This window comes from Thunnus thynnus, chromosome 8, assembly GCF_963924715.1.
Source record: "Thunnus thynnus chromosome 8, fThuThy2.1, whole genome shotgun sequence".
NCBI lineage: Eukaryota > Metazoa > Chordata > Actinopteri > Scombriformes > Scombridae > Thunnus > Thunnus thynnus.
In genome coordinates, this window is record NC_089524.1 from 12247501 (window position 1) to 12535858 (window position 288358).

Below are 288358 nucleotides of genomic sequence, written 5' to 3' on the forward strand. Positions count from 1 at the left end.
TTAAATGTTACGGCTGGTTGAGGTGATGCAAATTTAACTACTGTTTGGTAGTTTAATCTATAAAAATTCATCATATGTTTATAAGACGATCATATGTTTTGAATGGGAAAATCTCGGTCTTCAAATGTAACTAGCTGTCAGTTGTCAGTCCAAATGGGAAGTAGTAAAAAGTACAATATTCCCCCCTGAAATGTAGTAAAAGTGTAAGTACAAGTACCTCCCAATTGTATTTAAATGTGCTTCTACCAAATTCTCGTAAAGGGGTCACAAAGTTGGTCATTTTAACTTTACTTAGACAAGGCCTGATGATTCGTTGAGCGTGTGTCAGTAAGTGTGTGTGGGTGCAAGAGAGAGACAGCAGAGGCAGCCTAGGCTTAATGGATTCTCCTGAACACATACAGTCATAAGCACACATATCGACACACACTCTTGTTCGTTATCATCACACACTTGCATGCAGAATACCCACACATCCCATCACACACACACACACACACATGCACGTCTGTAATTGGGAATATCATGAGAATTTATTGACAAAAATGGTATTGCAGATTGACTCGCATGGACAGCGAGAGCATCTGGAATTGATCAGCTTACACTGCTTTGATAAAAGCTTCGGTGCTGATTTCAGACTGACAATTCAAACACTGCTGATACACAGGAAACACATCTGTCTTCCCATCCCCATTGTTAATAATCAACAAGTTAGGTGGGGTTGTGTTTTTTCTCCCAACTTCAATAGCCTTTTTTGTTAACCTCACTGCAAATATGGAAAAGGGAGAAGATGCCTGGAGTGTAGGATTTTTTCCCCTTTTTCTTCAACAACAGTTGAAGATTAAAAGAAACGTCTCAGAAATCTGTCAATTCTGTATGTGAATAATGCTGTGTGGAATTTAATGGCATGAGTTATATTGGGTTTCCTCTACACCCACATTTTCTTTCAATAAGATCAATGGCGCTCAGTGACAGATAGGGACGGTCTTTTGTATCTTCAAATTTCAGGTTTCTGAGGGAATAATTAGATGGATGGATGAAAAGTAATGCATCAGTCTGCGAGGGGAGCTGCACCCAGAGATCCTCTAGTTCAACACGCATGCCTCCACGTCTGTTTGGTAGAAAACTGTTTAATAATCGTGTTGGATTTCCATTGTTCTAAAAGTGGCTCTCTGCACTGATCTGCTGCTTTAAACCAATAGCAAACTTTTTGTGTTCTTTTTGCTTATATTGTTTATTTAACAGAGCGGATTTCCTTTTGATTTGGGGATTTCTCCTAGCATGAAGGGAATATTGTCATCTATTCCGCTCTCCTCCCCTTCAAACTTTCTTGGTGTCGCTCGCAGGTAATTTACAAGAATTTGTCCGCTAATGTCTTTTGCTTTTTAATATTAACACCATGAGAGAACATCTAGAAGCACTTTAGGCCAAAATAAATCTCCGTTAAACATAGAGAAAATGGCTTATCTCAGATCATTTGAAAAACAGTGTGTTTCACTGGATATAACCGTTATATATTGTGAATAAGGCCTGTGAAATTCTCACAACACATTCATACTCGTTCAGTTTTTGTTTTCTTCAACATACACATTCCTGTGGAATTCTACCTGGGTTTTTCATTGCTAAATATGCAGAAATTTTGTACCCAGGGGCTGAAAGCACATTTTAAACACTTAAAAAGAAAAAAATGTTGATGTTTTCACTCATGTCTTTTTTATTTTCCTCTGTGTTGTTGATCTGGCTCAGGGGTTAGGTATGACTGCAGTGTGGTAGAGACAGAAGCTGCAGTCAAAGCTCCTGTGATCGGGTGCAGACTTCATAGAGACCAGCAGATGGAGGGGAGAGGAGCTGCGTGCATCCTGAAGGTTTAGCAAGAACTGAGAGGTTACACTCCACCAGTACAAAGATGACCTGTCACACACTGAAACATGCCGTATCAATGCAGACGAGCTTCCTGTTTATGTACCTCACAGAGCACAGCTATCAGAGGAAGGGATTACAGATGGAAATATGTATGAAATGTTGTCTCTCTCTTCATATACCCAGGCGAACTTGGAGGCAGCCTGCATGTGATGCCTGCATTTCCATTTTATTTGCTAATTAATGTTGTTTTGTCTTCAAAGTGCAATTGCAACCCATAGTTATCAGCCTTGATCGCAGCATTTTCAAGGTTGTCTAGATGTGAGCCGTCACATAACAAATACGTGTAAATATAGAATAACAGCACAACAGAGAAATAAAGGATTTATGCCGCGTGGAGAGCAATGCGCAAATGAGACACAGGAGAGATAGTCTGTGATAATGTGAAGGACAAAACTGGCATATTATTTCTGCCTAGATCACTCTATAAAAATTTCAATGCTGGCTTTTCTGTGTCTGTATGAGTTTTTGGTGAGTGTGCGCACCTACATATGCACAATTGTATCAATGTAATGTTGATGCAGTCCTTCTCTTGGCAAACACCCAATACAGTGGATCTCTCCACCTGCTCTGCATCAATCAGCAGGGCAGGCCTCAGCCTCTCACACACACACACACACATATAAAGTGAATACACACACACACACACATACATAGCAGTTGAGCTGTGTCTCATTCACATCGTCACCCCTCTGACATCTGCCTGTGTGTGTGTGTGTGTGTGTGTGTGTCAGTGCCGGGTGTGTGTATTTGTGTTAGCAGGGTGGTTGGTGTGCGAGGTGAGGTTAAATAGGCGCCTAGCAATGAGAGGAGGGAACTGAGGCGGAACTGGCAGAATATCACACACGTGCGCACACACATACAGAGCTGTGACAATAGAAACAACACTATCAGGGCAACATGTAAACTGCAGGTGTGGCCCATGCCTCAGTGATCATTCCATACTTTGTTTTGACCCTGTCGCCTGTCACCGTGTGTGTATAATGTGGGTAATGTATGTGTGACCATGTATGCTTGCAAACACACACACACACACACACACACACATTCTCCATTTAGTTGTCAATGGTAGTGTGAATTCTAGGTGTTGCCAACCAGTGAGCACAACTTTGATCTGTGGTATCCTGAAAATATCCACACACACTGAGCTTTGTAGAGTTCACTATCCACACCCTCTTGCATGTTGAGAACAGCATTGATACCTACAAAGTGTTGGACACAGCTTGATAAGACTGTGTTGCTGATTTGGTTTCTGTGTTGTCACAGTTACACATATGTCTGTGCAAACTCTCATTAGAGTTCCCCTAGATTAGACTTTTTTGAGTGAAGTTAAGTTAAGTTTCTCATTTGACCTTTATGAAACAGGCAGAATTGACCGAATGCCAGACTTCAGCTGCATATTTAAGAGGTCTAAGCAGGTATTCAAAATGATGACCCTGGTTAGTTGCATGCATCTGGATCACAAACTTATTAGACTGCACGAGTATCCAAACCTCTGGGAAAATTGTATCCCTGCAGCAATAGGTGGTTGTTCTGTAGCTATAAATATAATGTTTTGTTTTGTTTTTTGGCCTTAAAGGCTAACAAACCATGTTCAGCAATATTTGAACCCTCTTGTGAGTCTAACTTACTTTGCACTTGTAGATATGGTAACACTTTAGTTTGAGTCTCCCTATTTAGTATTTATAAGCAGTATATAAAGATTAAATAAATGTTTTTTTAACACACTATAATGTAGTTATAAGTAGATCATATCTACTAAGTGTTTATTAAAGCAGAAAATACATCTCAGTATATTTGTGAAAAATTATAACTTCTCCTGTGAAGACATATTTTATATTATTACAATTGTGTTTTACTATATTGTCATTCATGATCTGTTTATGAACCTGCCTCCACTTATGGCTGACCACAGCAGGAGTTTTGTTGTTGATGAATACATCGATTCGATCTGCTTACATCTACATTATAGTATGTTTAATACCATTTACAAATCATAAACTGTTCATGTACTACTTATAAATGCTAAAATAGAGGAGATTAAATTAAAGTGTTACCGTAGATACATTTAAAATGTTGAAAATATCTTTACGTTTACCTTTTACAAACTAGCGGTCTTGATTGACCATCCATTCACATCTGTTTTGGTGTCATCTATAAATGGTGTATATCTTTCATTATTGACCCACTTTTATTTGGATATTTGTGCTGGATTTCATGTATTTTTTTGTGTCATATATATATATATCGCACTCACCCAAGCTTTATGAACAAACTGTGTGACAGCAAATCGTCTGTATCGTCAGCATTGTTTTTGTACAGTCATAGTACACAAGGGTTGTCATTTAACAGGAAGAAGAGACGAGGATGTCACTTGGCAGGAGCCCTCCTTTCTTACCTGCTGAGGTCTCTGCACAGACAGGTGACACGATATGTATCTTTTTACATTTAGATTATAGAAAAAGTAAGCATCTGAGGTTGAAATTAGGATTATCTCACTATGATATCAAGTAGATTACATGCATGATTGTAGCACTGCTAGCCTCAGTGTTTTTACATGTAACTATTCTTTCTTCATACATATCTTTTTAATATACTGTATGTCTTAGGAAATAAAACACAAAATACCTTGACTAGAGTGAAGCAATCCCATTGGTGAGGAGGAGGCTGATCAGGCATTGCTTGTTATACAAATACACACACACACACACACACACACACACATACACACTCATGCACACACAAATGTTAACGATAAGATGCATTCCAGTCACCAGCAGCCCAACAGCAAACCCCTGAAATTCTTGTCAACACGGGGCCATGATGTTGTCCAGAATTTTCATCCTTCAGCTCCAAAACTGAGCAAGGCTGGCTGTGTTTGTTTGTGTTTCTGCTCCAGCCCTGCTTCCTGTAGTTCTGTGGTGTCAACCCGCCCACCGTCCTCCCATCAGACCCGGGGAACACAGCCCTGCTGCCACAGCGCACAGGCACCCCAGCGACTGAGGTTTCCTCTTGGACTGACTGAAGTGTTTGCTGTTTCCCACATTGTTGGAATTCAACACCAGCCTGTTTACTGGTCCCCATGTGGCTTCAGTCTCTCTCTCTCTCTCACCCTGTTTCTTTCTCTTGTTTTTTCTCAACACACCTTCTTTGCATGGTATACACACCCAGCATTCATACTAAGTAATGAGATAGTACACTACCACCAATAAAGAAATCATGTTCTTGTCTATATTACTGTTTGAATATTACATTGTTCATCCATATTTGCTACATATATGTGAGATATAACTCAAATCAAACTAGCCAATGAAATGTTGCTTGAATTGATTTTAGCTGTTATTACAAAAATGGTTACGTATGCAAGTGTGTGACCGTACTTTTAAATCACTTTTTTGAGTTTGAATGGAATTAAACTGAAAAAAATTATTGTTTGCTATAAATAGTAAAAATGCCAGATGAAATATAATCTATAAAAGCGTGAATCTTAAGTGTAGAAGCCAAATGTTTAGGAATGTTATGACATGCAGTAGAGCTACTGCTTTCATGTACATCCACAGTAATAAACCAATACCCTCTACAGTAAGCTGAATGTCAAGTAGAAATAAGCTTGAAGCATTACTATCCATGTCCTCACTGTGACATTTGTTTTTTTTTCCACTATATGGGCATCAGGGACATCATTTTCATATGCTTTATTTTGCAGCTGACAATGAATCATACAATGAATCAAAGGAAATAATATACATCTCAAGGAAAATGTTAAGATGATGAGGCGCATGCAAAATGAGAATCTCTTCTTTATCTGCTTTGTTTTTTCACTTCCTTCCCTCGGTACAGCCAGATGGCAAAGCTCCAGCTCTGCAGTCCTCTTCATACACTCATCATATTTGATGGGCATCCTGCTGCCGAGTTTCAAGGAGGCCATGTGTTTACGAAATGACACTTGTGACAAAAGAAAACTTCTATTTAGCAAGCTGATTCTTGGGTGGGGTGCAAGGGGGCAGCAGCGTGTGTGTTCGTCTGTGTTTGTATGTGTGTGTGTGTGTAACAGTGTGTATGGTGGAGAGCAAGGATTGCGGGAATGTACAGTATATATTGTGCTTACATAGGAGCAAGGCAGTGGGAGAAAGGTTGCATGTCGTCGTGTGTGTACGTGTGTGTGTGTGTGTGTGTGTGTGTGTGTGTGCTCGTACCAATAACATCCATACTGTCTCTTGTTTCACACTGTGGTCATGTTGGATGCCTTCTGTCTTTTAACCACATCCTGTGCCTTTCTGTGAGGTTTTTTTTTTTTTTTTTTTTTACTATGTTACAATACATTTTATTTTCATTTTTGTGCATGTGCCATTCCAATACAGACAGTTTGTTTTTTTTTCACATTGATATCATAAATATCATACATAGTGGGGTCTCCTCCGTTGATGGATTCAAACATTCAGGACAAACTTTTGTTTAGAAAAAATCATCTGTTGTACATTTGCAGCTGAAACAGGTTTTATGTTGTTTATTTGTTCTCAATATTCTATCATCTTATCCTAATATTGTCTTTGTCTTCAATGGTGAGGAATTCCCATCAAAGTTTTCCCCTTCTGTTAATACTTTAGGGAATTTTCAAACGTCGGGATGTATGGCTGTAATGCCCCAAGATTTGTTCTCCCTGAAAGAAATGATAGAGTAAGAATATATTAACTACAGAGCAACCTGGCTTTACGGGGTCTGCATTTACTCTTAATTCATTTTAGGTTTACCAATATGTTATGCATAAATATATACTGCATATGTATATAGATATATATCAATATATGCTTTGCAGCATTCCTTTGATTTAAATTTTAAAGCCATGTTCATGCATTAAAAAGCAATTTCATGTTTTTGACTGCAGGGTTTAGATGCAAATCCATGGGGCATTACGTTAAAAACCATAAACATCATAAAATAGGAAATAGAAATTAAAAATGGAAGCAAAAATGAGGAACGACGTTTAACTGGTCATTAATAACTGAATGCTTTCTCTTTTGTTGATGTGAGAAACGAAAATTGTATTCAAGAAAGAACACAAAAATGGCAAGTGTAATGAAAAATAAAACCCATTTAAAGCAAAGTATTTTTTATTCACACAAATTTAATAAGATATATAACAACCGTTTGGTCCATAAATATTTAGGGGGAAATAGTTTCTATACACCATCTTTATCAAGAAACAGGGAAACATGGACAATCTTGATAGAACACTTACTGTACTCAACTATTAACACGAAGATCAATATATAAGGTTCTTGGATTACCCAACTATATCTGAAAGAGTGCACAAATGCTTTCTGTGACATCGCTGCCCCCTTTTTAACAGGATACACCATAAAAAGATCTTCGAAAATAAGATGCAAAACAGTACAAAACTAGTGAGGCGTCAAAAGGATGTGAATCAGTTAACAAAGAACACATATATCCTGAATTTCACAAACTTTCTCCCAAGTTATAGCATAAGGCACATAGTAGAACTGAGTTAGGCATCTACTTCATTAAGTAGATCTAGAGTACCACTTTGTTCTACAATAGAACAAATTGTGACGCTCACAATGAAATGTATCAACTCCATTGAAGATTTGCTCTCTTTCTCTTTCTTTTATCTCTATCTTTCAGCCAGAAGAAACATGTTTTTGGTCTGTTCAGTGGCAAGTGTCATTAAAGAAAGTATAAATATGGCCAAAAAGGAGAACACATGGACAATGATTTCCCACTGGCTGCCTCTTACGACTCCACCTATCTGAGGTCATTTGAATGTTCATGTCAGCTCTACAAATCTAGCTTGCAACGTTGCAACCACTTAATTTCTCACCCCTACTCCTTTTCCCTTTTAAAATCACATCGTTACCCTGAGCAACATGATAAAAACTATAATGCACTTTTCACCGGGCAGTATATTGTCACTGTGCAATTGAGTTTATCTGTGGGTCTATGGATATGTTTGCTAGTATCCATTTGACTACGGCTAATCTATGAGGCCAACAAATCCGAAAAAGTGCTCTGTCATGAAAACAATCGATTACAACAGTGCCCATAAACTGCTCTCCAATCGGAATTTCTCTTCCTGATCTCTAATTATCAAACCATTTCTGTCAATGTGACTGCATTACATGTTGAACAGTTACCACTGTACAGATTGTGGGATTTGCTTCTTTCTCTTTATCACAGTAGAGTTTTGAATCAAGACAAAACGTTATGTTGTGGTTTCAGCATCTACCCGCCATATAAGCTGCAATAGTTAGGTGCTTAGGAAATCCAATTTAGGTGTTTAACATGTAGCTCTGTGAGATATCCCAATGTCTGATTCCATCCAACTCAGTCTAAAGACTGAAACATTCGGAAATAATTAAAGCCTGTTTTCTGGAGTTACCCATATACAGAACATTCTACAAGTTTATTTCCCAAATTATTCAAAAACAGAAAAAAAAAAATCTTTAAATTGGATAGTGCGAACACAGTGCATACATATACAGGTTTCTGAGGGCAAAATAGTCATATTATTTTAAAATTACCAATTAACCATAAATTAGGAAGGGCTCACTTTATCATAATTCAAAACAAATGTACAAATAAAGTCAAATCAAGTAAAAAAGAATTCTAGTTTTCCAAACAAGCTTCGAGTTAACTTATTTTTTTCCAGTGAATTGTGGAATCCATGACAATTTTCTAATGCTTTCAACTTCAAAATGTCCCGTCCAGAATCAATCTCTGCATACTGTAAGTCAACTACAGACACGGCTGCCATGCGGTTTCAAATGCTACACATTAAAATGATTTTCTTGTGTTTTAATGTGGTCGCTGCTGTTCTTGCTCTTGTTGTTCTTGTTTGTGTACACAGTACAGCACTTTCTGTTCCAAGGAGCTGTCTCTGGTTGATTTAAAGGTGTCACTTAAAAAAATAAAATGTAAATTGAGGAAAGAAAATTTAAAAAAAAAAAAGAAAAAGAAAAAAGAAAAAAACAAAACAAAAAAAATCAGATAAAATAAAAATCAGTCTGCTAGAGATAGCTTGTTAGAAAAGGTTTGTCAAGGTAGTTTGCGAAGGGCTCCCCGAATCATGGCTGTCCAAACTAGAGGTGACGGAGGTCACTACAGTGATAGAGGGGTTTGTCAGGTCTGTTAGTGTGGCCGCGCTGGAGGGGGGGGTCAGGGCCCCACTCTCGGATGAGGGTGGAGGGAGTGAGGTGCCATCAGCCTTATCAACACCTCCATTCTCCTGTCGCAAAACGTTCCTTCTGAATTTGGCTCTTGCGTTTTGGAACCAAACCTGCAAACCAATCCCAGTGTGGCTTTTACTTTTTGTGTTTAAGTAGGAATTATTTTTAAAAAAAGAAAGTATCATTTCTCTCCATGAATATACAGTAGTTTACATTACATGTTATCACAGCTATTACTGTATCAAGTTGCCTTATGTATATATATGGCAATTTATGGCAATTTTCATACATTATTTTGAGCTTTAGGGGCAGAGAACAATGAACCAGTTAGCACCTGAACACTGAATACAAGAGTGTGGATTTTAATAGCAATCAAAAAGTATCCCATTATTTTAAATATTTTATCTGTGAGAGTTTACTTCAGTTCCACAGATAAAAAGGACATGTGCACTCTCATTATAAATAATATTATCTACAGTTTAACACTTAGCTTTCTACGCTTAGGAACTACTTTTCTCCTTTCTTTCCCAAAAAAAATAACATTTAAAGATCTACAAAATTTCAGATAAAAAAACCCCTGGATATACATCTAATGACTAAATGGACCAATCAAACAAACAAAAACAAAAAGATGACTTTAGTGATAATTTGGGTGTGAAATGAGAGGGACATGGAGGAGGAGTGGGGTGCAGACACAGATATGGGGGTGATCAGATCAGTAAGAAGAATGGCTCTCTGCTTACCTGTAGAACTCTCTTAGTGAGGCCTGTTTTCTGGGCCAGCTGCTTTAAGTCCTTGGCATCTGGGTTGTGGTTGATGGCAAAGTAGGATTTCATTGTCCGCAGCTGATGGTGCTTGAAGGAGGTCCGCATGCGTTTGGTCTTCTGTGTTGGAGGGTAGGACTGCTGGTCCCGGTCCAAGTGATCGGTGTCGTTCTCGTTACAGCCTGAGAGGGCAAAGAGCAGAGCACAGGGACGGCTGAATGTCTGAAAGGACTTCAAAAACTGTAAATAAAAATTAAACTCAGCAAGGGATTTAGTTTAATTTACGTGAAAGTTTACTCCACCCAAGGATTTTCTTGAGACAAGTGATAGACGACTGACTGGTAATAAAGAGGATTACTCCAGTATCAAGTTAATGTTATTCAAAACCAGAAGCTGCTTAAATCAAATTATTTGCACTGGCGACTAATGAGATGTTACGCTAGTTTTACAGCCAAATATTGAATTTAAAATATTGTTGCATGTCAATTTTAGCAGAGAGAGAAACGACTGTAGTTTCATTAATTTCCATTGACTTATTATGTTATAATTGTTATACCTGCATGTCATTAAATGAGGGTTTAGTGTATTTAAATGTAATAAGAATATGTGAATCAGCGACAGTGAAAAAAAGTGAATGAACAGATAAAAATGAAATTAATTGAGGCTCTTTACATGTGTATAATTAGATATTTCAGTTATTGTGGTTTTAACATAAACTGCAGTTGTAGATTTCAAACAAAGCAAATGGATGTATTTTAAACACACACTGGGACTGGGATAAATTATTTCTGCTGGTGTTTGCAAAGATTAATAGGCCTAATGGGCCTCATTTGTCAATAGATTAGTATGTGTAAAATACTTAAAGATGGTGCAAAAAACGGATACACTAAATTAAATGCGTGCACGGCTGAACAGTGCTGGTGGAACATTTATCACTGTATTAAGAAAAAAATTCTTAACACACAACTTTAGTGGGATATTTTTTTTATAAATGCAATCTCTGCAAAAATACCATACTGTTGCGCCAGTGAAAATCCCAACGCCACATAAATACTTGTAAGTTAAATTAGGAAATGAGTGACTGTAAATACACAGCGAAAACACCCTCAATGAACACTGATTCTTTATTGATTTTTAATTTTACTATAGAATCTAGTTTCTAAGCAAGAACAGGTGTTATAAGATCTCAACTCTTACTTTACTGCAGATGCAGAGAGAAGAACTAGCCAACAAACAATAAGCATAGGATTTCTAAATTATATAGTAGGTTGTATTGATTTCTTTGTCTTCTTGTAACCGAAATGCTGACCAGTTGTTTTTCTCAGTGGCTGAAAAAATCTCAAATGAATTATGCCAACACTTTATCATGAGGATGCAGTGCAAACACTTTCCCACACATCAATTACTGGGTCATGGAAAATAACAGATCATTTTAAATAAAGGAGGTACAGATTTACTATTCTACATGGCGATATGTTATGGTCCATGTTAGAATAGTGTGAGTGATGTTTTTTGTTATATGAGACTTCTTCTGACATCTATACACACCATTAATATGACAATCATTGACATCTATGCTCTTCTGTTCCAGCCTTCACTGGATTGTGTTTCACTTGATATTACCCACTAGGGGTCTCTATATCCAAACAAGACCAAACTTTACAGAGTGGTGTGGAATACACAGTAGACCCACACCTTTCCCTGGTGGAAACAAACATGAATGTGCTCGCTACAGAAGAAACAAAACCTCAAACAAAACCTCATCCTATTTGTCATGAATATGAGTTTCCTGATCTGCAGAATGATATATTAACCTACCAAACAGTGTGAGACTGAAATGAGAGGTGTGTGTGTGTGTGTGTGTGTGTGTGTGTGTGTGTGTGTGTGTGTGTGTGTGTGTGTGTGTGTGTGTGTGTTTGGGATATTATATCCCTGCATAGAAAAAAAAAAAGAGCACTTTGGAAAAGAGAAAATAAAGACTAAATCTTGCAGTTGTTTCCGATCTAAATTAATCTCAGTTTTTATTTTTTCATTACATTTTTTTTGTATCCAAGTTAGTGGCTAATTTGAATCGTATGTGGTGGTCAAAAATCCATCACTGAATTATAACATTTACAACATTTAAAAAAACAAACCAAAAAAAAAAGGCACTCAAGCATAAAAAGCCAATAAGCTTCTTTTGAAATATGAATATATTCTATTTTATTCTATTCTATTCTAGTCTATTCTTCTTCCACCTATTTAAATATCCCAAATGAAAAATATAATATTCCCACTGGGACATTACTGTGTCTGTGCTGCTTAATAATGACTTCACAGGGACATTATCTCACTGTATTTTATTTTATGCCTTTTTCCATTACTATGGGATTTTCTTTTGTGCATTTTTTTTTTTTTTTTACCTGTTGTGGTTGATGTTTTAAAGCTTTTCTGTGGTTGGCATGTCGTCCTATTAAAGAAAAATCACAGGACTACTATAGCTATTTCCTATTAAATCATCCATGAGAACTTTAGGATTTGCATAATCTCTTGGAATTGTGTTTACGAATAACAAACCAAAGCCCTTTCAACCGGAGCGCTGACTGTACAGTGCTGTGTTTTTCAAGCCCCTGGCCTCTCCCTGCAGCAGGCCCCTCTGCACGGCGCTGCTGTGTCCCTGAGAACTGTGCTGACCGCCGCACAGGAGGCCAGGGATTCCAACGTCACCTCCAATTAACGAAGAACAATTAACGCGCAGATTACCCTTATTCCTCCCTATTCAGCAGGAACAGAGGAAACTTGGCGCACAATGACAAACTTTCTCAACCGCACACTAATTCGCAGAAAGCGACAACAAAATGGGGACGCTGCAGGGGGGGGGTGGGGGTCGGGTTATAACATTCAGCGATTCAATGCAAGATCTGAGATGAAACCTATTTAACAGTAGCTTAATGTAGACTGCGATGTTTTTTCTACCCCCAACAGAAGTCAAAGACAGACAAAACATTATTTTTATTTGGCCACAATTTTTACGCAAACTTAATTTACCCCCCTCAAACCAACTCTATTCATCTATTTTGACCTAATATAAGCCTTAATGATAAAAGTCGATGCGCAAGTTGACGGCGAGGTCAGATTTCGATCATTCTCGTTGCAACACACGCCAAAGTTGCAAACACAGAAACGGTGCGTAAAAGACGCGTGGACAGAAAGCTGATCAATTAGCCCACGGCTGCAGAAGCCGTTACACGCAGACAATGTTCACTTATATTTTCATAGCCTACAGGACGGATGTATTCATTTCAGAAATGTAAGGCAGAGCTACAACTGTTACAACTGGAGCATTTAGGAACTATCTGGATTAAAAAGCGAGGGTCTTTGTGCGTAATGGAAACAAAACCTACCTAGAAATTAAGATGAAAAACTGAATCATATTTATGAAGTAACTTATTTATTTGTTTATTTATTTACGTATTCGTGTGTGTAATTTTGACTTAATTTTCCTGATGTCGTATTTCTCAGCAGAGTCATTAGATTTTAATGAAGAATACAAAAACTACAATATAGCAAATATAGTAAAGTTCGGTCATTCAGTGTCTCCCAGAGGCGTGTAGCCTACTTAAGAAATAGTTCAATGTTTACATTCACAGTAATTTCGGTGTGTTTTACTGCAGGTTTCACCGTCCCACTGCTAGGCCTGTCTACATACTATTTGGGTAAACAGTTTTACGCTACAGGTCAATTCTGCACTAAACTTAACCATGACCTCCTCTTGCAGACTGAATGTAAATTGTTTTCTAATGTGTGTTTGTCCATACTTGACGTGAGGCCCTGGTCTGAGCAGCATGCTGTCTCACCTGTGTTATAGCTGGGTATATCTATCCCCATGGCCGGACTCTTCCTCTTGCGCGGCCTTCCCTTCTGTGCCGTGCCGGTGCCGTTAAAGTAAGGGAGGGTGAGGCCGCCGCCCTTGGCTGCCAGCTCGGCGAAGTTGAGCTGGGGGTGATAGTCCGGTCCCTGCACCAGCGTCTCGAAGTGGAGCCGGCAGTACACCAGACTGTCCTTCATGCCGAAGTGGTCGCCCGTAGTCAGCGTCTTGTTGCAAGTGGTGCACGTGAAGCAGCTCAGGTGGTACACGGAGTCGCGCGCTCGCATCACCATCTCAGAGGCCGATATCCCGAGGTGGCAGCGCGCGCACCTCTGCACGGAGAACCTTCTGGAACAGACAAATCGTCAAAACACCTCGACCAAATGGGACAAACACAAAGACAGAAGCTCTGGGCGAGTTAACCTAAACATAACCTGCACTGTCAGGCTAAAAGTCGGCTAACATATGCCTTTGAGGGGTGTGTATATCTGTCAGTGTTTTACTGTTCATGGCCCTACTATAACAGGCCTATACATTGACATTACAATATGAGCTAATAGCCACGTCTGGCCTGAAACTGAGTTACGGCTTTTTGTATGGGCAACATTTTGTTTTGTGTATGTGGATTAAAGAATATTTTCGCTTTTAAAAGTTCAGCTACAGCCTCAGTGACAAAATATACAATTGCTAACTGACATTAAACACTAAAGGCTACTGGTGGGCAAAATGCTAGTAATGGTGAGACAGCTAACACTTTTGGCCTTGGTATTTAACGGCCTCACTTTTCTTTCATGGGTTATTTTTCATATAATACTGCATTAAAGGCTACATAACGTTTTGGCCTCTGCATTGTTGCCTATAACCCCGTGTTACAATCAGGGACAACAAATCTGACTCACAACACCATTTTTTCATTGGTTATTTTCCATATAGCCGCTGTACATACTGACAAAAGACACAAAGGAAGCTGAAATCGCACAAACACAAATGCACAACACTGTGCTCTTTTGTTTCTAATGAGGTGACACATATAGATTCAGAGATGCAGTTTTACACTGCAGTCAGAGCTTTAGAAACTATTAGCTCCATCTGAACCACAAATAAATAAAAATACAAATTCACATTCCTCCTTAACACTCTGCAGGGCTCTTGGGAGATTGTTTTCGATACTATTATATTTTATTCACACAAGATTGAGGCCTAATTGGGCCAAAAGTCTTCAGCATAAATCCTGGTGAACAACCACAGCCTGTTGAATCAGGGCTAACAGTGGTTCTTTAATGTTTTTTTCCCTAAAATAGTTGTTGTATGTTTATTTAAGAGTTTAAAAAGCATTTTCCTATAAAGCCAGCAGCGTACAGTAAACGGCCCGCCGCGTGCATGGCTGAGTGTACGCGCGTGCATGCGTGCGTGACATACTGACAGAAAGAGGGGGACTACATTTTTCTTTCTTTTTTTTTTTTAGAAGACTTGTGGGGTAAATTTATAAAATGCTTAACCTTAATTTTTCTTACCTGTAGTAATCCTCCTTGCAATAGATACTCCCATCCTTGGCAAAACACGTTAGCTCCGATTCCAGCGCTAGTTTACATTCACAGCATTTGAGACACCGCAGGTGCCACTGTTTGTCCACGGCCAGGAGGTAGTATCTATCCGAAATCTTGCCACCACAGCCGGCACACAGAGCAGGCTTCTCCGGGCTCATAGAAGGCATGGTCTGGGTCAGAGAGAGAGAAGAAAGCTGATGGCCACTACTTTCTTCAACAGACTGGTAGGAAAATCTTATGCAACGTAAATGATTCAAAAATAGTAACAACAGGATTACAGTGGCTTTTTTTGGCCATGATATATTTAAATTTTTCCCTATATTCCCAGTATAAAACGGCCTTTTGAAGACCAAACTAAACTCGATGTTAGCAAATACAGGCTTGGTGTGACAACAGGCCCCACCGAGGGAAGAAAGACCATTTATGAAACCACTGATTTTGTGAAATTAAGTGAATATCGATAAGTTTGAATAGAATTTACATTGATAACCTAACATCTCATTAGTTTAATCGATATTTTTCTTCGTAGGCAAATTCAAAACAAATTCACTTTAACAGTTTTGGACAGAAACATATTTTAAAATATTAACAACTATTTGTTTCAGTTAAAAGCAAAAAGCACAAATATAATAATATTAATAATCATCATCATAATAAATCAACATGTTTTTGTCAACAGTTATTTGTAGATATGTAACTGCCACAACTGAAATTGCTAAATTAGTTGTCAACAAACAAAATAATACAGCTCAATAGGCTTAGACATTATTTATGATGACAAGGGTAATACTGTATGTCTTAAATATGTTTGCAGAGAACAACATGTCAAGTTGTGGCCAGTTACCGTTTTTACTAATTCTTTTGTGCAGATAATTGAGGAGCTATTAGGACATTTAAACTATCCAAGAGAAATTCACAATCCAAGAGAAAATGTATTGCGGATAAAGGTTTAGAACAAATTATTCTTATCTGAACTGAACAAAAAGGCGTAGGTGGAAATTTCTATCTGGTCTCCTTCCTACTCCAAAAAACAATTGCACGTTTCCTTGCACGTCGACGATGCCACAGTCGTGGTTAACGCAGCAGCAGCGGCGGCGGAGGTTATAAAAAAAAAAAGAGTTTTATATTAATTCAAACACAGGTCGAGCTAGCTCTTACCGACTCCCTCCCGTTGAGCTGCATGCCTTTCGCCAGGCGCGACTCCGTTTTCGACCTTCTCTCCATCTCCTCCATGATCCCTTGGATGTGATCCCCGGAGATCCCGTGGAAAAGCATGGCTCCCGGTCCTGGACGCAACGTGCAACTGCCTGCCTCTGTCTTGCAGCCCACAACTTCCATATACTGTACTGTACTGCAGCGCTGCGCCCCGCTCTCTCAGCGCATCCAAATGGGCTTAGAGGCTCTGAGAGAGGCACACAAAACAACACAACCCCAAAGATTCAGATCACCTCCTCGCTTGAGTGCAAAGGCAACTGGAAGAAAAGAAAAGAAAAGGAAAAAAAAACCCCGAAGAAACTACAACATGGGTGGGACAGGAGGAGTGGTGGTAGTGGTGGTGGTGGTGGTGGTGGTGGTGGTGCACCAGCTTTTTCCTTCTTCCGTGAATGTCTCTCCTCCAGGAAAAATATATAGTCCAACTGATGCGACAAACCGGTGTGGAAGTGGTAGTGGTGATGGGGAGGGAGGAGGAGGGGAGGGGGGGGCTACAGTGTAAACACTCGCCAAAAATAAAGACACAAAGTTTTTGTTGTTTCTTTTTTAGTGATTTCTCTCTCTCTCTCTCTCTCTCTCTCTCACTCTCTCTCTCACTCTCTCTCTCTCTCTCTCTCTCTCCCGATTTCCCAGTCAGGGGTTCCTCGGTGCTTGGAGGTCAGGTTGGGACTGCCTGGATTTGAGAACCGTGTCCTATTTGTGAAGAGAGCAAAGCCTGCCCAGTCTGAATAATTTGGTAGGAGGAGTTCCCCCCTCTCTCTCTCTCTCTCTCTCTCTCTCCTCTCTCTCTGTCTCCCTCTCTCTCTCTCTCTCTCTCACTCCCTCTCTCTCTCCTCTCTCTCTCTCTCTCCCTCCATCGCCACTGATTTCTATTCAGCAACAAAGAGCTGTCACTCTTCCCTCAAAAACTCCCGATTCTGGCTGCGCGAAGGACCACTACTTTATGGTATTGACATTTTCATTACTTTTATTCCCCCATTTACAGGAGAGGAAGCTGGAGTGTAGTCATAAGTTGCATAAAACTGAAATTGACTTTTTTTCAAGTGTAAATATTTCATTTGTTTAACATCGCCTCGAACAAATAATACGCATATAAAGTATCATGAAAAAGTGTTATTAAAAGGGTCAGAAATAGACATCAATGAGTATAGATGACGTGCTCTTTGAAGATAGTTTATTTGATTTAATTATGAGCCTGATTTTTATTATTATATTATTATTTTGAATTTTTTTTTTAACAATTTAATTTGTCCTTAATCAGGTGGTTTGGTTGTCCCAAAATAACATTATAACTGTGTGTCTGTGTGGTATATGTTGTTTGGGGCGGGGCAGTGATCAGTGATAGGCTAGAGGGCGGGGACAGATTGCATTAAACAATTTGAAAGAAAAGAGTTTTTTTTTAACACAAATGAATGAGATTTTTTTTGGTTAAAAAAATAAAAGCAATTCTTTACGCCATGACAACCTCTTCACTCAAATAAGATAACCACACTCCAGTTTTTTTTTTTTTTCTAAGCACTTAGCGTGTGATGCTTCATGTATAATAAGCTTAATTTGATGAGGCGACGAAGCAAACACCTCTTTTATATAAATGTAGGCGAGTGTTTGCAGTGCGGGATCAATTTTGGTCTCCATTTAAACGCTCATTTGAAACAGGAATTATTCAGTGGCAGAGCGTTCATTAACACGGCTCTTGTCTTTTCTCTGTCTCTTGAAATAGGCCAGAACCGTCTTACATATACAGGAGAGTTGATTTTTTATGAAAGCAGAAACAGGATTGTAACTGTAAACATATTTAATTTATCTTACAGGATATGCAACGAGAAGCATGTAGAGAGATGAAATGTAAAAGAAAAAAACACCTCCAGTCAGTGGTCACCACATGGAAATCCCCTCTAGTTATTACATATTTTCAGAAAATGTTTTACAAATCTCTTTTATAACTGACGTGATATAATCTACGTTATCCAGGCGGCTGTGAAGCTGCACTATAAAGATCTATCTGTGTCAGTTTTAAAGGGTGTGAAAACTCTGTAACGCATTTTCTTTTAAAAAGAAAGCCAGACTGAATGGTTTTACCGTCCTGTAGTTGGCTACACAGGCCAAATATGATGACAACAAACCCAAATGAAGCAGCTCAAGGTCTGTTTTTTTGACAAACACAACACAGGCCTTTGCAGCTGAAATCTTGGACAACGAGGCAAGGTCGATGACTGAAGATTTTTTTTTTTTTTTTGCCATAAAACAATACACCCTGGCTCAATCTGTGACTCGGCTTTGGTCCCATTAATAGATTTACTGAGGCTCAGGGGGGTTTGCAGGTGTGGATGCTTCATCTCAAGACGTGTTACATTATCTCATGTGTGCACCCCCCCCTCCTCCTCCTCCTTCCACACACACACACACACATACACACACACACCATGAAGTTGTGTTGGCTTTAATTGGAGGCCCCTTGATAACAGCGCTATAAGACAAGGCTGTAACCCTCCTGGACGGCCTGGACCTGCAGCTGTGCGCTCTGTCAGTGTCTCAGCACCAGCGAGAGAGCGGTGAAAAGGACACACGGATTTCATTTCACCTGGACACAGACACCCTGAGAGGAATGATCAACTCAACTCTGTGTGATATTTAATCTGGCTGCTGTTTTTTGCCCCCACCTCTCCCCTTAAATCTTCTCCGGAAATAAAAAGAGAAAGACAACAACTGATTTCCCCAATTTGGACACATATTAAATCGCGTATATGTTCGTTTTTTGTTTTTTTTTATGAAGACATCTATCATACCGTTAATGTCGATAAAGAATACTGATTTGACCCGTTGCCTCCAGCAGTGACATTTCATTTGACTGAAGAGGGTTTAACAATGTGTCAGTGAACACAAGGGGCTGAGGGAATAATGTCTTTTTGTTGTCGTGTTGTTTTGTTTCCTTTCTTTTGCATCTAATTGGGATGTTACTAAATAGGAGGCAATATACTAATGACTTGTTTTGCTTTCTGTAATCATCTCATAATGTCACCATTTTCTGCAGAGATAGGCTACAATACGTGAAATCAACCTTTTATCAAAACTAAGTGCCTGAATTTGAAATAATAATTCTGTTTTTTAATGTTTTTTCTAAATCTATGTCTTTAATTTATCCATCTAGTTATTGTATGTTACCTATCACATGTCGTTACTGGCTTAAAATAAATGGAAGTAAGTTAATCTGGGCGATGTTGTGTCATTTTTCGTTTAGTTAATGAGAATGATTTGCCCTAATTTTAGATTTGTGATCTTGTTTGACCAAATTAAGGCTTGAAAAAAACGCATAATACTTGCTGATTATTCCTCTATATTACCGTGCTTCGTTTAAAACCTGGGCGCCTTTTAAAAAGAAGAAGAAGAAGAAGAAGAAAACAGAAAAAAGTGAAATTAAAACAGTATTAACAACCATGTTTACAATGGCGTGTACACCCAGGATGGCTCAGTGGGCCACGGACTTTTACCATTTAAAATAATAATAATAAAAAAAATATTATATCTCAGCTATTAAAACAAAATTACTTAGCCTATATTTTCAAAAAAAGCGTCACATTATATTCTCCCCTGTACCGTCCATAGATCTTTAATGACTTTAATACTTCGTGCAAATGCCTTGTTAATACATTTATATCATTAAGATTTATGTCAGCCTAAAAATATTTGTTTACAAAATTCCGCAAATAAAAATATAGCATAAGAAGAGTGAGTTTAGGTGGGCTCACCTTCCTTCTCATCCCTGAGACCATTACCTATGTCACTGTATTTATTTATCATGCATTACATCAGTCGCGCATTGCTTCACACGCTTTCCCCCCGCCGTTTTGATTTATATTTTTGTTAATAAATCTCTTATTTTTCCTAAGAAGACATATAGCTACTATAGAGAAGCTCTTACCTGAGGCTGTGCTGTGTGAGATCCCTGTGCAGAGTGCAGGCTGAGGAGCTCCGGACTGTCTGCAGCGTGCAGAGGAGACAGAGGAGACGCTGCCGGTAGATGGGGGCTGTTCCTCGTTTCTGAGCTACAGTTCTAGTTCGAGCGTCAATTAAAACACAAGACATTTAAATATTCCTCTGTCATATGCAGGCAGCCCTCAACGCACCACAGCACGCGCAAATGCACAGAAAAATGTGCAGCCATGAGCCAATGGCCTACTCAGCATGTAGGTTATAATGTGTGATGGAGCCAAAGATTACAGAAGCATAAACTACATGATATAGAGCCGATAATCGCCACATGGCAAAGAAATATCATTACATACTACAAGATTTAAGAATGTTTTAGGTGTATTTTTCTATTTAAATGCTATTATAACTATAATGTAGCTATTAATTCAGACCCTAAAGTTTTATTTTAGAGCCAAAGGATGAATACATTTTGCAACCAGTATTAGGTAGGTTCAAGTGTATAAATATATAAGCTATGATAGAATTAATAACCACAAAATGTATAATTGTTTATACGTTAGTTCATACTGTATGAGATCCAAATCAAATGAGTGCAGCAGCTCTAATTACAGTGGTTAGAGAACAGAGGTTTGTGTGGATAAATCATTAGATAAGTCTATAGTCAAACCAGATCAATCAATCTGACAAAGATATGGAGCACAACAAAACAAGCCTGCAGGGAAAAGAAGAAAATGGACTGACAACACCAAATGACAAAATACGAAATCATCTTCGACATGAAAGTGCTAAATATTTTAATAGTTTAACTCGTTTTTATTGTGTGGACTTGGATCTAAATGTGGGAGAGGAACCTAAACCAAACAGTGGTAGTCTAACGATTACAGAAGACTTTCTTTTTATGGCGGACGATCATTAATTTCAACGTCATCAAAACAGTGCAGGTGTAAATAATGCATTCAAGACGAAATTTGATGGGAATTGTATAACCGAGCTCATCCTCTGGATTATATTGTCCATTGATTATATTGAATGAATCCTCCAAAAATAGCAACATTATTGAAATAATTTTATTTTGGCGTTAATATTTCGTTTCCTGGGAACTGTGACGTAAGCTGTGCGTCTCCATCTATCTCACCTGGAGAATCGTGCTGACAAACTTCATATAAATTCAATGCAATATTGATTGTTATTTCTCACTCTACACACAGTTGGCCTCATATTGCAACATCTAATGAATAAACACGTTTTGATGATGAAAAATTCACCACTACTTAATAATGTCAAGTTTTAAGTAGCCTAAATATTAATATTGTTTATGTTTTGAAGATGTTCTGGTTGTACTTGACCTCTAATGAGACAATATAATGTTCCTTTTTTTTCTCCATTGCATTGGATTATTATTCACCTGATAGGCTGAACAGAATGACAACCAGCCACTGAATAATCATAACACTGGTAACAAAATGTAAAACACTTTTAAATGCATGGTGCCTCCACCTGAATTATATATTTACTGTTAACGTGACAAAGGGAGGTCATCCAGAAGACAGGGTGACCTAAAGCTACTCATACTGGCCACTTGGAGGACGAAACACTGAGGTTTAGATGGACTGATTTCAATAGACAACAAGTGAAAAGAATAATGTCTGAGTGAGCACTGAGGCTGAGAGCGAAGGGTGACAATTAATTAAACCTCTGTACTGCTTGCATAAATGATCATGTGCCATACTGCTAACAGTCATTTTGCTTCGCTCCTTCCGCCTGGTTTGACATCACAATGTATCTCATCAATAATGCAACGGCACTGAGATCCATTTCACTGTGTACCAAGACACGTACGGAGCACACAGCGTTTTCCGAGAATGATACCCAAGCAGGCTCTGCAGCATGCTTGGTTCAACGGGAAACCACAGATATACAGCACCAACCGGGATGCCTGACTGCCTGCCTGCCTGCCTGCCTTCCTCCCTGCCTGCCTGCATGCCTGCCTGGCTCCTCTCTGCTGTAGGGCATGGTGGTTAGATTACCACACATCCAGGGTTCATCTGGCGTTATCATTTCTGGGTCACCTCAAGTGACACTCAGCTCTCAGTCACTCCCAAAGCATGGCCAGAAAAGCAACGGAGGAAGAGAGGCAGGGAGGAGGAGAGGAAGGCGGAGGAGGCGGGAAGGCTCTCCCAGGATCCACTGTGGTGCAGGGAACCACAGGCTAAACACTGACAGAATGAAGGAGAGGAGTGGGAAGGGAAGGGAAGGGAAGGGAAGGGAGAGGGGGGGGGGGGGGGGGGGGGGGTTTGAGGAGGAGGAACAGAGGGAGGAGTGAAGCACTGGAAAGCTGTATCCCAGTCACATGTATCCCAGTCACATGAACCTGGTGGGTGGGTGAGAGGATGGTGAGACATCCTGGAAATATTTACAAACACACAGTGGACATGGCTTCATAATTATTGGAGGAAAGGAAATATCAAAATGCACAAGCAGTGATGAAATACAGCCAGAGTGCTGTTTTTATGGCTGATACCCAGAATTAAAATGTCTAACAGTGATTCAGTAAAATAATGATAGACAAGAATAATCCTATAAATAGATTTTTGCGTCTCAATCCCCATGTATCCTGTTTTTCATTTCCACCCTTATTTTCTCTCTCCAGGTCTTTCTCCTTCACTTTTTCCCCTCCTCCTCCAGCTCCCCCGCTTCTTCCACTTTCTCTTTTCTGTCTCTTCCAACCACGCTCCCCCACCCCTCCCTTCACCCCCTCACACACACACCCCACACCCCCCCACCACCCCACCCCCTACTTCCCTCCACCCCTCCTTCGATCTCCTCCCTGCTCTGCTCTGCTGGAGCTCAAATCACAACCCCGGTCCCTGGCAGATGGAGGATAGGAGAGAGAAGCTCTTAACTAGCCAGCCTGAGCCTCTACTCTCTGCACACCAACTGCTGCCTGCCTCCCCTCCCTGCCTCCAGAACAGCTCCAATAGCACACCGCCACCTCCACACACACCCCCCTGCATCTCCTCTGGGGACAGAGTATCCTCCTGGGGAATGGTGCACGTATTAGTCCATATCTGGCCACACTAGAAAGGACATGGAAACATAATAGATGGATGTTCTTTATCGCTATAATATAACCTTCGGGGGCAAAGCAGCTTTTCTGGGTAGACACACTGGTTTAGGTGATGCTTGCATATGGTCTTGTCAAACAAGCTACTTCTTTCTACTTCAACCATTCATTTAAAGACCGAATCAGAAGGAAATGTAGTGTGACATATTTTAGAGGTTACACTTTAAAGGCAATAAAAAAAGAGCCATTACATCACTTGTCTTGTAAATGTAGACAAGAAATCACAGATATGACTGCACCAATAAATAAACAGGCCAAAGTGCTTCTTGGACTCTTAGGTGTCGGTGACTGCCCCTGACTCTCGTTTTATCAGGGCTCATCTGGCGGCCGCGACTTGGCCTGGCATGAGCCTGACCACCAGTTGCGGTCTGAGGGAGAAACTGCTCCTCTGTGCTATTTGCAGCCCTGTCTGTCCAAAGGAATCTGGTGCGCTGACTGTCACTCAGTGGCCATGTGTGTTTTTTATCACTAATTCTACCACAGGGATCTGGTTGTCCATATGACCACTGCGGAGGCTGCTGCCCCGAGGCAAGCTGACATTTTCTGTGTACAACGACCAGACGTTGATGTAGGGGCTGCTCAAATGCTGCTTGAATATCAAGACACATGTGCACGCGTCAAAACACGTGCACGTGCGCACACAAACGTACAAAGCAGTGCCCGGCCAATTGCTGGGACTGATGTTCCTTTCAGCCATCATAAGGCTGACACTCAAGTTTTTTTTTTTTCCCCCCGCCAACCCTGTGTCAGTTTCTGGCTGGTCTGGCCAGCAATGATGGAGACACTGTAACTGACTGTGGTTGGGGCCATTGGCCGCAGGGCTGCTGTGCCTGTTTGAGATAGAAGGGGGGGGGGGGGGGGGGGGGGTTGAAGGAGGAGGGGGCTGCTTGGCCTGTCAACTGGTTGTGACTACAGCCTGGCTGGTCACAGTTCCAAACTGGACAGCTCTCTTTTTCTCTGCGGCTAGTGCCATCGTCCTGTAGAAAGGCACACGATATGTAGCTGCCACTCTGCTCCAGCACAGCATATGCTTCAGCTGAAGGTCAGAGATGTTCAGTCCAAAATGCCTGAAATAAACACCTCACATGTCTAGTTGGCTGTTGTAACTTGGGAGCACATCTGCACTGAGGGGATACCACTGTCTGTGCTTATGTGTGTGTGTGTGTGTGTCTGTGTGTGTGTACAGGTGTGTATATTTGCCTGTATATTGAGAAATAAAACTTTACAAAAATCCAAAAAATAAAAAAAATAAAAAATAAAAAGGGGGTGGGGGGGTTTGGTGGTTGCATAATCCAGCCAACATCAACAACACAAATTTATTCATGAATGAGGCAGGTTAAGGTCTTCCTGGGTAATAAAATGTATGCTATAAACTTGTCAAATACATTAAATTAGGTATAATTAATTAAAGGCTAGGTAGGCCTGTTATTTAAAAACACCTCAGAGCAGCAAGTAAGAAAGAAATGGATGATCATATTCTTTTTGGTTGAATGCTCTAACATTGTGGAAATAATCAGTCATTAGAGGGGGTGATTAAAGAAAATGCACCAAGACAAAACTCAAACGTTTTTAAATTTAAATATGATGATTGACCAGTCTGGTTGTAGAGGGAGAAGATGATTTTCAAAGCTTTCTGCAAGTAAGTTTCTCCATAAATCTGTCGAAGGGATTGTTGTGCTGTTTGTGTCTCACTCACCAACTGCTAGGCTAGAACATGATGAAAAAAAAAAAAAAAAAACATTTCAAACTGTGCCATCACTGGATTGGGTAGACGTGGAGGGATGAGGCAGACATGAAAGTTGGCCTATTTCATGGTCAGGCTGCGGGACCGCCGAGGCCCCTGAATGGCAACGCATCTACTTTAATGTGACAGACAAGTCCCTAGGCAAAACCCGCAGAGCCGCGGCAGGCAAGCGGGCCCAGGTACTTGATGAGTGTGACACCTTCACCGTCCCGCTGTAGAAATGTTGCTGCCGCACGCTCCGCTGCCTCAGTTTAGAATAACACCAAATAAATTCGCCTCTCATCCCGCCTGACGACGCGTCCCCAAGAACCTGTCCTCCCCAGCACTGTTGGGATCATGAATCTCCTTGTAGCCGCTCACAGGGCTTTGCTCCGATCACTAAGCACTTGCCTTTGGGACCCACCTGCCGTGGAAAACTGTGGCCGCGCCAGTAGGCGGCAGCGACAGAATTCCGCGGCAGACACATCCTCTCATCCCGACGCTGTTTGCCCAATCAGGCGGAGACAGGCGAGTGTGTGTGGCAGGTTCAGAGCCAGCGCCTGAAGGCATCGCGCTGCCTGCCCACATGCACTCACAAATCAAGTCGCGCATCTTTCCTCAACATCTCTAGCACGCACAGGTAGCTGCAGTATGAGCGCTTGACCTTACGTTGTACTATACTGTGGGCTACAAAGTGCGCTGTGTAGTGCAACCTTTATTCTATATTGGCCTATTAGAAGCCACAGGGTGTTCTGATGCTGCTTATGCATGTGTGCTTCTATGCATGCTCTTGAACATGAGCTGATCTATTGCAGGGCTGGGATAAGAGGGCCCAGGAGTTCATTAGGCTGCAGCTCAGGAGAGCAGCCGCAGGGTGCTGTGCTGTAGCCAAGTGTTGCCAGGAGGCTGAGCTGTGAGTCCGGTGGGGAGGGCTGCTGTTGATGTCCATGGCATGTTTGTTAACAGCCTGATTCCATCAAGTGGTGTAAAAGCAGCACAAGTGTGAGGGCCAACCCTTGGCCCCTGCCTATTTTTAACAACACAGTAGCCTATTTCAGTCAAAGGTAGACAGTTTAGTCGAGCACTTGTGGAGTGTAAATTATGCTAATATTCATGCAGTCGTACATTTGGGAGAAAGAAAAATAAGAAGAGATGCAAAGCAAAAGAGCACAAGATTCCATCTGAATATCTGCAGTTACTTTTGCTTATATGCCCTTTATCTTGAGGGCGAAGATCTAAAATGCACTTTCAGTCTTCATCTCTACACTCCCACAACCCTTGTAAATGCATCAGAACAGAGCAGAATACCACAAAACATTAAATACTCATAAAGAAAGATGAAAAATGAAGCTCAAGGCATTTCATTGGACATTCAAGAGAAAATATCTGAAAAATATAACACAACAAAAATGCGATAAAAGACTATTTTACATGAGTTTCTAGTGAACAAATCCTTTCTCCTCCTTCCCTGTCTTGTGAGAATGGAAAAAAAACCTAAGAATTGTAATTCATAGGAGGTAGGTATTGCACAGACACTACCCATATTTCATCATTTAGTACACTGATAAAAAATGACTCTCAAAGTAGTCCAAATAACGACAGGCAGAAGACAAGCAACATGTGGTGGGCTCCATTCTAAACAGTATCTTGCATATTACCTTTTGGCCTGTTAGGCTTATACATAAAATAGAGAATTAAAGTGTTTCTTCATCGCAGGGTCCTTCACGTTGACTTGGCCATATGGACACTGGAGGAGAGAATGAAATAATTAAATGTTGTCGAACGGCTTCATGCGGAGTAGACTTTAAGTCACACAGAGAACAAGACGTGGACATGTGCAAAGCACAACACACTACAGAGGAAAGGATGGGATGAGACAGGACAGAAGAGAAGACGAGGCTGGATGGGATGAAACACAACAGGGACCAAAGAGACCAGAACAAGACACACTGGGACAGTGAGGAGACCAGGGCCCTGTTAACTAAGTTTCTTTTGAGGCTAAGGTGATCATGAAAACCATCCTGTATCTATATCTAAGTACTTCCTTTTACAGCCTGTTTACAAAAACAGTTGTAACTAAAGACGTAAAAACTATTGAGTGTTTCCTGTCAACTTGTAGTTAAATGCTGCATCTAGAAAAGTGCAAACACCTGTGGAAGTAACTATGAATTATCTGTTTCATTCAAAATCTTTTTTTGTTTAGCCGATATCATAACCAGTAATGCTCTCTGTGAATAAAAGTGGTGCTTGGTTGCACACGGGCTCGACCTAACAACACAAACAATAAACAAACTATTTGAGCCTTTTATATGTTAAACTGGTGATATCTGAAAAAGTGAAACCACAAGAGGAAAAAAAAAAAAAAAAGATTTTCTTCAATAAAATGTTGATTTGCTTCAAACACAGTGTGCAGTCTTTGTCACTATATTCCTCTTCTTGATCATGTAAGGGTGTCATTGCAAAGAAAGCAATGATGTAAAGCACAGTCATCGACTGGAATTAATCAGCAATGTAATATTATACTTTAATTTACCATTATTTGGAGTTTGCCCTCTAAGTTAACAAGATGGATTCTTGCCTATACTTCTTCCAATATTACATTGGCCATCATGTCTGGGCATTATTTGGCCAAAAGAACACCTTTCTTGATTTTTTGTTTTCAGTTACCATACTTTCTACTTTTAGTTTGTCTATTGTGTTGTATTTTGCTAACAGAGTTCTCATACAGGAAGGTTAATCTAATGACAGAACGACAACACCTGCATTCATACCGCTCCCATTCAGGAATTTCTTAATTTAAGCTTAAGGGCAACGCAAAGTAAAATGATTCAAAATATATACAATTCGTCTTTTCTTCTTGTATTTTTGTTGTGTTGTACTTGAGTGAATCTTTTTCAGCAACAACATTCAGCTGATGTTAAAATGCTCTTCACAGCCATGCGCACACACTTGTTCTTAATGAGCATCTGTAGGAACATTGTTAACGTCCAAGTGAAATTATTACTGGAAAACAGGGCCCAGAGCGGAAAAGAAAAGAACAGGGTGGGACAGGACAGAATAGAGCTTAACTAAAACTAAACAGCAGAAGGAGTGAAGTAGAGGAACACACATCATGGCAACAACAGAAAACAAAGAGCTCACGTGTCTGCATGCGCTGCCACAGCATTTCCCTCTCTGAAGGTGGGCATACTCTGTGAACACCTTGTACCCACTGGAAGGGTCGACATACATCTGCTTCTTCGCCTGAACATAATGAAGATATTATTATTTAATTAGTACGACATACAAACATGTATGCTAGTGTGTGACCCCTGCATGCATAACCATATACAGTAGATATACATTACACACTCAAATACAAAGGCACAATAGTGAATATGATCATATAAAATGAGACAGATTGCTTTGGGTCAAGGAGAAGAGAGAATAGATGACCTCCATGCATAGAAACAGATGTAAGACAGTCTATGTCTTATGATATTACTAATTAATTAGTGCTGTCCTTTTGTGTGCAATTCAGTAGGTGATAATCTGCAATGTTTATTATTATTGTTATGGTAGCTCCATAATAAGTTTGCTTTTATTCAATTCAGCTTTCCAGGATGCTTAAAAAATATTATGAACACAATCATCCTTTCTTTGTAACCAACCATTCATAGACACACAACCACCTTCTGCAAGTGAAGAACACTGAACTCCTCTGCCATCCCTTAGGAAGTTAGAAAATGTCATCTCTCAGTCTGTTTCAAACTGAGAGCCCACTAGTTGGTGAGCTTTGACAGGCCACAAAGGGAAAAAGGCCCCAGGCCTCTTGGTGACACGGCCTGTCATTTCACATGGCATTGCAGTGCCACATAGTGAAGTTGGCATAGCTGGGCCCCCTCTGTATTGTGCTTTTCCCACCCAGGCCCTACCACTCTCCTCAGGTCGCGGCCAACTTGCCTCAACTTCATCCACACTCAGAAGCACAATATTTACAACAGATAAGCCTAAAGGCATGCAGATGACACCTATTCACTACTGTCACCACCACGCAGCTCACTGGCTCTGTTTGATGGAAGAGCAACTACGATTTGGTGAATATGATGGATCTGACAAAGAAAATTATCATCATTACATATACTCATATGACATGTAGGTAGGTACGCTTGTGGTAAAATTATTACAAAAGTGTTAAAAAAAAACTAGAATCTTCTTACAATATCAAGTGAATTGAATAATAACACATATTTACTTACTTGTGTAAATTCAGGTTTAGATTTGGCAGGATTTTGCATCATATATGACCAATCTACCCACAATTTCTTTGTGCTGAAAATAATACATTTATATTATATCTTGTAATATATAATATAGCAAAGAAGGTAAGAATGAAAAGACTGAAGCAACGAGTCAAAAATAAACCTTTATAGTCACTTTTAGTAACAAAAATGACAGTAAATTTTAATTTTGCCATGGACCCATGAGGAACCCTGCCCTGGGGACAAGTGGGCTCTAGAGATGCACCACAGCTGGCACATCATTATACTATACTGGATGTAAGCTTAAATAAACAAAAGTCTTATTAGTCTAGTTTTATTTGTATTGATGATATTTGGTTTATTATGGAATTGATATATGGGTTTGTTGTTTCATGTCACTTACTAGAAACTATAAATATGGTGGTATTCTTTAAAATAACTTAATTATGTCATATTAGTTTGAAAAGCTTCATCTGCACTGAGACACACAACATGCATATCAGGGAGCACTGGTGGTAGATACGGTCGAGAAAATACTGACTTTTGGTACAAGCTCTGGAAAATTGTCAAACAGATATCACATATTTTGAATTTGCAAACAGATTCAGGTTGTGTAGATAAAAAGACCTGCATTATATTTTCATTGTAGCTTTTCTTTTTTTCATAGATTTTTTTTTTCTAGGATGTACCAAGCAAAGTGAGCAATACTTGATTCTCTGTAATCTATTAACTAATGACAGAATGCATCTGTATCATTTTATTCACTTGATTTTAGTTTAGGAAATAACTTAACACCTAATAATAGTTTTGAGGTACATGTATTTTGCCTGAGTATCCCATTTTGTGTTTCTTCACTCTCCCCTGCATTTCAGAAAAAGTTGCACTTTTCCACTGCTATTATGACAACTATAATTACTTTGCAGATACAGACTTTACATACAAAACACATAATTATCTTGTAAAATATAGCCTGCCTAAAGGTATACAAAGGCAGGTGAATTAGCACCAAACTGACTTACATTGCAATGCTGCTTACATGTTAATGCAGTGATAATATTGCAATAAGATCATATACACACAGTATATAACAATAAATAACTCTCATAATGAGTACTTTTGATACTTTTGAAGCATTTTGTTGATAATATTGTACTTTCACTAATGTAAAAATGTAAAGTAGAAGTTTTACTGGCCATATTTTACATTGTACTTTTGCTTTTTTCACTCAAATAAAGAATATTAATGCTTCCTCCTCCACAGTTATGCAATTCATTTCATTACATCGATTTGAAGTCTTTCAGATGATGCATCTTACCTCACAAGCCTCTCTATGGACCCTGTGGATGGCCATCTCTTCCTCTGTAAACTTTCTTGCAGCAGGGTCGTTTTCATCCCCTCTGCTGCTGACGTCACTGAGGTGAGCTTCACCCCTGTCCTCACTGATCTGTGACATACTGTCACCTTTGACTCGCTTATTCGAGCTGTCTTCTGAGAAGTCCAGTGTTGACATTGTTACAAGTGTTTTTTTAAACTGAACACGAAGAAGAATCAGTCTGCAGACAAATGCTTTACTCGGGTAATGTTGGTAAAGCATGTTGTGTGTGAGAGGTTTAAAAGTTGCTACTTAAGAGAGAACTTTTACATTGTTTCTCGTCTTGCGGTTGTGCGCAAAAAAAGATGCAAGACTCTAGTTAAATAGACCATCTCTGCACGAAACACAGTGACGACAGATTACATTATCCTGTGAGTTACTATCAAAGATTGTCTATTTTGCATGTTTACTTTCTGCCTCCTCCTCTCCTGCACAGAAATGTCCTTTACTTCCTCCTCTGCGTCGTCACATTGGTGACATGTGACCATCACGTAACACGGATCCACTGCTTCACACAGCGCCTCTGCTGTTTCAAAGCAGCTACTAAAAGACATGAGGATAACTGAATAACTGCACTTTACTGAGGAAAAAAAACGCTAAAACAAAGGAGAAATCTTAACACATACAGTATATAAACACTGATTCTTTTAGATGTTAAAGTCACAAAAGTGATACAGAGGTAAATAAAGTGTTCAGCACGAAGCAAACTGCCAATAGAGACAAAAGATTTCTTCTTAAATGAAATGTTGCACACGTTTGATACCAATTAAAGGGTTAGTTCACCCAAATTATCCCCAGTAGTATCTAGCCGTGCAGATAGTGTTGTCTTTATTTGTTTTGAAATGTCCATATCTGAGATTTCATTGGAATTTCATTTGTGGTGCTCAGAGCACTGATAAATAGCATTTAAAATACATTCTTTCAATAAAACAGAGTCCCTACTAATCCACAGAGCTCAGTATGAACAGTTTTAATTAGAACTACTCTCTACTAAGGAAATTGTTACCATGAAAACTTCTGTCTGTGACTCTTTGACATGATGTATCTAACATTTTGTGAACTGTACTATCTATTAGTGTTTATATAGGTAGTAATCCATGCAGACAGATCTTCACTATCCCTATAAATGTCTAGCTTGGCTATCCTTGACCAGAATGGATTGCAAACAAAGACACCTTCCCCATAATATTAAAGTAAAATGGTGACTTGGACTAAGCACTGCAAGGTTGATGAGTGGACATTAATGAGTCCTTTCAAGGTTATCCACCGCTGTAAGCCACCTCTGATGATGTGTCTCCTCCAGAATTATGGGTAATGAAACCTGACAAGTGTCTTTTGACTGACATTGTGGGGTCAATTTACCCTCAGACAAGTTACATATCACTGGAAAAAAAAATTAATGTATGCATGCTCACTATGGGGAACACTGCAGAAAAGTATATGATGTATATCTTTTATTAATGTGGTTCTTCTCTATAAAAATCATTTTTCTATTTTTCTTTTCCACATTTTTGCAGCCCAAGTGTTTATCTTATGCTGCATAACAACTTGATAAATGTAAGATAATACAAATGCTTCACAAATTTAAAAAGCAATAGACTGTAAACCAAGACTTTGTGTTGAGGCTGCATTTAGGCCAGACAGCATTTTTACAACATGAAAAAACACAGGGAACCCTTGTTGTATATTTTCTTGTAAGAGACATTTCAATTCAGCAAGATAAATCATGTGCAACTAAGCTTAGTCAAATGTTTCAAACCATTCTAAAATATATTTACAAGGCCTCAGAAGGACAATGGAGCACTGTATTGTCCCTTTTTTCAGTGTTAGCTTCTCTTAAATGATCATAATCTGGAACTGTTAACTGTTCACAGTTCCTTGAAATGTGAAACCTCTCTGGTTCCCAGTAGCCAAGACTAATAGCTTTATGTATGTGTCTCTTTGTATGTGTATGTACGTGTGTGTGTGTGTGTGTGTGTGTGTGTGTGTGTGTGTGTGTCATATTGTTTTTTTAAGTTAAGGCAGCAGCCCTGCCATTATCATTTCATACGGCCGCCTGAAACAGCATGCCCCAGTCTACTGCCACTTAATTACCTTCCAGTCAGCCTGAAGAAATCTGGCTCTGATCCAGACAGACTCTCTGGAGAGGAGAGAGAAGTACATCTAAGCCATTGGTTTCAATTTACCATGGGACAAATATTGCTTAAACATGAGATTCAATGCAAACATTAAAAGGGAAAGTCCACCCTAATACAGAATATACATTGCGTTGTATTTGACATCCATACAGAGATATAAATCTCCACCAAGATGGAAATCAGAGCATCAAAACATTAATTGATTATACCACCAGGTGTTTCTTAGGGGAGTTGGTCCACTGACATATTAGTGACTGACGCTGTGGGCTCATAGAGGTTAACAGCTGTGAATCAGAACATGTGCCCATGAAAACAAGGAACTATCCAACTGAAATTAAAATGCTGAGCTGTATAATGTTATAGAATAGAATATATTTTATCTTAGGGTGTATTTTCCCTTTAAGAGGCCAGTGACTCAGCTAAATCATGAGCAATTAGTTTAATGTAGAGTCCTGAAGTAGATTATAATAGTCATACACAGTCGGCTAACTCTATATGTGGTTTGTATGACACACAGTTTTCCTAATTTAAAAGCTTATGTAACTGAGTTATGTACCGCAACTTCAGCATTTATTTCTTACATGGACTGAAGTCTAACATGGTTACTGTGAGGAGCATATACACATGACACATCGTAATTATGCAGGGGAAAGTCAAATCTTCAGTCTTCACCAGTCTTCTTCAGTTATAGTAATGAGGGAGGGGCAAGTGTGACTCTTTCATTTTACCCACCTAGATTAAATTGTTGACCTTCTAGTTAAAACTCGCTTCTTTAACCTTTAGCCTTCCACTGCCCCAGTTGGAGATTAAGTGCCTCACCCGAGTGCACTTTATGTGTAGCTAAGAAATGTGACAGCATCAATATTCCATAGTCCAATTGATAAAGGGATCTGAACCAATCACTCTCCGGTGAATTTGTGAGCCTTATTTTTGTGTGTAACCCCAGTTTGATAAACTCTGAGCATGGCCGGATTAACTTGTTGAAGGCAAAAATTTGCTGTTTGGTCCACAAATCTATCTGCTATGTTCCCTGTCATCTTTGTTTTAGGAATATGATTTACATGAGTACAATTTAACATTGAAATAACAGAAGTCTTATATTAGTTTTGGACAGGACCCTGCATTAACACACCTCACTTGATGTTGTACTTAATGGTAACGGATTTGTAACTGTGAACCTGGGTGCGTGGGTACTTGGGTGCCTGAGACCCCAAGGCAGATGCTTGCTTTACCTGGCTAGTAATCCAGCCCTGGATGTGAGGAAGATTTCAGCAATACTGTTGTGCTGAACATTATATGAAATTGTCAAATATACTTCTTATTGTCACTCACTGTACTTATTTCTGTGGAAGGAAATAACCGTGAACTTAAAGCTGCTCTAATCAATATTTTCTTATTGATCAATTAATTATGTATCATGCAAAAGGGGTCACTTGTAGTGACAATTAGAGAATTATCACCTGACTCTGCAGTTTCCCTCAGCTCTATGGAGCGTTTTAGTGTCTTTCAGCTCACTGTTTTCATGTTTTCACCAAACAACAGACAAAGTTAGCTACAAGTTGGTGAATATGTGGGGCATTTAACCGCCAAAGAGCCAGATAATTCCCTCTGGAGTTGGTGGAGGCAAAATAAGGCTAAAAGGAGACAGAATATTGGCCAGAAACATGACTAAAAATGAATGCTTATGTTGATCAGTGTCTCCTGGGTGTGTAAATAAGAGAGAGGAAAATAAGCAACTGTTTGCCATGTAAACTTTAGACTATAAGGTGATAGTATACCATGTTACAGGTCTACAGGTTGTCCCGCAGTACCCAAGTGGCTAATAAATCAATTATTGCAGGTTAAACTACTTCTCATTTTGCTTCTTGGAAGCCTTTAGGCCAGTGGTTCTCAAAGTGTGGTCTGGGGACCCCCAGGGGTGCTCAGAAAAATGGGGAATATTTTCATTTTAATGGATAGAAGTTAGCCCAATGAGAGAATGCATAAGAATGACTAATCAGTTCATAGGTTTCACACTCTTCACTCTTATCTGCCCACCTGATAGTCCCAGGACCCCACTTTGGGAATCCATGCTGTAGGCTACCGCTGGCATAATTATTGAATAAATACGGAAGTCTCACGGGGAAACACGTTTTTATCAAAAGTAGAAATCACATGCATCAGGTCTGCTGTGTGCGTCAGGCTTGTTACTCATCCAAAGTGGAAGAAAAGATGCTCGCAGGCAGAACCAGCAGCAGCAGCAGCAGCAGCAAGGTGCTCATCTGACGCGCTGACGTCACCAAATCTTTGACAGCACTTCCTGGAGTGGTGTTTGTTGTGGGAAATAACCACCGTGGTGCTGAATTGGGATTCAGGCCACATTAACGACGCAAGGACGGCACAGAAAACTACACTATCCCACCTCCAAGCATGTGGCCGCGGCAGCTTTCGACCGGTGTCAGATAAGCCAGAAGAAGTGACGGTGGAGACTGAGGAGCGGAAGGACGAGGTGGAAATATTCTCGGACAGCCGACAGCACGGAGCTGTCGCGATGTGGTAGCTAAACCATGGACAGCAGAATAAAGTAAGACCTCTTTGAGTTTTCTGTTTTTCCACTATTGTCGGCTTCGTAATATAGAAATGTCGAGCTAACGGCTGACGCGCGGTAACGTTGCCGTTAACGTCCAATGTGAAATACGAAGGAATGTTTGGCGTAATGTGAGCCAATCTCCAGCAGTGGATTTAACAGCCAGGCCAGCTGGCTCGACAGCATTTGGGTCAGTCTGTTGCTCTGTCTACTAGCTGACCACCAATTAGCAGCTCTGTTAGCCAACCAGACAACATTAAATCGGTTACTTGTGGACGCGACACCGAGCGACCAGCTTCTGCGCCCCAAGTTTGTCCAGATATGTAGTCAGAAATAAGAAAACTTGCATTCAGACTACAGCACTATCAGCTGTAGCTAAGCTGGTGTTAATGACACTATCGAGTTGTGACACTGTGATTCTTGTGAAGTGGGGCAAGTGACTACAGGTCCACTTTATGATTACACTACTCAGGTACACGTAATGGAATTTGACACATTTATGATGTGAACCAATGCTGAACGCACACTTGTTGCCAGTTATTCTGTGTAAAAAAACAAAACAAAAAACAGATGCCTCCTCTTTCTCTTTGCTTAACTGTGTTTTATTCTTTTCAGGGAGAAACCAGAAAGAACATTTGATTTGGTTGTACAGGTGGCATGTCCAGCATCTGAAAATGAGGGTAGGTGATGTAATTATTGACATTAATAATTTACTGTCACTGTAACCTTTGACCTGTCTGTCTTTCTCTGCTTGGTGTAGACATGTAAAACACAAACGTTTCGAAATCTATGAATAGCACGAGGAATTACAGAGCTGGAGCTGCAACAATGATCTAATTATTTGATCTACAGAAAACAGCAACAATTCAGGAATGTATTAATCACTGAGGTCATATTGTAAACCAGAAATGCCAAATATACGGTCAAATATCAGGAGTTGCTGCTATCCTTGGTTTTATATTACTGCAAATCTGGGTTAAGCAACTTAAAGATGTTAACTTTGATGGGCATTCTTCCACTTTTTTCTGACATTTTATAGATTAAATGATTAATTGATTTGTCTATGAGATAAATGACAGATCAATGATTAATAGTGAAAATAACCTCAGCTCTAACATCTATTGTATGTTGACTAGGATGTAAATGTATGTGTTTTGTATCTCGTGGATGCCTTGTGTTTGCTAAGATGTTTGTAGTGTAATTATAGTAATTGTAAGACCGTACAGTCAAGATGTCATGTAACATTGGAAGCAGTGTTTACCAAAAGAACTTGCACGGTATTTTAAGTCAGACACTAAGCGTCACTTAACTGCTCTGCATGACCGAGTCCAGTCTCGCACAGTAAGAGCAATCATTATGTCTGTAGTGTTGTTATATGCGCTCTGCGGTTTACTTTGTTAAGAAACCGAGGGCAAGAGAAGGTCAGCGCTAAGGTCAGCACTGAGGTCAGCTGTAAAAATCGCAATGTCAGAGATGTTAGTTGCTTTAATATCTTTATTAGTACCATGCATTCTTCATTTATTTGACTGATATTGACAGTATGAACTATTCTGTTACTGAGCCTGACCATAAGTTAACCAATGCAGGCATTTCCCATTTAACTGTGACCCCACAAAGATTGCTTTAGAAAGATCACGCTTGGGTCAGCAAGCTGCATTAACTGTTCTGCTGTTTGCAGTGGTCAAACATTCCAGCAGTTGCGGCCTGGACAAAAAGTGTTCAGACTAGCCCGGGAAATGACTGTGGCCACTGAAGAACAACACTATATTCTACCTTTTTATGAATATTGGAAATTAAGTAAGCTATATTTCACATCAATATCCAGTGTCACCTATAAGTCAAATATCATGTAAAAACATTTTCACTACATATTACACCAGCTGTCTTATTTTGCCCGCTCAGTTTTGACGTTAAGGAGGTGTTATGTAGACGGTTCACTTGTGCAGCTGCTGAGCTGACCAGAGTAGACTGAAAGTTGTCCTTGGATGTAGTTCTGATATTGGATTTTAAACTAAACTCATAAACCACCGGCCTGTGCTGTAATAACTGACTTCCCCCATCTATGATTCAGGGTCAGACTCATATCCGGACTCTTGCTCCCCGGAGCACGGCTACAGAGCAATGTTTGCACACCCCCCGGGTCAAATGGAACATATGCATTCTGCTCACTCATTTGACCAAAAGGGCTCTCTCTCTCTCTGCTATGTGCTCAACCTTGATTGGCTATAAGACTGTCCCTGATGAGGAAGTTGTCATGATGTAGATATGTACTTTCTGCCAGCAGGGGCTTATGGTTGTGGTATATTGTCTTTTTAAAAGAGCGTTTCAGATAACCATATGAGGAATGAATCACTTCTCTCTGAATCTGATCAGTTTCCCTTTCTTTGACTTGACTTTACCTGAACTCTGTGTGTGATGAAATGTGTCTTGAATGCAAAAACCTGTGCTGCAAGAGCTTTTATCATTATACTAGGCTGGAATAGATGATATTGTGCAGTTATTATAAATCTAAAACATGCGTTAAACCCTAAATTTAACCTGTCTCATAGCTGCATTAGTCTCAATTTTGTGGAGCTTAAGTTTGTCATGAGCTGAAGTGGTTAAAGCTATGAGTCATAACAGACAGGCTTTGACCATGATATGAAACCTCTACAGTCACTCACCGCAAAGTAGAACTGTTTCTCCTGCAGTTTAACATTAGGTACTCTGCCAGAAAGCACCACTTCACATTTACACATTATCTTCCTACTATCTCACATAGGCAAACAAACAACAGTGCAGTCATGATAGACTATAATTAAATTGTCATAGCAACATGGTGTATATTTGAGCATTTGGAGAGCTGGCGGAAGGTTTCAGCTTGCTCATATTTGTCATATCTCCTCCTTACGGTTAAGGGAATACAAGTTTAATCTTTTTAGCTTTTGTGTGCTCTCTCTGCCATGCATATCAATCCAGTTTATGGTGTCACGCTTTAAAGCCACTGATACAGTACCCTCATTGAGCGACTGGAAAGCTCGTCGTGTGCTCAATTTTGCTGATGCCGCATCACTGTTGCCACTCTCACCACATCCTGAAACTAGATCCATGTGCAATAGCATGACATGATACCAGTGTAATGTAGAGGGTAGCCTTTATTTGCTAATAGCAAATATGAAACTGCAGAGTTTAAAAAAAATGTCGTACGATTGTCAGACAAGAAAAGCTCAGCCTTTTCTAGATGGTCAATACGCCCCGTCCTGCTACTTCCTGTGTTAACTGGGTTTCACACCTTCTGTAGTAAGCACAGTGAGTTCAGATGACACCCACATGTTTGCAGAGTCAGACAGGCCTGCAATATGCCTGTTTTTTATTAAGCTGCTTCACAGTGACCTTTTAGAACTAATGATCTCAGAATAGATTGCTCACTCATTATAAAGTTAACATTTTGGCACCGAAACTATGCAAGGTTTAAGGTCACAACTCAGTATTTCTTTAAGTGACAGGTTGTCAAAAGCCTGTGAGTGAGTGCTGAATGAAGTCATTAATAGACATTTTATTAATTGTTAACTAATTAGATAGTAGTTAGATTGACCAAAAATACAAAGTCCTCCTAAAGGTAATTGTTCAAGCTGAATTTCAATAGTGTTGGGATAAGTGTGATATCTATATGATGAGAAACCATGATCAGAGTCTGTGATGTGGGCATGGTGTGACAACAAGAATATCATGGTGAAAGATTTTGTTTACCTTCCTCATTTACCAAACCTTCCTTTGCAATATTGCAAAGCTGATCAAAGAAATGACTTGTCAAGAAATGGAGAAGACTTTGCTTTAAGTACGCAGCGTGTTTAGTCTACCTTATCTAGTCAATCTATTTCATGCCCTCCAAAACCACCTGGAAGTTATGCCGACATATTTTGTTTAAACCGGACATGTCATACTTTTTGTGGTTATTTTTATACTGTTATGTCGGATGTCTATTCTAAACATTGTCAGAGGTCCAAAACTTGAGGTGAACATATATAAAAATGCTCCCTGAAAGTCAAAAGTCCAGCTTTGAATGCTTCATTTGTAAAGTTACCTCGAATTCCCCTCAAACTGATGTCAGATAGTGCGTGAATGAAAGGCTGGAACAATCAGACGTCTGTTCCATAGCCTTTGTTCCTAAGGTTGATTGAAGTTTTTTGAACTGCAAACACCAGTAGAGCCCCAAAATATAAATATAGAGCTGGAAATATGCATGATAACTCCCCTTTAATTTAATTTGTTTGGCCAGTTTTAGAATAACAATAGCTGTAGTGGAACCAGAAGCAGCAGTTTTGAGTGTTGCATTAGTTAAATTTGATTGGGACAATGTGCAGTTTTTAAACATTAAAGATGCACTGCACCGGATTTAGCTCAAAGCTAATTTGCGTCCGCAGTCAGTTATTTGATTATTCAAATAATTTATTTTTGTTTATTTAAGTTAATACATAGTATAGCAGGGTTTTACTAACACATCGTCAATGTCATATCATTTTGTGTTTTATAAGTTTAAAATAATTATTGATCATCAACATTGTGGACAATTGGTTAAGATGGGATAAAATTCTTATTCCTAATCACTAAGCAGTGTTATAAATAGTCCAGAGGTAAGAGTTGTCAACTCAGTACATTTTGCCACTCTGTATTTCTAGAACCAAAAACCTGACTATGGACAAATCTAAAATAATTCCACTAAAACAATCTTGTGTGTCTTTGGTTTGTACTTTGTTTGTGAGTGTTTACACTGTACAGATCTGACTGTTTAGTAGATTGCTGCTAGCAGAGTCTTGTAAGATTCCTGAAGGTCTGTGATGTTCAGCCAACAGGACTATTCAGCCACTCTCTGAATGATACAGGCTTTGTTGCTATTGATGCATGACCTTTTGGACCTAACTTCACAAGTCTTACTTGCAGGCATCTGGATAAAGTTTTTGTCTTACTGTGGAAAAGGGGAATACTATTAATTTGTAAGTGTGTAGCTAAAAGCATGTAATTTAGGACAATTTGCTCTTCCAGTGTCCTTAGTGTGTTCCTGTTTGACAATGTCCCAATTATTCCTTCCATGTGTAGGTTTGATTTTGTTCCTCTTTTTTTACAAAATACTTCTGGTAAAAAATGACATCTCTGCAGCATCATCATCACCCCACAGATCTGATTTTATATATACAATAGTTAAATTGTAGTAAGGATTTTTTTCTGGGCTTGAAAATTCTCAGTAATTGACATTTTATGAGTGCATCAACATTCCATAACAGAAGCGTTGCTGGGCAAAAAAAACAAGAAAATAAAGCTCACAGCTACAATGGTGGCAGTGTTCATATCTGGACTTGGCTCCACACTTCTAACCATGGATGTGTGGATAGATGACAGACACTGGCCCCTTTTCCCCATGCAGGTCCAGGGAGACCTGGCCTCCCTGTTCAGCCCGAGCTCAGTTCTGCTTAGCTCTGTTGGCTCAGTGCTCTGTGGATGCTCAGGCTGTGAGCGAGAGCGTTGCCTGAGTGCGTGACTGGCATGCTAGCTACTAGCGGCCCTGGCTACATAAAGCCATATTGATGTGCTTCCAAGATGCTGCCAAAGCTAGCAGATGACGCTAACGCTGCCAAGGCAGTAGGTGGGGACAGATGCTACCTGTCCTCGCCCGCTCCCTCCAGCCAGATTGTTCCCAGTAACAAAGCAATAAACTTAATAGATCAGCATATCAATTTTACAGCTACATTCATGCTGCAATTAGGGGAAATGATTTACTGTTTAAAAAAAACCCCTCAGTGTGGGCAGCTTGGTTAGCACTGATGCCTCACAGGACTAAGGTCTAGAGTTTGAAACCTGGCTTTGGTTATTTTCTGTGTGGTTGATTTTGCATTTTTTTTCCGTGTACACCTAAGTTTTTTTTTTTCTGTGTCCTCCAGATTCCTCCTACAGTTCAGACATAAAGGTCAAAAGAATTGGAAGCTCTAAACTGCCCTTATGTCTGAATTATTGTGAATATAAATGTGTCTTTAGGTGCCTTGCGATAGACTGACATTCTGTTCAGTATGTGTCTCTGCCTTTAGCCCAGTGCATGCTGGGATTGGCCCCTGCCCCTCATAAACCCCATACAGGAATAAGCAACTATAGAGGATGGATGGATGCATAGATAGGTATAAACACTCATCATCTTGTCGCAAACCGACTGTATGTTTGCACCTGGCAGTTGCGTACCACTGAACATGTGTCCTCTTATTGTCAGAGACAGCTGACGAGTTCATTGTCTGCTTCAGCATCTCGTGATAGCTTCTCACTCGTATTAAAATACACCGCTGGAGGTTTAACCGTTAAAATATCAGTGCATGTGCGTAGGTTTTAGGAGTCATTCAGACCTTCATTCCTTCAGATACATGAAAAGGAGAACCAGAAAGCGAAAGTATAGAGTAGACACATTTTGCCCTTCGATTCACATGGCCTTATAGCTTCACTTTGTCCAATTATGAAAAGTTACTTTTGTTCTGTATCCTAAGAACATTTTCGCTGAGACCAGGAGGTCTCACAGTGTCGCCTACTGTTCGCTAGTTAGTTATCAATCTGTTTCCATCTCTGCTGTAACCCCCTCAAGCGGCGCTGTGATGTTCCTATTTTTTTTTTTTTTTCTCCCATTGGCTTTCACCCCTTCCATTTCCACCCTGCGTATTCGTAGAGCAAAACTCCTGTGTAGTAGAACTTTTAGAAAAGGTTGAACGTTGACATTCTGCAAAATGTCAGAATTGCTCCTTGACCCATGCTTGCCGGGTTCTGCAGTCTGATTGGATTCCGGCTGCGTGTTGAGTTCACGGTGGGCTCACACTCAGATGGGAGGCCATTGGAGTACTAACAGATGCCATGGCAGCAAGAAGGGTGTTGATTGGTCATTAGAGAGGCCACACTCCTCCACTCACACTCCTGAGAGGACCCCAGGGTCTCACACTTTGTTTATCTCACAACCCTTCTGCCTTTCTCTTTTGTCTCACCCATATGACTTTGGTAAATTGGCTCTTTTAGAGAGAACCGGGCTTTTTCCTCTGAAATGAATTGAGGAAGTCTCTCAACTTCCCTGCTATGGTATTGTAATGACCTCAGTGCTAGTGAACTTTGAGAAATCCCCTCCCACTCTATTTCCTCTGACTGTCAATAAGATCATGTTTGACCGACAGTCTAAATTTAGCAGCATGACCTCTTTTTCTCTTTTTGTTTGCATTAAGTCAGTCTGTATATCTTTACTGATGTCCTTTTCTTTTATGGACACTGTTAATGACATGACATACTGAAACATTAGGCATATGGTAGGTACTTCTGTCCATAATCCTACATCACCTGTGTCTAAAGCAGATCCGTATTAAAGAGGAGTTTCAGTTAGATCATAACGGCTCAGGCTGAAAATTTAAAAGACTGTTACTTAATGCGATTTAAACAGGAATAAGTGACTTAAATACGTATGTAAGGATGTCAATGGAATAGTCACATGTTCACAAATCAAGACTAGACTATTTTTTGATTTGATTTGTAATGTGAATTCAGTTTCCGTGACAGATTCTCCCCTTTTTTAAAGCTATGTTTTCCCCGCATACTACCCAGTAAGCTATAAAATGAGACTCATTTGTAGTTCGATTTTGATTATTCAGATGACAAAGTTGGCTAGCCAATGTTACTGCTTCTTAGCTCAGTGCTCTCCAGCCTCGTTCTTTTGTTCGTGTCTGGAGTCATTTGTAGCTCCCTACTTGCAGTCACTCATCCATTTAGTACTGTGTAATGGCCTGCTGCTTGCTGGCTCGAGTTCCAGCTCTTTTTTTCTTATTTAAAAGAGATGGAAGTAAGTGTTGTCCTCACATTTCACTTTAACCTGCTTTGTTTCAGATTATATGGGGAAGATCAATCTAAAAGTATTCAACTGTCATCATTGTTTGAGTTAGCTTTCGCCTAGCGGAGGGAAATAACGTGATTAGTTTTACACGTGAGGGCACCAATCAGTTTCCAAGCCAGATGAATAGATTTTTTTGCAGTCAGTATATTTATGGTTTATAGGTTTTTGGCAGTAATGATACCCTACCACTATTTCAGAGCGGCTTTATTATTCCCCTATTTCTAATGCAGGAAAATTCAACATGGCAGAGAAGAAAATAATGCAAATTGATCCTCTACCTGTTAATCTGGTTTTGTTGGTCTGGTGGGTTGATTGTGTGGACACACAACTCACTGTCAATGTTTCCCTCTGCCCATATATTCTAAGTATAGCTTTCTCTTTCATGTGTACAGGTTTTACCCACATCCCACATCTCCCACGTCTACCTGTTATTACTCTTGCATATAAACTTTTTTTTCTTTGTGATCACACGTTGTTTGCACAATCACAAACAAGGCGCAATGCTTCTCGCCCCACTTTCTGATTATCACTCGTTATGACAGGGACAGACGGGCCCTACAGGGAGAGAGTGGAGAGAGAGAGGTACCAGGTCAGTGGGACTTTTCAGGTGGTGCCATGTGACCTCACGACACTCATTTGTTGGCACACAAACTCAAATACACACCACCACCCTCAGGACAGCTGGGAATGGACTTTGTTGTTCCTTCAGAATACAGAGCGTTATTGGCCCCAGCATGAAGAACTGGGGCAGAATGAGACAGGGTGGGGCAGATGAGGAGGGGGGGGGGATGGAGGAATGGATATGCTGATGGCAGTGGTCTATATAATGAGAGGTGAGATACTGTGGCGGTTGCCGGCTGAGCTTTCCCACTCACTGATGCAGTACTGAAACTCTGGGATTTTTGTGTGCATTTGTGATAACAGGTACATGTTTAAGTGTAGGTGTGCGAGCGCCAACTCGTGCGCATGTAGCACGGCTGCATGAATGTATGTTGCTGCGCATGAGAAAAGAGACACAGAAACTGTGAGAGCTGGCTCATCTGAATTCACTAATGCTGCCAGACTGGGAGAACATGGAAAGACTTCTAGGCACTGACGCGTACAGGCTATTTTTAGACTTCCCCTTTCCATGGTGAAAAAGTGGGGAAAAGTAGGGACCCGATCAATAATTTAAAATGAGATGATTTTGATGAATGCGGAGGAGTTTCATCACATCAGCCTCACTCACAGCCTCACAGCGCTCTTGTTGGTGTCTTGCCTTTTGTTTGTGTGTGTGTTTGTGTGCATATTCTATGCATCTTTGTGAGATGGCAGATGATTTTATTCCCTTGTGACCACTCGTAAGTTATACTCCAGAGAGCTGTTGGAATTTTATGTGTTTAAAAATAAAAACCACAAAAGCACAGGCTAAGTTCATGTCCAGCTGAATTTAACTTTGAAAAACCACCGGTGTCATCTTGAAAAGCTAAGCTCTTCTTCACATGTATGTCAGGAGATGACAATCGGGAGACCAGGAGTATATGTTCGGCACAGCAGATGGCACAAGCATGTATGAAACAAACACACACGCACACCCACAAAACACACACACAACCAATTATTCTGATTCAAAGAACAATGATTGGCTGGTTCGTATGCATGTAATACCAATGTGGCCTAGTTTAGCCCACAAATGAACAGGATTAGTGCAGCTCCTGCTTTAATGTAGCTTTGGTGATGGTAATCTATCCTAGTCTGGCAAATCAGATTTCAAAAAAAAAAGCTGTGCGCAAAAATATGTTGACTTTTGTGACTGTCATGTTGAGCAGATTTTTATGATGACAGGATTTTAACAGGATTTGGGGTTGACTCACTTCTCATGACTACGTCAACTAGCCCACTTCTCTTGTCACATGCGGAGGGAATTATAACCAATACCAGAGGCTCATAAAGCTTGTTGTATCCAAGATCCCAAAGCATATTAAATAAGACTCAGAGTTTAGCACAAAAATGCATACAATTAATGTCTTCTGGCTGTTCACAGGCGCATATTATTTGTTCTGTATCATTAGCAAATCATGATACTTGTGAATGATGTGTATTTATTTTGCTGGGGTTTCTTAAGGGCTTTCTGGCATTGTGTAAACCTCACTTTTGGACCAACAGAAAAAGCAAAGAAATGCAGAGATTGTTACAAAAGAGATATAGTCTCAGAATGTATTCTGGCCTTTTACGAGCTGCTGCCATGTAGGCTGATGTAAAATGATCTAAAAGCTGAATGATGTAAAAGACAGAAATGTATTTTCTCCCGGCAATTAAGGAAATCAGTCTACTTATTGACATGATATGAGTACTGGTATTCTGACATCTAGACTGTTGTCCTTTAGACCTTAATTTTGTGGCCATGGCCAAACCCAAGTCAAGCACTAGTAGTGCTGTCTGTGCTGTCATCTCAGCTTCTATCCTCACTATTTACATGTCAACAGCTATGCCCCCAGGGTATGTCTCTCCATTCAAGGCCGCTCCTATGTTTCCTAACACCCCACAATTACTGTGAAGATGATGGCGCTTACGTGCATGTAGTAGCCCAACTGGCCCTTAATTTGGGTTCTGGCCTATTTTTCAAGACAGAAAATATAGGTCAATCTTGATGCCTTTGTGAGTGTCTGAGACCATTTATCAGTGCAAATCATGTAATTCATCCATAAGGGTTTGTTTTTCGATAGACAGACACACACAAACACACATTTATGTATCTCTCACCTTCCAATACTACATCTACATCCCAAACCCTTCTCCGAACTCCTATTGTGAGGGGAGTATTCCTTGATTATATCGCTTCATTGGAACCGGTTAAGATGAGGCTGACGGTTGTATAGACATCTAACACCCCTTTTATACTGCCACAATAATGTGGGATAAACCTGTCTTTGTGGTCAGACTGAATAGGTTAACACATGTTATCCAGCCGGGCTTCAGGACCTGCTCCTGACAAGCGTCGAACTGGTGAGATGCTGCTCAGCTTTGATATAAAAGGTAGAACGTGTATCTCTATAATAAGTATAGGAACCTTATAGTAGATATTGATGTCAACTTCTACTTAAAGATACTCAAATCTCCAGTATTAACATAGCAGTAACAACTCTAAATGAGCTGAACCGTGATGACACTGTTAAGCAAATATTAAGTTTATATTAGGTCTAGCACTGCAACTATTTGTCTGTTGATTTGGCATCTATTGACAGAAAAATAATAGATATCAGTTTTCATAATAGAAGTTATGATGGGCAGTCAGTTCGCTATTTATCTGACATTTTATAGACTAAAGTAGATAATAAAAGAGTTCTTCGTTATTTAGATAAAATGCCAAATGAAGGAAACAAAAAAAAAATCAAGCAGTTTCCTTCATTGATTGTTGGCACCAGTAATAATGAAGTTCACTCAGTTTGTTTACTTTATTAATTAAAATTTATTGCATCAGTTATACAATTGATAATATTGCAGGGTACAATAAGAATAGTCAAAGAAGAAGCAGCTATAGATGAAGAGGTGCAGGCGACTGGCAAAACTCAATTTGAGTGAACTGAAATCTTCAACACATCGTCAATGACAAACACGCAAAATTATTTTAATTTGCACATGTACCCCAGTTATCACCCAGTCAATTGTCCCGTTAATAGAGACTATTTTTACTTTATAGATTTCTGCACACTGTTAACTTACAGATGTGTCAATGAGGCCAAATTATATTTAAAGCTGAAATCTGTGACTATAGCAAAGATAACTGAGCATTCAGTATATTATGAGCGGAGCTGTTTCACCTTGTTGTTGGTATGCAGTGAAAATGACGTCAAATGACCGGCTTATGTGAACAAAGATACAGTTTGTCTAACAACGTGCAACCCTGATTTCATTTAAAGGTACATTTGGAGAATTGCAAAGAGAGAATAGGAAAACAAATGAACTATTTTTCTTTTTCTTAAAATGGCCATCACAGATAATCCCCTAAGAAGTTATGGTTCTGCAAAACCTGACATCTTTTACATTTCCACAGAAGCCAGTTAAATTATGGAGAAGTGTGTGTGTGTGTGTGTCTGTGTATGCTTGATGTATGACGGTGGTTGGATTGTATTTTCCCAGTATTTTTTTAAGTATTTCGTCCATCAGTCCTACAGAGCATTGAGACCCCTGTGAACGTCTTTAGGATTAGGCGCTATTGTAGGCTTTTAACAGATACAGATGTATTGTCATCCCTGTGGAAAGATTGGCTGACTGTCTTGACTATCTGACTGCCTGACTGAGAGCTGTCTGTCTGTCAGCCTTTGCATGTGAACTTCAAATCACAGCTCAGCAGCACCGAGCATGTAGCCGCCAAAGGCAAAGCTTTGCACTGTCATCAGCACCACGCAGCTGCCTCTGGGTGCTGTGCCATATGACATTAACTGAGATCGATCCTCTCCACACCTCAAGGAGCTGCTGTGCTACACACAGTGTTTTCTCTGATGCTGCAACCATCACCTCAAAGACTAGAAAAGGAACTCTCCCCTAAGCATCTGTAACTGACTGACAATGACCTGATCACCAGCTTTTCTTAAACTTTATAACTTTAAAACTACATTTTGTCAGACTCATCAAACTAAGGCGCCATTTTTCCTGTCAGACGAGACCCCGCCAAATAAACAAAACAACTAAAAAAAAACATGGATTCCTACCTGACAGTTAGAGTTTTTATAAAAGTGTAAATTTATGTAGATGTTAATGGATGTCGTTTTTGACTAAAGCAGATGGTTGGACCATATGGAGAGAAACATGTGATTACATGAAGAAATGTTGGTTTTTCAGCCCGCCAGCTAACAACCAGTGATGGAATCATCACCATAAACCTGTACCGGTCCCCGTCTATTTGGAAATAAAAATGGGTCATATCTCGGATTTCTAATATGTGGTTATATCTCATATTTTACTTGGGATTACTACCTTAATGTCAGCACTTGATTTGTGTTATTCTGCAGCGACTGAACATCATACAGTGAGGATAAAGTTGGAGAGTAGTTTGTCTCAGGAGATACCGGTTTGTTTTTTTTCGTAGCTTAGGAGGCTAACAACCCTCCCAACAAACATGCTGTCTGTGTGTTGTGTTGAAGATGCAGTCATGCAGAGCCGGTGTTTGACATAATGTTGGACCAGTATGGAATCTGACTGGGAATATCAACGCTGATATGTGGTGATACACAGGGGCTGTCACAAAGGTTGCATCCATATGCTGTGCCACTCATTCGTGAAGCTGTGAAATTGGGTTGCATCCCAACTAGCCTGGAGACAGTATCGCTTTCACTTCTATCTTTCCGTCTCTCTGTCTCCCGATCTCTCCACCTCGTCTCCCCCTCTTTCTCTCTCCCTCTCCCTCTCTCTCTCTCTCGCAGCTCATCTCACTGAAGCATTTTTCTCACATAGCCGGGAAGACGAAACAACTAATGTGGCATTAATAGGGTCACATCATCTCCATGCAGCTCTTTCTTTCTTCTTCTTCCAGTGAGGCTGAGGCTGTTGTTTATCTTCTTCAGATTATGCAGAAATGGCTTAGAAAATCCCCCAGGCCGGCATCTCTGAAGCTTTCCGGTTGATTTTTTGGCTGGTAAAGCAGGCTCTACCTTAGAGGTTGTTTTTCTTTTTGTTGATTCAAACTATTTTCAAGTATTGAAATTAAATTTTATCACTCCTTTGCATATCTAGGCCTATTTCTAGAGCTAATCTAGACCGATGATGTATTTGTATGGGCCTGTTGTAAGAAATTATATATTCTTTAGTGTGTTTTTAATCAGCATTTTCTGTTTGTGTTTAGATATAATGAGCAATTTAATATGAAACATATATCTGTTGTAATTGAATCCAGGTATTTCATGATTTACCTCAGGCTTTCACCATTTCTATCAGTCCCCAGCCCTCATGTGTAACAACATAGTGTGACCAATCAGTATTAGTTAAACTTAAGGACCATATCATCGTTTAAGAAGTTTCTCTTTTCTCAAAACCTCTGCTCACTAAATCAGCATGAAATGTAATGCCATTTGCAGAGTGCAGCCTGAGACTCGATAGGCAAAAGGGAAAAAATGTTTTAAACGTCTGTGAGTGTGTTTTTCTTTCTGTTGGCCTTTGAAAGATGCCAGTTAATCTGCTTACTCCTTTAACTGTGAGCGGAGGGGTTGGGCCTCCTCCCGGCCAGAATAAGGCTACTGATCCAGAAGTAAAACGATGACCACCACAGTTATTCCTTCCTTTAGGTTGTGCAACCCCCCTAGTCTTCTTTAGCCAACCCTCTTCTCCTCCTCCTCCTCCTCCAAACCCTCCCTCAGAGGGAAGAAAGCTCCTTGTTCTGACAATAGACATTTTTTGCCATATGTTGGCTTGACATCTTCATCAGGTTCACAGCAGGTTACCTTAGTTAACTTTCACTCCACTGCCTGATGGGATTTTCTCCCTCTGTTTCTCCAATCGGCCCGGGCTCAAAGTCTAGACGGCCTCTGAGGCAGGGTCCTTCCAGCCCTGTGTCCACAATGGCCGTATTGTGGACACTTAGTAGCTTCCTCCCGTTACAGCGAACACGCTAGCGCTAAAACAATGCTTTTGTCCGGGGGCATACGAGGGGGGCCTAATCCACTACATACTGTGAAATAAATCTCTCTCAGAGATGAGAGAGTAAGCGAGAGAAACGGAGTGAATGAAATCATTGCCAAGGAGGTTAGAGTGCAGCAGTTTAACCCCTGGCCAAGAAAGAGTGAGGAGAGGAGGCAAAGGGAGCGAGAGAAAGGAGGAACAAGGAGAGGCAGGCGCTACATCCCTTCATCTCCGGAGCACGGATGGAGGAGAGGGGCTGCCGGTGGCTTTCACAGCCTCTCTTCTCACCAGAGGAGCTGCTGTTCACCATATGGGATTTGGCCTCTCTTAACAAACAGGCCCCCTATTCACTCACAACACACATTCAGTCGTTTGTGGAATAAGGTGAAAAAAAGTGCATTTTTTATGCTTTTAGAACACTGGATGGCCATGAGGGCTCGAAGTCTGTGTTTGATTCACATAGTATAGAGAATCATAAACTAAGGGCTTTCATCTAAATGTGTATTCACACTGGATTTAGGGTTAGGTCTTTTTGTGTTTTACTGAAATCTCTCAGTTTTAAAGCCAGAACATATATTCAGGCCACTGGTATTGAGCTGATAAGGAGATCTTATAGAAACACTGTGTGCCTCTGCACCGTGGGTTTGCAAAGGCTATTTTCATAGATCCATTCAAAGAAATTAAGTTGGGTTTTCCTTTTTTCGTTTTGTGACAAAATGGCTTAAAGTTAAATAACTTGCCATGCAGCGCTGGGCAGTATGAGGTTTCTGACACATGGTGTTATATGCCAACTTTTTCTTCCAGCCAGCAGCATTAGGAATGACATCCTCTGCCAACAGCTTCTTTTTAGCCTACTTGGAAATCCCAAAAAGCATAGATTTATGCCAAGATGAAGATGCCAACATTTTTCAGTTTTAGCCCACTTGGAAGCGCTAATAGACATAGATTTATGCAGAGAATTGAAGAAATAAGAGATGAAGGGGTAGGCTTATTTCTTGTTTCTCATGTATCAGTGCACACATATCTTGCTAATTTATTCTGTTTAATCCCATCACTTTTAATGATCCACCTGAGTAGGTAGGAAGAAGTGGTATCGAGAGTGGCAGAGGTCTACCTCCCACTTTTAGGCGATCCATCCATCCCTCACCTCAGCTCATCCTTCCTCCTCCCACTCTTTCCCTGTTGCCCTGCTCTCAGTTCCCAACACCCTTCACCTATTAACCCTCCTTTCTCCTCGCTTACTTTCCTCCACCGACTCTTAAAGACAGGCGTCTCAGGAATAGCCAAAACATTGATTTTTGACCATCTCAACCCCCTCCTCCCCACCCTCCACAGTATCTGTGTCACGGCTCAGGGGCTGCCTGCATGTTGCCCCCATCGTGACTGTTGGAGGTCAGCCACGCTTGAAGCCCTCAGGGATCAATGGACATGCTACTGTACAGTAAATATTCACTCCCAAGCTTGATATCTATCTGTAAACACGCTTGTACTTGTACAGTACACATTTGCACACGGACACACATTGCACATTGCAGAGACCAATGGTCACCCCACCACCCTCCCACCCCCACCCCCACCCTCCGAGCTTGTCGTCACATTTGCCCACCTCCGTTCCCTTGGGTGTGAATGGAGGAATCTAACTGTGGATAGGTGATTTCAATTCAATTCTCACCCACTGGATCTGTTTACGCTCCAGCAGGGTGAAATATGCTATAGGTTGTTTTCCCCTTGTCACACTAGCTGCCACTGGTGTCACATCAAATGGACTGTTTTTATGCTGTTTGCAACAGCTCTTTATAGATTTTGTCAACTGTAGGAAATACAAGAAACACATTTTGAATGCTTTGCATTTTTGGCTTCGATGGAGATTGGTGACGGAGAAGCTCAGGTCAAACAAATCAATGTATTATGCAGGCAGGCCTAACAGATCATAGTTTACTAGACGGATGTATGGATAAACAGGTGGGAGGCAGCGTTATTGCATGTTGGCATTTGTCAAAAGTATTACCTTACTGAAGTGCCCTTGAACAAAGTTGCGTAGGTGTTAACATGCATGTGTGTGCATGTGTGTGTTTATGTGCGCTTGCCTGAATATGCCATGGCTGTGTCCTCCAGAACCCCTGTGTCTCCAACTTTCTTTTGTATTGGAACTGACAGTTACCATTGTTTGTTGCATGCAGAGAATCTTTTATGACCTTGCAAGCAAACCAAAACATTTATACAGTGCACTTGTAAAATCCACAGCCTCAGCCAGTGTGTCGAGATCCCCGAAAGTCCAAATCCTCAGAGGTTGCAGACAGAAACGTATCTACTGTGGACTCATGTCTGAACATTTTTCATGACGTGTAACCTGAGTAAATTGTGACCATATATTTGTATCTCCAGTGTTTTTTGTTTTTTTTTATGTGCTTAGAGAAAGATTATTTAGTACAGGCTTTGTCGGTATGTGTCACAGTTGACATTGATATTGCAGCAAGTTCAGAAATGAAATGTAGTATTTTTTTAGGCAGTATCATGCTCTACTGTGTGTGTGTGTGTGTGTGTTTTTGAAGGAGGGGAGGGTGGATTAACCGATGCAGGATCTGTCATGGTGACATTTGTGTCCCCTGGCGGAGCAGCAGGGGTCCTCTTCACCTCTGTAACCTTCAACTTTCAGCCTTAACCCCCTTCAGGCCCCCTCTTGCGTCCACCACACGCCCAGCACGTCTGAAGGGAGGGGTATACGAAGGCAAGAGAGTGAGAAAAATAGAGGGGGGGGGGGGGGGGGGGCAGAAGTGAAGAGGACAGAGAGCTGCAGGGGAGGGCGGGATGAGGAGAAAGAAAGGTTGTGAGAAGGAAAGAAATAAGGAGGTAAGCATGGGAAACATAGAGGAGAGATGGAGGGCCAGAAATGAGGCAAGAACGGGGGAGAAAAAAGAAAAGAAAAAAAACAGAAGAATAGGTGTAAGAAGACAGTGGGAAAAGAGGACAGAGAAGCAGAATGATTGGCAGAAAAATGTGGAGGTAAGGCAGAACTGAAAGAATAAGAGCCTGTAGGACAGAAAGGAGAGTGCGGAGAGGAAAGCGGAGATATGAATGATAGAGGAAGGTGTTTGGTAGTGCTCTGAATTTCTCATGTTCTCAGCCGCACAAGAAAAGTCTTCACTGTTCTCTGCCTCCTCTGCTCTCCCGCTGTGTGACTCCATGCTGAAATGAACATACTCAGTCCACATGTATAAAATGTTTTGGTGTAGGAGCGCTGATTTGAAGTTTATTGACATGATCTTACATCTGTCTACTCTTAGAGGGTTTATATACGGCATTAGAGCGAAAACAGTTAGTTTAGGCAATTGTTTTGATAATCATTAATAGCCATTTCAGTCATTTTTCAAGCAACAATACCAAACTTTCTGTAGATCTTGGTTCTAAATTGTGTGGATGGGCTGTTTTTTGTTTTTGTTATGCAATTACAAAATTGAATCTCATCAGGTTTTGGACTGTTGGTGGACAAAACAAAGACATTTGGAGATGTCACTGTGGGCTGAAGAACATTGAAACAGGCACTTTTCACTGTCCCTTGACATTTATTGACCAACAATTAATTGATTCATTGAGAAAATAATCGTCAGGTTAATCAATAATATGAATAATCCTTAGCCCTACATGCAACTCACAATTCTTTTTTTTTAAAATGTGTCCATATTTTTTGAATTAATCAATTTAAGGTTTTGTTCTATTAAATGTCAACCGAGACAATTAAACATTACAAGATATCGCAACCAGAACTGAGGGTACTGTGTTATTCTGTATGTATTCGCTTATTATTATTTTATTGATTGTCTAATCAATCAACTTATCCTGTTAGCACGAAACTGAGGTCCATCCTTCCTTCCCTCAACCTTTTTTCTAGTCTTTGTTTATTTTGTATCTTATGTTTTACCCTTAAATGTGGGGCGATAATTAAATAAATGATTCATTTACAAGATGTACCCAATATACCAGCTAAATCTGCTGGTGTGTTTTGAATATAGTCCAGTATGTGTTGCAGCTGCTGTCAGAACCCATCTTGATTTCGGTCACACTCTTCCTGTCTGTTCTGTCAATACCGAGCGCATTGGTGCAGTTCAGTTGTGAACACGGACACTGGCAAAGTGGGAACGTGAGGAATGTGGAACAAAGTTGTTTCTGTTCAGTTGGCGCTCCCCCCCCCCCCCCACCCCATCTTCATACCTGCACACCTGGTCAATCACTGCGGAAAGTAGGCAGGGCTGCCAAAAGTTACAAACACTGGACACAACAAGCTGCCCCCCCCCCCTCCCCCCCCTCATTTTCTTCTGCTCTTCTATACCTCCTGTCCCCTTTCCTCTGTCCTGTATCACTCTCCAGCAGCAGTTCCCATCCTCTCACCCAGTAAATCAGCATAAAATAGCCCTAGCTGTGGCAGATCATTGGGTACAGAGAGAGAGAGGGGGGGTGGTTGGAGTTGGAGTGCAGAGCTTTGAGCTTTGCTGCTTTTTTTTTTTTTTTTTTCTGTGCCGCTCTTTTCAAGATGGGGCCCATGAAATTATCCAATAGGATTATGTAAGGCATTATGGATTCTGCTGCGTCCTGTCATCCGTTTGTCCATTGTATTTCCCTCTCTCTCATGCAGCCTGGTGTGTTAGCCATGAAGCTACTCTACCCATTGTGTGTAATTGTATGTCCTCTATCCTGAAGTAGCCGAACCTATTCATAAAGGTCTACATTAATATTTCGGGCATATGTTTAGAGCAGGATTATCTTGTTAAAATTATTTGCGATATTTCAGTTAAGGAGGTTAACAAACCTCATCGTACATACTTGTTGAACATGTAGCTATCCTCGCACCGGTATGTGTCTTAAGGTGTAATACTTTCAGATCGTCTCTCTCTCTCTTAGCTAACCAGCTTTGTTTAGGCAGAGGTCGGGGTGTGTTCAGCAGCCTGTAGGCCTTTGTATGTCCATGACAGTGAACCTGGCATGTGAGAGCTCGTCTCTTCAAACCCTCGCTGTTCCCGCTGAGGTCACAGGGTGACCTTGGAGCTGTGGAAACCATGTTTACCAGAGACCCCTGTGTTCAGGCAGAGGCTGGATGGCTGCTTCCATTCAACCACACAGGCCTGAGAGAAGCAAGGCTGGGCTTTTTTAGTTTGGAAGCAGAAAAAGTGAAAAATGACCTAGCTTTATGACAGATGCAAGTTTGTTGCAGGGAGACTCAGGCGACACTAGGATGGGGACTTAGTAAGAAGAATCTGATGATTTATTTTGCAACGTTTGGTATATTTGTTCCATTTTTGGTTGCCCATCTTCACTGCTATTATTATTATTGTTGTACTATTTTTGTCTTTTTTTTATAACACATTACACACTGTTTAAATAAAAATGAACATTATAAGCCATCTGTAACTAAAACTAATGAATATTGTCACTGTCGATTATGTAATCTATCCGTTGCTTTGATTAATCAATTAGCGGGGAGTCTATAAAATGTCAAAAAGAATAACAAATGCCCATCACAGCAAAGATTTTTTTTAAAATTTAGTCTTATCGGCAGTCAAACCCCCCCAAAATATTCCATTTATAATAGAATTTTTGAAGCTGAACCCAGCTAATGTCTTGTAGTTACATGTAAATAGACTAAAACCGTTGTAATTAATCAGTTTCCTATCGATCTGCGAATCAATTAATCATCTCGGCTAATCTCTCAAAAATCACAAACCAAACTGTTTTAATTACGCCGTAAACCCTTTTAGCTCAGGTTTTACATCTCTCCAGCAAATACCCAGGCTTGTGTCAATGTAGAAATAATTAAGCAAACGAACCAGAGTTGTGTACGTGTTGATACGACTTTCTTAAATGCAGATGATTTGGTGTATAATATAAGCTATCATATCTACACTGAGAATATAGATTTGCATATTTACAGCACATACAGCCTAGACACTCTCTTGTCTTTTCACTGTGCGCTGCTGTGTGTGTGTGTGTGTGTGTGTGTGTAAGCGAGTATATAAGTCTAAGCGTGTGTGTACGTGTGTGTGTGTGCGTGCACAGACTCGCAGCAGCCACCCTTGCCCCCACCCCTCTCATTAATATGTATGTGTTCTGAGGCAGCTAGCGAAGACGGTGTGTTTCTCACCCGCTGATTAATGCTGTCTGTCAATTACCTCTAGATCCAACCGTGCTGTGGAGCTTCCCCCAGGACCACACAGACCAGGTTGGAACACACTCTGCTTTTTCATTCTTCTCTCACTCTCTTCCTCTCTCCCTCTCTCTCTCTCCAAATCTCTCTCTCTCTCTCTCGTTCACTGTTACAGACAACCTCTACCTCCTCCTCCTCCTCCTCCTCCTCCTCCTCCTCCTCTCCCATCTCCCTTCCTTTCCTAATGCCCTCACTCACCCTGCCATCCTGTGGTAACCCCCCCCCCCCCAACACCTATCACCACCACCACCACCACCACCACTCTCCTCCTCATCACTATCAGTGCTTCCTCTCCTCCTCTCTCCCTCTCTCTCCTTCCTCCTCCTCTCTGTCTCTCTCTGTCTCATTGTACGTCTGTTGCTGGTAATGAAAAGCAGTGAGCAGGTCTTCAATAACTGACGAATCAGTAATTATCATGCAACCGTGACAGGAATGCGCACCTCTGTTTTCCTCCTTCTCTCTCTCTCTCTCTCTCTCTCTCTCTCTATCCCATATCTGTTTGTATCCCTCGCTTTCTCTCTCATTGTCCGACTGTGTTCTGCTCCCTTTTGTTTCACATTTACGGCATTATTGGCTTCATTTTCAGTCTTAAAGCCAAATCTGCAGCTGTTTTGAAGTACTTCTTGGCATAGTACGTTCCTCCTAAACTAGTCGGAGGTAAGTATCGAAGGGTTGTACACACCTCAATCACTCTTACCAGGCTGGATAGTTGAAGAATCGTATTTTTCATGAGTTACCATATTAAAGGTTCATTCCAGTTTATTGCATTTTGGATTGCATCTTTGGTCGTCTTTTCTATTTATTGTGGTAACGTTATACCATAATTATCCTTGAAGCCAATCATAAAACCTGTCAATTTTCACAGGGGGACAACACGTGCACACACATATGTAAAAAATCTTTGGAATAATTTAAATTGATTTAATATCTTTTTTTTTTTTTTTTCATTTAAAAGGCCTGCTCTTTACCCTTAGAAAAATATGCTGCCTCAGCAGGGTGTCTTTGTTATTTCTCTCTGGCTTCACCTTCAAAGAACAACAGTCTAGATCCAACTTGATCAAAACGATCACACGGCCTGTAATAATAAGTGTATTTATCTCTTGTGTTGTGCACATTGCTCCATAAGAAGTTGAGGTTGAATCACTCTCCTGTTGTTGCTCCAGCATGTGATGATGCCATGACTCCTGCTCTCCGCTGCTGTTGCTTCTCAGGCAGCGTGCGTGTGACAATTAGTTAGTGGAAGAATGGCAGAAGACGGGGATTTGACAGCAAAGAAACAGGACATGCAACATATTGTTTCTGTGCCAAAAGCGGCCACAGACACTAAAAAAAAAAAAAAAAACAGGTCCTGGAGCAAATCACTGGACTGCAGCAGCCCATCACTGGAAGAAAGGGGGGAAAAAGATGAGAGAAAAAAAATAGAGATAAAGACAACAATATGTGTGTAGGCTAACTATCTCTCAACACAGCAGCCAAGCCACTGATTTTAAACAGCTCTCCTGCTTCTCTGATCCACTTGGAGGAATAAACGGGCTAGAAAGATGCTTCAGGCGATGTCTGCCTGCCCCACAATAACCAGAGGATGCTATGAGAGTGAGAGGTAGAGGGAGTGAGGAAACAAGAGTGTGAGCAAGAAATTACACACTTATGGAGGTAGTCACAGGGAATTGTAGTGATGGAAAAGGTCTAAAAAAGAGCAGCTGAAACCATGAAATATAAAAGAAAAAAAAAAAACAGTTTATGTGTTGACATGAGCCTGCCTCATCCACTTCTTCAACATGTCTCTTTTCTTTAGCCCCCCCACAACCTCACTTTTCTTTCATTCTGTTGTCGACCAGATCGTTTGTGTGGATAAGATGGCCCTTAAGATGGCTAGTTAGCGTGCTGTGTACAGAGGGATTGGCCCTTTCCCCCGTATACATAAAGGCTGTATTCACGGGCCTCATTACCAGGATTAGGGCTCCTTTCCTCCTTTGTGGGGCTGTAGGCTGGAGTCCTCTGTAGCCACAGACTCTGTCTCTTTCTGTGGCCCGAGCTGGCCAGCATATGGCAGCAGCAGCCAACAGTCTCCGCAGAGGGGCTCAGAGCTCAGAGCAAGGCCTCCTTTTGTTTAGGCCGTTATTGTTGCTCAGCGTAATGACATTTGTAGGCCGTAGGATCGGGGTGGAGGGGTTAGTCTACCCCAGGGGAGAAGGAAAGAGAGGGAGACAGAAAGAAGGAGAAAGAGAGAGGGAGAGGGATGGAGGGAGGGGGAGAGGCGAAGACATGCAGACAGACAGGAGTGTGGATTATGGAAATATGAATTGATTTTTTTTTTCTGTTCTGTGGTAGAATAGAAAGCTCAAAGGAGAACAGACTGCAGGCTGGCTGGCACGCCGGGGTGGTGCTGGGGAAATATGAAGTGAGAGGCGCTTGCTCCCTCTTTCTCTTTCTCTGTCTCTCTCCTCCCTTTTTCTTTTTCCCCTCCTGCTCCCCCCTATTCCTCCCTCAGCCCCTGAGACTCTTGATGCCTGGTCATCCACAGATGCCACTTGGATAGAGAGGGGAGAGATGGAAGAGAGAAAGAGGGAGGGGAAGGGAGAGGTGGCTAAAGCATATATTTGAATCGCAAGAAGGGCTTTTTTTTTTTTTTTTTTTTTTTTTCCAAATGAAGCAGACAGATGGAAATCTGTCCATTTCTTCTCAGATCTCATCCCAAAGTTGTGGAAAAAACGCAGCAGAGTGAACACACACACACACACACACAGTCACACACAGAAAATGGTTCTGCCAGTTAATTCTAGCTAACCACAGTGTGGTGTATAGAAGACCCACTTCTCTGTATAGAACAGAGGATAATATGATAAACATTCAGCAAGTTCCACAAACAGACGACCATTTGAAAACTTGAACAGACTGTGAGCAACTCCACAATATTTAAAAATGTAAAAAATTGGAATCTGCTGCTCTTCTCAGCCCTAAATCATAGGCAGAAACATATTTTAAAGGTTGACAGGCTCCAACAGTAACAATTTATTCATATTTTTATTTTCACATAAATCCGCTTTTGTGTTTCTGTTTATTTATTTAGTTTTGGGTCGTCATGATGTTTGCTATGTCATTTTCAGTGAATTTGGCTGCTGTCAGCCCACCGTGGAATTAACGGATTTAACAGACAAGTAATCAAGTCTAATCTCCAGGATCGTAACGGTGTGTGCTGTAGATTATGTCGTATGTCCAGACTCCACCCAGAGTGTCATTTCCTTCTGTAGAATTGTATCTCATTGGGAGTCTGATAACCTTGATTCAGAGTTGGAACTGATTTAAAATTGGAACGGGTTCATCATTGTATTTCTGAAGGAGATCAGACATTTAAAACCAGAGAATCCATCACAAGTTATTCAGATATTCATATATACTTATAATGGTGAAAGTAACAAAGGGATTATTTGCAAATTATGCAAGGGTATCACCTCAATAAACTAAACTCAACACTATAAGGCAATGTTGGGGGAAGAAGAGGTAAGAATGGAAATACCTGATGAGGTGTGGCGACAAGCCTGGGGAAGTATATTAACACTAAATGAACTGGGACCCAGTACTCTTGCTGGAGGGAGTGTAGATCAACTGGTGGATCATGCCTACATATTTTGGTATTGTCCTTATATTCAGTATTTTTGGAAGAGTTTTAGTTATATATAAATGTTTCTGTATAACTGATACAGTCTGAAGATTTTTATGGCTGCAAGTAAAAAAACAGTTAAACAATGCTAACTTTAGAGAAACCCCCCCTATTATGGACCTTTTCATAAAGACTGTCAACTATCTACACTCCATGGATTATATTATTTGTGTACAGAAACACAAGGGTGAAAAATACTGGATGAAATGGGATTATTACTATCAGGAAAAAGACACCAGATTAGTCTACACTCTGCTCGTACTCTTGTTGAAGACTCCATCTTCTGTTTCTACACTGATTCTTCTTTATCTACTGGATATACTTCCCAACCGTCCTTCTCTGCTGTGCTCTCTTGCACATTCCTTCCTTACAGTTTAGAATAAGCTTTCCTCCCCCGTTTAGTAGCACATCATTCACATACATGCACTCCCATGCATACACAGAGATAACTTTTTGTTTGTTTTCTTGGCATATCATGGTTATGCGTCATTCTAGTTGACCCTCTTAGTGCTATTGCTGATGACTGTTTATCTTCTCTCCTATGTGTCACTTTCTGTCTCCAGTCCTGTCTTTTCTTGCTCTACCTTCATCATTCTCTTTCTGTCCATATTTCTTTTTTTTTTTGTATCCCTCTACCCCTTCTGTTCCTTTTGCATCTCTTGCTCCCTGCTGGCTCATCAACCCTCTTGTTTCCAGAAACCTAATCTCATATTTCCCCACACAAGACACTGTTGCAGGAAATTGCAAATTACATATAAACTGCATTTTTTTTTCCCTGCCAGCCTGGGTTTAGCATAATATCCAGAGAGAAATAAAGGAAATAATGAATTATGAATAGATTTTACTGCAAGGTCTTCTCTCAGCTATGAACTAAAGGTGATGTTAACTCTCTGTGGCCATTCCAGACATTTTAATGGGGAACCTTTGATCTTTCCTGCTGTATACTGTATCGAGTTGACCGTATAACATGCTATTTTTCATTTATGCCAAGGCTACAGTAGGTGGAATTAAATCCTGAAAGGAAAATCTGTGCTTTGATAAGGACTCATACATTGCTATGTATAATCAGGTTGTGATATTTAATGCATTTTAGGATTCATGTTGTGAGAAAATGTAGTAATATACTTTTCCTTCTGAGCAATTTTCCAGTGACTCCCTACATTTCCTAGTTGACCTTTTTCATTAGGTTTGTTGCATACGGAAAATGTAGTCGGTGACTAGAGAAATTGCTGTTGCAAAGCAAGAGTTTCCTTAGTTGAGAAACCTCAGTCACTGTTCTTATATAAAACACATTATGTCTTAATTCTACTTTGTAGTTTGGACTAATAAGCTTAGATGGAGTAATTATTTGCTTTGTCTGTGATAGAGGTCTCCTTGTATAGTCATGCAAAACAAAGAGCCCAAAAAGAAGCTCTTGCCCTTTGGTTTAGTTGAACTGACACCAATATCTGATGTTTACAGCAGATGTTTTATACTGTGAAAGTACCTCCTTGTATCAGACTCGGTTGTAGCAGAGCTGCTAGCGTCTTAACATAAAGTCATATCTCCTGCTTTTTGGAAATTAGACAAAATAAGGCAAATATAGCACAGTCTACAAAATGGATCAATTATTCTGCCTGTAGCTGTGTTTTCAACAGTTTTAAATTGTTTCAGGCTTCTTTTTTTAATCTCTTAAAAATATGGTATTTGATTGTTTTTATGTTTCTTTAGTTTCACCTGCAGTTGACTTTTTTGAGAAGCCGTGACTTCACACTTTAAGTCGACTTATTCTCTGTTCACGTAGTCCTGTATATCCATCTCTGCTCAAAAGCTCACTGTCTCATCAGCCAGACAGAGAGAGAGAGGGGACAGACAAAGAGAGAGAGAGAAGGATAGAGGAAGAGGGTCTCCTGAGGCTTCAACCTCGGCAACTCAGAGCGTTGCTCTGACACCGCGCTCCATCAGGAAGGGCTGCCTGACACGCTGTGATTGGTGGCCACAACTCTGGACTGGCCTTGGGTGGGGGGAGGCAGGGAAGAGGCTCTTTGGAAGAGAGGTCGACCGGGCGGGTGAGGCAGCAGTGGTCTGAGGGATTGAGGTAAAGGCAAGGAGCTGGTGGACATGATTGGTGGCATTAGCCCAGAGGGAACTGAGTGTTGTCCCCGAGAAAATGAGGAGATCATGGTTGAGAGCGATGGTGGTGGAGTTAAGGTGGGTGTGAGGAGATTCAGTAGCAGGGGGCCAGAGATGCTAATTTGAAAACGATGATGTGTGGCCTTCAAGAAAGACCCTGTATGGCACCTGAAGGGGGGACTGATGTAGAAAAGTGACAGTCATATAGGTAGACGAGAGAGGAAAGGAGATGGAGAATGGGAAGTATAGGGATTAAAAAGAGATCTATGATTTAAAAAAAAAAAGGGTGACAGTGAACATTGGAGGGAGGTGAGAAAGTCCTGGGATTAGTAGGATAGGGAGGCAGACAGACGAAGAGAAGGTGAGAAGCATTTGGAATCACAAAATGGGACACATGGCAAAAAAGACGGAGGACAGTGAAAATCAGAGTGAGTTAGTTTGTGAGACAGAAGAGTTGATAGAGTCAAAGTTTTAGTACCGCAAAGCTGGTTGCAGATAACCACCTTCATATGAGTGAATGTTTCTATTACATGAAGAGTAACCATTTCCGCTTCAAGTTCCGCTAAAATACTTGTGTGATCTCAAATGTTGTCTGTAATCCAACGATAAGGGTGTTGTCTACATTTCCTGATTAACTGACAGATTTAGATGTGAAACACCACCATTAAGTGATATAATAGGTGATATACTTTCAATGACAGAGTAATGCACCACATGGTAGAGTTTGTGTAGCTGAGTGCGGTTGACAGAGGAAGGAAGGAGATGGTTGATAACAGGGGAGGAGATGATGCTTGAGAGAAAAGTACAGCACCTCTGTCAGACCAGAGGCTTTTTCAAAGGACAAAGCCAACTTCCCCACCCATCTTCCAGAAAGACAGGAGACAGAAAATCAGTGATGTTTTGTGGCGAACTGTGAGTATTTTGTCAGCTCTTTGGCTGCTGCTGCAAGCCAGTTTTGTGAAGCTGTAACAGTGAGACACAGGGTATGGGAAACGAAGAGATGAAAAAGATGGAAATTCATACCTTTTTTTTGTGTTTGTGTGTATGTGTGTGAACGGGTATAGGCCTAAATGTGTGTGTGCATGTATTTGTGGACATGTATGTGTGTGATGTCTCAGTGTGTCACAGGGTTTCGTCTTTCCCCTTCACTGCACCCTGACAGAAGTGTCAAACAAGGCCTCATATGATCTGTGTATGTCTTTGAGAATATGTGTGTGTATGTGTCTGGGTTGATAGTGTTTTTATTCTTCTCTCTAACCCTTTTCACCCCATATCCCTGGGGTGTTCCAGGGTCTTGCCTAATGGACAGTCTCGCCCCACTAAGCTGGCCTTTGGCTCGGGCACTGAGCCGGACGCCTAACTAGGGCCCTTTGTTGCTCATGGGTCCTGATTGTGCTGACCTCTGGGCTGCCTTCCTGGGAGAATAACGGCGGTGGAGAGGGAAGAGGAGAGCAAGGGGAAGTGTTTTTATGCCTCGCTGCTCACATTTCTCCAGCAGCGCCCAATGACTGGCAAAAAGAAAGTGGTGGTGTGTTTTGGCAATAGAGTAAAGTGTTGTCGGCTGCTCGTGTTTTCCAAGCCGCAAGTGGACAGAAGCGGATTGAACTACAGATGTAGCCATCGTACAAGTCTTACAAGCTAGCCGCACTTTGGTTGCACTGCCATTCTGCTTCCAGGAGGAATTGTTTCAAAAGATTTGAGCTAAAGTAGTTCCTACCTGGTCAGTGACTCAGAGATATGTAAGTGCAATATTGAAAGTGGCAATTGAAAAGAGAGACTTTCATGAGAATAAACCAGAAATATAATGTTTAAAAGATTGAATTTTTTGACATTTAAGAACTTAAGTACTGGTGTTGGCACAGTGCAATGCACTTGGATATTCATATTGAACACTAGACAACAACCTTACAGATAAAATGAGTTTATAGAATTAAACCCAAGTGTAGTCAAGCTTCATTCAAAGCACTCTTTGTTTGAAACTGTTTTTGTGCACATGGCCACAGTAAGGGAACAGAGACTTAAGAATAGGGAACAGGGAGATTTAGTCACGTGGTAAAACATTGTTCGACCTTGTTTCATTTTGAGGTCTTGATTCTATACTGGAGTTATCATGTCACGCAACAGCAATTCCATTAAAAAAAAACATGCATTATATTTGTACATGCTGCCAAACTCTCAACCTATAATGGATGCAGTCACAGAGGAAGAAGTAGTATATCTACTCTTGGAAACAGGTTGTCCCTGTCAACAAGCAAACTCGTATTTACCCGTATTGGATGCCAGACTTACTCTGGCTCTGGACAGTACTCTCACACATATAACGATGTGGCTTAATTGGCGTGCATTTTTTTCTTAACTACCCCCATGGCACAATCAGCAGCCACCAGCCAGACACGGAGATGGAAGCAGTGGCAGAACAAACAGGGTGCTGTGTAAAGGGAGAGGATGGAGAAAGGGGAAGGAGAAGGAGGAAGAGGAAGAGGAGAGTGCAGCAAGGACCTGACCCTCTCTGCTAGATTCCATGTACATCTGTCAATGAGACGTCCACAGCCAAATGTTTAGGAGCCGGTGTTGCGCTGCTGCTCCCCTGCTGAGCCTCAATGTATACATTCTTTGTGTGTATGTGTGTGTGTAGGAAAGTGCATGTGTGTGTGTATGTGACGCCATGTGTTAGAGGCAGGCCCACATCAGGGTTCATACAGTCGAGCGAAGCCCAGTGGGAGCTGAAAGCTTAAAGAAGGAAATCCCCCCCGGCTGCTTGGTACACACACACACGCACACACAAACACACACACGTGCGCGCGCTCTCTCTCTATCCCTCTCCCTCTCCTCCTGGCACTTCATTAATGAAGCCCATGCTTGTATGTTTGGGGCATATGCAGCTCTCTTGGCCCAACACTACAAGTGTGTGTGCGTATGTGTGTGTGTGCGTGTGTGTGTGTGTGTGTGTGTGTTAGGGAGTGAGACATCTCCCCCTATCACATGGTAATATATTCAGTGGAAGATCACGGCAGAGGCATAATACTGCCGCTCTCCCCTGTCTGAGCCCATCTGTGATATGTAGAAAGGACATCAGCAGGACAGGGTATTAGCACTGGAATAATGCACACTGTTATTGTTGACGCCACATACTTATTCTCCGAGCAATATGCCCCCTCACCCCATAACATAAATACATCCATTGTGGAAAAAGCAGAAAATAAATGAGTGCAGTACAATGGATGGCATGTATACTACCCCAGTGGAATGTTGTTATATTGGAGGTGACTCATTAACAGCTGATAGACGGGGAATGAGTTTGGAGCTGGACAGTGGGAGGTTAAGGGGACGTTATCCTTCTTGTTAACATGAATTATTGAATTCATTCTAAATGTGCATTATATATGTTATAAAAAGAAAACTGAGGCAACATTTTACCTCTATGTTAAACTTTAAAAAGTACACGGTTAAATGCAATGGCTTCTTGGACCCTAATTTCTCAGTAACATTTATATCCAAGGGGAGAATATAAGTAAGGTGTTGAGGTTGGTGGAAATACGTGCTGTTGAGCCCAAGCTGAGGCCTTCATTTTGTCCTCGGTTTACACATCTGTGAGGTCCTTAAGGATCCAAAAGTACAGATTTGAAAATGACAACTATTTTCAGCCAACAGGGTTTCTGCTCTCTATAGAGGTGGCACATACACATATGAATATAAACATACATAGATACCTGTCTGGTGTTGGCAAGTGTTTGAAGAAGCCAGAAGATCAATCTGCCACCTTCAACACCTCCTGAAGAAGGTAACTCTGGTAACATGGGACCATTGTTAACCAAAATAACCTCCCTCACCACAGAGACTGTGCACCAGAGGGGTCACTAGCAACAGAAACTTGTGGAGGGGGATGAAGAAAAAAAAAAAAAACATCTAGAAAGACAAAACTCCCTCTTCCCCCCCATCTCCCTCTCCTATCAGCCTGGGCAGAGCGAGCAAGAATGTGAAAATGTAACGCCCCCGTGTCAATTTGAAAGTGCACCTCATCGGCTCATGCTCATGTGCCCCTCCACCTCTCTCCACCCCCCCCCCCCCCCCCCCCTCTCTCCACCTTCCCCCTCTCAAGCAGCTCTGTTGCTTTGGTCCGGCTCTGAAGGCCGTTCTTATTACCGGCACAGAGCGCAGGTCAGAATGGCAAGCCGGCAGCATACTATTAAAGCCTAATGAAAGGAATCTCTGCAGGGTCTGAGGTCTGTAGCGGCCAGAGGAGGCTGTGTCTTTGCCCATTGTTCTTCTGCTCCTCTCCTCACTATTCTGTAGGTTTTTTTTTTTTTTATTCTATCTCTAAATCTGGCTTCTCTGACATCTCCCGTCTCAGTCTGTGTGTGTCTGTCACTGTCTTTGTGTCCGTCACTCATTTTCTGTCTTTTTCCTTTATCTTGTTCTCTCTCTCTCTCACTATGCATCTTTAAGTTTGTCTTCACCTACCTCTGCAACAGATGATGTTTGTTGAGTTACCCCTAAAATATATATTGTAACGGTGGGCTCACACAAGTGCACAAGTGGCATCTGTTGCCATCGCATGTTGTCAATAATACAACAATTGCAGAGACTTAACATGAAGCCCTTGAAGTAAATATCTGTTCACTTCCTGATTTTCAAATCAAGATAGCACTGAAAAGGTTCCAGTTGACTGCCTTGTAATTATTTATGCAGGAATCACTTCTTCTTTTAATTGAAGATAAGGAATTTATTACATTGATCTCCACCAGAGAATAGTCTTCATTTATGGCCCCTCAACAGGAAGGTCAGAGGTCAAGGTCACCAACAGAGCAGCAATCCTACAGTATCCTGCTCAAGACACAAATATGTCCTTAAATCAGGGATTAAACCCTGGTTGTCACTCTCTCATTATCCTGTCTTTATAACCTTCAGTAGCTGTGTGGTTCTTACAGTATGTTGTAAATTTTTTTCACAGGAAAATGAACATGTAGCTTTGTCATTTCTGCCATACTCTGAAAACAATGTTGTATTGTCAAAGACTGGTTTACATTGGCATTTTAAACCATAATATTACTCATGCAAAAATATTCCAGTAACCATCATACCTGCAGTTATTTTATGAGCTTATAAATTAATAGCATCGTCCAAGAAGATGTAGCAGGCTGGTTAACATTATTGGAAGTAAAAGATGCTGATATAGATTTTTTGATACTTGTAAAGCATTGGATTAATATGCTGTGGTCTATAACATGACAGTAGATTAATCTCTGGTTCCTTTTCCATATTTATTTGTTAATTATATGGATCATACAATGTGTTTGAATGTAAGGGTACTAGTATAGGAGGTATGAAAATCGACAGAAGTTGAAGAACTACGATTTTGCCCCTCTTTTTTTTTTTCCTCAGAGGAACAAAAATTGCTCATTATAACAGATGCTACCTATAGGAAGAAACAAATGTAATGTTTTTATTTCAATGCCCTATTAAGGTGATAAACATTTACACTTTCCAAGTTTCATCTCTCTTCTCGCTCATCCTTCATTTATTCTTCTGTTCCTTATTTCTGTCTTTCTTAATGTCTTCTCATTACAGCTTTACATCTGGTAACCTATTAATATCTGGTGCAATTTGGAGATAACTGTAGAAACAGGAAGTTGTACAGGAAGTTTGTTGTTTACAGTATATTAGATCACACTAACTCACCCCCTTTTCCCCCTAAAAGCACTGATAATAGTCAACAGTTCATTAGTTGTTTTGTACTAAAAATGTATTTGAGACATTTCTTTGTGACTTTTGTGTTTTTCTCAATTTTGAACCTACAATAGTTTTAATCTGCCAGTCTACCCAATCAAGGTTTCATACCATCATACATTTTTATTCTGCATTATTTATTTTTTCCTGTCTTTCTAAAACCAAGGCTCAGCTGTCCTTGTGCCTTTACACATTGCAAATGAATGCATATCCATGCAAATTCTTAAAAAAGAAAGGCTGAGAATTTGAATATTTTGCTTAAAGCTGCACCCAGGTCGACCCTGCCATTCGGCATTTGAAAGCAGTGTGTCTGTTTGAATACTGAGGATCTCTCTTTGTCATGTTCGCCAGAGGGGCTGGGTGAGCGAACCAGCACCGGCAGGATGGGCAGAGATCGGCTGGGTAGCTGCACACAGACAGACTAATTGGGAAAAGGGGGGCGAAAGGGAGGACGAGGGGTGTTGGTAAGGGTGAGGAAAAGGTGGGGTTTGCAGGAAGGGGGGAATCTAAGATGACGACAGGGGGTTTAGGAGGGAGGTGAAAGAGGACAGTGAGTTGGGGGGTGGAGGGAAAGATAGAGAAAAGAAGGAAGGGAGGAGGTGATGAAGAGGGCACAAGAGCGCACAAGAGGAAGAGGTGAAGGAAGGGTGAGTTGAGACACTGTGGTTTCCAGCACTGATGTGTTTGTGGCCCTGCTGACTATGTCATTATACTGTAGAAGCGCTGGCTGAATAACCAGGGTCCCTACCTGCTGCAATCCACTGTTGCTCAGAAAACTGCACTATACTGTGTGTTTGACAAATATGGAAGAGATTTCTTTGCTTAAATTTGCTTTTATGCAGTTATCAAACATATTCAAACTGGAAATGGTCTCTCTTAACTTCAGACCACCAAGTGTAATTAAAGCATATATTTAAATCCAACTGAGCGTGCACCAGCGGACATCCTCATATATAGTTTGGGATGACATTATTAATGGATTGTCCTGGGTTGTATGGTGTATGAATTTCAGCATTGTATGTCATGTAGAGTTGGACTGCTGTATGCATAAAAATGAGCAATTTGAGAACAAGAAGAAAATGAACTTTACTCAAGATTCACTTACTCGCTTTTTTCCGAAGTATTCAAGCGCATCTCCCGGCCTTCCTTAGCGGGTGGAGTATGCTCAATTGTCAAGGAGAAAGGCAGAAGCATCCCGGTTATCATAGGATTTTTACTTCTTCTTAGGTAGTAAACTTCCACGTCCATGTTATGTCATCCTCCTCTATTTTGAAATAAATTCATTCATTTACTAACTTAATCCACCACTGGTGATAACACATACTGACAACCTGACAGAATATTTATTTAGCCAACGTCGTTTATTATGTGCAGAGTTGTTTTTACATAGCTTCTTGATTAGTAGTTAGTATAGTAGTTAACAGTATTTTAATTATTGCAGCCCTTTTCTTTCAAGAATTTCTGGCAGGACTGACAGTGGTTCACCATAGATGAGCCTAAAGGTCATGAGTTTGAACCCTGAGTGAACGTGTAAGGCCACATTCAAACCAACATCAGCTCTGCGTGAGAGAACGCAGCCCTCTCGTTTATTCAGTTAAACAGAGCAGTGTCGGCCAACGACGAGGTTGAGTCTGGCGTAACTTTTGCTTTTACTTTCTAACATGAATGTCAAATTTCCACCGTCAACCTCGAAAGACAAAACAGTTGCTCCCAGGTTAACTTTACAGAGTTGTGAACTCCTGTCTATGTATTACAAACTGTTGTGCATTGTTCTGATGCCTGATAAGACTTTAAACGTCTCACCGGTACCTTAAACGACACGCCTCCACCAACGCAGCCTCCTGCAGTGTTTTAATGCAGGAGAGTTTTCAGTCTCTGGCTGTCTTCAGTCCCTGCTAATGCTATGGCTTCGTACTGTGAGTTGAAACTATTACATGGCTAAGGAGAGGGTTTTTACCCCCGTAGGAATAAAATAATTCAGAGCTGGTTTCATGCCCCAATCCCTTGATGACTTGTGCACATTAGCTGACCATGTGTGACACACTGCTTCAGGACTTAGCGTAGTCCACAGCTGAATCCTCGTGGAGATGCACAGATGTGTAGCGTACCATTGTGTTTTTGATTTTTGAATGCATTTAGCTACCTTCTCAGCTTTAATTGATTTCCATTCATTTCCATATGCTATGAAAAATCAACTTATAGAGGACTTGAGGTAGGTAATCCATCACAGTGAACATCTTGGCTGCATTATTTTGAGTTATGTTATTTTGTGTGGTAATGCAGCACAGACATTTCAAATCAGTCTGCACTTACAGTTACATTACCAGGAAATAATAAATTAACTTTGACAAAAATAAAAGCAGACAAGATGTTCACTGTGATGGATTATACAGTAAAAAAAAAAACACACATTCAGAAATCTAAAACAGTACAACATCACTTTGAAAACAGCTTACAGTAATGTAAAGTATATGTGAATCGTAGTAATGGGCTAACACATGCAAAAACTCTGATATGGTAAAGTCTGCTTCTAATATTGCTATACTAGTGGTACGTTTACAAATTTGCCTGCCACCAGCCTCCATTCCCTCTAAAACTACAGCCTGTATAGAGGGCTCTGGGGGCCAGGCTGCACTGAACTAGGTTGAGTTACACTGGGTAGCCAGCTAGATTGATCTGGCTGCAGTAGCCAGGGGAATATAAAGCAGGGCAGGGGCTTAAAGTCTGAGTCCCCCCAGGGAGGAGTCCTCGCTGCATGAGGAGAGGGGCATGAACTGAGCTACTTCTCTCTTTCTCCCTCACTCCCTCCCTCCCTCCCTCCTTTCCTCCCTCCTTCTGCCGTTGTGTCCGTTCATCGAATACCTTCCATCTTTCCGTTTCTGGTGACATTCACTGGGTCAGTCTCTCCTTCCACCTCCATCTTTCTTTTTCTTGATTTTTTTTTTTTTTGCTTCATAATTTATTATTTCCAGCATTTTGCCATTTTACTCTGTTCTCATTCCATCCCTCTTTGCATCCCATGTTTCTGTACAGTACTCCTCTACCTCTCTCTGTTTGCAAACATGTGGGAAAGTGAATATTGCTCATGAAGTTCACACTTGAAATCAAACACCATGGCTGATGCTGTTTAGTATTTAATCTGTTTATAAAGGTCATGTTTTTTTAAAAACTGGTTCGCATCATTCTGTCCACTTGCTATGATCTTGAAAGCTGGTTTTCCCCTTTTTAGTTGATGTTGAGCGGCCAAGAGGGGAGGTGCACGTATATGTGTGTTAGAGACAGTCAAGCCGAGCCCACACAGTATGATCTGTCACGTGTGAAATCCCTCAGTAAATGCTGTACGCCTCAACCATACATAGCTTAACCAACCACAATTACTTCTAAAAGAATCAGGGGTAGAGTAGGAATAAAAGTGAAGTTTAGGCCTATTTTTAAGAGTAGAAAAGCAAGACTGTCGCCCTGTGCAGCAAAGTTTGTTGCTCTTCCCTGCTGTATCGTGCTATTCTGCAGGGGTACGGCGCAAAGCTGCACAGTGCTGCTGTGTGCTGTTGTAGTGTTGTGGTGCAGTGATAGCAGGATCGTCCGCTGGGGGAACCCAGAGCATTCTGTCTCACTGAGTGATACCCCTGTCTCCACTCACGATAAACAGCACATACACACACACACACACACACACACACACACCAGCGTCTGCCAAGCTAGCAGCAGATTCCTCCCTCACCAGCCCCCGCCCCCCTCGCAAAGCTGCAAATATATTAGCTGCCTCTTTTTCTTTTGTCTTGGGAAAATGGCAAGCAGGGGGAGTATGTGTATGTGTGGTGGTGGGGGGCTTACTGTAGTAAGAAACTGTGGAAGAACACCCCCCCCCCCCCCCCTTTGTGCCATTCCTGTTTAGATATCCCTGTTGTATAGGGCCCAGTCATTGAGGGAGGAAAGCGGAAACAGAGTTACCAGTAATACAGGTATCATGTAGGAAACAGAAAACAGACTCGCAGATGAGGAAAAGAAAGATCGTCAGTGGCGAATCACACACGAGCAGTCTGCTTCTTTGGTTAAAACGGAAAGAGTTGCTGGAACAGCGACATTGTTGAGCTCAGCCAAATCACACAAAAAAAACATATTAGCTCACTTACCAATTGTGGTATCTAACCATACAGATAGTTTTGGTGTTATTCACACAGATATTAAGATATTTGTCTCTTCGATGCTAGATTCAACCACATCATCTCTTTGCATCTGGACTTGCTTTCTGCCAAAGAATTAGTCCCAAGGAAAACATTTTAATACTGAGGAATGTGAATACACACTGATTCCAGAAAAAACATTGTGCTTTTAAATGTCATTTTGTCATTTTTCGATTCAGTGAGCACTAAAAAATTATTTCCATTCACCTCCGTTGTATTGGGCTGGGGCAGAAATCTCAGACAGGGATATCTCAAAACCTGGACAAATAAAACCAAGTGAGAAAATGTTTTAGTAAATAAATAACTAGAATTGACCTTTTAACACAATCTGTGTTTTTAAACTGAGAGATATTTTTGCCTAAATCATTCGTTTGTGATAATGACTTACAATACAACAGTCAGGTAAAGACAAAAAGTGCCCCCCCCCTCCCTTTTCAGCAGTTTCCATTCAAAGTTTTTGATTTTCTTTATGCAAACAGCATTACACCTAATGATTAAATAGCTAGTCTCCACTCATAATCAGAAAAGAAGGGTAGTTGTCATATTTATGCAGGTATATTAAAGTTAAAATGATTAGTCTATAAATCTATTTACAGAGAGTTAATCAATTTAGATAGACATTTTTTGAGAAAATTTGCCAAATAATCATTGGTTCTAGTTTCTCAAATGATAAATTTGCTGATTTTCTCAGTTTTATATCTTTGTAAATGGAATATTTTTGGGTTTTGGACTGTTGGACAGAAAAAATAAACAATTTTAAGATATTACCTTGGGCTCAAAGAAATTCTGATGACAACAAATTGATAAACTGACTGATATATTGATAATGAAAATAATCGTAATCATAAGTTGCATACCCAAATGTATTACTATACATTGGTAGATAAAGAAGAAGGTAGATCTTGTCTGATTTAAGATCTGTCTTACAAGGATCAGCTGTCGATCGTTTCATGGCTAAAGACAGAAGATTACGGATGTCTCTGGAGTATATGATGGCAGTATACCTGAGGAAAGGGAACTGATACGTATACGTGGTCTTTAGAATGTATATATATAGAACATGTCTGCTGTTTCCATGTCACATTATACACACATACAAGCACATCACTTCCCACTGGTCCTGTTTGAGATCAGAGTCTCCGCAGCCCTGAGACTGTCACTCAAACGCAGATACCTGATGTGGGCGGGGCTGTGACAACTCTCAAATCTGGCAAGTCAAATGTTTTTATTTGCACGGAAAGCGAGTCCCCGTGTATGTGTGTGTGTACGCGCGTCTGTTTGGGTTTGTGTGCCATATGCAGTGCGCCAGGGAGGGCTCTCTGGAACATATTGGTGTGCGTACATAGTGGTTAATAATAGTAGCAAACGCATACAGCGATGGCAGCTCTGATGTGTGTGACAGTTTTACAGCCGCACACGCCAACACACAGTCACACACACGTACACACACACTCACACACACACTCCCACAGCAGAGACAGAGACCTCCTCTGCCACCGAGCCCTCTGTCTTTGTTGAGTTCTCAATTTTATCACAGATCCTGATAAGTAAAAACAGCCACTTCCCACCCACCCCGCCTCGCCTCCCCGCCCCTTCCTGTACGCTCCTCATGTGGGCACACACACTAACATATAGGCGAGTCAAGCTCAGCCACCCACACACACACACACACACACACACACACAAACACACACTGATACAAATGTACATGCTTAACCACCCTCTCACATTGAATACACAAAGTCCTTGAAGCAAGCAAGCACTCACATACATCATACACTCAGATGCACAAACACACACACACACACATACCCTCATCCCCCTTCTGTCATAGCTCATTGTTGCTGTTGCTTGCTTGTCTGTGGTTGTGTTATGCTGGGGTGGCAGCTTTAAGTTTTGGTAAGGAGGGGCGGGGGGGGAATCGGTGACTGCTCCCCACGGCGAGGTCTTAGCAACAGTAGGCAGCGGCGACAGAAGACACCCAAACCTGTCGTCCGGATCAGTCTCCGGGGGTGGCAGAGAGAGAGAGAGAGGGAGAGATTGACAGAGAGATGGTAGAGCAGCAGCATCATCACTCTCAGCTCGGACATCTCCGATCAGAAGACAGACAGACCTCGGGCTCGAGCTGGCCGAGCTTGGCACACAAGCCAAGATAAAGAGGGGCAAGTAAGTGAGGCCAGAGCACAGACAGCCACCCAGTCCCCAGGATTAGTCTCTGAGCTTGGCAGAGCCTGGCCAGAACTGAGAGCAAGGTAGACGAGCAGAAGGACAGACGGCAAAGAAGACCTGGTGCCCTGCGCCTATTCTGGGCCAGGTTAGTAGCCAGAGAGACGAGGAGACAGAGCGACAGACAGAGCGGGGACCTGGTGCATCGGTGGCTGCGTGGCTGGTCTGGAGTGGCTCACCCATATGGTGCTCTGCTCTGTTCCTGCTCCCTGTCTAAATCCATATGCCGCTGGTGGAAAGGTGCCCCCCACCCCTCCCCTCCCCTCCCACCTCGCTTGAAGAGCATACAGACCCTCCCCATACTCTCCCCCCCACCAACCCACAAGGGAGGTGTTGGGAGGTAAAGCCCTGAAGGCTTGTACCCCCCCCCCCCCCACCCCCCCCCTCCTACCTCTTAACCCCTCAGAGCTGCTTAGCCCATTGTCACTACAATCTGCCACCATAGCCTTGGTGTTGTGTCCTCTCTCTCTCTCTCTCTCTCTTTCTCTCTCTTCCTTCATCTTTTCATCTCCCTTTGGCACCCGATAATCGATGAACTTATTAACTGCTAATTATTCAAGCTGTGGATCGAGGATCCCTCCCTATCCTTGGAAAAAAAAAAGGGGAACCTTTCCACTCTGTTCTGCCAAATGAAGTGCTTTATATTGCCCATTCATTTGGATTAAGTGCATTTAGGCTGCAGTGTTCGGGATGTGAGGACTTTGTCAGATTGCTATCAGCAGCGTTTAACATTAATCCTCATTTTGTTCAGCCACTTGATAGTGCCCATTTAGTGGAAGCCCAAGAGATTTTTATATTGAAATACACACTTATTATTTGTTTTCCCTGTGATGTGTGTTTCTCTATAAATGGTGTTTGCCTCTCTCTGTTCTGGTTTCTCAGGAGGTCCTTCAGACGATACCAAAGTTCTGCTTTCCCTTTGACGTGGAAAGGTACGATTCCTCTCCCTCTCTGCTTCCTTGTTTTTTTAGCACTGCACTCACACACACACACACACGCACAATATTATATTACACCTAGCTCTCCTCCCACCTACAGACACGTGCTTTAAAACATGCATGCATTAAAAAAAAATAAAGGAGATTATGTGTATTCTGTGCTTCACGTAATTGTGTTATGATAAAATTAGCATAATTTGTAGAGACAGTCACTTGACGATTTATTGATTGTCAAAGTGTAATAATGAGTTTGTGTGTCTGCATGTTTGCACGTGGATATGATTTAAAGGAGCCTTTTAGGTCTTAAACCCCAACAAATGTGACATTTTCTTACATACAGTTTGTACTGACAAGCAAGCAGCACAGCTGTTAGCAAAAATATCCCCAGAAATGAAAATGCTGTGATGGTGAGGTCACATGTTAATGATGATGAAGATGATGATAACGATACCAACAAATTTAATTAAGGATGATGCTGATGAGGTCATCACTGACCGGCCCACTTGATGCAAACTGCACAATAGCATGTTTATCACTGCATGTGTGTGAAAGAGTCTAAGGACATGCATTTCCCTATATTATATATGTCCGATCAGGCCGGCAGCTTTCTGAAAAGCAATGGGCTTTCATTTGCAGCAAGGAAAATGACATGTTAAAATTCTCATTGTAAGGACACAGAGAGAGAGAGAGAGGTAGGGTGTGAGGGTGGACTGTGTGTTTTTTTTTTTACTGAAGCTGAGCTGCTGCCATCTAGTGGTTTAGGGGTGTACTGATCTACTCTGGAGTTTACCTTGGGGTTATAAAAGCTTTTTTTTTTTTTACACTTTTTCAAGCAGCCATGCTAGAGATATGTGACATTAGATTAGGACCTTGATTTGAGATTTAGCTCATGGAGAGATTTATACTGAGAAAAAAGAGTTTCTGGTTCAGCTAGACTAAATTGTGTTATATTGTATTTTAAATGTACATGACTTCATGGATTTACTGCACCCTATTGTATTCAGTTGATTGTTAAACCCTGATGTGCTTTTGATCATTTGTGAGTGTGTGTGTTTGTGTTTATCCCTCATGTTCTCTCCCAGGGTTTCCCAGAGTCAAGTGGGGCAGAATTTCACCTTTGTGCTGACGGACATCGACAGCAAACAGAGGTTTGGTTTCTGTCGACTCACTCAAGGCTGCCAGGTCTGCATATGTCTGCTCAGGTAACACATACACACTCACACTCATACTTATACATTCACGTGCTTACTTACTTTTGTTTATGTTTTTGTGAAACAAACACTACTACAAGGTACATACGTTTCAATTTTATTCCTCATTCTAGATCACTTTGTTCTAATAAACTGTATCCTTGTAGTACTTGAACTCTGGGTATCATAAACTTTATCATTTTTAAAGTAATAAACTTACTAATCTTCCATAAATTAAACAAATGTCAAAAGCACAACTGGATGTGCACAAAATAAATAAATACAAATATTTAAAAGTCAGCCTTTCACATTTTACCCCCTGAATCAGAAACAAGGGAAGAACCGTAAAAAGACTTGTTCAAATAATCAATACTTGGTCTGGTCTACCCATTTTCTAATTATCTATGGACTACTCTCAGAACTGGATTTTTTAAATATCTGCATTTATTTCTTGAGTGTGATGGAAAAGAAGAAAAAAAAAAAATTACAAGATCTTAGAAGTGAACGCAGGTTTTGAGACAGTATTTCCATTCATTCTCACACTGAGCTGCACTATGACAGAATAACAAATTTATATTCTCATCTGCCCACACAAATATGTTAGTGATGTGCCTATAATTATCCAAAAGTTTAGCCGTTTTTGATATTTCATAGGTGGATTTATCCTATCACAGCATACATAAATGAGGACACCAAACCAAGGGAAATTGCATTTTCTTCGCATAATTACTCTCCAACAAAGGCTATTATCATTTAATTCTTATGTAATTGCATGTTGACACAGTGTTTTTACAGATGTAATTACCTTACCATTACAAAGAAGGAGCACTCCAGTGCTAATCTCAGTGGACAGGCTTATGCACTTTAGAATAAACTGAGGAAAATGTACAAAATAAATGCATTTTAATGAATGTATTAAGCAGTTAAACAAACAAAAAACTGGAGAAGGAGCACAAAGGCTTTTCTTTTTCTCCATTAGTGTAAAGCAGCACTCCTGTAAGCGCTGCTCTCGCCTCTGTATGTAGTTGTGTGTGTGTGTGTGTGTGTGTGTGTGTGTGTGTGTGTGTGTGTGTGTGTGTGTGTGTGTGTGTGTATGTGTGTGTGTCTGTTGATGGACAGTCGTGGGTTTGTCGCTGCCCTGATGAGCTGCTGTGAGGAACAGTGTCCCTCCTCCCCACACCACCCACCCTTCCCGGCCAGCTTCCACGGCCTTTGTTTTTCTTTTCTCTCTCTCTCTCTCTCTCTCTCTCTCTCTCCCTCTCTCTCTCTCTCCTCTCGCTCTCTCTCTTTTTCTCTGTCTCTGTCTCTCTCTCTCTCTCTCTCTCTTTTTTCTCCTCTTTATTCGGCTACTGCCACAGTGCGACAGCAAAGACGCTTGGCCCATAATTATGCATGAAGCTTCGCTGCCAATTAGCAGAGGCTCCCCTGTCCCTCTCGCTGAGTTAGACATGCTAATTCATTTGACATATGATGTATAAAATTCATTATGCATTCTGAGTAGTTTCCATGGCTTGCTTCATTTATAATAAAATAATGTATAGAAAGTTTTTTTTTTTTTTTCTGTTGATTTGAAATTGTTTGTGTGCTCCCCAGTTATGTTTTTCTATCTTTTTTTTTGTACTGATCTTTTTTTCTTTTCTTATCTTAAATCTCCCCCACTGTGTTAGGAAAATATTCTTAAGCATAAAAAACATTTTAGAAATTGAAGAAATGTAGGAATGTGAAAATGAAGTTCCCACGTCAAATGAGGGATTCAAGGTCCTTGGTCAAAAGGGATTTTTTTTTTTTTTTGTTTGTTTATTATTCTTAAAACTGTTTTCAGATCTACTAAATTAGTTATGCAAGACAGTATTAAGAAAATGACAACAAACTGCCCCTGTTAAAAAAAAACCATTACCATAGAAGAACAGAAAAAATACAGATACTTAAAGTTGTTTATCTTAAAGAATTATTAGTTAAAATGTGTCTGGTTAAAATCTCAAGCAGGAAGGCCCAGGCCCTCTAGTTTATATTCATTTAATCTCTCATTTCCCATGGATATAAAATAAAAGTAATTAAAACAGTTTGCGTCTCTGTGATTGTTGAAGTGCTGGGACCGTAAAATTGTCACCTCTGCTTACAGGAGGAAGTGCCTTAATGAGTAGGACAGTTTTATGTGGACGGCCCTTTGTAGTCTCATTGCTAAAGCCGTGGCCCAAAAGGTCCGCTCCCTCCAGGCAAACCTCAGGAAAAAAAAAAAGAAATAACTCCAAAACAAATAATAATAAATTTCTCTCTTCTACGCTGTTATTCCTTCACCTACTCTCTCTGTCTGACTCTCACATTAGGAAAAAAATCTCTTGAACATGTAAATTGTTAAGGGATGAAAAAAGGTGGATTTCCTCAGTTTTATTGGATGGCTAAGGCTTTAGGATATGTTTTAGGGACTGCATTTCTCTGGTTAGTGGTCACTTAGCGGGTCGCCGGAGGACACTTCCTCCCCTGTATTTAACCCATGACCTGGAAAAGTAAAGGTGTAATGAAATCTTCCACTGAGCCGTCTACAAAGTGTAAGATGACTTACGATTACAGGTGCCTGTGTGTTAAAAGAGATCTAAGACTCATCTAAGGAACAGGAATAAATGTCGTGCTTAACACCCAACAGGTACTTTATGGCTGCAAAAAGGGCTGAAATGATTGCTCCGCTGTTAAGGTTTAATCAGGTACTAGGGATGAATTTGATATATTGTAGGAGTGTGTGTGTCCACAGTATTTAGGGATTTTGTGAATGGTTTGTGTTATTTCACTCTACAATAGATTTTCACTGTGGATATATACAATGCATGTGAAAAGAAATTTCGAAAGGCTTAGTGCAGCTGTATTGGTGTTTGTGTGCGCTCTTATCCATAATAGCATAATTGTAAGTTCCAAAGGCACCACCACGCCACTGTCTTCTGCTAAATATTTCCATGCTGTTAGGTGGTCTGAGCCTGGGATGGAGAACACGACGGGCTGTGAGTGGGCCGCAGATTAACTGGTTCATTCCTTGAGTACATGGCACTTTGAGAAGACATGTGTTTAAAATGGCAGGAGAGATTGCGGGGCCCCCACGCACTGAGCACTCTAGTGATGGATGCCTCTCTCTCTATCGGAGGATTTGCGCAGCACAAACAGATCTGAGCAATGAACTGTGACGAGTAGGAGTATCTCTCTAAGCTTTCCAAACTTAAACTTTGCATCAACAGAGAGAGCAAAGCAGGAGGGGTGGGATAAGTGGGACAAAACAATACATCTTTAAGTTATATTCAGTCTATTGCATTTGAATAAAGCAATATATATATATATATATTTCCTATTGCATGAAGATGTTAGAGGAATATTGATAATTTGCTGTTGGCTGCTTTCACTGGTGATCATGTGTTTTCCTCTAAAACAAAGGATTTATAGCACCTTGTTGTAGGAGTGTAATGACTGTGAGATCTGTGAGGCCTGACGGCTGCTCTGACAGCCAGAGTCCTATTTACATCCCCTCCAACAGTGAAAAATGAGGGATTAATGTCCAGAAGCCTGGATTTTTAAACAAGGCGTAGAGGAGGCAGATAATGAAAAGGCTTTGTTCTCCCCCTTAGTCATTATACCAGACTGAACTTTTTCTGTAATGGTTAAATGTAAACTGACCCCATATGCAGATATTTGTGTTGTATGTTTGATGTGGCAGAAATAGGTCTTCAGGTTGATATCCGGTCAGCATGTGAATTAACATAAGCGTCTTTGATTCAGGCCTTCCTGCGAGTGTGACCTGATTGCGGCAAATCTTCATGCAGACATCAAAATATTGGCTGATTGTTTCAGACTAATGGTCACTCTGCCTCTCTGATTGGTGCGCTTGGCTGCACTTCTCCGGGAACCCGGCCTGTCATTGGCCCCTTGTGGATTTAGCGATATGAAAATTTGCATTAGGTCCACTTTATTGTTTTCTTGTTGTCGGTTAATTCCAGTCTACAGAGCAGCCAGTGACCCATGGCCTGGAAACTCCTGAGTCTATAGCCAACTGCTTGAACAGGACTTATAAACTCACACACTCAAAGCCCCACTCTTACAAATGTATTATAATATAACCAAAAAAAAATACACATTTTGGCTCTTTGTCAGATTTTTTTTTAAATTGAATGGAATTATTGTTTTAATGACATGCATTTAAAACTATGTTCACTTTTAAACATGAACAAATGCTAACTGAAATTGAAGAGCAAATAAGAGTCCACTTTTGATAGATTGGTTCATTTGGCCACTAATTAATTTTTCAACCCCTGCATCCAGGCAAGTCAATGAAGCATTAATGGGAATTTCTGTTTATTTCATCTCAATGCTAAGAAGTCCTTATCTAGAATCATTATTCATGCAATGTTCAAAAATGCATGTTAAAAACCAAAACTAAATAAAAATTCAATACCTTGATAGAACACCATGTTTTTACAAATTGATTGCATAACATTAAATGAACTGAGCCCTCACAGCTTTTATGCCAAAAGAAAATGTTGGCCATCTTCCACCTAGAAAGCAAGTCGACTTGGCCAAGAATATGTCAACTTGGTAAAGAAAGCCATGCTGCAGATGCTTTTAGCTTGTGGTGGGTGTGCTTAGTGATTAGCTTTAACACAAACACTGCAGTATAAATTATTTTGAGCTTGTTAATGAATTTATTTATTTTACATTAATTACATAAGGCCAAGCTTTTCTAATATGTGAGGGGCATAAAAAGAAGCATAGAGAGAGGCAGAAGGAGGGGGGGGTGGGGGTGGTGGAGGTGAAAAGGGGGGGGAGGCAGGAGGCATCTTAGGCTGCATTTTTGTTAAGCCTGTGCATCTGGGAGCAGCATGCTTGTAAACCATAGCATCCCTCTGCATCACATGAAAACTGTGTTGGCCTGGTGCTTTTTTTTTTGTTAAAGAATCTAAAATCCATTGTTTTTTCCTGCTAACCTTCCTTCCTATTGGCTCAAAGAGCAGACATGACAGGAATTTGTAGCATGTGGAGGCCCTGGGTACGAAGAATTTCATAATAAGGACTAGATAGCATTTACCTCTTCTTTTTTTTTTTGAAATACAACAATGACTCTGTGCTTTAGAGTAGCTTTTGCTGGGAACACTATACATTTTTAATGTTCTGTATACACATCTTTAAACAATAGGTCATCGACTGATAGGACACGCAGTAATATCGCAAGGTTTTAATGGGCCTTTTATGGACATTGCGACTGGCAAAAATAGAGTTACAACAGCAGACTGAGTCATTTGTTGTATCTCTAAATGCAGCTGAAATGGAGAGAGTGATAAATAAGACATCTTGTCTGTTTATTGTAGATGATGATAAAAAAATTATATGACTTTTGCATGTACGAAATGTTAATGTTGAACCTTTTTTATTTCTCTGACTCTTGCAGTTATCTACCATGGTTTGAAATCTACTACAAGCTGCTAAATACCCTCGCAGACTACCTAACAAAACAACAGGTAATCATTTGTTCTTTTGGACATTTAACAACCATCAATAATGTAGATGTTTCTGTACATTTAGTGAATTACAAGCACATAGTATGAAAATAAGACGTTGTTGTATGATTTGGCTGAGAAACAAGCACACAGTTTAGTGTATTTGAAACTGTACTGTGGTAAGATATTTCCTCCATTCTGTTCTTCTTCTGCATGCTGCGTGTTGTCTTTTGTGTGCAAGTTTTGTTCACTGTCTTGGGCTCGACTTGACTCCTGTTGTTAGCAGCAACAATGTTGACATTTCACAGACCAAACGCTGATCTGACACTGGAAGTTATTCCTGATGATTTACTGGAAAACAAATCGTTAAGAAAAAAAAAAAAAAAAAAAAAAAACCCACACAAACACACACACACACACACACAAATGCTCACACTTCACAAAAGTCTTTTCCCCTGACTATTCGCTGCATTGTACTAGCAAAGGGAGGGGAAATGTAAAATATGCAACAAACTGGGGAGATGTGCAGCGTCTAGCGCAGAGGGTGTAGGTGATGTTCCCATGTTTAGACTGAAGAGAAAGGAAGAGGGAGGGAGACGGAGCAAGGGGAGAGATACACAGAGCTCTGGGGCCGCTTTCAATTGTCATGTAGTCACTGCTTCTTCCAAAACCCTCAGGGAGGAGTGATCAGGACCAAGAGCCTTTGCTAAAGTAGATAATCACTAACACATCACATAAAGATTTAGCATAATTGATAAAAATTCTGCAAGATAATCTACTGTAATATAGAGAAGAGGACAGTTTGTGTGTGAGAAAAGAGTGAGGAAGAGAGAGACAGAAAGATTGCTGGAAATCCTGGGTGACTGAAGTGTTAGTGTGCATGATTTGGTTTCTATTTACCCCGCTGTCCGTTCCAGGCGAGAGGGAGATGTTGACAGACGAGGGAAGACAGAAGAGCGATGAGGGTTTAAGGCGAGGGGTAAATGAACTGTTTCCCCAGGCCGTGTTGCTGACCATGCGTGTGAGCATTGAGCCTCTCATGACAGGAGGCTGTTCGATTGCACACTCCCTAACACCCCTCCCTCCCACCCTTCTTCTACTCTTACTGTATATTTCCGCCCATTCCTCTCAGGTTTCTATTTCTCCCCGGCTCGCACATGCACATACATACACACGCATGCACATTTCCTGAAACAAGCAGCGGCTCATAGCCACAACCAAAACAAAGTTCTCAGAGAGGGCAAACAGAAAAAAGAAGTGAAAACAAACAACAATGCCCGACCTCTGTGCTCACAGTAGTTTAGTTTGGTTTAAGTACAAGTTGCAGAGTGTTGTCCCACTCAGTTCTCCAGCTAGAGGCCCGAGAGTGTAAATAGCAGTCTTGTCGTGGAGCTCATAAATGCTGGAAGAATAATCTCGGGGCCTGTTCTGTGGTCAAGCTAGCTCTCTGACGGCTTCTTAAAGCCCCGGTCTTTGGAGTGGGGACCCCTGCTTAATTACTGACAGCCTGCTCTCGGCCGTAAATCAACGCTGCTGGATAATAAGCGTCTGCAGCCCTACACTCAGCCGTCTTTTAACCTCACCATTGCTCGTTAAACATATGTCAGTCGGATGTTTTGGAGCCCTTCAGGCTTTGCTGCAGGATCGCCCTCTGGTCTGCAGCAGCAGCGCCTGTCCCAGCACTGTTGTTAGATTGACACATAACTCATGGCATCAGCAAAACAAGTAAATAAAATGTATGTGTCCTATGTTTTCATGTCTTTTTGTTTTGTTGTTTGTTTCTCTCCCCCCCCCCTAGGAAAATGACTTGAATGACATGCTGAATTCTCTGTATGATCTGCCTGTGCCAAAGCCCTTCACGCCAGTCAACCTGAGTGTGGTAGGTATAGATCTCATATTCCCCCTTATCAGAGGTAAGATTTCTGAGAGTAGAGACAGAAAGAGGGAGAGAAGGACAGGTAGGTTACCGTGGTAGTGTGTTGCGTCAGGAAGGAGACTGCAGAAAAGAAGAGGAGACGATAACAGTTGGCTGAAGTAGTTTAAAGTAGAGCGAGAGACGCAAAAGACAAAATATATAATAGAAAAAAAAGTGGAGACAAAGAAGGAGGAATAATGAGAACTTAAATGAAATTGACACAAAGAAGAGAGCAGGAGCCAAAGATGGCATAAAAACAGACAGAAAGAAAATAGGGCAGACAGGCAGAAACAGGGAGAGATGGGCAAAGTATCGAGGCTGAGACAGAGGAGATAAATGAGGGAACAACACAGCAGACAGAAAAGTGGAGAGCAGGAGGAGGTTAAGATACACTAGGTAGAAACAGAGAGACACAGAGGGCCCAGGACTGACACTCTGTTTGGAAACAAGAAGTGGCGCTAACAGGTTTTTTGTGTGATAAGCCTGAGCTGGACATGTTTAAACTTGAAGGGTCCTTTCACAACTCGTCATGTCTCCCGCTTATCAAAAACTGAAATGGCTTAACGAGCCCCGGTCCCTCAAAGTCAGCCCGTGTTTGTGTTAACTCTGACACAATCTCTCCTCGTGCCTTTCTAGCTCATACATAAAACACTCTCTAACAGTTTTCATTCCCATACTGTAAGCCTGGCCTATAAAAGTAGCATGTAATAATTTTCAATGGGACTGCTAAACCTTACAGTATTTTGTTCACTAATATCTCTATTTCTTAGTTGCTTAGACTCCACACCTTAATGGGATCCAAAGAGTTTCAGTGTTAGCCTTTGTCCTTGAGGACCACCGCTCCTTTTTTTTTTTTTTTTGGACCAATTAAACAAGCAACTCTGGGGCTTTTCTGCGGCATAGGTCTCAGAAGGATATGCATCTATTTACACAGATGAATTTACAACATAACAAGACTAAGATGAGGTAATCAATATATCTCTACGAAGGTTAACAAGGTCAGTTCAGATTCCTTGTGATTTATTTTTTCTCAGTGTCAGTTTGTTTCTTTTTTTTTTTTTTTTTTTTATCAGCTCTCTATGTGAACAAAATCTTTTCATGTGAATCTCAGAGCTTCATTGGGAAAGAAGCCCTGGAGAACAGAGGTGATAGCGTCATCTCTTTTCTGGAGAAGCCACCAGTTTGATATTTAATTGATGAAGCAGAATTATTCCCTAAAAGTGTGTTTTTTTTGTTTTATCATGGCAGCCAAGAAGAAGGATCATTGTCCCCTTTCATGTGTGAACCCTGTTTTGCTCTCTCTCTCTCTCTCTCTCTCTCTCTCTCTCTCTCTCTCTCTCTCTCTCTCTCTCTCTTTCTCATTGTGCAAGAATGAGCAGTTGTATATTGCCACTGGGCAAGTACTGAGAGATCGGCGAAGCAAGGAGCCGGTGAGTGGAGGGGAATGAGTGAACGGCAGAAAGGGAGGAGGAAAAGGAGGCTGCTGTGAAATATGAAACCGCTGCTGTACTAATCGCATGGGAGTCACGGCTTTCCAATTTGGCCAAATAAGCTGCGCTATCTTTTTAAATATAACAAAAACAAACTATCCTGGGCCTTGGTGTATGTTTCTTCTCCTCTGGAAAACAATCAAACTTTGTAAATGATTAATGCCATTCCACACTTCTATATTCTCTCTCTGAATATCAAAAGTTTTTTTTTTCTCTCTTTATGTTTAAAGCAAAGGCAATTGTGCTCAAAAAATCTCCTTGATGCCTTTCCAGTTAACCCACTTTCAATGTTTCTATATAAACATGTCTTCGAAAGAAGAAGAAAAAAGCAGATAAGCAAGCAAACAGCCAATGAAAGCCTGGGTTGAGTTGAGGAGCATGGCTTGTGATTATCACAATGCCATGAATTTGTAGACCAACAGGGAAACATTATTTAGCGCACAGAACACAAGCAAAGAAAGCCAGACATACAGAGAGATATATCCTGTACTAACTGTATTTATGGCTAGGGTTGTCCATAACCTCAGATGTATTGCCCAGAGTCCCAGATCTTCTCTCATAATTAATGTTTTTGGTTCATTTAGTTTTAATTGTCCTATTACTGGTTTTCTTTACTAGAGCTGCAATGATTAGTTGATTAACTGAGTCGTTTTTAAGTCATTTTTTAAATAAAAAAGACCAAACATTTAATGGTTTCAGGTTCTCAAATTTGAGAATTTGCTGTTTTTCCTCATCTTACTTTCAAGTAAATTGAATATTTTTGAGTTTTGGATTGTTGGTTGGACAAAATAAGTCATTTGATGACAGTACCTTGGGCTGTAGGAAATTATGATGAGCTTTTTGTAGACCAAAACAATTCATTGATTAATCCCAAAAATAATCGGAAGATGAATCGATAATGAAAATAATTGTTTGTGGCAGCTCCATTCTTTACCATAAATAGGTTATAAATAGGTTTCCCTTCACAACTATTATTTATTAAACATGAAATAATGATTTTCAACAACACTTGACCATTCAGCTTAATGCAACAGCTCAGGATGAGTTTAATGCCATAACAGCAGTCATTCACTCATTATTATTCATTACATTATTATACAATTATATTATTCATTATGTTCATTATAATTCAACAGTTGTTCAAATATATATTCTAATGAGTCAATGTTCTATTTTAATGGTTTTAAAACACAAGCTAAGCAGTACTATGAGCAAAGCCAGAAAGCCCCTTTTAACTCATGCTGATTAGAAAATGTAGCTAATGATGTTTTAAAAAAGATCTCTGAGGAGTATTTCACAACGCAGGCAAATATAAGTAGGATTTACAATGAAAAGCTTGACTTCAGTAAACATGTTAATCCTTCCACTTTTCAAATGCAAATATACTTTTCTATCACTTTTTTTGAATCAATAACTATGTATTTGTGTTCCTAAAGAATCACTATATGACCCACTAATGATGGGTTATATATTTCACTATCTAGTATCTTTTGTAGTAATTTATGCAGTAGTGGTTGTGGTCTCACAGTAAACCATTAGCTCTGATGCTCACTAGCCTCCCCCTGATTCTTAGCTACTGTATAAACTAAAAAGTAAACAGAAGTATCCCATGAAATAGGGGATTCAGTGGTGCAGAGCATCAGAATTCACTCTTGTCACCAGCTGATATACATTAAAATAAACACATTAAAGATGGGGTTGAAGAAAACCTCTTCTCCAGTCTAATAACTTAAGGAAACTATAGACCTGTTTAATTGGACCTTCCACCGAAAATTATTTTTAGATACATTTATAAACTTTTAGTGGCAGCTGTGCAAATATACATAAACAATATGGCTGCAGTAATTGAAACATTCACCGTAAAGAAGGGGCGTAGGAGTTGACAAATCATATATTCATACTCGTATATATCTTTTGCCCAGGAAAAAAAAAAAAAACAATTAAAAAACACAAAAGCCTTGGATGTTGGTTCCAGTTTAGTGTTTGTTTGCGCTGCATCTTTATCTCCTCCAAGCTTTTGCTCGACTACAATGACCCTCCTCTGGGAATATGGCGATTGTTTACTCATGATAATTGTTTTCAAATTTTTCACACTTAATACACATGCGCTTAGGGAGTGAAATATTTTAGTTTGTTTTACATTAAACTCATCGTTCCAATGTCAACCACAGATGAAAACTAAGTGGTTATATGCTGCCATTGTTTAATCATTACAGTCTGGTAGTGTTTTCTTTGCTCAAACACTGTCCCCCTCAGTCTTTTTACTGATGCTAATGAAAATTTACCACATTTCAGGCAGTAGGTCGAAATTTCCCACTGCTGAAAGAATATAAAATTTAAAGAAATTTGTCAGGCTCTAGAAAAATATAAATTAGCAGCACTTTATGTGCTGTGTGTAGTAAAATCTACGCACAGCCAGACATTGTAGTTATTTGGAGAATGTTGTCTGCTAGTTTGATGATGTCTAAGGTAAGGGTTAATCCAGCATTGTTCAAAATGGCACTGAATCAAGTGAGTTGGTTTGGGTGTTAATCGAATTGTCACAAACCTGTTAGACACATAAAGCTGATGTGTTTGGGGTGTTTTTTTCTAGTCGATTTGTGCATTTCTGGATCTTCTCTGTCTGATTCTGATGGGCTTTTTCTTTTCTCTATGTTCTTATATCTCTCTAATCAGAGGTATTTTTCTTTCTTGGTGGTTTCAGTGAGGCTGCTGATTTTGAATGGCTCTCCTTGCGTTTGCACACTCTTAAGCATGTTGTTTGTGATGTAATGTATTACTGTGCAGATTGACTGAAAACTACAAAACAACTACAAAAAATAATTTCTTATCAGACTTCGGTCATGAATGCAATGCTGTTTTGCAACCAACTCTCAAGTGTTGGATGCTCTTCTTCCTGCCACAGGGTCCACAAATAAATTCTTACACACACTGTGTAATAATCTGACGTTATTTTTTCATTATTTACTTTGAATTAACAAGTAAATTGTGGTCACTAGTTAAGAACCTGTGCAGTCCTAGTAAACAAAACGAATTTTTATTGCACTTTAAATTCTGTGCTCACAGTGTGAAAAAATCCACTGTAGACGTTACAGTGGATTTAAGGGAAGACCTGCAACAGATGGTCGAGTGAAGGCCTAGAGAAACGCAGGTGTACTAAGGATACAGGGGAGTGTGTGTGAGAGACACAATTGTGTGTTTCAGCTGGTGGTTTGTCTACCTGTCTCCAAACAGCACTTCTCTCAGGCCCCTTTGATCTGAACACTGAACCTGCCCTGCTCTCCCAAAGTGAGACAGGCAGCCCTGTGATCCTCTAAACAACCTGTGTGTGTGTGTATGTGTGTATGTGTGTGTATCTGTGTGGATGCACACGTGTGCTCATGTGCACATATACTTTTGTCTGTCTGTTGGTGCTCCGCAAGCCTTTTTAATGCTTAAATAAAGACTCAGTTTTCCACCGGAGACATCACCCCAGTCTGTGTCTATGGGGAGCTCAGCTGCTATTGAGCTTTCTCTGTTCTGTAGGCCTGATAAAAGCATTGCCACAGTTCAGACACCAGCTCAGCAATTCATATAGACAGAGCTGAAGATGAGCCATAAATCATAGAACAAAGTGAACGGCCCTTTTCCCCCATGTTCCCCTCATTCTCTTCTGTGTGAGTGGTATGCTTCACTTGTGACCTTCCCTCTTCTTTCTCCTGCATGTTTGTGTTTTCGCAGCACTCCTACTTCATCGCCCCGGATATCAATGGACTGCCAACTATCCCTGAGAGCGTAAGTATTCATGGAAAAAGAAAAGAAAAAAGAGACAGAAGGAGATAAAGAGATATCCCTCTCTTCTGAAAACATCTCTGCCTCTAATCGTATTTAATCAGATACACTTGTCACCTTTTGAAATTATTGCACCATCCTCTTGTTTCAGCTTTATCTCCTGTGATGCTTATACCTTTAATGCCGAAGTTCAGTGACTGCCACGGGGATTAGAGGATTCAAATTGAACACGTCTTTTGTTGATTTTGTATTCAAAATGTAGTTCAAGTCAAGCATCTCTTGTCTTTTTCAGCATGGGACACTAGATGAAAACTATTAATCAGGCAAATTTACAAAACTTTGACATCTGTTGTGAAAAAAGTGACTAAATCGGATAGATTAAAGGCACAAAGCTCTTAACCTCTTTAAATCTGTATTTCTTATCCGTTTAATTTTACGGCAGTGTGTGCAGAGATGGAAGTCCAAGTCCTTTTTCAGCCAGCACTGTATGTCTCTCTTTATGGCACACTCTGGCACTTTTACTGTCTGTGGCGTTGACACTTTTACTATAAGCAAGTTGTGCAAGGACAGTTTGTTATATACCTGCATATCCTTCTGTTCTTGTCTATTTCCAGAGGAACCTGACAGAGTACTTTGTGGCTGTGGATGTCAACAACATGCTTCAGCTCTATGCCAGTATGCTGCACGAACGGCGCATCATCATTACCTCAAGCAAGCTTAGCACTGTGAGTCCATTCCCTCCAAGTCATTCTCTCAGTTAAGGGTAAAATAGGTTTTCAAAACGTTGTCGTCTGTGCTCACATAAGTTTCCTATACAGTTAATTCAAGTTAAGGTGAAGCTTTCAATCATAACATATTATGCTGTGATGTTAGATAATGTAGGTTCCTTGTAGGGTATCTCACTTGCATCCAAAAAATGATATTGTACAAGAAGAAAATTGCTAATTTACAATCAAAAAGAGTCACTGTTACCATTTATGGCTTCATATGGAATTCAGATACCGATTTAGCTCAAATGTTGGAACTCTTTCCTTGATTGAACATGAGTTTCTTCATCAATATTCCAGCAGGATATCAAACCCTAAGTAGTACGTTGAGAATATTTATCTGACATGGCTATGCTACTTGTGCAGAGTGAGTTCAACTGATCTGTCTGCCCCCACACACCCCCTCCCCGCCCGGGCATCCTGCAGTCAGACAGCCACACTATCACCATGCTTTGACAAGCTGCGTAATTCACGCTAACGTTGGATTATATTTGACTGTTTGTCTTATAACTGCAAAATATTATTGGGGTGAAAAGTCTTAAATTATCCGTTATTACATGTCTTAAATCTCTCACATAATTTAAAGCCACTTCTGTCTGTCTCTATGAGGGAGGAAATCTCTGTGTGTCTTTCTCCCCCTCTTCCTTCCTCTGTTCCTCATTCCATCCTCCCGCTCTTATCTTTGTGGCTGATGAGGCAGAGCCAAATGTTTATGACAGATGAGATGGGAGAGGGAAGTGATGTCATCCAAATCCTATCTGTATCTTTAGTGTAGCTGGTCCTGCCTCTGTATCTACAAGGCTGCAGAACACTCAGAACACTGTACAGCCGGAGGGGCCTGCGGTGGTGATGGGTGCTGGAGGGAATGGTACCCAAGGTCTCCCACAGGAACCATAATCAGGAGAAGCTGTAAAAAAAAAAAAAAAAAATTACCTAGCCCTCAGAGAATTTCACCTGTCTCCTCTCCGCTCCTCAGACCAGCAGCACCTCCGCTCAGGATCTAGGCAACAAACTGTGCTGTGACACAAGGGTTACACGATGTAAATTATCAGACTCAAGGGTGAAGGTGTTTTTCTTTTTAGCAAGGGGAGGGGGGTGATTTTTGTCTGTGATTTACAGTTTTCTGCAGCACGGAGACAAATGTTGCCTTGTTTTTTTTTTTTTTTTTTAACAAATATATGCCGACAGGATATTTTAAGAGCTTCCACGTCAGACCTTTACCTCTGTAAGCCTTTCATCTTCTGCAATCCTTCATCCACTCATCTGTCTATCCATCCATCTTCCTCAGGGAGGGGTGTTTTGGTTTGGTAGCTGTATATGTCAAGCAGTGTAGTACAAAGGTATTTTCACATCTCCACTGGGATTACTATCAGGCCTAGTGTTATTACCGCTCCTGTGATGCGTTATTTTTCGCTGTTGGGTAGATTGACCTCCTGGTTCAAGTGGAAATGACTGCTATGATTCTACATACTTAACTGCAAAGAGCCCGGCTCATTATCCACACCACTGTCATGTGATCAAATAATTTAAAGTACGAGAAATATATAATTAACGTCAGAGTTTGTCAAAATGTTTGTTAAAGTGAGTGTTAGCAGTCACTGGATGGACAGGTAATATTTCTATAGTCTGCTTGCCACAGATAGAGGATGTATGAGAGAAGGTATTGTTAGTAACATCGTTAGTACCATCCAGCTGCTTTTCACCACCTCCGCCTGTCCAGCCTCTCAGCCAAGCAGAGAGAAACAGGGAATAGAAAGTGGAAAGAGGGAGAGAAAGACACACACACACACACACACACACACACACACAGATATATACTGCATTTATTCTGCCTGCTCTAGGTACTGCCTGTGTTAAAGCCTCCGGTGAACCCAGTGTGTCAGTCTGTCGGTACATGGCTGGCGCGTCTCGCAAGCAGCCAACAGCAAAGGAATAAATCATGATCTTACAACAATGCGTCAGTTGACTTATTGCTGTTTCGTGACCGGAGGTGAATGGTACCACTGTTTTAAAAGGCCGGTCGGCGGTGGCGCAGGGGCGGGAGCCAGCCGAGCGTGCAGCCTTGTCATAGGGCCGTATAATAGGACTGCATCGGCCCTTCCTCTAACTAGTCAGTTGGGAGGACCCCCACCACCACCACCGCTGCCCCACCACCCTCCACGTCTTTCATCTGCCGAGGCCCCCCAGCTCTCGAGCCCAGCCTCTGCCCGGCCTATCGCCCAAATTCACACAGCCTGGCCCTAGCACCGGCTGACAGCAGCCGTCTCATCAGCCTGTCAGGCCTATGCTAACAAGGAGCTATCCATCCACCATGCCCTAGAGTGCCAGCTGTCTCTCTGTTTCCTGCTTTTTCCTCTGTTGTTCCTCTCCTCTCTTTTCCTGACTTCTTTCTGTCTCTCTACTTTCTCTCTATCTTAGTTATTCTTCTTCTCTGACATATGATTTTCTGTCCATCTGTCTCTCACTCACTCTGGCTACACCTCTCTTTCTCTCTTGACTTTGCTTCCCTCTTACTGGGTGTCTTAATGTGTCTTTCTGTTGTCGGGCATCTGCAGAACATCGGGACATCCTCTCCCCCCCTCCTTCCCCTCCTTGCCCTCAATAGACTTATCTCAGCCTCATGCCATGTGTTTGAGTTAACGTGTGTGTGTGTCGTGCCGCCGTGACCACGAATGTGCATATGTGCATGTCGTGGGTGTCTGTGTCCTTTTTTTTGCATGCATCTGTCTTCTGCACTCACAGGTGTTTGTGCCTTATGCCTTATGTCTTCCTGCAAGAGAGTCAGTGATTGCGTGTGCATGTGTGGGAGGCCTGGCGTTAGCTGTTACCCACGGCGTCCTGTGTGCCCTATCTCTCTCTCTCCCCGTGCCACCTACTTGTTCATGGCACACCTGCGTCGTGCCGGGCCTGACACCGGTGTTTGTCAACAGAGGGAAAAGCAAAAGCGTGGGTAATTGGTGACTTACTCTATGCAGAGGAGGGGAGAAGGAAAGGCTAACACCGCGATAAACCAGCCTGAGAAACGAGGGAGAGGTGGCAACGGACAGAAGGACAGCAGGAGGAGAGGAGGAAAACAGAATAAGAAATGAAGAAATGGGATGAAAATGAGGCACGGAACGGAGGAGGGAGGATTGAATTTGGAGAGTGGGTGGGGACAGAGTTGCAAGGAAAATCTAGTAGAGGGGAAATGAGCGTTTGAGGCTGGTGTGAGGAGGTCAAGAGCGACTGTTGATACCATTCCTCCTGTCAAATTGAATTACATCGCCTGCAGCAGGAGCTATTTGTCTCGCACTCTGCACTCACTTTAATTTAACATTTGCAATAAGTTCTTTCAACTAAGACTATGTAAGCAGAGGGAATGAGTTTTGGTTCTAGAAAAATGGCTTAATCTCCACTGTATTACCCTTTTATATGTGAAAGATGTTAAATCTGTGAAAGCTGTGTTTGTTGGCCCCCACAGTAGCCTTTTTTTTTTCCCTTTTCACTTAAACATGTCCAGTTATTCAGGTAAAGAGGAATGGAGTGGGTGGAAAACACACCACTTACTGACAGAATCTGCAGTGTTGAGAAGATCTGAAGTCCCCGGTGGCTCCAGCTCTTTAAGGAAATCTCACTGTTGAAGGGTTATGTAGCTACTCATGCAGGTATTTTGAATAACACAATCTATAAATAAAGAGAGCTGTTTGATGGCTTGTGAGCTGCCAGATGAGTTAGGGTAGCTGCCCACCTGTAATTAACAATTTCTTTGCCAGTTGTGTCATAATTCTGCTTTTTGGTGCATCCCGGTTCCATACCACCTATTTATTCTAAGCAGGATTTTTGGTATGTAGTGTGGTCACACCTGAAAAGTGACCAAATTAAGTATTAAAGTCATTATGCATACTAAAAAATGCTTGAATTTCGATATCCAGAAGGGCTAAGTCAAGGACAGCTGGACTTGCTTTAGATTCTTGAAGATGTTTCTCCTCTCACCTGAAAGGCTTCTTCAGTTCATCAAGAACTGAAGAAAAACTTCAGCTGCTCACAACTAGAAAATATTAAAACAAATTGCACATGGTGAAGTGGTAAAACAGCTGTTAAATCTGTGCAAAAGCATTTTGATGTCAACTTGTGAGATTTACTTGTTAGTGACGTTCCAAAGTCACAGTTTGATTAATGTTTGTCTTTGCGTGTATTGCATCATTTCCTGTTAGTATGTTATTTTTTGTATACTAACTGCAAGAACAGCCTACTGAGACATTCAATATATATTACATTCTGTATACAATTAGTTAGAGGTATAGACTTGGAAAACAGCAAGTGACTCACACCTAGACACTGTAATTGACAACACTGGCGTGTGACCTCTAGCTTAGGTGGAATGCTACCTACTTCAAAGCTGCAATGCAAATTCATTCTTCCTTCTTCTCCCACTTTGACTCCCTCTCTTTCTTGTATTTATATCTCTCTGTCTCTCTCTCTCTTTCTGTCTCTCCTTTTATTTAGTCCCATTCAATGGATCTGGAAAAACCAGTGTTAGTGTGGACACTTTCTGTCTCAGCTACAGCGCACTAAGAAAGCTCTCAGGGCAGAACCAAAGACCTTGACTGCTTTTTGAAGCAGGCTGTCGCTGTATAATCGGTTAGCTTCTCTCAGAGGGAAGGGAACACACACACATACACACACACACACACACACACACACACACACACAGTGTGAGAGGCAGGCAGCCCCTCATTACCGGGCAGAGCCCTGGTCCCTGAGGACTGGACCCAGCACCTAATCCTGTATTTGTTCTTGGGGACTGTATCTGTGATTCTCCATTGAATGGAATATTAAGCACCCAGGTCTTTTGTGGAGCGTGTAAGCCATTTGGCTCCACTCATCTATTATTTATCAGCCTGGCAAATATTTTATCAGCCTTAGCCTCTTATGACCCACTCTCATGTGAAGCCCCCCCTTTCTAAATGAAGAAAAAAAAAAGAGGGGTGCGAATTCTCTTTTCTCCAATTTATCTTCTTTTTACTTTTTGCCTCATTCCCTGTAAAATCTGAACAAGGACACAGGGATTTGTATTAAGGTGAATTAGAGAGGCAAATATGTGAACTATTCCTCTGGAGTTCTCACCAAGTTACCTTATCTCGGGCTCACTGCCACATCCATCGCTTTGGAGATAGCAAATAAAAGAAAACAAAAATCTAGATTTGCTTTATAAATCATTATCTTAGTTTCAGTAACCCCCCTCCACTCTCAGGCAACTCCCCCAAGACAGCCACCCGGCCTGAGAAGAAGAGAAGCAGAGAGAGAGACTCCTGTTTTCCCTTTCAACCTGAGAGTAAATCATGCCAGTTGGGGGGCTCACCTTGAGGCCTGGTGGAGATAATTGGAGTTGGTTAGCGAGGTGTTCTGTGCCATTACCTCCTGGTACCAGCGAATGGCTGGGGCTTGTCTCGCACTCCCAGAGGAGGAATACACTCGCCTGTTGGCTCTCCGCTTAGTGTGTGTGTGTGTGTGTGTGTGTGCACGCGTGTCACATGTGTATGTATGTGTGTATGTATACCCACAGCCAGATTGCTGACCTCTCTTCATCACAATTTAATGGCCCCTTACCGTCATCGCTTTGGAAAAGGGAGAAGGGTGTGATGATTTTGATAGTAGCTCTTCCACCAAGTGCTTCACTTTCACACATTAATATTCATAGCATTGATTTACTCTCAGAATTAACAAAAAAACAAACTGTTTGCCAGGGAATTAATCCTGACAGGAGCGTGGCATTGTTGTGTTTTATTTGAAGACGGCAGGCAGTGGAAATATGCATATTCAGATACACAGAGCAAGACACCAATTAAATGTTGATTAAGTCCTAACTATTGTGGGACTGGGTGTGTGAGAGATTTCACGGAGACAATAAAAAAAGATCATTGCTTTTTTTTCCAGCCGATATGAAAAATGAATGCAGTTAAAACAAACATGCAGGGAGGGAGGCACATGAACTGACACACAAACACACACACAAACAGACACACACACACACACACTTTCTGTTGTGAGCTTTTCAGATGTCCAGGCTTGATGTTAGGGTAGATTGTGAGGGGTGGGGCCCTCTTTCTCTTTCTCTGGCAGCGGTGGTTTTCAGCCGCCAAGCTCGCCCGCTTTTGGCCGGTCAATTGTGACACTTTGTGTGTCAGTGAGCAGGGGGTCTCCTGGTAGTTGTGTGTGTGATAGTGTGTGTCCGCTTCACACATTGACTGTGAAGCTGCAGCAGTATAACAGCGGCTGCTGCTCCGGGGTCCCGGCGGTATTGGCCTAGCCCGCAGTCTCTCTTGGCTAACTCATGTTTCATTCTTTGGCAATTTGCCCTAATGAAGTCCCGCAGGAGCCCCTCAGACCTCTGTTCTCTTTCCATATTTAATCATGTTATTTTAATCTGGGGGATGAGCTAACGCCTCTTTCTCCTGCCGTGTGTGTGTGTGTGTGTATGCGTGCGTGTGTGTGCGTGTGTTGCAGGTCATTACTATAGCTGAGTTTTCATGAGATGGGATGTCAAGAGGGGGATGCTGGCTTTAAGACAATGGAAGACAATGACTTTAATTTTATGTGCAGTGGTAGTTTGACAATGTAGTGAGCTCCTTTGAAAAGGGATGTCATCTTCATGTGATTTCTTCTCATTATTTGTTAAAAAAAAAAGAGGTTAATTATTCCATATTTTTCACCCTAATATCCTAGTCATAGTGGTTGAGATAATTTAGATTTTTATGGTTACTGTCAGTAATCTTTTTGGCTCCTTTTATTGTATTTGTGCAGGTCGGAGCACAATTCTTACTTTGACATTGAATTGAAAAGCAGTTTATTATGAACACCGAGCTTTGTTTAATTTCTTGTGTTCAAAATTGGCTCAATTCTGCACATTAAATTAATTAACGATTAATCATACACTTCCTAAAATCATGCACAATAGTGTCAGAACTCATGCAGAGATAACCCACCAAAAGCAACTGCTGACGTTTAATACTTTTTCTTCTCACCTCTTTTCCTTTTTCTCTCCTTTGCTGTGCTCCTGTTATGAGGTTAAAGACAGGCTGCTGTCAGCTGGTTGATCTCCAGCTTTTCACTCTTCTTCTCTTTTCCTTCAACAATAGCTTGCAAGTTGTGTGTTCATCACAGCAGCACCAGACATGTCAGTGTACAATGTTCTTGCTGACATTGTTTGATTGTGATCCATATTAAAGGGTAACTCCTTGAAATCAAACATGTAGTATATCGACACATCAACAAAAACCTTCACAACAGCAGTAACCTTGATCACACTTCTTTTTTTTTTTTTTTTTTTACACAGGATATTAACGGGATATTGTTTGGATGGAAAGAGGGTTTTGCTTATCTGTAGAGCCTAGCAGTGTAGAAATATAGTTGAATAAGTTATGGAAATTTATTAGAAAGAAGAAAAGCAACGTATTTAGTTCAAATTTATTTTATTCTTTTTTCTTCTTGATGCTGTTCTTTCTTTGGCGCAGTTCTTGAAAGTGAAATCAAACAAACTTTGAGTTTAAAAATGTGAAACGACCAGTGAACATACAGTGTGGAAAGGCATTTTTGTCTTTTCTTAGTTTTTGTGTCGCCATGATAAGTTATGCTGAGTTTGTCCTCCCGTCTTTTTCTCTCTCTGTAGTTAACTGCATGTGTCCATGGTGCGGCTGCTTTGCTCTTTCCTTTGTACTGGCAGCACATCTTCATCCCTGTACTGCCCCCGCATCTTCTGGACTACTGCTGGTAAGGCCGACCACCTCTGAAACACACACACACACACGTACAAGTACACATTGACATATACAGTATGAACACACACACACACACACGTCACTATCATCGTAATAAATGTTTACACCTCCCCTTCTTCTCTTCTGCCACTTTCTCTCTTCCTTCCTCTAATTTTCCAGCCACCTCCTGACACACACACATGCACACTTACACACACACCTGACACGTTGACACGTAAACACACACATTATGCCATGTGTTCCGGTTATGCACCGAGCTCTGCCGCTAAAACCTCGGTGTAAAAGTGCAGACACACATGTTCACACATTTTCCCACCCGCTCTTCGAGTTGTTCTCACAATTCCTCTCATGGTGCGTCTCCTTCTCCTGTGTGGCCCCTCAACATAATGAACGGCCCCGGATCACCTTGCTCCATATTTCATGCCAGTGCTAGCACCACTCTCTCATCATCTTAGCCCTCTCAGGGGTTCATTACCACCCATCCAACATAAGTCCAACAAATCTGAATGGACTTGAGCGAAACTGAATGGAGAGCAGAAGTAACATCTCATCTTCAAATCTACATGTGTTCAGGTCAACTTCAGATCTGTACATATTTAAAGGAAAAAAAAAAAAAACACACAGCGGGGAAGTCGGCTTACGTAAAAGGAGCTGTTTTTTGTCGAATCAGTGCTGATAGCTCATACAGTACAGTGCTTTACCATGAGGGACACATCAGCTTTAAGAAGCTATTCATCACTGACAGTAAAATGTGATTTTCAACACTCTGTGAAGACTCATCATTATCTTATTTAATCACAGGGGTGTCCTCCATGCACTAGATAACTTAATTATATTAGATGATATGTGTGTGTATGTACAGTACATTTGAGTCGCTGAATATGCTGGTGTGTGTATTTGTGCAGCATGTCTCTATCTGTGTAAATGTTGGTGGAAGTGAGTACTGTATATTCATGAAACGGAGAAAACAGCGACGCAGACCTTACAGGCCTGCTGTTTGTTTTTCTTTTGCACTAAGTTGATTACAAGCCTGTGGCTTCTGAATCATTCTGGCCAGGAATACTCTGACCCAAATCTATCCAATTATTGCTGCCTCTGTAAATGTCATCATAAAAATGGTTTATATTATTTGACTTTTGATTTTATGCATCTTGGTGGGATGGGCTGACAATCATTAAAGAAGAAACATACTTTATGATTCAACATGAATTTTCAATATGAAGATAAATAGAACATAAAATAAGAATGACATGATAATAACCATACAAAACATTGGGTTTTATGTAAAAAGAAAACATATGACACTTAAGCTTTTTAGTTTTTTAGTATCCCAAGTTCATTACTTTCTGAAACTACCAGTAGAAAAATAGTCACTGATCATCCATTTTGCAAGAGGAAAAACTCCTTTTAAATGTCCTGCAGAATGATTCATTGTTGTTATTAATTGTTTTTGTCTTCATAATACTTTAGGTTGTAGTAGTAAGAACCATTAGTATTTATACATTTTTCCTGATAGATTAATGCTTACTGGTAGATGATCTTGTTTTTGACTGAATGTATGGAAATACTTTAAATTGTAATTCATTAACAGTTTAAAGCACAAATCAGTGACTGAAAACTAAAACTACTCATTGGAGGCAGAATTAAGACAGAACTTGTCTGTGTGGTAGCACCAGATCAGTTTCCTTGCTACACACACCAGTTAATCTAATAGTGTTTCCCATTTTGAGAGTGATGCTGGTTCTCTGGGAAATAATGTTCAGCAGCCCTGCCCTTCAAACACTGTAATATAATTGGGTTTAAAAACAACATATTGATGATGATCGTTTTTTTTTTGCTTATGTTTGTTATGACATGCACAGCCAAATCAAAATATACAGTTCTGTATATTTTCAATACATCTAATGCACATCTGTTGCATTTCAACATTTGTTACAGAATTTCTAGCAGCTGGTAAAATATATTTTACTTTTAATATAGCTGGTATCTTTATTAGATTTTTTACTGTTTTTTGTCATTGCTGAATGGTGTGCTGATTGTTTTTGGGTTGTTTTTTTTTAAATCAATGATTTAGTTTGTGAGATGTTAAAAATGACAAATTGCAGTCACAAGTTATATCACAGGTCATGTCTTTCACAAACTCATAAACCCTAAGGACAATTTACATTTATATAAAACAGAGGAAACATTTAATAAGCTGTTGTTTTTTGATATTTTTTGATAAATAACTTGAAAGATTATCAATAGTAATAGTAGTAGTAATAGTAATTGAATAATTTTACCCTCAGCAGCCATTAAGCTTTTTAACTTTTTCAGGTAGATTTGTAAAATGTGCTATAAGGGTGTAGCCTACAAAAGTTTTTATTTCCTGCATGTAACCATCTGATATTGATTGCTAACAGATTTGTTTTCATCTCTCCATCCACAGTGCCCCCATGCCATACTTTGTGGGAGTTCACCTTAGTCTGCTGGAGGTATGTTACTTAATCCGTCAGTATGTGTACGCGTACGAAAGTGGATGTTTATAATTATGCATTGTTATACTGTATATGCATAATTATATATGCCGCTGCAAAAAGTTAAATGTTGATGTTCTCTAATTTGCATCAGATATACAATATATTATGAATATGAGGGGTCCTGTGATCCAGTGAATTTTCTTTAAATAAAACAACTTACATTAAGTGAGGATGCAGTAAATTATACTGTACATCGTCATAGTTTTTTGCCTCCGTGTATATGGTCAGCTGATGCCATACCCGGTTTAGTAAATCGTGCTCTTAATTTCGATGTAAAATATTTGAAATTTCTACAAGGCAAATTTTGACACCTCCAACACACTGAATCAAAAAAACTGACTGACTGTGTTTTCCTCTTTATCTCCCTCTCTTGCTTGTGTGCATTCTTAACCAGAAGTACAAAAGACAGAGAGAGAAAGGCAGAAAAAGCATCTGCAAACAAAGAGCTTTTCTACTTCATTGTTGAAAACCTGTGTGTTGGTTGGGGGGCAAGCCGTCACCAGCACTGCTGTTTTGTGTGAATGCAAGTTGCAAACACGCGCACATTTGCACTTGTGTGTATGTGTTAGTATGTAAGTGTTTGTCTGTGTGCGCGTGTAATTGTACGTGTGTGTGTGTGTGTGTGTGTGTGTGTGTGCGTGATATTTGTCTGACAGTTGCGGCAGTGGCAGTATTTATCACACTCTGCATCCGAGACAGACCCCCTTTCCGCCACTACATAATTAGTCCAGATCAGCATGTGAGCCTCCACTGCACAGGCTGTCACAAAAGTGACAAACTAGAAATTCACACACTATGCTGCCTCCTCCCCCCCCACCCCCCACCCCCCCCACACCTGCCTGCATCCTGCTCCACACTGAAATAATTGTTGAATTTGTCGCCATCAGGATGCACACAGCACAGCACAGCATCACTGTGTTGTTGTTGATGCATGAGGTTTTGGTGCTGAGGAAAATGTTTTCGCTATCCAAAATGTTCCCTCTCAGTGCCATTCTTCATTTTTTTGAGCGGGTGTGTGTTACAGTAAAGATGTTCTAATATTTTTTTTTTTTTTCCTACATGCTATTTTTCATCATTAATCGTAAAGAAGTGTGATGACCGCTGTGTTTTCTCTTTCCCGGGGCTTCAGGGCAGCAATGACTTTCTTTGCTGTGCAGTCAAACACCTGGGCAAAACTTAACATTTAAAATATTAACTTGGATTAATGTTTTATTAATTAATCATCAGATGATATTGTCTTTATTTTTCAACATATATCAAACATACAGGATTTTAAAAATGGATGAATTGCTATGGGGTATAATATACCAAAAAAACAAATACTGTATGAAAACTTAAATATTGTATGAAATATTGCTGGTTCTCATTTTAGTCAAGAATCAGCATCAAATTCATTATACAAAAACAGAACATATTTTTACTTGTTAATATCTCAATAATTTAAATTCAACATTTTAAGATATTTAAAGGTGGAGATTTGTGCAATATTGTGAAATAGTGATCAGATTTGTTTTGAATTACTGTGACAGCACTGATGATGATACTGGACATTTCCTCTTTCAGAGAGTTCGTAGTCGGTCGCTGGAGGATGTGGTCATTCTGAATGTGGACACAAACACCTTGGAGAGTCCCTTTGATGACCTGCACAACCTTCCCAGTGACGTGGTACGACACACACACACACACACACACACCTTTCAGAGCTTCTCAACCTTTATCGTCTCATTACACATGACACACAGAAGGTTCATTTTTTCCTCTTTTATGCCGAGTCTCACTTGCATAAACACACATTTTCCTGCCTTCTCATATACTCACTCAGATACACTTGCACCCACGCGCACACAAAAACACACACACACACACACACACAGACAAACACATACACATGAAGAAACTTGTCAAAGTATAGCTCTGTCCCATCCCCACATCATTAATGACTGCAGCACTGGCTCCTTAGATTGTGGCTGTCTAAAGTAAACTCCCGTCGCGTCGCATGACGCTTGAAGGAGAACAGCATTCCCCGACCATCAGAGGCTTGTGGGAAAATGTGCAACTCCCATCCCTTCATCTCCATCCATTCTAATCATTATTTCACAAAGTCTTGCATTTCTGCCTGCCCACTGGCACGTTTCTGAGAACGAGAGATAGGAGGAGGGAACAAGGCAGAGAAAAGAAAAGAAAAGGCAGAGATGGGTGATTTTCTAGGGGGAGAGAGTGGGAAGAAGGGGGCCAATTACCAGTGTGGGCAGTGAAGCCACCTGCCAGCGCATCGTCTCTTTAATTAATGGAGCACTGACGCCGTGGTGATGCTTCCTGTAGCACTGACCGGCGTCAGGGTCACTTGCACATTTATACACATTCTCTCTCTCACACACACACACACACACACACATACACACGCACGCACACAAACAATACACATGCTTGTCTTCCCTGTCTTTGTCGAAGCAGGAATCTGTTTGTTTAGCTGTTTTTCAGGCGGTGTGTATTAAAGCTCCTCTGTGAGGTACCGAGGCCCCGCTGAGGCTGCGGATGCACTATTACCCACGCTGCTAACAGTATATACTCAGATTCCACCGCCTACCGGACTCCTGCTGTACCAGCAGTATATAATTCAATCCACTGCCCAGCAGACTCCAGGAGTGCTCACACTCCCACACTTTTCTGGTTCTCCTGAATTAGCACTGCTCAACGTACTACGACTGCTAGTGTGCATGAATACCTCTTTACTACCTGTACATTTTATACAATTTCCTGCCTACTTTTTTTCCCCCTGTTTTCTTTCCGGCCTTATTGCCTGCCTTACTGCCTGGCTGCTCCAGCTTCATGACACCTGTCTGCCTTCTTGTCTCTCTCACAGTACTTACCGCCAGCCTGGACGTTTCTTGCACCCGCTGTTTGCTTCTCATGCTTCTTTGCCTGTGTGCCTGTCTGGCTACACTACCTTCTTCTCACTTCCTGCCTGCTTGCTTTCTGCACCCAGGGACTCAAGCCCTAAATTAAATTGCAAACTGAGTTTGTCATAAAAAGGAGTCAGGGCTTTTGAAAAGCGACAGAAGCAGAGAGAAAAGCCTTTGTCTTTGCCGTGTGATAAATTAAGTGGCAGGCTCAGAGCCTTTTTGCTTTGATCCCCTACTCACCATTTTTCCTGACTAATGACAGAACATAGCCCGCATATCATGTCAAATTACACCACCTGAAACTGAAACTACACCAGCATTAATATATTTATTGTAACAAATTGTTGTTGTTGTTTTTATTCCTATTCATTTTTTCCCTGTCTCCTCTTATCTTTTCACCGGGGCTAGTAGATTAATAAGGAAGCGAGCAGGTACTAATTGAGTGGAATTCCAGGTCTCTTGTTAGTTTGCTTGTTAGTGATGAGGACATGCCACATGGCATTTGATGTTTGTGTTTGCACACAAAGAGATGTTTGAGGCATTGTGCAGTCAAACAGAGGCCTGAAATCTTGATTAATGCTGAGTGATTCTCTGCCTGGGCTGAGCTGCCACGCGTTGTTTCTGAGCTATTAAAACCACCCTTCATTTCTCTCTAATTCTCACTGTTACACTGGCTACTTAACACTCAGACTTTATTCAGTGTGAAACCGAAGCCCTGAGACCTATGAAGTAATGATTATTCTCACTTAAAAAGCCCAGCATCACTTTGTATGAATATATAAAGCATGAAATGGATTAAAAGGTAAAGGCCACAGGCAATTTTAGTGCATATTTCAAGTCTAACTAAGAGGGAAAACAAAGCACTCTGATGTTGATTTAAGCAAACCTTTCGAGATCCCTCTAATTACGGCAACGCAGGCTGTGAGCACATGTGGACTCTATTACGTGGCTCGGCTGACCAGTGGCCGTGCTTTTAGCAGGTTCAGAGTTCACAGTTGTCCTGAATTAGCCGCCCCCTTTCAGACAGGACCCCTACACCGGCTCCACTAGTGCCCGCCCCTTAATGGTCTTTTCCCGCAATTTCACACATAATATTTTAGATTTATTGACTATTACAAATGCTACCATGCCAGTAGCGGTTCCGTTTGGCAAAAAAAAAAGGAAAGATCTGAATAAGAGAGTGATTGGTGACGGGTCAAAAGAGGATGCAACAATTGTGTGAAAATACTTTTTGACGTTTCTTGAAATTGGAAAGGCATATCAAAGGGCTAAGACTGATCGGGCTTTTGTTCTGGATTTGTCTCGTTCTGACAGTATAAATTGACATCAATCTCTCGATTTTTTTTCTCCTTCATTTTTTTGTTGTAACATGCTCTTATATTTATTGAAAGTCAATCTGAACATTTTAATTTTTAACCTGTATATTTATAGTACCTTTTGTATGAAAAATAATGCAGATCAAGAACTTTTTTTGTTGCTTTATTTACTTTTTGTTTTTCTTTTGTGACTTATTTTAGAAAAAACATTATGATATTATTATAGAAATATATACATATGTATTTTTATTTTACATCGTATATTTTTAGCAGGATTTTTCACATTATAAGATTTCTTGAGTTAAACTGAAAGTTTCAATATTTTATATGCAGTAATAAACCATATTAATCTCAGGGAGACTGTGCTTGTGTCAGTAAAATCAATGTGTTGACAAGCACACTGAAAGGAAATATTCAATAAAAAAGCAGTAGATTTTCCTTGGAAGATCAAGGTATTTTCGTTTCTTTTTCTGAGATACACAGTTCCTCTTCGGCGCAGACATTGTGCTGATAAAGTTATAATTGGCTTTTGGTTGGTTGAGCTGTTTACCGCGCTAGTCATTAAAAGTATCCAAGAATAGCAAATTAGGAGTCTGTTAATTCTGAAAACAAACAATATGTGACTGAATCAGATTTTTATTTGATCCCAGCAATTGATCTCAAACCAATGACGGAAGAATTTTTTCATGTATTATTCTTTCTGTGCCACCTATTCAAGGTGAGGTGCTACAATGCAGCTTACATCTTTATTTTCAGATGCTCTCTCTCACATCACAGCCTAATTCCTTCTATTCTCCTCCTCTCTGCCTCTCGCTACTTTGCTGACACCGTGTACCCATACATTCCTAGCCTTCATACATTTGATCATTTGTATTCCCAATCAAGGGGGAAATTTACAGCGTACACTCCTACTTCCTGTATTTCAAGCCTGCATTTGGAGGTTTACAAATGAATGAGGGGGTTGAGGTTGTGTCTGCACGCCTCTCCTGAGATCACCTGGCACACTTAATCAAACATCGCGGCTTTAATTTGGTGTTCAGTTTCCGACGCTCGCAGAAAACAACATCTACATCATCATCTACAACACAGTACAGCTGACAGCAGGCAAACACACACACACACACACACACACACACACATGCAGATGCACAGACACACACACACACACACACACACACACACAGACATCTACACATTGTCGGCCAGGAATGTTCATCAATGACTAAGAATTAATGAGAGATCTAGTTCAGGAGTAAACTTTTGCTACTCACAGATTTTGAGTTTGTCCACCAGATTCCCCCATTTTCAGCTTAGACGTGTCTTATTTCACTGTTGTCTCCTCAGTATAGCGGAGCCGCCTACAGTAAAGCCCCCCTCACATGCTGTACTAACTACATGTTAGCTCAATGCTGGGAATGTGGTTGCTCCACCTCAGTTACATACTATACACTACTAACGATCCTCAGCGTCCAACAACAAGCTCCAAACAAAGTATTTGATTTTTTTTTTTTTGTTGTTGTTGTTCTTGTTGTAGAGTCTCTCATTTTACCAACTGCAAAATGTCAACATCTGTTCATTTGAAACATTATATTCCAGGTTACGATTGTTTTAAATGACTCTGAACTGTGCACACACTTCTTCTTCTCTGCAGTGTTACCAGCCCTTCATTTACTCATGCGGAGTTTAAAAGCTGCACTTCATTTTCACATAGTCGTTCTGCCGGCGGTTCGCTCTGGATTAGAAGTCAAAAAGGGAGAGCAGCATCACCCACTGCGTTAGTTATTGAAGTGAGAGATGACATTTAGCTGTAGTTAATTATGTATGCAAAACTCAGCCGCTCAGCTGCTATAAGAGGTCAGCTTGACAAAGTAACCCCACACCGGGGAGAATCTCATGGCAATGAGATAGCCCTATTAAAACACACACACACACACATACACACACACACACACACTCACACAGACCCCTTCTCCCCCTTGCTTTCTCACTCTTTTTCATTTTGCCTGAGTAATGTATTGTATTGCATGAACTTAACAGCAGATCAACATACTGTATGACTAATAATTAAATGTCTCCCTACATGCATTAATGGTTGAACTATTCTTGTCTTTTTTCATATTTATTTTATCTAGTCACTTTGCTAATTTAATATTCAACAGTTATTTTTGCTATCCTACCAAAGGCTAGTAGTTAGTGATCTTATGTGATAAAATATGAGAAATGATATTTAACTCCACCCCATCAGCCTAAGTAATATCCCCGTTATTGTGCAGTTTCTGTGTAAGTCTGAAACCAGAGGTTATTTTAAAAATATCATAAAATATGTCATATTTATTTTAAATTGAATGAATTAATGAATTTTAAAGAGTTGCACGCTCATTGTGTATATGCATTTGTGTGCATGTGTGAGAACACTTGCCGGTTCCCTGTGTGTCTTTGTTCAGATTTGTGTGTGTGTGTGTGTGTGTGTGTTTGCATGCACTTGTGTGTGTGTGTGTGTGTGTGTGTGTGTGTGTGTGTGTGTACAGTTCAGACTGCAGCACATCAAAAGAAAGTGGGAGATTTTCATAACTATTTTTTTTCTTTGTAGTTCTTTAATTGCGTCCCCATGGCTTTCTTTCCCTGGACAGAATCTTAAACAAAACATTCTTTTTTTGTGAGAAGAAAACCCAACTTTTTATTTTTTATTTTTTTAACAACAGACAAGTGTCAGGGTCGTTATTTGGGAGGGTTTTTTTTAATGCTCTAGTGAAAATTTAGTGGAAAATTCTAAATATATATTTAGAGGTTTGTGTGCAACTTCCTTTTCTTTCATTTACCCATTTTTTAATTTCTTAAATAGTAAATGTAATATTGTTAGCCAGGCTCTTAAAAGGTTCTTTCAATGTTTTGTTTATTGGTTATTAACTGACAGTAGAAGTTAATGAATTGTCTAATAGTTCGTTAACAGCAGTAAACAGGTTTCATATGTTTTTTTGTCTTACTATAAAAGGCATTTAAAGTGGCATCATTGTATAGAAATGTTACTTGTTGTCATGTAAAAAATAAAAGGATGAAACATTTTGTCAGGTTAAGTTTTAGAAAGGTACAGTGGCAGTTGTAGTCTGCTTCATCTCCTACAAACAGTGAGATGTGTCAAAGCTCACCATAACAAAAGGTTTTCATTCTGAGATTCTCCAAAAGCTTGTATAGGTGTAAATGTATTACAGAGTACCCGTCAGAAGTTTGGACACACCTTCCCATTCACTTCAATGAGAAAGTTTGTTGACTGGTTCTGTATATAGTACCTGCAGTTTATGTATACACATGCATTATAGTGTGATATGAGTTTGTATCCCAGATGTTTGTGAACGTATCAATGCAATCGAGGCGCCGTGTTGTCTCAGCGTACACATGCACAGACACACACTCACACACACACACACACACACACACACACACTCACACAGATGCCTGGTGTCACCTACAGTGGTATCATCCCTTACAGTCAGGCAGGGATCATCATTGCACCTGCTAATTACCATCTCCAGCTGGAGAGTTAAATGGAGATCTGTTCTATGTCTGACCTTTGACCCCATGCTCTTTATGTGACGCACTTCAAACCCTGTTTGGGGCTGGCTGGGCTGGGCCTTAATGAGGCCCCATGTCTGCCCTCTGTGGGCTGTGCGCCTTGGATGCCCCGCTTTCATCCCCGACCATCTTCCCTTGATGTAAATTGAAAAGATCACAGCTATGGGGAGAAGACCTGTACTGGAAAGGCCTCTCTGCATAGATTATGAATATCATAACTCAACAGTTTTTTTTTCTTTCTCTTCCCCTAACCACCCACTCCCCTCTCTCCTCCTGCCACCCCTTCCCTGTACAATGCTATAGTTCTAATTGGACCCAATGGGGGACTCTCTGCCTTTGATCTCATCACCGCCACTGTGACTTTACACTAAAAAATGTCACTGCCAAATAGGGTTATCACCTGTAGAGCCTGGCCTTCCTCTGATGCCTGTACGCATCTCGTTAGCTTCACTCAAACTGTAGAAGTTAATTAGTTTGACAGAACCATTACCGTGGAGGCATACCTGATGATTGTGGCGTAGGCGCCATATTCAAAATCCAATTACTAAACACACATTTATTTTTTGTGTCTGATATGTGAAGGAAGGCACTGTTGACTGTGCTTTGCTTTTCTCTTAGCAAAACCTATATTCTGGTATTTGTCATGCACTTGCTAATATATTTGTGATATGTGATAATTTAATTAATCTCCACATGTGACTTAAGAAAAATATTTTTCATCATGCCTAATCTCATGAATAAATGTGAAACTTTGAACTTATCGCTTTATCACCCATTTTTCTCCAGCACTGAGAAACAAAACACAAGTGATTGTGTCCCCACCTCATTAAAAAGTGTTTGCCACTGCAGTGCTCTCACCCGTTCAAAGCTGCTGTACAGAACTCTGTGTGCAGAGTAAACTCAGCTATCCCATCTTCTCTGACAGTCTTTGGGGTATGCCTCCCCCAGTTAGACTGACATTGTGTTCGCTTTGATTCTCCCCTCGAAAAAAAAGACAGTTTAATGATTTGCAAGGATGAAAAAAATCAGTGAAAATGCACATAAACATGAAATATTAATTCTAGAAAGGGCTTTACATAAACATAAAAGCATTTAGCACAGTGAGTGAATATGGAGATGACACTTGTTAATTTAACCGTGATAAACTTTCTGTTTGATGCCTTGGAGCATTTGCAATGGCAGCACGGGGATGTTGTGGAGAGTGAGAAAGCCCAGGGGAGAGGAATCAACACTGTTCGTTTTGTCTTTGTCCCAGTTTAAGACTGCCACTCTCTCCGTCTCTCTCTCTGTTGGTTCCCTTTCTTTCTCTCTCTGTTTCTTTCTGCCTGTCCTCTGTATGAGCTTTTGCAAACGCTTTGCTTCTCCTCCCTGAAGTTTTCCTGATAGGCTAATTGCAGACACCAGACCGCAATATCCCCGTATCGCTACAGCTTCACAGCATGATATATTTGGCCACCTCTGATTGAAATAGACCTGATCAAAATTGTATTATAATGCAGAAGAGCATGGGGTAATTTAATGGTAGACAGAACATCAAATGTTCTGCTTTTATCTCTTCTTTCTTTTCCTGCCTGCAAATACTGCTGCTATCAATGGCAGCATTAAGACTAATAATACTGATATATGGAAATAATTATAAATGTGTAAAGAGTCTACACCACAAAATGTTGCACTGTATTAAGGGGTGATTGAATGGACTGGTAAAATATGTAGCACACTGTTAAATGTAAAAGGCAGACTGCTAACTAAAAATGTTAATTTACTGTTGTTTCACACACACTTTTTCAGGTCTGCATGTGTAGTCAGTTTTCTCATCCCGTATTCAAGCAGCAGAGTGGTGTACCCAGAGAGCGTTGGTTTAATCTGCTCTGCTGTAGTGCCCGTGAGCAATACACCAAATCCTTACCAGCCACAGTTCTGTAGGCGACCCTTCTCTGAGTTCTGGATAGAACGACTAAGCATTGATCCGAGCATTTGTAGTCTATTATGTGTTGGTATACACTATAGAATGTGAAATAAAACAATGCAAAGTTCTCAGTGAAGAATTACAATTAATCTACTTTTTATCAATAGAGGTTAAATGTTAAACTTGTAGGTTTTTTACTTTTAAAATCATGCTTCTAGCCCGTGCTTTTGCTAACAGCCCACACCAAACTGCATTACAGTAATCTAGACCTCCTGTGCAACTCAATCAAACGTTGTGCTTTTGTGCTAAGTTGGCACAGCCCACACAGAGAGCAGCAGTCCCTCGCTATCTCTGCCTCTTCGCTCTGCCACCACAGTCAGACTACTGCTGAGCAGGTGAGGAGAGCCTCTTGACAACTTCCTTCCCAGACTCCCCAGGGCCCAGTGGCCGGGGTGAATCTTTTGTCATCCTAAAACAAGCTCGGGCCTGCTGCTCCTCCACTCTCGCCTGGAGTCCTGGAGACAGAGCCAGGAGAGGGGAAAATAATTAAAGACATTTTATGTCAAGAGTCCCTTTCTAGAGGGAGTCTGGGAGAGCCAACAGGGGGAGGGGAGAAACAGGAGGACTGGAAAGAACAAGTAGGAGAGTAAGAAATGGAGGGAGAGGCGAAAAGCAAAAAAGGTGATGGGGAGGAGAGCGGGGGTGGCATCCTGGAGAGAGAGGGTGAGAGAGGAAGAGCAAGGATGCGAGTTTCTATTTCCTCTCTTCTGTCCCCTCCCTCTCGCTGCCCCCCGTCCTCTGCTCAATTAGCAAAGCAGCAGGTGCTCCCAGCAGCACAACAGATAAGCTTAGAGGGAAGGCTGAAGCTTTTTCCCTTTCTTTTCTTTCCTTTTTTGAGATGACCTGCAAATGTGATACTTCACACCCAGAATAGGCTAGCTGTTTCCTCCACCAATTTCAGAGGTGATAATTTAACTTTTACCCCTCCATCGCTCCTTTTCCTCCCTCCCTCCTATCTCTCTCTCTCTTTCTGACTCTGTGTCTCTCTCTTTCTCTCCCACATTCTCTCTTTTATGTTCTCCACCAGGTGTCCTCTCTGAAGAGCAAGCTGAAGAAGCAGTCAACAGCAACAGGAAGTGGTGTGGCGAGGGCCTTCCTGAGAGCACAGGCCGCTCTGTTTGGATCCTACCGAGATGCCCTCAGATATAGACCTGTAAGCCTCCAATGCCATTAATCACTACTATTCATCCTGTGGAATAACTTTTCTATGTCATATTAGGGCTTAAATCAGTTTTAGAATACCTTATATGCTTGTTTGCAATGAAACCCAGTGTGAGATAGATCCAGTATTTGAGCTAACCTTGTTTAAACGGTCATCACACCCAAATTACAAAGTACAAATGTGCAAAGAAACACATTTACCCATTTCTTGCTGGTGTTATCTAGCCATGCAAATAGTTTTTGTTTTATTTGTTCAGGTTTTGCGATATTTGTCTCTGCGATTTCAGCGTACACCCAAATACAATGGAGGAAATTGGGATTTTGTTTGTGCTGCTCACACGATTGAATAATTTAATTTAAGAAGTTTAGTAGAAACGTGTCTTTCTAGAAACCATTTACCTCCTTGTTTCAGGGCAGGTGCGGAAATTTCAGACAATGATTTCTCAAAACATGGACAAATTTTTTTAAAAAAGTCACCACAACAGTTTATAATATTCACAGACAGGACTTAACAACTCTGGAACGTTGTCAGAGTGGCAGCTATTTTATCTTTTGTCAAGATGATTGTGAGGTAAAGATTGTGAGAATTAAGACATTTTTTTAAAGTAATCCAACGGGAATGTGCGCTTGCATGTATGTGATGATTGTCCAGTGTAGCACCTTGCCATGAGGCTTTGTTTGTGCTGCAGCAAATGTTGAACCTGTTTCATATTTTTTTGCCTGAGCCCTCTGTTCTGGCACACCCACTGCACAGCCAGACTGACCCTATTCATATGAATGAGAGGGCTCTGTTTTTTTTCCATGTGGACACAATGGCACAAAACAAGCATAATTCCCAAAAGGAAGGAGAGTTCCTGTAAGACTGATTGATAATTACCATTTTTCAACAAATTGCATATGAATAACTAGACAACTTATTGATAAAATATTGAGTATAAAGCCCACAGACTGCATTTTCATTCACAAGCAGAAGTATTCACAGACAAGAATATAATATATGTATATATATATATATATATATATATATATATATATGCTCTTCAGAATGTGTAGCACGCTGTAGCGATCTCAGTTTAGGTGAACTGAGTCAAATTTCACTGGAGTCTGGTAAGACTGGGGCAGTTTTGACTGAAGGTAAAAGGTGTGTTTTCAGATGGAGTGCAGAGCTAAGGTGGGCCTGTCTGAGGCAGTGAAATGTCAGAGGAGCTGAAAATAGTCAGGACGTTCCCTTTGAAGATCCCTTATAGCCACCTTTGGTGTTTTACTCTCCTTTACTAAGCCCCCCTAACATTTCTTTTCTGGATCTTTTCTGCTTATCAAGTCTGAGTCAGGGCAGAGCAAACTACAGCATGTCCTGTTTGTCAAATAGCGAAGCCTTTGTTCCTTTGGCTTTGAGATTAATTGGACTTTGTGGACTCCCGGAGTCAAGATGCTACATTATTGATGCTGTCTCTCTTTTCTCTGTATACAGACAGTATACGAACAAACTGCCTCCCCTCTGACATAAGCACTGAGACTCAGTGTATGTGTGTGTTTGTGTACATGTGCACAGCATGCAGTAATTTCTCAGTTCAATCATGCTCTCAGTGTTTTCTTTTAGACAGGATCTGTATAAAAGCCTTGGAGTTAACATACATGTACAAACTACACATCTGCCTACATGAAGGTACTGGTGATATACCCCATGCTCTGATATCTGTGGAGTATCACTTTGCTCATTGTTCTGAGCTGAGGAAAAGCTCTTCCTAGACAGCACTGATCCGAGCGCCTTGGTTCACGGGCCCATATGCCTTGACAGAAGGAGGGGTGTGGATGCTTGGTGGGAGTCTTGCTGAGTTGTAAATGAAACAATACTGGAAAATGATAATGAGTTGAAAAGCAATCAGCTGATTAGAACAGCATTTCTTAGGTCATCAATTTCAGTACACGTCGACGTTCCCCCAGGTGCCTCTCACCAGCTCAGAGCAGCGCACGTGTCTGGAAAATGAACCTGAAATAGCAATTCAAATTAGTTTTCACCACCATTGATGAAGCCAAGCTGGGTAGGTGGGTGTGCATATTCCAGACTGCGTGCTCTGTACTATTTAGGGGCAGAATTAGCAGAAGTTCTACTCAAGCAGGCATGTAACCAGTTCAAAGCATCCAACCAGATGTGAGAACTCTGGGTGTGGGAGGTCGGGGTGCCATCACATGTTTGAAAGTTGTACTGACAGTTTTAGACACCAAACTTAACAGTCTTGTGTACTGCAAATACATATAACCTGCGCGGTACGAGTCATGCTCAAGTTCATTTAAGTCTATATCGAAGTGCATCTAAAAACAGCTGAATAAATGAATAGTTGTTACTTCAGTGATCACTGTTATTCTACAGAATATTTGGTATTTCAGTCTCCTTAAACGGAAAGGAGCTTCTCCTGGTCCTTTTAAAAGAAAAGCCTGTATTTTATCTGATTAATCAGTCCATATGTAACAATATTTAAACAATAATTTACATTCTTTGATAGCTTATTCTTCAAAAACTTATTAACAGCTATCAAACATTACTCACTTACTATGCAGATGAAAATAGCGACACATTTGCCAAAATGTACAATGATTTCTAGCACATAGGTCATGCAGCGTCCACAGATGAGTTTCATGAGTTTCACATATATGAAGGATGGTCCATGATACATATTGCAAATGATTAAGTCCTTATGTAAAACAAAACAAAACATGTATGCATGTATGAATTTGAACCCTGAATTTGCAGGTCCATATGTCCATGAAACATTTGAAATGCAATATTAACATGGCAGTACTACAGTGTTAGTGGAGCAAGTTAACAAGTAGTGCTCCCCCACCACTCAGCATTTACTGTAAAAGGACCCTTCCCTTAAGCAAGGCTATAAACCCTTCGCTGTTTCAGTAAATGTGTTAGAGTTATATTGTGTTCATACTTTGTAAGTGCTACTATAGCTTTATTGGCTAAATTCAGTTAAAGGTCCAGTGTGTAGAATTTAGTGGCATCTAGCAGAACAGACTTTGCAGAAATGGAATATAATATTTGTAAGTATGTTTTAAGTAGTCTATAGTCCCATGAAAATAAGAATTGCTGTGTTTTCTTTACCTTAGAATGAGCTCTATATATGTACATAGAGAGCGGGTCCTCTTCCATGGAGGCCGCCATGTTGCACCTCCATGTTTCTACAGCGAACAAACACAAACACTGGCTCTAGAAAGGGCCTTTCGCATCTTTAAGTTTTGCGGCCACCGTAGGTTCTCCTACACACTTGGAAGGGGAGGGTACCGGGAGGGGTATTCATTTGGAATTGTATAAATTCTATATATTGGACCTATAAGTCATTGGTTTTTGTACTTGAACTGGAAGTTAATGTCGTCTTTGTTGTGCTAGGTGATGTTGGCAACCCTGTTAAAATGTTAACAATTTGGTGGACGTTTGGAGATTCCAGTAGCAGCAGCGGCAGTTGGCATTCAGTGCAGGCCTGTGTGAACCAAAGGGTTTTGTTGGATACTGATGTGTACACAGACCAAGTCTTAAAGTTCTCTTGGAAAGTTTTTTGTAGTAGCAGTTAGTTGTTAGTCTCAGCATGCTATTCAGTTTTGCTAGCTGCAGTATGGTCCGAGGCTGTAGCAACCAGATGGAGACTGGAAAGATGATTAAACTACAACTGAAGCTACTTTCAACTTGGGCTTTTACGAGAGAATACGCCTTAAAAACTTTTAGTGATGTAAGGGGAGCAGTATTCCTGTGATGTAATTTGGGCCACTGGTATCATCCGCCCATCCCTGAATGGGGTTAGTCTCCAGTGTTGTTAAGTTGTTTTTATGTGCCGCACTATGCTAAGAGCCAGAAACAGACAAAGCACATTGTTTTACACCAAAAGAATTTAGAGCATCATTGAAATATGTGAGAATTATGTTAATTATGAGAAAGCATGAATTGGAAATGACCGTGGGGCTGAGTGTGATTGGCCTGCAGTGGTTCTGTTGTCATCCTCCGTGTCTATAGCTCACAGGCCAACAGACATGATGTAAGAAATAGTAATAATGTGATAATGTGCTCATGTGGAGTACTGTGGAGTTTACTGGGACACTGTCTTCTGGTCTGAGGGAGATCGGGTGCGCTCTGCCAGGGGAACTGTTTTAAAGGGGACTGTTTCTTTTTCTTTTTACTTTACTCTTCCTCCTTTTTTTCCCTTCTTCCTCTTTCCTTCCTGTCCCCTTTTTAGACATTTCTGTTTTCAGGCCCACTTAGTTCACTAATGAAGAAATCTTTTGAAATAGTTACTTATTAGGGAAGAGTTTTTACAGTGCATAATGATAATATACATGGTGTGAATTACTTAGTTATTTATTTTATTACAAACAATATTGTTTAGTTTAGACCCCCTGCATTTCAAGGCACCAACCACATCTGCCTTCCTTCCTGGTGTGCATTTCTGAACTAAGTAAACATGGTTAAAAACAGATTGGTACAAAGAATAGTGAGCCAAAATTAATTAATATTAATTGTTTATTTTAATTTTTGCCAATGATGTCTCTGTGGACTCCTCAGGGGGAGCCGATCACATTCTGTGAGGAGAGCTTTGCGAACCATCGCTCGAGCACCATGAGGAACTTCCTATCCATGGCTGTCAACCTGCAGCTCTTCAAACAGGTACAAACAGCTGCCTGTCTGTGTGTGTGTCTGTGTCTGTGTGTGTGTGTGTGTGTGTGTGTGTGTGTGTGTGTCTGTGTGTGTGTGAGAGAGAGAGAGATTGTGTGAGTGTCTGAGTTTCTATTAACCACAGTTACTACTCATTTTGGCACACTGTAACCAGTAAAACTGATTTGACCCTAGAAAATGGGTAAATTCTGGACATGATATTCAACCTTCTGTGTAAAAACAGGACCTTTACTCATCCTCAGATCATAATTATAGTTGGCTAAACATCTGCTGTCACTTACGTGGGTACGTTGACAGATGCACAGCTCTATCCTGAAAGCTATAGGCAAGCACAAATAGAAAAAGATGACTGAGTGCTTACTTGGTAGGTTACTCTGTCCTCTTCCATCAATGTCAGTTTTTTTTGTTTTTTTTGAGGAGATCCTTTATTTAGAAGGGTGAAAGTCTTCATTTTTACAGATGAAAGTTGTCTCTTGACACCTCTTGTGCTCAGCAAACTGTCGACTTGGTAAAGTTAGCATTTAGTATCTTGACAGTTCAGTTGTTCAGAGTGATGAGAAATGGAGAAAAAAGAGAGGACTGGTATTGTAGACGGTTATTGACCCCTAGAAAACGTTAACTATGGTGATCTCTGCACACACATTTTAATGTGTCTTTGTTTCCTCAATTTTTCCTGGTGCACAAACACAGCCATGACAAGATAAGCCCATTAAAAGGATTTTTATAGTATAAAGATATTTTCACTATTCGCACATGCAGCTACATTGAGGAACATTTATGTCTTGCGCCTTTTCACACATGCTATGTCAATGCCGGAATAAATAGGGCAATGAACAATCCAGCAGATGGTGGTCATGCAACACTTATGGATGCTAACCGCTCTGAACGGACTAAGAGGAACTCCCTTATCATAAATCTGTCCAGTTACCAGCCGTTCTTGGAAAAAAAAGCTTGTTTGCAAACAAAATAACTTGCATTGCTTGTTAGTTATCAAATCAGATGCGAAAGAATTGGCAAGGCAATCGTAAACAAGTCGCAGATTCAAATATGTCATCAGCGGAGTCTTGCTCCACATGAAAGCGTCTTTCGTCAAACGGACGCAACCCTTTACGTGCTTGTCCCTGCAGTGTTACTGGATTTATTCACCACAAAGCTGTTCCGGCATTTCCCTGAAATATTACTAAGTCTTAAGGTTGGAAATTGGCGCTACAGATTTTTCTAAATATTGATTCCTGCTCCCATTCAAACATGACCCCATGCAGGAAATGTTCCTGAACATTTCAGGGATAGACTGCATGTGTGAAAGGGGCTTTATTAAGATGTATGCACAGGTGAACCTGTGAAGCAAAAGATGTGACCAGAATTTTAATTCAGTCTTCAGAAAATTGAAAATTCACTACTGGTAGATATTGTCAACTCCTCTGTGGTCATGTGTGTATTTATGTGGAATGAACAGTATATGTGTGTGTGAGCAGGTATCCTTTATTCATGTGTGGTTACAGGAGTTTTCCTTACAATCACTCATGTATACTTAATATGTTTTTCCCCCAAATCCCCTTTAGCAACACTAAACTTAGCTGAGCCAGAGCCGAGTGGGAAGACACCTCTGGCTCCAAAGAAAATGTCCTCTCACCACTTGAATTTTTCTTTGTGCTCTCTGACCCGTGACAGTAGTGTGATTTACCCCCGAGAGTACAGCACAGCAGCCCTCAATCAGCCTTTTGTTTCTCTGGACACTCTGCCCCATCTATAATTTTCCCAGGCAGAGCAGATAGCAGAGCAGCAGTTCAAAGCATCCTCCCGGCTGGCTCCTGCCTCAGTGGTAGCATTGGGAAACAGGCCCTTATCTTTTCTCTAGCACGGGGGATGAGGTGAGCTTATCTCCTCCACTCCTCTTTCTACTGGAGTGAGAGAGGCCAGTGGTCTGCCCGAGCTCTGCTCTGGCCATGACCCATATCCGCTCACGAACACGCAAACTCAACTGGTGTGACCACACACATACACATATAAATTTTCACATGAATAAGTACTAACACTGCGGCTAAGGATGCTTGGATATTTTCCAGTACCTCTGCTCATTCTTCTCTTATTGATTATTTTTATACTGTACCATCTGTTATTATATTTTAAGCTGTTTGTGCTGTTATGTGCTATATCTATAATCCAATATATTGTCTTTATTGTCAGTCGATTTATTATATTTAGACCAGTAAGTAAGACTGCTGTATCCTCAGTATTTCTCTTAATTTAAAAACATAAATAGCATTTTGCCAGTGATTTATAAACTGTGGTTGCTATGTATTGTCTAAAAAATAGATTAAAATCGACATCTAAAATAGACCATTAGTAGTATAATAAAAAAAGTTATTTTGTTTGTTTTTATTTATTTTCCCTATTCTCCAGCTACAATGAACAGTTTATTTCTCAAAGGGGTTGTTGACAGAGGGAAACCTCAGGGCGACATAGCTGCCACTTTTTGAGTTTAGTAGTATAAACAAACAAGTTGGGTCGTTCAATTATCAAGCAACCAATAATCAGTGACTGAAACAATATGTCTAATAGAATATGTTCAGGGATGATGTTCATTATTTCAGTTGCAAACAATGGCCAAGGTGTGGGACTTTTCACTGTCAGCTCTATGTTAGCACCAATTGGTCAAACATGAGCCAAATTCAAACCATATTATCGGGGCTGGGAGACCACACGCAACACACATTACACCACGCTGAAGCACACATGCGTTACCTGAGTTTGAGGTGTTACCATCTCAGCAGGAAATTGCTTTTCTACAGTTACTTTAAATTGTGATTGTGTTTTCTTTTCTCATAAAGCAGCTCTTTTGCTCTGTGATCAGCTAAAAGTAATTCCAGTTTTATAAGGAAACAGCGTGGAGTTGTTGATGAAAATTCAGCTAAATATTAAATACTTTGGGAGATATATGACCTGCTGTAGTGGACAGAGAGACCATTGTGCTACCACATGACACCGAAGGCTAACAATAAAGGTTTTTATTGTAACAATGTATTATTTGTGCATTGTTTTGGATAAACACACCTGCACGATTACTGCAATATAAATGTGCCTCAAACCAGTCTTATGCAAAATATTTGCATTTCTCTCATTCACACAGATCTGAGCAGCTGAATACCTCAGAAGTATGTGCCTAGGTGACAAAAAGCAGAAACAGAAGTTATTTCATCTCATGTCTCTATGAAATATAGATGCTGAATCAAACCTAAATACATACACACCTCTTAATATGTCAGATGTTTACATGTGAACACACTTCTGTTCCTGAAGTCTTTGCTCTCTGCTCGGTCCACAAGCCAATCTCCGTTCAGACCAGAACAAGTGGGAGAAATCTCCCCAAAGAATGCAGGGGAAAGCCTGTTGACATTAACCTGCTTCCTATCAACCATCCTCAGCTCCTACACATTTAAATACTCACACACTGCCATGTGTGTACTGTGCCAGCAGAGACTGATTCAATGAACTCTCCTCCTCTTATTGACAAAACTAAGCCCTACACAGGCTTACTGAGTCTGTTGGGGGGCACTCATAAATAATTTACTGTCAGGAGCCTTTGTTGACAATATATGTCCCATCAATCAATAATCATCCGTCGTTCTCCGTGTACATAAATGTGATTAGTGAACCATTTTCCAAGAGAGGGAAAGTTGTGTCCTTCATAACCAAATAATTCAATTTTAAGACTGGTCATGTTGTTGGTACTTCCACTCCATTGAGTCCAGAAGACCCCATATCATTGCATTTGAAGTAAGCTGGAAATTACAACCAATAGGAATGATAGATAAAACTACCTGCCACCACCATGGCCAAAGTGGAAGCAAATATAGAAGTACCTTAAAACACCAATGACTGCTTAACACTGGCTCCAAAAAGCTCTTATTATACAGAACTCAGTTAAATAAATTGCATTTTCTCTCTTAAATTGCAAAGTCAGTTTTTTCTTGGAGACACAATGGTGTCAACACCTCATTTCATTTACTCTTATACATATCTTGGTAGAGATTTTGTTTAGGCTTGATGAACATGTGTCTCAGCCTTTCCAGTTTCCATAGTGTTTACCACTCGTTCCCTAGACTTCATCCCCTTTGGGCAAATTTGGATTTCCGTGTGCTAGTAACTAGCAAAGATGGTGGCGAGCTGCAAACCCAGAACATCAGAACATCCCCTCAGAAAACTATGGTTGACTTCATTTACTGTACACCATATCTGAGTTTCTACAGTTTATGGGCCAAAATTGCCAGGTTGAAAAAATAAATTGAATTTCCTTTAAGGTCCATATGTATGGTATTTCTCAGCCAATGATCCCCTGTAGAGACCTAAACCCAATTTCTGGTTCCACTATTCCAGAGTTTAAATAAGTGTAGACCACTGTGACCGACTTGTGAGTGAGTCAGTATGCTGGTAGCCAGATGGGATAACTCTCCCTCTCTACTGTCTACAGCTACAACAGCAACAGGAAACAAGATGACATGCAAACATGAAGAGATGGGGCAGAGTTTGCGTCCAAGAGTGGAACTCGGCGTGCCTGAATCTGTTCTGCATGTTCTGACTTGACTATATTTACAGATGTAATTTGGCTGAATGTTCATGGACAAACATATTACTGGATTCACAAACATGGACAAAATCTGAATTATTTAATACATCTCCTTTTTGATTGGGTGAAGGAAATCCCGATTCGGTCCTAACCTGAAATTATTTTCTTCATCTTTGAGAGTTCTCTTTTTCTATTTTTTGTGATTTAACTCTCCAAACAAAGGAAATGAGCCCTTGTGTTGTGTGTTATGTGTATGTGCTCATGCGCTTGCACATGTGCATGAGTGAGTGTTGTTTAAGTGTTGGTGTGCATGTGTGGTGATCACAGTCTGCCATTGTTGAGTAATATCTAATTAAGGCCCACAGTGAGGCAGGTAATCTGGCCGGGGTGTGTGCAGGGAGAGGGGGGGATATAAGTGGAGGCTTTGGCTTGGTGATGATTTGGGTTGATTATCTGCACTAATTGGGCCAGCCAAGTAGGGGAGCAGTGGTTGGAACCTGCAGTCTCACCTCTCATTAAAATGATCTAATGATGAGTTTCCAGCTCTTCTGACCGGAGGAGTGGGTGTCCGTGTTGGTCGCTAGTTAGCAGGCTGTCCCTTAGGACACGCACACTAAAACAACCTACACTGTTGTTACACTTTGGACACACTTGCAGAGGTGGGAGTAGGACTGCCACAGTTAAAAATGATGCGACAATATGTTTATGTCAAAGAAAAGTGTGCTATATTTGTTTTTCTAGAAAATACAGCGCTTGAAAGGTAGGAGGTGTTGGTTGTTAATTAATGCAATCATCAGCTGAAATAAATTCCAGTTTCAAATCTAAATGCTTATTTCCCTTTATATGCTAATTATTTTGAGTGACACTACTGGTGATTGTTTGCTGCTTTTCCCTCCTACCTTTACCTTTAAGTAAACCCTAAAAAGGTTGAAAAGTGAGATTTTAATCTAAACTTTTAATCTAAATATTAGAAATTGTCAAAAAAAACTGTAGAAAGTATGTTTTTCTGGAATTGGTATAAATGCAGTTGAAAGAATCATACTTTCCACACATATCTTGGGATGTTAAAGAGAGCTAATTTTAATTATAACTATTCTAATTATCTGTTAACTCCCCCTGCTCTTTCATCTGTTTCTATCTAAGGATGTCTGAGGTCTCATCCATATATTTACGTAGGATTAGCATTCTAGGCTAACAGTGTGTCAGCTGTGTGACTTTATATCCACGGCGTGACGTCTGTCAGAGCCAACAAACACCGTGAACACACCTGTCACCTGCACAGCTACACCTTATTTTTATATTTATATTTGGGCTGCACACAGCATGGCACGGCTATGCTAACAATGCTAGCCATGCTAACTAGCTGCTAACCATCATGCTGGCTGGCAAAATTGATCTGTCGCATCTCTTCGTATCCACAGGTTGGTACTCCTGTCAGTGTCGGCGCCTCCATGTGAGACGCTTCGGTCGTAAATGTGTGTTTTTAAAGGTGCAGTGTGTAGAATTAAGTGGCATCTAGTTGAACGGACTTGGCAGAAATGGAATATAACATTCAATATGTTTTAATTGGTGTATAATCACCTGAAAATAAGAATTGTTGTGTTTTCGTTAACTTAGAATGAGCCCTTTATATCTACTAAGGGAGCGGGTCATCTTTCACAGAGCCCGCCATGTTGCCCGCCATGTTTCTACAGTAGCCCTGAAAGGACAACCCAAACACCGGCTCTAAAGAGGGCCTTTTGCATTTTTCGCAAGTTTCGTGGCCACCCTAGGTTCTCATACACGCTTGGAAGGGGAGGAGGATGGGAGGGGTATTCATTTGGTTGCAATCTGCAACCTTACTACTAGATGCCACTAAATCCCACACACTAGTCCTTTAAAACCTATTTCAGGACTGCGCTCACTGTGCTAGGAGCTCCACTGTAAACACCCCCTGAGAACGAAATTGAAATTGCGCCAGTTCATTTTGAAAGAGCAACAGCCAATACCGACCAATGGTGTAACTTCATCACTCAGTGAATCAGTCAGTCAGTGACAGACAGACATTCGGGGTTATAGGGCTGGTCTGTGGCATAACACCTTGAGAATTAATAAAGAATATTGCCGCTGCACGTGTTTTTACACCTGCCCAAGATTAGCCCCAGAATGTCACCAGAAAGAATTATATCCTTGCAGACATTTGCTTACATTACTCACGATGGGGCAGGAAACTAACAGCAATTCGAGGTCAATGTGGTTGTATTTAGTTAACAGAAAACAGTGCACCATGTGTGTGACTAAGTGATCTCCATTCCTATAATTGTTTTGTTGAAATCAAAGATTTTTTATGGTTAGTACACATATATATATTGCAACCAATATTTGTGGCCATGTACAATATGCGGCCTTCCTCTTACATCAGAGTAAATGCTCCTAAATCCAACACATCCTTTGGCCTGTTGTCATTCCAGTCTGCTGCTGCTAATGATTGGAATTTGTTACAAAAAAACACTAAAACTGGATAAGTTTATTTCTTTCACTGCCTTTAAGGGCCTACTTCTGGATATCTTAATGATACTTGTAAATGTTTTTCTTCTGTTTGATTAATTAGACATTCTTCTTTTTTTTGTTGTTTTTTTTTTTGCTTGTTTGTTTGTTTTTTGTCCCCTACTCTCCTTCACTCTTTCAAATGTCTTCTGGCATTTGCCAGGTCATCATTGTAAATAAGAATCTTCTTAATGTCTTGTCTGGTAAGATAAAGGTTAAATTAAAAAAAATTAAAAATAAATATACTGCACATACATAAATACATACAAACGTACACATGTACATACATTACATATGTACATACATACATACATACAAAAACTACATGGACAACATACAAGATCAGCAGTCAGTCAGATCACTGAGCCTATAAACTCGGAGGAAAGCAAAAGTTCTTATAATGAAAAACAAACCTTTTAATGTGTTTGTAACCATTAAAGACATCAGTTTGTTTTTTCTTCGTCCTCCTCACCTCATCCCTGCTTTTATAACGGTTATTACTAAAACTCACAAGATATTTATCATGCTTTAATGTTCAAAGAATGCTGTTATTGTATCATTTACGTATGTGTCAATTTACATGTGTGTTTACTTTTACTTGTGTAACATATTTACGTGCGTTTGTGTGCTTGCGTGAAATGTGTAGCTGTAGCCGTCTTGGCTGTTAGGCCCATATTTATGAGATGGAGTTTTATGCGCTCCATGTTACAAAGGGAGGAAATGAAACTTCCTCATGTCTCAGACAGTGTGCAGCATGTAGTCTGCTGCCCTAATCCCTCACCTGCTACACATTACCAAATCCCTATTACCTGCAAACCACCTAATCTTGGGATGTAGTTTCCGTCAGGTAGGATTAATAACACCCACTTTTGCCTGAGTGTTTGAATCTGTGTCTATGTATGTGTGTGTGTGTGTGTGTGTGTGTGTGTGTCTGTCTGTTTAAGTGTGTCCACATTCTCCCCCTCCTCCCCTCTTTAATAAGCAAGTTGTAATTTATGGTTGTAGTTCATCGACGGACGGCTGGCCAAATTGAACGCAGGCCGCGGCTTCACCGACGTGTTTGAAGAAGAGATCACAGAGGGGGGCTTCTGTGGAAGTGAGTAGTGCCAGACCTGTTCATCAATTAGTCAGATTATATTGATTTGCCATATTTCATGCAAAAGGCAGAAGGTATTGTGCCAAAGTAAGATGTAAGAAGAGTGAACAAAACAAAACCTTTTAAAGTCATAAAAATTAAAAAAAAAAAAAAAAAACAGAAGACATTCAAAACCTTTCAATGGACACATAAAATCGAACTAGTCTCAAAACTTTAAAACATCTAGAGGTACAAAGTAGATAAAACAAAAGTGATACATGGATCAGAAGGGTTTAAAATCATATACTGTAACATTTTTGAATACATTTACAATACGTGAATTTTAAAACATTTTAAAACTGCCCATTGGTTGAGTCATTCTTGAAGAAGCTGTGAGTTGTGAACTCACATGCGACCATATAAAGCACTTATATTAATGCACCGATGAACTGTGTTAGTTTTGGAAGAATATAATGTAATTATGATTGACACAAAAGACAACATCAAGCTTTGAATTATGCCTTGAAGTGGGTCTTTTCAGGCTCCACCTTCCATTGTGAATCGGTTTAATTTGTTATATTTGACATGCGTCTACAATGTCATGTGTTACAAAAAAATCTTCTATTGGAGCTGATAAAAAAGGTTACTTGTAAATCTGGTTGGATGTGGCAAAAGAAGACTGATGAAAGAATTAATAATGTTTTGTCAGCAATGAGTGTCATAACAGGTAGAGACTGTGCCCGAGACATCAGAAGTTTGAGTGTGAAACAAATCCCACAGGAACGCTCAGACAAATTATGTCATTTCGATCCTAACACCTCAGGTTTGAGTCGTATTTACATGGAGGGGAAAAAAAAAAAAGCCAGATGTACCAGCTAAACATTCATCATATTAGTGAGCTTATCAATTATGATCCTGACCCAAACCTACATTGTCATCTGTCATTCCTCTGAAATCTGTGAGAAAATCACAACTTTTATACAGTCCTCCATCCTGCACTTATAATTCCTTTATTTCCCTTTATACACTAATTTTACAATCAACAGTTAATCCTATTCCTTATTTATTTTTTATTATAAAGGAACAAAAGAAGAAAATATCTTTTTAATTTTGCAATTTTTACAGAATAAAGATATGTGTAATCCAAAGATATATCACAGAGCTTTCATTTTTTAAATTTTATCAACCTGTCTTAAATTTGAAAGGCTCAATAATGTGTGTGTGCGTATCTTTCTATAGGACTGTGTCACAGTGTAATATACATAGTTAGCTTTGCTTTTGCAATGTTAATGCAATGCTACTGAGTGCAAAATGATTAATTCATATTCCCTGTGTTTTATACATCCCTTCAGGTAACTCGAGGTCTTATCAGCAATGGATGCACACTGTAAAGGTATTCACAGAATGTCCTGTGTATCATAACTGAATGCTTTTATCTATGGCTTTTTTTAATGTTTCACTCATTTTACTCCCGAGTTATATTTAATTGAAAGCGTGATTGACACGACTAAATGTTTGAAGTCGTGGTGTTGCCTTTGGAGTGAAGGGCTGCTTGAATGTACAGATCCAGCTCGAGTGCAGTTTGGTGTGTGAAGCGGCGCGTGCAGCAGGACAGTGGAGACAGACAGGGAGGGAGACAGGAGTGATTTGACGTGACAAGACGTCCTCCGACATGACATGTTGATCTGGCAGCAAGCACAGGCGTTACTTCGTTGAACCGACCCAAGAACATAGATCTCTCCCTCCTTCTTCATCTCCTTTCCGTCTCTTTCCTCCTCTCCGTTTCCTCACTATCTATCTCTCTTTATCTCCCTCTCTCTCTCTCTCTCTCTCTCTTTTCATCTCTGTCACAGACCCCCCTCTGTCTTTCTCTCTTTCTCACTCACTGAGTATCTCTCCCTCACCCTCCCCTCTCTCCCCCCGCCGTCAGCTAAGGCTGAATTAGTTCTCTAGAGTGCTCTTCAAAGGTTTGTTAAAGTTCACATTTCCTGACTGACAGGGATCTATAAGAGGGGCCTTCACCTCGGCCCCTCTCCTCCTCTCCCTCTGCCGACTTCTGAAATGCTGTCTGCCATTTACTCTGTTTAGCCGTTTAGCCGACGCTTTGTGCTTACACTAAAGACCAAACAGAGAGAGAAAAAGAGTGAGACGCCAAAGGAACTGGGAGAGATGCAGTAAGTCGGAGAGAAAAAGAAGACAGACACAGAGAGATATTGGGTACCATAATGTCAGTCTGCAGAGCTCAAAGTAGAAATCAATCACGCACGGTCCCTTCCATCGCTGTCTTAGTCTGCTTCTAAATAAAAACCTCCTGAATGCTATGAATCATGCAGTTTATCATGGCTCAGCGATATGATACTTTGTCTGGTGTCACCGCTAATTTACTGAAGTTGTATTACAATACTGTTTACAGCTGTAGAGGGAGTTTGACAACGAAAGTTAGGCTTGTGCGCTGGGGTCGCATCATGTGTTTTGAAATTTTGATATTCTTTTTAAACACTGATATACTGTGCATCCCTCTATGGCAAATGAATGCAATAATCAAACAGATGATCAATGTAATGAATTGTGTTCATCTGTTATTCTTTATGTGTAAAATCTCATTATATATGTCAAATAAAAACTTCAATAAATATTTTTCTTAGATCCTCGTAACAGTTTCCTCTATGTCATTAATTTGGACAACAGAAATGTTATAGTAAAGTAGATAAATGATAATGATCCTGTGTGCATATGTCAGTAATTAATATGACACAAATTATGGGGTTGAAATGTGTATATATATGTGTTTAAACTCACTCAAAACGCCTCTAAGTGACTGACTAATAATTTTCTGTGTCTATAACAGAGAGGAGGAGCACTCATCAACACCGCTGTGATAAAGGTACGTTCCTCTGCAAAACTGCGTTAATAGGCGTCTACATCAGTGTAGCTTGATGCACTTCCTTGTTCAATATGTACACACCGTAACTCGAATCATCAAGTCTTGAAAATTCATTGAAATAGAGCTCCGATGATGACACGTTGCACGCTTGCATATATGAGAAATTAGCAACTCTTGCCTGTTTGAAATTGGCTGTGGAGGGAATGGGAGAATTGTTCTTGACTAGACTATGTTTGATGAGCAGCACTGTGTCGTTATGTGCTGTACAATAGGTGGTCAGGGTTCCCTTTCATGTTATTGCCTCCTGTTAGTGTGCGAAGCTCTCTTATCCAGCCTTTTGTCTCTGTGTTTTTGCCACAGGGATCAAAGCCTTTCTTGATGTTACATGAAACCAGAACAGAATGTTAATGCAACATGTTTTGATTAATAATCTGTGGGTGTGCGTATGTGCGCATGTGTGTTTTGTTTTTCCTCCTAGGCCAAGAGTCATGCCAAGAGGGGCATCCGGGACATTAAGGGCAGACTTAAAGCGAGGGTGAGCGGCGCAGACCTTCACACCTCTCTGACTCACGTGCACACACTCGTAGAAGAGCGCATACACACATGTACACATAACTCTGTTCTGAGGCACACGGAGAGACACACGCCCCCCTCATAGAAACAGACAGGAAAGCTGCTTTACATGGAGTGTGTGATTCTGATGCAGGGGCCTTTAATGACTGTTGAAGCCTGCTTAGCGCTTTGTTCAGGGCTGTACATTTTTAACCAACGCCCCTCTGGCTATGGCCTGTCATGTCATCCGAGCCCTGGCCCCTCTTTCTCTTTTATTGTCTGCATATTTCATCAGTAAGCCTGTGATTTCCTCAAAGCTAATGTAACGAGGTGTATGTTTCCATAAGCCTGATGGATTTGATAAGGCAATAGCAGTTTGATCTGTCAGTGGGAAATTGAGGAGAGATGGCACTGATGATGAACAAGAGGAGTTTGCAGTGTTCTGCAAAGTGTATGCACACACAAACACGCGTGCACAGCCAGGAGTGGCAAATAGAAATGCTTAAATCTATTTGATTCTGAAGTTAAACAGATTTCCAAGGCTTTCAGAAGACAAATTAATTCTAGTTCTTAGGAGCACACTTATTCTGCAAAGCTTTTATGTTTCTGCCAGCTGTAGACATCTACACTAGGACACTAAAAGGACAAACATATTGACATTCAACTGATTATTGTTGTTATAACCTGCTAGAGAAAAAGTTTTAAGGCTAATTTCTGTTATTGTCAAAAAAAAAAATCCCATGAAGACCAAAAATAACAATGCATCTCTTAATACTTTATGATTCACTACCATGTCTGTGACTCTTGAGACTAATTTCCTAAAACAGCTGGGCACTGTAGTTTTTAGCAAGCATTATTCAAATATGAGTAAATAGCGTATTTGTTGGGGACTATTTTCAGCTGCGGATTTGGTGCGTAATGAGCATTTATGGGATGTATGTACATGTGTGTGTAAACTACTCAAAGTAAACTACAGTGCCCATATTTGTTGTAATAAAAATGACACCCAGTGCAACGGTGGGTTTGGCAGACTTTAGCAACACAGGCAACACTTGTTAGTCGGATTATTTTATTGTTGGTTTTGTTTTTTCATGGGATTTTTTTTTGACAATAAGAAAAATATTGACACTCCCACTTAAACTTTCATAAATGTCACTGAGAAATAGCAGCAAACTGGACAAATAGCAGCATTTCTTCAGTTCAGAAACCTATTGGATGAACTTTTATATGGTAGAAATGCATCACATGTGTTGCGGTTTGGACCTTTCACATTTATGCAAACATACAGGATTCGTAAAACTCACTGATATTTTAGTTATGATGATAGTTTAATTCATGTATAACACAAAATATCTAAGATTTATATTCATCATTTCTTCCTATCAGGAAGAAGAAGAAGAGGGGATGACTATCTGTGCAGGGTCTCCCACCAGCACCAAGAGCCTGTCTCCAAGGAGACTGCAGAAGATGAGACGGGTATGATACACACACACACACACACACACACGCACGCACATCAGTAAATGAGTTAACTACAGCTACACTGATCATACCAGAGCTCAGTTTTCACTTGATCGACATGGATGCAGTGTTCCACTTCTGTACTCCTTCCGTCCACTTTTTCTTCTCATTCCTTTCTTTTCTCCATCTCCACATCACTCTCTCTTTCTCTTTTATCTCCATCCCTCTCCTGTCTCTCCCCCTTTCTCCCCCTACTCGCTCTCTCTCTCTCTCCCTCTCTCTCCCTTGTAACAACTCTTGGAAGCACATTAGTTTGTCAGGGTGCCAAATGTAATGATAAGCATTTTTTTTTTCCTTTCAACGCACTCATGTTGTACATTCAGTATTTTTCTCTGAACAGCACGGACAGTAGAAGCAACTCATCTGCTGGTCAGCATTTCCTCTGAAGAATTTGCTTTTGCACCATAAGTGGGTAGCACGTTTTTTTTTTTTTCTTCTTCTTTGTTGTGTGCAGAACTGGCATGCGATGTGCAAGCACATGCGCGCTCACAAACTACGCATTCATCAATAAATTCATCAGGAGAGTTAACATTTGAAAAATCCGAACATTGTAGTGTGCTATAAATGTAAATGTTCACATATATCTCTTAGCTTTGAAAGTTTAGTTTCAAGTAATTAAAATTGCACACTTCTGTACAGTACTGAACACATGCACACAGCCTCAGGGATACTAGTTATATCTCCCACCTCATATCTTTACCTCTGTACTCACAGCTGGAGCTCTTCCACCTCTTACTGCTAAATAAAAAAAAAAAAGTAGACTCCCAATTCAGCTTAAAAAAAAACACACACACACACACACAAAAAAAAAACCCTGCCTGCATGCACACGCTGACATTTTGGTCACAGTCATGTAAGAGTGTGATTAGGAGAGGTTGTGCTGTCTCTAATTAGCGTTGTGTTTCCTGTGTGTGTGATGAGGCTGGAAAGCCTTAGCGCAGAGGAAGGTGTGACGGCCGGGGAGAGGAGAGGAACGGCAATTAGGGCTTTTCTAAAAGCCTCCTCGGACACCCTCCCCCAGCTAATGCACACACAAAGCTGGGCCAACACACACATGAACACACACACACACACACAGATTAACAGTTAACATGCAATTGATGTGTGCACACACCCACAAACACGGGCACACCATATTCAGGATATACACACACACGCTCACACCCCTGTCCCTGCCATTGAGGCCTGTTCACTGCCACAGTAACGGGTCCCTGGAGACCACTGGAAGAGGCACACACAGGACACAGGATAGCATGTCCCAGAGCACTGGTTTTGTGTGTGTGTTTGTGTTTGTATATAGTCCATTTGATTCTCTATACACAATGCTCTTGCCATTCTGCTTTTTTTAACTTTGCCTTCCTTCCATTACTTTTTATAAACATTATAGTTTATAACTCTGGTATATCAGTATATTCGCCCGGCCCATACACATTAAAAACCCCTTTCCAAACCCTCCTGGGTTTTGTGTCTAAAAAGTCTGACAACCCAAGATTCTTTTCTGTCAACTGAAGCTAAGACTGAAAATTGAGAAGCCTAGAAAGCCCTGATAATTTATGGCCTGTCAGTGTGCAATAACCCCTGAAAGATTGAAACTCTCCAAAACATTTGTCAGGACATTCTTCTGGAAATGTTTGATGCTTTCAGTGTTTTGTTGGTTTTCAGAATAGTCCCATTAGTTTGTTTTCTGTCATTACACAAAAATTAAAGCAGAGTAATTATACAAGAAAATTAACTCATTCCCATAAAAAATGTTTATGCTAAATTCAGGAAGAAAAAATCTGGAAAATCATTTGGCAAGAATATAATAAAATAAAGATACTTTTAGGTTTAAGTTGCTACCTTTTGTACTTTTACTTTTAACTGGCTGCTTAAAGCACACCGTAATTACATTGCAGTTATAGGAAGTCATAGCTATTGTTCTTACTGCGTCTTACCTCGCTGCGTCTCTCACCTTTCTTTTGTTTTTTTTATCTGAGATTGCCTCCTATGAAATCTCGATACTGTTGTTCTGCCCACAGCTGTCTTGACCAGGTGCACAAGAAATTGATCTCTGTGGGACTAACCTGGTTAAATGAAGGTTAAGTATAATGAAAAAAATAGAAAAACGTACCTTTATCCACACACCTGCCCACACACAGGCTCCTATAGAGCTGTGCCTAAACCTACCCGCATTTTCTATAAAATATGGTCTCACTCCCTGTCTGTAGACATACCAAGGTCTCGCCTCTGTCCATACAATCCACTTCGTCTCATCCTGGCATTAACAATCTTTAAGTTCAACTTTAAAATGTTCAAATATTTAAAATAAGAAAGAAATATTACTTGTCTTCTTTTTAATGAAGGTGGAAATATATTGAAGCAAGAGCAATGATTCTGCTTATTTAAAGATATTCAACACTAAGCTCACCTCATTATTTACTATAAGACAAACCAAATAACATATTGACATATTTTTTTGTATTATATCCTTGGCTACACCTCCTCCCGGTATCCTCTCCGCGTGTCCATTCCTTTGACCAAGTGACCAACAAAGGCTTATTCACCTGCTGCATAAATTCAGAAATATTTTGTGCTGTCATAATCTCAAAAAATGTGATCTGATTAAAGAAATTCCATACTCTATGAAAAGAAAAAGGCTGATACATTTTTATCATTCATTTTCAGAAAACCCCTCCATGTCTGTCCTTGAAATGAAATGAATGATCAGGGAGTAGCTCCTTTAATTAATCATAGCAAAGTAATGAGAGTAATGAAATTCATATTCTATTTGATCAGCCAACACATGTACCAAAGTGAAAGTGCTGCTGTCATATGCATACATATTTCAGCTGTATCCGGCAATGTGGGTGATTTGTAGTGTTTGGTGAGCTTGTTGATTAAGAACGGAGGAGTAATCCTTTCGTGTGACAAAAAACAAGACTGAATTGGACTGCTGACTTCTTGTCTGATACAACAAACAACAACTATTGTTCTGGCTTCTGAATGGGTTTGTGTGTGAGTGCCACATCTGGTTTTGAGATTCTGTTACAGATTTAGTGTAGTTGGTGTTTGTTTATGTGTGTGCCGCTGCGATATTGTGCTGTAAGCGTCTGCAGATACTGTATAAAGTGTATCTTTACCCAAGCATTTTCTTTTACATGAGCATGTATGTGTGTGCATGTACACAAACATGCATGCATTTAGCAGTTTGCCTCAGGTTGGAGGCAACAGAGTGACAGCTGTAAAGAGAGCAGAGGAGTGTAGAGGTTGGGACAGTGTAATGGACAATGACAGCCAGCAGGCTTGTGGCTGGGCTCAGCCCCAGGCTCTGGGCTCTTCACCTGGTGGGGCAGGAGATATGCCAGCCCGGAAAACACCACACAGCTCAGGGTGGAGGGGAAATAGGGAGCTAACACAGATGTAAATCAGAGGAACAAAGTCACATGGATACTTCAGTGTGTAAAGGCTGCAGTGTGTGTGTGTGTGTGTGTGTGTGTGTGTGTGTGTGTGTGTGTGTGTGTGTGTGTGTGTGTGTGTGTGTGTGTGTGTGTGTGTGTGTGAGAGAGAGAGAGAATCCATGGTTGGATGTGTTTTTGTGTGTTCCATCAGTGGGAGACAGCTCATGTGTTCATGGCCAGTGGACACATATGTACACTGTACACATGACTTGTGAAGTGTCTGTGTTTGTGCGATGATGATTTCAGGATGAAGAACTATCACTTGTCTCGGAGTTAAACACGCTTACACTAATATGTATTTTTAATACAACAACACTTAACTTGAAGTATTGCGCATAACACATTATATAGCCAATGAGTGTGCATTCTATTCAGTATATGACTGAAAATGCTATAACATGGACTGTATGCACAAGCAATGTAAACATAATAGCTAATAACTTTTTAAAAGTATATTCGTGTAAGGTAGATTATAGCGCATACGGCATATGTTGGTTATAATTCATAATAATGACATTTTTGATATGTTTCTAAATTGAAAACGGCTCAAATATGCTCATAATGTTCAGTGTACAATTAATATTGAGGATAAATATTGCTGGTTGACTGTTAAGACGCCTCACAATGAACTTTAAATACAGTGGCGCTGTCCATACAGTAGCTATGTGAGCGGCTGTGTGTTCACGCGATTATTTGTATGTGTTGTAGCCTCTACTTCACTGAGTTTCGCCCCACTTCAGACACCCAACTGGCTTCCTCACTGAAACCAAAGTGCCATCTCCTGGCACATTCAAAGTACTGCACTGCAGCCATTCACAGAAAGACACCTGGTGATTTTACTGGATGAGTTTAGTTTAGTCAAGTAGAATGAGCATAATGCACATTTCCCTTCTTTCATATGGCTCCTGTTTTAAGCGAAAAGGAAGTGGGCTTTCAGCAACAGCCAGTTGGACAGATGAGCAGTAGATCTCGCCTCAAACGCTGTTTTTTTCCCCCCCTTTCGAGTGAGCAGCTCTTAAACAGGCAGACACAGACTTGGCCGTACTTCTGCAAAGGCTCTGATTCTCCCCAAGGTTTGTTTGCATTTTACCGGCATCTCTTTATAGACTCTGCCAAGCTATGAGATCAGTGCCCACTCAGAAATACCATATGAAATGTATAATGTAATACTGGCTATTAAAGTCCACTAGCGTTTGGCCCTGTCACAGAGAGGCATAGTTGTTCCTCATAACCATTCATGCAGGGAAGGAAGGGAAGAGGAAAGGAAAGTTTGTTTCTCCAAATGCAGCTACTAAAATGGATGGTGATGACTATTTTCCTCTCATAACCACAGAAATGAAATATAATTTGTTGTATCAAATCTGAAGACTTTTTTGAGGCCCCTTAGATATATTTAATACCTTTGCTTATTGTATTAGGAGGCTCAGGGTATAAAGGTTTAGGGTAGAAGATTACTTAGTCATGTTTACAGTTCTACCCTCATTTACTGGCAGTCCCGGACTGTAAAGGCATGTAATCTGCACTGAAGATATAGTGTGTGTTTTATTTTTTCGTCTGAAGCCTGAACTAAAGGTAATCAAGATTCCTTTACTTCTTTAGCCAAGTACTCAGGAAATCAGATCAAAGCATTAAAATAACAAAATAACATAAAAATAATAAAGAAATGTTTCCCTCAGAGAAGAAAAGAGTGCAAGAGATGTCAATTTTTTTTCCCTTGATTTAAGAAACACAAGAGGCTTCTCTCCCTCTTCCAAAATACTGGTTTGAGCTAGTTTTACTGAAATAACCGGACCATTTTTATTATTTTCATGACTCCTTTTGCTCTGCTGTATCTTCCCCTGACTGGTTCGCTCTCGGTCTCAGCGTTCTGTGCAGTCTCACTTGTGGCGACGTAGTGGAGAGGAAGGAAGCAAGAACCAGACCGACTGAAATGGTGACATCTGTCACTGACAGCTGAGTGATGGAGGGAGGAAATGGGAGACAGGAAGGCATGGCGGGGAGAGTCACTTTTTTTTTCATTTTCAACTTTCAGCTTCTCATTAGCCGACAGCGTGAAGCTAATGAAGGAGCAGTATGATAATCTGTTGTTCTGCTATTTCATGCTTTCCGCTGTCCTGTCAGGCCTGGGGAGGTACGGGATGGTGGCTGAGCTGTCATAGCTTCAACACGGGACCCGTTTGCACTGGTTGAGAATATCTCATTGTGAATGTCTAAAATTTGAAGTGTCCTCAAAAAAATATTTTTGTTTTATTGTTGTTTTTTTTACATTGACACACAGTACGACAAATTTCACAAATCTCACATCGACAGGTCTTGAGCAACAGTAATATTATATTCAAGTAACGTAACGGAGAAAAGCACACTTTGTATCTCACATTACAAGTAAAATTAATACAATATGTTTGCCATTCTGAAAAAGTATCATAAACCAACTCCTGTGCCAAATGTGGCGCTTCGCTATCGTAAAATGCTCAGTTGTTGTAAATAGTTTAATCTTAACTGCCGCGCTAAAGGGTCACAGTGAAGAGAGGGAATGACAAATTGATAAAGCCGTGAAGTGAGGTACCATCCATTTACTGCTCCCTATGGAACTTCCTTTTGGGTAGACGGCACCAAAGCTGTAACAGAGATCAGAGGGCCAGGCTTCATGACCTGTGTCTGGTTGTGTTTGGGTTCACCTTGCTTTAATAAACACCTAGACGCAGAGAGAGGCCCTGCTTCCCTAAACACAGCTCTGTTGCTCAAATGAACAGTCTAAATAACTGCACGCACCATGAACATACATTGCATGTGTTTATAGTGTTTGTGTGCAAGTATTTCTGTCCAAAGCCCACCCTCCCCAAGTGTCTCACAGGTGCATCTCCGCTCTGTCGGCCCGCTTTGGCTGGCTGGCATGTCAGCCTGGTCCCAGATTTACTGCCCTGACACAGGAATCCATTAAAGGCTGTTTAGGGATCCCAGGCCCGAGCCCCTCTGAAATCTCTTTCATTATAGCTCCAAGCTACCATGGAAGGGGAGCGGGTTGGCCAATCAGCAGTGCCACCACATGTGTTCGTGTTTAGCCCGATGGCTGAGAGGCTTAAGTGGCTACTGCACACATCTCCTCCGCTGACTTTTATGGAGAAAATGGCACTTTAACTCTTTGTGTTTTTGTAATAGGGTGTGTATGCGACTGAGTGTGTGTGTCTTCCCTGGCCGAACACAGGCCCTAAATGAGGCCAGGCCAGCCACACGTTACATTCCGCCTGTCTGGCTGGCACTGCGTCGGCTAATCAAGACCGGCTTGGTTCACGGTTCCAATACTGACACCCCACCCTCCCCTCTATTCCCATCATTCTTTGGGGCTTTGAGGAATCTTTCCTCACCTTTCAATATTTCCTTCCTTCCTTTTCATCATTCATTCATTACTTTCCTTCCATCATTCTTTTGGTTTTGTGTTCATTTGTGTTTCTGACTATTCTTCCACCTTCCTGTCTCTGAAAGCACAAACACTACTCTCTGTGCTTCTTAAACACTCGCTGTCTTCTCTGCTCACTTTTAGGGTTGTGAGAGACCTTTTCCTCAGTGATGGGCTTTGATAACGTGGCTAAGTTTACAGAGAAGCATGTAGAGAAAAATAAAAGGTGGAGTGTAAAAAAAAAACAAAAAAAACAGGGAAAACATTGCGGTGCCCCCCCACCCCCCATTTTGTAAGAGTAACTTCCTGCTGCTAACGCACATATGGATTGTTAACAGTGCTAGCATGTTAACTGTACCCCATGAGTACTGTACTTGTGTGTTGAAAAAACCCACTGAAGGACAATTTGAGATATTAAGGAGGTGAGCAGCAATATGTAAGAAGATAAATAGACAAAATGAAGAGAGTGTCAATTAGAAAGTGAGAGATAGTGCTAACATAAGCGAACATGCACACGCAGTGAGAGAGGAACATGTGCGTCTTAGTGGAAGGCATGTTAATAAGTGGCCTGGGGCAGATTTGTGCTCCCATGGGGAGAGTCCTGCCCCGCTCTGTAAAGCTTATGTCTCTTCTTTAACCCGCCCATTAAACATGGTACACAGGTGGCTTATTAAACCCACTGTGTCAGACAACTACAGTACACACTGATCATTCAACACGCTACACTGACAAATACAATCACGTGCATTGGTGTCGTAATGCAAATGATTAATGCAGTTTCCCATATCCTTGCTCGTAGTGGTTAAGTGCCTTGTAGTTCACATAGAATGCTGAGTTTGATAAAATACTTCAGGGGATCTTAAAGATTTTTATCCCTAGACCCAAATTTGACAAATTTAGTCTCAACCCTTAGGGTCCAGGCCCATTAAAACAAGCTAGTATTCCTATCTTATTGGGACCCACCAGACCTGCAGCTTTTGTCTTTTGGGTCCAAAGTCGTAGTTTTATGAAAAGCTGTATTTCAGCAGAACACTATATTTTGTTTAGACTCAAGATTTATAACAGGAGACTTGCATCTTTAAGCTGAGACCACCCCCCCCCTCCTCCTGGGTCCACTTATTTTGCTTTATCATTTTATTCTTTGTGTCTAACTACATCCAATTGCTGTGTTATTCTCATTAACAGCACAACTTAAACAAGTTTCCCGTGAGCATGGGCCCTCGGGATCTTGGCTACGGGCTCGATGATGATGAGCTGGACAGTGCGAGCAAGTAAGTACTCCTGTTTTTATGACCTATAGCTATTTTCATGTTGTTTCAAGTATGTATGTCAAGATATGATAACGTCTGCAGGTTGACTGATACATTTTATTTTTAACAAAGTTGACAAGAGAAAAGTGCTTTTCCAAGCAGATTCCATGTTTTTTACTCATGATAATACTGCCCCCAAGTGGACATGTTTAGTAACAGCATAAGACGTGTCAACCATACACTGTAACTGCTTATTTCCAAAGAATCTCACAGTCTAAATGTTGACCTGTTGTCCAGTAATACAATTCCCATCTTGATGTTCTCTAAAAAGTTTTTATGTTAAACATGACATTTAATAATGTTCTCACTCAGATGTAAGGACTGTTAAGCACTGCTGTCTCTTCCAAACGCAGGATCTCCTCAGAGGACAGCGGGGATGTTCCTTCATACATCGAGGACAGCGATGACTCTTACTCGCTTGAACTCGACATTGAACCAGCCCGCTCAGGCCAGATGAACCTGCTGGAGGAGATCCTGGACTCTCTCAACACCACAACAATGGAGCAAGGCAAACTCAGCGCTGCCAAGAGCCTGGACTTCTTCAGATCCATGGATGATTTAGACTACAAAGTCCCGGTAAGAAAGACAGAGGGAGCAAGACTAAATCATTGGAAGAGCTGTCATTTAAATATGGGATCAAGAGGGTAGAGAAGATTTAAGTCTCCAACTATGTTCAGAAATATGAGGATAGATTGTTGTTGATAGATGGTTAAAGATAGAAAGTTATGAAATCTGGATGTCACTCATGTCTTAAAAAGGTCTTAAAACATTATATTGGGCTCTTTCAAATAGTTTACTTCCACTTTACAGTATGCTTTGCTTTTTTACACAGTATCTTTACAATTATATCTAATAACCCTTTTAGTCCCAAGCCAAAAACTCTTTTTTTTTTTACCACAAGTGCTTCCATTTATCTGCTACTCAAAGTCTATTATTAGCTGCAAATGTGGCTTTATTGCACACACTCTTTTTTAGGATTACCAGTCCTATTTAGAAATTAAGAAATATCTGACATGAATAATCATCCTCAAAATTCTTGGGTTAATTACATGTAAAAATTTAGAAATATTTAGTGATATTTCACAATGCTCAAGGTGTCAAATATAACTGTTCAGTACATAGCATTAATCTAACTAATCAGTGAAATCTGTGAGGTTTTTGGCTCAACTGACAGAAACTAATAAAAAAGTGACTTACTCTGGTTTTAGCCAAGTCAAACATGTCACTAACCACTCTGAGTTCATATGGGTCAAAGGTCAACATCTAGAAGTGAATAGTAACAACAAGCATCATCAATAAAGAACAAATGTGACTATTTAGTGAACTCTTTACAGCTTCTTCACCCATTAAGTAGATTGAGACTAAACCAAACTTTGATGCACACATGTTGCTTGAGTGATATAATGAGCAGATATGTGATGACACTCTTCATAAAAGTAATTGTTTTTTATGGTTATTCACTGTTTCTTCATTTCCAGAGCAAGGCAACACCTTCCAGCGAGTCTAAACCTGCAGATGACAGTGGCTGTGGTGCAGGCGGGGATCAGGGAGGCTGGAACATGGGCCAAGATGACAGTGCAGTCCACGGGAAACACCTTCCTCCGTCCCCACGCCGACAGCCCAACAAGAGCAACCTGAAGGTGTCAAAGAAACCTGCAGCAGCTCCTCCAATGCCCGTCATCACAGCTACGGCACCAGCCAAGGACACTGATGCCTTCGAGAAGCAGTCACATCTTGACCCTCACGCTCTACCTCCAGGGCGAAAACCAGGAGACCGCTACTCCTACTCGCCCTCACTGTCTCATAGAGTTACACCCACGCAGCCGTCTCCCACTCTCTCTCACACCTACAGTTCCCCAGTAACCGTTTCTCACCCAAACTATTCTCTACCAGCGAGCCGGCCTCGGACCATTTCAGACCCCCAAGCCAGCACCGAGCCTCCTCCTCAGGCCCAGAACCAGACTGCCTCCACCAGCATCCTGAGGAGGAAGGTGCTTTCCAAGGAGACAGTGAGGCACTACCAGGAAAAGGCTCTTCAGAGGCAGGGCAGCAAGGGCCACATGGAGGGTCAGGGGAGCCCGTCGAGGAACAGCCAGTCAGCTATGCAGGTCCCGTGGGAGAAAGAGGTGTCCAAGGAGGGGCTTCTGGGGCTCGGCCTGTGTCTGGGTCAGGGTAAAGGCTCTGGGGCGGCTGTGGTTCAGGATCCTGGCCTCCTAGAGGAGATTGAGTCCATGTGTTGCCTAGGCTCAGTGCTTCACACCAGCCTGCAGCTCTCACAGGTTCACTGCAACAACAGTCAACACCAGGTCCAGGGCAAAGCCACAGACGAGTCTTAAGGATGTCAAAGACTCTGTGTCTGTAAAATGCCATAGGTTCTACTGAAATCTATTCACTGTAATTCTATTACAATTAGTCATAGACGTCAATTCAGACCTTTTCTATCTCAACACTCAACCATCAGGAAACGTTACAAATTTGATGTCATACAGGTCGCCACGAACAGAGAGCCACAGCCAGTAGGACAAAAACAGGAAGAATTGGTGCACTGCAAAACAGATCTTCTTCTTATCAAATAATTTCTGTCTATAATTGAGGCTTAAAAACCTTATTTTCTTAAAAGAAGTTAAAAAAAAAAAAAGCTGCCAATGTAGTATGAATATGTCATCTTTTTTTCCAGTAGAACTCTCCTTGAAATGAACGTCTGTATCTTTTGACAAAAAAATAAGGCAGGTCTTTACTTTAAAATGAAGAAAAATAAAACTTTATTTTAGAAAACACTTGAAAAAAATGAAACAAGTAAAGATAAAAAATCTTACTGCAGTGGAAGATTTATGGAAATACAACTTTTTGTGCTCAATAACAAACAACAATTACTTGATAAGAGAAAGATTTTTGCAACATGTATTTCTGTCTGTAATTGTTCTAAATTTCGTGACAACACCTACATTTTCACTTGATGTATTTCTCATCTCGTAACGTATTCACAACTGAATGCCCCAAAAAAAGACCCATGAATAATATTTTGGGGGAAATATAAGTAGCCAACCGATAATGGAGGAATTTTTCACCTTCCCGAAAGGAATTTAGAAAAAGAAAACTCAGTACTTTGTTAGGATGAAGAAGGGACGATATCTCCTCATCACACCATCATGTCAGTGTTCCAAACATTTCACATGATCAAATTGAATTTGCACTCGTAGATTAACAAATAGTTCTCAGTCGTTACTACTTGGCACTAAGACTATTTGAGCAAAAGCAACAAAATGAGACAGGATTTTTCGGACACAAAGTCCACTTGGGCCTTTGAAACTAATTATACACTGTGTAATATATTTTTTTTTTATCACCATGCCTTAAATGGACATGTGATTTGTTTTTTAATACTCTGGTGTCTTAATCAATAGATACCATAACAGGTACTTTGTAATCCGAATCACTGATAGTGTCAGATCTTAAATGCAACAGTTAGTAGTACTTAAACAGCACTGTATTTCTCTGGATCCATAGAATAGTTAATATTTATGATGTGCTTTAAGCTGCTGTTTTTAATTGCATTCCAGATAATGAGATGTGCATGTAGAAAACCTCTCTCTGTCTGGCTCCTCTTCCTGTGTTCCTCAGGACACGTCTGTCACTCTGAAGAGGAGCAAATACAGAAAAATGTTAATGTGGATGATCTGATGCCAGTGCCCAATCTCCATTTTTTTATTTTCTCTCTTTTTCCAACATCATCACTCTCCCGCTCATGTTGTCTCTTTTTTTCTAATTTTCTACCATTTAGTACTTTCAGGACATTTTTCACTCTTTTGACCTTTTAAAAAATGGCGGCCAGTTGTTGCAGAGCTCATGAGGTTTGGAGCGGAGGTGGAAAAGGTGAACTTTAAAGTATGAGGCTGGCATTCCTCTGTACTATATGTTTCTTATTGTCAACAAATTACATGAAGACCGAAACAAAAAAAAAACTACATTATTCCGTCTCTGAATGTGTTCAGACTTTTGTGGCATTTGGGTCCAAGCTCATTTTACTGTAGACAAAAATCTTTAAAAATCGTAGTTTTTTTAGTTTTGAAAAAGGCAAAATCATTTCCTAAAACTGCTGGACGCTATTTTTTTCCAAACGTTACTCAAACAATGCGTAGTGCATTTCTTCTGGACTAGTTTCAGCCGTGGATTACCTGTTAGTAAAGAAAATTAATTGTTGGTTTAGGTCTTTTCATGGGATTATTTGTCATTAAGAAAAATATAGGATATCACCAGACTTTTATAACTCTTTCTGCCTGTCTCCCTTTCTTTGCTTGTCTTTGTCTCACAAGAGGAAATGCAATCTCTGCCCTTCTAGGTTAGAGTCACACACTGTCATGTAATGCAGTGGTTGATGATTGTACTGTAAACGCAGCAATACGGTTCTCCTCAGAGAGTAGCTACATGGATGCAATGTGTACAGAGTCAAAAGTGTTTCTATAATGGACTCTCCTGTGGAGAGAAACGCTGCGTCCAGAGATCGGATCGTGGTTCCCATCATTCTCTGCGTCGCCACATACCCAGAGAAAAGAGGAAAGCTTTTTCATGTGTTCTTGTGTTGGGATTATTACATTTATGGTTCGTTGTTCTTAAGATTTATGCCAGACGCCAGTCGGTGTGGCAGTTTAATAGCAGCTTTTTCTCTACTTTTTGAGTGCTGCTCTGCGTTAACGATTTGCTCATAAAGTCTTTGGCGTGCTTCTAAAAGCCCAGGAATCAGTCCTAGTAATTCCAAAAAAGGAAAAATTAAAAAACAGACTCCAGAATAATTTCTTTACTGGCCCTATTCATTGTGAACACAAAAAACATATTTACTATGCAAATATTTAAAATTCAAAAAGGTAATTTTTTTTACTACTAATTACTTTATAATGCATTGATTCTACTTGAAAAATAAACAATCACAATCAAATTAGTTTCTAAAGGGAGTAAGCCACATGTGTCCCCAAATAAAAAAATAAATAAATAAATATCAAAGACTATTTAACTGTGTGTGAGATGAAGTGTGTCTGTGAGTGTTAATGACAGAGTGTATGGTGTGCCTTATACAGTAAGCGTACCACCCGATATAATCAGAACAAGGTACAGTATTATAGAGAGGAGGAGTATGCAATGTTTCAGACCACCTTAAATCACAGTTAGGCCCTACAAACGTTGGTATTTATATGATAAACAGACACAAAAACATTTGTGTCCTGAAAAACAGAAACTGACCTGAACTGAACTTGGGTTCTAACGTTGTTTTCGTAGCTGTTTTGTTATTGAGCTCGGCTGAAGTCCAGCTGGAGTCAGTGTTTCCTTTGCTGTGGTGGTCAGCGGGAATCCTCCTGCCTGTATTTAAGAGAAGATCTCTGGGTTATTTGTCTTTTTGTTAAATAGGTACTTAATTTGAGTCTTTTATTAGGTGATTACTTGTATAGTTTGTGCTCTTTTTCTTTTTGTTTTCTCTCTTTCTTTTTTTTTTTTTTTTTTAAAAAAGACGCCCTCATCCTGAGCTAACTGCATTAAAAAAATGTTTCTCAGAGGAGATTCTCTAGTTGATTTCATATTGATGAGAAATTATTTTCAACTGAATAGACATGTATTTTTGCTGGCTTGAGTATATTTTACATGGATAATATATGATTGGTGTTGTATGTTGTAAAAATGACACCTAATATTTGAATGTTTTAGATTTTATTTTTTTGAAAAAGAAAAATATAGAGAGAGAATATTAACAAATGTCCCATGTAGCCATTCATGTTAAGAAGCATTTGACACCTTCTAATCAATTTAAGCAGACTGATGCTTGCTTGTACATGGTACAGTGCTTACTGTCATATCTGCATGTATGTACAGTACCTGTATGTATTGTATGCTATTGATTTTGCTTTGTTTAGTTTTTCAGATGTTTTTTTCTTGTATTATTATTTCAGTATTTAGCACTTCCATCAAACGAAGAATGATGGAAATTACATGGGGTCTGGTACAATACACTCATTCTGCCTTGCATTTGGATATTGTAGTGTTAGATGTCATTTGCCTTGCATTTTATGCAGGAGAAAACATTTCTACTTTTTTGGTTACCAGCTACTGTAAATGTAACTGCAGAGGTCTGTAGAGGAGAAATACTTGAGCAGTCAGCTGCTGTTGAGGGTGATTAAAAAACAAAAAAAACAAAAAAAACGCTTTAGACTGATCCCGTTTACACTAATGTAAAACAATGAAGAAGTTATTGTCAGGGGATTTACATTTCAATGTCTGAAGGTTTGTGATAGCTAAGAATACCCAACCCTCAGTGTAAGACGGTACTCTGCTATTAATACAGCGTAAAGTAATTAATAAACATATATATATATTAAGTATGATAGTCCTGAAATTGCAAGTTTGGAGTGAGAGGTGACAGAGATTATGTAGCAGATTTTACAGAAAACACAGGTTCAACTTTACAAAGAGGATTAACATCACTGCCCTCTAAACCACTCATTTATGAAATCAGACATATTTTAAGTGTAGTTACAGTATAGGAGAAGTTACCTTAATCAATTTTTTTTGCTCTCAGTCTCTTGTTTGGGTATTGTAATGATGATTAACTCTTCGATATGCCATTTACTGATTTTCTGATTCTGTGCACACTTGCATGTTCTCATTGCAGAGTAAACAGCTGTCTTAAAACAACTGAGGTCAATCTAATGTGCTATTGATGAGTAACTTGGTACAACTGCACACAATGTATGCACTGTGAACTGAAAATAAATTATACTGTTTCATGCTTATACATCTCTGGCCTCATTTATAACCACATTTCTCTATTAAGACAGAATGTATTTTACATACAACATATTGAGTGTGTGTGTGTGTGTGTGTGTGTGTGTGTGTCAGTGTATTGGTTTACTGATTAGACAAACACTAAAGTAAAAATATAAATTCTTTCTTACAGTGGCACCAAACTGTTCCTAAATAGACACATGAAACTTTGTAGATATAAAATGAATCGAGACAAATAAATTCACTTTAATTAAACAGCACATTTTCTATGTACAGTTGCCAACAATTGAAGGTAGAAATAAAAATCACAGTTTAATATACAAAATAATCATTACAGTGCATACACTTAAAATGACACAGCTGTCTAGACATTTCTAGTTTTTAACAACATTCAAGTCGGCCCAGAGGAAGCAAAGCAACTATTCTTGACTAGTGCAACTAATCCTTAAATCGGACTCTTGAAGGACATAATTCTGTCTGTGAGGAGCTACGGAAAGTGAGAACGTTCAAAAGAATCAATGATGACAGCAACATTCAGCATATAGACATGTAATAAACAAAGAATTAGAAAGGCATTGTCCTATAATAAATACACATGGATGAAACTTAAGGAATTTAAATTAAAAGGACTATTTGTTTGTCCCAAAGTCTGGTTACATTTTTTTGGGGTGCTCGCTGGTACATCAGTTCTACAAATATGGATCAGGCACAAAGATGCAACAAACTCAATACATTCTGAGCTCAAATCTTTGTATTTAGATGGATGTACTGCTGGAGGCTAAAGCAAGGTGCAGCACAGGGTAGAAAGATAGATGAGGCACTGGGATGCAAAAACACAAAAACGGTGTCGTGAGATCTCATCAGGTCTTCCAGCATGTGTTTATGCAAATGAAGAATGACAGCTGTAATTATAGGATGGAGGAACTGAGAGGTGACAAACGTGTTTATAAGCAGGCTGCAGATATTCTGCTGCACAGTTCAGATGGATATCTCTTCTTTTATGATGTTTTAATCCAGCATGGTCCTCTGTTATCAGATGTATGTCAGTGCATGCAAACACAGTTCCCACCTCCCTCTCATATGAGCCTCTCCATAGGTGGCGGCTGCGTGATGCTCCACATCTCCACTCGAGATCCCTCCTTCTCCTGCCGACTGGGACTGTAGGTGCCGTGGGTGGCACGGCGGTTTAGCGCCACCACTAGGCCGACAGATGTCAGGATGAGAACCAGCAGCAGGGCGATGGAAACCAGACTGATGGACAGTAAGAGGTCAGAGGTCAAACCCTCTGAGGTCAGCTGGAAGGAGGTGGGAAGGAGACAGGAGTCAGAGAGGTTGGCTGCTTACTGGAATTACTGGAAAGTATTCTAAGATGCTCACACACAAGATACATTGTTTATTTCATCGTTTCATATCACTCTCGCACAGTTTCTTTCACTCACGCACTCACACACAGTTTCCCTCTCCTCACTGCTTTACACTACACCAGGCGCTCCACGCGTGCTGCCAAAGTGCTGATGGATGCGTTTCCCAGCTCAGCAGGTGGGTAGCGACCACCAGGAGCCTCGAGTTGCCTCGAACCGAAACCTCCCTCCGTCTGCCGCCTCTCTCGCAGTTTGGCTACAGCCAGGGCCAGAGCCAGCATCACCACTATCGCCAAGCCAACCAGACACGGTGCCAGCACGGCAGCCACCCGCGAGCTGTATGGAGCACGCTCCATCTGTGGAGGATCACACACACGCACACACACACACAAAACACACATGCATATTTACACACATACATACACACAGGCAAGATGCTGCCTGATGATCCCATCAGTCCAAACACCCCCAGAAACACACTCACACACCAAAAATAGCTCATGCAGTCACACACATGATTCTTTTCAAGCAGGAAGAAAAGCTGCTTTACATGAAGTGTCTGATTTGGATGCAGGTGTTTTAATGACTTGTGAAACCTGCTAACATTCATTTTTAACTTACATCCCTGTGGCCCTTTGATCTTCACACACACAAACAGCTTCATCACCAACCAGGAACATAATCACCCTACATGCAAACACAGCGATTTCAGACCTCACCAGTCAAACCTAGTGAATCAAAATGAGTCAAAGCTTCCAGTGCAGAAGGAGAGTGATTGGTTAACATTCATTAACCAGCAGCAGAACACGGAGGAGCAGATGCACTTACATCAGTAGTTCTGGTTGGTGTGATAGTCGTGACAGTCTGAGTGGTTGCTACCAGGTTACCAACAGCACAACAGCTGTAAGTATCACTCCATAACACTTAAAATTCTGGTTGACAGTATCTTCATGACTAAAGCTTCTTACTGAACTTGTCACTCTATGAAAAAAAATCTCAGAAGTCAGCAAACTTTACACTGAGCAATCAACATGGAGACATAATTCTAATAAAAATACAACCATCCGTATCCTGAGGCAAAAAATAACTTATGCACTCATGCTCGACGCTGCAGATATGACAGTTTCTTTCCCTCGCTACAGGTCCTTTGTTGACTCCTGGAAAGTGCTTACCTGTCACTGCAGCACAGTTGGCTGTCAGAGCGAGTGTGACACAAGCGAGCCGGAGCAGCCTGCAGCCAGGACCCGCCATCAGTCAGCGACTGCCACACACACAGACACGGATATGTCTAACTAACCAGTCTCTAAGGTACACAGCAAGGCCACCCTGAAGCCTCGGCAGAGCAGCTTCGCACACAGAGACAGCAGCAATGCTTCCCTGCTGTCAGCACTATCAACCTGCTCTGCATGTGTGCGTGCGTGTCTGTGTGTGTGTGTGTGTGCCTGCCAGATAAGCTGCCCTCATATGTTTCTGTGAAGCAGACCGAACTTCTGTGAATGCCACCAGCTCTCTGCTGAAACTGCACTTCAGCACCAGATGCTGCTTTTTCGCTGGCGCAGCACATTTCTCCCTCTCTCAAAGGATGGCCACATCAGTGCCGACACTGAAAAACTGCTTTCCATTTCCTCCCCCCACTTTCCTCAGCATTACCTGTGTCTGCAAAGGATACACGCCACACACACACACACACACACACACAAATACATATGCACACACTTGAAAAATGCAAGATGGAACAGAGGAGGCAGGTGTACAAGAGATGAGTGCCATTGCCACATACACTACATGGTCAGAAGTATGTGAATACCTGAATATTGTACCCATATGTGTTTATTCAAAATCTCATTCAAAATCATGGGCATTAATCTGCTGCTGTAACAGCCTCCATTGGTCTGTAAGGGCTTTCCACGAGATCTTGGAACCTGGCTGCGGGGATTTGCTTCCATTCAGCTACAAGAGCATTAGTGAGGTTGAGCACTGGTTAGGCAATCAGGCCGGGGGCTGAGCCAGGTCAACTTCTTCTAATTTGCACTAATTTCTTTATGAATCTCACTTTAAAGAGGTAAAAGGCTTCCACAAACTGCTGGCTAGCCCAAACCATGAAAAACAGGCCCCTACCAGTAATACACAAAAGTAAGGCTCTGTGCCTTTGCTCTGCACGTGTCTATGAACTTGAACTATTCTGGACTATACTCACACTACATCTTGTTAGGAGAGATTAAATGTCTATTTTTGGCGTCACGGTGGCCACCTGACTACACTTCTTTACACACACACGCACACACCCACTGATACACGGTTAGGAAATCAATGAAAGGGTTTTGTTAATGTTCGACTGAAGTTTGTCAGGAGGTGAAAATGGAGGAATGAAACAGAGAATTAAGCAAATGTGTGATGATGGAAGAAAAAAAAAACTAGATGAAAAGAGGACAGACAACGAATCAAGCTCATAAGAAAGATTTTTTTTTATTTGACAACAACAAAGACAGACTGGATTTAAACAGACACTGGACATGAGGACAGAGAAAGACAGACAAACAAGAAGTTACAGTCATCCACGGATTCTTCAGCATGACTGAAAGACAGACGACTGCAATGATTTTTAAAGGTTGACCACACGGTGACTGTTGATAGGTAACATTCAAGCGGAGCCGCAGAGAATTTAAGCTGAAAATATCTTCGCCTCTGACAGGAAGGTTTAGAGACAGAAACTTCTTCTTTGTTACAAAACAATGCACAGCAGCCAGTCAGTCAGTCAGTCACCACAGTGATCTGAACGCACATCAACAACAAAGTCAGACATCCTGTCGTCTTCGAGCCCCTCTAGGTGCTTTTGTTACTACAACACTGTTTTGATAGTTCATACATTTAGGCGTATGGAGCTCCCAAAATCCAGCTCAGACGAGACTGACAGGATATCTTCAATGAGAAACATTATAAATAATACTTATATTATAATGTTCTTCACTTCACCAAAAAGTGCATTATTGAATATAGACTATCTCTCCCTTTAGAACACAATAACTATCCTGTGCAATGTAGAAATTAGTAATTAATTGACAAGTTGATAACAATCAATTCTAATAATCTTTTTGGACTTATCAGACAAAATAAGCAGTCTGAAGTCATCCGTTTGGGCTCTGGCAACTTGTGATGGACATTTTTCACATTTTATAGACTAAACAATGAACAGATTAATTGTAATAATAGTGAAAATAATCCTTAGTTCTAGTCCTGCAATCACTTTATTTTCACTGTTTTGTCTGTACAGAGATTATTGCTGCTCTGATCCATAGCTACTTAAATATGTAAATTAAGTTATTATCTAACTACATTAAATAAGGTGCTTCATTTTAAGGCACAGGAACAGCTCTGCAGTACAGTTAACCCGACAACTACACAAAAAAAGTCAACTAGAGAAATATGTGTGCAGCAGGTTGGTTTTAAATATTTCCCTGTGCTTTGTATAGAGAAGTACTAGCTATTCCCCTCTTTTATAAACAATGAAACACCCACACACATGCACTGACGAACCTTCAAATCCCACTCTGCATCCACTCTTTCACAAACAGTCCCGCACACATACATGCACACACTCTCACTCGTTGTCTCCCCAGTCCACCTCTGGCTCATCGTCCAGCCTGAGGATGAGGTAGGAGAGCAGCTGGAAGAGGTTCTGCCACAGCAGTACGGCCACGTAAAAGTAAATGTCGCTTACATCCGTCTGGCACATGTCCCCGGCGAAGCTCATGTCGCACACGCAGATGAACTTGTTGATGAGGTTGCGGCAGTAGCCTCCATTCAGACACGGGTTGGACTTGCACTCATCCACCTCCTGCTCACACCTACAGACACAGAAACAGAGATGGATGGACAGTACATTTTCTCTTGCATCCATTTTTCCTGTTTACAGGTTTTCATGGAATGATTTTTCCTGTTTTTCTATCATACCGGTGTCCAATGAAGCCAGGTGGACAGTCACAGGACAGCTCTCGGTCAGTGCAGTTGCCTCCATTGAAGCAGGTATAGTTTCTGGTATCATCGCCGCACACAGAAACAGGTAGCTTGGGCCTCCTGGTACAGACAAACAGAAAGGGAAAATGTGCGTGTTATTTCAGTTTTATTTGAGGCAGTAGTGTCAGAGGTATTTAGAGGTTCAGTGGGTCGTGTGCATTAGAGTTTGTCGTCTTTACAACAGCCGGAAGCAGACGAAGCAGCCAGGCAGGAGCTGTATTGTTCGACCTCCTGCTGTTCCCCCACAGGGGGGACAAAGAGGCTTAGGAGCCGACCAGGATAATAAGTTTAATGACCTCTGGCAACTATCCAGCAGCAGGTGTCAAATCACATGTACAGGAATGAAAAAGCCAACCATTCCTCCATGACCTCTAGTCTTTTATACTTAATTTTGCCTGGAGCGGAGCAGCTCTGTTCCAAAATCTGCTGGTAACTTGAAATCCATCCCTCAGTAGTAACAAAATACCAGTGTTTTTTCATTTTGACAAACGCACAACTTTGATAGGTGAAGTTTTACTTTAGATGCCGAGAGTCATTTTGAACTACAGCTGTCACTCATTTGAAACAGCGGGTATCTCATTCATGTTAAAACAAACAACGTCACAGGGAGCGTTAATATTAGCTTTGCTTGGCATTTTGTTGCACGCAGTTGAACAAAAAAAACTGCAGACATTGTACATGACAATTGAGAGACAAATATCTAACAGGAAACAAATAGGGAACACCTGAGAAATAGGAGAAAAAAAAACAAACTACTTACACATTTCTGACAACAATGTACCATGGAATTTCTTCAACGCGTTCACTGGAGAGAGGAACAGAAAGGAAGATGGGGAAAGAGGGTAGAAAGAGACACAAATAAGAGACACAAACAAAACGAAGTCATTTTGATGAAAACTTTACAGCGTAGATGTTCGCAGTAAAGGGAGATGTGCAGCTTGTCTGGTGGCTTGCTTAGCGAGACACTTGCAAAGGCTTTTTCCTTGTGCAAAAGAGGCAAAATGCAAGAGGCTGTGTGTTTACAGGATAAATGGTTGGAGGCGTTCCCCTGCTGGTTCTCCGAGGCAAACTGTAGATGACAGGGGAAAGAAACTGGCGCTGAACCAGAGAGCCTTGTGTTGTGAGACACCACAGCAGACTGAGGCCTTTTCTGGCTGACACTAGAATAGAAATGCAACTTCTGAGACGCTCACTGCAGGCGTGGTTGAAATGCTGAACAGAGACAGAGATGGGGAAACATTTACAGTGTAGGGTTTTGTTTGTGTTGTGGTGCGGTCCCTTGTCTATGCAATTTGTCTGAGCATTTATTTGTGTATTTTGTGTTTACTAACTAACGAGGCTCCTGAAACCGTTCACACACGAGCAAAGTCGTATTTAGAGCATGAAATATTTATGTTGGGATCGTCTCATCTTCCACTGCTTGTCTTTACTTTCCACAAGCCTAAGGGACGATTCTATATAAGGGAGTATTCTTTGCAGTTTTATTATATTCTATTGTCGGACTTTTTTCCTTTTGCATTAAACACCTGAACTTACTTGCAAAGGGGTCCAGTGTAGTTCTCAGGGCAGAGGCAGGCGTACCTGTCTGGCCCGTGCAGACAGGTGCCTCCATGGGCACACAGGTGGTTTTCGCACATATCCACCTCTTCCTCACAGTCCGCACCTGCGTAGCCGAACTCACAGGTGCACTCGTAGGTCAGACCGTTCACGCTGCAATTGCCGTGGACACAGGGATTAGAAGCGCAGGTGTCGGTGAAGAAGTTGCAGCGCCTCCCGGCCCAGCCCTCAGCACAGCTGCAGTTGTAGGAGTTGAAGAGGTCCCGGCACTCCCCTCCATTCTGGCAGGGGTTCGGCTGACACACGGGGGCCCCGCTGCAGCCAAGGAGCGGTGGATGCCATGATGTCTGAATGAACTGCTCCTCCTGCAGGCGTGGGAGGTTCACGTCAGAGGAGCTGAAGTAAGGCAGGGCAATGCTGCCCACCTCTACTGTGCTCAGGCACCCAGTCAGAGACCACCCGGCATCCGGGGCCAGGCCCCCCAAGAATATGTCCACTCCTTGCTTGAGGAAATCCAAGTTGCCCCCCTGGTGCCTGGAGGTGCTGGCTTCATCTATTTCTTCATCCAGCACAAGAGTCCACCGAGAAGTAGGCGCCCAGGGTGCTGCCATGAACAGATGGACGCTGTGCCACTCACCATCACTGACACTGCTCCTGCTGCTCAGGCTGACTGTAGACACTGCCTGCTCTTCTTCCGTCTCCTCTCCTTCACCTCTAGGAGTGCTCTGAAGCTCCATGAAGAGAAAACCATCCTGGATAGAGAGTGTGACGAAGGCTGAGTCCTTCTCTGCGTGTAGGATGGCTGCATTACGCCTCCGTGTGCGCAGGTTTAGGGAAAGGTTAGTTAGATTGCGGAATATGTGGCCGTTTCCCCGGTAGGACAACACAGTGCTGTCATTCAGGAAAGTTGCATTGGAGTAACCTAGGAGGTCAGGAGGAGATATCTGTAAGGTATATTTCTTTACACATTAACACACTTATTTTGTCTCACCATTGAAACCTTTTTGTGAGTGTGGCTCATCATCTGTTTTTGATTTTTACTGCCTTTATGCACAATAATACAAAAAGGGAATCAGGCAAGAGCACTGATTCTTAATTTAAAGATGACTGATTGATGATAACACTCAAATCATTGTAGGCAACTACATGAGGTAATTTATCTGTAATGAGCAGGTATTTGTTCCTCAATGAGTTAATCACTGAAGGTGGGGTAATTTACAGGACAGATGGACAACACAGCAAATCATCAATAATCCCAGCAAAAAAAGGATAATCTGGCCTCAGGCCAATCCTGCTTTACGGAGCACATATACTGTGTGGGCAGATTGAGGCCGGTATGTAAGCAAGCATGTTGTATCACTCTGTTACATGATGACTAACATAATGATGACACAAATCCACAAACAAGGTCAAAGATTAGGTAACGCACATAGACTGTAGTCTAAGAAGTAAACAACTCCATAGTCTGGGTTTAAGGGCTTTTAAGTAACTGAGAAATGACATCAAAGAGAAGATAACAGCAGAAACAGGCAGCAAAATGGACCACTAATAACACAGCACAAAAATTAGCTCATTTTTACGATGCTTTGGGGAAATCCAACCTCACCGTTCGTTATAAATAATATGTAGCAACTGGTTCCCTTTAACTGTCTGATCATGTAACAATTTACCAAAATGTAAAATAGTTGACAAATTAAATTAATGTATCATATTATCACATAATGAAGCATTATCATCACACTGCTACACTGACAAAGTTCACAAGGGTGAATAATAAGTATATGAATAATATATGATGATGTGATACTTCACATTATCACATGAAAATATGCTGTAATTAATATATGACATTAACAGCTTGGCTTGAATAACATTTTGAAGTCTTTTAGAGGTATATTTTATCTCAAGTTGGCAACTTATTATTACCTAATCTAACAGTTTTTTTTTGTTTTCTTTAAGATTTCTGGCATTTTACACCTTCATTACAGACAATAGAGAAATGATAGGAAGTGAGGGAGAGAGATAGATGCATCAGGTCTTGAACTGGGGATGTTGCGGTTCATGCCCCAAAGCTACAGGGGCACTCCATCTAACCATCTAACAGTTATTATACCATGTGTGACATCGTTTTTTAACTAACATTTTCTGATTGAAGGTATCTTATAAGGTGCAGACAATTGTTGGACACAAGTCACACAAATGAGCATGGGGGATTTGTCGTGCAAAATTGCTTTGAGACTTGAGTTATTTGACACTTGATACTTGAGCAAATACATTAATTTCTCAAGTTTTAGCCTTGTATAATTGCAGAGCAATGAAAAGACAGTGTCAGACAAGCACATGTACATAGCTACACACATTGTATGGACTTGGTGTCCACTACTGCATGTAAAAAAAACACTATAAACATAGCGGTTTATGACTTGATTTGAAACTTACTCTGAAAGACTTGATTTTGAGTTGTCTCAATTAACTTGTGATGCATTTTGGGTTTGCCTTTAAAGACTCTACTCATACAGTACCAATCAAAAGTTTGGACATATTTTCTCATTTAAGGGAATGGGAAAGTGTCTCCAAACTTTTGACTGGTACTGTAAGTCTTAAAATGTTGGACTTCACTTACATTCATATCCCTGGTTCATTATCCTGCACTCTGCATCTATGGGGCACGGTGACAGCTCGCACCACCTGACCTCTTCACAGCGCCGCCCTGCTGTGCTGGCCGGGCAGGTGCAGATGAAGTCGTCCCACATGGAGTAACACATTCCCCCATTTAGACATGGGTTCCTCTGAAGATGAGAAACAGATAAAAGGGGCTTACTTTTACCAAATTCTGCATAATATCTGTTTGATCCCCTTACACTAAAGATGTGAATACTTTCATAGATGTGATTCATTTTAAGATTAATTTTAATCAATTCCTGCACACTCTGATCTATTTTCCACTAAAGAAAGACACTGTCCCTGGTGATTAATGATGAGAATAAAAGACTGACAAATGTTACTGGAAGGACACCAACACTTTGTGTAAACAAGTTGTTCACTCACACTGCAAGCGTTGTCACCGGAGCAGCCAGCAGTCACATTTTCCATGAGCTTCAGAGGGCAAGATCTCACTGAGGTGTCCAACCCGAAGAACTGCAGCCTCCTGTCATTGATCCTCAGGTCCTGGATACAGCCTTTAAAATATCCACCAAACTCTGATGTTGCCCCCATCTCCAAAAGACCTCCAACATAGACAGTATCTCCTGCTTGAACACTGACTGTCTTGACCTCCACATCACCCTGTTTCTGAGCTGCCACGTACAGCGCCATGCGCTCCTCCACCACCTCTACACTCACAAAGTGGACTTCGCCGTCATCAATCACACTCTCCGACTTCAGGCTCTCAAAGTTATTGAGCTGAACTGTGACCTTGCCGTCCTCCAGCCACATGTGCAGGTACTGGCTGCTGCTGTTGGCGAGGGCCAGGAGGAGTCCATTTTGCCTCCTTGTACGCAGGAAGAGGGAGATGGAGAGGTCATGATCCAAATCGTCTATGACAGTGAACGCAGCATAGCTGTGAGAGTCCTCGTTCCCAAAGCGTGCAGTTACGTGTTCTGCAAACAAGGAAAAACATGAGAAAACATCTTCATGTGTTAACTCTCAAGTGCCTCAAAGCTTGACCAGCATGCATTATAAGATGAATTACTGTAGACAGGGTTATATGTTATATAAGCTCCACAATATCACTTATTTGCAGTGTTTTGGTTGTAGAGGAAAAAAACTTTTGTGTAACATCAGTTACACAAAAAGTGTAACTGATGTCAAAAAGAATTCACACACATAAATCTGTGAATATCTTTTATGTACCTTTAATTTATTTAGTTGCTGCACAAGGGTGTGAAATAAACATAGAAACAATAAATACTATTAAAATCGAATTATGATAGATTTCAGTTCGCAAACTCTGTCTGTACTTGCTTGCAGTGAAAACATAGAATCACCAAACAAGCAAGAATCTGAAATTTAAGCAAATTCAGATGAGCTTTCTTGAAGAACGGGAACAGAGAGAGGAAATCTAAGCTGCCACCAGCCCTCATGCATGTTCTGTGTCCGCTGTCAGCACTTTCCGCTGTGGGTTGGTCACCTTATACGGCAGGCGAGACATTGAGAACACATAAAGGACATACAGAGCATGACAGGTCATATAAAAGCTTGCATGTGTATGGGAGTGGAAATTTCAAGTGTACAGGTGTGTGCATTCATGAGCATGTGAGTAAAAGTGCGTCCAAATTCTCCCATCTGACACCGTGATCAGTAATCTGCTTTGATAAGACTCAAGAGGCTATAGATAGCTTAGTTTAAAAACGGAACTATTAAACACTTTCAGGGCAAACTTTAGTGAAAATTACATTTATTCATTCTCTTTATCATTAAGTATCTGATGTTTTGATCACAGTTTTCCATAGTCTACTGAATAGTGTGCCATTGCCTTGCATGTTCAGACTATTTCCAAAATAGACTCCCTTATATCCTTAATCCAGTGTGTTAGATAAGAGGATCTCTGCCTCTGTCCTTTACTTGGCTTTTGATTGGCCTCATCTCTACTCCCTTCACTTCTGTTACACATCAGCAACGGAGGATGTTATTTAATTATGCAACTTAGAAATTTTGTGGGAGTGAACTACTACCCAATTGATCAGGTTAGCTTAAAGTTTAAAGACTCTGGTGATGTTGTGTCTGCTTATCCCAAACGTTTCCCTACTGCAATGGAAATATTCGTTTATTTTTCATAGTGTATGTGCATTTAAAGGAACAGGAAAACCAAAATCTAACCCCATTTTTACACTGTATTGCAGCTATTTGACTTCTCCATTTGACATTTAACTTACCCTCTTCACAGTCCTGCCCCTCGTAAGGCCTTGGACACCGGCACTGGTAGCTCTGCCACAGGTTGACACACTGTCCTCTGTTTTGGCAAGGCACGTCCAGGCAGCGGTCCCTGTGGCTGCAGCCAGGGGACACATTAACAGCAGAGTCGCTCAGCCACTCCTGAGGGACGATGAGTTGCCAGTCCACAAACACATCCTGCATGCAGCCAATGAATGCTGGAAGTGGAGAGTCCTCACTGGGGCCATTTGAGTCCTTAAGCACTCCTCCAATAAAAGTGTTCTGAGGAGGTGACACCAGCCCGGTCAGGATGCTTTGGACTGGGGCAACCTTGTGACATGACTGGCTCTCACAGCTCCCAGCGTCATCCAAGAGTTTCAGGCTGAGCACCCAGTGTCCGAGCACAGCCTCGACAGAATGCCACTCTCCATCCGTGACATTGTGTGGAAGCTCCAGAACCTGGGTTGGGCTCTCTGGTTCAGCCCCAGTAGGAGCCTCCTTCCTCAGCGTGAGGCGAAGCTGCCCTTCCTCCAGCTCCAGGCTCAGCAGCAGCCCCCTGCCTTTCCGCTGGAATAACACCGCCCTGGGCAAAACAGTCTTGAAGCTCAGGGTGATGTTGCAAGAGACCTCGGCATCCACAAGCGGATTCTGAAGCAGCAGGTAGCCGCTGCGTTCAAAGGAGAATGTGGTGGGGGTCTTGCAGAGGTTGCCAGTGTACCCAGGCGAGCAGGAACAGGTGTAGCCGTGAGTCCCATCCAACAGGAAAGGAGAGCAGGAGCCTTGGTTCTGGCATTCGTGGCCATCACAGCCCACAAGCCTCACATCACAGTTTATACCTCCATAGACGATACCATCGCCACTCTCTTTGAGGCAGTGGCAAGTGTAGCCCCCAACATGGCTTTCACACATGCCCCCATTATGGCAGGGACTTGGGTCACACTGGTTTATCACCTCCTGGCAGAGGGAACCTGTCAGCATGAAAGAATAAAATAAAATCACCACTGTGTTTTTTTTTCCAGCAACAGAGGTCAGAAACCATATTACCATTTGTGGTTGTTGTCATTAAACAACTTAAAACATGATTACAGATGTCAGTTATGTAATTAGCCATCACTTATTGTCATCACGCTTCAGTAGTCTTATAAGCAAAAAGATTCCCCTTTTGTGAGTTTAACAAGTCACATTCATACACTTGTATTTGACTATTATGTGGGCAAGTTACATAATAATGGCAAGTGCAGAAAAATCTGGACATGCCCAGTTTTTTTTTTCTTCGTTGGACAGGATATAACGGACTACTATGTTCCTCCTCTGACACAGATTCTGTTCTCAGCCACTGTTTTAACCTGACACAATCAATTCATCCCTACTAGAGGCAAAGCTTTCAGGTATTAAACACCGTTCTCTTCGCTGGTTTAGGCACATATCCGTGTACCCGGCTATTACTAGAGCAGTCCACGTGTTTACTTGTAACTGGACTTGTCCGTGTACTGCATTATCCTCTTAACATTGTTTGCCTGTTTGATGTGTTGTTGTTATGCTGTTGTTGTGATCAGCATTTGATATTTTCTGCAAATTTTTAGATCTCAAATCTAAAAAGGATACACTGAGTAGACATTTTGTACAGAGAGCAACAGCTATAAGGCCTGTAGTACAACACAAAACCACCACAGAAAAAAAACAAAAAACAGGTGGTTTGCTGCTTCGCTGCACTTCAGTTGTTAGCTAATTTACTTGTTTTATATTAGAAGAAAGAAAAGAAAAAATAACATCAGAATTTGACTTATTATGTAACACTGTAATACAAAATATCTACTATTACAAAAAGGTGTTACATTGTTACCTGTTACAAGCAACAGAATCCCCCAAATCCATGGTGTGTGTGTCCACATCATGCCGTCACTCTTTCCCCCAGAATAGCCCCAAACTTGTCTAAGTGCACCATATTAGTTTGTGTGTATACAGGCCATCCCAGTGGAGGTCTGCTCCTTGTCTACTTCTCTATAGCCACGTAGGGTTGAATAGCTCCAGTCAGGAGACCGGCAAAGCCAGATCCTGGGGATTACTCTAATGCTATTTGGCCACCTTACTGAGTCAGTGCCACTGCAACTGGCAGAGAGTCAATTTTTAGAACACAACTCCAGCCGGCAACGGCTCACAGTCTTACCTTCACTGCTAGATCAAGTCTTGTGTAAGCAGGAAGACTGACAGGGTCTGCTTTTGTAACCGGAAAGTATTATTTAATACAAATTACAGTGTGAAGTTTCTCTGGACATGGCTACACCAACAATATGCTGTGAATATATATTTAAATGTTATATGCGTTATTATGAACAATATTACCTGTTTCCAATGCAAATTGCTCACTCATTTTGCTCATTTGTAGTTAATGGAGCCAGGCTCAGTCCTAGAGCATTACACATCCAAACAGCATTACAGTATAACTCAAATTAAAACTAAACTTTATGTGTAATTTTTATGTGATTATAGCATCATTCATTATTGGGATGGCATATGGATTTTGTTTATATAAACAAAGAGAGAGAGGCAATCCTGGTGAAAACTGACAGTGAATGTCTGTGAATTGCCAGTTGTGACTGTTCATGCTACCACTAGGGAGCACCAAAGTCGGAAATTTTCAAATCCTATACATAGTGCCTAAGGTCAGTTCTCAGAGTCATAAATGATTTGGGAATGTATGTGTTCATATAGTATATGTGAATTTGGTATTTTATGGCATCCTTTTTTATGTCTGTCCTTTGTAAAGCACTTTGTAATTTGCTGAATTTGATAAGTTATTATTACTATTATTATAATATCACAAAACAGACTCCGCAGCCCTCATTTCTGACTGCTTTCATTGAGAATTATTTTGAGGGTAAAAAATATCAATACAAGTCTTGACAGAGAGGTCTGTGGATTATTCTAAGTAACCTGTACACTCTTTCTGGAAAATCTTGATATATTGCTGTTGCAGTGCTTTGCAATTCATAACACTAGTTTTTCAAATATTTTAATGCTTTGAGCACCACAAACTAAATTCAGTTCACTTCCACTGTTGGGTGCCATTTGCAGTCTCAATGGCAGATATATTTTAAATCTTCCCTGAAGTAAAACTAAAACTATCTGAACTGACACTGTTAATATACAAGTATGTAATATATAGAGGACACTTTTATGTATTTTGATAAATAGCAAAATACTCTCATTTAAATATACCCTCTAACTCTGCTGTTGCTTCAATCAGCACCTGGTCATTCACCTGACTATACGCACTATTTACTGATAAGACAACTTTAGCGTCTTGTGTGTGTCAGTGTGAATAACATAAGCTTCTCCATCCTGCAGAATGTATTGGAAACTAACTACTATTGTGTATAACCAGACCTGTGTAACACATAATTAATTCAACATTACCTGTTGTCCCCGAAGGACAGCTGCAGATGTAACCTGCTGCACGCTGCTGGTCATAGTGTTCAGGCAGCAGAGGCTCGCTGCCATACAGGTGCTGCCATGACCTCTCAATGCAGTGGCCTCCATGCATGCAGGGGCTGCTGGCACACTCATTGATGTCTATCTCACACTGATGACCCTCAAACCCTGAAACGAAGATGCAGACAATCTTTTGGGAGGGAATAATGTATAAGAGTCTTTTCACATCTTAGGAAGAGTCAAAACATCCTGAAAAGTCAGATTTCCGTTGTGTTTTCCCCATCATAGCTTTAATTAATGCCTGTTTGGTGTTACTGATGTGTTCACATGCAATTTGACACCTGTAAACACACATATTTCTATTCTCTCTCTGCAAATTAGATTCCCATCTCTCACTCTTATCTCTATGTTTCTCTTCCCTGTCTCTCTTTACCTTTCAAATCTCCTCTGAAACTGTAACTCAACAATACATACACATATCCCTGTTAACCGTGTGACAGAATGTTTCATTTACCTGGCCAGCATTCACAGCTGTAGTTACCCTGATCGTCCTTACAGATGGCGTTGTTGAAGCAGGGTTCAGAGTGGCACGACGGCTGCGGCGTCTCACAGTGTCTGCCAGTGAAGGCTGTGTGAGAGCAGTCGCAGCTGTACCTGAGAAAATCAGACAAAAAGATAGTTATGATTCGGAAATCACGTGATTCCAATTATTTACAGTATTTCTTCAGTTTGTGTTCTTAAGTGTAAAATTGAAATGTATAAATCTAATTTCTATTTTTCTGAACTTGGAAAGAGCAACTTCTTTTCAGTGACTGGGGCTCGGCTACTTACTCATTCACTCCATCTATACACAGAGCCCCATTTTGGCATGGCTGCTCTTGGCACTCGTCAATGTTGATTTTGCACTGGTGTCCCTGGAAACCGGGCAGGCAGGTGCAATTGAAGCCACCAGCATAGTCATGGCAACTGCCGCCATTGAGACACGGCTGTGATTGACACTCATCAATCTGGATCTCGCAAGTGGCCCCTGTGAACATCAAAGCAGTAGAGATGTCAAAGGGCCGGTGATGCTGCTGCAGAGACTGAGGGCAGAGGGTGAAAATGAATAAAGCTTTTATGCGGAGTCACTGTGATCATGTGTGGGATATTTACTTTACTTTTATGTCACAGCAAGGCCTTTGTAGTTGTTTACTGTTCTAAAGTAGACTCTGAACACAGTACAGTGTATTCAGTATCTCCCTCAGTGTATCCCTGCACTATCAAAAAGAAAAAATATCTATCTATCCATGCAAAGTGGGGATGACAATAAAAGTTTATCAGGTCTTAAAAAACTTTAAAAGATGACATTTTTGCTGTCTGAATGCAGGAAAACAAACACAGTAAGTCATTTGAATCGCTGACTCCATTTTGCCTCCTTTCAGATTGGTTCATCAGTGATGGTTTAGCTAGTTCACTCTTCATTAAAGGTGTCCTGTGGAGTTTTCCTGTAAACAAGCTTAAGTTTACATTCACTGTTACTCACAAAAACTAATGTATGTATCCTTGTAATCTAACAAATGATTTAAACAATGACAATTTCCTTTCTTACAGAACATTTGAAAAAGTGATTTTTTTAAACTACTTTACATCCTGCAGTTTAAATCTTCTTCCTCTCTGCCTTTGTTGGTGCATTGCTGTGTTACAGCCACCTGTGGATCAGTGGAATAGTGTGAAATGATTGGTAGGACTGTGTATCGCATCACCTGCATGCATGAGAAAAGCTATCGCACTACTAGAGTCTAAAAACTCCACAGGGAACCTTTAAATCAGGTAGATTTGGTGAGGTTTAAAATATTACTGTGCATTGAAGAAGATGAAATGCCTTTTTTTGGAAAAAGAGATCGAAATAATTGTTACATTAGATGTCATTCTCGTGAACTCTCACAGGGACAGAGTGACATGAAAAAAAGGTTGGATAGAGCACACAGAAAATGACATGTTGTTTGAGGCTAACATAAATTTTGCACTTCTAAGCAACAATGACTCACGATTCAATCTTTTACTCATGTTAAAATTATTTCTTCTTCTGTCTTCTTATGCTGAGATGAGACATTTACACATTTAAGTTCTATAGTTCTCGCTAGTAATTTAACATATCTGAGAAACCCTTAAACATGGATCCCCTGGACATCTTAACACTAGATTCATCCTCACTCACCGGTGAATCCAGGAGGACACAGACAGGAATACGTGCCCACTCTATCCATACAGGTGGCTCCGTTCCTGCAGGGCTGTGAAACACATTCATTCACATCAATCTGACAGTGAGCACCCTGGAAGCCCGGCACACAGAAGCACGAGTAGCCATCCCCACGCATTCGACATAGTGCCTGGTTTTGGCAAGGGTTTGGTGTGCACTGGTCCACATCTGGAGGCAGCCCGTCAGGAGATGCACCTATGAACAGATTACATTCAAAGTATTAATATTAATGTATACTGTATGTCATTGTTTTTGGTGCTTATGCTGTACAGACAAACAAACCCGGTGTTATTGCAAGAAGGTATTACAAAGTGATTACATTCAAAACAGTCTCTTCAATGACCGCCTTTCCTATGTACTACATACTGTAGTTATTTGCATCTGTGTACATCGATGCACTCTATTGCTATTCTAGTTTAATCATGTCTGGCATGAAGCTCTTTTATCTTTTCTTTGATTACATAAAAGCTTTCTGTCTAGCAGTTGTCAGTACAAGAGCTTTAAATTTAAGGGCCTCTTAAGGCGTCATGGCTGGCTTCCATGGTAACCCATTCCACAGTTTGGCTCCACCATTCAATCTATTTCCATGGTGACTGCATCTGACCGAAGTCAGTCATTTGAGGCATTTTTTTTTCTTTATTCTGTGTTTTAATCAGCCAGACATTAATGACACACTGCCAGAACTCTGTATTCAGGTCTTTTAATTTCAGTCAACACTTGCCATACATACTAATCAGAGGATCAGCACTTGATCCTCCCCAGAAACTACAATGAATAGCAATTTTTCTGAAATTGTGTGTTACGGACTGAATCAGGAATCTGTTTAATAATCTATCCAATACCTAATAAACAAATATTATGTATAGAATTGTTAAATTACCTCAGTCAAGTTACATTACACTGCCAACCTAGCTCTTTTATTTTGCTCTCCTTCTAGTGTGATCATACATTTTATTAGCTTGATAATTAGACTGAAGTGCCATTTTCTTTCACTTCATTTTTCGTTGTTATTTATTATTCTGTTTGAGTTGCTGAACAAATAGGAGACATGGTCGATTCAGAGGTCTTGGACCAGATCTACATTCTATGAAATATTTGCAAAAAAACGTTGCTGCATTTCATGAACTTTCATGTCTCCTTAGAGGGTGTGTTGTGGTTAATAATAAATTTACAAAAACAGAGGGTTTTGTCTGACATTTCCATGTAATCCATACTTTTGTATTGTTATTTAATTGTTCAATTGTATTTAATTGTTCATTTGTTTAAGAATTATCTTGGCAGCAAAATTATTTAGAAAAAATACTAAATTTTGTATGTCTCTTTTTGCAAATGTAACAAAACCAATGAATGGAATTGAATACAGCTCATGAATGTAAAGTGAACTGGCTGCTAAGGACTTTTGACCTTTGAACCTATGAGGAAAAGACCAGCAGCTGTGGGTGATCCAATGAGTTTGCCACACGGCCTAATGTGCGTGGGAACACATAGAGATATAAAAGCACCATATCTGTCATATTAATGCAAACTGAAAAGTATTCTTAGATGTATTCTGTAAGCCTGTAAACCCAAGAGATCCACATTTAAAAAGAGTTGAATTACGTCAGACTTCATTTGTAAAAGTAGACAAATGTCTCAAACTTTTAAATCATGTCCAGAACAATGTGGAAAATGGTAGAATTTTAATGAAGTTACGCAAGCACCCATTCAGGCAATGGAATCTAGTTGCAGGATGGTAATTTGGTCTATAGTCAAATCTCAATTAACAACTGCATGTTTTAGAATATTCTTTTAAAAAATGTAGCAATTTCCTTATCCTCTCAAACTCTGATTTCCCTCTCACACTTCCTCTTAAGTTTATTTCATTTGGAAAACAATTCCACTCTGAATAGCAATATCACATATACAATACATGCTGCACTAACTTAATGATAGAGTGTCATTGCATTGAATTATTATCATGCTTACACTGAGTAAAATATTCCAACACCAACAAACCAACACAATATTTTTTATGCCTACATCACCACATGAAATGAAAATATTCTAGATGATTTGTGCATAATATTACAATATATTTGGCATGTAATATATATTTGATATCTCTGAAAATTCTGGGATCCTCATTACAACTTAAAATAAAGTTCAGTGGGTTTAAACAGCTTCTGCACATCATGATGTCATGAAGCTGCACCCACCAGTTGGTCAGATAAGGTTTAAGAGGTTAAGAAACAGTTTCAATGTGACCTCCTGAGGAACTCCACCTTCTGTTGAAACATTGCTGTTTTCTTCACTCTTCACTCTCAAATCATATATCATGTCCACCTTGAGACTTGCCCCCTACAGCTCTTACATACAGTATGCAAGAAAACATCAAAGACACATAGCTACCAGCAAGGCATCTCAAAATTGTCGTTCCCCAGGCAGAACAAATGGGTCCAGAGCTCAGAGACAATGATCCTTGTAATCCAAGGAATGTGCATAAGGGAGACACAGAGGCATGATGCCCCACGAAGGAGGCTTAAAATCAGCTGAACAAGTGTTGCTTCTATTGGATGATAATCCGACTGCACCATCCAATGGATTTTGGATGGATGTGGCAACACTTGCAGGAAAGATTCATCATTATAAAGCATTTGGGGGAGCACAAAAGTAGCCACGTTGAGATGAATAATATTCCTCACAGATGACAATCACGCACAATAATCAGCCATCAAGAGCCCAATCAGGCTGAGTGCAGATTTTAAAGACGTGGGAGAGCGCAATTACACTCCAGCTTCACCAACTCAGGCACCAATCTTCTGTCATTGGTGGAGGTCAATCAGTTTCACAGACAGCTGGCAGGGTTCTCCAGGAGCAGCTTATACATGTCTAGACTTAGACTCAGCATGACTGAAGTACAGAGTGAGGGACCCGGGGGTGTGATGGAGATCTTTGTTATTATATGCTCTGACCATATGCATATATTAGAACTCATTACAACAAGGATCAGCCATTAAATTCAGATCAGATCAGAGGAATGTGTAGGCCTATATTATAAGACTTACAAGCTTATAAACATCATGGAAGAAGAAGTTATTTATAATCCATATGTGTAATTTAGAGGAAATCATGTGTTCCCGTAAGATTTGCTTTTTACTGAGCCCACTGGTCTTCCAGTATTCCCCTGAGGCAGAGTTCAGTGGATTCAGAGCCCAGCTCCAGCCGACCACACATCCCCTCCCACAGCATGTAAAGCTTTTTCATATGCAAATTGCTTCTGAGGGTCTTTGTTAGGTCCTATCTGGAGGCCCTCAAATGGCACATGCGGGACACCTGACATCTCCTCCAGACCGATGCATGTATGCGTGTCTGTTTGTCTCAGTGGCGATAACATGACATGTTATTGGGTGTTTTGTAGCGCCTCAAAGACATATAGTGCGTCCTCCTTTTGTCCCATCACTTGTCCACACACCCCCACCGCCCCCAAATCCTTCCATCCCCCTCGTGGGTCACTACACTGCCCCCCAACTGTTAGATCTCTTTTAGTCATCTTGCGCTTTTCTGTCCTTAGAAAATGTGTAGAGATCGGCAATCAGAGATAGGCAATGATGTCACCTCACAGTCTTGTAATTGAAATTCAAAGCATGGACTGGTTAAAATGCAAGCCAATTACTACACTCAAAATTAAATTACAGAAGCTGGTATCAAATTGGACACTGTTCTAATTATTTTTACAGTTTAGGGAAACATTTGGATGGAAATTTTAATCAAACAGCAGTGTTTTAAAAGTCTGGTGATGCACTTGCAGGCTTGAGAGAAAGCATCCTGCATGGTGAATGTGGGATGCAAAAACAAATTACTCCAGTTTTGTAGAGAGTCAAATGCAAAAAGCCTGAAGAGCCTAATACTACATAAATAGATAGCATATTATAATTAGGGGAATATATGATGACATAAAGAATGGGAATAAACTATATATTCATGGTTGATAATAACTGAAAGCTGATCAATGCGGGGGGAAAAAACATGAAACTCTACAAACTGGATAGAAGAGCAGTCACTTACCATCTATCACCAACAGTGATGAGATGAGAATTGTGCAGGCAAGTAATTCAAAACTATGATACCGAATTAAATCCATAATCGTGACAGGAGATCATCCTGCTCGCTGTGTTGAGGTCTTGTCAGATACTGATATCTCTCTCTCTCTCCCTCTCTTTGCTTCTGCTGCTCCTGCCTGCAGCGTCTCATCTGTTGTCAACTCCAGGAGCCACTTCACGCACACTTCTCTTCCCCGCTGGAGCACCATCAAGAGCCTCCATCACACATGATGGGAGGAAAAAAAAAGAAGAAGAAAAAAAAAAAAAGACTACAGCGTGCATGGCGTGCAACAGGCGACACACACCCGCCCACACAGGAACTGGGGGATGTATAAGGGAGGTAGTTACAGCAATACAAAGACGATAATTGATGTCCCTCCATGATTAGCATTAAAATATAGGCTATTATTTATGATTACAAATATTTTACACAGACATTCATTTTATAATTACATATACATGTACTTTTTTCCCCCCTGCAATATGCATGTCGTGCTCATTTCTGAACTGATTATAGTCCTGTTTAATTATTTAATGAACAAACTTTATTGTACACGGAACTGGAGAAGCCCGAGGCGTTTCCATGGCAACGCGACCAGGAAGTTGAAGCTCAGGGGAGAGTAGAAGAGACATTTCCCCCAACTTTTTTTTCTTTTTTTGGCTGATAAATCTAACTTCTAGCCCACATGACTTTGTTATGTTTGTTTCATAATTGTTCTGGCAAAACCTTCGTGTATTATCTCCGGGAATGTCTGCGTCAATGAGAGCCAGTTCAGCGCCAAGTTCATCGAGGTCGGAGCCAGCGATGGACACCAGAGGTGAAGTCACTGTGCAGTCAGTGGTGGAGGCTAACTGAGCTTAACAAACAAATAACCAGCTGGATACACTTCATTTCACCGTTAGAAACAATTGCCAAACGTTCTGCCTCTCATAAATTCATCATCTTCTTCTTCTTTTTTTTTTTTTTTTTTTTTTTTTACATATTCCTTTTAGATTCAAGAGTTCTGCACGCAAAAATATATTTTTATACACTGTTGTTCTCCAGGTTCTCTGAAGCAACAGCAGACTGAGAGGGGTTTTAAACTCTTGGTAAAGAAATGGTTGATGAAAAGTCAATCATAAGTTTTTATTTCTTGTTATATAATTCTTCTGTTTGTTGTCTTTGTCTAATTGTTTGATTGTGTGTTGTTATTTCATGCGTTTTAACCACTCTTTGCCTGACTTGAATATCTGCCATCTTACCCCTTTCCCCCTAAGAGGACCACAATGGAAAAAAGCTTTATTGTGTCTTTATCCTCGATAATTTAATTGTATGTGAAGAATGTAGTCTTGTATGTCCTTTTACTGTTGTCACATGAATCTACATCACATCTATCTAATTACAAAGTGGAGGCTGTGTGCTCTTCTCATAAATACAGGTCACACTTTCCCCCCAGATTTTACCGAATAACATCCATATTATGAAAATAAAGTAAAACAATAGTAAAAAAAAAAAATACTAAAAACAAAACAGCTCATTCAATGTTAAATGTTTTCAAAAATGCAAAATGTAATTGTGTAATTGTGTTTTACTGCAATTTTTAAGAGTTTAAAGAGAATATAAAGCCTTGAAAAAAGCTAGTAAACAAGTCACTCTATTCAAGGTTTGAAAAACCTTGCAGGTCATTTGACATAATTTACTGCTTTCCAGATTCCTCTAAGACTTTTCTATCCAGCTGGAACAAAAAATATTCCATCTGATGCACTTGAAAGATTTTTCTCACAATCCGTGGCAGAGTATCAATCAAATATGGGAAGCCTGAAATGTCATATGTCAATGCTCCTTGTGCATAATGCAAGGAAAATATGTTTGGAATATTAAACTGTAAGACACATACTGTATATATACTTATCATTCATCATAACAAGGTCAGAGCTTGAGTTATACACCTGCTGGTTTGTTTAAATTGAATCTATCTTTCCTCAGTGGCAGAACTGAATATTCAAGTCCCAGTGGATAGCAGAAAGACACAGCCACATCTTGTTCACAACCAGATCATCCCAGATGAACTGCTGGTCAGCCTTACATCCACTGTCTGCAACAGGAAAACACTGGGACACACTGCACACCATCGTCACTGCAAGGTACCTTCCAACCCCATTTATATTTAAACTGATTGCAGAGAGTTATTTCTGTATGGCTGAAATAATTTGACACTAGTGTTCCTAAACTGAATTCGTATTTTAAAGGGGTGCGGAATCAGACGGCCAGATGCGGTCTGGCATCACCCACTCGGACGCAAGAAATACAAATACTTTCTGGAGCAGCCAACATCCCTGACTGGAGCTGGCAGGTCAGTTAGACCAACAAGACTACATGAACAATGTTGTAATAATGAAGTCTCTACAAAGATTCAGAGTCAGTGGTGTTTTGATAAATTGTAAAATATTAATTGCATGCACACATACACATGCATGCATATGTACCTTGACACTAATAGAGGAAAAAAAAACAGTCTGGTTCTCACTTTGCTCTGTTCATAACACTGGTCAAGCTGAAAAAATTTTTAGGGTCTGTCAAAAGTAGACTGTTTAAGAGGCATGTTTCCTTAATTTGATAGTTAATCCATAATCAAGGTAACATTAAATGTCTCAAAAGTCTTAAATTTGGATTTCTGCAGATGATCTAAAGAGACTAAATGTGCGTGTTTCCTCTTTTGTGTGTGGACGGTATTCATACAGGGATATTTCATTCCTGTGTGATGCTATGGTGACCCAGAGGAAGACAACAGCCCTCCCACCTCTGACTGACAGGTGTGGCATCGGTGACACACAGGTAAACCGGCTCAGCTGAACTGTTTTGGCTTTCTGAGCTTTTAAACCTTCATGGCGAAAATATAGAATGCCTGAGAAAACACCTTACATTTTTATTTTCAGTTTATTATCTTCTTAAACTTACTCAACCCATTTAGATTTGTTTCTTAGTAGCATATGTTTGTCATTGTTTAGTCTCCCAAATGCACAAAAGTCAACTTTGCTATACAGAAACCTTGAAAATGTGTTTTAAAAAGTTAGAGAGAAATCTGACATTTCCATGGTAGTTGGGTTTTTTGTATTCAGTAGTAGAAAGTTCCACAGTCTTAAATGCACCATGATTCAATAGTAGTTTGAAGTTTATTGCATGCACAAGTATACAGTGTGTCATGTAGTCACAGCCTCTCTGTCTCCCAGAACTTGAGTGTCTCGGAGAGTCTGATTCCAGAAGAATATCACATTGTGAAAAACAAAGGGCTGCGGAGCCTGGAGTTCTTTGAGGAGTGAGTCTACTTCAATATGTTCACCTTCTTCATGTTGACAGATATATCACGCTCTGTTTTATTGATGTTAACCGGGCATCCTTATATTGTCATTGTCAAATTGGAATTGGAAAAAAGTTCCTCTCATGTTCCTTCTCTCTCTCAGTGCCTTCACAGTGCAACTGCAGGATGATGAGCAGAAGATACGTGTCTTTCCTTCACTGTGAGTGTAGAAAATATGAATTAATCTTATTTACAGATAAACCTGATAGTATTCCATGGGGTAGGCAAAGTGCTTGTAGGGTAAGGGATGAATGTTGCAAATGAAAAGTCAGTAAATATATAGTAATACAAATGTGTGTGTATGTTCTGTGTGTCCAGGAAGCCCAGTGGCAGACTGGAAGTTGTTCAGCTGATGAGGATGATGGACGACATGCTGGAGAAGGCTGGAGTGGATCAGCAGAGTCAGGAGCTAACTGAGCTCTCACAGGTAGACAGACAAACAAACAGAGTACACAAGCTTCTATGTGTCCGTATGGCTGATACTAGTATTGTGCTGCTTTCATGTACAGAACATGTAAACATAGCAGCAAACCTTTTAATTCAGTAAATAGCCTAAAACTTGAAAAGAAACCCAGCACTATCCTGAACATCATCATCAAATATGTAAGATTAAGGAAGGGAGGTTTTTATGTACCCCAGGTCAAGTTGTCTCTGCTCATGTCTTAGCAAAAATATAAAATCTACATCACAATGTGTAGTGTTTTTTTTCTTTTTGCTTGTAATATTTACGTCATAAACCTAACAACATGTTGATGTTAGGTTTATATATGAAAAACAGAAGTGCTCAGTGATATTATAAAGTGATTCTTATAGAAGTACAGCTATCTGTAGAAATTATAAACACAATGTGATGAAATTGGTTACAGATGGAGGGTTTGCTGGAGCTGGTGCAGACTGAGCAGAACATCTACAACATTGTTTTCCATGAACTGATCAGGCAGGTCAGTGTGGGATGTGCCGAGAGAGGACAGCTGCTTGCCAAACTCAGGTTAGCAGCCAACACATTAGGACAATGCCAAAATAACAAAACCTTATCACTTGTTGAAGGAGTCTCATAATCCTTATGTGCTTGAAGCTACTTAAAAGCCTATAATGGAAATATGGATGTAAATAAGAACTGATATCAAATGAAGCACAATTCTGCTTTGTTATTACTTTTTTGGCGCCTCAAGTTAATTCTGCATCATATTTTGACAGATAGTATGGGAAAAATGTGACATTTTCAGAAACTATTTTCCAGTAATGACCGCAGAGAACGTTTTTTTCCCAGCAGCTCTTGTGTTTGTGTGTCTAGACAGCGCTACCAGTCCCTGCTTGAGCGAATCCCCCGCCGTCTGAAGGCTCTGCACACCGAGGCAGTGGCACAGCGGGCTCTGGATCGCCGGCTAACTGAGGAAATCCATCGCATCAAGACGTCAATCCAGCAGCTCAGCACGTAGGTCAGGGGTCAGGCTGCTGGGTCACGATGAATGATATAACTGTGTGCAGTAAACATTGGAATATGTTCATGGAATAATTCTATTTTAAGATAATAAATGATAAATAAATAATAAATGCAAGAAATTAAAATAATAGCAATATGTATGTATGTGTGTGTGTGTGTGTGTGTGTCCTGCTCACAGGGAACTGTCCAGGATCAGAGACCATGATTCCTTTGTTTCCCACCAGGCGGAGCGTGCTCACCAGCAGCTGGCTGATGCCCTTGATCAGACTCACACCAACTCAGAGTCAGTGCCCCCTGTAGGACTGAACTGAACATGAGTTCATTCAGTCTAACTCTAATTCTACAACAGGCTGATGCATTCCTAATTTCAGCAGCGTGAACATTATTTATCTGGTTGCCATGAGTATTTTATTTCATTATTTCATATTTGCACCTTGATTAAAAATCCATGAGAAACAGAGGCAATTACATATATGGATATGATATATAAAGGATAACTACTCTATAGATAAAGACACTCTATACTGTATCCTTCATTCATTTTGCAAAAAATGTTGAAGAGAACCAAATAAATATAACAACAATATAACATTTCACTCTGAGATATAGCCTAAGTACAGCAGTAGTTCAGCAAATGGGCAGTACAAAAGTACAAAATGTGACCTGGTGTTCCCTCTCACATGATCTATGTGCTCTTTTCAGTGTGGTTCAAGGTTACCATCAGCTGTATGAGCTGCAGAGGGGTCGCCTTGAGACTCAGTTGCTCCAGATGACTGAGGAGAGAGACTGCTGGAGCCAACGCACCTTCTGCCTTGCCCTCAAGGTGTGTGAGCCATGATTTTTATGTTTCGTTTTTTACAGCTGTACTCACCTTGAATGTCAGTGACGTGTGTATTATTATGGTGGATGAATAAAATAGATTAATCGATTTTGGTTGTCAGAAGGAATAAGAAAGTTATTAATATGGATAGCTAGGGTTTTATTTTCTGAAAACTCCATGTATCCATGTTCAGTGTTGAAACAGATAGTATGAAAAAGATTTGTCCGTTAATGGGTAAAATTTTATAATATGCACAGCATTCTTAATGGGTTTGGTAGTATGTATTAACTTTAACTTTACATCAGTATTTTTGGGTTGCTGGGACACAATTTCTACTCAACTGTTCTCAATAAAAATGGTAAAATTTCTGAAGGATACCAATATTAATTCAATTTTCTCCAAACAAGCTTCAATATATCTCTCTACGATTGTTAGGTTATCAGTGTGAAGAAGCTGGAGCTGGTCAAACGGCTGCATTTCAATGGGCAGAGCTGGTTTAAGACAGCAGAGCACTGCAGCATGTACCTCGCTTCAAAGGTAACAAATGCACTTTTTGTAAAAACCCATAACTCCTCTTTGTAAATATCCCAGGTGGTTCTGTTAGACTCTGACTATGACAGTGACCATCCTGCTGTAGGACACAGAGGACCTGAATATCATCATGGAGCTTACAGACTACTGGAGAGAACAGCTGACTGCTTTCATGTCTCAGCTGAAGAAGACTGAACATGCTCAGTGTGACCAGATCAGTGCCATCCAGCAAGGCATCACTAAGTGGCTCGCCTTCTGCACCACACAGAACAAGTACAGACGAGTAGAAATACCACATGAGATCATTTAATATTTTACTATGATTATCTATTATGAAAAGCCACCCTAAGTTAAAATAAACTTCACATGAGATCATATTTAAAACACAGAGTGTCAACTCAAAATCTCATTACTTAAAAAAAAGTTCTTTAGATGTTTCAGTCCCTGGAAAACTATAATAACCTAATTTTGCATTCTTATTGGGACTTAACACCCAGTATGGTGTAGGTGGTTATCATTCAGAACAATTTATAGAAGAGGAGATTGATCTGTGTGTGTATTGTATTGTATTGTGTGTGTGTGTGTGTGTGTGTGTGTGTGTGTGTGTGTGTGTGTGATTGTGTATGCCAATGATGCTCCTTCTCCTTTTCAAGGTGTACTGACCCAAAATATGAGAAAGCTTCAGTGGAAGGGATTCATGCTGATTTGAAGCAGTGGTCAGAAGTAAGACAATGCATTTACTTCCTCTGTGTTTTTTCTCATTGCCTTCATTGATGTTATCTATCTGATGTATTTGATTTGTCTCATTTGTGTAATGTTTCTGATATAATCGCAACATCTCATCACTTTATCTCTCATTAGCCTCATCTCCAGTGCTTATTATCACTTGCCACAATGCATAAACTATGAAAAATTGTCTTGTTAGGGTTTAACTGAGCAGTGAACTCTTGGCTTGATGCTCAAACATGCTTCAGCTCAGGAAAAACTAGTAGTTCCATATGTTTTTAAGATACAGTATTCTGCTGTCTCATGAAATGGTAAAATGTGATCTACACCTTGTGTAGCAGTAGAATAAGACAGTGGACACTTAACCAACCTTCATTTAGATTTTATTCCAAATATCTAGTGTGTGTGGCATATGTTGGGTCATATAGTACAGCAGAAAATGATCCTTTATTGTCTTTTGTTGTTCTTGTCTCTGCAGATGTTGGCCCTGCAGTGTGAGCACTATCAAGGTGAGGAGTTGCTTTGCTGCCAGCAGACATTAGGCGAACTTGGCCATGTTCAGGAAAGGTGGTTGGATATGAGCCTTCAGCTGTTCAGAAGACACTTGGGCCCTGATGGTGAACCTCCTGGAGGCCAGCAGGTCCTAATGGAGCTGGCCAGGGTCATATCTGAGCATCACAAACAGCTGGACTCGCAAGTCAGTGGAGAGAATGGTGAGGGCCGAAATATTCACATTTTTTAACATGTGAGAGATTTTAAAGGAGCTAAAGAGTATGATTTCAAGGCTTACAGACACTATCACTTGACACTGATTTAGTTTCTGCTTGACTGTAGTCCTAATGGATGCCTGAAACAAACACTGACATACACACACACACACACACACAGAGTTGTGTTTCCATCACTTCAGAGGACATTACGTTGACTTATATTTATTTCCTCAAGATTTACTCTAACCCTAACTTTAACCTTCACCAGTACTTCACCCTAAAATGTCTTAATTTACATTATGGGGACTTGCTTTTTGTCTCCAAAAGGGAGACGGGTCCCCACAACGTGACTTCGAAAAAAGGTCTATGTCCCCACAACACGAGTAATACCTTCTATACACACACACACATACACTCTAATTACAGAGACTTCATATATCTGCCTCGTTATGAGCTTTGTCAATAAGACAGGAGGAAACTGTTTAAAGGCTTAATGATTTATAAATTAATTAATTCATAAACATTGCATGGCAACATGCTTAAAGTGGCTTCATTGTCGGGATTAAAAAAGTAAATCCTTGGGATGTGGACTGATCTGTTGGAACTGATTCCAGCCATGCTGTTTCAGGAATCCACGGACTGATCGTGTCACTGCTCGGATTGATGGAGTCCTGGGTCGCCAAGCTTGGGGCAGTGATTGGCTGTCCAGAAAAGATGCTGGTCTCTGAATGGCTGAGGCTGGAAAAGGGACTGCACAATTGGCAAAGTTTGGCTGAAGAAGCTTTGCAGAAGATCTCCATTGTGCAGACAGTAAATGAAAAGGACAAACACAAGCTCAACCTTTAGTAAGTTTTGCATTGAATGGTATTACTATTTATCCTAAAATGTAGACACTAATCTGTCTCAATATAATTGGTTGGTAAGTTTAAAAACTGTGAATTTAATGGAAAAACAGATGCTTCATTTATCAGCATTTTGTAGAAAAGTTCACACCACAATAAAACTTTAGAAAGTTCTTCAGTATGACGAAGTTTGTGTTTATCAAATATGCATATACTGTGGTTGCCGCACAAACACCTGTCATTTATCAGTGACCTATTCTGAGAATGTGCCAGGTGTAGGTAACCAACACAGAAACAAAGATTTGCTGATTCATGTAAATCATGAGTATGGTCTTAGAATTGCCATCCACTCACAATTTTGATTTCAAATCTCATTCAAATCCCCTGATTGTTTATTAATACTTCCTGTTGAAATACATTTATTAAGTTGGATAACATCCCAATAAAGTAGTAGTTTCTTAGAAGCTTCTATATACACATTAACAGGTATATTCATATCAAAAGACAAGACTCAATGAGAAATTAAGACTACATATGTTTTAATGCTGAAATTGATAGTCTGGTAGTCATGGTCTAAGACACTTTGTTGTGTGTGTGTTTGAAACAGTACAGAGACAGAAAAGATGTTAGACAAAGTGCAGGAGTTCATAACCAGCCTGTCCAACTTCACTGACTGTGAGAACCAGAGACTAATGGAGGAGGTGAGCATCAACAAGGTTCAGCCAAACTGTCAATGGAAGTTTACTTTTTTTTTTTAAATGGTGCAAAAACTATAATCTATTACTATCTATCTTTTACTATTATTATCTATTTAAAGAATGTGTTTGGTTAGCAATTTATTGCTAAAATATTTTATCAACAATTAACAAGTGTGTCCACAAAGGTTTCTGTAATATTAGAGTTCTCTGCTGTTTTTGCAATGCCCGATCTTCCTCCCTTCTGCTCTGATCTTTGAACTGTCATGTTCACTGACTGATGTCCCTCTGTAGAAAAGGCTCTAAACCACATATCTCTTGTGGATCATCTCTGTCATTTAATCCACATCTTTGCAGGCCCTTCCAGCCTCCTCGGTTTTCACAGTGATGTCTTTATAGAAAACCTATTTGTTTTCCAACACCTTGCTTCACCCTGCTACTGTTTTTTTTATACTTTGGTTACTAAGCAGCTCCAGAGCACTTGTGGTTTCAGGGCCTTCATCGGGGACATTGTGGTTGTTGAGGGAGAGGAGAGTGATACTCTGAAATATATTATTTTTTATATGAATTGCCTTTTTGGCTTTCTGTTGTTAAAAAAAATATGCTGTAATGTACAAAGGTGCTGTCTTGAGTTTAAGTGTTTCCTCTCCTACCAGGTCAATTCCATTCAAATGGCTCAGACTCGCTGGATGTTAGATCTGTTGCTCCTTATGGTGTCTGACCATAGTGAGGACCAGAGCCAAGAACAGGATCACCAATACATTACAAACATCTCACTGCAGAAACTGGATGAGGATGCCAAGGTGCTGGCTGAGAAACTTGGCTTTTTTTCCAAATACATCACCAGGTAACAGACGTATCCATTTTTACAATTTAGATTTCAGATGCAGGTAATATGAGTAAGTTATAATTCAATAAATACAATAGAATTTACTACAGAGTGCAGTGATAACCAAAAAATGTACAGAAAAGAAATTATGGCTAAAGCATGTTTAGTTGCTAAAAGACTGAAAGTAAACAAGATGTGTGTCTGGGAGGGGACTGACAGGAGGATTGTCTCCGGGGTTCACTTATCATGAATGTGTGTTTTTGACTTTAGCTCATGCCAGCTGATTGTGGAGGAGCAGATTCTGCAGAACCCACATCAAATTGAAGGTGAAAATGAGATGGATGAGTGCAGAAAGCTACAGGTAAACAACAAGCTGATATGTGTAAAATCATTGCAAAAATCCAGCATGAGTGTCAACTGTGTCAACAGACAGGATCTGTAATTGTAAGCTTTGCAATGTGTTCTGTGTAAGTTTCTGTGTCTGTCCTCAGAGGGACTGCACTGATTGGGTGGAGACCAGTTTAATCCTGCTCTCAGGAGTGGAAGGTGGCTCTGTGGAGCTGTGTGTCAGACAGGCTGACCCCACTTCCAGCAGTGATGTGCCTGTCTCTCCAACAGACAGCCTGGAGTCTCTGGTGAGGATTCAACTCAAATACAAGCAGTATGGATAGACCTAATTTGAATTTCGATTAATTTTGATGACTGCTGATGAAGAGTGACAGTGGTTGCTTATACATTTTCACTTAATTAGCTATTTATTGTGACTAACATTTGATAACAAATAGTAGTTTCTGTGAAATTGTAACATTATCACTTCTTCTAAATTCTTGAAAGGCTGGTGACAACTAAGTAGAGCCGATGTCAGAAAATGCAATTGTGATTGATCAAATAACATACTTGAAGGCCTGACTTTAGCATCAGTTACCTATTTAAGTTGTGATCACCTCAAGACAAAGTTTGAAATCTGGAAAATAATTGATTTGAAAAGTGAGCTTAATGAGAGGAACATCAAAGGCATATATTTTTTGCGCACTTTGATGATGGCTATTTGTATGTGCGCGTGCATTTTCAGGTGAACAAAGAGGTTTCAGCTGAGCCTGTAGCAGACAATGAGGCCAAAGAGGTCAAAGATGAGATTGAAGCAGAACTGAAGGAGGTCAGTGACATTTACAGCTCAAAAGTCAGAGTGAGAAGCTGAACAACACTCTGTAATATTTACACTCTGCTTTAGTTTCAATGTGATGCACTGTGTTTACTGTTCATGCACAACGTTATCCAAACATTTAAATCATTAAGACTCATCAGTTGTCTATAAATAATTATAATTTGACCATGAGTAACTATTATGCAGGCTGAACAATTACATTTATTTAGACTCTTATTTTCCTGACTAGCACTTTTTTGGTTTCCATTTATTGTGTAAATAAACCTGAATTATAATGTCTTATAATGTTCATGTGTGACAGATAAGGTATTCATAACTGCTTATACAGAATTAATCCTAATTATGAGGATAATGATGAGGACAGTGATAGTACTCTTCTTTCTTTACAGAGCACTATTGGAGAAGAAGAACAAAAAGAGATTTGTCAGGTATTCATACAGTTTCAATTAAGTGTTATTGGATAAATTTTAATTTGCACATTAGACAAAACAAAAAACAGATAAACAGATTTTAGACCTGTTTGTGATAAAAGACATAAGATGCAGAATACTTTATTTCTCTATGTTATATTCATTGTTCCCTCAGGTCAGGAAATCTTTGGAGTATCATGGAATTTGGAAATTTGTGTTGCAGACATTAGTGAATTTTACAAATGAGTCTGAAAATTGAAAAGTGTTGCTGTTGGCCTGCAGGGGGAGCTAACGGTTTGCGAGAGCCCAGTGGTGAATCTGATTGACTATGATGGAAACATCACGCAAAGAAAGCTGGGAGAGAGCAGTGTGCGCCTGAATGGGGTTAGACAATTACATCACACACTTTTGAAATATCTGCATGAATCGTGTTAGCATGCTTATATTATACTCGTATTTTCAAATCCATATTCAGGTACAAGACAAACATAAAGTACATGTACAGTAAAAAGCTCCCTTGGCTGTTGTTGAGAATAGTGATTCCATTGTACAGAAAAATATAACATGCACATATGCAACTAAAAACAAACATAATTTTTCCATGCAGTCCGCTTCAGTTATAATTCAAGCCTGTAGTCCACATTAATCATTTAATTTGTCCAAAAGAAACATTTCAATTACATTTCCTATAATTTTCTTTTTTTTCTTGTTTGTTTTCTTACCATTATCTCATAAAAGGTTGTTCTTATAAGTAATTTTTGAAATGGTGGTGTTTCTCAGCTCTTTTAGCCTAATCTTTATCCAGTTGTAAACCCTGGGAGCATTAGTGCCATGCCTTCACTTTTGTGTAGAACTGAAAAGGCGTGTCTGTGTTTCTGTCTCTTTCTGTCAGACTGAGGAGTTGGTTGTGTCTCCAGCAACAGATGAAGCCCAGAAAGCTTTTAGTGATCTGACCACAGTAGGATTACTGCAGCAGGAACTGCAGTAAGTTTACCTTGTTGTGGTTGAGTAGAACGTGCATTTATGGAATATTATGTAGCAATATGTACTATTAAGCTGTTAGTATAATAATCTATTTTTTCCAAACTGTGGATGTTTTTTCTGCTCCAAAACAATAGTGATACATTTTATATCCAGTTTTTAAAAGATTTTTCATGTACTGTTCTCAACACTCGCTGCCTGTTTGCTCTCTTCTGCCACACAGACAGTGATGATTTTTCCACTTTATGTGGAATAAGAATTGGGTAGCTAGTATGAGCAGCAATCACTACCATGGCTGAAAATATGTGCTTTTGTTTTGCCTTTCATAGTTAGTCAAAAAGAAACTCTCACATCTGGCAGACTCTAGTGGAGTTTATTAAACAAAATCACATCAGGAGGGTAACAAGGGAAAAAAAATGCTTTAGTAACCATCAAACATTGTTGGTTGATAATTGGTACACGTGTCCACACTTCAGCTGAGTGCAGTAGCTCAGAAAGTGAATGGGCCCCTATTGACCTGTGGATTTGCAAAGGGCGTCTAGGCCAGATTTATTATCTGCATGTGTTTGTCAGTGAGTCAGAGTTGCAGGTCCAGAGTGCTGAGCAGCGAGCTCTGAAGGCTGAGGAGGCCCTCCAGGCAGCACTGGAGAAGATTAAAGACCTGGAGAAACAACTGCACGATCAGTCCAGCCTGGAGCCCAAAAGTAGTGAAGGTATCGAGCAAATAACTAACTGTTTTAACTTTTAACTGAGAAGGAGAGACAATAACACACTGTTTAAGCATAGACACACACTGTTTGTGTTGCAGAGAAAAAGAAAACACCACCACCTTCCCCACCACCAGTAACAGACCCGGCTCCTCCAAAGAAAACCAGCTCTGAAGCCAAATCATCAAGCAGCACCAAAAAGACCAAGAAACGCTGATCTTACAACAGCTGTTGTTACAACTTTGTATTTAATGTTGGGAGAACTTCTTTTAGAATAACTTTTAGGGTTTTATGTTTCTTGTGTGTTCTCTGTTGTAACAAAGGTCAGAGAGAAACTCCTCGCATGCACTCAATCACAGTCACACTCATAACACCAGAAAAAAATCACCAGTATAATGACTTTTTGTGCACATGTACTGTGTTCAAAGTAGCATAGCACACAGGAGTAAAAAAAATCATTAACCAGTGCTGACATCTAAGTATTAAATAGTGTCAGGAGGTTGTCCCTGTTCAGAGTGCTTGACTGTTTTATCTTGTGTGTATTTTGTATTTGAGTGTAAAAGCAAACCGCTTCTTGTTTCCTTCCAAAAATTAAAATATCTGTAGACACTACATTTTAAAATGTCAGACTGTACTTGACCTTTATTGTAGACTGAAGTTGGAAGATTTTATCGCATTTTACCTTTTCCCACAAACTTTTCAAGACATAGAAGTTGTCAAATTGTTACACAAACCCAGTTTACCTACAGCACAAGTTCTCAGACCTTTCAGTGCAAAAGCTCACAAGTCTAAACTACCCTAATTCATTCAAAACATTTATTATGAACTCATGTCTCAAATTGTTTACAAAAGTCTTTAATGAAACTAATAAGAATTATTAGGTCAATCTCACTTTCCATGTCATTTAGAAATAATTAATATTCACCAACATTTTATCTCAATAAAGTCTGTCACATCATGGGTGAGTCCGTCTCCCTCTCCCTTTCTGCCAACTGTCCCTCTCCTTCCAAAAGAGGGGGAGGAGGAGGTGGTGGGAGAGATGAAAAGTCAGGGTTCATGTTGAGGAGATCTGGGGGGAATGGAAGAACCAGGGCAGGATGGAGGAGACGGAGGGAAGACCTGAACCCCTCCCAAGCAGCTCTCTCTCCTTCAGCTGCTTTTACCTGGAGGAGAGAATAACTGCTGCTTGAAACTTTACAAACACTGCTGAGAATCCTCAAGTTATCTACTGGAAGAGGTTAACTTCTGTTGGTAAGGCTAAATAACCAGAGAAAGGTTATGCTTAGGGTTGGAAAAAATGTAGCAATGTGGTTTTAAATGGATATGGAAAACATGGTGTATTGAGCACTGCTGCTAGGCACTGGAACTGGCTGGCTCTGTTTTGATACTGCCACTAAAAGTTGCCAAAGTCAGAAAAGTTCAAACCGTAAACACACAGTAGAGGCTTTAATTGCTGGATTTAAATTTTAAACATAACATTATAAAAGTTTAATATGGTTACTTACCCTGACCTGCTGTTGTCTCTTGGCCTCAGCCTCAGCAGCCAGACTCTGCTGTAACTCCACAGGAAAACTGAGCTCATCTCTGACAGAAAATCAAACACAAGCACAGCCAAGCCTGGTCAGCAGGAAGATCACAGCGTGCTACAAATCTCTACATGCACCTACTGAGAGGTCAGCTGGGATCAAGGTTCATTTTCTGAGGAATTTCCTTCTTTTATGGTTGCACCAACTCCTGCACTGGACAGTTGTTAACTTTAGCTCGTCTAGATGGCGGCAAGATAGAACTGTTAAAATATTTGATGTGTATTGACTTGATATCACACAGTGGTCATTCACTCTATTGCCACTTCATTAAAGATTTCACTTTTGCTTGTCTGAGCAGAGACAAAAGAGTCCCTCTTTGCTCTTTACCTGGCAAAATCACTGTATGCAGAGGAACAAAATCCTTCATGGAAGCAGTGCCACCATCGTGTATTGTACAAATCAGCTTACTTTTCTTTTGAGCTGATATGCTTTGACAAAAATCACCTTCATTTTCTGCAGCCGTTAAAATCATCGGCTAAAAGAAATGAGTGTCAGGTTTTTATCTCCGACCTCGGAATCAAATTGCAAGAGATTCTTCCTGGATCTACTGTTTTGCAGAAGTGTTCAACAAATGTACAGGATCCAGCATAAAGAAGCAGCAAGATCAGTTTCTACACTCACAATAATACAAGGTAGACCAGAATGCATTGCTGCCACAGGATGTAATATTTAACATTTGAATTGGGCTTACATGAATGCTCACTCAACTCTTGGCACATTTGTCCATGTGTATTGATAACTGTATTGAATCACTCACTGAAATAGACAAGGTTAGTAAAAAAAAAAAAGTTCCAACACTTGATGATAAAATAACTGTGTTAGAGGATCTGATTGGACTTTTCTTTTATCCTCAGTCTTACATGTCTGTTCTCTCCACCCTGATGCCCCAGCGGCAAGCCACAGAGTCAACGGCTGTCTGTATCTGCTGACCGATCTGCCCCCTGTGCAGCAGGATGTGGCTGAGAGTGTGTTGGGCGAGAATGTCTCTGACCACTGACTGGACCAGAGTCTGCAGCATTGTGGTCAGACTGGACAACGCTGTGCTGCACAGAGCCACGTTTTCTATCTGGTAATAACATACTACACTCAGCTCCGGCCTCACCAAGTCCTTTGTCACCACCTGGGTACAGATATATAAAAAAAAAGATAATCAGCCAGCAGTGTAATGCAATTAAACCCATGTCACTGTCTCATAAATTAGTTCAGTGGTGAAACTGTGTGTGGGGGGGGGTGTCTTAATGGATGTTAATTATGAAAGATTTACCATTACGGTGTATATAAAAAGTAAATGTATCATGAATCATTTCATTTCGTTTCATTCATGGAAGTAACTGTTAATATTTCAGGTGTGTGTTTGCTTATTTTTCTGTACCGTGTGGGTAGGAACCTTCAGCATTTTCAGTCGGATGTCCACTTTGTGGCACACATCAAGGAGTGGGAGGTAGAAAAGAAGGCCTGCAGAGAGGTGGGGGGATAATTTGATCTGAGAACATGTTGCTGACAAATTAAGGTTTTAAATCATTTTTACTACAGTATGACTTTTGTGTGATTGAAAATGTGAAGATCTCAGACTTAAAAAATGTATCACTTTCATTTTTAACATCGTTTTAAGCAAAAACTAATTGTGGGGTGTCCAAATTTTTACATGGCTCCATAGCTTTATGATCATTAACCAACAGAAACCAACAGTAATTCAAACGCTGACACATATTTTCAGAAATGGCAAGGCAACTATTATGGCACACCCTTAATGTAATCAAAATAATAAACTATAGTTTTTAAATCACTGCCAACAGATGAGCCTAAAAGATTACAGTAACTACAGCCAACCTGGTCCTCTGGGTCTTCCCCGCAGTAAGTGACCCAGTCTGAAGATCACTGCTCTCTCGTGCTCCCTCACTACCTGTCAGTCAAAATGACAGCCATCATCATGACATACACATACAAGTGGACCTGCTTTTTAACATACAGTGTTGTAAGATTGTATGAAATATAATGTCTTATGACACATGAGGCAATTACACTTTTTTTTCCTTCACACTATGTACTGTGCACGTTGGATTAGAATCAAAAATAATGAAGTTGAAGTGCTGACTCGCTGATTCTCTCTATAATGTCCCATTTTCATGCTAAACATTTCCAATATCCACACTTCTTGTCTAAATGGGAGAGACTCTTTAACACTCTTTTGACTGCCAAAAGACAATTAAAGTCTCCACTGAAACCTGAGTGATTAAAGTCTGTTAACAGATCTTTCCACCTATGAATCAGACTATTCAGACGCATTATTTTCATCACTTGGTCACATGAAAATGTTAGCTAATGGTTTGTTTTAGCAGCTGAAATATTTCTGGGATTGATAAATGTAAAATTCCTTTCTAGTAATAAACCTGTCATGAGGTCAGACTGGATCAGCTGATCTCCGTACCTTCAGTTTTCCATCATAAACAGCATGTATCTGAAGCATGTATTTCTCCCCCATCTAATCTATGACATATTTCCATTTAAGAGCTGACTGATTTTTGTGAAGTAGATTAATGTACAAATTTGGTTTCTGTTTGGTCTTTAATGTAGTTCATACTTTGACACAGAACCAGATGGTGAGAGGGAGGAAGAGGAGAATCAGAGTCAAGACGAAGACCATCAGCAGCCACTCAAAAGCTCCCAGGTTCTTGCGCTTTAGACCTGCAGAAATCCACAGTATGTAAAATGTTGACCTCCAACCAACTTTACACAGAATGAGTGAGTCATTTAGCATTTTAGTCCCAATTATAAACAGCTCCCAAGCTTCCTTGTCCTTGTTTTTGAAGAAAATGTACAACTTTTTCATCCGGTTCCTGAATGTTTATATATTTTTTATATTATTTGTTTATCTGTGACAATCTATAAATTGTTTTCCAGAATGTGTGCTTCAACAAATTCAACATAAAGAAAGTTTTGGGTCACAGACTTACATCTTTCTGGATTTTTAGAACTAATAACTTTGAATAAGTAAACTTCTCGTTACAGAAATAAAGACACTGTTAAGCTCTCTCCCACACTATAAAGCACCAGGCCATTCTTCAAGCTTTGACTCACCATCCTCCTCCTCCGCTGCTTCCAGGAGCCCCAGGTTCTCCTCATTTACCTGCTCTCTCACACTGTCTATGTCCACCACAGTGGATATCGCCTTCACTTCTGTCTCCTGCTCCATTGTCACGTCATTTGTCTCTGGCTTCTCCTTCTTTACCCTCTCCTTCCTCGCTGATGATGCCTCAGGGAGCCGGCCTGCCTTAGAAGCCTTTGGATGTTGACTCTTCTCTCTGTCCTTCCTTGGCGCCATTCTGGATCTCGGAGGGTGACTGGTATGGACATTGGTGGATTTCTCCATAGTGGCTGGAGGCTCTGCACTGAAGAGCATATGAGGAATGGTTGTTGGGATGTTGGCTTTTGTGTCTTTTACTGGTGTCAGCTGCTTCCATGGGCTGTAACTGGAGTCAATTGTGCTGTCATTCACTGTGGCAATGACACAGACTACATGGATGGTAGATCAGGCTGACTGTTTGAATGTGGGAGTATAGGAGAGCAGTGGAATGCCACCTACTGTACCACCCCCTCTCTGTGTGAGCTTTTGTTGGTATGACATTAATTTCCTGTTTGTTTGGATTGTGTTCCTTCCTTCTTTGTTAAAACTAGTGTCATTCAGATTATCTCAGGGAGTCACAGTGTGTCTTACATGGGAATGTGCAGACTCAGATATGACCTCTGCCTAATTTCCAAAGAGCTGACATAGTTTTTTTGTGTTTTTACAGGAAAAGACACATATTATCCTCCCTAAATGCAGCCTTAATTAAACTGAGAAGGAATCCTGTGGCCCACTTGTCTGCTGTGGGAGTCCCAAGTCTTTTTAAAACATTATGTATCTTTGGCATTTGACATGCAACCATGCTGGAGACAACCCCTGGGCATTGCGGTTGTGTAGTTTGTGTCTCAACCGTAGGCTGCTGGGGTGTCCCGGAGCTGCTAACTATAAGTATTTGTGTGTATGTGTGTGTGTGTGTGTGTGTGTGTGTTTATTCACATTTATTCACATTCACGCTGCTCACACTCCATCAGCGCGAGCGAGCAGTGGTGCTAACATTAGCCAGTTAAAGCTTACCTGACTCTGTGTTGATGTGGGTCATTTGTTGATGTTAGCGGACTCCATTAGCTAACGTTAGCTAGTGTTGCACCCTGCTGGTGCCGGGGAGAGGCAGGCTACTCAAGAACACACATAAACGTCATATCCTTTGGATTTTTGTGGGAAAAACTGGCCCGAGTCCTTCACATAGAAATCAGTCCACAGGCTGTTACAGGCAACTGAGAAAGTAAGGGAAGGTCTCATTTTTCAAACCTGCAGTGTGGAACTTTTAAACGAACGTCCGTTACATTCAAGCCCTTGCCAAACGAGTTCATACAATGCTGATTAAGCATATCACCACCAAATAAATCTCTCAATATTTCACAGTACAGAGTTTTTAATTTGGTTTCGGTTTTGACATTCGTGTGCTGACTGGATGAATACTGCGCATGTTCTACGGGCAAAGCATGTGCACTAGAAACTTGCGCCGACCAAGCCAGCTAACCTCCAGTTAGCTCTCTGCTAGCTTGAATGGGGATAAAATAATTTAATTGTGCAGCTCTAGACTTTCCAAATGTTATCAGTCCAAAGGGATCAAATTCTGATTCTATGAGACATTTTGCGGGGGTTGTGTGACAATTTATCCACCGTTTTATAGCTGTGACAGTAGCAACGGAATAAGCTACAGTGGAGCCTATGACATAAGCACGTGTCTACAGTGTTTTTGTAATTACTGTCACTGCCAGAAGGGGGGAGACAAAACTCTCACACTGCAGCTTTAAGTTACATTACAATCTGTTCACTCATTGACAATAGAAAGCATTAATACATCCAAATTGCTTCGCAATCCTTACATATAGCACATAATTGGACTTTCCTGTTTTCGTGCTGGGAAAGAGACAAAACAGGAAAACAACTCACAATTTGTATTTAACTGAAATTATATTTTATCTCAAAATAAAAAATATAATTAGCCTATATAGATATAATGGTTGTGATGATCTGTGCAAATCCTGGCTTTTATGAAAGAGAGGTTGGTATAAATTAAAAAGTCCTTATGTAAAGCCTGTTTTTCAAGGCTTTAAAATATTACATTGACAATTTTACTTTTTTGCAGTATGTCCAGCTCTATCACATCAGTGTTGCTGTACGTCGCCATGATACAAAGGCGTAATGAGCCAAACGTTAGACGGGTTCTGTGCTAGTCACCTTTATATATTCGAGCTGATTGCGTTGCTACGGTAACGTAAAATTACTGCTACAGGTAGTGAAGTTAGTTTGCCGGTGTATTTTAATTTAGGTAACGCTAGCTATCTGGAAGCAAACTCCTTGTGTTTTCGATTATTTTTAAACTACATCTGAGCAGCGACATTGACGACAACGTGCGCGGTGTTTTCTTTTTCCGGTTGCGCTGCAACCCAACAACGTGTAACGTTCAACGCGGTCTGCTGACGTTAAGCTAGCTGGGAGGAAGCGGTAAAGATACTGGAGTTTCGTCTAAATTATGCCCAAGTTCGTATTTGAACCATTTGATAGCATGACAAGACTGTTCTGTCATTATTCTTTGTATACGTTACAGTAGAATACTCAAAATTGCTGCAGCTGCATCCTATTAAGTGTAAGATGTGGTCGGCAAGGTGGAGGAAGGCTATCGATAACTTTTACAATTGAATGGGCAGGCTAACTAGTTACCCCTGTTGTTAACTGTTTATAGTGTAAGCATGTTACTTCAAGAAGGTGTATTAGGCCTATAACGTTAATGTCATAAATAGTGAAATTAGTTTAGCATACTCGAAGTGCAAAGACAACAAAATATGGCGGATGGTTCAAGTTGAAGCCTGCCCTCAATGTCTGACTTCATCACCATATTTTTCTCAAGATCTTAATTTAACCTCTTCCACCGCTAAACTTTAACGCTTTTACGCGAATTTGGTTCAGTTTAAGGACATATTTAATGTGTACGGTGAACCAAAGTTGACCATACAATTTTGTGTTGAGCTTGTTAATATTCACATACTTAATTACTGGCCAGTCATGCCCTTTAAAGGAATATGGGACTTGCAGGTAGCTTGTTTATTGCAGAGACTTGTCTACCTTCCTGAACCACAGTACCAGCTGGTGGTTGTGTTCTGGCTCTCTTCAGGATGTTTTGATCCATTTGTCTCGTCCCTGTGTTCTACAGATATCAGCAGGCAAGATGAACCAGGAAGACGTTTTGGCAAAGCTGAAGAAGGATGTTCGCTCCTTACTCATTTCATCTAAGATGGGCTTGGACCCTGACCAGCTCAGGCGGGACTATGTTGGCATGTTGGGACACCCCATGCCCCTGAAACCCCTGGGCTTCAGAAACATCCTGGATATGGTGAAGGAGATGCCTGACGTGGTGTCAGTTCACCTCAGAGCAGATGGCAGCACAGTCTTAAAGGGTCTTTTTTTCATGTGCTTTGTATTTTAGTAATGTTTCGGTTCAGCATTTGAAATAACACTAAAGCTAACGTTTGATGTAGAAGTCTTAATATATATTGCCTTTCAAACACCTGAACAAGTTCTAATATTTCATGCTCTCACCTTCTTCTCTGCCATCGCAGCTGTTAGTGACGAGTCCACCCGAAACATAGAGGATCTGGTAGCCAAGCAGCGCATATCTAAGGCTGACAAGAAGACCAGGCGGGGAGGTGTCAACTACTTCTCGCCCCGCTTCTCTCACTTTTCACCCTCACTGATCCTTCCCAGACGAGGCCGTGCTCCTCCAGCCCTCCCTGCCCAGCTGAGAGCACAGCTGCGCCTCTTGCTCTCCCAGGTATGACTTTAAGGTACTCTGTAGAGATTTTTTGTTACATTAATTGTTATTCACCAAAAACATTGTCTATCCTCCAGAATGACTTGGTCTGTTTGAGTCAGTTGGAGACTTGGAGTTTTTCAGCTGTGTGATTAAAGTTAGCTGAGCCAAACCTCCTTTTCCCTTGAAATGGGACAAATATGAATTTTTTTCAGCTTCATGGTGTTAAGACTGTTTACATGAGTTTTACAGTGCCTTATTCAAACACACCATTCAAAATCAGAGAACCGGAGGCTTGACTAACTTTTCTTTTATGTTTTTTTTATATTTTTATTTTTCTAAAAAAGTATATGTGTAAATGTAGCTGTGTTATTGTAAAATGTAATTTTGTTTGGAGTAATGATGCAACCATTGTCCCAGGGCCCTCTCAGGTTGTCTGACCTGGAGGCTTGCTTCCTTCGCTGCTTTGGCCACCCACTGCGTGTACACAACTATGGCTTCTTCTCCACTGGAGAGATGCTGGAAGCAGCAGCGGACCTGGTCCTTATCCAGCAGAGCAGGCTTGGCTCAATTCTGACCCTGAGGGAGCACATGCTGCCTAGGCCCCTGCTCAGACTGTCCAACACACCACGGAGGACTGGACCAATAAAGCCTGTATCAACCAGAACTGACAAGTCAGTCTCCAAAGGACCAGACACCAGAGCTCAGACACCAACAAAACCCCCAGGTATGTTAATAGAGTGGCGGGTTTTATATAGACGGGAGATGCATCAGTGTTTGGAGACATTGATGCATTTACATGTTTTGAATATCTTGGCTGGAATGTGGCATGTAGATGAGGTTATTAGGTCAGTATTGACAAACCAATACACTTTTCAAAATCTGTATATTAAATGATTTTAACATGAGTTTTGCACAGAAAAGAGCTGAGCATGGGCTCCACATGTTTTGTAGCCTTGTTATTTTTAGTTATAGTCTGACCTTTTGAAACACCGTTGTGCTTTACTCAAGCTGAAGTCCCATTGAAGCAGAATCCTCTGAGTGAACCCACTATAAAGACAACATTGGGCCCTCTCCAGAAAGAGCCGGCATTTATTGTCAATAGTGAGCCAGAGATGGTTGAGAAGAAGCATGAAGCAGAACCAGAGCTCTGCCAGGAACGTCAGCTCTTTCAGAAACGTGTCCTGAAGGTTTGTTCACATGTAAAACAAAGAGACATAGTACCTGCACCTGAAATATGGACATCCTGAGTAAAGGATAGGATATTTTTTTCAAGTCTGTCTTAAAACAACACTTGAGGAGGATGTATGACAATGACCAGTAACCCTTTCCTTGTACATTTGGTATGTTTATATGTGTATATGGCATGCAAGTGTTCTTTTAAAAATAGACTTGAGATGTGAACCAATCCTTCAATAGAAGACAAGAGAATGTGAAATGAGGAAAAGGAGAAATAAAGGAAAATGTATCCAAAATTCCATTATTTCATGGTTGTTACTTAAACTGGATACACAGCATAGAGATAGAAGATAACTCTGTGTAGTGTCTTTGTTGCATCTGCAATTTTGTGTTGCAGCTACCAATCTGAAGACTTTTTTTGTTGTTTTTGTTTTGGTCACATGAAGCTTGTTAAGCATTGGACAGTTATTTACAATGTCTTTGTTTTATCTACTTCAATTCTACATCAGCTGGAGGAGGAGCTTCGCCAGCAAATCCTTGAGAATGGAGTTGCTGGCACCATTAGTCAGGAGCTGAAAGACAAGTTACGAAAGGTCAGACTTCCTAATAGTTTGTCCAAGTGTGACTAGTAAGCACAAGTCTCAAATATGCTTTGCTTTCATAGCAATATTTACTTTGATAGAGAAGGTAACCAAGACATGTGACTAGAAGTGAATAGTCGAATATAGTTGAATACATGGAGTCTTGTAATGAAACCCTTTATATTTTCAGGTTGTAGGTCAAACCAGTGGTGGATTATCGGTGCACGATCTGCCTGCAGAGTACAAGGTAAGAAATGATAGTGAAGCAGTGCATGTGAGGGATGGATTCAGTGTTTTCAGACTCTAGTAAGTAAAGAAAGAAAGTAAACCACTCACTCACTCTTACACATTCATACACACACAGACAATCAGTCTGTCTGCCCCTGTTGTTGTTAATAATGAAAGATGGGTGGGGGTCTTGTCTGCAATTGTACCTGTGTTATTTTTTGCATCGCAGAGGCTTTTTGGCGAGGAGCTGCCGCTACTACAGAGCGGTTTTGTCAGTGTCACTGAAATGGTCGGCGCCATGAATGACATCTTTCACCTGAAACCTGCAGGGGATAACGATGGCCACCACTGGATAGTCATGGACATGCAGGACAGTGACAGATCGCAAACAGGTGTTTATGTGCATGTATTGAAATACCACCAGTCAATATCACATTAATTGCTGATGTCAGGTATTTTATACTGTATTTCTGTGGAAATTAGAGATGCACTTTTCAATTATATAATCAGACTCTTGACATTTCATGTGGATAACCAAGCGCTTGGAATAAAGCTGGAAAAATGATGGAGGTAGACAAGTAATTTGGGGATTACACTTACTGCTGGTTAACTTTTCCCCTTTGTATACAGGAGTTACTTTGCCACCAGCAGTACCTCACTAGAACACCAGTTTGTATTTCTTTCTTGGTTTCGCCCTGCATGTTACTAGTCTTGCTTTCTGTTCTTCAAAAAACTGTAAAAAAAATAATGATGTCTGAGATATAAAACATTCTTAATGTATACTGTAGGTGAACAGTTACTTTTGACTTTCTTGCTTTCTTTATTTCATAGATTCAGGGGAGTCTGTGAGTTTTGGTGATCGTGTGAAGATGCCAATTATGAGCTACTACTTTAGCTGCGGAGAGTCTTCTTGGGAAGACAAACTGGAAGGAGACGATGATGATAATGTCTCAGCAGTTGACCAGAATGAGGAGCTAGAGACCAGTAACAATTCCAAGTCCCAAGAAATGGTTAGGCAATATCTTTTTTGTAATGTTATTTCATCATACAAGGCACTTCGAACAACCTCAACTGTTAAAATATTGTATAGTGTGTAGGAATCTTACTGGAGATTCTGTCAGGTAATCAGAGCATCACAGCATCGAAGTAAAAGGCAAAAACCAGACATCTGTAGTAGGAATAAAATTGAAAATGTCCTGCTCACCACTCTCACTTTTCTCTTTCTGTGTCTGTCTGTAGATGTCTGAGATGTATCCTGCCATTCAGGTACATTGTAGCTCTGCTGTGCCCCTGGACGCCCTGCAGAGTCAGCGTCTTAAACCGCCGACCCGGCGTTGTGCTCGGGAGTTGGTAGAGGTCCTGGTGGGACAGGTGGAGTCACCAGGACATTTCTACATCCGCTTCAGTGAGAGTGAGGAGGCACGAGCTATGGAGGACATGATGATTGAGATGAGGTGAGGAGCGTGTATGTTTTTTTTTTTGTTTTTTTTTCCAAACGTGTGGTTCAACATTACATAAATCAAAATACACTTAATGATTAAGCTAGACATATTTGTGGCTAACGTGACTTCCAGATTTTTTCTAAGTAGCTAAAAAGAAACTGTATAAAATCCCTAAAATTAGCTTTTCAAGTTACTCATGCAAGTGTGACCGCCAGATAACCGAATGTATCAGCTGGACACCATTTTAAGTGAGTCTTAAGTGGAACAAAAGGTTAAAGAGCTTTTGAGCAGGTCAAATATTTTTCCGATTTGTCTGGAAGAGAGCATTAAACTAAGTTTAAAGCTGGATCTGTTGGAGGTTTAGAAGAAATGTTATAAAACATCACAAACTATACTGGCTATACACAAACCATACAAAACAAAAGTTAATTAATATAGTTTCAACACAATGTACAAATAAACAGTCCACTGGGAGCTTCCTGATGCTTCCCTATGAGCAATCACATCTCGTCTCACCTCTTCTTTCTCTGATCCTCTCCTCTGTTTTCCTCTAGACGATGTTACACCTGTCCTGAAGTGTCAGAGCGCTACCGCCTCCCTGAGCAATTTGTCAGACGGGGTCAGGTCTGCTGCGTGTCACCCAAGGGAATGTGGTTCTACCGGGTGGTGATCCACCAGGTCATCAGCTCCACTCAGGTCGAAGTGTACTATGTCGATTTTGGCGATATCACAGTGGTGCACAGCGCCAACCTCAAGTTCCTCAAGTAGGGGCATCTAAAACATTTAAAGGTTCTATATGTAGAATTGTGAAGCAATTTACATGTATTAATCGTTTTTTTTATTGCCAATGAGTGAATGAGAGATTTTTTCGGTTGTCTGTAACAGCCAAAAATCCAACGGAAGTGACGTTTTTGCGCGCTCCCAAGTGCCTTGCCTCTCTCCCGCTAACATCAACAAACGACCGGCATAACAACAAAACAAAAACAGTGCTATCCTAATAGAAATTACCCTGCAGATATAAGCACTCCAGCCAATGAAACAGCTAGTAGCCTCCATCAACCACTGCACATTTCACAACAAAACACCCCCGCAATGACGGGTCACCCATTCCAAACAAGCTCAAGCATGATAGCAGAAGATAGCTGTTGCATTGCTCCCCAACCACAGCTCACATATAGAACCTTTAAGCATTTAAACAGTATGAATGCTGCATCTCAGCTGGTCAGTGTGTTTTGCTGTACTCTCTACAATTCATCTCTCTGCTCTCAGGTCATGTTATTCGATTCTCCCAGCACAAGCTGTCCCGTCATCGCTCGCTGGAATTAAACCTACCACTGTGAGTCTGATAGCGTCAGTGCTGATATTGTCACAGTTACCTGTCAAATGTGAGCTTTCCTGCGAAGTTCTGCACCCTTCTTGTTAATACCACAGTGTCAGCTGTGTCCAGCTTCCATCCTGTATATATACAGTAGACAATGTTGAACTAACCCTTGTTACCAGATATATTATGTCTCTTAACAAACCTTTTATGAAGCCGTTAGTTTCCCAAGGCTTTGAAGAGAACAAGCTTAATAGTTCAGAAATATTACTCTTCTGGATAGAGCTAGAGTAGAACAGTAGTTATTGTAAACAAGCTTGGAGTTCAAATGGAGGCATGACAAATTATTCATTCAATTCGTTCAAGTGGTATATCATTGAAAGTCATACGTGAAAGTGTTTTTTGCTTTGATCTTATTACTTGCAGTCACATTTTTGCTTTTGCAAATGTGAATAAATACAAACAGTCCAACTGCAGATGTTACACAGTTAAATGCTATTACCTTTCAGTTTTATGGATAAGAACCTTTCAGTTTTATGAATAAGAGCGTTTATGTGATTTCTGTCCTGCAGGGCAGCTGGACTGCTGAGGCCTCAGCTTCTTTCCAGAAGTTGTGCTCTGACCGCACCCTGGTGGGTGCTCTGGATTGTTACACTGGAGACACGCTACATGTCTACCTGTGTGATACACACACCGATAACGACATCTACATCCACACTGTCCTGCTGAACCAGGGCCACGGGACAGCCTGCAGCCCCTTGGCCAGTGCAGCGGTGAGCCACTCACACAAACATACGTGTATTTGCACCATGGCCATGATCAATGCCAGTTTTTGATTGGCTGGCAAGTGTGTTTTAAAACATATGGAAGATATAACAGCACACCTTAAACATCTATTTGGTCAACAGCAGTAATAATGATAGTTAGCCATATCATGAATACTTTTCTTTTAGGCTGATAAGTCATGAGTTAATCCACTGGTGAACTATGAGTCAGACTGACAAATGTTTAAAAATGGATGACAGCCCTTTTAGCCTTTTGTATGTGGCCATGGTATAAGTATAATGTTGAAATACAATTGATACTGCACTTGATCTACACACCTTTCTCTACGTAACACTTTTCTTGCTCAGCTGTGTGTTAAGGTCAACCCAGTGAGTCTCTACCTGGGGGAGGGGATGGTTGACCTGCCAGAGGTAGAAGGAGAGACCACTTCCTGTCCCAAGCCAGCAGTAGACAAACATGAACAGTCCATGTCAGCCACACTGAAGGTACTGTAGTCTTAACACACACAGTAACACACCCCCCCCACATACACCAAGCTAGCTGCTGCTGTTCTATGTAAATATCTTTAGGTTGCTGTATAGCTAAAATATGTCCAGTATGGGGTTACTTGTTGTTTGTGGTGGATTTGCAGTTAAATCCCTCAATTGCTTCTTATCTGTGAGTACACTCTCTTTGTCTGTACTCACCCTCCCTCTCTCACGCCCTCTTTCTCACCCAATCTTTTAATGTTGCTGTAACCAAGCCTTTATTCTCTGATGTCTGTAGCTCTTATCTTACTAGCCATACTGCCACTGCTTCAGGCCCACTGCAGCACCAAGCACCCTCAACACACACACACACACAACACACACACATTCATTGTCAACACTCAGATGAAATGCACATTCTTTTGCAGAAGGGGGGGTTGCAGTCCAACTCTGCTTAATGTATAGTCACACTGCTGGAAGGTCACAGCTTGTTGTTGGCCAATAAATAAGATGACAGCCAATCAGTGGGCTGTTTAATGGATATTGGATTACAAGATTGTCTCTTTCTTATGTTAATGAGTGGACGGTTGTTACACTGAACATAAAGGAAAGGGAATTTTACAGTGTTACTGTCTATGACTGCATTAAAAACACTCTAGAGGTTTTGTTTATTGTTTAATAAAAAGTTAAAGTAAAATTATGAAATAAAAAAACTTTAACAAGCACAGATACAACTAGACTGAATAACAGTGGCAGAAGAATAAAAGGATAAAGGAAACAAACTGAATAATAAGTAAACCCCGATGAATAAAGCAACCTCCTCTTTTCACAACAATTTTTGAAATATGCTTGTTGCTGTATCATGTTTGAGAGTGTTTAGCCGGCTTAGCTGGAAGACTGGAGTCAGGCAGTCTAGTTTAGTCACTGGTGCTTTCCCAGCTGTCTTATTTACAAGTTGTGGAGATATGGTTCATAGATTGTGAAGTTAAAATGTGTCACTACTTTGACAGTTAGGTACTGGAAAGGTTTCACAGACTAGGTGGAATGGCAAAGTGTGTCTCTAAAATAATCTTCTGATGAGAGGAATTGATCCTATCAACATGGAGCAGATGAGGATCCCAGCTAGTAAATATCCAACTTGACATTAACCAGATCCATGCTGTATATGAAATGTGTGAACAAACTTCAACACTGTCTTTATCATCCAACTTGTGCTCCTCACATATCTCCTACTCCCCAGACTGGGGAAAACATTCTGAATGTTTTCTGTCTTTTAACTCAACATTGCAACATGCTGCTCAGAATAACATAATAATAATAATAATAATAATAAATATAATAATACTGTGATGAGAACATGTGATGGGTAAGGTGATCCCTTAATACTGAGACCTGCAAAGTATGACAGATCCTGATGTTATTCCTCCTTTTGTAAATAGTTCATCTATTAAATTAAGCTCTTAAAAACGTTGCTTTATTGACTATTTGACATCTGCAGTGTTATTAGCACATCTGCTCATTTCCCCTAAAGATTCAAATTTTAGTTCATAAGTATTATTTTCCTCTGATGGAAGGTGAGGCAGTCTTTAATTCAGGAGAGGTGGCCTATCTCCACTATAAACTACTCAGGAAACCCTGTAGTATGTCCCACACAGTTAACATGGACATAAATCTATAACATAGATAAATAGGCGTCTTCTCTATAGGTTGTGGTGCCAGACTTTTTAAGTTCATAAATGCAATTCTTCCAGCTATAATCACTCAGTTTGTCATATTAATAACAAAAATAATTTACAGTTAGGTTTCTATATGTAACTTTATGAACAGATAAATCAATCTGCATCACATACAACTTAAGATCACCGTACAGTTGCAGTTGTTAATGAACTATGTATCTGAAGGAAACAGGAAGTTTCTTGATGTGTCAGGTTGAAGAGGAAGAGGTGCCGGCTCTGGAGTTCATTGAGGACAAAGAGGTCAGCTCCCACATCCAGGTATGACCACACACACCACCGCTGCCTTCATTGCATTTATTCAATAACTTAAATTTAACATACTGCAGAAGCTTTCTGCTTCTGGATGGTACTGCAACATGTTGTTTGCTTTGTTTATTAAACATCTGTAAACAGCAACAGGTGAAAGCAGAAATCTTGCAGAGTTATCTGGGTTTTGTTTAGTTGAATATGATTGTACTGCAATTAACATAATCAATCATTGTAGTTGTTGCTTAAACAGGGTTAAAACTGATGTATTAATGTGTTTTTAAACCCTCCTGTGGAATCTAACTCAGATTGTGTGTTTGGATTGCTGATTCTGCTTCAGTGCTTTTCACTAGGATAACATCATTTACTGTAAATAAAAGATTAAAGGGGAAAATAAATGTTTATCCACAATATCAGTCAGAAGAAACTTTTGACTGGTACTGTATATGTGGACAAAAATGTTATGTATTACAAAAACAAGAGAATAGTGTGATCAAGCGCTACAAAAGTCATGTTTGTTGCTGTGTCTTGTTCAGGGTAAGGACGCCAACCCCTTCAGTGCTCTGCTACATGACCAAACCCTCAGTTGTAGTGAATTGGACTGGGCCTTGAACCACCCTACCAGTCCCACCTCCAGCCCTCTTGCCCCTCCAGATCTGATCCAGACCAAGCAAATCCCCGCTCACTGTAAAGCTGATCTTGAAGTGAGGAAACTTGAGTTGTGTTTGGTTTTATGGAAGCAAAGTTACTTTGGATTTAACATGTTTGTAAAGCTCTGCAAAACAGAATAATAAGTGATTTTTTTTAGTTTTATTGTCTTATTTAACACCATGTACAGTGTTAAACATAAATATAACCATTTGATGTACTGTACCAGTACACCAGAGTTAGCTTATAGCTAATGTTCTGCAGTCCTCCAGGCGGGTCACAATTAAAACACAACAGCACAATAACAAACAGTACAAAGCAGAAAACACACAGGACACATAATACAAAATACAAAGCTACACACAACAACACATCACATACACCCACAATGTCAACTAGAAATGACTAATGTCATTGTCACTAAAGATGCTTTACTCTGTTTTCAGACATTGAGCTTGACCCCTCCACCAACTTCATGCAGCACTGATTCCTGCAGTCCAACACCCAAAGAGGTGCAGCACAGGCCCATGGTCGCTTCCTCTTCCTTGGTCAAGCCACCTCCAATCCTGAGGACCCTGAGCCTTCACACCCCTGACCTGGGGCAAATCCAGGACTGTTCTCATGGTGCGTTCACACACACACATGCACGTAAGTCATGACCTAACGTGAAGAAAATTGTTAATGCGTAAGGATTCGAAGTCAGTAACTGCAACAGATTCATATAAATAAATACTTTGCCTTTTTATTGTGGAGTGATAAGTGAGTTATTGTGAAGCTATTTCAGCAAATGTAATTTCTTCTTTGTAAATTTGTTTCACAGAAGAATTTAACTGTGATTAATTATTTGAGGCCACATTTGTTAATGCCTGGCGAAATTGTGCGGCACACAGGACGGAATGTCAGAGTTATTAAGACATTAAAGTCTGAACTTTAGAGGACACTATACTATTAACAATCATGTGCTGCCTGGTGCTTGCAGATCACAGTCGATTCAGAAATACACGTTGAATGGTAACTATTGTTTTTCAATATTTCTCTACAATATGAATTTAAAAAGTGCATAATAAATGTGGAACTACAAATTTGCATCTGCTTTCTATTTAGTTGACCAATCAGTTAAAAGGAGTAATTCTGAGGGGTTATGTTTAGCTAAATGTTCTTACATCCTGTTGCAGTCAACTACTGCACTTAAAATCAAATGTTTATATTTCTGCTATGTACAAGCCATCACACTGAGCTGTCATCATTTGTAAGAGTATTTATCATGTTCTCCTAACTGGGGAATTTAACAGTGTGGTAAAAAGGCTATACACACACAAAGACTCGTTTTCTCTCTTACACACACACACTCTCATTTTCTAATACAATTATACAATGCCCTTCATTAACCTGCACATAAATACACTCGCTGTGCCTCTCCCTCTCTGAACCACACACACACACACATATACACACACACATACACACTCATATACACACAAGCCTTCAATGAAATTAGAGTGTATCCATGGATGCAGAGAGGACGTATTGATTTCCATCCTGCTGTCTGCAGTGGTGGATGTACCTGCACTGAGAACCTGACACAGATTCAATTAGACCTGTTACCAGAGCTATTTGACCCAACAAGCTGCTTTCATTGCATTTGTCCTGATATCGATACACTGCTGCTGCACAATACTTTCACTTGCACAGTGTTAATGAAAAAAAGTAAAACCCTTTGCACAGAGTGGGTCAAGGCCAATTTATCTACAAATAGGGAACTATAGTATCACAAAATGCTTTGCACAGCTACATGAATGACTGATAAAAACAAACAAGATAAAGACAAGAATGTTTACATGACAGATAAGAAGATATGATTTTTGAGTTTATGTGTATCTGAACATGTGTGAGTGCAAAAAAAGTAGAATCTGACAATCTGCTGACAATATTCAGTGTAGTTAAAGACATTTCTTCCCCCTCATACTCTTTGTATTTTGACTACCTGCTTGCCCTGAGACTTGTGCTTCTTTCAGAAACCTGATGTTGCAGAAACTTGACTTTAATATATTTAAAAAAAAAATCTACACTATAACTCACAAACGTAAAGGAGGCACTTGTCCCATGTTGCGTATATCTTTGATCGTCTATAGCTGAGTTGGACTGCTCAGCAGATTTGTGTTACATAATAGTGGTCAGTACTCAGCTGGTTGAACAGCTCCTCAGAGGAAACACTGTGTGGAGTCTTTGCAGAGTATGAAACAGAACTGAAAATTACAATTCTTTGTTTTTGGGGGGTTTTTTATCATTATGAATGTTTGAAGAGTAACTTAACACCTGCTTGGAGTCTTGTTTTTGCTTACCTCCAGTGGTTGAGGTTCTCACTTTGTTGCTGTAATGTAGAAATGTCCTCAGTGTGTTCAGCACCATGACATCACTGTCAGGTGTGGATGCAGGTTCAACAGAGCTCTGAGCAAAACAACAGGTACGTCATGAAACTCACTCTTAGCCTGGGACTTAAAATGGCCCATTAGGTGTTAGGCAGGTAATGCTATGGCGGGCTCTCCATGTGGAAGCTTTTTTAGACTAACACTGATAATGTAGAGGTAAAGTATTTATTTCTATGAATCTGTAACTATTTATGTGGTTGTAATATTTAGAGGAGTGGTATGTTTATGTTAATATTGATATTAATAAAATGTTCGATTCTGGTTTCCAGGTGTACCGGTTTCTCCGCTCCACCTGCGAAACTCAGGCATCTTGTTTCCTCTGTTTGGGGCCAGGTAGTTCATGACCCCTACATCCACACTAAATCAACCCCCAACCACCTGAATGAATCAAAACACAAAGGAGGGAATATCTATTCTTTAACAACTACATTACTGATGACACATCTGGACAGTCTTTGAGAATCCAGTTTTTGAGAAATCATTTTGTCAACAAGGACTTGAGTTATGTACTGACTTAAAGGGGCTAAAAGCATTTTTATAAGGAGTTGATTTTCATGTCATTTTAATATAATGTAGATTATTTACATAGTATGTTAGGCTGTGTTTGATATTGGTGTCATTATAGCACTTTCCCTAAAGTTTGGTCTTGGACGACTCAGAAATTATAAGAAATGGATGGCTGTTCTTTTTTAAATGTGAGTAACTTTGTGAATGCTTTTTGTTTTAAGGAACTTTTTTTTTCTTTGGATGTAGCATCTTATCATTTTCTCAGAAGCCATCAAGATGTCTGTGATGTGTTAAATAGTTTCATTTCCTTGTACATGTTAATATTGCTGTTCTGGACAAGGTTAAAACATTTCCAAAACTGTTAAAACGTGCAAGTCATGACAAATGTAATTTCATTTCAAAAAATAAATATTATTTGATAAAATGTTTTGGTATTTCAACTTGTGTCATGTGATTCTTAGTAGTGGACTCTGATGGTTGGATGTTGCTTTTCACTGTTTCTTCAGTGGAATGTCTCATAAATATGTAGACTAGTTTTAAAACACAATGGAATAAATTAAAGCAAATCCTTTTCTTTTTGCTTTATTCTCTAGCATGGATATGAAAATTATAACACTCTTTTTCGTTGTGTGAAGGAAAATAATTACAGCCAAAATATTGAACAAAAATATGAATATGACTACATAATTAATATAATTGTCAGGAGTAGCAGAGCAGATGGACCCAAATGCAGGAGACTGCAGACAGAAGGAAGTTGAAGAATACATCTTTATTACAGACAGTGCAGAGCAAAACTGAACAACACAGAACAAAGCAGAGCAGAGTATCCAACAACACTGAACTGAAACACAGGACTGAAATACAAACTAAACAGACAAGGGGATGAGGTGCAGGTGGAAAAGGAGCAGATTGGCTGCAGAAGTCAAAGGGAGCAGGGCAGGTGTGCAGGGAAAAGCAGGCCGGGGAGACAGGAGGAAAAACAAAGGGCAAACAGAAACCCAGAAACACAATCCTCGTACATATCCAGCAAGTCCATCTTAGAATATACATGAATAAACTTAAATATACAAGTACACTATAACCTGCAACCCCTCTTATTTTCAATTTCATGATGATGCAGTTCTTCAAACACAGCAGATAAAGGCTGTAAATGCAAATTATTCAAATCTACAGAAACAAATGTTAACAAACTCCTTTTTCATACTGTGTTGAGGATGATGAACCTGTCAGTCTCTGGATATAAACATCTGTTAAATGCTCTGAAATGAAGACGTGGAATGAACTGCCTAGTGTATAACTTGCTGCATCTTGGGAGTCTAACTAGATGTGTCAAACTCCTCAGTCATATTCCACAACTTCTTTGAAGTGTGAAAGCAAACTTCAAATTCCTGTATAAGGGCCCACTCCCACTCAGTCCAGTTCAACAAACGGAAAAAGTCTGAGGGCATCTGGTGGACTGGTGGAGGATGGCAACCAAGGAAGAAAGAGCCAGTCTGTGACAGGATCATGACAGTTGTTATTTCAGTATTGTTGGTCCAGTAATTCTGCAGCTGTAGTGCTCTCCGCCCTGCTCCCACCTACCTCATCAGAATGACGTCAATGTATCCCTCAGCCAGGCCCCAATTAATTTATACTTTGCATCATCCTGCAGACTCAAACTTCTATTTCATACAAATGTTTTCCTGCGTTTGACTCGCGTGACTCAACTCTTCCAATGAGGCAGTATGCGACTTGTCTCAGAGGGAATATGAATGACTAAAGAGACAAGATCAGCGTGCAGAAACAATGAATAAAACAAAACAAGGAGGCAATCTCTAAACTCAATGATGCTCGTTGCCGTGAGTCAAAGCACATCACTGAGCAGAGCTGACAGTTACAGAGCTACACTGTGTTTGTGTTATTTAGCAGAGCCGCCCACACAACCCAATATAGATTCAAGTCCTCTCTGCAATTCCAAAACCTCCTTCTGTCAAAACAATCAGAGCATATGTAGTAATTCTAATGGTTATGAAATTATAATGATGATGCCACCAATCAGCATACCAACAACACAGCTTACACACAGTACTGTAGTGGGAGAGTAGAGATAACACTACAGAATTGTAACAGTAATGATATTAACTTATTTATATAGCACATTTAAAAAAAAAAAGTTCTAGTGCTTTACAGTAAAATAAAACATTAAAAAACAATAAAATCCAATGTGTAAAAGGTAAAACAAATAAAACAATTTAAAACAATTACAACACTTAAAATGAGTTTTAAGAAGAGATTTCAACAGAAGATGTTGCGTTTTATCGTGTGATGTAATGTATGAAGTGATGCTTTTTAGGTAGCTTGGTGTTTTGTTCTGGGCAAAATCTTACCAAGTAATATCATAAAAGGTTTTAAACTCGTGTGCGTTCATGGACTTGGATCTGTTGGTATTTATGTTCAGTTTTCAAGGTGTCTCCTCTGTCACTAATTCACAGCAGCTAGCATGTGAAGCTGGCTCGTGCGACTTCAAAAGGATAAGGTTAGTTGTAGTTCAATATGCATCATGTCTGGTTTACTAGATTCAGTTGGATTACATGTCTCATAATTTCCTGTTGTCCTTTCCCTTTTCAGAAACCATCTGGTTTCGGCAGCTGTGTCTGGTGCTGTTTTGTCAGAGGGGTCTTCATTTCATTTTCTGATAAGAGTGGAAACGCTAAAACTCCAAACTAGAGCTCAGTAACCAAAAATGCGTCTGGATGCATAAAGGTTAAAGCAGTATGTGCTGTGTGCTGGATCATTAGTCTGCGTCCTGCTGGGCTCCCTGACCTTTACTGGCTCAGCCAATTAGCTTTTTAAAAGGCTCCTAATGAGAATAGCTCCTCCTCGTACAAGAAAAAAGCTACACAGCAGAGAGCATTAACCTACATCCTGTACATACAAACACACACACACACATATACACACATACACCTCCTGCTTTTGTGAAGCAGGTGTACATTGACATCTTATAACCTACATTTACATATTGTACATACACATATGTATACCACACCTGTCCTTGTTTTCATTTCTCTAGTTTGCATAACTTGTCCTGATTTTTCAAGCAGACACACAGTGGCAGTCTCTAACAAGCAGGCGCATAATCACACACACCAGTCTCATTTTTCAACACCAATACACAACAAAAAGCGTTCACAAAGGCACACGCACTGCAAGCCGTTGCTTGTTACAGGCTGTATTAGTGTATGTGGTGTGTGTGTGTGTGTGGGTGGAGGAGGGTGAGGCTCGGTAAGGCAGACACACAGTAAACCTTATTAAGGAGGAGAGTAATGTGGTTGCAGCTGAATTAGCAGCAAACAGCAGCAGAGCATCTGTGTGCTGAATGAAGCATGAAGATCTGATGGCTCTGATTTACAGTCGAGACCTTAAAACAAAGTCAAAAGGAGATTGTTTTTGTATGACAGGCTTTGGTTTGCACATTATCTGAGAAGATGGTGGATGCAATTGATAATTTAGATGTGTTAGGTTTTTTTTTTACATTTACTGTACATCCATGTTTTGGGCATTGGGTTAATGCCAGAGCAGTAATAGTAATAGTAGTAATGTCTGACTATCTACCAACCAGACTAGAAAACAAAGAGCTTCCTTAAAGCTTGTTGTGGTGTGTCTGTAAATCTATTTGTGTTCTGAAAACCAAGATTTTTTCAGATTGTATCGATAATATTGTTGATTTAATACTTACCAGTGTCAAAATCAAGAAAATTTGCATCACCTGTTGTTGCCATCTCTTGTCCATTTGTATCTTCAAGAAATTGCAATATTCAGACTTACATAAACTTATTAAAATGTATGACTCATTTTTTCCGGACATGTTTGTGACGTAATATGACCTTCAAAAGCTGTCTAATCACACTTTCAGTCGCCTCAGTGATCGGTAATGACATGATCAGTTCAGTCAGACAGAAATTAACCATGTCTGCTCACTTGTGTTGAGACAGTCTGCTGATGGAAGACAAAGACTTTAAATATGGCCACCAGAGGGTGTCTTTCTACACCTGAAATATGTCAAAAAGATGACGTTTATTTTAGAATGGATAAAAGGATGAGAATTAAACTGAATTAGTTCTTATGAAACATTTGTCTATGATGTCTACAGATAATTGTATCAGTGTCAGCCTTCAGAAAACATGATCAGTCGAGTCCTTTTTGTTGGTGCTACAGTGTCATATGTTGCCAAATCACAGGAATTTAAAGGTTAGAAACATTAAATGTATCTCATATGGCCAGTAGACCTGCTCCAGTCTTTTCACTTCTTTTTCAGTGAGGGATTTTCACAGTGTTATGTTTATATTTTTCTTGGTTGTGGATTTTCAGAAAGCTTACTGAATCAGCCTCCTCACCAAAATGCACAGGAACAATTAGCTGCATAATCTGCTCTCCCTCCTTCCTTCAAACCATCCCACCTTCCTCCCTCTATTGTTCTTTTTATTGTCTTCCCTCCAGTTCAGCTCCATGTGCGTTGAAATTTTCACTCGGTGTTTTTGTATTTCTGTCTGCCTTTACATGGTGATTGATTCTGGATGTTTGTGTGTGTGTACTATAAGTGTGTCCGTGTGTGCTTACTAATGGGATGTGTAGTACTTGCATAGGTTTGTGTGTGAGCAGCTGTACACGTGGGAATTCATACGCTGTGTGTAAATGAGCATGTATTAAGTCACACTCATCCGCTGAAAGATGATTTCTGAAAGAGAGCCGCCTTTATTTTTATCCCAGTGTCAAAATTCTTATCAACTGAATTAATTTGAAGACAATTGGACAAAGCTTCATCCTCCTGCTAATCCCTAAGGCCTCTGGTTCTTCTACTTGCACACACACTAGCAGAAGCAGCACTTATATGAAAGCTTTTCTTTTTTATTTATTGAGTTTTGCCACATTCAGCTTGAACAACAACATGATACAAAAACAAAAATGTGTGCATTCACCCCCCCAGCCGACTCTTGTGAAAATTAAATTAAAAAAGAAAGTAAAACAATTCGAAACGAAAGTAAATGACAATAGACAAATACAGCGCTGCATAGTCTCTAGACAGTTCAAAAATGTTCAAAATTATGAGTTTCCAAAAACTTCATATAAGGACTCCATAAGCGTGCAAAGGTCTTGTCCTTCCTTTCTATGATATAAGTCAGTTTCTCCAAGGCTAGACTGGCTGCCAGTTCCTTTGTCTATATACCCACAGAAGGTATGTCCTTGCTCTTGTATAAGAGTGCAATTATCCTTCTGGCTTGTGAAAGTCCAAAGTCAACGAGTAATTTTCCTTTCCAGTTATCAAGCTGATACATTCAACCACACTCTTCAAGAATTGCTGTAGTTTCGTACAATCCCATAGACAATATATTAGTGAAGCCTTTTCCTCCCTGCATTTCACACAAGTGTCCAAAACTTCAGGAAAGTTCGCATTAGCCACTTGTATTGTAATAACTTCAATTTTGTATTAATAGACTGTGTCTGGGCCTTAAGACATGCAGTTCCCCCATCTCCTTCATGAATATCCTCCTTCATGTCTACTCTCTATGCCTCTAGCTTTCTGGAGGACAAATCATTTGAGTTTAACAGTAAACCATAGAACAAAGAGAACTGACCTTTACTATTCATATGTCTTAGAGTTAGTTCCTCAATTTTAGACAATAGAGACAGACAATAGTTACATATGTGTGGATGAAATATTTCAGCTGTATTTAAAGAAATGCTTTTTTTTGTGAATACCATATTTCAGATTACTTTCTGCATAAAGGCCTGAAATTTTTTCCACACTTTGTTAAACCACAACTTAAATCCTCCATCTGCGTTCTGTGTGAAACAAATTTTACCCCATATGGGGGAGGAAATTAAGCTTTTCTACTATACACATACACATGACACGCTTAGTTAACAATTTCCTTGTTACTTACTCCACACAGTACTTTAATAATCAGTGCATGTACATGTGTGTGAATTTGCCTTGTTGAGGCAAGACCATTTGTGGAGCTCTTGATCAAAAGAATAGTCTGAAAGAGCTCCATAGGCTCATATCAGAAACAATGACATCCCCCTCAACTTCAAAGAAATCTGGGGAAATTTGGTTATTCGCTTTCTTGTTGAGCTTTAGATGAGAGGATAGATACTACTTTCATGTCTACCACTCTCATGAGTACGGTGCTTGAGCCATGGATGTATAAAGAGAACTGGATACAGCATTGGATGCGGGGCCCCGTTCATTCCTATGAAAGTTGCTCAGTGGTGCATAAAGCCAAAAAAGCCACTTCCCGCTATAAAAAATTACACAGATGAAAACATACTGTCGCCCCCACACACAGACACACAGCTGTGGTAGCAACTTGTCAATCACAAGGTAGCCACGCCTTAAAGCATACCCTGCTTTTTCATCAGTTTTACTCTAAATTTGGCCATAATTTACAAAATGAACATCATGCTGTATTGAAGAAGACTTTAAACTATAGACTTCCCATAGACTTCTATACAAACCAACTTCTTTTTGGAGCCTGTGGAGTCGTCCCCTACTGGCCGTTAGAGAGAATGCAGGTTTAAAGCACTTCCGCATTGGCTTCACTTTTCAGACCTGGAACTACCTGCTTGGTTAACCCACATGACAAACACAGGACATCAGGACCCTAATGAGCTAATGGAAGCCATACAGAACTGTTACTATATGGTTTTAACTATAACTTAAACTATAAAGATAACTCTCTTGACATACTTGCTGATAGTGTTTCTAGAAATCTCAACAGAACAATAAGCAATTTTTGTCTTTTTAACTGAAGGGACCATCATTGATCCATCTGATGATTTTGTGTTTAGCTTCTACTACAGATGTGTTAGTTAGCCATCATTGTCAATGTTGACACTATGGTTACTGTATCTAGGTAATAACTGACAGCACTGGCTGTAGAATCCATTACTTATTTATATTATTTATTTCATACATTTTTAAATTTTCATTTGCCACCTGCTGTGCTGACATTCCCGTTAAACTCCTTGCCCTGCTGCCTGCCAGTCTGAGTGTGAGAATTTATGGCTCTGTGAATTAATGGAGGCCTTGAAGAGACCCTGGGCGCAGAGGAGAGCTGTTTGTTGGAGGGACAGAACTGGACTGAGGGAAGGACTGATGGCTGGAGGCAGAGAAGAGGGATGAAGAGCTCATCTCTTCACCCTTGTCCTCAACCTTCCCCCTTATGACTTCACATGAAAAACGTGGTGTCCCAGTTTAAACTATGTGAAGTGAATGCCATAGAACAGATCTCGTTTTAAGGAGTATGAACCACTTTCACTAGTTAGTCACATGTTGGTGATTCAAAAATATATGCCAGCACCATCAGCTTTATGTACATCTACATTTGACTGATATTTAGGCAATTTAATTTTTTCACAATTTACTAATTTATTATTATTATTTATTAATTTATATTTGCATCTGTATTTATATTTGTGGGGATTGATACTGTTATAGATACTGTTGATCAATAACAATACCCCACCCCCACCTTCAGTCCCATCTGCTGTCATTCGTAATTGCTCAGGGATCAACAGATCATCAAAAAGCTTGTACTCTGGTAAAAGATTAGAGCCAATTCCAAAGCAGCTATATTATTCTAGTATTCAGCATGATGGAATATATGGGTTCACTGTTGAAATTAAAAAATGTGAGAGTATTTTTAAAAATACCAGTCTTGTTTACACAGCTGTTGTCCATATTCAAGTTAGACTGCTTGCTATACTTCCTGCTGTTCTCCACCTGGATGCAGATGTGGCCAGCATTGTTTGCCAGCAGCATCCAGCTGCAGCTGAGCCCCAGGCTCAGTTAATATGCGATGGCACACACTGACAGTTCCATTAAACCGTATTTATGGCAGCCACAAATAATCGATATGCAGAAACACCAGGCTGTCCGCATTCGCAGAATTGTCTTTGGTCCAGCAGTGCAATGCATCAAAATGCCATGCTCAGTGACAACAGAGACAATATGCACCATCACTGTATTGTTTGTCCCCATGGACCTCTCTCCCTCATTTTCTCTGTCTCTTGTCTTATCTTTCCTCCCTTATTGCCATCTTTTCCTCACCTCATCCATTCTCCTTTTGTTATTCCTCTCTATTCGAACAAACACTTCAGTCTATACTGAAAGTCTTTCAGTCTTTAAAAGGTTATGAATTATACTAGGCAAGGTAGAAAGTACTACTGTATATATGTTGAATGTTCCTGTAAGGAGTGTTTGCCCTCAAATAAGTACTGTGCATCTCTGTAGTTAAACCCTCTCTACTCACTCCACAATCAGTCCCTTTGGTGCAGTAGACAGGATTTGTTCAACAAAAGACAGTCAGCTATACAACATATCGGGGATGAACAGGGTCAACGTTACAAAACAGACCAGCAGTGTTCAGGCTTACAGAGCCACAGAGCACTAACTGTCAGTGGTGGGACTCATAGCAACCCCTCAGTTGAGTCATTCATTACATAAAGATACAGTTTGCAGCTTTTTTCACTAAAGACAGTTCCCCTGGGATAGTGGAGCGACAAACCAATATATACATCATGACAACTGTAGAGTCGTGAAAAATAAATGTGGTCAAAAGTGGAATTTCTAAAAAAAAAAATGCTATCAATGTTTAGTACTGGAGTTATTTTGTTTTTATTTCAACACATGGTTACTATAGAATGGTCAAAGTATTTTGTGGTTGATATATATGGTAAAGTTCAACAACTAAAACACTTGGTTACAGTTATGGTGGGATTTATTGCTGGTCTGTGCTGGGACATGAAGTCTGGTCTCTTGCATGGAAGTCAGATGCATTATATACCAATCCACCCACCACCCCAACCTCCACACCCTTGCTTTCCACCTCATTGCATAAGAGACACACTGCCTTCTCCATTGGCACTGTGTAATGTTGGCACTGGATATAAATTATGTGCTGCAGAATCATGCATTATAAATGTGAAGCCTACAGATACTCTATAAAGACGGTGTTCGTATAGTAGCAAGAGTAAAAGTACTCATTCACTACGACAGAGGCCCAGCTAAAATTCCTGGAAGCAGTAGTTCCAGTTTGGTCAGGCGCCCCATTGAACATGATGGCCAGATTTAGTTGTTTGAAAGCCTCTTAGGGACCCTGTCCTTTTCACGTCTCTAGCCACCACTACTGTTTGGGGAGGCTGCCTGTAGAGGGTTTTCTTAGCACAACCATGCTGAGAAACTCTGCAAGGTTACACATTCATCTTTCCTCTTTGCTGACATATTGTCATTGGACTGTGACATCCAGCACATACTGAGGTAGTTGGGGGTGTCCTGGTTGCCTAAGGGTAGCTTAGTCTGTGGTTTGACACCAGCTAGAGACCTTTGTTGCAAAAACACTTGGGCCATTTGCAGCCAAGTGTGACAAAGTTGGGATAAGAACCAGCACCTCTAGGTCTTAAGAGGTGGTACTCTGCTGGAAAATATTTGATTGGGTTGGGAGCATATTGCTGCCCCAGCTAAGGGAGTTGAGAGTGTGTATATCAGAGTCATTTTCACACCAAAGAATAAGATGGAGGGAGTGTGATATTGACAGTGTATTGGTGTGGTATCAGCTGTGATGTAGGCATTCTGCCACTGTCGTGGTGAAGTAGCAGTTAAGCTTGAAGGCAAAGATTTTGAGCCACCACCTTTCTCAGCTATTATCATGCAGGTGGTGTCTTGGATAATACTTGAAAACAGGAAGAGTAGCCTCAAGAAGGAGCTTGGAGTTGGACTTGCCACTCCATTGTGATGAAGGAGCCAGAGGATGTGGTTTGAGTATCTGACTAGGATGCTTTCTTGACACCTTCCCATAGAGGTATTCTGGGCACGTCCAACCAGGAGGATATGGCTAGGGAGAAGGACGTCTGGACTACCCTGCTTATTAGTCTCCCGCCACAATGTCCTCGACCCAGAGTGTAAAATGGATGGATCAATCAATGAATGGACATTCTTTCATAACTGTATTAGTTACTTCTACTCAATGGCAGTAATATCAGTAAAAATATTTCCTTTTGGAGCTTTAAGAACAGTTCTTGCCAGGATGTTATGGTTGTATTTGGAACATTTCACTTAACAGAGAGAAAGTGTTCCCTGGAAAAGTGCCCTGTAGCACTTCTAGTTGCTATTGACTGATCATGTAGTATTATTTGTTGTGATTTGAAAAGTTGCATATCTTCACTTCAGTTAGTATAGATAGATATTAATGTTAACTGGCTATATGCAATCATCTTAAACTGATGTCTGTCATCAGTTGGGTGAGAAAGTAGCGATGAATGAAGAGCAGACAGAGCAGCAGGTCACCTGATGAATGGAGTCACTTACAGCCAGCAACATAATGCTTAGTCATGATCAATCATCACCCACATGCCTCTCCTCTTCTTCTCACCTCCTCTCTCCTCTTCAATTTCATCCCCATCTTTCTTCCTCTGCCCTCTGTTCATCTCCTGTTTTTTCTTCTGCTCTTCTCCATGCTTTGTTTCTCTTTCTGCTCCCTCCCTCACCAGTAATAATTGTATTTATTAAGTTATATTTTAAAGTGATATTGACCCCTTGAAAATTAAAGTACTGCATATAGCACAACGTGACAATTTGAAGAAATCCCTATGGAACATATTGTCAGCACCTATCTTCAGAACTTGCTTACTAAAAATGTTGTGAGAGCAGAAATGAAAATAATTGGTTCTTGTGAAGTTGTTGGTGGGTTTTCTGGTTATGGCTAGATCGAACCTCACTTTTGCCCAATGTCATGCATTAACCCATCTCCCAGTTTAGTTTAATATCCTCTTTGTATTTGTTTTCCCCTTGCTTTGCACAATTTCTCATACGATTACATGTTCTCTAGAAAAGATAACAGTAAAGACATGACTCATTTTTAGGCTGACCAAATTGAAGCTCACTGAAAAAAGCTGAGTGTAAAAGAGGATGAACATGTTACCCCTTATTGGTGAGGCACTTTGCTTAGTGGTAGAAGCAAGTGTAGGGCAACTCCATGACTAACACAGGAAGCTCAAGGCCTTTCTACAATTTCCTACCTTTGAAAAAGCAGAGTGAAATATATCTGATCACTCAATTTAAATATTTCTGTTAGTGACTAAGGTGTAAATCCAAGTCAGATGTGACATACATTTTGTTTAAATAGTCAAATAGTTAATTTCAAATATTTTAAATAGTTAATTTCTCAAAGTTAGCCTTCCATACTAAGGCAGTTGACATGGAGTGAAACATCTACCTCTAGTAACCTGCACATGCCCAATAGAAGATATTTAATCATTTTGTATTGTATATTTTTCAGTGTGAATGGCAGAAACTTTTAGAAAGCTATCTGAAAAAGTTTGTTTGGATGGAAAAATTGACATGCAAACTGATCTTTATTCACATTAGTGGGGACGTGGCCAGAGACACAACAGTCAGTACACTAAAATACCAGGGATGGGCAAGTCCAGATAAGCATCAAGTCAGAGCTGCCTCCCAGCACAGGAAATAGCATTATCTTTGTTTTCTCCTACACACAGACACACACACACACACACACACACACACACACACACACACACACACACACACACACAGTGACCTCTTACTCACCAGAGAGCCCCAGGTTGCCATAGAGATACTGCTCCCTCTCACATCAAATCAGCTGGCCATTTGAAGGCTATGTGTGCATACATGCACATCTATTTAGTTTTATGGTTGTTTCTTCATATGCATTTTATATGTCATATGCAAACAGGGTCAGCAGCTCTTCTTTGTTAATTTTATTGCATAGAGGCTCCACCTCTGGAGCCCAGTTGTCATTACTGTGGCATCTCATCACTGGACCTTGACCTTTCAATCAAATGACTGTGGTGTGACTTCAGATTTTCTTTCGATGTAGTTTTGGAAGGCTGTGCTCTTTTCTTTGTCCAACCATGCGGCTATCACTGCTCATGCTACCAGTTCTTTCTCTGTTTAATTCAAACAAAACATTAAAATGTCGCTTTCTGAACAGTAAAGGATTTCACACTGTCCTTCATGGAACAGCGTCTCCTGTTTCTTTCCATCTGTCTCCATATTGAACTTGACAGTGGGAGTCAAACCTCTGGCTTGAGCTAATCACTGTAATGGATAGCTTGTCTGGCAGACTGATCGAACAAGACAACAAGCCAATGTTCATCTCATTGGTTTAGGCTCTCATTAAAATAAATGGTTGAAGTCTGTCTCATTAATACTCATCATAAAGTATTAACCTGCTACCCCACCTGTCGTTGAAACAGCAGGTGCCAAACCATCACTTCAACTTGACTTCTGCCTTTGTGTGAGGAATTTTTTTACACCATTTCTTCCAATTTATATAGTTAAAAATAACCTATCCTTGTATTTTCTTGACAATTCTATTAAATTATTTTCAAAACCAGTGTCACCTATGCCTTGAATGCAGCATCTGTGATCCAGTAACTGAAGAATAAGCCTGTACCAGTCTGAATAAAATGTAATACCGTAAGAGTGTTGCTGCTGGAGGACTGACTGACCTAGCAGTTTGAAGCCCAAATCTAGAATCACACATGAGCAGCTCACTGTACCGTACCCAGAAATAGTAAGGTAAATCAAACTCTTCTTGCTGGTAATGACCTCTGCTCCAACTGGTTCTGTGCTGTGGATGTTCTCCTGCATTGCAGATGAGCTGGACTACCTAGTTAGTCTGTGTGTATGTGTAGTGTGAATTTACAGGTGGGGTCTGAGCTCAAATCCAATATTTTCTGGGTTTTTTTTAAAGTCTTATCAACAGAAGAAAAATTTCAGGTCAGATTTAAACCACATCCATAAAAAGCTTGAAATTGCGTCGATGAAACAATCATGCATAATTGAGCAAGCATCTTTAATTTCTTGATTATAGAAATGTCAATGTTTTCCACAGCTTGTTTTTACACTCCATTTTATGTTTGGATTAAACAAACAAGAAATAATGTGTTGCTGGTAGGTGATTTTTGTTACCTTTGGACAAAGTTAGGCTACTTTAGATGTTTCCCTGTTTCTACTCTTTATGCTAAGCTAAGATAACCAGTGCCTGGCAATAGCCTCAAATTTAGCAAACAGATGTGGGAGTGGTATCAATTTACTCTCTGCAAGAAATAAGTGTGTTTCCTTACTGGCATGTAAGGACCATGCCTTAAGTTGGGCTCCCACTGCATCACCCATTACAACAGTTTCTTTTTCTTTTTACTCATGTATTCAGGGACAGATAAAGCACTCTCCTCTGATTCACATTCATCCAGTTAAACTCTGGGAGCTGGCCAGGACAACCAGAGTATACTGAGCAGCACCAATAAAATGGCTGGGGGACTGCACTACTTTTTGAAGAAGAAAACAGGACAGTGTGTTGTGTTCACTTTTCTCCCGAGGTGTTTCCAGCTGTTTTTGTACCACTGACCAATTTTCAAGATAAAAAGGCCTAGTTCTTCTTATCGACCCAATCTTTGCCTGTATTTTGGGCAGCTAGGGGTAAAATCACTTTCTGCAGCAGTGGAGGCAGTTTTCTAGCTGAATGAACACAGATGAAGTACTGAGCTGTACAACCAGCACTCCCTGCAGCTTTATCTCTTCGAACTATCATGAACAGAAGCTGCTGTTTCAGGGAAAGTTGTCTCCTTCATTTTCAACATTCACGGCACACAACCACAGACTCACTGCCAGAAATGTTACTTATACCTGCAATAATAAACTTTTTCTTACTGTATATAAAAGTAAACAGGCCATACTCTGCGTGATCGGTCTGTGATGCAAGAATTTTCAGTGTTTTTCAATCATTTGATGTGTTAAGAGGGATTTATTTGGCTTGGTCAGTGGCCAGATTGCTGTCAATGTCACAGAGCACAAAGTGTCAGACAGATGAACACTAGAATTTCTGTCTGTGGACACTTTAAGGGCATAAGACCCTCAGCCTTAGAACAGATATAAGGGAAGGTTTGACAACACTTTTTGCCACTGGAAGAAAGTTGTCACAAAGTCCTTTAATTTTCTTTCATGTGAATGGTACTTTTTTTGAACTTTTTTTTTTCTTGTTTTGGAATAAAACTTATAGTATTCTTGTCCTATTGCTGTCCACACCTTTTCAAACAATTACAGTGAAATTAGAGTGATAGCTAAGACTTATTTTCTTATTTCTGTCTGTCTGTTCACAATGTTGCCTCACAGCAAGAAGGTCCTGGGTTCGAACCCCCAGCCATCCCAGGTCTTTTCTGTGTGGAGTTTGCATGTTCTCCCCTGTGTTTGCATTGGTTTCTGCTAGGTGCTCCAGTTTCCTCCCACCATCAAAGACATGTATGTAAGGGTTAATACTCCTGTCAGTGACCCTGACCACTGGCAATGGCAAAAGAACTGGAGTTGGTCCCTGGGCTGCACTGTGGCTGCCGACTCCTCCTAGTGTGTGTGTGTGTGTGTGTGTAGGGTGGGTCAAATGCTGAGGATCGATTTCCCCACAGGGATCAATAAAGTACTTCTTCTTCTTATTTCAATTTCAAAAAGGAAACTTGGATGGACACCAGTTAAATTATTGAGGTAAGGTTGAAGGCTGCTGCTCTGCTCTGCTCTGTCACCATATAAAATAATTCCTTTTAACAGATGAGAGAAAAAAAATCACATCATGAGATCGTAGTAGTAAAGCATTTTAAAATCATCGCAGTTTTAAGTGTCAAAGCATTGCCTTAAATTGGTAAATCTGCACTTTCTGTATTGGTGCTGGGATATGTGCTATGCATTGACTCTCACATAAACAGAGCACTGATTTTCTTATTAGCAAAAAGTTTTAAAAGACTTCCGAAGGTTTGGTTTGCACAGAGCCTCTACATGAGATGTGCTGCAAAAAAATAGCTGTAAATGAAACCACTATTATGACTTTTCGCACTTAATTTACAACAAATCTTACTAAAGATTTGTTTGCTCTCACTCACTCAGTCTGTTCTTCTTTGTTGAAGCTTTTTAATACTATAGCATATGATATGTCATTAATCTGAATCCCAAATCAGAAACCAGATACCTAATGAATTCCCTGACTCCCACCATCCTCATCATCCCAGCTGGTTCTGGGATTCAGCAACACAACTCATGTCCATGTTTTGAAGCACAGCTCAGCCCTCTTTGGTCAGCCAGTCCTGCCTTCTCTGTCGATATTTGCGTTGACTTGGTTGCCAACAGTAAGTAGATTAAGGGACCAGTGATTGAGGGCAAATCAATTACTGTAGCTCAGTGGTCTCTGTTTGGGGGTTTACTGTAGCATTTATTTACTGTTGCATAGCAAATCCCTCATTGATTCCTTCTCTTATATGAAGATTCTGAACAAACTGTAATATTCAGGTTATATTCCCTATTCACAGTTTATGTGTCTGTAGTGATCAATAGTTACTTTATTATCACCTTATATAATATAATCACCTGATAGAAGATTTGAAGAAACACATAGGCTACAGTGTTATTGTACTTTTTTTGGCATTTATCATCTAAATCGCTTGTTTCTAGGGGCCACTGTAATGCCAAATGGGGAATTACAAGAAGTCATATTGTGATTTATGATTTGGTATGTGTGATAGTATCCCTAGATTCTGTTAAGCATACTTAATTGGCAAGTATGACCTCAGTAAAGCCTACTTTTTAAGACATCTTATCATTTCCTCTAATTGCAACCTTCCGCAGATATTTTACAGTATCCCTTTGAAATGTGCCGTAAGCATTAGAGTATTGGTCCTTCGCCAGAGAGGTAGGCTGGTGTGTTATGTGGGGCGGCTCCTCTCCTCCCAGACCGCCCAGTATCGGACTCCGTCATTTCGCCTTCTCGTCCCTCACTTGTTGGATGTGTCCGTTTGAATTTCTCTCTGTTTTCAAGCTTCCTGGTGGTTCTTTACCCTCTTGGAGTCTTGAGTCAACCACTGCTGTGAGTGAAGGTTAACGCGTTTTTACGCGTAAAAAGCGCTTATCCCGAATCGTTGTCCCCGTCCTTACCTGTTCGTTAGCTCTAGTTGCTGCGCCGTGATTATGCTCCGTTTTTCGGTATCTGCTGTTAGTGGCTTTCTCTGCAGGCGTCCCTCTGACCTCTAGTCTGTTGGTCCCACGGCGGGAGTGTTGGGTTTTCCTCTCGGCGTTGTGCGTTCTGGACCCCGGGTCATCCTTGGAGAAGTTCCGCCGCAGTCCCATGCACAGCGCTTCTCTGCTCTCCTCCTGCTGCGATAAGGATGCTGGTGTCTTTTCATGGTCAAACTCCACAGGATTAGCCCGAGTTGAACAAACGGACCATGTAACCAGATCAGGTATGTGTACTGATAAAAGAGGGTTAAGTGGATCAGATTTTCTGATGGTTTGCTATATTTGAGCGTTTTCAGATTCTGGATTCAAATGTCAGTGGCTGTAGTTGTATCTCTGACAGTCACGCTCAGTGTGAAGGAGTAACCCCCATTCAGTTACAGTGTCAAAAATGTCACATTGCCAAAAATCTGTGACTCCAGCTATCTTTCCACTTGTAATTTAACGTGAAATGTGCCTTTAAAGCTGCCAGAGGAGATGAGGTGACAGTGGAGCAGCTCAGCAGTAGCTGGACTCTTGGGGTTTTGCCATTTTGCTTCTGCTATGATCTTCTTTCACACTGGTTCAGTCTGGACTGGGTGGCCTGCTGCTGCTGCTGCTGCTGGCATTTGGGAGACAGCATCTTCTCTAATTGAAAAGATGATGAGCAGAGGAAGGCGGTGACTGGCAGAGGCTACAGCGGGGGTCCCTACTGGGGTCACCTGTATTATAATTACATCATGGGTATACTTTGGATGGAAAGAGAGCAGTAGGTGAAGGTCTCGGTGGGTTGAACAAAGCACTCACACTGCAGGGGTAGAGAGATTCAATTCCCACTGGGGCTGCTGGTGTAGAAAATGGTTTGGTTTAAAGTGTTTCTCAATATTTTAGACTGAATATTTATTGATAATCTGGATATAATTAATGGATAATTGTTTTATGTAAGAGATGCTAGACTTAAGAAAAATCTTCATTTCACTCAGCCACTGTGGAAAAGTGAAAGATATTCTTAAATTTCACCGTAATGACTTTAAATCTTAGGTGACATCTAATCCCACTGTACAATAATGATATATCAAAATCACCAAGGTTTGTCTCACCAAAATTGTTTTGTTCATTTTGCTTTTTAAATGAGGTAATTGCTGTGTATTGGTTACTTTCATTATTGCTGGCCGTAAGAAGGATTCTTTTTTTATAGATACAGTGGACATTTTGCAATAAGAAATCAAAAACAACTTAAACTTCTCTAATCTTGAATGTTATTTTTTTGTAAATTACCAATTTAGATAATTACATTGTGTTTAAAATCTGTCTAATCACTTGGGATGGCCTGTGCAATAAAATGGTTGGTGACTTAACCCTTTGTTAAACCCCCCCCCCCCCCCCCCCCTTTATATAATGAACAAATTGGCAAAACCATAGTTAGATATGCCTTTACTTTGTGCACATGGCAGCATAAGTACAGTATGTGGTGTGCATTGATCTCCCACATCAATACCCAGCAGCAGGTGCCGTGCTGCTCTGACCCATTTCTCACAGAGGGAGGCTGGAAAATACAGCTTGACTAAATAACTGTAGAACAGCCTCTCTATATCCCCCTGTCTCTACCCTACCACACACACACACACACACACACACACACACACACACACACACACACACACACGCTTCTTAATTCCTCCACCTCCAGTAGCTGTGATACAACAGGAAGTGGGCTGATTTCCCAGAGGAGTCTGCAGTCGGGGCTGTCACAGCTAACACAGCAGCAACAGACAAAATGTATTTAATACACAGGTTGTATAATGGTGTGCTGTGCCAACAGTTCAAAACACTGTGGGAAATTACAACTAGCTGCTAGCAACGTTTGGTCTGCCAGAGCTAAGTTGTTCTGTAACAGCCAGTCTGGCTGGGAAATTAAATATTTCATTAACCTCGCTTCATTTAGGAAACAGTTAGCCTAAGCAGCCTTATTAACCCCGACAAATCCTCATGACTCATCGTTAAAGCTGCTTGGAGATCGTTTCTATCACAAACTTATCTGATTTTCACGTTTTTGGAATACTGAGAAGATTTGACCCTCTTTGGACCGTCCAAACCTCTCAGACAAACTGTCATTATTCGGTGTTGTGGTTTCACCTGACAGCAGCGATACATTGGTCACATACACCCATACCAGCCTGCGGAACTTGTATGTTATTAAGCACTGGAAAAGTTGCCCCAGTGATGCTAAAAAACGAATCTATTGGCTAATGCAGACACCATTCACTGGCCTTGTGTAAATGTCAGTATTTTAAAAGTTTTATAGCTTCCATGGATAAATGTTCCTCCAACATTTTGAAGTATCTAAGTCATGGTCGGACAACTAAAAAATACATTAAAGAACCTCAAATTGAAGAGCAAGACACAGTGGTAGAAATGATGTCATTCTGTCAAACACATATGGTTGAATTTTGATGTTAAACATTTTTGTATCACATCCAGTCAGGACTGACATAAAGATCTGAAGGTTAGGTGGCATTTTTTGTGACCCAAGGCATACTGTTATCAAATTATTGCCAAAACAGAGGCTCCAACATCATCTCTAAAGGACTTAAACCTCAAAGTAAAGCCATTCTTACCACGGGAAAGGCCTGTGCTCCATACATTCAGTCTGTCTTGCTTTCTGAAGGCAGACCACTGTACTTAGCCTACCTTTGGTTGTAAAGTCATGTCTCGGTTCCTCCTGCTGACAATCCACTCAATGTATTTTCTGGGACAGTATTCATGGAGGAGTGTTTTAAGTTGTGATAGAAGTGCATATATGTGTCTGTGTGTGCGTGTGTTTGTTGGGTTGGCGTTGGGGTGGGTAGGGAGAGTCTAAAACTGCCCAGGGAAAGGGAAAGTGTTTCAGTGTTTCAGGAGTGGTGTGTGAATTATTGAAAAGCCCTCAAGGTTTTTCTGGCTTGCTGGATCGGTATTTCTTGCCGTACAATTGCAAGTCGACTCTACTATAGTCACACATTAAAGGTGAGACGAGCTGTGTCCAAAACTGCACTGCAGCATTAGCAGGACAAGAAACTGAACTCCAATGTCTACTTCCAGATTCAGTCAGTCAGACCAGCTCATCTTAAGGTATACCAGCTAAAATGTTAGAGTAGATTTGGATCTTCAGAGTGTCTGGAAGAACACTCGGCCACTTTTACCAATGGATGTATTAAACAAAGGATGAGGAACCCCTTCGTTCCATTAAAAGCTGCCCCCATCACAAACACCAAAAAGTCTCCAGTCTCTTATGATGATTATGATAATGATTAACAATTAGAGTCTGTCTTTGGCTGAGCCTGGTTGACTTCCTGTATTCATATTTTGTGGCTTCTCCAAAGAGCCACTTGATAAATCTATGAGGTCATGACACTGGAGTAGGTAAGAAGATTTGTTGGACTTTTCTCAAACCTTTTTTGCTGTGTGAAATATTGGATAATTTGACCTCTGAGGGTGTGACTTATTTAAATAAAATCACTCAAGAAGATTAGAGGGAAAATCTGTCTTTGGTGGAACTGCTAAAAACCCATAAACATCTGAAGAATGACAGGGGCCCCAACTAGATACTACTACAATGTATAGGCTTATCATATATGTTTTTATATATATCTTACAAAGCTGCAACAATAAGTCAATTAGTCGATTGTCAAAAAATGAATCGCCAACTATTTTAATAATCTAAATATTAAAACACATTAATCCTTAAACATTTGAAGGGTCCAACTTCCCAAATATTAAGATATTAAGATATTAAGATTTTAGACTGATAGACAGAACAAGAAAACTGAAGACATAACTGTGGCCTCTGAGACAATGTAAATGCAATTGTAAAATCACTTTTTACATTTCATAGACTAAAGGATTAATTGACTTGAGAAATTGATAAAGTAATTTGTAGATTGAACGATAATGGAAATAATTGTTTGTTAGTTGCAGTCCTAATATCTTCTTGTAACTATAGCTGTAAAATAAATGTTGTGAAGTAAAAAGTACAATGTTTTCCACAGAAATGTAGTGCAGTAGAAGTAAAAAGTAGCAAGAAATTGAAACACTCAAGTAAAGTACCTTAAAATTGTATTTAAGTGCAGTACTTCAACAAATGTACTTACAGTAGTTACTTTCCACCACTGCATCTGTCGCCTGAGCTGGGATGGGCTCCGGCCCCTCTTGACCCTCTACAGGATCAGCACAATCCTCAAAGACTCTTTTATTCTGCTGGTACAGTAAATATTCCCTCTTGTAAACAATAAATCAGAATCTGAGCCACTTTTAGTAGATGCAAGGTCCCCGTTGCTTGACCCAAACAAAGTTACAGTCACAATTTTAACCCTTTGAACCAACAAGAGACTATCCTGCAAGCTCAAGAATATGAGCAGGTATTCATTTTTTTTATGACTAGCTGGCTGGGATCACAACTTGTAACTCTCACTGTAGCGTTGTGGAAGATGATGTGCGGCGTGTGGATGCGATCGTTGCTCTGAAGCACAGCCAGGCTGGGTGAGGATGAGGCCAGTCAGAGGAAGGCTTGTTGGCAGAGCTGGAGGCCTCTGGAACAGAAACACTGTTATCTGCTAACGTAGCTCTACTGCTGCTGGCTGCTGTATCTGTGGTGACTCATCAAAAAAAAAAGAAAAAACAGACACACACACACATACACATACAATCCAGACATAATCCGACCGACAAACATACGCGCACACTAAGACACCCTTAAAATGATATAATACTCTTTGACATTTACATACTCGCACACTTACGCACATGCACTGAGACATAAACACAGACAAATACAATATTCTGAATTCTTACAAAGACACACAGTGATAATGATGAACAAAAACACACTCTTTGCTTTTTTTATTACTATAAATCAGAGTGACATTTCCCTCAAATCAACAACCACATGAAATCTTTCAACTCATCCATAGATTTCCTGTCATAGACATTAATAATACATGAAAGCACTACATGGCAACATAACACAAATTGGAAATGTGACAAAAGCATGAATCGGACACAGTTGCCCTGGTTAGATAAATAGAATCACCCCTCCCAGTAGGAAACCTGTTGTTACGAGTTTGGAGTTGAACTAAGTCACCGGAGCTGAAGATCAATATCCGCCACTCATGACCATCACACCCTTTTATTTGACCACCAGTTTCAACTTTAAATTACCTCCTTTAGTCTTTCCTAAACCTTTCGTGCTGAGGAAACACTTTCTCTCACTCGTCATACTTTGAGCTTCTCATTTTTGTCTTAAAATATCTTCTTTTATGAAATTTCAGCCCTTTGTTGTCACTACCCACCAGCTCCCCAACTTTGTTTTATTCATCACTGAAATGTGGAACTGATCCAGTAACGGCTCTTTTACACAAGCACCGCTTTAAGCTTAAATATAACATTTACACTTGCGGTGAGTTATTTTACTGACGCTCATATGCAGAGTGAGCTCCAATACTGAAAAATAAAAAGGTCAGAGGTCACAGGACCCAGATAATATTCCTGTAACCTGAAGTGAACATGGAAGAAATATGTGCTGAAATATATATTCAGATATGAATAAAACATGATGCACAGCTGAGGTTTAGCTGTAATCCCGCTGACTGAGAATTTCAACTTGAAATGATACATTTATTCATAGCGTTTAGGATCCGGTTCATTTACTCCAGTCTGCGTCTCTCACCTATCATCCTTATCTTAATCCACTGTTATATACAGAGTCATAAACATGAACTGATATGGTATACTGTTCCCCATAACACTTTTTGCACAGTTAATGTTTTTTGGATGATTTTTACTGCAAAACACCTAAATTTCATATAGTATATTTCATAAGTTTCACAAGTATGTAATTTCTAAAGGATATTGGATATTGGATTTTATGAGGGCACACTTTAAAAACCTCATGAAATCGAACAGAATCAATTATTGTATTTTATATACGATATATAAGATGACATCTGACATGCATTTCACTAGAGAGGGTGTTTTTGGTCAGTTGTGAATACTTTGTGGAAAACTTTACATGCACAATAACACCATAAAAATACAATTTTATATGATCATTTTAATCATACTGTGGTTATAATTAGTTTTTAGTTTTTCGGGGCAAGCAAAAGCCTTACACATGTTACTTAAAGTATGTCAGAGGTCACCAGACGGTAACTATCATGTGCTCACAAAGGAAACAAAAGTGCATGCAAACCAGGTATTTAATGAATCCATGTAAAACTGAGAAATCAAACTACTTCAAACCACATAAACCTTGTAATCTATATATTTCCTGATGGTGTTTTCTGTGAATGCAACTGATGGTCTTCTGATGAAATGTGTGTGTGAGGAGGTTGTGTCTTTTCCTCAAAGACATTTATTTTTTTATTTATCTATTCCCTCCAGCTTACACCGAAGTAGAAATTTAAATCATGTCACAAGTTGCGTCTCTTTTCCTTTGCCTGAAGATGGCACCTGGAAAGTAAGCAGCTATTGTTTCTACTTGCCATCTTTATTTCAGTGATGCCATCTATATTTCAGTGATTATGGACATGTCTTCAAAAACTGTCAGATTTGTTAAATTATCTCCTAAGTTTTACTGATGTTTATTTTTGAAAAACAGAGGTGACTCGTGTGTAATAATCAGTGAAAGTCTATTTACCTGAGAGCCACAACTTAACTAATGCAGGCGGAGGAGAAGAGATTTGAGTCTTTGTTTATCCTGCAAGCGTTTCCTCTACAGTGTGTGTCTGCCTGGTTGTCAGCAGGATGGCAGGATGGCACAGTGGATTTAGTTACTGTCCTGTAAGCTGAAGGTCATAGGTTCAGTTTTTTTTTTAACAGCCAATTGTTGAAACGGCCTTGAATAACACACTGAAATTCATACCTACTCACTCACTGTCAGGCTAGGGGCGAAGAAGACAGTCTTCAGGCCAGTTTACTTCCAATTTATCTGTCCTGACAGTTGAGGGAAAGCCTCGGAAGGGACTGAAGGTTGACAAAAACTTGACTTTACGGACTCAGTTTTGACTGACTGATAAGGACAGTCATGTTTTATATTTACAGTACAACGTCAGGTCTTCCTGGATAGAAATGAAAACATAAAAGTGGAAGTACTGTGCAGTTTGTTTGACGTCTAGACTTTGGAGATCTTGAGAATCACATCACAGCTGCTGTACTACTTAACATTAACTGCTGTGTCATTAGTATCATTTGTATATGCTTAAAAGTTACCATCAATAGTATGTATAGTTAGAATGAAAGCAAGTAACTTTCAGTGGATTGAAAATGTTGATCACAGTAGGTAAATGCATCAAGCTTCATGCAAATACATGGTTGTAAGGTTAATGGTTCAATTCCTTATGGGAGAATACGCTCCTCTGCTCCTGAGCAAGGCACCTCAGTAGCCCTACCTTCCTCATTGCTAGCTTTGCCATCTGTGGCTACGCTCCCTCAGTTTATTAACTGTCACAGATAAAATGTCCATGTGAATGTATGCTAATGTAATATTCGTGGTACATTACTGCCTCAAAGATAGAAGCTGGACCATTTCATTTCCTTTTATGAGACTGGCGTGCTGACCAGCAGAATGGAGGTACAGTAATTACAGCTTCTCTGGCTGCCCGCTGCCCTATACCGGGGTATGCGTTCAACGATGCTGCACTGCTGCCAAGTGTGAAAGAGAAGCTGGCATATCGGAGGACGGCAGGGGAGGAGTTGAGCTGTTATAATGAAACCTCTGCAAACCTCATAAAGCGGGGGGGGGGGGGGGCACAGAGTAGTATGCATGTTTCATGTCAGGTCCTTCCTCTGCTCAAGTTCTTCACTGTGAATCTGTCTGAACTGGACATAAATTAACAGGAAAATCGATTCAAACCTTCTAGTTTGAAGTGTCAGTGGCTCAGTGATTAGAAATGTCCCTTTATAGCTAGATGCTGTAGTTTTTTGTTTCAGATTGATTTTGTACAGTCTTAACTAGCTTTGGTTGTGACTGTATGTTTGTCTGTCGGCATGTTCACCCTACGAATAACCCACAACCTGTTCAGGTTGCCTCTTTGCCTTGTAACCAATGCATACTGGGATAGACTTCCAATGGACTATAATGAGCTCAGTGTATAATTCTGAAGTGCAGCTTTTTAGTGTAGTGGACCACCCTTTATAAATGGTTTAAAAGTTGTAACTGATGGCTTTATTTATGATCAGTACATCATTTACTAATGCTTTATAGGTCAGTTAGAGCCCTCAGTAAGAATGACTTTTGGGTTGCCAGTCTGTAAAAAATACCACTGGCTGATCTTAATCCTTCCTATTTGGTAAAAATGCAGTTATAAATGTTGGTGATCCATTAACAAATGCTCATGACTTTCTCACTTTCTAATAAGCCATCAGATCAGTAGTTATAAATTCTAATAAATCATTAATAAAGAGTTTTTAATCCATCTAGTCTGCAATTTTAAATGTTAATATTTTGTTAATTTGGTCCACGTCATCTATAGCCCTTTTGCAGAACCTGCCAACACAAAAGCTGTTCTCATTAATGGCTTTTAACTGATAAAGCATTAGTAAATTATTTTTTAACCATTAATATAGTCATTAATTACAGCATGTAAATCCCCCATAGAGGATGCCTTATTAGAAAGTGGTACAGATTGTTGTTAAATGGATTATGTCTACTGTAGGGCAGCAATTAATGATTATTTTCATTATAGATTATTCTGCTGATTATTTTCTTGCTTAATCATTGAATCATTTTGTTTATAAAATATCAGAAAATAGTGAAAAATGCCCATTATAATTTCTTAGAGCCCAATATGTCGTCTTCAAATGTTTTGTTTTGTCTGATTAACAGTCCAAAATCCAAAGAAATTCAGTTTACTATCATGTATGACACATAAAAGCTTCAAATTCTCACATTTGAGAAGCTGCAACCAGCAATTTTTTCTTAAAATATGACTAAAATAGTTATTTGATTATCAAAAAAGTTGCAGATTAATTTTCTGTCGATCGATTAATTGATTAAACAATTAATCATTGGAGCTCCAGTGTAGCTCTAGCGTTGTTGAGAACAATTAATGTGTGAAAACTGATATTGTAATGATTCTATCCTTCTTCAATCTTATGTCTCCTTTGACCTTTCAAATCATTATCTTAAGTTGTTCTTATTGAAGTTGAAGTTGTCTCCTCTGTTGCAGCCAGTTGTACTATTCTGCAAAGTTTTGTTAGCTCAAAACAATAATATCACACAGTGCCCTCCTCACATTGTGTTGCTGGTCTGCATTTAAGAACAGGGATGTACAGGATGTTCAGAACAAATATTCAGTGTCAACCCAAATTAGCATAATATTATGGTATGGTAAATGATAAAAGAACACCAGAAAGAACCCGCTGTTGCAAAAGAAAAACAAGTAGGCAGCAGTTATGGACAACAACTTGTGCAGCTTTACAGTATCTTCCAGTTTAGCAGAGCATTGCTGCAGGCTGTCGTGGGGAAATGGACTGAGCTGTGTGCTCTTTTCTGGCACCAGTCTGCTTTACATTCATGTCGTCAAATCCTCCTTCTTGCAGTAGTTTATAAGCTCTCTGCTGCAGGATTTGTGCTTGTTGTGACTTTTAATGGAGTCACCAGAAAGCACTCCCAGACGCCAGGAGCTCCTTCACTGATGTGATTGGATCGGATAGATTTTCAGAAAATGTTAAATAATTATGCTGCGTCATTATGCGTTTTGTGTCGTGTCTGTTGTCTGACCACGCTTTGCTGCCATCAACCATTTATTAAGATGAGACTGCCTACTGTCATAGATTGTTTTAGTTTTCCTGAGCTACTTTCTATCAAATTTCACAGTTGTGTTTTCTCCAATAATTGAGATTTTTTTTAAAAAGTATTAATATTACATAATTCATGCATTGAATACAGCGTTTTCACAAAAAAGAATATAAACAAACACAACACACAGGATAAAATAATAACTTTACTGAAATTGTAAACTTTAAGATAAGAGGAGAGTTGCAAGATTAAAAACAACGTAGTGTTATTAGAAAAGCAAGGTTAATCAAATTAAGACATATTAGAAGAAGAATAGAGAAACACTTGTGTGAGGTTAAACAAAAGCCTCTAATATCTCTAAGTAGTGTATTTAAGCGCACATTCGATGAAAGCCCCATTCCCAGTTTTCCTTTGAGTGGGGTACAAACGTCTAAAATATTGGCAGTAAATCTAAAAAATGGTAAGTGTTGAAATAAAACTCTGTTTGCATCTATTAATTCTGAGATTTCCAAAATTTGTAAACATTATTTTAATTTTTTTTTTTAAACTTTTGAACAGTAGCAGTGATCATAAAGCAAAAACATCAGTAGTTTTGATGGTAGAAATGCAATATTAGTCCAAATAGTAGTAGTGCTAGGAGTACAGTTGTCACATCGGCAGTAACAGCAGTAGTCGTAATAGCTGTTATAGCCATAAAAGCGAGTAGAAGTCAGTTAAGACACTCATAGCCATCACACTTGCCTGGATATCTGTTGATGGGCCTTTATGGAAAGGGGTGAAATTGAATTTGACATGTGTATAAAAATTACAGACGGACCCAATGAATCTTTCACTTCCCATGTGAGTAAAGGTACTCACCACATCTTGAGTCACAGCGAGTGCGTAGAAAGGCTGAATCAGGAGCTGGCAGACTCGAGTACAGTAGCCTGTATAGCTGCATAACAGCATAATGTACACCAGTCATAAATCTGCCAGCACTGTATACGGCATCAGAACATGCTCCAGAGTGGATGGAGTGAAAGACTCAAACTGTGTTCCAACTCTCTGCCGTCCTATCTCTCTCCATCTTCACGGCGACGAAGCCGTTTTATCGCCTGTATTGATCATGTGCTTTTATAGGGCCAAGAGGATCATTCTGGGGAGTGGTTCCTCACATTCATTGCGTTCTTTGCCCCAAATGACCTCGAGCAAAATCAAGTAATTGAACTAAAATGTTCGGTGTCATCAATCTCTGCCCACTGGGCCGTAACTGCTGCGACAGCTTAAGAGGGAAGATGGACTAACGGTTGGTTGAGCTCCTGTAGGTCGCACAGTACATGAGGAAGGTTTTCAAGGTCACATCTAAGTGTTTGCATCCAGGAAGCTAATCTACTTATCATTTGGAGCTTTATGCTGTCAAAAGCAAGTAGTTGTCTTGTGAAATAGTGATGGACAGTTTTTTATTTTGTAGTAAATTTTGGCATGAGGATCAAAAGGTTAGATCACTTCTTGGATGTGGGTATACAGTATATATATTTAAGTCTTATATCTTGATTTGTCCTTCTGGATCTACTAGTACCACAAACGTATGCTCTCGTAGCACTGTAGAATTATTGGCATCAAACATCTGAACAGATTTATTTGAAAACACTTTTCAATGCGTGGCAAAACCCCTTTCAACCTTTAATTATACAATATACAGTAATTAATTGATGAATGGCAATATGGTGAATCCACAGTAATCCTACAGGAGATGTTTTAAACATGGAACACAGTTTTCTATTCAAGTTTTAAATAGTTACTTAAACACGAAAATAGCAAGAAAGCTGGGTTACAACTGCCCTCTCCTGGTTGAACAGCTTCTGAAAAGACGTCTCCACTCTGTTTGATGACATCATACCAAAGATAAAGTTGTCTGAGCAAAGTGGGCAAAAAAATGTTCACGTGCCCAATGGGGAGGCAACTTTATCTCCGTATAACTCTCCATAGTGTTCACATGCCAAATGGCCCCATGACCCCCCCACCCACCACTTCCACCACCCAACACCCCACTTTGGCACTTTGGTTGACTTTTAAATGTCTGTCGGTGGTGGGAAGAGACTGAAAGGGAGCATCTAGTTACTCTTTAAAGATGACAAGATTTCCACCAGTAAAAATTTAAAATTTAAACTCAATTAATTTAACATACAGTTAAATCAATCCAATGTAGATATATTGGGATATAGTGGGATTAACAACATGGACACAATTACAAACATACAGTTTTAGACGTACAGACTGTGTTTCCAGTAATATCTCTTCAGCACCAAGGACAGCTCACATTCCTGTAGAGCAGAGTAGACCACCCAAAGTTTTCTAACTGATTTTATGTTTCCAGTGAAACTTGCTGCATGTACATTTCCCCAGAAATTCTCTGCAACCACCAGCACAAAGGAGCTGTGTACAGTCAGCTGTTGTCACATTACAACATTAAAAACTAAAATCAAATATTACAAACAGTTATCCCTTGATTTAATTTGGAGCCACCACTGTACAACATTAAGTTTCCCGGTGCAGCTTCAACAGATTATGTGCTTTTTGTTTTGACATTTTACCCATGATTCTACTTTTACAGTGAATAATCTTCATGAAGAAGAAATACCACATTTTCTAAACCGAAGCCCTAAATTGTGTTTACTTCACACCCACGCATGTAAACAAACACGTACACACATGCACACACACACACAGACGCCCACACCCGGCCGCAACAGAGACGTCGGAAAGAGAAAGCAGATAGAGGAAAGCCTTTGGAACGCCAGATAACAGGATTAGACAAATTACATTTCAACTGTGACCATGAATCCCGTTTGGATGCGCAACTTGTTTTCTCTCTCTGTACAACAGCAGCCATAGAACTGTGGCGTGAGATTACAAAATGGTGGTTTTCCAAAATAATATGTGCTGAAATTTAACATGAATCATTGCTGAGGTCAACACCTGAAGTTGTAAAGAATAGAAAAGAGTTTACAAGAAGTATGGTGAGTTTTTTGTTGACAATTTAAAAATATTTATATCCAGTTAATCAAATTGTCTCAGGCACCCCTCCCAAAAAGAGAAATCAGAGGAAAAAAAGAAAAAGAAAACAGAAAAGCCACAAATTAATCAGAGCATTTTCAGAGCCAAAAAGCACCAGTTTGTCATAAATAAAAGAAAACCAGTGAAAAAGAGGTGACAATGTGTCCTCCCATACTTTATGTCTATCACAGAGAGGTAAAGTATGGTGAGTTTAATGGAACAGATGAGCATACATAGAGATATACACATTCTCAAACTTATCTTCAAACACTGTCTTGTGCTATGTGGTTTCATTAAACAAAGCACTTCAGTTCCTCTCCTCCGGGCAACCCTGAACAGGATAAACAGCTGGAGAAGGAAGTTTGTTAGTCTTCCACTTACCTCATCCACATTTTGGGGGTGTCAGAGCGTCAATATTCAAGGCAAAGTAACCTTGTAAAGGCAGCCCACAGTTTCCATTTCTGTCATTTCTGTCTGTCTGACAAGGCCATGGATGAAATTGCACTGAAAGTGAAGTCGATGACTGACAGTTCTCTCCTTCACTCGAACTTCAAGATGAGCACCTCCCAGACCTGAATGTAATGCCCACATTCAGTGCTGGGCTGTCTTTGTTTGGCTTCTGATTCTAAAACTGCAAAAACTTGCTGTCAATCTTTTTTTTTTTTTTTTAAACTATCGACCGAAATTATTTATTTAGCATTGACTGAATAACATGATACAGTTAATTAAGTATTTGTCATTTTAAATTAATAACACTAGTTTAAATAGTTGAACATAAGTTTCAGAGTCATGATTTAAACACTCTCTAGTGTTCACTAATCTGGTACCTGGTACCAATCAATTCTCACTGGATGTTTCTTGCAAATGAGGGTTGGTTACTAAGAACCAGTTCTTAATTAAAACTGACTCTGAAAAAATAGGTACTCATTAAGAATGTATTTTTTGACTCTGCTTATTAACTTCTGCTGCTGTGCTTTCATCTACATTGCCCAAATGTCAACACAAGTATTTAAAATGTGAACGGGAGCCAAGATTGATCAGCATATTCTCCATCAGGATTGCTAAAATCTAACCATACCCAACCCTAGCAAAATAATTTGCCCTCAAGATGTAGACTGGCTTTATGTAGCTTTGTCACAAGCTCACTTCTGTACCCTTCAGACAAAATGTTTAACATTATGAAATAGTCATGTTACTGTAGGAACACCTTCAAGAGGTTTTTTTTACCTGAATGGATTCATGAACTTCTGAGCTTTTAAATGTAAAATTGTCCTGTATGTTTTAAGAACTAAGTAAGAATATTTATTTTTGAAAACTTGCATTTTGGACGTTTCTTGGCCGATACAGCTCAAGGACACAAGTCTTGGATGAAAATCTTTATCTCCAAAATGTGAACAACTGAACCAGTCTCACTTTGAGCTCAACAACAGTGCATTTTTTAGGATTTGGTGTTTTTTGACTGGCTTTGACACGCTGAAAGTTCACAATCCCTCATCGATTTTTATCCAACTGAGAGGTAGTCATTTATTCCAAGGAGCGAGCAGGTTTGTGTCTTGCTAAAACATACCTTATTGGGAAAGAAACATTGGAACGTCAAACCTGTGGCATTTATGTTACAAGCTGGATGACGTTCGTAGTGTGTTGAAAGAGGCAGAGACTCACACAGGCTGAACGCTGGCCTGAGCAATTTAAGATCCAAAGAATCAATCTTGTAAAAATCCTCCAGGGTAGTCAAGGTCCTTCAGATGCTCCTGAAGACTGATGGCCGAGACTCCAGAGGGAACACTCCATCAGAGAGAGAGGGAGGCAGTGAGGTAGCTTGTAGATATTCTCATTACTCTGATTTGCCAAAGACAGCGTCTGGGAAACCTGCAGTTAAATAACACGAAGACAGACAATATAACTCATAGGATAGAGACAAAGGAAAGCACTAACAGAAGTGGGTGAAATGAAGTGCCAACAAACTGATACAACAGGCTGATAAAACCCACAGTAATGTAAAGACCAATGATTGCAGATGTAAATGCTTTTAAACATCAACACAATGTACTGGAGTGCAGTGTATCATACCATCGCTTAATCTAACATAATGGAGTGTAACAGAGTGTAGCATTTACAGTATAGCATAACAAAACATAATGACTCATATCATAAAACATAATGTAATGTAGCAGTTAAATGTAAGATATTATAGCATAGCATAACACGTAATGCAGTGCAGTATAACTAAATATGTAGTGCAGCATAATGCAGTCTATCATAGCCTATACAGTATGTAACGTAATATTTTTACGAGTTCTGTTTTTTTACTTGAATTTTGTTCTCCCAAGTGTCAAAATGTTCTATTCTCTGCAGTTAGCAATAAATAGGGTCCTTTTGTGGCGAGGACACGTCATAATATGCTAAAATTGTATATCATTATACTCTGATATAGCCATTTTTTCGTTTTGCCCTAACAATCTGTCTATCCATCAATTTGTACTGACAGTTGGTATGAGAAGTTAATGTTTCTCACAACAAATCAAAGAAATATGCTGATTTAATACTTGTTATTTCCGTAATTTGACTTACAGCTGCGACTTGTGCAGCTGCAAAGACGCCATCTATCATTTATCAATGTTTTTTGTGCCATTTTTCTGTAGCTATTTTTTATTAAAAAAAAATTTAAATTTTTTCAATTTAATTTTTGTAAAGGTAGCTAGCGAACTATGTAGGAAAATGACATCTCCATTCTTATTCCCACCTACAAAGCTCTGATTTGACAATTGTCTCTCCAACCAAGGAAAACAGTCATGAATGAGCACATTCAAACTGAACAAATTAGAAACACGGACAGTGATTCAGGAGTCTGGAAGCAGGCTACTTCCAAGTAATTAAAACAAAAAAAACCCAAACCAATAAAAAGTTAACACTTTAACTTTAATTGTCTCTGTAACTTTTTGAGTTGTAAAGTAAATGAAAGTTTTATTCTATGATTTTCACAATTTTTTTTAAAATTTACAAAATAAATACAGATTTTTAAAAAAGCTATTAATGAATCCTTCATATAAATGTAACATAATATGCCATTAGTATGGTGTAACATAGCGTAATGTGTTGCAATCAGATGTAAGAGTTCACCATTCAAAAACATTAGCACTGCTTACAACCTCAGGATACACATAAGCTGACCAAGATGACTGACAGGTGTCAGAGTGGAGAATTAAACAGTGATAGTGGGATAAAAAAAATGTACTTTCTGCCACAAGCCAAAATGTTACAGATACAGTCTTTAAAAAAAACCCCAACAACTTGTCCAAAAGTAATGTATTATTAAAATGTGCTGAATCCAGAAGTTCCAACTTACAAGGTGAAATACCAAATGGTCTCTGGCTGGATTTCATCACCAGTAGTGTTCAAGTTAGCTGAAAAGATAGTTAAGATGGGTTTGTCAGTTAGATGGAAATAAAAAGTCCTCCTGGGCCTGGAAATAACAATTACATGAGTTCTTCTGCTTCAAATGTGTAGGACTTAATCAGACTTTATAAATACAGTACATTACACAACAGTATCGAGTTGAATTGTGGATTAGAAATTTATGGGGAGCGTTGAGGTTCATTTAGTAGATGAAATGCTGCTAAGTGCTGTGAAGACCCTGCTGTCTGTTCGAATGGATGTTTTATTAGGATGTCCTCATTTCTTTGGTAATGCATGAGTACATGTTTGTCTGAGTGAATACAGCACTGTATGTGTGTGTGTGTGTGTGTGTGTGTGTGTGTGTGTGTGTGTGTGTGTGTGTTAGAGAGAGTCTTATCAGTATACAGGGCTCTTCAGGCAGTACGGGGGATTGAGGGCCACTCTAATCTGGACCCAATAGTGACTGATCCAGCTCTCTTTTCGTCTGTGCTCAGCATGCGTGTGTGTGTGTGTGTGTGTGTGCTGATGCAGATATCTTATTTTCCTCTACAGTTTGTCAAATGAAGTGAACTCGGATTAACTGAAGCAGCAGGTCTTTCTCAAAGTGCTTGCAGAGCAACATGTAAACAGGAGAAAACAAATCTGTGTGTGATTTTATGTGTCTGGGTAAAGGATGACACGGTGACAGCGGTGACTCCATTTCCATTTCCTCCATGCCGTACAAGTCACAGGGCAGGCATTAATTATGAAAAATAGTTTGGTGTACAGAGTCTGAGATTGCACGCATTGGAGAAAGTTATGATGAATGATGTTAAGAGGAGTCTGTCAGCTGCCATCCCGTTTGGTCTCCACAAATAATTGAAGGGTAGTGTACTTTCTGACAGAAACATGGTTTATGAGCTCAGGGCCAGTGTAGCGGTGCGGATCGCCGCCTCTGGGAGCAGCGCCGCCTGCTTTTCTTCTCCTCAGTGGAGAGTCTGAAAGGCACTTTCAACTCGTTGTGTTTTTAATGAAGAAGCCCATTCAGATCCACTTACACCACTACATATCATCAGACAGAGATGTTCAACATATCTCAAGAGTTATTGTGTAACGCAGTTTGGCTCTTTGATTTTTTGCTGAACTCACTTCTCTTTAATCTCCCTCCGCTGCTTCTACGTCAGTTTGTTGCTTTGTCCAGATTTCATAAAAATGTACCACATATTACATCGTAATTGTGTGTTTTGAGTGTTGTGCAGGCTTACTAAATTGTTAGAGGATCACTTCACCATCAATTTTACACATGAAGATCAGTTTACTAGTCATGTGGAGCACAATTTATAATGTCTTCTGTGGCTTTGACACTGCTTGAGAGAATAATTGCGGTGATTAAATCAATGGTTATCTCACTCTGGGATTGAAGACTTCAATGTTTTTTGCAGAGAGCCTACGTTACAAACTGGGGGCATTTACCATGCAGGGAGGACCTAATGAAAGATTTGTTCTTTTTCATAAATATATATTTTTTGACATTTTATGCCTTTAACAGATAGTGAAGGTTGAGAGACGATAGGAAGCAAGGGGAGAGAGACATACGAGTATGACATACAATAAAGGTTTGGTGCTGGAACAGAGCCATAAACATTGGTGTTATGTGGCATTCGTCTTAACAGGTAGGCTACCAAGCTGTGCCAACCTGATGAAATTCTATTGAATTGCATCATGGGAAGTTTGGGATCCGGTGATTTTTAAGCTTAATCCTGCCTAGGGACTAAAATTCAAGATATCTGAACCTTTACTGCTTTGATTTTGACCCCTCTTTTTAAACTCTGTCTATTGCAAGTGGAAGCACACTACTAAATTGCTGGAGTAGCCCTTTAAATTTCTTATCACAGATAGCAATAAACCAGTACAAAGTAAAAAAATAAAAAAAATATCAAAAATTGATATTGATGTAATTGTTTCAAGCTTATTATTTATTCCCTGGTAGTACACAACAACAAAGGATGTCAGTGTATAGTATGTTAACTGACAAGATCATACACTATGAAATATAGGGCATTGTCTCTGGCAGGAAGTGATGTAATGTATCTTGCTGTAAACAACATGAACAGGCTCAATCTCATAAACTGGTTTCTTATTAAATCTGGACTTTATTGACACCTTGCACCACGATAAACTGACTGAGTTCATTTATCACATCACATGTGCAGAACAAACAGTTCTCATGACAACATAACACACGCACTAACACATGTCAAGCAGCATCTTAATCATAAATGACAGACTGAGAAATCAGCTCTTGGTGCAGATGTGCTGTATGTGAATTTATATGCCAACCTCCATAAACTGTTTCTGTCTTTCTTCCACCTTCCTCCTTACATACAGTGCTTTCTTTCCTCCTCCCTTTCCTGACACCCCCAACCTATGCAAAAAAATGCCTCCCCCGTCCACTCCAATCATTGGTTTGACGAGTTTTTATCAGCAGGAATAGATTTCACTTCACCTGGACAAGCCTCAGCCTGCATTAAAACCCCTAACCAACAGAGCCCCTCGCTGCTAAATCACTTTTACAGCTGCTATCCCATAATGCCGCACGTGTATGTGTGTGTGTGAGTGTATGTTTGTGTGTGTATGAGTGAGTGAAAGAGATGGACATGTTTAAGTTGTGCAGCAGTTGGAAACTTTGTTGTTCAAAGTAATTCTCTGCAAAGTATTATGAATGTTGGTTTATTTTCTGTGTGAATGCAATAGCACAGCTGACCTACAACCTGTTTAGTAAAGACTATCCATTTTCTATTCCAAGCTCACTGGTTACACTTTCCTATTGAAAAGGAAGCGATATGTTTTAGAAATAATACATTTTAAGATGCCTGTAATAAACAGAAAGACTGGACAGTTAGCGCAGATAATGATAATAACCTCAGTAGACTATGAAAGGAAAACAGCCTACAGAAAATTAAACTTCATTAACTTCCTCTCTTCCTCTCTTCCTCTCTTCCTTCCAGCATTTCCTTTTTACTTTTCTTTGGTTGATTACTTAGTTTCCTCCTTTCCTCTTCCTTCCTCTTTCGGGTCCTGTCTGTTTTTGGTGGCACCTGGAAGTTGCTCAATGTCCTCCTGATCAGATTCTTCTATAATTATTTCATCCTGTTTTTCCATGCTATATTTCTGTAATTTTGCCACCTGGGGTCTATTTTGGTACACACATCTATTGCATATCTGTCCATCCTAGAAGAGGGATCCCTCTTCTGTTGCTCTTCCTGAGGTTTCTTCCATTTTTTCCCTGTTCTTTTGGGGGGAGTTTTTCTTTATCTGAATCAAGGGTCTAAGGATAGAAGATGTTGTATTCCTGTACTGATTGTAAAGCCTTGGTTTGTTGGTTGGCTTGGTTTGTGTGTCTGTGAGAGATTTTCCGTTCTCTTGGTGCCACCTTGTGGAGAAAAAGGTTCAAAGCTTCATGAATTTAACTGATTGAATTTCTGTTCTCATGTTCTGCTTCCTTCCTTCCCTCCTCCTTCTCTTTTTTCCTCAGAGATACAATGTGTCTGTCCAGTGGTGTGACTTCATACCTTTGACCTCTGATTTGACTTCAGTTAACCTTTACACCCCTCGAACACTCTTCTGATGTAAGTCTATCCATCCATCCATCCATCCATCCATCCATCCATCCATCCATCCATCTATCCATCCATCCATCCATCTATCTAATCTTTAAATAACCACCTCTGTTATCTCTCGGCTTTCAGGTGTTAAGCAACTTTGCAGAACGTGAGTATAATAATAATAATCACAACTACTGACATAAAATATATGAGTATTTATGATTGTAGTTAAATGTCTGTTTCTGCTGGTGGAAGAGGGGGAATATTTCAGTTATACAAACTAACTGTTATAATGTCTGTATTTAACTAATTTACTGTACAATATGCATGTCATCTTTCTGATTTTCTCCATGTAATTGTAGAAAAGCCTTTGACTTTTGCTCTAGTCTGTTAACATACAATTTAGAGGCTCTATTTTCCATCAGATTATACTTGATCTCTGTTTAAAGCTATACTGGCCTACAGTTTGTGTGATTTCAATAAACTTCATATCTTTAGAGTGGAGAGGAGGCTTTTGTTGATGATGTCCCTTCCTGTTCCTGTGTCAGAGTTTGATGGAGAGCTGGTCGGATGACAGCTGGAACTGTTGTCATAACCGGAGGAATACTGGCCACAGTGATACTTCTGTGTATCATAGCTGTGCTCTGTTACTGTAGACTCCAGGTACGCCTCTTTATGTGTGATTGTGTCAGTTTTATAAATGTGTAAATCCCACACTAACAGAGATATGAGACATGACTGTAATTGCTGTTAAACATACTTTTATCTCTTCAATTTGCAAGATATAAAGATATAAAGATTTGAAGATATAAAGATACTGTAATTAGACAATACTGGCACCAAGAAATTCTTGTTATTTCAATTATTAAAATATAACTTATAGTTTTCTGTACTTTATAATTCACAGTACATTAGGCAGTTACTGCACTGGATTTGCAAAGCAAATAAAATAATTCACAAACGAGTGTGTGCACAATTCTAAACCTCTATCTAAACTAAGTTAGTAATTTATTTGCATATTCTAACTTGAAGACTTATTTTCTTGTAGTTTTAATAATAAAAACTTCTACCTAAATTCTATAAGTTCTCGGTGCATTTTATCATATTGTAGGAATGTCGTAGAAATGGGGGCTACTATCTTACAAAAGACAGAAAAGGCAGATAATTGTTCTAATATCAAGAAGATGAAAACTGAGTCTTCTAAATTCATGAAATATTTGTATGGAGTGCAGCCTGTCTAATAACTCAGTGAGGCTGTATACTTTGTATCAGTGTTTGAGACCTTAAGAAATTAAGTAAGAGACCTTAATTACACTTTTGCCATACCAAAAATTCTCTTTGTAGTACTACTGCTGTAAGAAGAATGGATCTGACAGCGGCTCCATCTCTCAGCAACACTTTGCCTGCAACGCCTGCAGTGTCCCCGGCCTGGACGGGTCGATCATCACCCCACTGTCCCTGTCACCGCCAGAGCCGCCTGGATCCTCCAACCCCTCAAAACCTACAAGGGGGGGGCGCAGCTACTGCCCTACCTGCTCCCCCTACGACTCCCCCTTTTACATCCGTACCACCGATGAGATGCGCAATGGCGGAGAGCGCATCACCTACATGCCCACGCACTATGAGAACCAGGCGCTGGCGATGCCGCTGCCCGCCGTCCGAGGCTCCTTGCTGAGGGATGCCCAGCGTAGCAGGCCACCCGATTTCTATACCAACACCCGAGCCATCAGCACCGAGGTGTGACCACCCCAAACCGCCCCCCTCCCCCAACACCACCACCCATACGTACCTACACACACACACACACACTCCTCACTCTCTTCACTTGCACACACATCTGTACCACCACTAACAAGACCCACAACAATGATAGTGACACCTACTGCAGCTGTCAGTGGGGACAAAAGGCCACTGGTACATAATCACGTTTATTTAGGGTTTGGGGTTTGGGGGGGATTAAAAGCCAACTGCTGAAGACTAAAGTGTAGCAGGGATTATTTTCAGACCTATTCACTTTATACGCATAAAGTTTTCATGTTCACAAATACAGTAATTCTGTTATTGACATTAGATAAAACTGTAGCTATAAGTTTGTTGGATGAAGAAAAAAATTGAGAGTATGGTTGTAAACTTGTACACTGTCTGTTGACTGTTAACTGTGTCTTTACTGACTGAGGGCTATCTTAGATAAATTATGATTTTCCCTTACTATTATCTATCTATAACTGCCAAAAAAAGACAAAAAAGTAGTATGATGAAGCAATTTTTTGTCATGGTTTGCAGAACGGGTGAATGAGAATGGGTTTGCAACAGTTACAAGGGTAAAAGAAGAAAAAGTCAACACCCCCTCTGTAGTTTTCTGGATCTCTGGAAGCATGCTAGAGCTACAGGAAGAGGTTGGACAACTGAAGCTTTCTCTATGCAAGGTGTTTGGCAAACTACTGCAGCTCTTCATCTCCAGTCATCTCCTTTCAGCAGATTTCATCTCATCATGTAACTTTATCAGTGGAATATCGCAAGCACGGTGCATACCCAGTGAGATAGTAAGAAGCTGCACATGTAGATAGACCTGCAAGCATTTAAGGCTGGATTGTGGATTGCTTAAAGCCTCTTAGGTTGCCAGGTCCAGCACTGAACTCCTTGTTTCTCTCCTAATGTGTAAACTTGTAAAGGAGCAAAGATGCCTGAGTCCTACAAGGCAACATCGGCAGGCCTGAAATGAACTGAGTGAACTTCTCTCTACTGACAGTAATGCAAAAAGTCTGAAATGTAAATATTAATCAGAAAGCAATGAACGCATCTCTTGATCCCGTTGTGTTCTTGAAGGATTTGAACATGATTTATTTTGAATGAAGGAGTGTGATTTACTAGTTTGTGCTATTTTGTCTACACACTCCTCCTATACTCCTGTACTACTCTCATGTTGATACTTTGAAATGCAAATAACCATGTTTTTCTTTTCAAGTTGTTTTTTTTTTCATATAGTGAGAAAGTCAAAGTCCACATTTATGTGAATTAAACTGTTTCACAGTGCTCATTTTCTACATGACACCTACCCAGCATTGCTTGCGATACACAATAGTATTTCCTGTTATATTTGTCTTATTTGTCTGTGAACAGCAGGACTCAGTGATGCTGAAAAAGCAGTGCACGGTGTGATAATGTTGGATAATTTTGCAGGATTTTCAGACAGGCCTAGTGTTATTCTTCAAAAATGCTCTTCCCAACTTCTTTTCAGCAATGCACAACATAATTACAATTTAATTGAATAATTAAATACTGCAGTGCCATTACACAGTACACCTTCAAACCTCTCAAGACTATTTCACACCAGAATATATTGTTTTCCTTGGATGGATTTCAAATGGCAAACAAGTGTACAGAGGACTGGGAAAAGTTCATCACTAAAACTCAACAGGTTTTATTTTAGTGATCTAAATCATGTCAGGACTGTCACTGAAAGACGATTCAGTGGAATAAAACCAATGTTTCTCCATGTTGTTCTCATTGTCACAGATAAGGAATAAATGTCATCATTCATTTATTTAGCCATTGTATTAACTATCTATTTTACTACTTATGTAACTAATTATCTTTAAAAACAGAATAAAAAGATTTTTAGAATTGTGGGTGAAACAGAAATCGTACATGATAAATATGAAACAGTAATATTTGACAGTGTTAACTTTTGACAATTAAAGATTTGTAACTGCTTGAAATGGCTTTTTGTGTGATTATTGACAAAACTACACATACTTACACAAGCACATGAAGTCTATTCAGTTAGGAATACTTTTCACAGATGACTGTCTGCATGTTATATTCATTTGAGTTTCATCACAATGTTAAAGGGAAGGGTTTTTTTCTTTTTTTTTTCTCCATAGGTCATGATTTTAATTATGATTTATGAAGGCCATGTGAGCTCTGACCAGCTAATGATTGTCATGAGACAAACTACCCACAGATGCTTAAATTAATTTTCAGAACAAAGCATTCATTTTGCCTGTGTTCTTTCCTAATGGAGTGTCAAGTTAGGAAAAAAGTGACACTTTTCTATTGTCTTCTCTATTTAATCACCTGAAATAGAAGGAGAGAGAATTAAAAAATAAAACTTGACCGCACAGTAATACATATTTTTATACATGATAAAATATACATGTATGTGTATATGTATACAATAATAATAATAATAATAATAATAATAATAATAATAATAATAATAATAATAATAATAATAATACATAAAATATATAATATAATTTAATTTATAATAAATAAAGGCCTTTATAGCTATACGTATATACTATAATAATATGCTAATAGAAATGCTCAATAGAAATGACTGTTGAGTGAATGTAAATGTGTAAACTGGACTAACTTGCAGGAGGACCGCGCATGCGTGACATTACGCTAACATTCCACACCGGAAAGCGTGTCACTAAAGTACCGAGTGATTCATCTTCTTAAACACATACGATCTTCGCTGCAACTCTTCTGACAGCTAGCAAGCAACTCTACATCGCTTTAAACAAGTAAGTTGACAGCTTGTTTTATCAACTACTGTGTTCATTTCAGTGCCTCGCGTACACGCAGCGCAAACAGAGGTGTTGTTTTTCCCTTTTTCTTTCTTGTCATTTTCCTCCGGAGGCGGACGGGGTGTTGCTGTGTGAGGTCGCTCCTCCAAACAGTCAAATAGTGGTCCAACTGTTTTGGACTTCGAGCTGGTTAGCTTTAGCCCTGAGGTCTAGCCTGGCACTCGTAGGTACTTCCTGTTTAGCCTGCACTCACCTGTTTACAGCTAGCTGCTTGTCCACAGGTCAGCCTTATTGTGGTCGCGGTGAGAGGAAAAGCCTGGTGACTATAGGGATAAGTTAGCTTGGCGCTAGCTAATTTTGCCTTGCTTGTCTCTCCCTATGTGTGTGTGAATTATGTGTCTTCATTAGCTGCACTCGTTTCCTTTACAGACCTGCCCAGTTGTGTATATATGACCAGCTCGAAAAGGCATTTCTTACATAATATGTGTCCTAATTCAGTTAATCCAGTAAATGGCCGTTAAACAGCTGCTTCAAGGGATAAAACTAGCCTGCTGCTGATGCTGTGATAGACTGTGAAATCTGGTCCAGGCCTCCAGTGAGAGCTGCAATAATATCACACAGCATGAATTAATGGAGAAAGATTTCAAGGTTTTTATTGTCATTCCGACTCATGTGAACGTAAAGGAAGATTTCTCAGGTGCTTGTGCAATAAGATATAAAAAACAAACAAGAAACAACACACGTTAAAATTGCACAAGTACAGAATAAAGACTGAAAAATAATAATGAATATTATAGTAATTAAAAGTATAAGTTACAGCTTAAAAAAAGTACTAAAGTATGAAAGTCATAGCAGCAGTAGTAAGAAGGCTGAGTGTAGGCAGGACACAGGATACTACACAGCAGTGTAAGCAGTAGTCATATAGTAAAGTGACAGTATATTTAAAGTGACTGCAATGTTCATTTTGTTTGGGGGGAATTTGAAGCTGGGAGAAGTGTTACAGAGGCAGAGTTTATCAGCCTCACTGCCTCAGGGAAAAAAAAACTGTTCCTTAGTCTGATGGAGCAGCACCTGCTGCTGTAAATGTCACTGATGGCAGGCAGACTGTTCCTGATAATCTTCTGCACAGGCAGTACCACCTGCTGCAGTGCTTGTCTACTGGCAGCGGAGCAGTTGCCATACCACACTGTGATGCTGGATGTGAGGATGCTCTCCACCACACACCTGTAAAAGAAAGTGAGGACCTGAATATCAAGTCCAGCCCTCGTCAGTGTGCCCCAACACAGATTTAATGGAGTTTTAGACATTCAAACCAGCATTTACAAACACTGACAACTGTCTCCTCGCCTGGAAATCAGAGCATCATCACTTGAATTAATGATGTCATCAGGTGACACTTTTTTTGGAATTGGTCCATTTACTTGTACACTGTGTTAGTGACTGTGTCAATGGGCTCATGGAGCTTTTGTTAGAGATATTCTATCAAATTGAGTTTTATTTCATTTGAGGGCTTGCAGTTGTAAAGTGGAAAATGTTCTTATAGCTCAGTAACATCCCTGCAGCTGTTGTCATAGTGTCACAGCATTTGTTCCTCTTTTTCTGTGGATCAGCTCCAGAATCATCACTACAGCCTGTGTCTTTGTCGATCAACTGAAGGGGAGACTTGACACTTAAAATTCACAAACCAGAATAATATAAGCAAAAAATATCACAATATGTTTGACCTTGAAATGGATTATGTGTGACAATATTTTGGGGATGACACTTGGTGCTTTTAGGAAGTGATCGACATGATATGACTCACAGTATTTAAACTCAGCTTTTAATATTAGGAAGAGACACATTGTTTACAAGAGCAAGATATGATAATACCTACAATCCAAAATCATAACTAACCATATGTTTGATCATATTTGAAATGTAAAGTAGCTGATGAACTAATGATAAAATGAATAGTTTCCCTCACCTGTCTTGGCAGTGTTGAATGACACAGAGAAACACAGGTAATAGTTTAATAGCTAAAAAGTTCTGTATGCGTGGTTGACCCACAATAGATTGTGGTTGTATTAAGCCTTCTGTCGTGTGTCTTGATGGAGAGGTACTTCTTTGTCATTAAGAAGTAGCATTACACAGCCAGCTAGAAAACTAACCAGTATATCAGGACTTTTTTGGCTCATATTTCTAATTTATCCATCTGATTCACTGACCTGCATGATCTCCGCCTAGTCTTGTTGTATGCAGTGTAATGTTGTTGCAACAGGTTGTCACAACAGTGTACTTCAAGTTGAAACAGTGCACTATTCATGTAGGTATTTAAATGAAACTACCATAAACAGACAAAACAGATGATACCGTGTACTTGATGATGAAAATAACCTGGAGGACTGTGGCGTTGGACCAAATGGGACGTGATTAAATGGCTGGTATTAGGTATCCCTAGAAGGCAAACACCTTTTTGTGTTCACCAATAAGCCTCGGAGCCGGTTTCAGTTCCAGTGAATCAGCGGGGCTGCGTGGAATCACCTGGCTCAGTCTGGTGCACATGTTAGAGCTGGCTGAGGTTGCTTGTAACATGATGTGTGATGGATGCTTCTGAATAGAGGGGTTTTCTAGTCATCTAGACACCAGTGTAGTGATTGCCATTAATTATTAGCCCGTTTGATAAACTATGATTTGATTGCCTCACAGTCAGAGAGTACAGTGGCCAGCAGGGACAAAATCTGAGAACAGGCAAAGACCAAAGACTGCACATTGATTATGCTTTTTAAATTGACATTGTCTCAAAAAGTTAGTGAAGTTAGACACTGCCTAACCCTAACAGTGTTATTGCATCAATACCCATTGAACAGGTTTGCTATGTTGCAGTGACAAGTCTGTTCAGTGTGCTTGTGTCCCATTTATTATCTTTTTGAATTGACACAAGAAAGCTGCCGTCAGCAGGTTGGGCAGCCTTAGCTGTGTTCTTAGTGTCATAAAGCAGGTTGACTTGTTGTCATCATTATAGTCAACCAGAAGAAACACAAGGCCAAATTGATGCCTGTCTTTGGTTGAGGGAATGGTGGCCAATAGGAACAGTTTGCCTTATCACCCAGCCCTCCTGTGAAATGTCAAAGGTTTGTTTTCACTCATTCATCTTGAATACAGGGACGTACATACATACATACATAAATATACATATATATATATAAAACTTATATCATAGAATTTGATTACAGATTGGGTTTTGTTCTTCCTTTGTTGTCCTTATGTTATTCCTCCTATGTGGTGTCCAGGTCCATAAAGTTTAGAGTTCTGTCATAACAAGCTTTTAGATCTGCAACTAATGATTATTTTTAAAATCGATTCATCTTCTGATTATTTTCTCGATTTAATAGATTAATTGCCTATAAAACATCACAAAACAGTGAAAAATGTCTATTATAATATCTTAGAACACAATGTGACTTCTTCAAATATATTATTTTGTCTGGATTACAGCCCAGAACCCAAAAATATTCAGTTAACTATAATTTAAGACCAAGATAAGCAGCAAATTCTCACATTTAAAAACCTGGAACCATCAAATCTTCAGCATTTTAGTATGCTTGACAAGCTTTACAGTGTTCATTGTGTCTGTTGACACTGTTGTATCCGTAACAAAACAGCAGGGCAACTCAGCCTGTAGACACACACACACCCTTACAGACGTAATGTGGCTGGTTAGCCCAGTGTCTCTGGGTGTTGTGCGGCACTGTCTACACCACCGGCCAGTCACAGTTTCCATGCAGGCAGTGGTTGGGTAGCTAGGCTGCCAACTGGGACCATACTGGAGGAGCAGGCTTTTAATGACTGGGTGCAAATTTGCTACCATGTTTACAGTTGAGTTGCAGCCAAAGAGGAAGAGATTGTCCGACTACACGACAGCAAGAGCATCCATAGCTAGAAACAGTTTAATCTTTAAAAACTGTTGTATGTATGTAATTACAGTGAAATGAAATGACCACATCATAAAGTAAAATTTGTCTTTAATGGATAAATCAGAGTCACCTACCACATTTTATGGCAATAGTTTGGACATGATAACATTTGAAAAGCCATGTTTGGTCTTTGTTTGTTTTCTTTCTTGTTGCTGGTAAAAAAAAAAATAGTTTAGCAGGTGCAGCTGTAGTTTACCTATCTCTTACACAAAATACTCTGTTTGTGTGTGTGAGAGAGCGAAAGAGAAAGAGGGAGATTATAGGATGTTCTGTACTGTACTTGCACAGTCAACATTAAGTGACTATGATTAATAGCCAGTCCAGTTTGGCTGGAGTGTGTTTACCACATGCTTCACGTCCAGTCTGACTCAACAAGGAGAGACAAGGAGCTCCAACAGAACCGATGGCAGACTTTTGTTCTACATTACATTAGTTTCCCAGCATTCTCTGTCAGTATCTGTGTTTTTGATCTGGGTTCTCTCTCCTTGCAATTCCTTGTTTAAGTGAATCAGTGGGAGTGTTGCTTGTCTGCATCACGCTGATCTGTGTAATTGAATAAGTGTGATTGGACCACGTGAATCTGTTGCTTTCCTCATGTATGTCCATGTGCACATGTGTTTGTGTGAATATAATTTGCCTGGGTTAAGACTGTATGAATGCCGTTTGCATGCATGTAATCACGTCCCTGTGTGTGAATGAATGCCTCCCTTATGCATTTGTTCTCAAACCATGCGGGTATTTTTATGGGTGCTCCTCCACAGTCTCATCATAAACGCTGCCGACTCAAGAGCTGTTTGTTTGCTGCTAGGACTGTACAGTATTCATGCATAATGCACTGTGTTTAATGTATTGTCCTAAATGTAAGACAATACTGATTATAAGATAACTCTCTTCCCTTTTGCAATACCTGGTTTTGGGTAACAACTTTTTGAAGATAAGTAGCACTCTGAAAAGAGCAAGGTAGGCAGATATTTGACATCTTTTAATGAAATAGAACACACTAAATTAATTCAAATTGAATAAATGTATAAAAGAAATAGAAGTGGGTGCACTGTGGGTGTATTTGTGTTACATATGGGTACACTTTGACATATTGCTACACCATCTCAATACTATATTCACTGTAGTTACAGTACATTTGTAAATGTGCTTAGAGGGAAGTATTTATGGTTTGTGAAAGCTGAAAGCAGTAGGTCTGCCAGGCTTCACTTGTTTCTGATCACTGATTAATATAGCTACCAGTTCTCTATCTTTAGTTAAACAGTGTTTTAAAGCTGTTAAAAAAAACCCTTCTTATTCATATGTTAAAAATATTCTTGCTTACGTGCTTATAGCCAGGTATCAACTAGCTTAGAATGAAGACATGTTTGTTTGTGGTGTAGTCCAGCTCATGGCAAAATGAATGAGCCAGCTAGATGTAACATGTAGAGACAATGGTCTGATGCAGACAAACTTCTGCTTGGTGTTTGTCTTTTTATGCTGCGGTGTCATACCACTACTGTTTTTGTTCTCATGGCCAGTGCTGCTTTGTTGATGTTGAAACAGAAGTTAAGTTAATGTCTTCATTACCATAAAAACAAGGCACGATATCAAACCAAATACGTGTTTACTCTTACGGACATTCATAAGAGTCTATTGGCTTCATAGCCCATACAGACCTGTCACACACGCACACACACTCAATTATGGATGACTTATCAGGTAAAGCATTAGCAATAATGTTGCAAATAGAGCCATCCACATCTGCAACGAAGGGAAGTTCACTGACCACATTTAGTTGCCAGCTTGAACCTGTTAGAGACTGTGACATGCAACTGGCAAATGCCTGAGTGATCTCAATGACACTTAATCACACTCTCAAGCACTGACAACATTTCTAGGAGTTGTGCAACAGAAGATTTCTGGTTGGGTTTACAAATTGTTCTTACTTCTTGGCTGGTATAATGAAATCAAAGGTGGTTTGTTCGGTGATTGAACAAGTATTGGCCCAGACTTGTTACGTATAAAAATGTGGCCTACAAAACCAAATCAGGAAGTTGTTTGGCTGGTGTCTGGCACGTCTTTGGTGTGTTGGTGTTTGGTAGTAGGGTGTGTTGTGGTTTGATGTTGCTGTACAATGTGGCGTAATAAAGGCGGATTTATTTATTTATTTAATAGGAAAAACATCTCAGGTCCTAAGCTGATATCTAAGTGTATAGAAAGCACTGTCTACGACTTCAATAATCAAGTAATTCTACAACTGACTATTATTACGGAGAAGAATTTTTACAGACTCCCTAATCTGTCATGGAAATGTCTCTTAAAGCAGTTCTGTCTTTACAGTGTGGTGCTTTAAATGTACACCAACATACCGGAAAACATCTGCACAATCTAATGCCATCCCCTTTGTTGTGTATGCAGGCTGTACTACAGAGCTGGGTGGACAGGAGAGGGAAGGGGAGAGCTTTAATCCTGGTCTCCCCAGCCAACCCTGAGTAAACCAGCCAACCATGGATGACAGCTCCTCACTGGGCAAAGTCAGCAGCTCTACAGAGTCCGTGGCCACCGTCACCAGTGAGGAGTTTGTTCTGGTACAGTCTAGCGCCGCTGGGTCACCACAAGGCTCTGAGGGCAAACCAAGACTCAAGGTCAGAACCACACAGCAACAGACTTTTACATCCGATTTGAACAATATAACATATAATATTCATGCCCACATAGGATTTGACAGCAAGTGAAACAAGGTGAAGGACGAGGCTTTTTTCTCTCTTCTGTAATTAGTTTAGCTAAAGTATTTACTCAGTCCAAGAAGCTCCGTTCTCTCTTCTTCTGTATCTATAGGAATCCTTTTCCTCACTCTATTTTTACCTTTCTTTGTTTCTCTTTGCCCCCTTCCTCAACGTTTTTGTCTTTTCCTCTCTCCATCAGATGTCTTGGAACGGGAGTGAGCAGTTGGAGAAAGCAATGGAGGAAGTGTTGGATGATGATGATGATGAAGTGAAGGTGGAGAAGAGCAGCGTGGAAAAGATGGAGAAGCACAAGGACCCAGAGAGCCAAGTCGTGGAGCCTCCACCTCCAGGTATACACTCTGGATCTCTCAGGTCCATTTACAGTTATTGTGTCTACTTGCAGGCAGCAGTTCTTCCATTCACCCAACCATACATCACAACTGGGATGTCAAGTGGATAATACTTAGTGCATCAGTATTACTTCAAGATAGTAAAATCCATAGTTTTTAGTTTTTTCTTTTTAGTTTTTAGAGTTTTATTGTTTGGCACTGTACACACTGCAGTTGAAAATATCCCTAATCCTACTTTTACTGTAATGTAATAATAATCACAACTGACCAATGTCACTCTGACAGTAAGTATATCTAAATTGTCATATTTTAGTGAGTTTGGATGTATATCATCTAGGATGTGGGATAATGAGTCGCAATAAATGGATGACATGATGGATCAGTTCAAGCAAGACTTAAAGGCTGAGGCCATGATGGAAAAATGTCTGGAAACAAAAATCTTTCATTATCCTTTCTCTGTTAAAGTTATTATGGGATATAGGTTTCAGAGATGTATAAGTATGTATAAATCTTCACTTTTCATTTTCACTGGAATTTAATGTTAGAGTGTGGAAAAAAAAAACCCAAAGTGCATCTTTGCATTAATAATGTTTAAAACAGAGCTGAACGCCCTGAAAAGATTTAGCTGTGTGCATGCCTTCGACATACCAAAATCAGATTAGCAAGGCTGGTATCTGAACTCTGACATTGACTTAACTGCTCTGTGTATCAGTAAGGACAGGCTAGCCCAGACAGCTCAGCAGACATGAGTGCACAAACAACCAACACAGTGGTAGATACAGCGCTCTGTGCAGCTCAGTGCAGGTCGAGTTATAGGTTCAAATCCCACCAGAACATTTTATTATTGAAACTGCATCCATTGTGCATTGCAATTATATTGATTATCTGGGATCTATGGAGTCACTTGACCAACCACATGTTAATTGTGTATTGGAATGAGACATTTTTTGTGATTTGATTCTCTCCTGGCAAACTTTGAGGTAGCATTTTGACTGTCCTTATGTTTTTTGGTTTCATTTCCATCTTTGTTCAGCCCTGGTTTTGGTTTAGAAATGAGTTTAAAATATCTTGTACCCCTTTGTCTGCGGTGTGATTTAAAACCAGTTTCATTTGGAGACCAGAGTAGAAACTGATAAGTACCTCTTTCTCTATGCATTTTCGGGTGAAGTCAGTGGAGGATGATGTAGATGTGTGTTATGCTGTTCAGATGAAGCTCCTCACTTTCAGGTGAAATGTAACTGCTTGGGAGACCATGTGTCACAAAGGAAGGAAGTGCATTTTTGTCTCTTCCCCCAGTCAAATAGTGGAGTTAGCAACATTGTTAACAGTGGAGTTTGTAGCACATCAAACTGTAAAAAAATCAAGATGTGTTCAAACTTTTGCATAGCACTATATAATTATTTAGAAATATACTGTATGTGATGTATAACAGGTCTGGTTATTCTGGCAGCTGCTGAATGTAGGAAAACAAACCAGATCAACATTGGAAACTACATTTTAATTTCACTTCTGCCTTTTTAATAACTAAACAGAGTTGTTTCATACATGACAATGATAATGACCATTAATTCTAAATGGAAGTTCCTTTGGATGGTCAGTTGCTACAAACTTATTTTGCATAGACAAACTTTGTTTAACCACATAAAATAGTATTTTAAATTCCAGACAGAACAGGTTTTACATTTCGAACATTCGTTTTTATTTATTGACTCGTCGTTAACTTCACATCTTCAGTGGTGCCAATGTTTGGTGCTGCGTTACTGCTGACTGAACTAAGAGGAAATGGTTAATGTGGTGTAGAACTAAAGGCAGTCAACGGTGGAAGTCCAGCTGCTGCTCTCATTGTTCTGCTTCCTGTTTGCCAAGTGTGAAAGTTCCAGGTCAAAGGTAATTTTAAAGAAGAACCCATAACTTCCCGTGTCATTCGCTGTCATCTTCTCTTCATCTTTACTTCTAATCTGTTGTGTTTTTGTGTTTTTGTCTTTGTCTTTGTCTCTCACTCTTCTTAAATGCACCAGTCTGAAGCTGTCAGGCTACAGGATGTGAAAGTCCAGGAAATTCGGCAAAATGCTGACATGCTCCCAGTTCTCATGACGCTTTAATAACATGCCAGACTCATGAGATATGTTGTTTTTGAATGCTGATAAACTATTATTATTTTATCTTTGTTAAAATTTTAGTAACCAGTCGAGAAGTAGACTTCCATTTAGCTTTGAGTCTGGACAGAAACCCCAATAACAGGTTTCAGTTTTTTAGAAAAACATCAGTACAATACAACCTCTCACAAACTTTCTGTCTGTCCACAGAGGCATCAGCATGTCCGACACCATCCAGCCCCACTGTCCTGGAAGAAGACAGCGTCCAGTTCAACAAGCTGTCCTACCTGGGTTGTACCTGGGTCAAAGCCCCACGCAATGAAGGAGAGGCACAGAGGGCGATGGCCACCCTGCGAGCTGAGAGTGCGATCCCCATCCCCATCACCCTGCATGTCCCATGTGGACCAGATGGCTCTGTCAGGTAAGCCATGCATTAAGACAGAGACTATGTGTGTGACTGTGAGAGACGGAGAGAGAGAAATTGAGATTTGGTTCAAATAGAATCGTCTGTAATAAAAGGAAAGTAAATTTGTTTGTTAAGAAACAGTTGTTTTACAGATTATTTAAACTGCAGTTTGGTAGTTAAAAATCTTAAGCAAAGGTAATCACAGGACATGTCTATAAAGACACTGAACCTGACTACTGCATCGCTTTGTGTTTGGTAACACAGATCTTTGACACACCACAGATCACAGGTTCTATCATGTACAGTCTAGGAGATCAACCGAGCAAAACTGGTTACATGCAGTATATTACAAAACTGAGTACACCCCTGTGCAATATCACTAAAATGTTAAATGATTCAAAATTGTATCATCTTGCAATAATTGTAGTATTTTAGGGTGAAGTATTGGATATTTGATCTTATTTGTAATTAAAAACAGGTTAGATAGACTACATTTAAAATATGGGCCTCAAAGTACAACCTCAGTGCAAGAAAAGTGAGTACACCTGTGACCACTGAAACAAAAATGGTTATGGACATCCAATTAAGACTAACTGCCTAAACAAGGTTATAAAAGAACCTGTGACAACCACAACTTCCTCAGTTTTGGCCTGGGTTGTGTTCAACACAACATGGCTCCACATGGTGAGGAATAGCCTGAACAAGTCAGAAAACAGAATGTGAGAACAAGATCAACGGTAGGCTACTGAACAGAAACTAAAACACAGCAATGGTTAGGAGGTACAGGGAGACCTGATCAAGCTACCAATAACAGAAGGTGCAGTGGCCGTCCTTGAAAAAGGACGGCACGCACAATTTGCTATTCACACAACCTTGCATTGAAAAACAGACGGGCAAGTGCTTCTGACTTGGCACAAGGATTATCTGTGGAAACTGGTGTTTCAGTGACTGCTCAGACATTGCATGAAGTCAACCTCTATGGACGACGTCCAAAAAGAAAACCATTGCTTACAAAACAGCACAAAACTGCAAGATTAAACTTTACCAAATAACATGAAAAGAAGCACATGAATATCGGCACATTCTTTGGTCAGATGAAACCAAAATAAATTTGTTTGGATCAGATGGGGTCTAGCATGTTTGGTGTGGACCTGGCCAGGACTACAGTGACTACATAGTGTTGACTGTGAAACATGGAGGTGGGAGATCCTTCAAGTGAATTGGCTTAATTCTTCTTGAGTATTGTCTAAAAACAAATACCATTGTATTAAATGGAAAGGATTTGTAATAACTTAACATTTTAGTGATATCGACCAGGGGTGTTCTCAGTTTTGTTCTATACTATATAATCATAATTTATGTGCATGTTAAAAGTGCCCACTACCCCTAATGCCTGCAAGCCAGCAAAAGAAGTGAAATTGCACATCAAGTGGATGTGACATAAATAGGAGGAGGAGTAAGACTTCTCGACAATCTTGATTATCATCCTGAGTCATGAAATGAAAAGGGAACATGAAATGTTTACATACAGCAAAGAGGAAATGAGACATGACTTTTTTACCACTTTCAAAATGTTTGGTGTAGATTCATGCAGTATCTGTACCGCGAACTGTCAGTGATGTGGGAGACTTACCTCTTAACCGAAGAGGAAACTTGGATGAATACAAAGTTTAAATGTCATTTATAGAGTTGACTATTACTGTACAGAACTTATGTTGAACCTTAAGTTATAAAACAATATCTGATACCAATTTAATGTTTACACACAAGAGCATAAAGTTTCTCTCAGGTCTCAAATTTATATACGAGGAGCAGGTTAAACCTTATGAAGGTCTATATAAAGAGATCTAGAAAAGCAACATGCTAAAACTTGCTAATAAATGGCAAAATTGATTATTGGCAATGAAATATAACAGGTCAGCTGATCTTCAGGCCATATATTTGTTATTTTTAACCGTTAACTGTAACTCTCCCCAGGATCGTGGACCAGGCCTCAGGCACAGAGATCGCCTCCTTCCCCATTTACAAGGTGTTGTTCTGTGCTCGTGGACGGGAGGGTTCTGTGGAAAGCGACTGTTTCTCCTTTACCGAGAGTTACCGGAGCTCTGAGGACTTCCAGATTCACGTCTTCTCCTGCCACATCAAAGAGGCTGTGAGTTACACAGGCAGTATTAGACATCGCAGCTAAACACAGTTTTCATTCCTTCATGAAGCATTTCATCCTGTTATGTGCAAAGGGAGTGACAGTGGCACTTATTTTGATAACAAATCTTTTTAGGTCAGAGTGTTTGAACCAGAACCACTTCGGATGACTGGCTGTTCAGTGTTGTAACATGCTTCACTTTATGTTGTGTAGTTAAACTATTTTTTGTGTATTTTTTTTCTTAAACGGCAGAATTGTCAAGCTGATGACTGGATCTGAATCTGGACTACCATAAATACCCATATCTTCCATCATAACTTAGAGAACAGACATTTATTCTTTTTATGTACTGTATACAGTACATGTACCTGTATACTGTTGCAGACAGAGGTGTATTGCAGTCCTACTATATTAGTAGTGACACAGGAAAACCAACTGAGGGCACTGTTGTTGTCTTTTGTATTTTTTCCAATATTTTCCAGTCTATCCCACTCTTTTCTTTATTAGTACAGTATCCTTTGATGTCCATGTTCTATTTTTATTTGCTTATATTGATTCTATTTACTAATTTCCATTTGCTACTTTCTATTCATTTTCTTGTGTTTGCTCTCCAATGACAAAGTATTTTAAAAAAAAAAAAAAAATTTTCTGTTCCTTTTCCCTCCAGGTCAGTCGCATCTTGTACAGTTTCTCTACAGCCTTTCGGCGTTCCTCACGGCCAGCAGACATCAGGGACACGGCGCTGTCCAGTCCACCTGACGGCAATCTCTACACCTTCACTGTGTCACTGGAGGTCAAGGAGGAGGATGGCAAGGGCAACTACGGGTACTTAGTCCACACATACAAATAGTACTTAAGAAGGTAGACACAAGCCTGAATTCAATGCTACAGATGTCCCCCCAAAGTTCTTTAAATAGTACAATGTTCCTATTCATTTAAAATTAGGTACCATTTTTTATATTATATGAGAAAATTACATAACAATATGTATTTAGCACCTTGTTATGGAAACGGAATAATAGTGCTACAGTGTAGTTCAGTGGTACGGCCGCACCATCATTCCATTTTGTTAGCAGAGCCCTGTAATACATGCAAATTATACACACACATAAACACATGGACTGTGTCTGTTTCTTATCTGCTTGGGACAGTTGGTATCACAGATCTGTTTGTAGTTGGAAAGGTTGAATGTGCAGCTGCAATACTTTTTTTCAATAGGTTTCCACTTTAAATGCAGCACAAGACCCGTATTACAGTAAATCCATGAAGAACAAGACAGAACAACTCTGAGCTCATAGAAGAAGCTATTAAATGAGATCAAACTTCATGAAACTTCCCTTTGTTATTATTAGTCATTATTGTTAGAGATTCAAAAGAGGCAATGTCTGTCATTTAATTTTAACCATTCAAAGCAAAATCGGACTTTGTCTGACTTTTCAATTGGCAGAGAACAATCCTTTAGCACCACACCAATAAAGCCTGCCAGTGCAAGTTCAAATTCTTCTTCGGACATACCTGGTGGTAGGACAGATCTGTCTTCTAATAAGCACACCAAGGAAGATACTGGACCCTAATTTCCTGGAGGTGCAATGTCCAGCACAACAACCAAATGAAGCAGTGCAAAGCCAGTTGCTGTATTTAGAACCCCGTCTGTTTCTGACGCAACATGCTGCCACTTTGGTGATTTTATCAACAAGAGCAAACTAAATACTTGTTGCAAACATCCTGCAATAACAGATTAATGCTTGAAATACAAATAATTTCAATTAAACACTCCGACCAAAATCGGCACAGAAAATAACATTTAATGTGGTTAAAGCAGGAAAGTCAGTAAATCAGTCGGTATTTATCTATAAATGAAGGTGGGTAATTCTTACAGTATCTGTTATCCACAGCTGCTTTGTACTATATGAGAAGCTTCTCCTTCAGTTCATTAAATCCCTGCAGCATCTGAAGGCAGCAGGAAAGATATGCTGATAAATCTGCAAGTGTAGCACCAGAGCGCAGTGCCATTACGCACGGTCGTTCACTGTGTTTACCGTCATTGAATTGCAAAGAACAACACCAGGCTGCTACAAAATAATCATACACACCTCTACACATATCAGACTGGTCGGTTATAACTTGATATTCTGCCTTTTCATGTGGGAGATGTACAGTAACCAGAGCTCATCATAGCCTCTTTTCCAACTTTCTTTTTAGCAAAAGAAATCTTATGTTTGATTCTTGAAACACATTGCAGTGCAAATGTTCTCGTGTAACATTAATTACTGAACTCTGTGACTGTTTGCTGAAATCCAGCCCTTTTGCACTTTGTGCTGCTGCACATACATGAACCAAAATAGCAGGTTAGCATGGCGACGCCCACACAGTCCGTGCGCCCAAGACCTACCACGCTGTGCTTGTGGTTGCACTTGTGTGGTTAAAATAGGCCTTCAGTGGTATATGCAACCAAACTCCAATGTGTTGCTGCAATATTACTGTAGCTGTCTATTATTGTTTATCTGTAAAGACAGTAAACCTTATTTGCACACTAATATAATTTTTCCATTTTCACAACCCATAATATCAACAGTTTTAGAGATGGATTTACATTTTCTTAATGTTATCTGTTCTCTGAAAAAAAAAAAGGCTCAATAGCAGAAAGCAGCAGAAAGTATGCTGTAATATATAATACACTCAGGGGAGGACTTGAGTGAAGACATTTCCTATTGCGTGTTTAACTTGGTTAGTCATGCTAAGGTAAGGAATATCTTTTTCAAGAGAACAAAACAAGGGGATTTAAATATACACTTGTCATCACATCAACCCATATTACAGTGCAATGATGCACAAAATGAAAATGCAGACAAATCTCTAGGTTTATATGTAATGCCCCCCGTCTTTCTTCCTCTCCACAGTCCAGTCCCTAAGGACAGAGATAAGTTCTACTTCAAGCTACGGCAGAGTGTCCAGAAGAAGGTCGTGGTTTCAGTTCAGCAGATCTGCAACAAGGAGCTGGGCATTGAGAGGTGAGGTTATCAGGCTCAGGTGTGTGTTTCAGATTCACCTGGTAGGTATTAACGCAGAAAGACACTTTGTTTTCCTCTCTAGTATCACTGTAAAAAGAGATGATGCACGACGCGGCCCTGGTGACCTTCCACTTGGATGTCTTTGTTGCAACATATCATCACAGGTGCTTTACTGTGTTTCTCACCTTTTTCAGGAGAAAGGCTGAACTGAATACAATTTGAAAAGGTTTTCCTTTTCAACTATCTTGGTGTTGTACCACCAGAGTTTTTAGGGCCGCTGTTTCACCAGGACGAATTAAAGAAGGTTATGATGTAGAGCTCAGAAACACTGCTCTAAACATGCTGGGTATGAATGAAGACAGCAAACAAAATCTATAGCCTTCATCATGGTAAATTATATTATGACTTTCCAGATGAAAGTATCAGACTGTTTGAACTGGCTTGCTTTCACAGGAATAGTACACAAACTAAGTGGTGAAAATACTGCAGACGGAAGGCAGCAAGAATAACTTCCTGCAGTCCCTCATTTTTATGTGCTTATATGCTCTAGCAGCATGGCAGCGCTAAAGAACTAGGTCATCTTCATCATCCCCCCCCTCCCCCCTTTTCTTCCTTACTCCCTTACCTCTTATTGCTATCAGAGGGAGACAGACACCTGCCCTATTCTTTATTTTTAGTGTCAGTTGCAAACCCCTATTGTGTTTAGAGCTGATCCTTTCTGAGGTGTTCAGCCAATGTTTGACAACACTTTATTTTATTAATATATTAATTCTTGCCATTGCCTGTATCTTAATGGTTAATTCTTCTTAAGAACTGTATGGGTTTTGCATGATGTATTGTGTTCATGAAGTACATTATGTTCTCATTTATCATTATCGCTAAGCAACTGAATGTCACTTTGGTTATAAAGAATGTAATTTACCGGAAATTCTTTCTATCCATGCTTATAAATCCTATTGAAATGTCACTAATGAGGATACTTGATGCTTATTTTGCAAACTCAATATGAGTTGGGTTAACTGTACATTTTGTACTTATTAGTTTGGTCAGTTTAGGGATCTCCACATTCCAGTTCCCTTTACCTCTCTACTATATTGACTCACTCTGCTGCAGTGGAATTGGTGATTATTGATTTGTGAGTGTACCTCCTGTGTCTCCCTTTATAGGTGTTTTGGGATGCTGCTGAGTCCAGGTCAGAAAGTTTGCAATAGCGACATGCATCTCCTAGACATGGTGAGTAGAACTCCGTTTGATTCACTGAGATACAGATTACAATATTTCATGATAGTTGGGAGTGGTGTACATGTCTTTTATTTGTGGTACTATGTGGAGAATTAGCCACTACACTGACCCACTAACCTTTTTAATTGGTCATTTAGAATTGAGTAAGGATATCTGAAGTTAATACACCTGTAGATTAAGAATAAACAGACTTTTCCTACCTGTTTCAAACTATCATTATATCTATTTATTTAAGTCATATTAAACATTTTACAAAAAGTGCATTGCAGTTTTGTAAAACTTTTTTTTTTACAAGAAGAACATAAGCCATGAATTAATACCTACACAGGAGTCGATGGGGAAGAGCTCTGATGGGAAGGCCTACGTGATCACAGGAACATGGAATCCCAACATGGCGGCCTTCCAACCACTGAATGAAGACACACCTAAAGGTGAGACCGAGTTATTTTCCTCATTAAGTGTACATATTGTCCAGCACAGGTTTGTACAGCCACAGTGTCATCAATATTCAGAGTAGCTTTGAAACATTGAAAGATTCTGTGTCACTGAGCAAAGCGAGCAAACTAGCAAATTTTGACTAGTTTTTCAACTCTGCATAAATTGAGTTGATGCTTTTGTGCATTCTGTTCAGCTACATTTATGTGTGTTATTCGTGTCCCTTGACACAGTGCATCATCACTGGTTGTTCACAAACATATGAAGTAGGAATTATTTCCATACGTTATTGACAATTTGACATGGAACTGCACATGGCTCAAGGTCACATCTGGGAATTATGCAGTGCTTGCATTGGAGCTTGGATGTGATAATTGCTTTCATCCATTATCTAGCGTAACATACAGTCTTGTACCTGGCCTTGTGACCCGTAGCTGGTCAAAGCTTGGCATGTTTTCGTACATTGAAGCGTGAACGCATTGTGCCAGGCAGCGGGGACAACAGAGCCGCGGATACTCACTCGTGTGAGATAATGAATTAAAAGCAGCTTTTGGGGATTATTCTTATCTAGATCTTATACTGAAGCTATGCAGGTTTTTGAGCTTAATACACTTTGCTGCGTAATGGCTCTTTATTTTGCATGATTGCTCTTAATACTGGTTGGTGATGGAAATGAGAACAGGGCTTTTTTTGTGACATCTGCATACATGTGCTGTTGGATGAAAAACCTGAAGGACATTAAACACTGGAAACTGTAGATTTATTCTGCTGCACATGCAAAGAATACATAATATAATGGAAGAGAAAGAGGAATTTATTGATTTGATCGTAACTGTTATCTGAATATTAAGATCTACAACCAGAATTGAATTTAAACATAAAAGAATAGGTACACAAAAAAATAAAATAATAATGTAGTGCTTCATTAGGGTTATAAAACAGACTTGCTGTCGTCCAAAATGTTTGTTCATAACAGGGAATGCTGTCCTATATTATATTATTTTCATTTACCTGTTTTTGAGAACTCAGTGCTCAGATAAGCATGTCGCAGGTGTGGCAGGTGCATGGTGTATACCCACCTTTGGGCTGGCGGATTTGCAGTATGCCTAAACTAAAAATAGCCACAGATGCGTATCAGAGCACATCTTGGCTGCAAGCAATCATACAGTTACAATTACTTAGTCTTTCATGTAATCTGTGGAGTTAACTGTGTAGAAGCCACAGTCTACCAATAAATCACCACACTAGTGGCTGAATCATCATGATGTACCTGAGATGAAATGATTGGATTTTATCGTCTTTAATGGGGAAGTATTAACATGTGTTCAGGCTGGATCCCACAGAGTAGTACACCAAGTGTGTCCAGGCCGAGAGCTTGCCTCACTGAATCCATTACAGCTAACAAATTAGACAACTTGGCAACTTGCTGACTCGAAGGCTCAGATAGTTTGACTTGAAGGTAGATGGCAGGACTGTCAAAGCAGTCTACCTCAGAGACGTCAGGCAGTGTAAAGACCGACTAACTGAAACACACACGCATCCACAGCATCTACTTGTAAATCTTCTCACATCCTTAGCAGCAGAGTGAAGTGGTTTGAGAGTTGATACACATACTCTGTGATTGTTATTATGCTACACAGCTCTGTCTAAATTATTGATAAGAGAGAAATCCCATTATAAAATTAGATTTTAAACAAGTTAATGTTTGTACATCGTGTTTCAGTGCTCTAGTTTTTCATACTGTTCAATAATGGTGACACAAATTCATATAATTATTTAATATATTAATTTATATTTGAAAGCACATATGAAATATTAATTTGTTATTATGGTGTCTAGTGAATATCTGATGAAAAATGGCTGGAAAAATGCAGCTTTACAAATTCTTTGTCCAAAATGGATTCATGTATTCTTTCTTGTTATAATCTGTACATAAATTACAATGCTACATCTATTATAACATATCTTTCTTTTACTCTACTACTCGCTCTCTTTACTTCTAAGGGACTGTTGGTTGGAAATTTGTTGTAACCTGAAGCTTCAAACATGTCCTTTCCCTCCAAATATTTCTCTCAACCAGCAGTTTGTGCTTGACATAATCGTTATTAATAATAGATACTTTTTGTACCTCCACAAGTTGATCAAAACAACAAAATCTTTCCATTGTGAAATAACTTCTCCGGACCCTCTGTCTCTTTTCCCGTTGTTCATTCCTCCTTTATAATTTAGATTATCCCCAGAATGGAGGCATTGAGTGATTAGTACATTTTTGGCTCTTTGCAGTCCTCGGCTGCACTATGAAAAAAAGTTGTTTAATCTTTAGAGCTCATCTAGTGGGACAAACATTTTCACTTACGAAATTGTTTTATATACTTTACTTGTGAATTTGGAGACATCATGGTTATGTCCTTATCCACTAGGGGGCGTGGCATCCCCACTGGATGCATGGTGTGAATTTCCTGCCTGCCAACAAAACTGTAGAAGCCAGTGGATCAGTTTATCCACATCATGTTACATAGACAGTTATATTTATAAATTTCTAAATTCATAGTAAAGCTGGATTGTGTTAGGGATCCATTGTATGTATTAAAATAGAAAGTAACCTCACCCTCATAAGTGGCGGTTGTGTTCCTTCCTACCAGTTTTACCAGTTTTATCATACCAGTTTTTGGCTGGTGGACATTTCAGAAGCTGGTTATATTTTGAATGCCCTGGGAGCTACAGTGGAATACTGTAGGGCTGTTTTTCATTTGTTCCTGATGCTATAATCAACCTTTATAATAGTGCTGACACTATTTAGATGGGCTTCACTGACTGGCTTTGTTGATTTAAAATTGGTGCAAATATAAAAATCCAGTCAAATATGAAACAAAATATTTAAAAAAATATCTAAAACAGTGAGCCTTATCAGTCACAGTAACTTTCTTTTTTCTTTCTTTTTCTCTGGTTTGTTCCAGATAAGCTGATCTACATGACGGTGGCAGTGGACCTGGTAGTGACTGAGGTGGTGGAGCCAGTTCGCTTCCTGCTGGAAGCTTTGGTCAGGGTTTATCCATCAAATGAACGTTTCTGGTACTTCAGCCGCAAGACCTTCAGTGAGACCTTCTACCTCAGACTCAGACAGGTATCCCTACTGTAACTACTACAACCCTCACAGAACATGCACACTATTTCATATTTTGTATGGTTCAAATATCTGTTTAAACCTAACATTTTTTGCCTTGGTTGGTGATTGGTTGCAGTGATTCCCCTAGGTTGACTGCTTTGGAGCGGGGGGGGGGGGGCATATGAAAAATTCAAGACATAGACTCATCAGCCAGACATTTCTCCGTTCCTTGTTAAAGAGCGGCTGAGATTGATACTAAAATGAGAATTGCTTGTCCACATTAAGTTAAGCTAAGGTGTTGTTGCTAACTTCGGGGCTAACCCCCTTCAATAGATGAGTATTTTCTTTGTTTTGAGAAGATGCAGCATTTATCAACTGACACGCAGCCTGTACTGTACATTTACTGCCAGATTGACAACTTAGTACTAAACTTTTCCTCTGCTCCGCTCGCGTTCACGTCATGTTTCTGCCGCTCGCGCAACTACACGCACACATTTACACACACATACACGCGCTGCCTTATTCCTTAACGGAGGTACGCTACTCTTGCACCTTTCACCTATATGTCCTTTGAAGAGCGAAGAGAGGGGAGATGACTAAAAAAATCCACAATAACGTAGGGTGTTATTGTGCTCGCACAGTGTGTGAGTGAAAATCATTAGTAGCTCGTTAATTTTAATGATTGTCTGAAATTTTAGCAGCGGCGCTCTTAATTTTGAATGAATATAGGGGAAACACTAGGTTGGTGGGTTTCTGGTTGGTTGTTTTGTTTCTCTGACAGTACTTATGTGACAGCGGGGTGGGAATGAGCCACAGACTGTAAAATGTTGGGGACTACCCACCAGCCAGTAGAAATGATTAAGCTTCTTTGATGAGTGCCAAAACACAGACTAAACAGTCTGATGCTATTGAGTTCCTATATCTAGATGCTATGTCTTGGATGATTCCGAGGCTATAACTAATGATTATTTTCATGATCCATTAATCTGCAGATTATTTTCTCAATTAATCAATTCATTGGTTAGTCTGTGAGCTGTCAGAGAATAGTGAAAAAAAACCTGTTATTATTTCCCACAGCTCCAGGAGATTTATTCAAATATATTGTTTTGTCTGACCAGCGGTCCAAATATGACATATGTGTCAAAGAAAAGATGCAAATCTTCACATTTGAGAGGCTAGAAACAATTAATTTTTGGCATTTTTGCTTGAAAAATAACTAAAAGGATTACTCGATTATCAAAATAGATGCCAATTAAGTTTCTGTCAATTGATTAATTAACTAATTGTTGCAGACTGATATCTTAACATCAATGTGGTTATGATTTGTTCATGTTCAAGTAAAAGAAATAAGACCTTTTTAATATTATTTCTCTATGCCACAGAGCCAGTCCATTCTGTCATGATTAACCCAAAGCATTTCTCACACATTCTCCATATTTTAGTAAAGACTTACGATAATCAAAATGTAAAAATGTAATGACATAAAAATGCTATCACTAGTTTAAATTTATAAGGTTATTCAAGTGAAGTTTATTGATATGGCCCAATATCACACATGTCTCAAAGGGCGTTACAGCCCACAACAGCAACAGTTTCCAGCTCAACCCAAGCTCTCCACAAAGCCCAGGGAAAAGTGGAGTGAGTGGATGAGCAGCTTGGAGAATGTGTGGAGTGGAGGAGGAGGTCAAAGCGGGCAGCTTGGAGGCGTGGTGGTCTGTCAGTGATCAGTCAAATGCTGTACCCAAGAGAGCTGGTTGTTGTAAGGGCTTAAGATGCGTTCTGAATTATGCAAATGTCTCATCCGATGACTTCCATTTCTCTCTTTCCAACTGTGCTTCTCCCACTTTTTCCTCCTATTTTAACCATCCTCCTCTCATTGTCAAGCTGATGCTGTTGTTGACGTTCAACATGTTATTCCCACCCCTCCCACAACACAATTTCTCTGTCTGATCTCTTTTGTATTGCAAAATGTAGGATTTAAGGATTTGTAGTGTTTGTAGGGGTATGCTCAAAACCTCCAACACACTTATCATATTTATCCTGTGAGCTGATGTCTGGCAGCCAAATAATTAGTAACAACAGTTCACCGGTGTGATGAGTTTTATTGATAGCAACAAATGAACTGTATCCCTCCTGTATCTTACCATGAATGTGTAATGGTAAACATCACACCCCTGAAATGTTAGACCTTTTGAGTTTCCTCCCAACTTGTCTGATTAAAATGTGCTGAGAAAGAAAGTGAAGAAAGCACATTCTGTTGCCTCCCACCAACACAAGGACACTCAGCCTGAGCAGTTGCTGCAGGTGCTTTAAGATAAAAAAAAAAAAAAATGCAGTCAAGCCATAAGCCTCTTCTCCCCTGTTAAAAAGCAGATCTCCTTTAGTAGACTGTGGGGAGCTGGCAAAGCAGTGGAGTGTGGGGAAGCTTTGGATTGTAGGGAGCTAATAAGAGGCTCTGTCTCATTATTGGCGTGTGGGTAATTAACAGCGGCGGTCTGACTCGTCCGCCTGATTGCCTCTCTAGTTATCTCCTCAGTAAATGGAAGAGTGTTGGACTGGTGCTGTGGTTAAGAGCTAATTAAAAGATAATATTGTGTGGTGGTTTTTGTGGAAGATGGCAATCAGAGGTGACACACACACATACACATATTTAAAATATGTAGTCTCATTGTCTTATTTTCCAAAAACTGTCATTAGCCAGCTGAAGTACCAGGGAATCATTATCGATGTCAACTTCTCAGAATGTTTTCTCCGTGTGCTTTACTGGGAAACAAACAAGGTGTAGGCTGTAGGTGAGATCATCTGTGTCAGGTTGATTTAGGCATTGAGTCCTGTCATGTTCACATCAAGACCAGATTCTGAGAGGTTTAAGACAAAGTTAAGTCCGCAATTGGGAAACTGTAATTACGTCTTTTCAAAAGCAATTATAAAGATTAAAGATCCCCTCCAGACCTGTTTTAAGATGCATATATAATGCTCTGCTTTGAATAAGAATTAGTGTCTGATACTAGTTTTTCCACAAAGGGTAAGTTAAATGATCTTGTTAAAATCCTTAAAATGACATCTACTCCTTCTCCCTCATTACAAATTCCAAAATGTATAAATATGCAAATATTTTTCATCTCAAAAGTTTAACTACTAGACACAAGATGCCTCCTATTTTACTGTAAAGTCCGTTCTCAGTGTTTGTGCACTGGAGGCTTAAAGTTTCCACATCACACTTGTGTAAGTTGCATACTGGACCACAGTTGGCTTCCAAACTATTTGTGATGTCACAAATTATGCTCGTAAGCCCATCCCTTTAAAATTAGGTTTTCAAAAAGCTCAGAGAAACTTTCCACTTTCAGCAGATGAATGTGAAAACAGCCTTATAGTGTCAAACTCTGCATATACAGTACACCATTCTGCACAGTGAAGCTCAAACATCCAACTGAAGAAACAAGAAGAAAAACATGTTTTTGAGTGGAGGTGAGCTTAAAGGACCAGTGGGTAAGATTTAGTGACATCTAGCGGTGAGGTTGCTGATTGCAACCAACTGAATAGCCCTCCCCTGATGCTCCCCTTCCAAGCGTGTAGGGGAACCTAAGGCGCTCTCTAGAACTGGTGTTTTGATTTGGCCGTTTATCCCTATGTAGAAATAAGGGGCTCATTCTAAGGTAATGAAAACAAAATGATTCTTATTTCCAGGTGATTAAACACTAATGAGAACATACTTCTACACACTGCACCTTTAAAGGAATTTCTTAAAGATCTGCAGTAATCGCAGATCTTTAATCTTTAATTGCAGATAATTGATTTAAAATTTGAGCTTAGCCTACATGTTTCTGCATGTCAACCCACTTTTTTTCCTGGTGCTTGAAAAAATGAACAAAATATCAATTATCAGTTTTCATGCTTTTAGATGAGCCCAAAAAAGCTTGAGACAACATCCAGAAGTTAATGGTACCAAACGCAGAGAGTGATATCAGTTTTTTTTTGAGAAATGCCATCATTATTTAAGTTACACAACAGGTGAATATTGCTTTTTAAGAGAGAAACAGTTCATGATGCTAAAACGGTCTGTGAATTATTTGTTAAGGCAGTACTGCTATTTTGTGAGTTGACATGGTATTCATCTCACAGAATAATATTTAGCAGAGAGAGTGGTTCTTTCTTCAGTGTCAACAAGAAATACTCTGACACTTTTTTCTTATTAAAAACCCACTAAAGTTGATACTGTGTCAGTACAGTGGACTTTTTTTGGCCTGAGTTTCTGTCACAATTTGATCAGTGTAAAAGATTTACCACTTACGGTTAACAATTCACAGAGGCCTTAGCAAAGCAAATGTGTTACCTAAGCCTCTCATCACTGACTTGAGATAGTCATTAGACGCCATGCGAGTTGGGGCAGATCAATGCAGCTCATTGATCCATTCTACTAGGTGGAGGAGGGAGGCAACAGCACTACAGTAATTGAATAGACCAGAAATAAACATCAGTAGCTTATGACACTCAAGGTCAAGTCAGCTGGTGTCTTTGTTCTCTTGTGCAATTCTTTAGTTTATCTTGATCTTTAAACTCATACTTTGATTTTTGTGATTATTTCAAGAAATACATTTGAATCAACTTAAACTTCAAATGTCTGAATTTGCCAATTTTTGATTATGCATGAAAATTACCCAATTGCACACATTTCATGACTGAAAAGGAGACAGGAAGAGAAAAACGTTATATTACTGTAAAGTGTTTCCCCTAGGGTGACTGCTTTGAGGTGGCGGGGTGGTCTCAGGGGGTGGGTGGGATGTGTGGACCAAAACTTGGGAGACTCAGCAGTTGGGGAAACAACAGATGTGACTTTTCTTTGTCATTTATTAACTGACACACTTTAGCCTATACTGCACATTTACTACCAGGTTGACAACTTACTGCTTATCTTTGCTACTGCTTGCACACGCTCAACAACTCCCTCGCTACGCACACACATTACACAACGTCCTATTCCTTAAAAGGAGCTAGACTACCAAGAGTTTCTCAGGCAATGACACAGAGGTTGACTCACGTTTCGGAAGAGTGCTGCACAGAGACGCCCCCAACCGCTATTGATTTCCGAATGAATGGATATTTTACATTATTTTTGGCATTAGAAAATACATTGCCGTACCTGTATGCTTCTTAAAAATAAAGAAATTCACAGATGATCGGCCAAGTCTTTTAACAACCTTTTGCTACAAAATATGTGCACATGAAACCATATTCAGTCAGTGAAAGTTGGAACTTGTAAGTTCATATTGTTCAATTTTCCTATATATCTTTACATTTTCTTACTCTTACTGTACTGTACATCATTTCACACCGGTCACTTAGCCTTGTCAGTTTGTATGAGCTTGTTTGTTGCAAGTGGCTGCCCCTGGCGTTCCTTTTTCACTCGTCTTTTTCACTTGATTGATGGCTTAATTTAGGGACTTGCCTGCAAACTCCTTGGAGCCCACCTCAGTTGGGTTGCAGCAGGCCTTCCACCCCTGATGGCGGTGCTCTTCCATTAGTTCCTCACACTGGTCTTTTACTTTTACTGTTGTCATCTCATGGGACTGTGAGCTCTAGCCTAGCCACTTTCTTGATCGATTCAGACAGTTGGTCGACGTCAGGTCTAAGGGTCCTCGTGCTGATAACCTTATTGAGATTGACCCTCAACTCTCAATCTGATACTGATACAATTGTACCTGTATAGTAGGTGATCTCTCTGGAGCTGGGACTGCTGTCTGTCCTGGAGAAATTAGAGGGGATGATTAGAAAAACTTGGTGCTAGGCATGAACTCTGGTGTTTATTTGGCAGCCATGATATTGTTTATATCCTTTAGGCTGCAAATAAACACTCTACCCTGACTTCTCACTGACTTTTTGCTGTGATTGAATCAATTAACTCATCATTGCCCATTTATTGAACATCTCGTGCTCTAAATGATGAAAAGTGTTTGTGATTTGTTGTTGGGGCTACCCTTTTGTTCAGATTTGGATTACAGTTTTTATCTGCTAACTAAAACAGAATATTATGTCAATATCTGTGAAAAAAAACCTTTTTAACATTTTCGATTTGTGAACCATGCAGTTGAATGAAAATTAAGTGTTAGAAATTGTATACTGCAGATACAGTATGTCAATAATTCTTTGATCAAAATAACATTTATATCCAGTTAAAACTCTACTGTATATTAGTATCATTAAGGTATTCTTTTTTTTTAAGATGAAAGAAGTTACATTTTATTTTTCTATAGCCTATAACTTGTTCTCAATTACATTCCCTGTGTGTTTGTGTGTGTGCGTGTGTGCGGATGCATACAGCAAGCACCAGAAAGGATGGGTCAGAGCGATGCTGTGTATGAGGTGGTGAGTCTTCAGAGGGAGGCAGAGAGAAGCAATGAAGGAAGAGGACGACTGGCCTCGCCCACTGAGGAAGAGGAGGCTGATGAAGGTATAGACAGCTCTCTCTCTTACTTTTCCCTCAGTTTTTGTTGTATTACCCTTTTGTTATTAGTAAGTATTGTACATAATCACCAATATGCCATAATGCAAAATTCTTTGCCTTTCAAACACCAGTTCTGTGTCTCTGTACATCTCAATGATAAGATGCCACAATTCTTCATCAAAAAGCCTGCCCCCCAAATACACACACACACACACACACACAAACACACACATGCACGCCACAACTCAACATAATTTGTCTTCCAAGTCTTGCTTGATTGAAAAATGCGCCCTCACATTGCGTAGTGCTGTACAAATCCCTCGCCGCCTTCAATATCAGAGAAAAACGAGACACTTCAGTGAACCTTCAGAGGCACAAAAAAGAAAAGAATTGCTTTACCACAAATAGCTTGTTGGAGGGAGCATTTGCTCAGCAGTCTTTTTTCTGGGTGGCATGAACGCCTCATCTAAATGAGATCATATGTCCAGATATTCAGTCTGAAATGGGGGTTTACCAACACACACAAACCCAGTGTTTTTTTTTTTTTTTTTGTAGCAAAGCCTAGTCACAAGAACACACGTGTACCATTCATTGGCTGACATGAATCAAGTGTGAAGTTTAATTTAGCTTTGGCACATAAACATTGGCAAGCATGTATGTGTGTGTGTGAGTGTGTTTGGATGTGTGTGTATATGTGAGTTGTGTGCAAGTGAATGTGGCAAGCCATCTGATAACAACAATGTAGATAGATTGTGAGGACCGAGTTTGAGTTTGTTTGTATATGTGTGAGAAAAGGGCATGTGTTCTGCGGTTTACAACAGATTTTGTGTGTATGTGTGTTACACTGTGCACAACAATGAGCTGCAGGCAGAATCTCAGGAGTTTTGGATAGCTATTTGTGTGATTGTATGCACACTTATGTATGTGCTTGTGTGAGTGGTTTGGTGTGGAACTCAGGCCAATCCTGTTAGGGCTTGTTGGCTTATAGCAGTGCAGCACTACGGTGTCAAACCACCATCTATTACACCCACACCCCACTTTTTGTTGAAATGAACAGCCTTCATCCAAAGTAACTCCAACAAACCAAAAATTAATGACCTTCCTAACCACCTAAATAGTGATAGTTGTTTAAATGTGTCAAAATAACAACAATATGAAATGAAACACAAAAATTATCATTTATTTTGTTCTAAATGTAGCTTTGGACCAATGCATAGGTGCAAACCAATCGTTTGGCACCAAACCAAGTTGCTTGAGATGTCAGTGCCCTGTAAGAGTCTTGATTAACACACTGAATCTGTTAATGAAAAAATTAATAAAATTGGGGGGGCTTTTTTATGCCTTTATTACCTTAGAGAGACGACAGGAAATGAGGGGAGAGAAAGGTGGGGAGTGACATTGCAACAAAAGTCCCCTGCCAGAACTGAACCATGGATATTGTGGTTATGTGGCATGTGCCTTAGCCAGTAGGTTAAATCCATTTAGTTTAAACATGACCAATTAGGGTGGATATTTTCCATCAATAATGGCAGCTCTGCCAGATGGATGGAGGCAAAACAGCTGTAACACTGTCAGTTGGACTCTAGTGGTTCCCAAACATGACCCAGTTTCAGCCCACTAATATAAAACAGGACTGGCATTTCCGCCTGACCACTGGCTCAGTAGTGCAGGTGTCGCAGATTAGGCCTAGCCACAATTCAGACTGCACGCTTCATGATACTAGTTTGAGTGAAGGCGCACATTTCTGTGCTCATTTAGTTGTTATGTGTGTGTGTGTCGGTGTGCGTACATCCCTGCATCACCATCCAACTTTCACATTGTGTGAAATATTGCTTCACAGCAGCTAAAATGAATTCAAATGTCAATCATCCCATACGCTGAAATATTTTAATTGTCAAAACAGACATGAAAAACAGTAGAAATCTACAAAATCACTGTATATTGGCAAATACAGAGAAGATGCCTTATTTAGTCCAACAAATGTGGAAGACATTTTAACAGTATACAAAAGCCTGCAGCTCCTGATATGAAAGCACAATGGTGGGATGTTGACCGCAGCCCAAAGTGATGCTTTTAATTTAACAAATTAAGTGCCATGATTTTCAAAATCTTGAGTAAAAACATGAACGCCTAAAATATATACCTTTTGACATTGTGAAGATCTGATGTAGCACTTGAGGCTGATCTACATCATATTCTGTTGCTTCACTGTATTCTTTTACTGCTGCACTGCCAGCAGTCTTACTTTTTTTCACCTTGAAGCCCAAAAATGTATTAACTGAGTGGGAGGCAGAAATTGTGTCTCCTGTGTCTAGCTGCTGACTCGCCCCAAAGTCACAAGTCAGCCGCCAAGGCCAGAGCTGACGGCTTTCAACTGGCACTGTGGGAGCCATTCACAGGGCTTTTTCTATAATGCCCCACTCCTCCCCCCAGAGCTGAAAATTGGAGGCGCTCAGGGCCGTGGAGCTGGAGGTCAACCTCATTGTGTACAGAAATGAATACACTCCCAGTGTAGATGCCACCGCTGCGAGCGCACACACACATTCAATTCATGCGGATGTTTTTTTTTTTTTTCTTCTTGGAAGCTTCAATGTAGAAAATGGGCCTGAAGCGGACATTCTTTTTTTTTTTTTTCCTTTGCTTTTCTTTTCACAGCATGCTTTGTGATTGTTGCTTATTGTGTTATTTATTACCTTTTCATACACACACACGTGCAAGCACAACACACACACACACACACACATATACTGTATGTTCCTGTGTCATATTCATCCATGCAAACTGGGATCATACTGTATACATGCATATATCTATACAGTTCCTCTATCTGCACAATTCAACACAATGAGACAGAAAGAGCTTGATTGATTCAGTAAATTGCTGTCAGATAATTGAGGTGTAGATAAAAAAAAAAGTGTTAAACATACTAAAGGAAATGAAAACAAAGGATATAATTAAAAGTACATTAAAACAAGGTAAAATATTAAACATATCGATGGTACTAGTAGGGAATTTCCTCTTGGCTTTAATGTAGACAAAACCAATCTACTAGTGGCTTCAACATCAGAGAGATCCTATTTGAAAGTAATCCTATAGTGAATGCACAGCCCCCTCTCCAGATTAAAAGGTAACGGTAATGTCCCTCGTCTTCACAGTTTCTTTCATCACCTGGTAAGTTGGCAGTGGCATTGGACTCATGCTTCCTTACCACGTGGTTCTAGCCAATCTGAGGACAGAGGCAGCAGCTTTGTGCTGGGTCTGAACCATTTGAAAGGGCTCATCAAGCATTTATAAAGACCTGAAAAGCTCCTGCTGAGGCTGCGAGGATGTATAGGAGCAGCAGTGCAATGAGCATAGTGGCTGCATGTTCTAGAAGAAAATGTCTTAATTCATTATTTAATGTCAAGGCCTTAGTAAAACCTTCAGTGGGAGTGAATGATGCCTGTTCACGCTTTTGTGCGCTGTTGCTGTTTTGGTTTTGTTATTGAGATATCAGTAAAGCTTAATGTCATGCCCTCAATGCCACCATTGTGCATTTTTCATGTTTATGTCAGTTGTGAAATGTCTATTTTATTCTCACTGGCATGAATAAGAGCTATAAAAATGTAGAATTTAGACTCCCTGAAAGACTGAAGACACCTGCTGTACTTCTTTTATGTAGGCCACCAGGATGCCATGATCAAGCAAGTTATAACATATTGTCATATTTTCATCTTGGTCATGTGATAGAATGGAAAAACAATGAGCCAAACTGGACTGACACCAGCAAATGTCTTGCAGTTGTGTAGTGTTTTTGTATTTTTTTTGTGGCAAAGGAAATTATTCAAGCTGAGCAAATCATAGTAATCGTTTTAATCGTCTCAACATTATACTGTAGTGAAATGTCTTTTGTCACAATGCTATGTTTGAATATCATCTGGTTAAATCGGCATCAAACATTACTTCTCATTGAGACAGAGAGGTTCCTTCTGTTTTGTTATAGATATAATACATAAATAATGTAGAAAAGGCTTTGTCTACATCCATTTTAATTTAGAAGGCCAGGGAAAAGATGCATTATAGGGTACAGATAAGTACCAGGACTAAGAAATATCATAAGTATGGACTGAGTGAGAGGATAGGGAGAGTTTCTTCTGTTTCTGCGTATCATATTTATGCAGTGCTGCAGCAGTATTTTTAAATGACATGTGTAATCAGTATACATGCTGGACATACTCTGTGACTCTGTGTGTGGACAGTGTGTTTGTTCCAGTGGGCGGCTTATGTGTGGGAATCAGTTCATCTCTCCAGCAGCAGAGCAGGCCAGACAGTCAATTAGTGCTTCTGCATCTAAACACAAGTGGTTTGCTGTGCTGATTGCCTCTTGTCTGCCTTGCGAACCGCCAGACAGAAGCACAGCAATAATGGAAAGTGTAGGCACTGCACTCTCCTTCCTCCATTTGACTGTGTGGCATCAATATTAACAGGTTTTAAAATTTGCAGCACATTTAAAAGTTCCCTCACATGGATTTTTATTCAGTTTGTGATACATTTACTGTACATTTATAGCTATGATAGCTCTCACATAACTGCTACTATGATCTTAAAGACTCAAATGTGACATTCATGAGGTTAAAATGCCTGGGACATCTCTCCAGTCAGCAGAACTAGTGCAGTGTCTTCAGACAAGCAATGAAGCATCTTCAAGACAAAACAACATGTCAGACAAAGAAAACACAACATTTTCATTTTGAGGAAGTCTTAAAGGCCTTGTACAAGATATTAGTATAAATCCTGTGTTCTCATGTGGCTGAAGGTCACAGATATCAGGATAGGAACTAAATGTTAATATCTATGTGTGTTTCCCGCAGATAGCGACAGTGAAATCTACAGTGGGACAGGAGATGTTTCCAAAGACTGTCCTGAGAAAATCCTGGAGTCCTGGGGAGCAATCCTCAACAGATGGTAAGGCTTCAAAAGAGACTGAAATTTGGACATTGAGACACAATTTTGAGATGAGATGCGGAGAGACAGTTTGAAGCTGAACAGAGAGGCAGAAGTAAATGTAAGGAAGGAGGACAGTGATATGCAGGATAGAGAGACACATGAAGATATGGTATTGTATGCAGAAGTGTCAGCTGGATGACTTAAAAGGAGATAGATGGGGAAGTGTGGAGAAACACAAGGAGAAATGGAGATAAGACACAGATATAAAAAGACTGGAGATACAAAAATGATTTATAGGTGAATGGTGTAGAAATAGTAGGAGATGGGCATGGGTGGAGAAAAAGTCAAAATGTAGCCCCAGATAAAAGCTACTGTTTCTTATTAGAGATGTTCAAATGTTCCAAATATGTCAGGTTATATTTTCGTGAAATATGTAAAACAAAAATGCACAAGATATTTAGAATATTTAGATTTTGTGTAAAGGTAATTAAAATCATAAAAACAACCAGTACAGCATTGGAACAAGGAAAGAATTTGAGTGAATCACAGCAGCAACAACTTATAGTAGGATAAAGCAAAGAAAAATGGAAACCAAAAATTGATAACATGGGGGTCGTAAAAGCAAAAAAAAAAGCAACATGAATTTTAGCTCTTTAGCCATTTCATCTTGCTCACAGGCAGTATTTCATGACACATTGATGCTGAAAGGTGTGCAAGACAAAGAGTATAAAGAGAGTGATCTGCAGGCCTGGGGGTCTCCTCCATTATGACAGTTTGATTGTTTTATCATTCCACTTTGTATGAAAAACAGTTTCCCTTCAGACACAGCTATTAATTTATCTGCTATGACACATACTGTCATACTTGTAATACTTTGTGCATTTACAACAGCCAGCATTGATACATACAGCTTTTGGTACCGGCACATAATTAACTGAATAAAAGATGTTTCTGGCTTTTCATTTGATTTTCACAGCCTGTTTTCTTGCTGTTGCATCAGCACAAAGAAGTGAAGTAGTTTATCAGGAAATTGCTTTCGTATGGCCTCAATAAATACATTATGATGAGATTTCAAGCATCATTAAAAAGAGCTGACAATGTGTTTTCAGGAGCAGGATATTTCTTTGTGTGAGAGAACCGTTAACAGCATGGCAGCACTGCGGATAATATTCTATACTACAGGGTGAAACCACAGCAGCTTTCAGTGGTTGTACTGGGAAGCTCCCAGTTTGAATATATTGTATGTACCAGCATGAATAGTCCTCCCTATCTGACCAGAATAGTGAGGAAAAAAACTATATTGCATAATGATCTAATTATATCATTGATATTAATAATAAGCTCCACTTTGTCATGAACACAAAATGAGTTTTGGTGCATCATGGGTACTTCAGTTCGACAAGCATTTACTTCTGCACCCCGCATGTCACTGTTACACCTAATATAAAAATGATTATCAAATCTGTCCAGCTGCTCTTCAAATTAATGTAAGTGGTTGAATTGGTATAATTGAGATTATGAAATAATGCATTACCTGTGTGTGTGTGTGTGTGTGTGTGTGTGTGTGTGTTTGTGTATCAGGCATGGGAACCTGTCCAGTCGTCCGAAGGGTTTGCCCTCATTGGTTCGCAGTGGCATTCCTGAGCCACTCAGAGCAGAAGTCTGGCAGCTGCTGGCTGGCTGCCATGACAACCACGACCTGCTTGAGCACTACCGCATCCTCATCACCAAGGTAAACAAACACACACATAGACAAAGTAGGGGCGACTGCTTGTAAAAAGTTGCATTTTTGTTGCTGTGTAAAAGTACAGTATAAGGGCTAAAATGCATCCAGGACTTTTGCAGGTGTGTGTACTTCAGTTTCCGAAGATGCTTGTCACATACTGACCTGATAGCTGGCACGCCAACAAGCTATCACTGTTTTCTGTTGGATTTCATGTCTTTGCATTGACTAAAATAATGACTCCTAACAACAGTCTAAGAGTTACTTTGATGTGTGTAGTTGTTGTTTGTTTCATGGCTATGCAGTCCCTTAATTCCTATAAACAGTATTTGCATATGAATGGAGAATCTGTAGGTAACTGGACAAGATTTTGCTACCGGAAGCCTTCTGGTTTGTAGTGCGAGTAGAATTGACCAGTCATATTTGAGCAGGCTTCGGTTGCATGCAGGTAAACAGTCCGTGTGGAGAGCAAAAGAGGTCAAACGCATTGGCTGAAATGCGATCTCGGAATCCATCGATAATCGTCTTTTATTAGCTTTTTTAAAAATGTATCTGCATTCATATGCATATATCTGTTAATAGAGATTAACCAAAATGTTGTCTGGTTGCTAATCAGACTGTAAACAATGACTGGTGCACAGAAGAGGAGGTCTCGGCCCAGATGTCCGCTATCATATCCGCTGGCTACACTGGAAGCCCCGACATTGCCCCCAGAGGCTAAATTGTTGTCAGACAGATAGCCGATGGGTTCCGAGATTGTGTCTCCATATTAACTTAAAATATGGAAAATAATCAGTTGTCTCGCACACCCTAGACAGTACTTGGTATTATTCCCTCAGTTGTCAGTCTGTAGGGTTATGACCCTTTAGCATACACATTGTTGAAAGTATTTTATCCTTTAATTACGTGTGGATCTTTTTTACACCATAGCTAATAATGTAGTGGATGTGTTGGTTTGGTGGAAACCAGATGAGTGGAGTTAGTGGTTATGATATAATGTAATTTATAATTTTTAATTAAATTTTTTCCTTGTTGTGTCTACAAACAGTTTGTCTCAGGGTACCAACATATCTGATACTGCTGTCATTACTGCTTTTCCTCCGAACTCTCTCATTTAGCTCTGACATTTAAATGCACGCAGTGCTGTCTCAGGTCTATTACATCTCCTGCTGGCCCTTTAGCCTCCTAGAGAGCCCGCAAGAAATTAAAGTGAATTCTCTTAAAACGATATTAAATATTTAACTGCTGGGTGTGTTGACATGTAACATATTTAGTACAATTTAAGGAAACTCTGCTGTGTGTTGCCTGTTTGGTCTGTTGTGTTTAAGTTGATGAAAGTGCTTTTATCGGATCTGGTGCACAACTGGGGGCACTGACACTGCCTGAAAAGGTGAGTCTGGATCTGCTGCTGACTGGGACCGCTAACAACAATTGCAGTTTACAATTTAAACTTTTTAATATGCTCTTCTTTAGAGTGACTTACAACTTTTGCAAGACTAGAACAAAGTAACAGTAAAAATGTAATCCTAAACACAAATATCCAAACCCTCCTTGCCAATATTGAAGATAACCAGTAGTAAGGAGGTCAAAGTCACGGTAAAGGTCAATGGTCCAATGCCCAGCAATAAGTGATGGGAAGAATTTTTCATTGACATTGATATTGAATCAAAATGGACTAGCAAACTCTTAAACCTTTGTAAACTTGGGTTTTTATTCATATTTGAAACAAGTAAATGCAGTTCAACTGTGGGTCTGTTAGTCATATAAAGACACTGTATGAGGCTACGGCTGTATGTAATTTAGATATGTGGAGACACCTTTGACTTAGTTACACATGGGGTCGATTGTGCTTCTGTAGCTCTTTCATTGTGTCATCCAGTGAATAGTGCTTTGCTTGATATTATGATTACAATTATTAATCACAATTATTTTCATGATAATACTTTAGTGTCCTGACATCTGTATTGATCAGCTTTTTTCAATCAGTTTTTGTTTTTGTATTTAATAAAACTAAAATCTTGAAAGTCCCCCCCAATGTGAGAGTGAAGTCATGCAGACCAGGTCTGTGACCCATCTTAGGATTTCCAGCGAAAGACTTGTAAATCAGAAGGTAGAATGACAAAGCCCAACCGGACCAGACAGCAGCAGCACATGGAGGAGGATGTGATATAAACACACAAAGAAGACAAAGATCCTCGCTTTTATGGTTAATACAATAGTCTTTCTCTTTACCTCACAGAGACGGGTGAAACTACCTGCCACAATCAATAAGCAGAGAGAGAGGGGGGTGGATAGAAGGAAGAAAAATGAAGAGAGGGGAAGAATGTGAACCCATAAATATGACACTGTAGTCACTGAGGGGAGAATTGGAGAAAAGGAATGTGTGTAAACATCAAGCGACCTGGCAGATTTCTCTCTTTCCTGAGTCACATATTTTTAGTTGTCTTTCACCTACTGTGTAAATTTCTGTCTTTCTTCCTCTCACCATCTTTATCTGTTAAATTGTGACAATTTTTCTCTTGATGTCCTATTTCTCCACCTTGCTCTCTGTCCTTTTTCCATCTCTCTCTCATGTTATCTTTCTCTCCCTCTCACAGCACTTCCAGTCTTCCTTTTCTATCTAGTGCTTCAACGTTTGTTTTTTCTTTCATGACCCATGTTTTTCGATATATCTCTCTTATTCTCTTTTCGTCTCTCCTTACATAAGACCGAGCTTCTGTAGTTCAGCTCATTTATTCTCATTCCACTGACTGGTCCACGCCCACATCCTCTGGCTTGCTGGAGTAGTGATGGTATTGATAGGCGGGTGGCCGGGCTATTAATAGCTGCACCAAATGAATGGAACTGAGGGAATATGGAGGGAGGGAGGGAAAGAGGGAACAGAGGCAAATGACAGCAATGGCGAGGGCGATGTGGAGCTTATTAATGTCTGTTGTCTGGGCTCAGTGACGACGTTAATGCTGATTGAATTCTAAGTAATTGGACTGTCGCCCTTATGGAAGGGGTATCAGTATCGTAAATCAGTGCTGTGTATCACCAGGGGTTCTGGACGGTCGTTGTGTTAGTGATCCACAGCTGATGTGTGGTTTCTGCTCTAGTGCTAGACCTAGATCACTAAAACAGATTTCTGGTTATTTATTGTACTTGGATATTGAATTAATTTTGATTGTTATTTTTGAGCACTTGCACTGCTTTTCCAATGAAAAGTTTGCTTTCAACAAGGCTCTATGCCGAAATAGGTGAGAGAAAAGTTTGTTTTTCATGTATATGAGCATAAAACTGGATACTTTGTTTTATAGTGTTTCCCAAGTATTATAAAGGTCCTTAAAAAGGCAGGGGTTTCCTTTAAATTAACTATCAGACACCCTGACTGGAATGTCCTTCAACGTTTCCTATTTCACCTTTAGGAATGAATCATGTGCACTTCCTCTCTTATATTATTTACTGTAGCTTGCTACTGTGACTATTTCTTTACTGTGTTAGTGACACAGTAAGGAAATAGTTTAGATAGAAAAGAGAGAAAAGGTTGAAACATTTCTTATGAAACCTATGTTTGTTAAGTTTGTATTTTGAAACAAAATTTGTGGTTCAAATGCATTTAATTTCTGCATGTCCAGTACATGGTAGTATGTGTAGCGGATTTGAAATCTAATTCAGATCACATCTGATTGCCTGTTGCATGGAGGACAGGTAGCAAGAGAGTATCGACACCTGGACAGATGAAGAAGTTTTATGCTCTTGAGGGAAAAAAATAAGCATCATGAAAACAAAAACAAATCTAATAAACAGCCAAACTTTCATATTACTTGCTGTGTTGCTGCTGGTGTGAGCTTGGTGTATGTAGGCTATGCCTGTGCTGTTCATTTCATGACTAATGTTTTAAGGACAGCAAATGATCATATAGTTAAAACAGACAAATGTGATCTAGTCATTTGTAAATTACAATATGGACAGCAAGTCTTTTTTTGTAGCCTGAACATAATAAATGTGTCATGTGCTGTCATCACTGATGCGCAGATGGACACACACAGACAGACCAACACCCACCATTGCCTCAAGGTGTTGATAATGATTAGTTATCCGAGTACACCGAGTAGTTTATTCAGGTACTTGGCTGCTCTAAATTACCTAGAGTGTGACTGGTTACCTTTCTCTTGTACTAATGTAGCACTTAATGGATACTTTATCATCAAATTCAGACTCAGTCAGATTTATCTGGTGATACTGTGAGATGAGGTGATGCCTGCTCACAATCTGCTGACACAGGCTGCATGCAGGTTGGTTGATCAAAGAATGATTTTCTGAGGTAAAGTTGTTTATTTGATTCCCTATTAGTGGAGATTGGGGAGTTAAATGAGTCTGTAAAAATATTGTAAAACTACTGAATGTGTTTGTGTTTCTGAGACTATAAATCATGTTGCAAACCTCCAAAATAATCTTGTGACGTCTTGTGGGGTCCATTCCCAAGGTGAGAACCACTGTGTTAGCTTACTGAGCACTTAGCAGCATGTGGCCTGTGGCCGGCTACCTTGATATCATAGATTGCAAGTGTCATGTTCAGTGGCACTGTTCAGTTGTACTGCTCTCATTTACAGTCATCACGCACAGAGTCACAAATACACAATCTGTCACACACACCATGGCCTCCGGGCATCTGAGACATTCACAAATAACTCCTTTCTCGGCTGGCGCAGCACTGTGTTTGGGGTCGGGGTTGGGGGTTTGCTAGTGACATTTGAACAACCTTTGCGTCTCCCTAGAGCTGAACAAGACCAAGGTGTGCTGCCACGCTTGAACCCGCAGCTTAAAAAAGCTCAGCCAGCTATTTCCAGGCCTGCCTTTCCAAAGCCCAATCTCAGTCACAGCACAGCCAGTGTGTTAACAGAGGTCAGGATCTCTCCACAGGTATGACGGCTGTAATCAGAAGCCTGGAACAGTGGTTTCACCACAGCAGGTCGTAAGAAGCCTGAAGAACTGAAGGATTTCCAAGGCGATTGTTTTGATTTTTATTCCTTTTTAACTTTTCTTTTCAGTCCTTTTGGACAATATCCTGCCTTTTTCTCTCTGGTTAAACAAATTGTACCAGTGAGAGGGAGAGATAATTTGTACTAATCATTAGCAATGGGTATTATTTTTATTGCATAGATTCTGATTCTAATTCTTCTGCAGCACCAAATTGAAATATATTACAATTACATCCATGCATGCGTAACTTGCCATGTAGACAGAAACTCTCAATACCCAACCCCTACTACATATACTGTAGTATTGTGCCATCAAAGTCTTTTGTTTGGGTACTGTGGCTGTCATGGCCCCATCCCTGATGTTTTGTCCCATTAGTTATATCTGCTGAACATGCAATATTACTGCAGCATGGTTTTGTTTGATCAAGAAATGCAGGTGCTTGGTACAGAAGTAAGTGCCAGGTAAAAGTTTCCAAATGTGAACTCTTTTTCTGTATCTAACATTTGCCAATTTTATCCTGTACTTAGATGGAATTCCTATCCTTTCCAAAGCTTGTAATGAAATCTAAGAGCAAAGTAAACCACGGCTGTGAGGTGCTTTACATTTATATATTGAATTATTTTCAGGCCAGGCGCCAGCTTAACGATGACATTTAACGTCAGTGTACAATCAAAGGTAGCATCAGCCATGCAGCCAGGCTAGAATAATACTACTCCCACGCCTGATAACCCACATACAGATGCATGAAGTACAATGTACATAAGATAGGCTACCATGGTAACTGCCAAGGTCTATGGACTTCTCTCTGCTTGAAGTTGTCTCCATGACAATTCTCTGTTTCCTTTTGTCTTTGTCTCTTAACATTCTGCCTTAGTTCATTAAGCACTCGATATTTGGATAATTGGAACCTGGGTAGATGGCCAGCTACTTATGAATACACAGTCCCACAATTCCCCTACTACTTTTGCAACCTTGTGATGACCACTGCAGGCACTACTGCTCACTATGTCTGTGATGATTCTCAGTCATCCAGGTCATAGTTATCCAAGGAGGGTTGAATCTCTGGAGTCCCAGGTATTTAACCTCTGTGGGATCAACGACCCACAGAGGTTAAATACCTGGGACTCCCCACCAGTCAGTTAGAACTGAAGAAGCCCCTTGGATGAGAGGCAAAACGTCTTCAAGTATCTTCAACCAAGTCCAGTTGTCCTTGATTCAACCCTCCTTGGATACTGTACACTATGTGTATACATGTAGCACATTGTACACTTTCTCTATACATGTTGTATACAGTATACCAACACTAGTACAGAGAAAGAGGCTGGGGAATTTCAGCCTTCTTGGTTTCCTCTGATCAATAACTTATGTTTTTAGGCAGAATGAAAATGTAGTTTGTACATGCTGCAGCCAGGTAAATATCCCCTCCAGCTGATATTTGGTGAGTGTTCTGGCGCAAAATGGTGACCATGCATCATCCAGGTGGGTGCTCATTTCTTCTTATCATTATTATTATCCCCCAGTAGGGGTGTCACTTTTTCAAAAAAATTATTTTGAATGAATTATAACTAAATAATTTGCCTAATCCTTGAATATGTTTCAGAATTAATGTCATCCTAATCATTCGCGGTGCCTCTGCTGCCTCACTTCAGTGACAAGCTACAGTAACATTTCTGAAAGGCAGTTGCCTTTTACGAAGTCAATCCACAGCCTTATTTTTATCTATGTCTTTTTCAACTTTCAAATCCAAAATACTTCCTTAGATGGTTTCGTGTCCTGATTATATGTTCAGCAGTTTGATTTTTGGTATGCTAGTTTTCACAATTTTGTGTTGTGATATTACATTTTCTTCTCATTTTCGAATGGTAGTTTGAATTTCATGTAAAAAGGACAGCTGTGCTATCTAGTGAGCTGGAGAGTGCTTGTTTCTTTATCGATCAGATTTACTGGAAACAGTGCTGTTTCAATTGATTGAATCACTGATTTGTTAAGTTGTTAAGATATGTAATTTGACATGATGACTTTATGTGCTCACATAAAGTATATGTATACAATGATATGCCAATCTGTATTGATAGACAAACCTTTGAATTCCAAGTTTGGTGATATTGATGTTTGCACCTCTGTCAGACCTTGTGGACCCCAGAAATCCTTTCAAAACCTATTGATGAAATGGAAAATCATGCAGTGTGATCAAAGCTAAAAAAAAGTTATTTTTATAGGTTCTCAAACAATCACAAAGGAGGTCCTTAAACACTGACATTTTAGAGATACAAGATTTATACAAGGATTTCACCCCTAGCTGAAAATATGTATATGTATGCACAGATACACATTATGCACATACATAAACATAATTCCACTGGCTTAGCTGTGTGTTCTGCCACTAGTCTGAGGTCTCCCATCATTCATGGATGAAAAACATCCCCTTGAGGGTCCAAAGTCTTGTCAATCACCGCCTTTCACACAAAGATGCACACTCACACATACTCCCCACTATCCCATCCTCCTTCATAGTATCTGTTCGGACCAGCTGCACTCCATGGCCACAACACAGCCAAGCAACACCACTTCCATTCTCCCCTCCCTACAATATAGGTCTATTCACAGCAACCCCTCCCTTCCCAGCTCTGTGTGTGTCTCCATAATGCAGCCCTCAAGCTCCCATTCACATATCCACAGTAGGAACCCAGTAGGCACCACAAAAGGACACACTGCTTTTCCTCCACAGCTTCAGGAAAATCAATGTATGGAAGAAAAAAAGAATCTGATCTGTCATTTCTGTAGTCTGGTCATTTTTATTTATCTAAACAAGCTATTAAGAGACACTGACACTGACAAGATATTGTCTATTTAGAGTTTATGGTAGATTTTGAATATCTATGGTGCTTACTTGCATGCATGTGTATACATAACTGTTTAAATGTGCATGTTGTTGAAACTTTTCAACAACATCTTTCAATTAACAAAAGTTGTGGTAAAATAATTTTAAAAATAAGGTATTTGTTATAGCTTTAATTGTGCTGCTATACTGTAGTGAGTGAGTGCTTACACTGTGTGTGTGTATTAGCACAGCCTCCTAGCCATCCTGACACTGATATGACAGCTCGGATTAAGGAGATCCAGCCTACAGCGTATTCTCTGGTCACAACACTTCTGTGTCTCAGTCTCCATACCGACTGTAGCCTCACAGCTAGAGTAGTGCTCTGCCTCTTCCTCTGAGCAGAGTTGCACCATCTTGAATCTCCTAATGTGCAAGAATCTTCATCAACAACATCAATAATATTTTCATTTAGGTTTTGAGCGAATTATGGACAGCCTTTGTCTAGAAAAGCTGTATAAGTAATGCTGTTTATGTGCAGTTTGAGCAAGAAAAAGCTTAAAATTACCCCAGTTTGGAGGAAAAAAAAAACAAACCCTCAACATACAGTAGTGACACATACATAATACAACAGGCCTCCAACAGACTAAGCATTTCATGTTCCCTGTGAGAAAAGGACAATGCGATAATGTATTGTATGTGTTAGTGGTGTGAAAAATGCACATGTAAAATGCAAACTTGACCTGCATGTTACACAACTGGGTCAGGTTGATGTAATCTCCTAATATAAAAGGAACCAAAAAGTGCTTCTGAACTGTTGTGAAATAAAGCTGAGCTTTTAACAGGATGAACACGATCATGAAAAAAATGCATTTCAAATTAAAGTACAAAGAGATGTTGTTTACATTTGGCCTTTACATATGACTAAGAGATGCATCATGACCTACATGGTGCAAGGACAATAGGAGCTAGAGAATAATGAATATAAATATCTCAACCTGAGCAGCCGGACAGGTCTTCACCACCATGTGGTGTGAGATTAAATGAAGATGATAGATGGTGATTTCAGTAGGCAGCCTGTCTTTGACCTTTAGCTCCTCTTTACCATTCAACTCCAGCAGTCACAGTGTAAGCGGTATTGTACTGGAGGTAAAAATGTTAGATTTATTTTTTCTGTTAAGGCTGTATAACATAAGTTGTTGTCAAGTGAAATGTGATAATAATAGCTGTCTCTTTGTTTTCCACATGCTGAGAGGTACTGTAGCTCCTATCTTTATATTTGACATTTCCCCCTTCCCACTGTGTCTGATTCATACATTATCTCTGTTATATTAACCAGCAATAGAAGGTGTCTCCACAACTATTACTTCCCGAAACAATGCATAACTTGTTTTATTTTCCTTTATTTGACTAATTTATTGCTTCCTTACATAACTAACTTCACACTGGCTCTCCTCAATGGCACTGAGAGGCGGATGTAAATTTTTAAATGGCATTGCATTAAAGTGCATATAGTATACTCAAGTTTTCAAAGTTATGTTTTACTGGACTGAGTGCTTAAATTGTCACAGTCACCACATGGAAACCATATATAATTTAATAGGGAGAATTTATGATATCTGAATTTCCAATGCATTCTTTTTGAGAAAGATGGCAAGGCAAGTATGACATGCTGCACTAAAGGCAATGCCTACTGATGTTGGCACTGGCACTTCAGATTCTTTCAATTGAGTCCCTTCAAACTGGGATCGGACAAAGCCTGGCCTATTGTTTGTAAATATAGATACTGGCTTCTGCTTGCTAAATCATACTAAAAAACAGGTTTAGTGTTGGTCTGTTGATCGTGCTAGCTGAATGTTTGTATACAGGCAGTGAACCAACACTAATCTTCTCCACTAACCACCTATCCTCAATATCCCAACCCCCAGACTTTTGGATGAGGGCGTTGTCTGTGATATAGGAGTGAGAGAAACCACTACATTAAGGTTTTACCCTTTAAGAAAACTAAAAGACCTGAAAATCCTTGATACCCAACCTTACAAACAATAATCTGTAAACCAGTCAATGGGTCAAAGGGAAAGCACCTACATACAGTGCTGCTTGAGAGTTTGTGAACCCGAATTTGCTCTATTTCTGCATAAATATGACCTAAAACATGATTAGATTCCCACTCAAGTCCTAAAACTAGATAAAGAGACATCAGTTAAACAAATGAGACAAAAACTTTACACTTGTTCATTTATTAATTGAAGAAAATGATCCAATGTTACATATTTGTGCATTGCAAAAGTATGTGAACCCCTAAGATTATCAGTTCATTTGAAGGGGAAATTAGAGTTGGGTGTTTCAATCAATGGGATGACAATCAAGTGTGAGTCTGGAAGGCCCTGCCTTATTTAAAGAAGAGAAATCTGGGTCTTCACTGTCAAACTCTGAGCTTCACAACACAGGTCTGCTCACCAAGCTGGAAAGGGTTATAAGTCCATCTCTGAAGAGTTTGGACTCCACCAGTCGGCTGTCAGGCAAATCATATACAAATTGAAGACATCCAACACCATTGTTACCCTCCCCAGGAGTGGTCGAATAACAAAAATTGACCAAGAGCAGGTGTGTAATAGTCCAGGAGGCCACAATGGACCCCAGGGTAACGTCTAGGAAACTTAAGGTCTCTCTTGCAGTGGCTACAGTCGATGTTAATGAGTCCATCATCAGGAGAACATTGAACATCAATGGTGTGCATGGCAGAGTTGCAAGTAAAAAAGCCACTTCTCTCCAAACAGAACATTACTGTCGTCTACAGTTTGCTCAAGACCACATGGATAAGCCAGAAGGTGATTGGAACAATGTTCTGTGGATGGATGAGACCAAAATCAAACTTTTTGGCTTGAATGAGAAGTGTTCTGTTTGGCAATGAGCAAACACTGTATTCCTACATAAGAACCTTATCCTATCTGTGAAACAAGATGGTGGTAGTATCATGGTTTGGGCTGCTTTGCTGCCTCTAAACCAGGACAGCTTGCAATCATTGATGGAGCTATGAGTTCTGAGTTGTACCAACAAATTCTAAAGGAAAATGTCAAGGTATCTGTCTGTGAACTGAAGCTCAACAGAAAGTGGGTCATGCAGTAAGACAACGACACTAAACGACAAGTCGTTCTACCAAAGAATGGTTAAAGCAGAAGAAAGATAATGTTTTGGAATGGCTGAGTCAAAGTCCTGACCTTAATCCTAAAGAAATGCTGTGGAAGGACCTGAAGCATGTAGTTCATGCAAAGAAGCCCACAACATCCCTGAGTTGAGACTGTTCTGTAAGGACAAATGGGCTAAAATTCCTCCAAGCTGATGTGCAGGGCTGATAAACAGTTACTGGAAACGTTTGGTTAACTTGGTTAAATTATTGCTGCAAAAGGGGGCCACACCAGTTACTGAAAACAAGGGTTCACATACTTTTGCCTACCACAAATGTGTGAGATTGGATAATTTTCCTCAGTAAATAAATGAAAAGGTTGAAAAAAATTATTTTTTTTGTCTCATTTGTTTAATTGCATTCACTTTGTTTAGTTTTAGGACTGTAAATATCTGATCACGTGTTAGGTCTTATTTATGCAGAAATACAGAAAATTCTGAAGGGTTCACAAACTTTCAAGCAGCACTGTACATACAAAGAAAAACAATATATTTGAAACAAAATACTCTTACACAATTTAATGAGGTCCAGTTTCAGAGTAAAAGCTGTGAGTATGCTTCTGAAATTATTGTATATGAACTAATATGAGTTAGAGCATATCTGCTTAAGCATAGGCCCCTTTACTGTTGCAGGCCATTCTTGTACCCCAATTTAAGACTTAATATCTTCTTGATGAAACTGAATGAAAATAGCCACCAAGGCACAAATTAGAAGTAGAAACTGTCAATCATTCAATTTATGTTAAGCATAACAAAATGCTGCATTATTATCATCACCCAGTATTAACAAAAACGCCATGACTTCATGTAATTAATAATAGCCCCGTAGGCCTTACTGCAGTTGTGTCGGGATCATAAATCCTTGCATTAACATTTTTGTGTTGTCTTCAAGTGTGAAGTTTGTCATTTGCTTTGTTTTTATTGAGTACTATGTGATACATGCTCTAGAAAGATGCTCCAAAAATATACATTACTCACTCAATTACTTAGTTACCTTGTCCTGTTAAAGTGTCCTTGAGCAAGGTGGTGAATCCCCAACCTCCTTATTCTCTGTAAGTTGTTCTGGATAAACCTAAACGCCTATAATGTAGATCTAAACCCCCTGCCTATGCCAACACATTGTTGTTGAGACTGGAGTCAGCAGGAGCTCAGGGGTGGAGGAGGGTGGGATGCTGGGAAGCAGTAAAAGGTGAATCAGTCTCCACCTTTGTTTCCAAGTGGCCCCGCTGGCTTTGTTTGGGAGCAGAATGAATTATTAACGGTGGCCTTCTGGTCGTGTTTTTCATCAGTGTCCACCTCCAAAGGTAAAAAGCACTGTGCTGAGAGATCCCCATTGACTGGCTCCTGCCATAGTGACAACAGAACTGTCTGCATGATCTTATTTTTAGTCTTCATTTAGTTTTGTTTTTCTTTATGTTTCTCTCATTCTGAGCCCTCTCTGTTTTTCCATTCCTATGTTTTTCTGAATGACCAAATTAATCAACACAGGTGTTGAAGAATACTGGTCTCAAAACAATTAAAGAGCTCTCCTCCTGAATGTCACCTTTACATGTATGCCAGTTCCCAATCATATTGTAGGAAACACATTATATTAGACCCTAAAGGGATATTTCATTTTACTGAGGTGGAATATGCTCTCATTTGGATGTTACAGACATCCATTAATGGACAATAAACCTCAAGCATATTGGCTTCCATTGGTTTCCTAAGTTGTGTCACCGCTTCACTGCTTTTATCTTAATGATGTAATGGTCAAATTCTAACACCTGTGACAACTGACCAACTACTGTTATATAAATTTTATGTGATCTGTGTTGTACATTTCTACCACCTTACTTTACAACTTTTGATTCAAATTACAATATTGTGATTTTACTCATTGTATAGTGTGAATCGCTGGCTTAACTTTGATTTGATTGTTCAAGTTGGTGATTTGATTTTGGAAACTGAATTAAATCAGTATTGTGATTAGCCAAAACAATATATTCATTTAATCTTAATGAAAGTTTATGAAATTATTTGGCAAATTGGAAAAGAAAGCAAAAAACAAAAACATAACTAGGTTAGCTGAACTGCAGGTACAGATTGTAGTTCATTTCGCACATTGTTATTATAGATAGTGAAAACTTTGACCATCTATCCGCAGATGCAACTAGAAAGTTCCAGCCACTACTTCCTCCATATTTAAAGTCGGCGAGTAAGTGTAAGCCATTTTCATTCGGTTGAATGCTCCGCCATAAACAGGTGCTGTGTCAAAGAATTGAATTGGCTGCATGCCCATTTTTCCTGTATATTATTGCATCTTATTACATCTTCCTCAAGGACACTCAATCAGAGGCCTATGTTCAGCCATTGTCTGTGAATTGCTTTTCCTCTGGAAGGCACAGTTCTTGCTGTTGTTTAGATAACACATTTGGTTTTACTCTGATGGTTTGAAATGTGAATTTGACCAAACACTTTAGTTTTGTTAATAAGACAAGGGGAATAGTATGATGTTTCCTTTGTCCCCCTGCTGTAGTATGCTTTGTAGGCTGTGAGGATGTCTATATTTTTCCATTAAAGATTGTCTAGTGCAACTTGAAATGTTCACCTAAGCAGTAGGGCTCCCTTACTGACTCATCATGGTCAGCTCAGCCACCGAAATTATTTTTCTAGAGCATCTTTTTCTTTTCGCTTGTTGTTTGTGTCTTCATAGTGCAAAACCCCACTTCCTTTGTGATTGTCATGTTTGCTCCTTACAAACAATTTTTTTTTCCAAATAATGAGAGCCGTCTGCTCTTCCTGGGCCAGGTGCAGTGTTGTTTTCCAAAGTGGCCATTTTCCATCCAACTTGTAACCAGCCACTCCTCATTGACTCTAATAGGCTCTAATAGTGTAAAAAAAAAAAAAAAGAAAACAAATATTTTAACAAAGTTAAGCTTAACTTTTCTTTTTTACAAGATCTTCCTGTCCAGTCTTGACACTTGACAGTTTCTTTCCATTCCCTTCTGCTCAGCTAATTTGCTGTCACTTGATCCTCTTTATCATCTGCTGGCCAGGGGATGCTCCCAACTGGCCGAAATGCCTGGCAACTGTAACTAAGGGGCAGACATAACTGTGCTAAGCTGTTGGTTAAATAAAGAATAAATAAAGTAACCAGATGAACCGGGAGACTGGAGAGGGGAGTGGACACATTTTACTAGGATTAGATGTTCCATGGGATTATGGAGGTTGAGTGTCATCCCATATAACTGTATACACAATGTATACATTATAGCATTATATTCTAATAACATTATTATATATCACTAACATTATATACTAATTAAACAAAGTGGCAAGCTGAGGCTGATGGTCACTGGCACTAAGAGGCTCTGCTTCTTCCTCCAAAGTAGAGAATGTAACAAGTGACTCATAAGGTTGTCATGAAATGTTCATTTTGTTATTTTTTACTGTGGCATTTTATCTCATGTCAGATTTCAGTGTTGTTGGCTATTTTTATGTATAAATTCATTAGACCTGTGTTTTTTTTTAAACATACTGGGGCTGGTGAGATATATGAAATGGGAAGGGAGACTGAGAGGAAGAAGTGGGAAGGAAACAAGGAAAGGAAAAAAGAGGAGGGGTAAAAGAGAGGGGGAGGAAGGGGGGGGGGGGGGGGGGGGGGGGGGCTCTGGTTAATAGAAAATAGACTGTGAGAGATAAGTAATATGTAAATAGGAAATGTATCCAAATTTACCTCTGGGAGAAAGCCAGTGTGAGAGACAGAATAATGTGGCAGGGAGCCTCAGGTGCAGCTAGAAGGGGAGGAGGCGAGCAATGAGCGAGAAGCTGAGGGAGAGAGAGCGAGAGAGAGCGAGAAAGAGGGAGGGTTCGTGTGTGTGTGTGTGTGTGTGTGTGTATGTGGAAAGAGAGAGAGATTGAGTGTGCAAGCTAGGGAAACTGTGTGAGAGGGAGGGAGGGAGGGAGGGAAGTGTAAGCCAGTCACAGCATCTCTCATTCTCACTGCACCAGGGCTGAGGGACTCTTCGTCCCCTCGCTTCCCTCGCTGCAGATTTAACTCATTTCCATCAGCGCAGTCATCTTTTTTTTCTTGCTTTTTACTTGCTGCTTTTGACAGATTCATCGTGATCATCTCCTCCTGTATGCCGCGATCTAAGGATTTATTTATTAAAAACGTGGGTTGTCCTGTTATTGGAAGCAAAAGGGGGACGTTTGCAGAGGACAGTGCTTAAAACTGGGACTCCGACTGGGACTTGGTCTTTCCTTTATGCTGCTAGAGTGGATTCTCCTTTTGTTTCGCTGCCAGTGTTTTGTTCAAGACGACAGACATACTGAGAGTGGACTTAAAGGCGAGGCTGTATAGGACTCTATCCCTCTACAACTAAACAGTACGCATACTTGAAAGGACTAAGGCAAGTTAGAAAATCTATGGTTGCATTAAGCACTTGAGGAGAAGGTGCTAAGCCTGCCCCCTGCCAATGCTTCAGAATGTCACAACAAAAATGCAAGTAACAAGTTTATGGGATAAATGAATGGATTGGCAATTGGTCCCCACACCCCTCTCTGCAAGTGTCTGCCACAGGATTGCTGAGGAGTCAAAGTGAGTGGAGCGCTGAGTTATTCAGCTGGCCTCTCATTGCTCCTGGAGAGTCCTTTCACCTGCCTGCATGGGAGTCTGACATTCAACACTTTCATCTGCTACTAGACTTTTACATTTGTTTGTCTTTCGCGTCTTGCAGTCCAGAACACTGAGAGGCAAGGTTGCACATTTGGATTTAAACTTAATATTACTTTTATGGCAGACCTCATCCAGACATTTTGATGCGCTTGGTTTTTACCTCATTCTGCCTAGGGATGCCTTGTAAACACATTTTCCCCCCAGTGCCGTGCGTGCTGAGAGAGCTGTGACATTATCTCCTGCGGAGATCCCCATGTTTTTCTAGCCTGTGTCTGTGTTTTGATTCAGACAATAGCTGGGCATACATGGGCTCCAGACACTGACCAGAGGACCACCAAAATAAGGGAAGCCTACTGTTACATAGTAAACACACTAGCTCCATTTCACAGTGAAACTTTGGATTGTATTGAAGGCTTGATTCAGAGATGGATGTAATTTTCTTCTCCAGACTTTGGTTTACACCAAGAGAGACTACTACAAAGATTTTTCCTTTAAGCAATGATTGCCTGAAAAGTATTTTTGAAAGGTAACTCCACTCAGTAAATTTCATCTGATCTCTAAGTGTGAAATAGGAGCCATATGCTGCTTACTTACTTAATCTCTTCTGAGGATCTGTCAAGACAGAAGTGCTTTGCTTCATGCTTTAACCTCTCATCTTCTGTGCTCTCTGCCCTTGTGAGGACGGTTTATGCCCTCAGCCTCCCGGTGGCAGCCCTCATTAGAATCAGGAGATGAGGCCATAGACTGGCAGGCAAAGCAGCAGGGAAACTCGCCTTTGGGATAGATGCCGGCCACAGCACTAATACTACCCCGCTTTAGGTTTACTGAAGGAATACAGCTTTTTTTCTCACTACTCCTGACTGCTACCCACCCACTATTTTCACTAACCATGAGTGATTGGAAAAGGAGAGCTGAACGGGTTGTCCTACCCTCCCAGAGGCTGTATTGATTTTCCTCCAGTCAGTGTTCATTTGATTGAGACCCAGCTATGTGAGAGTAACGTGAAAGAGAGAGTGCCTGTGCTAGAGAGAGTATTGAGCTCTGTTAACTGAAGGAGGCTGCAGACACCCAGAAAAGAGCAGGAGGGGGGTAGGCAGTTCTCCAGTTTCAGACCAGCTGCCTTATGGGTGGCACACCACAAACCTGACCCACCTGGATAGCACCCAGAACAATGAACCAGTCTGAACTGACAACGGACCCTGTGCTCATTGCCAACACCAGCCATGGAGACTTCTTTCCCGACAGGGCCTCCAACCACTCCTGTCCCTTGGGCTGGGGGCTGAATGAAGGCCTAGAGGCTTGCGTTCTGGAGACTGCTGTCATTGTGCTTCTGACAGTGCTCATTATTGCAGGGAACCTAACGGTGATCTTTGTGTTCCACTGTGCGCCTCTGCTACACCACTACACCACCAGCTACTTCATCCAGACCATGGCCTAC

General features: G+C 40.1%; 9 protein-coding genes and 1 long non-coding RNA gene across 26 annotated transcripts in view; 6 read left to right on the top strand and 4 right to left on the bottom strand.

Annotated features, from left to right (window-relative positions):
• Positions 1 to 5597: 5597 nt before the first annotated feature.
• On the bottom strand, positions 5598 to 20894 carry lhx9 (LIM homeobox 9). Of its 4 annotated transcripts, XM_067596541.1 has the most exons (6): positions 20391 to 20894; positions 16418 to 16661; positions 15227 to 15429; positions 13702 to 14060; positions 9845 to 10047; positions 7011 to 9211 (listed from the first exon to the last, which is right to left on the bottom strand). In XM_067596541.1, exons 2-6 carry the CDS (start codon positions 16595 to 16597, stop codon positions 8957 to 8959), a joined length of 1200 nt encoding a protein of 399 aa, XP_067452642.1. In that variant the 5' UTR covers positions 16598 to 16661; positions 20391 to 20894; the 3' UTR covers positions 7011 to 8956. The 4 variants fall into 4 exon arrangements, with proteins under 4 accessions (XP_067452644.1, XP_067452642.1, XP_067452643.1 ...); XM_067596543.1 differs by lacking the exons at positions 7011 to 9211; positions 20391 to 20894 and adding an exon at positions 5598 to 6577 and having other exon boundaries at positions 16418 to 17426; XM_067596542.1 differs by lacking the exon at positions 20391 to 20894 and having other exon boundaries at positions 13702 to 14057; positions 16418 to 17425.
• A 14242-nt stretch (positions 20895 to 35136) lies between these two features.
• On the top strand, positions 35137 to 143594 carry dennd1b (DENN/MADD domain containing 1B). Of its 2 annotated transcripts, XM_067596544.1 has the most exons (23): positions 35137 to 35562; positions 36181 to 36245; positions 56206 to 56249; positions 75027 to 75076; positions 76165 to 76284; positions 81695 to 81764; positions 83542 to 83622; positions 85029 to 85088; positions 88869 to 88922; positions 89534 to 89644; positions 97335 to 97435; positions 99872 to 99917; positions 101526 to 101627; positions 110745 to 110870; positions 115437 to 115538; positions 123646 to 123736; positions 125068 to 125108; positions 126564 to 126599; positions 127078 to 127134; positions 128538 to 128627; positions 136692 to 136777; positions 137170 to 137392; positions 138295 to 143594. In XM_067596544.1, exons 1-23 carry the CDS (start codon positions 35546 to 35548, stop codon positions 139150 to 139152), a joined length of 2631 nt encoding a protein of 876 aa, XP_067452645.1. In that variant the 5' UTR covers positions 35137 to 35545; the 3' UTR covers positions 139153 to 143594. The 2 variants fall into 2 exon arrangements, with proteins under 2 accessions (XP_067452645.1, XP_067452647.1); XM_067596546.1 differs by lacking the exon at positions 85029 to 85088 and having other exon boundaries at positions 35141 to 35562.
• LOC137187566 (uncharacterized) lies at positions 96974 to 106189 on the bottom strand. Its single transcript, XR_010929237.1, has 2 exons — positions 105453 to 106189; positions 96974 to 97451 (listed from the first exon to the last, which is right to left on the bottom strand). It is a non-coding gene; the product is annotated as an uncharacterized lncRNA (long non-coding RNA).
• A 252-nt stretch (positions 143595 to 143846) lies between the features above and the next one.
• Positions 143847 to 165586, bottom strand: crb1 (crumbs cell polarity complex component 1). 2 transcript variants are annotated; one of them, XM_067596547.1, is made up of 13 exons: positions 165104 to 165586; positions 161018 to 161254; positions 159652 to 159847; positions 159335 to 159474; positions 158806 to 158988; positions 155391 to 156356; positions 153565 to 154115; positions 153140 to 153305; positions 150496 to 151438; positions 149720 to 149764; positions 148897 to 149019; positions 148664 to 148790; positions 143847 to 144879 (listed from the first exon to the last, which is right to left on the bottom strand). In XM_067596547.1, the coding sequence occupies exons 1-13, from the start codon at positions 165177 to 165179 to the stop codon at positions 144661 to 144663; spliced, it is 3972 nt and encodes a 1323-aa protein (XP_067452648.1). In that variant the 5' UTR covers positions 165180 to 165586; the 3' UTR covers positions 143847 to 144660. The 2 variants fall into 2 exon arrangements, with proteins under 2 accessions (XP_067452648.1, XP_067452649.1); XM_067596548.1 differs by lacking the exon at positions 143847 to 144879 and having other exon boundaries at positions 147393 to 148790.
• Positions 165587 to 165736: 150 nt separating this feature from the next.
• Positions 165737 to 178948, top strand: axdnd1 (axonemal dynein light chain domain containing 1). 4 transcript variants are annotated; one of them, XM_067596552.1, is made up of 26 exons: positions 165737 to 165956; positions 167105 to 167262; positions 167368 to 167471; positions 167860 to 167953; positions 168349 to 168434; positions 168580 to 168636; positions 168795 to 168903; positions 169343 to 169464; positions 169771 to 169911; positions 170099 to 170203; positions 170623 to 170743; positions 171176 to 171277; positions 171378 to 171544; positions 171925 to 171994; positions 172476 to 172710; positions 173336 to 173552; positions 174157 to 174250; positions 174901 to 175091; positions 175344 to 175434; positions 175565 to 175708; positions 176146 to 176229; positions 176628 to 176666; positions 176931 to 177032; positions 177541 to 177632; positions 178203 to 178342; positions 178411 to 178496. In XM_067596552.1, exons 1-26 carry the CDS (start codon positions 165887 to 165889, stop codon positions 178413 to 178415), a joined length of 2940 nt encoding a protein of 979 aa, XP_067452653.1. In that variant the 5' UTR covers positions 165737 to 165886; the 3' UTR covers positions 178416 to 178496. The 4 variants fall into 4 exon arrangements, with proteins under 4 accessions (XP_067452653.1, XP_067452650.1, XP_067452652.1 ...); XM_067596549.1 differs by having other exon boundaries at positions 165738 to 165956; positions 178438 to 178948; XM_067596551.1 differs by lacking the exon at positions 176931 to 177032 and having other exon boundaries at positions 165738 to 165956; positions 178438 to 178948.
• Positions 178949 to 179084: 136 nt separating this feature from the next.
• nphs2 (NPHS2 stomatin family member, podocin) lies at positions 179085 to 186640 on the bottom strand. 3 transcript variants are annotated; one of them, XM_067596562.1, is made up of 8 exons: positions 186590 to 186640; positions 183001 to 183311; positions 182504 to 182607; positions 181753 to 181825; positions 181295 to 181377; positions 180783 to 181042; positions 179842 to 179920; positions 179085 to 179499 (listed from the first exon to the last, which is right to left on the bottom strand). In XM_067596562.1, the coding sequence occupies exons 2-8, from the start codon at positions 183290 to 183292 to the stop codon at positions 179287 to 179289; spliced, it is 1104 nt and encodes a 367-aa protein (XP_067452663.1). In that variant the 5' UTR covers positions 183293 to 183311; positions 186590 to 186640; the 3' UTR covers positions 179085 to 179286. The 3 variants fall into 3 exon arrangements, with proteins under 3 accessions (XP_067452663.1, XP_067452662.1, XP_067452661.1); XM_067596561.1 differs by lacking the exon at positions 186590 to 186640 and adding an exon at positions 184061 to 184977; XM_067596560.1 differs by lacking the exon at positions 186590 to 186640 and having other exon boundaries at positions 183001 to 184053.
• Positions 185170 to 198807, top strand: tdrd5 (tudor domain containing 5). Of its 6 annotated transcripts, none has more exons than XM_067596559.1 (18): positions 185170 to 185262; positions 186204 to 186447; positions 186610 to 186821; positions 187221 to 187527; positions 187812 to 187990; positions 188489 to 188572; positions 188751 to 188807; positions 189018 to 189180; positions 189620 to 189798; positions 190028 to 190242; positions 190785 to 190994; positions 191500 to 191566; positions 192121 to 192321; positions 192682 to 192819; positions 194730 to 194795; positions 195320 to 195487; positions 195878 to 196079; positions 198130 to 198807. In XM_067596559.1, the coding sequence occupies exons 2-18, from the start codon at positions 186219 to 186221 to the stop codon at positions 198195 to 198197; spliced, it is 2745 nt and encodes a 914-aa protein (XP_067452660.1). In that variant the 5' UTR covers positions 185170 to 185262; positions 186204 to 186218; the 3' UTR covers positions 198198 to 198807. The 6 variants fall into 6 exon arrangements, with proteins under 6 accessions (XP_067452660.1, XP_067452659.1, XP_067452657.1 ...); XM_067596558.1 differs by having other exon boundaries at positions 185199 to 185285; XM_067596556.1 differs by having other exon boundaries at positions 185244 to 185533.
• A 15070-nt stretch (positions 198808 to 213877) lies between these two features.
• fam163ab (family with sequence similarity 163 member Ab) lies at positions 213878 to 237931 on the top strand. The gene is made up of 5 exons (XM_067596564.1): positions 213878 to 214669; positions 234143 to 234236; positions 234357 to 234378; positions 234761 to 234875; positions 235557 to 237931. The coding sequence occupies exons 4-5, from the start codon at positions 234783 to 234785 to the stop codon at positions 235953 to 235955; spliced, it is 492 nt and encodes a 163-aa protein (XP_067452665.1). The 5' UTR covers positions 213878 to 214669; positions 234143 to 234236; positions 234357 to 234378; positions 234761 to 234782; the 3' UTR covers positions 235956 to 237931.
• Positions 237932 to 238615: 684 nt separating this feature from the next.
• The window catches only part of rabgap1l (RAB GTPase activating protein 1-like), a 129175-nt gene continuing 79432 nt past the window's right edge, over positions 238616 to 288358 (top strand). For both annotated transcript variants that reach the window (XR_010929238.1, XM_067596566.1), the window contains exons 1-13: positions 238616 to 238744; positions 245104 to 245330; positions 245611 to 245761; positions 248068 to 248278; positions 250241 to 250415; positions 251074 to 251231; positions 253307 to 253417; positions 254584 to 254650; positions 254988 to 255090; positions 258052 to 258218; positions 264519 to 264648; positions 269493 to 269586; positions 271150 to 271300. Coding sequence is in view for 1 of the 2 variants with exons in the window: in XM_067596566.1 (XP_067452667.1) it covers positions 245193 to 245330; positions 245611 to 245761; positions 248068 to 248278; positions 250241 to 250415; positions 251074 to 251231; positions 253307 to 253417; positions 254584 to 254650; positions 254988 to 255090; positions 258052 to 258218; positions 264519 to 264648; positions 269493 to 269586; positions 271150 to 271300 (1656 nt within the window). In the remaining variant the exon portion in view is untranslated. The remainder of the gene's footprint in view (positions 238745 to 245103; positions 245331 to 245610; positions 245762 to 248067; positions 248279 to 250240; positions 250416 to 251073; positions 251232 to 253306; positions 253418 to 254583; positions 254651 to 254987; positions 255091 to 258051; positions 258219 to 264518; positions 264649 to 269492; positions 269587 to 271149; positions 271301 to 288358) is intronic.
• Positions 286262 to 288358, top strand: part of gpr52 (G protein-coupled receptor 52) — an 8534-nt gene continuing 6437 nt past the window's right edge. Inside the window, exon 1 of the mRNA XM_067596565.1 lies at positions 286262 to 288358. This exon is cut by the window's right edge and continues 6437 nt beyond it. Coding sequence (XP_067452666.1) covers positions 288092 to 288358 — 267 coding nt within the window. The 5' untranslated portion in view covers positions 286262 to 288091.

What these genes read in the sequence shown, in the direction of transcription:
- lhx9 (XM_067596541.1), bottom strand. Translation starts at nt 16,597, where the DNA reads ATGGAAGTTGTGGGCTGCAAGACAGAGGCAGGCAGTTGCACGTTGCGT. An exon ending in AGCTCAACGGGAGGGAGTCG is followed by an intron (nt 15,430 to 16,417) that starts GTAAGAGCTAGC and finishes TCTCTGACCCAG; the next exon opens with ACCATGCCTTCTATGAGCCC. An exon ending in TCACTAAGAGAGTTCTACAG is followed by an intron (nt 9,212 to 9,844) that starts GTAAGCAGAGAG and finishes ATTGGTTTGCAG; the next exon opens with GTTTGGTTCCAAAACGCAAG.
- dennd1b (XM_067596544.1), top strand. An exon ending in GTCTGCATATGTCTGCTCAG is followed by an intron (nt 76,285 to 81,694) that starts GTAACACATACA and finishes TGACTCTTGCAG; the next exon opens with TTATCTACCATGGTTTGAAA. An exon ending in ATCGGCGAAGCAAGGAGCCG is followed by an intron (nt 85,089 to 88,868) that starts GTGAGTGGAGGG and finishes GTGTTTTCGCAG; the next exon opens with CACTCCTACTTCATCGCCCC.
- crb1 (XM_067596547.1), bottom strand. Translation starts at nt 165,179, where the DNA reads ATGGATTTAATTCGGTATCATAGTTTTGAATTACTTGCCTGCACAATT. An exon ending in TGTATAGATGGAGTGAATGA is followed by an intron (nt 159,475 to 159,651) that starts GTAAGTAGCCGA and finishes TGATTTTCTCAG; the next exon opens with GTACAGCTGCGACTGCTCTC. An exon ending in TACACTGGACCCCTTTGCAA is followed by an intron (nt 149,765 to 150,495) that starts GTAAGTTCAGGT and finishes TCCTCTCTCCAG; the next exon opens with TGAACGCGTTGAAGAAATTC.
- axdnd1 (XM_067596549.1), top strand. Translation starts at nt 165,887, where the DNA reads ATGTCTGCGTCAATGAGAGCCAGTTCAGCGCCAAGTTCATCGAGGTCG. An exon ending in CAGCTGCTTGCCAAACTCAG is followed by an intron (nt 169,465 to 169,770) that starts GTTAGCAGCCAA and finishes TTGTGTGTCTAG; the next exon opens with ACAGCGCTACCAGTCCCTGC. An exon ending in CAGACTCACACCAACTCAGA is followed by an intron (nt 170,204 to 170,622) that starts GTCAGTGCCCCC and finishes TGCTCTTTTCAG; the next exon opens with TGTGGTTCAAGGTTACCATC.
- nphs2 (XM_067596560.1), bottom strand. Translation starts at nt 183,322, where the DNA reads ATGCTCTTCAGTGCAGAGCCTCCAGCCACTATGGAGAAATCCACCAAT. An exon ending in TGAAGGTTCCTACCCACACG is followed by an intron (nt 181,043 to 181,294) that starts GTACAGAAAAAT and finishes ATCTGTACCCAG; the next exon opens with GTGGTGACAAAGGACTTGGT. An exon ending in AGAGACAACAGCAGGTCAGG is followed by an intron (nt 179,500 to 179,841) that starts GTAAGTAACCAT and finishes TCTCTCCTCCAG; the next exon opens with GTAAAAGCAGCTGAAGGAGA.
- tdrd5 (XM_067596554.1), top strand. Translation starts at nt 186,056, where the DNA reads ATGCCCTTTAAAGGAATATGGGACTTGCAG. An exon ending in CAGTGACAGATCGCAAACAG is followed by an intron (nt 189,181 to 189,619) that starts GTGTTTATGTGC and finishes TTTATTTCATAG; the next exon opens with ATTCAGGGGAGTCTGTGAGT. An exon ending in ATTCCAAGTCCCAAGAAATG is followed by an intron (nt 189,799 to 190,027) that starts GTTAGGCAATAT and finishes GTCTGTCTGTAG; the next exon opens with ATGTCTGAGATGTATCCTGC.
- fam163ab (XM_067596564.1), top strand. Translation starts at nt 234,783, where the DNA reads ATGACAGCTGGAACTGTTGTCATAACCGGAGGAATACTGGCCACAGTG. An exon ending in TCTGTTACTGTAGACTCCAG is followed by an intron (nt 234,876 to 235,556) that starts GTACGCCTCTTT and finishes TTCTCTTTGTAG; the next exon opens with TACTACTGCTGTAAGAAGAA.